General features: G+C 41.5%; 5 protein-coding genes and 1 pseudogene across 6 annotated transcripts; 2 read left to right on the plus strand and 4 right to left on the minus strand.

Moving 5' to 3' along the window:
• The first annotated feature begins 7671 nt into the window (after positions 1–7671).
• On the plus strand, positions 7672–31776 carry LOC128734021 (uncharacterized). Its single transcript, XM_053827979.1, has 3 exons — positions 7672–8005; positions 28968–31154; positions 31492–31776. Exons 1-3 carry the CDS (start codon positions 7800–7802, stop codon positions 31565–31567), a joined length of 2469 nt encoding a protein of 822 aa, XP_053683954.1. The 5' UTR covers positions 7672–7799; the 3' UTR covers positions 31568–31776.
• Positions 31777–59635: 27859 nt separating this feature from the next.
• LOC128735837 (cytosolic Fe-S cluster assembly factor NUBP2 homolog) lies at positions 59636–60286 on the minus strand (annotated as a pseudogene).
• A 5569-nt stretch (positions 60287–65855) lies between these two features.
• LOC128736966 (ubiquitin-like modifier-activating enzyme ATG7) lies at positions 65856–129445 on the minus strand. The gene is made up of 12 exons (XM_053831487.1): positions 129166–129445; positions 128561–128762; positions 128159–128502; positions 127903–128097; positions 127548–127692; positions 121344–121502; positions 120909–121097; positions 106175–106336; positions 105985–106100; positions 103425–103593; positions 66170–66286; positions 65856–66110 (listed from the first exon to the last, which is right to left on the minus strand). Exons 1-12 carry the CDS (start codon positions 129363–129365, stop codon positions 66081–66083), a joined length of 2028 nt encoding a protein of 675 aa, XP_053687462.1. The 5' UTR covers positions 129366–129445; the 3' UTR covers positions 65856–66080.
• Positions 129446–136060: 6615 nt separating this feature from the next.
• LOC128735839 (uncharacterized) lies at positions 136061–141657 on the minus strand. Its single transcript, XM_053830322.1, has 3 exons — positions 140539–141657; positions 137312–139633; positions 136061–136171 (listed from the first exon to the last, which is right to left on the minus strand). Exons 1-3 carry the CDS (start codon positions 141655–141657, stop codon positions 136061–136063), a joined length of 3552 nt encoding a protein of 1183 aa, XP_053686297.1.
• A 4655-nt stretch (positions 141658–146312) lies between these two features.
• Positions 146313–165300, plus strand: LOC128738869 (myotubularin-related protein 10-B). 2 transcript variants are annotated; one of them, XM_053834322.1, is made up of 10 exons: positions 146313–146358; positions 146422–146526; positions 149019–149070; positions 150372–150520; positions 152116–152271; positions 152345–152469; positions 152519–152747; positions 163640–163870; positions 163924–164652; positions 164714–165300. In XM_053834322.1, the coding sequence occupies exons 2-10, from the start codon at positions 146473–146475 to the stop codon at positions 165122–165124; spliced, it is 2136 nt and encodes a 711-aa protein (XP_053690297.1). In that variant the 5' UTR covers positions 146313–146358; positions 146422–146472; the 3' UTR covers positions 165125–165300. The 2 variants fall into 2 exon arrangements, with proteins under 2 accessions (XP_053690297.1, XP_053690298.1); XM_053834323.1 differs by lacking the exon at positions 146313–146358 and having other exon boundaries at positions 146412–146526.
• A 179-nt stretch (positions 165301–165479) lies between these two features.
• On the minus strand, positions 165480–194577 carry LOC128738868 (metabotropic glutamate receptor 8-like). The gene is made up of 13 exons (XM_053834321.1): positions 193831–194577; positions 184387–184557; positions 184187–184331; positions 182801–183052; positions 182556–182730; positions 180505–180761; positions 169496–169629; positions 169228–169418; positions 169037–169171; positions 168822–168984; positions 168531–168744; positions 165740–165891; positions 165480–165677 (listed from the first exon to the last, which is right to left on the minus strand). Exons 1-13 carry the CDS (start codon positions 194575–194577, stop codon positions 165480–165482), a joined length of 2934 nt encoding a protein of 977 aa, XP_053690296.1.
• Between the last annotated feature and the right edge of the window lie 38669 nt (positions 194578–233246).

The raw sequence follows: 233246 nt of genomic DNA on the forward strand, positions 1-233246 counted from the left end.
CATGGATATTGGATACCAGAAGAAAAATTAAATTAATTATTAGAAGCATTTATGGAAACTAAAAGGACGCAACTCTATTCCATTCGAAGGACTGCTGGTGAGATTGTTCTATTTTTACCCATATATACCACATTTCATAAATAAACTAGAATCGGGATGAGGGAGGGACCATCAGAGCACTTGTTTGAAGCGGTGGGCCTAGGGAGAGTGAAACAGTCAACTTTCTAGGGTTAATCTTTGCCCGATTAACAACACATCGTGGATAATGAGCGGGCTCTTCTCCCCACCTGCTGGAGTCATTCTGCATTAAGACGGTTTATTCAACGATTGACTCAGGTGACTTAGCCCTTGGAAGGAGATTCTCTAAGTCCCTGGTACGTGTAAGTGATGTTGCTTATCGACCAATTCCCTTTTGGCCCTTCATACAAGAGTTGGGAAGCATGACCAATCGTTGAATATGTTCAACTCTTTTTGACATGATAGGCTCATTGCTATGAACGGATGTTCTGCTAAGGCAGGTGGTAGTACCATATATTCATATATATTCATCAGTTGTAATAGTTTGTTCAGTGATTATTCACAAACTAAAAAATTTTGTTGGCCATTCACCGTCAAGCTTGATCTATATTGCATCTTTGCATCAAGCAGATCAAGTGTCACCTCAACAGCTATAGAAGAGAGCGATTGGGCACGATCGGAGAGAGATTTTTTGACTGCCGACCGAATAACAGCAAGATAAAAGTCTGCATCCATCGGGACGCAGCACCTATAGCCGTTTAAAGTGCAATTCCTAATCAGCGATTTTCATCGGTCCAATCTCGAAGATTAAAAGTCTGCAACTTGCAAGTCGCAGCACAAAGGCCTTAAGTGAAATACCAAATCAGCGATTTCCATTGGTATCCAGTTTTTACGAGCCATAATGGCGGACGTGTTCGTAATATTTGGACAGCATTTTTGACATTTCCCTAATACATCGCACGTTTTCTTTCCGCGCGTTCACGGTAAAACTGAAGGAATGTACGGAAAGAAAACGTGCGATGTATTAGAGAAATGTCAAAAATGCTGTTCAAATATTACGTACACGTTCGCCATTATGGCTCGTAAAAAGTTGGATAGATACTGAAGACTGATCGACTTTCTCTAAGTGTCCTGTGAACAATTGTTATCACCGAAGTAACAGTGTCATGTGTAGAAGAACCAACCGGCCGGTTCACGAGCTCCAGAAGCGTGGGAAATTAAATGAGCGTACTATAAAACCTAGTTAGCTTCGTGAGTGTCAGAAATTTACGTTAAAACGCACGAGCTTGGCAGTAGACTAATGATTTTGCTAAATTGTGGTGTAAATGAGGTTTTACGACGCGTCGTGTGTTGAATTTGTTAAAATAAGTTAGCGAATTTGTTCCTGAACAAGAATCTTAATATTTTTTTTTTTGAAACGATGGTTCTACAATTGATGAAGGGACGGTAGGGGAAAGAAATGAAAATTTTTTGGTGAAGGAGGGGAAGAGCGGAAAGGAAGGGGGGGGGGTATTGATAGCTATGCTTGACAAGTAGTCATTTTGACTCCTACCTTTTGTCCGTTATTAGTTCAAAAGATCTTCCATACAAATAATAATGGAAGCGCTCAACGGCCCAGACCAACGCAAGAGCTTCCTTTTCTGTTTGCGCATATTTCTTTTCGACGTTTGATAAGCTTCTACTCGCATATGAAATAATTCGTGGTATGGACTGATCATTAATTTGGATAAGAACAGCTCCCAAACCAATAGGGCTAGCATCAGCTATTACTTGAGTTCTATTGGTAACATCAAACCCAGAGTGACAGGATTCGTCATGTGCTTTTTTTGTTTGTCAAAAGCAATTTGTTCTACGTTTGTACAAATAAATTTTTGGTTGTGTTTTGTTAAACGCCGGAGAGGTTCAGTTAACGTTGCCATATCTGGCACAAATTTTCCTACGTATAGTTCACCAATCATAAGAAGCTTCTGATTTCTTCTTGGCTTTTTGGTTCATGGAATCTACGAACGGAGTCTAACTTGTCTGTGTCCGAACTTATACCCTCTGGTGATAAATTATGTCCCAAATTCATTTTCATTTTCATTCATTTTCACAACATTCATTTCCTGCAATCTATCACGTACTTTTTTCAATCATGCTCTTGTTGACTAGACCCATATACAACTATATCGTCGATAAAAATTACGCATCCTTCACAATCACACAGAATTTGTTCCATAATCTTTTGGAATAATTCCGGTGCGCAATTTATACCGAACATCAATCTGGTGTAGCGAAACAATCCCCTGCGTGTGACAAATGTCGTAATTTCTCTTGAATTTTGAGATATTTCCACCTAAAATGAAACTGTGCGTTAAATATTTGTTTTTATTATATTTATTGGTTCATTAGTGATCTAGTATCTAGACAATATCTAGAAATCTATATTAACAAGATTGAACAGATAATTAATAATTCAATCACAAAACTGTCAATGTTTTATAGTTGTTTATCAGTCCACCTGATGGAATGCGTTTTTCATATCCATTCTTGAAAAAATCTTCGCTTTACCCAGATGCGGTAAAAAGTCCTCAATGACAGGTAGTGGATGATTTTCTCGTTTGACAGCCTCGTTAGCCCGTCGCATGTCAATGCATATACGCACGTCGTCTCCTTGTGGTACAACAACAACCGGAGATACCCATCTACTAGGCTCATTTACCTTCTCTATGATACCTTGAATTAATAATTCGTCGATCTTTTTGTCAACCTTTTTCTCTAGTGCCACGGTATACGACGGTAAGGTTGAAAAACAGGCACTATGTCGGTTTTAATTGGAATCTCTATTAAAACATCCTTAATTGTTCCCAACTTACTGGATTGTTTCTCCAAATCAATAGTATTCACTGCATTTCCGATTTTCAGAACTCCCAAGGCTATTGCTGTATCTCAACCGATTAAAAATTTTCCATTTCCTTGTACGACGTAAAATTCAGCTGATCCTGTTTGTCCACCTAGACAAATGGTTGCGGTGAATGCTCTTAGTAACGGCAATTCTTGTCCACCGTACGCTCTAAAAGTTTTGGATACCTCCCGTCTCTGGTTTGATACGACTACCTTGTTCGCTTTCATTTGTTCCCAGACCGATTGGCTCAGTAAATTATACTTAGATCCTGAATCAATCACAGAAGACAGAACAACACCTATTTTGCAAGACATTTCTCAATTATCATCGTTCGTTGTTACATTAAATACATATTCAGAGTCCTCTGTGGAAATTTGTTTAACTGAATTCGAACTGAAAACTTATTCGTCTGCTGTCTGCTTTCCTGGACTTTGATAGCTTTAGACGGTTGTTTTTGGGTACTGCACTTTTTTGCAAAATGATTCCGACCCCCACATTTGCTGCATGATTTCCCTTTTGCTGCTTTTTTTGACGTAGGACTACGTCTTACGGCAAGTTTTGAGATAGGGTGTCATTCCAAAAAATCGAAAAATGCGAGCGTCACGAAAAATGAAAGGTTTTGAGCGCTAATAGCTCAGCGGTTTTCCAATCGATTTTCAATATTCTTACACCAATCGATTGGAAAATCTTCTAAGAATTGACCCAAATAAAGAAAAGTGTGAACTATTGAAAAATTGAAAATAATGAACCTATGTTTTACCAGAATTCTCGCTTCGTGATTGGTTGTTGGAAATGACGTCATCAAAGTAGAAACGCGTTTTCACGCTTCGGTTTATAATTCAGTCAATTTTCAATAGATTTCCAAGATATTTACACCAATTGATCGGGAAATCGATTGAAAATATTGAAAATAAAGCAAACTGTTGATTTTGTTTTTGAAATTGAATTTGAAAAATTTTTGTTTTTGAATTGATTTTGAAAATTTGAATTATTTTCATATTTTTGCCTTCCCTCGTCAGTGCTTCCCTAGCACGGATGACAGAAATATATACGATATAAGCTATGGGTTAAGCTTCCTTATGATTGTATTGAATTTACGCCCTATAGAATCCGATCGAAAATTGTTGAGCTTCAGCTGTTGCTGCTTCCCACGGATAAGGCAACGAAGACATGCAAATTCACTAAGCGCGGTGTTAGAGCTGGAGCACTCGTTTCGCTGCCGAGAAGGAATATCTGGCTGCTGAAGTTCTGGAATTGGGAGGACATATGCTGCTCGCGACAACGAAACGATCAGAATTATCGTCACTTGCAGCTGGCCATCCGCAACAACGAAGAGTTGAACAAATTGCTGTCCCGTGTCACCACTGCTATGAGAAGTGTCTCCGAACATCCAAACTGTTTTGTTGCTGCCCAAGAAGACGGAAAAGAAGGCTTTAATTTCCAACATATCACATATTGTTTTATTTGCAGATCAGCTGAAGTGGAAAATAATTGAACAGATAAGAAGTTTTATGGATTGTGGCTTCACAGTTTTCGGATATTTCAGAGAGAATGGCCAAATACGCAACGGAAAGTTTCTTATCAGAACGAAACGCTGTTCGAGAGCAAACTTGGCAACGGCTTGACCAATATGAAGTTAATGTTTGCCTCTGAGTGCACTCGAATGTCTAATTCGCACGATTGTAAAAAGTATCCTGAGCCAGTGCTTTCAGGAAGTTATGACCGCAAACCACTACAAAAGTTATGTTCCAGTTCAGCTCATATGTTTCCATAGTCACTCCGTCAGAGCAAACTCGACGCTCCTGCAATGACTGTCAAAAGATTGGGCCCACTTGTGCTCAATAGCTGCCATTACCGCTCGTGGAAAGCTGGATAGAAGAACGCTCAGACAGCAAGCTGATCACAGATTTTACGGTAAGTTCAAGTTTTAAGTAAAAATATACATCGTATGTATACATTGGAATACGATAGGTTACAATCACTGTCAACCGCCTATCGTGTAAAATATTTACAGCAACGAGCGTAAAGGAAACCACTTCACTACATAACCTACAGCAAATTGTATGGGAGAGCTAACCTGGAACCCGTCATCCATAAGGCTACAGAGCAAAGAAATTGCCAGCACGCAGAACTCGTGCATCGAAACTATAAGATCTAGAGCACAGAAGGGTCTTCCAAATGAAGTAGGTAATTTCTGATTTTGTTCCAACAATTTCTGACGAAAACGTTACGCAGGGCCCTTTTTTTCGCACGTGCTCTTCTTCGTCAGCGCCGTGGACCTGGAGGCAGTGATCGCAGTAGGATCGTCTTTCCGTACGTCTACGTGGGACTCGTAGATATTCTTGGAGGTTTCTGCAATTCGCAGGCTAAAGGTGAACCTAAGAGCATCGTAGTGTGGAGACGATGCGACAAGTGATTGAATAATCCACGTGATAATTGTGTCAATTGTTTTACGCTCTTAGTAGAGCACTCGTATAAACGCCATCGAAGAGGCGTACTCGAATTTTTAGCGCGCTCAAAGAAGCGCGATCGATCATAACGCGCTCAAAGAAGCGCGATCCATGTAAACGCGTTCGAAGAAGCGCGATCTGTTGAAACGCGCTCGTAAGAAGCGCGATCGAAAGCATAAAGCGACGTCATTGATGTGTGACGTCAACATATCGCTCCGGAAAGGCAGTCAACCTTGGACGTTGGAAGATGCCAGGTAAGCCTTAAACTTCATTGATTCGTTGGTATAGCAAATTATTTGGTTTTGGTCGACTTTCCCCTATTCTACTGACCAAAGATAACTAGCCGGTGGAACTGACATTGAAACGAGCAGGGGGAGACTCGACCAAGATTCGCTTGCCATTAAGTGGCGAGTTTGATTCAGTTCAGATTGAAGTGATATAGCGATAATAATTATTACCGTAATAAGGTTTCGAATGAAAACCGGTTTTGTACCGACTCAGCTTTCCCTCCTTTTTTGGAGGGTAGCAGCAGCGAATTGTAGCAGCATCCCGCTTAGGCGCGTCCGGCAGAAATCGAACAAAAATCTGGCAGCGAAAAACTTTTTCTGCCAGACATTCTGCCGGATTTCTGGCCGCCGTCACCCGTGAAAACTAGCAGAAATGACACATCCGATTCGGGCGGAAATTTCGTCTGACGGTTTTTCTGCCGGATTTCTGTTCGATTTCTGCCAGAGGTTACAAATAAAAACCGGTTTTGTACCGATTCAGCTTTCTCTCCTTTTTTGGAGGGTAGCAGCAGCGGATTGTAGCAGCAAGAAGCGTGCAATAAACAGGTTAACAATTAAATTATACCTGCTTTGTCATGTTCCATATTGTTCTCTTACCTTTTGCACGAAACTGCAAAACTAATGAACCACTTTTCTCCTGCCCCAAAGTGTCACATTTGACATAAAGAGAATCGGGCGAAAAATGAAGACTGGTTCTGTTCGATTTCTGCCAGGCATCCGACTTTTTCGTAAGCGGGATGAAGCGTGCAATAAACAGGTGAACAATTAAATTATACCTGCTTCGTCATGTTCCATATTATTCTCTTACCTTTTGCCCGAAACTGCAAATCTGATGAACCACTTTTCTCCTGCCTCAAAGTGTCACATTTGACATAAAGAGAGTCGAACGAAAAATGAAGACTGGTTCTGTTCGATTTCTGCCAGGCATCCGGCTTTTTCGCAAGCGGGAATTTGTAACCGATATTCAACCAAGGGTAAGTCGCTTAGAACATTGTTGCAGGCTCAATTTAGGGAACAGCTTGCCTCATTGATTACAATTGCGGTACAATCATTTCACAGTTCATGGCACACTGTGGCCCACCTTTTTGACATTTAAAATTTGAAATGTTAGAAATTGGCAGCCCTGCCAATGTTTGTTATTGTCAAAACGATCAAAACAGTCTGGCTGGGCGCAGGCGAATTTGACAGGTTTCACACGATCAGCACCTCAGCGGCACAGTAAGGCACAGACTGAACAAAGTTTCTATGAATGAGGTGAACGGAATGCTCTCAGCGACTTACCCTTGTATTCAACATACCCCCAACGCCTGCTTCGTTCCGTAATATTTAAACGGAACCTTTATTTACAGTTTGCGCTCTTGCCCTTGCGTGTTACGTCAAAGCCACAACAAAAAAATATATGTGGCATCCCTGATGCTTTGTTGTTGCGCAAGCGCACGCGTGTTTTGTACTGTCTTGTGGTGAAGTGATTTTTCAATTTACCCAGTCTGGTTTGTTTTATAGTGGAAAACTGAAAGTTTTCGGTCAATAGAATGATTAAAACTTCTTTGAGAAACGAAAGATATAGCTATATGTTTTATTTGATACAATGCATTTCGATGTTGGGAGTTATCAAAATTGTAGATGGTATGCAAATGTTTCAACATTCACAATTGCAAGAGCATATACATTGTATATTTTTTTTTATGGATTTTCAATTTTTTTTGAATAAAGGGGCTTACGGAAACGTTGTGGCTTTACCTGGAGAGTGTCGTGATGTTAACGGAAAGAAAGTGGAACAGGGTAAATGCAAGGTTCTACAAATTTAGAAATAAATGACGACTTTCGTTTGCAGATGCCCACTATGTTCCGCCTGGTTCTGATGCATGTCGTTTATGTCTCTGTGATAATGGTCACCCTAAGGCATGCAAAGCTGTATTATGTACGCCTCCGCACGACTGTAAATCATTCCAGATAGGAAGTTCTTGCTGTGAATTTATCTGTTTAGATGATACTTTAGGAAACACTTCTGAAAAAAATTACGATTTCGTAATATGACTGGTGGCTACTTGTCTAACCATAACGATTTCAATAACAATTGTGTATCTTGTTATAAACCGAATTAGGCATAGAAAAGCCCAAGTACGAGAAGTACGACAAGCGATTGACGATCAACGGAATATGGGAAATATCGGATATATCGGAGGCAATATTGGGTATATTGGATCGGGGCCACTTAATATGGATTATCCGTACGAACATGGAACAGCACATTATCAACTTTGGAAACCACCCGGCAGTTATTTTGCTAGAGGTGAAGCCCCACCGCCTTACGAAGAAGCGATTGCGTTGGCTCAAGCAGAATCTCTCAGTACTTGTACAGTAAGGTAAGGCGAACAATAAATTTAATTTACCGCATCTCAGTTAACGATCATGCATTTCAAGCGATTTTTTTTTTTTTGGCGAGTGAGAACTCAGTTTGAACTCAATAGCATATAAAATTTAATATAACGCGAATCCAACACACACAGAAATTTTATGTACGGGTCATGTTATCCGTAGATGAGAATTTGTGTATTAACTACCCAACTACCGCAATATTCCAGCAGAGTCGAATTCAAATCCCGGATCCTAAAAGTCGTAAAGTGTTTTCCTTGTTATTGTGTTACCGCGAACATTATCTACTGTAATTATAATAGATCCTAGCTGTTCGCTGTAATTTTTACTGCCTTTTATTGCAATAATCTCTAATATTGATAGGTATACGATATGCATAGGTTTTATTATTTTATATGTATTAATATTTACATCTCCTTCAAAGCTTACTCTACTATATCCATCTCACTCCTTAGATAGCATCATCACCAGTTAAAGCTGAAATTAAATCAACGGCCAATTTAACATCATCGGCAATGTAACGAAACGTTAGTGATGGTTGCATGCATTTTTAATATACACATTTACACGCGTAGGGTAGCACGGGGCAAGATGCCCACCTCAAGCTACATATGTATAAATCTATAGAGTAGGGCACAGCATAAGTGCGGCGTTCGAAGTTGTCATCAATTTGCATGAGATATAAAGAACTGCCCATAAATGAAAAATTGGCTAATATACACCCCAAACAACGTCCCCACGGAAGTCGCGTGTTAAAAATTGCATTTCCGGAGGCACATGACGTGAAACAATTTTGGCTAATATCCAAAATAAATGAGAAGTTGGCTATAATATCCGTGATGATTTCAAACTGCATGTGCAGAAACCGATGTGTTCTTATTTCGCGTTTTTCCATCACGCATTCAAGCGGATCATGTGGTGTGGTAGAGGGATTACTGAGAAGAAGACAAATTTTCAAGTAGCTGGGGGACAACAGGAGGGGAACTGACAAAGGGAGTAGACACATTTAAATGAGAAAAAGGGTTTTGTTTTTTGTATTATGAGAATTTTTGTTACAATAATAGATGTACAAGTGACTGAGAGACAAAGGGGTCCGAGTAAGATCGGGCAATCAGCTAATTGAAGAAATACATAAATTGATTTACGACTAGTGGAAGAATTATAAACTTGATCGGCAAGCTATCAAATCCGATGGCATACGATTTGATGTTCCATGTGTTTTTCATAGTTTATTCTATATTTATTATTTATTGAGAGAAGCAAAACTTTTGGGAGTGCCTCCTCTTCCACGTTCTTAGCCTCCTCCAAACCTCTTTCATTTTTAACCGCGTTTAATGGATTGCACTTCAAGTGAGTAATAGACTTTTTTAAGCAAGTGCATAATTAATTCATATGATAAAACAAATAAGGCCATTACAAATATTTTATAAAGTTTTTGTCCTTCTGGTGTTGGGCAACATAATATTTTATGACGACAGCAAGTAATGAGGTAATGACTCCACTGATGTCATTGCAAAAGTTTGTAACGTAGTCTCAAATAACGCCCGATTACTGCTTGGTCTGGACAAATTAACATTAAAATCTCTAATCAATACAATGTTATCGTAGCGCGATGCAAAGTCCGTCGATGTATCCTGCCGAATTAATGTAGCGTCGTTTTCTAGAGGATTGTAATCGACAATAATTAACAGTTTACCTCTGCTCAATCTAAAACTAGAACCTCAGTCTTGTTTTCAGACTAGTAAGTTAGCTCTGTGTTATAAACTTTGGCACATGTAAGGTGTTCTCTACAGTAAACCACAATTCTACCACCACGTCGTATAGCATCTGTCGTTATGAATAATAGAAAACCCGGAATAGCCACACTTTTGTCACCGTTTCGATTCGTAAGCGATGATGCCGTGAAGTTAAACGTTGCCTAACTGAATTTTTGGAATTTTGAACAGACTTGACTTCATAAAGCTTCATTATGTGAATAAGGGAAGCAATTTTTAGAGCGCTGTGAAATCTTAACTGGACTAAACATATTCTTCTTTGGCAATTTTTCTTACATATAGGAATAACCATTTGAAAATTTTATTAATAAAATTCAATTCAAAATTCAACACAGTTCGTCAAGCAAAAGTCGGTAAATACTTAGCTAAGAATAGTAAGCAAGTTGCTCCTCAGTGTACACTTGATGTACGTGGTGGTGTTTCATTAAAAAACTTATGTCTTGACTTATCGACATTGTTCCTTTATTGGAGTCGAATGCTTTAACCCTTTGTCTGTACACTGGGGTCAATTTGACCCCAGGCCACTTTGAGAAGCTATGACTTTTATTTTTCAATGAGTAAATCTACTTCTTTCGCGATGTGTCTAGATGTGTCTACTGGAGATATTTTATTGTAGAAGTTTTTATTAGATCAAAAAATTTCAAAAACTAACGTTTTGCGACAATTTCACTTACGTTGTCTGTGCATTGGGGTCGATTTAACCCCAAATTGCTATATCTCAGCGAAAACATGACGGATTTCCGAATTTTTAGATGTTTCTGAAAGATAATTTAATAGACTAAATGATAAAATTATGAATGGCGACTTAGCGTGGGGAACCATTCACAAGGAGGGGTTTTAGTAAAAATAAATCGGAATAATCGGATGTTTTCAGATTTGTGACGATTATGTCACGAAATCCTTATCGCTTAGCCCGATACTTTCTTCTACAAAAATATACGCGAACATGAGATCTTCAAAGTTACTTGTGGTATTTTACCGGAATGAACCGGAAGCCGATATACAAGAGGATATGTGTGTTGAGGATAATAGGTAGGGTTGCCAAGTGGCCGGTTTTTGGCCGGCCCGAGCGGTTTTTCACTTGCAAAGCCGGTGGCCGGTTAATCCGGCAAAAAGGCCGGTTTTCCGACGTATGAAGCTGGATTTGTACTTTTTGCCTGGTTTGTTAAATTTTCTGATAAATTTATTAGCAATCCTGAACAGTGGATCATTGAAAATAGTTAGTTTTGCAGTGATAATACCTTACTTCTGGCGGTAATATACATTAAATTGTCCACTAGCGCCAGAAGCAAGTAGTTGTCACTCAAAAACTAGCTATCTTCAATAATTCACATGGGAAACTGTCAACCGACTCCCACTTTCTCCCTATGCCGGTTACATGTTGCCGGCGATTGTCTAACGCACATTACACATTACAGACAAATCCTCTAACTCTAATATGCTGCCACAACCCCCCCGATTTTTTTTAAGGCAAGACCGAGCGGCCGGTTTTTGCAACTTTCAGACTTGGCAACCCTAATAATAGGTCGTTTCTTCAACTACACCATCATTAATGTGTACTGTCTATACGAAGGTCGACCCGACGACGAGAATAAAGCGTTGTATATCCAGCTGGAGGCAACGTACGCCCAGATCGGCAGGGAAGCAATGCAAAGCGATAACGGCCAATTTATAAAATGTATTCTCTACTTAAAGCTACAAAAGACATAACATCGTTTCTGAAAGCAAATGTTATATGTTCTGGAATTTTCGAAATGAAATTGGACGACCAGTCAAAATGACTGGTCTGGTAAATCTAGTGTTAAATATGTGCAACTCGGGTAGGTCAGATCAAAGGTAATATCTATGTGATGAATCTCCAAAAGACCTGAATCAATGAAAAAATCCGATTTAATCCACCTAGTGGTGAAAGGAACCTTTGTTATACCATCGTATATGTCATTTGATATGGGCATTTCTAGCTCAAATATTATTTTTGATTTGTGTTTGAATTTGTAATTTTCATAAAACTGACAGAGTCAAATTCTATACGCATCACTTTATACCAGACTTGTTATAAACACCGCCCGGTGCGACACGTTTGCCACCCGTCCACATACGCACGGCAATGGGTGCTTTCGATAATTCGCTATGACGGCACCGCACGACCTCTTTTCCACCTACAGAACTGCCCGTAGCTGAATGCGTGAAAATTATTTACGACTTATTCTGTCTTTTGCACTCTTTAACAAATCGCTATTCTGCTTCACGCAAACTCAAAACTAATTTAGGTGTCTCCACTGCGGCGCCGTCATAGCGAATAGAACCAGACTTGTTATAAACACCGCCCGGTGCGACACGGTTGCCACCCGTTCACATACGCACGGCAATGGGTGTTCGCCTCTGAACGATCTTCTGGCAGTGGACTGTATAGTAGCGGCAGCGAAAGCAAAAGCAAAAGTCTCGGTGAGAAAATTAACTCTTCATCTAGCGCTTATAAGGGCTGGGGGTTGACTTTGCTCGCTCTCCTTTCAGTGGGAAAATCCAGTGGGGAAGTGGACGGTGAACCAAACAAACACCGGCTGCTATGCTAACAAACTTTATTCTAATTGTTCTTCGGCTTATTGCTACTGCTGCGAGGTGAACGGCTGGATGGCTGAAAACGGAATGGGGTGATTTTCTCTGGGTGGGCTGCTTTTATAGCTGCGGGATAATGACAGTGTGTGTTGCGCGATGCCAGCAGTGTATGCTGCTGGGTCCGGGTTATTTTCGGCTGGAGACGGAACATCCTCCCCCGGTTGAAGGTTCCGCGGTTCTCTGGACATCGCCGGGTTTTTCAACTAACTCGTTGTCTTCGATAGGCAGGATGGATACCTTATTGATTGGACGACGATACTTGCAGCCTTTGGAGAATACATCGACTGCACGAACCAGTCCATCGTCACCAGGGTAGACTGCTACGATGCGTCCTAATTTCCAGTTGAGGGGTGGTTGGTTCCGGTCATGAAGCAGGACGATCATGCCCTCGCGAACATTTGGCATCTCTCGTTGGTTCTTCTTTCGGGGCTGCAGGGTGTTCAGATAATCTCTGCTCCAAGCACTCCAAAAATGTTCACGAAGGAGTTGAAGATGTTGCCAGCGCGCCAAACGGGAAACTTTGACGTCTTCTAAGGAGGGCTCAGCTGGAGCGGTGAGTGGTCGTCCGATGAGGTAGTCAGCCGGGGTGATAACTCGTGGATCCGCCGGGTCATTCGAGATGGCGAATAAAGGGCGGGAATTCAAGACGGCCTCGATTTGAGCCATGACAGTTGAAAGCTCCTCAAATGTTAGCTGGACGTTGCCGACGACACGCTTCAGATGTGTTTTACAGGATTTCACGGCTGCCTCCCAGAGGCCGCCGAACTCCGGTGCGTCTGGCGGGATGAAATGCCACTCGATTTCACGGCTGCGACAAAAAGATTCGATGGCGTTCACAGTCTGCTGATTCTGGAACTGTTGATATAGGCTGTTCAATTCATGATTCGCACCTCGGAAGTTGGTGGCGTTGTCCGAGTGCAATTCATGAATCATTCCTCGGCGAGCAATTAATCTTCTTAGAGATGCCAGGAAAGCATCGGTGCTCAAATCGGAGACGACTTCCAGGTGCACAGCCTTAGTTGCCATGCAGACGAAGACTGCTACGTAAGCCTTGGTCAGCGTTGGACGACGTGACCCTTGGTTAATCCAGAAGGGGCCAGCGTAATCCACACCAGTTATGGAGAACGGGGGCGATGGCATCACTCTCGACGCTGGCAGGTTTCCCATTAGTTGATTGGGTGTCGTAGGATGGGTTCGGAAGCATTTAACGCATCGACGGGTGATGAAACGGATGATGGATCGACCTTTCGGGAGCCAGTACCTTTGGCGAAGAGCATTCAGCAAACCTGTTTGCCCGACGTGAAGAAGTTCGACGTGCATCTGCTGGATGAAACGATGAATCACCGGATCCTTATCCGGTAAGATAATTTGATGGCGACTTTCAAATGGTAGTTGCGATCGGTCAAGTCGGCCACCAACACGGAGCAAACCATTGGTGTAAATAGGACGAAGATTTCCTAACCTCTTGCAGGGTTCGTTGTCGAGGACTCGTTTGATTTCGTCAGCAAAGTGTGCATGCTGTAAGACGTGGATGATGGTTTCTGTTGCACGGCGAAGCTCATGGACGGTCAGATGGGATCTGAGTTCTCGGTCGGCTTGATTCTGCTTACGGCAATTATTAGCAAACCGACGAATGTACCCAACAATTCGTTGTAGCTTGCGGAAATTGCTGTAATTGGAGAAGAATAAAGGCATATCCATTCTTACATCCGAGATGGCGACGGCAGCTTTCAGTTCCGGTAGTGCCTCCTCAGGTATCTCATCCGGAATAACCACTTCGTAGCACACCACTTCAAGGTAACTCGGACCATGCCACCAGAGAGTGTTGGTAGCTAAATCTTCTGGAAGCTGTCCGCGGGAGATGACATCGGCTGGATTCTGATGGGATCGTACATGTTCCCACCGGAAATTGTCTGTGTGCTGCTGGATCACAGCGACTCGATTTCGGACGAATAGCTGCAACTGGTTGAGGGGTTTCTTTAGCCAGGCTAAGACAATCGTACTGTCGCTCCACAGCACAACTTCCTGAACCGGCATATCCAGGGCTGGCAGTACCTTCGCCAGCAAACGGGTCAACAGGAGGGCGGCACACAATTCTTTCCGTGGAATGGTGAGCTCACTCAAAGGCGCCAGTTTGGATTTACTGGTGAGAAGACGAAGCTTTGCCGAACCATCAGCAAAAAGGGACCGTAGGTAGATGCATGCTCCGTATGCCGTTGTGGAGGCATCCGAAAAACCATGCAACTCGTAGGCGACTGCATTGTCCAAAATAACACACCGAGGGATCTCGATGTCGTGGAGATGCATTAGGGAAAGTTGAAGATTTTGCCACTGCTTGGCAATATTTTCATCCACCGGATCGTCCCAGTTGATTTTAAGCTGCCACAGCTTCTGCGCGAGGAGTTTCGCCAAGACGATCACCGGCGAAACCAGTCCAAGGGGGTCGAAGAATTTGGCGATCTCGGAGTACACCGTACGTTTCGTTGGTGGTTGTTTCACAGGTGGATTCGGATGATAGGCGATCTTCAGCGTATCGGCGGTTGGGTCCCAACGCAAGCCTAACACTTTTATGGTTTCGTTCACTCCTTGCTCCCCCGGAGTCATCGTCTCACGTTCATCGATAGGAATGTTCTCCATCAGCTGTTGGGAGTTAGAGCACCATTTTCGTATAGGAAAACCTCCTCGACTTAGGAGTTCCTTTAACTGCTGTTTAGCCACGATAGCATCTTCCACCGAGTCAGCTCCTGACAGTACGTCGTCCATGTAGGTCTCCTCCTTCACTATACGAGCGGCGATGGGAAAGTTCTCGCCATCTTCCTTGACGAGCTGTACCAAGCACCTGGTTGCTTGATAGGGAGCCGATGCGGTACCGTAGGTGACAGTGCACAACTCCAAAACACGCAAAGGCAACGACGGCTGCTCTCGCCAGAAAATGCGCAAGAATCGACGATCCGATGGGACTTCGACTACTTGACGGTACATTTTACAGATGTCTCCGGTAAATGCTACCTTGAATTTACGGAATCGTAGCATGATGTGATGTAGATCGTTTTGCACTACTGGACCGACGTGGAGTACCTCGTTCAGCGAAAGATGCGACGGCGAAGATTTGGCACTTGCGTCGAACACGACACGGCATTTCGTGCTCGAGCTAGAAGGTCGAAGTACGGCATGGTGAGGAAGGTAGTAGCTCTACTGGTTGGGCGGGTCTTCAGATTCCATGATTTCCCGGCAGTGCCCGAGAGCCTCGTACTCCCGGATGAAATCCACATACTGAATTCGAAGTTCTGGATTGCGGACGAGTCGTTTCTCCAACATCAGAAAACGCTTTAGGGCCAGAGCACGACAGTCGTCCAGGAGGGGAAGATCACTATTGAACGGGAGCTGGACCATGAATCTTCCAGATTCATCACGCTGGTAGGTAGATAGGAAGTGGGCTTCGCATGCTATCTCTTCGGTCGACAGGTTGGGGACGTCTGGTACTTCCTCGATTTGCCAGAACTGTTGCATGTTCCGCTCGATGTCTGCAACCGATGCGTGGACGTACATGGGAGAAACGTTGGATGCATGTGGTGGTTCGATGATGATGCCAGCTATTATCCACCCAAGCTGGGTGTCACGTAGCTGTGGTAATCCATCTGCTAGGCTGAGGTGACCTGGCTTCAGCAAGTCAAAGAATAATTCCCCACCAATCAGCAAGTCCACTTTGTCGGGAATGTGGAACTTGGGATCGGCAAGGACCAGTCCTTCTGGGATCATCCAATGGGCGATGTCGATCTTGGAAGTTGGAATTGTCCCAGTTACTCTCGGAGTTACCAGACACTCCAGGCTGGTGTGGAACGATGATACACGGGATCGAAACTTGATGGTCACCTTATCACGAGCGTGGGTTCGTAGGGCGTTAATGCCAACAATTGGGATGTTGGCTGGCTTCTTTGGGATGCCAAGACGGTTGGCCATCTCTTCCGTGATAAAGTTGACCTGGGAACCGCTATCCAACAGCACTCGGCATGGATGTGGTTGATTTCTCCTGTCGTAGACCTGAACCACCGCAGTCAACAGCAGTACAGTCTTGGTGGATTGGGCGAAGTTTGCGGAACACGTTGTTGAAACCGGTTGGTTCACTGGTGCTGGCATCTGCGATGTTGTTGCAGCTGGTATCGGTGGCGGGATCGCCATCGTCTCGGTGGGAAGTGATACGTTGGGCTTCGTACCTCGGCTGGGTTCTTCATTCTCATGGAGCATAGTGTGATGTCGGCGTTGACACTTGTGGCATGTCTTATCGGAAGGGCAATCTTTGGAGCGATGGCCTTTGCGCAGGCAGTTGAAACAGACTCCAGCTGCTCGGATCTTCTCGTTCTTCTGGGCTGGGGTTAGGCTGGATAGGGCCGAACACTGGACGTTTCGATGGGAACCGCCACAAATTTCACAAGAGACTGGTGGTTGGGATGGGCCGGTCGATGCAGCATGGCTTCTTTGTGGTACACTTCTTTGTGGTGGATGGGGCTTTGGATTCGACAGGGCTGGCTGGCCTGCTGCTTCACAATTCTCCAGAACTTGGCATCTGGATTTCAGGAAGTCGATGGTCTGCTGGTAATTCGGTAACTCACCCTTCTTCTGCGTTGCTTCCCAAGCCTGGCGTGCACTCTTGTCGAGAGCTGACACGATCAAGAAAACGAAGAAATGCTCTGCCGTTCCATTGATCTCCTGCTGGAGGTAGCGCAGGCTTTCGATGTGGTTGACTGCTTCATCAACGAGGGCACGAAGTTCTTTATTGGCGGTGGAGGACATCTTTTTTAATGTCAGCAGTCCTCGGAAATGGCTCTCCATTATGGCTCGTTTGTTGTCGTAGCGGTCCATCAAGACGTTCCAGGCCTGTTGGTAGTTCCCTTCACTCAGGATTTTGGCATCTAGTACACCTGCGGCATTTCCGATAAGCGCTTTGTCCAGATGATACAGTTTTATGGCGTCTGTATCACCCGAATTGGCCATCAGATCGGTAAAAATGGCCTTAAACTTCGGCCATTCAGTATAGCTTCCACTGAACGTTGGAATTGGCATCTTGAGGGCCTGTTGCTGGATAATCACTTGTTGAGATGACGGGTTAGGCGCAGATGTTGGTACTGCACGGTTCTTTGCTTCCAGCAGCAGCTCTTCCACGGCGTTGCTCACATTGTTGTAGATATCTTCGAAGGCATAATATTCATTTTCCTCCTGGAACAGGTCTTCATCCGATACTAACGATAGCACCTTGCTATGGAATCCACTGTACTCCGTGTATACAGCAGAAAGCGTTTTGGATAGCACATTTAATTGTGCTAAACCAATTGCTGCACTGGTGATGAGCGTTCGTTGAATACGCACTAATTTCTGCTTTACTTGAGAGCGCTGACGGCAGACCACACGATATTCCTTTTCGGTGACAGGATCCATAGTAACAGCAACAGCACCAGCTTCAAATCCGTGAAATGATGCTGAGTCCTCTTTTTCACCGTTTTCCGAACGCGACGGCGAATGCATTACGGGCATCGCTTAATCAAAAATATTTTTGACGAATTAATCGCAACGCGACGAGCGAAAATCGTGACACGCCACACGTTTAAACACGTTCACTTTTTCAAAATGTTCAGTCAATAACGGTTCGAACACGTCCAGCAGGAACGAACACGTTCAAAAAGTTCACTTTTCAATAACGGTGGAAGGTTTCGAACGCGAGTGCAAACGAACACGTTCAAACAAGTTCACTTCAATAACGGTGTGGCACGTTTCGAACGCGAACACGATCGAACACGTTCAAACAAATTCTTGCGTGCACGCCGCAGCGGTAGCAATTCGGTTCGGTAACAAGTTGTTAGCACAGAGCCGAATGCTGCTTTTTCCACCAGGTTCAATCCTTTCCGGCACGCCTAGGTGCGGCGTCGGGATGGCTTCTAATCCGGTTCGGGTTGGACCAAAAAGATGTTCGCCTCTGAACGATCTTCTGGCAGTGGACTGTATAGTAGCGGCAGCGAAAGCAAAAGCAAAAGTCTCGGTGAGAAAATTAACTCTTCATCTAGCGCTTATAAGGGCTGGGGGTTGACTTTGCTCGCTCTCCTTTCAGTGGGAAAATCCAGTGGGGAAGTGGACGGTGAACCAAACAAACACCGGCTGCTATGCTAACAAACTTTATTCTAATTGTTCTTCGGCTTATTGCTACTGCTGCGAGGTGAACGGCTGGATGGCTGAAAACGGAATGGGGTGATTTTCTCTGGGTGGGCTGCTTTTATAGCTGCGGGATAATGACAGTGTGTGTTGCGCGATGCCAGCAGTGTATGCTGCTGGGTGCGGGTTATTTTCGGCTGGAGACGGAACAATGGGTGCTTCCGATGTTAAAAGCTATGCTACTTTCTTTTATAAATCTTGATTTGGTTAAATTACGCATTTCAATCAAAAACGGGGTTTCAATTGAGAGATGTGAGTATAATATTCAAATAAAGTATGGTTTAAAAATTCGTTAATTTAATCTTTAATCGTTTTAACTTTCATGTCCATATTATTCGCTAAACGCAATGTACAGAATGTTTTCGGATAGGTACAGTCAACCAAAAAAGTATTCGGACAGCAGCGCATAAAATTTTCTTTTAGTAATTTTGCACAGTATTGTTGCAAAGAATGGTAACACATATTTTTTAAACCATGTTTATCTAAAGCATATTTAGATGCACAACAAAAATTCGGGGAAAAGCTTTCCGTTTTGAAGATAGGGTACATATAGTTTGAATTGCTCAAAAATGCAGCCAAAAAAGTATGCGGACAGTTAACTATTAGTTGAAACAAATGTCCTTTCTCGCTCAACTACTACCTTGTAGGACCATTTACATTCTTGATGACCTGTTTTAATCTATTTGGGATAAAATTAACAATTTTTCAAATATCCCTCTGTGAATTGCTGACCATTTTTTTACAAGAGCTCGGTTAAAGTCATTGTGATAAGAAATCGAATGTTTTCTCATTTAGAAATGAAATTTTCTGAAAAGATGTTCAAAAGGGTTCAACTCTAGACTGAATGCTGATGTTTCGATAGCGCTAGGACAATTGTATGGTGCCTACCGCTTACAATTATCGACAGTATGTTTTGATTCGACATCCCGGTACAATATGTATGTACCACACAATTACAAATTTGCTTTAATTTCACCTAAAATTGTTCAGATAGGGTAAGCGTACCAGTAGTGGCGCATTTAGTAGTAAAATTTCAATTTTTTGGTCAAAATACAGTGATATCAGGATAAACATACAAGCACGCGCACACGATATGATTGAAACATTCTTAATCTTACTAAAATTGACGGTTGGAATCATTAAACATTAGAATTTCGTTAAAGAGAAAGATTTTTTCAACGATCATTGGTTCGCCTATAGTTGTGGTATGGTTCATATCGAGGTCCCTAGAATGGAGGCATCGTGAACCCATAGTGGAGGCAACACATTAAACATTCAATTACTACAATAAAAATTTATACAAATTGGCTCGCCTTGTTTGCATGAGATCAAGTACTTACTTTATATGCGCAACAGATTTAAATTTCTTAAATTCATTCATAAATAATATCAGAAAGAGATAAAATCCAAAACCTTTTTCAGCTGGTATGCAGAATTAAATTTTAACCGGGAAATCTTAGCAAAACCAGCGGAATACTCCTACTAATTTCATTTTACCGCTAAGAGAAGAAATTTTTATTTCAAGCGAACCTGTACAACCCAGGTACACAATATATATACGTTATTTAGAAGGAAATTGCATTTTTTCTTATAAAGGGCGTATTTTATGCAAGAACCACCACTATTGGTACTACCTCCACTAAGGGTACGCTTATCCTAGTTGAGTTTACATTTAATTCTATCCAAAAATATATATCCTTGCTGCCTCGGAGCTTTCCATGCACCCCAACTTGGTATGACATCAACAACCCTTATGCAAGAATAACTAAAAGAGAAGGTTTACTAGAGAAAAATGCAATGAAAAGCAATGCGGTTAGTGTCATACCTTGTTGGGATGCATGGATAGCTCCGAGGCAGCAAAAATATATATTTTTGGATAGAACGAAGTGTAAACTCAAATATCTGAACAATTTTAGGTGAAATTAAAGCAAAATTGTAATTGTGCGGTACATATATATTGTACCGGGATGTTGAATCTAAACATACTGTCGATAATTGTAAGCGGTAGGTACCATACAATTGTCCTAGCGCTATCGAAACATCAGTATTTAGTCTAGATTCGATCAACATGGCTTCTTCCTTGGTAGATCAACAACTACTAATTTGGCTCAGTTTACCTCACACTGTACAGTATCCCCCCGCTAATCCGACACCCCATAATCCGACGACTCAATAGTCCGGATCTCGCTAATCCGGAAAATTCCGAATTAAAAAGTATTGCACTTGACTTCTTTCAATCGAAAACTACCTTCGTTTGGCGTCTCCGTTAAAGTCAGAATGGCACTCTTTCTAACTAAATGGAAATGGTACATGGTGCTGCTTCTAACTACGTTCACTTTTGCCATGGCTATAATATTTTCATTGCTATTTTCAATAGACTGATGTGCTTGCGCTTATTTCGATGACGAAATTGAGCATTGCCGAGTATAAAACATGGTTATTGCGTACTTACGACAAATATTTTCAAAAATTTCCGGAGTTGTTTACGTATGGATGTAAACAAAACCACATTTCAAACTCACACTGACGTCAGTTTGACTGTCGGATTATCGAGTCAAAATTCGCTAATCCGGCTATAAATTTGTCGGATTAGCGGGGCGGTACTGTATTAAACATATGGAAGACGGCGCGCAAGTAGATACCATCTATACAGATATTAAAGCTGCATTTGACCGAGTCGACCATTCCATTCTGGTGGCGAAGATTGCTCGGCTGGGCGCTTCGTTTAGCTTCGTAGAATGGCTTAAATCATACCTGACTAGCCGTTCACTTACTGTAAAGATCGTAAACAATGAATCGTATAGCTTCGTCAGCAAATCAGGGGTACCTCAAGGAAGCAATCTCGGGCCACTGCTATTCTCTATATTTTTCAACGATGTCTATTTTGTCATCCCGCAAGGATGCAGGCTACTACATGCGGACGACCTCAAGTGCTTTCTTGCGATACGATCCATAGGAGACTGTATTGAACTGCAAGGATATCTCGACGATTTATCTGGATGGTGCTCTTATAATCAGCTGATCCTCAGTATAAGTAAATGCCACGTAATCTCCTTCACACGCAAAAAAACATCCATTCTATGGGACTACACTATTTCTGGTCACCCGCTAGTAAGAGTGTCAACTTTTAAAGATCTTGGGGTTCTGTTGGACTCTTGCATGTCCTTCAGAGATCACTACTCATCGATCATTGCACAGGCAAATAGAAACCTTGGTTTTATCACCAGAATTGGCAAAGAGTTCACTGACCATATTGTTTGAGGGCACTGTATTACTCCCTTGTTCGCCCTGTTTTTGAAACTTCAACAGTAATTTGGAGCCCCTATGCAGATGTTTGCATAAGCAGAATTGAAGCTGTACAGTCCAGATTTTTACGTAGTGCTCTTAGATCTCTACCTTCGCGTGACCCAATGCAATTACCCCCATACGAGCAGCGTTGTCGACTACTTAACATGGAAACACTTGCGCAAAGGCGTGATATTGCCAGAGCCGTTTTTATTGGAAAGCTTCTAACTAGCAAAATTGATGCTCCTCATCTTCTTGCACAAATCAATATTAATGCCCCTACTAGAAGCTTGAGATCATGGGACTTTATGAGGCTTGACTTTCAGCGCACTGGGGTTTTTACGCCCTCTTGAAGAGGTTTCACCTCAAGGGGGCTTTTCCCCATCCTACCATAAATTCATGGAGACCAGATGGTCAGATGAATCAAGTAAATGATAAATGACACCAAACTTGGGATTGTTGCTTCTTGACCCAAAACGAACAATCTGGCCAAGTTTGGTGAAAATCCGAGAAGGTCGATTACAGGTGACTCGGACACTTGACGTGGAATGACCCGGCTGCATTTAGAAGCTAATTATTATTTTGAACACGTGTTGTCAAGCACATACGAAGTTCTTCAAATTCAAATTACATATTTGTATAACGAGAAATATAAGTATAATAATAATAATAATAATAATAATCTTAGGCTACAAAATATTCATAAAAGACGTTGTTCTACAAAATCCTTTGATAAATGTTGCACCATTTCAGTAAAAGTCTAAAAATGCATCAAATCGCTACTATTTTAACTCGAAGTTACCATTTCCTGTACAATTCAACACTAGATATACCAGCATTTTAAATATACCTATTTATACCAAAACCAGTCAAAATGACTGGTGGATAAGAAATGGTTGGTGAACGACTGAATAATGTGTAACACAGCCCCATAGTGGTCCTTAGCCTCGTATCCAGCAACTTCTATCTCCACCTCCTCGTGGAAGGGTAACCAACCTGTTTTGGACCTCATCTGCAGCTGTACATAATTTGGACACTTTCATTTGATTTTGCTGTAAGTGTCCAAATTATGTACAGCTACAGATGGGGTCCAAAATAGGTTGATTACCCTACCAGCCGGAATACGTGCAATCTTAGCGGAGATGTGGTAACCAACCCTGGTGGTAAGTAAGGTCGTATACCGACAGGCAAGGAGGCACTGTCTTGTCTCGGCACTATACGATGGCAGCCTCATCATGAGACTCGGCAGCATAGCCCTAGTAAGGCAAGCTTTTTCAAAAATATTACGAAAAATCAAGAAAATTCAACTCGAAACATTTAGCATGGGCAGGCGATGAAACAAGGATTTGGAATGGATGCTTCCTACCTGGAACTGTAAAACCAAATTTCGTGGATGGCGACAGAATGTTGCTCGTTCAGTTAGAACCGCAAAAGTTCGACATTGTGGCACTACAGGAGATCTGTCGCAAAGGCGGGAAGGTTTGGGGGATCCGTGGCGCCAAGGCCCAATTTTGCCAGAACGGTGGAGCAACCAACGGGCTGGAAACGGGCTTCGTAGTGATAGGCAGAATGCAGGATCGGGAGAGGATATGTGTGTTTAGGATAGCCGCTTCTTCAACTACACCATCATAAACGTGCACCGGCCACACGAAGGTAGACCTGACGACGCGAAAAAAGCGTTCTATGTCCAGCTGGAAGCAACATACGATAGCTGGTCGAGTGCTCGCCATGGGATATCATCGTCATTGGGGACATGAACGATCAGATCGACAGGGAAGCAATGTATAGATAACGATAACGGCCAGCGATGCATCAACTTTACAGCTTCCCGAGGCCTGGGGATCAGAAACCCATTCTTTCCCCACATAGATCTACAAAACCACCAGGAGATCACCTGACCAACTAAAATTGAACCTAATCGACCATATTCTCGTCGAAGATCGGGTTTTCTCGAACATCACCAACGTACGCTCCCTACGGGGTACGGATATCGACTCAGATCATTAGCTAGTAGCAGTACACGTGCGCTCAAAATTATCGCCGGTATATACCTCACGACAAAGCCACCCTCGGTTAAAAAATCGATAATTAGACAACCCGGAATGTGATGAGAACTACGCGCATACTATGCGCCTTCCTCTGTGGCCAGGTGCTTCGACCCTCGAAGATAAATGTAGCAGGATACGTTCGGCCATCAGTGAGGCCGCAAAACGCCAGAAGGAGAGCTAGAACCACTATTTCAGGCTAGTGAGATGCGCAAGTTCTATGAGAAGGTGAACCGATCTCGTAAAGGATACATACCGAGGCCTGATATATATAGGAACGAGCAGGGAAACCTGGCCACAAACGAGCGCATAGTTGTTGGTGAGTGGAAGCAGTTCTTTGATAGGGATCTCAATTGCTGATATAGCAAAAAGAAATGGAGCAAAAGTCAACGTATGACTCCGTATGAGAGCCTAAGGGCGTTTCGACTTCCGATCTCAAAGGGATCCGGCGAGAAATCGGTCAGCTGAGGATAGAACCGCCGAAAAGGACCGACTCTCGACAAAACTCTACAAAAATGGCCAAGAACCATTAGGAACGGCATTTCACTGAATAATTTCATGCTTCGGACTCATCGTTCTCCCGAAATGCTACATTTGTTCATAGAATCTTGCACCAGTCATTTTGACTGGTACTGGTATAAATGGCAAAAACACAAATTATATTTGTTACTAATATATATAAAATAACATTAAGTTCATAAAATGTATTCTCTACTTATAGCTACAAAAGTCATAACATCAGAACATCTCAGCAACTACACAACGTATTCGAACAAACTTTTTTTTTTTGTTTTGTTGGTAGTAGCTTGGCAAAGACTTTTATAACTTTTCAGGTTTGAAAACGAAACGCAGCCTGAGAAAAACGAAAAAACAGAAGAAAAGACGGCTGGAAAAACAAAATTTTGTCTTTTTTTTTCTTTTTTCTCTGGCTGTGTTTCGTTTACGTTTAGTTATAAAAGTCTTTGCCAAGCTACTACCAACAAAACAAAAAAAAGTTTGGTCCAATACGTTGTGTAGTTTCTGAGAAAAAGGTACATAAAGTTTGAAAATCGTGGTTTTCCAGGAGCGGCGTTTTATTCCGCTGAAGTTGTTCCTCGCTGCACTGGAATGCTTATGTGTATGATCGTTTTTCGGCCACTTCCCGTGGTCGGATCATTAAAAATTTAGTATCAAAATAAGCAGAAAAGACTGCAGAATCAAAATCTGAAATAAAAAATTATGATTTTTTCAAAATTTTTGGTCGTTTATGTCCCCTTAAATGAAATTTCGCAAATTTTAAATTTTTTCCGAATTCAATTAATTTTTGTAACCAAATATGACTCCAGACATGCCATCATAACTTTTTTATGAATGTACCAGATCCCAATGATTGTGAAAAAATAGTTAAGTACCTTGTTTCACCTACTTTAACATTTCTAAAAATATTTTTTTGAATTTACTCCTGAAAAATGCCATTTTTTTATAAAACTCAAATGTGCGACCCCTAAATCGCGGCAACCAATGTTGACGCCATATAAAAGTTTTGTTGTGCCACCCTAAGCTATCATTTGAGGGGTGAGCCCCCGGGTTTTCTGACAAGGTGCTATTTTGGGACACTCTAATATGGGGCATTTATAGAGTAAATTATTATTCATAAGATTGCTGAACTAAGTATTGCTCTATCTTTAGTATTTACGGCGCACTCTCAGTTTACACTGGGATCGCACCTTGGTGCACCAGCCAGTGTGAACTGGTAGTGCGCCGTAAATACTAAAGATAGAGCAATACGTTCATCAATCTTATGGATAATAATTCACTCTATAAATACCCCATATGCAATATTTTCGAATTTTGCTTGGCTGAGGTGTTACAGTTAAAAAAGCAAAATAAATTCACTGAAGGCAGGACAAGCCTGATCACTACAAAGCTCCTTCCCAGCTCGTCAGACTGTGGTCACCCACGATTTTCTGAGATCTGCAGTTGCAGGTATCAAGCATCCATTTCATGTGATTATTTCGTTTTTTTCGGTTTTTGATTTCTTTCTTCGTTTTATTGTTCAACTCCACCTCTATTTTCGCGACAAAATTGTTGGAGTAGATCTTACGCTTCAGGTTTGCCCAGAAATTCTCAATGGGACGCAGCTGGGGAACGTCGGGCGTGTTCGCCGACTTGGGTACCAGCCGCTCGATATCCTCCAATGATCGCTTCAGTAGTGGACCGACGCCAGATCCGGTCAGAACACCGCGGCTTCGCCTTTATGGTATTTCTAGATGAACGACGCAACTTCCGGCAGGCACTTCGTACTATAAATTTTCCCGTTCACGACGAGTCCGGAGTGAAAGAAGAGCGGTTTTAACACCCCCTTCTCGCTGATTGACAGCCACAGAGCACCTTCTTGTGGAACTTGATGTGTGAAATAAACTTCACCTTGAAGCTCACTTTCTTCGTGGGGGAAGTAGAATACGAAGTGCCCTGCACGTCGTTGCCTTCCAGGGTGAGATAGATCTCGTCGTTCATCACCACCATCACGTCGCGATTCGCCGAGAAAATCGTCTTGACCATCTTCTTCAGTCGCTGCCGTTACGCAATTGCCTGCAGCTCCATGATCAGTGGACGCTTCCTGACATGTATGTGCATGTTCGCCAGGTACTTTTTCACTGTTTGGTCAGTTGCACCGACCTCCCGGCCAAGCGTACGCAGTAATGAAGTAATGAATTTTCCCTCGGTCTTCCTCTTCAGCATCCTTTGGAGCTTCTTGTCGCTCAGGGTCGTCGGTCGTTTAGAACCGGGCTTTCTTTCGATGCTCTGATTGTTGTCTAATAGTGCCAAGATGTTGTCGATGCCGGATCGGGCGTATCCGGCGTCCAGGAAGCGCCGCACGATGTCCGTTTTCGATACGGCGGGGTACGGTTCATTGAACGCGCACACTTCTGAACGGAGTAGCTTCACTTTTTTCGCCATTACGATTAGAGTTCGACTGATAGAGCTGTAGAATTTTTTCGCAAGTAAGCTAATATAATAACCTTCCATGGGAAATTTATCACACTCAATTAGCTGTCTTAGTTTTTTTTTATCATCATCTGAAAAAGTTCATTTTTTAATGCATACGTTATAATCGCGCATCGAGTTACGGAAGAAAGAAGAGTCGGGGTATCGACTTCTAAGAAGGTAGGTTAACTCCAATTTGTGACGATGAACTAAACAGTTAACGAAAACTAGCAGTAATTAACTTTTCATCGTAAAGCCCAATTTCAGAATCAGTTTTTGGCCCTAAAAGCGCTGCATTTTTTTGCCTATCTGAACACAGCGAATCATGAACAGAATTTTTGTTTCAAACAAAAAAACTGCTTTTGAAATTGGTAGAATCGATGACGACTAATTTCTCGTTAAAAGTTAGGATCATCTCGGAAGCTGTCCACAACGATGTTGACGACGAGGTTTGATTGCGTGACAGGGGCGTAGCCGGAAATTTTTCTTAGGGGGGGTTTTACAAAAAAAATTGCATAGCCTAACCTTAAGGGGTTTATTCAGGAAATGGGGAATTATTTTTAATCATCATAAGCTTTTTTGGTTTATACTCCGGGCTCTTCATTTGACTTAAAAAAAACAAATTAATATGAAAGAAGGTAAATGTTGAAATTGCACCTCCCAGTTGACATCGCAGTACGTTGTATATTCAAATCTTGGCTGGGAGAGACTATTACTGTCAATAGGATCGAGTCCCTTCCAAGCGCGGCAAAAGTCAAGACAAGATGACAGCTTAACCTGCATGCTTTTCAACATCGTCCTTGAGAAGATGATCCGACGAGCAAAATTGAAACGAGAGACTCAATTTTCAGTGAAAGTATCAAACTTCTTGGCTACGCAGATGACTTTGATATTGTAGGCCGAAACTTCGCAACGGCGGAGGCCGTCTGCGCTAGACTGAAAGCGGAGACTAGTAGGATTGGGCTAAAGGTAAATGCGTTGCAAACCAAATACATGATTGGTAGAGGCTCAAAAAGACGAACATGCACTTTTCGTGGACGGTAATCGTTGGGATCGCTGGTGGCCCCGGTTAACACAAATAAGGAGATCCTGCGACGCATTTAACCAGAAAATCTCGTCTACTTTGCCCTTCGCAAAACGCTTCCATCCGCTAGCAAACGATAGCCACCGTACGATGCTGACAAAGTACATAGCCCTTATTAGACCGGTAGTTTTTATGGATTTGACGATACTCAGGGAGGACAGCCCGCATTTGCGGACGATATTTCATGGAGCAAAAGCTGGAAGCGAAGAGCGGCGGAGGTACACTAGAATCTCTTTTTACGTCCATTTATTTTACGTGATTTCCTTTTGCGTCAATATTTTTACATACGGAATTTGAATTAATGTCGTCTCGTTTTACATCTAAAATTTGAATTAACGTCCACCCTTTTTTCGACCGATTGTTCTTACGTCCTATAATAGTGGACGTAAAACGAAGTTTGCATGTATATGAATCACGAGCAGCAGACACAACTTGGGGAGATTACCATCGGACTTCTGGTAACGGTAAACTACGGTCCGGACCGGACAGTTATAAGGAATAAATTTCTATTTAACAATCCCACGGCCACCCAGAACAGAGTGGCTCTACGGGCGAGATAACTCAACTTGGTCTTGCGATTTGCGCCTTCTGAAACGCCTGGAAAATCGGCGACGAGTAACTCAAGATTGAGTTGTATGCAGTCGACTAGTTGAAACAGCACGAGGTCTATGCTACTGACGACGACAACGAGGATCGTACAACTAGTCCCGTAAATTTTCCTGTGCTCTAAGCAATTGGTAGCAGAAATTTCAAGCTTCAAAGTGTAGAACAAATTTTCATATTGGGATGGGGGTTTGAACCAGGACCAGGAAATTTACGTGTATGAGTGTCTTGCCAAAAACGTCGGCTGCCTTTGCTTAGGCTTGATAAACTTGGATAATTTTTTCTTTTGTATTTAGGTAACTTTGTCTTCGATGATATAATTTTATACATAAAAAATTATTTAATAGCCATAACGTAAAGTTTTTCTTTTTTGCAGTGTTGCTACATCAACTCAGAGGCAGTATCCGATCGGGCTGACAGAAACTGAAGCAACACAAACCATCACTGCAAATACAACCAACCTAATCAACATCAATATTAACAATGGTGGAAATCTAACAGCAATAGCTACTGGTGAAAATCATATAGCATCTGCCATCTCTACTGCTGACGCTCAAATTGATACATCCAATACAAACGTTTCTAACGAAACATGTGTTGCATTTCCGACGAGTTATTATACTATTCCCGTAACTACATCCGAAGTGTGTACGAATCAAAACTGTGATTTAAATCTTGGAAGTAACTGTACTTATTCATTGTCCAATGCTTCAAATTTAAAAGACGTACAAACGTGTACGAATCAAACAATCGTATCGAGCACAAACGCAACGACGCCAAAAAATAGAGCAATGGAGAGATTCGCGGACACATTTAACAATTCTACTAATCGTACAATTCTACCGCCACCTATATTTGACAGTATCGCCAACGAACCAACCACTGCCAGCGAAGAAATTGCATCAATAACAAAACTTCGTCCAGCAGGGAAGCGATATCACCGAACAATACCAAGGCATTATACGGCTGTGGATCCGATAATCAATCCACTTAAGGCAAACCGTGGTACCATTGTAGCAACAGTATTAACAGATAATTCTAGTAATATCCCTTGTAAGAGCGATGCTATAAGTAAAAACAATCGTTCAGATCCGAAATTACTCGGAGCGAAGAAAATGTCCTGCCAATGCCCAGTGCAACATACCCCAATGTCTTATCTTTCATCTCACGTTGCTGGAATAAATCAACACGCTAGCAATGAATCTGCAACAATATCTGATAATGGACGAGCTCTCACTATTAAAAAGAGACCTTGCGATCTTACACGAAATATCAATATGCCGAAAAATACAATGAACGCGCATATAAATCCTTTAACCCCCACACAATGCAAAAGTTCATTGAAAAATAAACCAGAAATTTACGATGGCAGCGAAAGTGGTTTATATTCTAGCACGGATTTTGTTAAATTACAATATGTTCCCAACTCTAGCAAACCTGCAAATGATCTGACACGTTTTGATGCAAATACGGGTTTAAAAAAACAAAACTCATTAACCAGAAAATCTGGTTTCATGAACGATAATCCACTAGTCGTTAATCCGGTTTCAAAAACATGCCCGGATATTAAAGGACAGGAAGTTAATACGAAAGACATTGGTTCGCAAAATTTAACATGTGTAAAGCAAAATGCATCGTATGATCGGGAAACTCATAGGAAATTAGTAAATTCGTCAAAACCAAACATTGAGCAAAATCCTGAACTTCCACCAAAAATGTACAAACACAATATCGGTAGATCATCAGGTGCTCATAGAAAATCTTATTATAGTAATTCTAAAACCCACGCCATCTCCAAACTTTCTAGTGACAATGCTAAATTCTCTATTCCAATAACAAACTCTGCCAACCTTTACAAAGATGATGCTAATCAAGCACAAAGAAACCATTTCACAAAATCATTACCAAGAAATGTTGCTGGAGCCAGTCATGAATATGCACAACTTCCTCAAAAGTCAGCATACGGAGCAAATGATAGTAGTAGTACTAGCATTAACTTTAACACTTTGCCAAAGAAAAACAAACATAGTACTCGTAGTTCAAATTTATTAACAGAAGTAGTAAGTAAGGTGCCATCAGTAATTAACATTCCATCGACATTCCAACCACCTCCACTGTTGGAAATTGGAAACTGTGCTCCAGAATCTAAAGAAGCTGCTTTTATCAATCACACTTTAAATAACAACAAGAAATCAGTTACTAAAAGAGCTAATAATGATGATTCGTCACGGTCTGATCACACATACAGTTCTAACCGACTTGGTGTACATGCTTATGTAACAAAATCAGATAAACCTCTTCCGGTGTTGACGACGTCGACGAACTGTGTAAATCCTAAAGAGCACTTTCTTCCCAACGACAACAGTCTTGACGATGATTATCTGAGCGAATGTGAAAACTGTAAATCCGCACATGGTTCGCGCTACTACTTGGAAGAAGAGATTGATGGAGCTCCACAGGAAACAATGACGCTACAACGAAAGATGCCGGAAAACGAAGAAGATCAACAAAACTACTATCGTGTATCATCTACGCTACCGACCAACACAAGTAGAAAAACACCGTAAGTAGTGACGTTTTTTATTTTGTTCTATAGGTTAGAGCTGGGAGCGACGGAAAACTTTGCTCCAATTTCGATGGTTGTCGTATCGTATCTTATTGAAACTTTCTTGTGCAACTACGATATTGGCTTTAAAACTAATCTATGTACTCATAAAACAATGAATTCGGAGCGGAATTGAATACATTCGGGCAAGATGAAACACTATTGATCGAACGGTCTGAATGGTAAAAACTCTATTTTACCTCCACTGTTCGCTCCCGGGTTTACCCTTTGGTTTAAATTTCTTAGATTTTATAATAAATCTGATTTTGATTTAATATCTCAATATTTTTTTCAGGATCGTCAAAAACCGTGACACATGGTTTACAACTATCCCTGCTAGTTCATCATCGGAAGAAGATATAGTGGAATAATAACATAGATGTGTCATCTAATGTTCTTCACATTGTGTTCCATTGTAGATGTACTTATCCAATAATCTAAATGCAAAGCACATTTTTCAAAGCTTTATAAGCTTTATTTATGTGCAGGCCACATATTTTGTTCTATGTTAACAAATCATCATTATTATCTAACAGTTTATATTTTAATAAACACGAATGAATCTATACGTGACGAATCGAAATACGAAAACTACAGTTTATAGTATTATTTTGCAGTTCTAAAACAACTACTCTTAATTTAGTTTTTTGGCATTTGTGAATTTCTCTTCTTTCAAATGTCCAAGGGGTATGAAATCGAGAAGGCAAATGAGGAAGCGTCCAAGATAGCTCTTGTCATGCCAAGCCCCTACTTACATCACTCGCTAGTGACCTACACGGTGTCATGTTGCGCATAATCCGCAAGCAAACTCAAAATTTTTTTCAGTAAGTACTATTATAACTGTTTAATTGAGACCGAATAGACCACCGAGCGACGTAGCAGCAGTCTCGGCTGGAGCGCTGGGGGTTTTAGGAGGCTGGAAATCTGTCTAGGTATATTTGTTTTCTTAGGTCTACTGACCTTTATTACTTTCCTTTAGTTGGGTCCGAACGAGCGAAAGCGAGTAAGGAGAGGATCACCCCTGCTAAATTGTACTTTCCACGAAAAGGTTTGCCGTCAAATGGTACATCCCGCGCAAGGTTTTTCGTGAAATGGTATTCCGCGTTATGGTCGACAAAGAATTGGTTTTCCGCAAAATGGTATTCGACGAAATTATACAATCATGGCGAATATTTAAATGCTATCCGCTTTATTTTATCTGGCTAAGCAATGGGGGGGGGGGGGTGAATTGTTTTCTACTGACGTAAAATTGCAAATTTGTATATTAAACTACCCAAGCTTTCATAGTTACGTAACTGCCAAAATGAATCACCTAAGCTTGAACTCCTCAGATTGTGACAAAGGTCATCCGAGATTCGGGGTTCAGTCCCGGCTTAGTGGTTAGCATTCACGCCGAGGACCCGGGTTCAAATCCCATCTCCGCAGAAGTCACGAATGACCCAAGCTGGTTAAAGTGACTATAATATAATATAAAATAAAAATCCGAGATTCACGATTTGTACAACACAGTTTAATTTGTGACAACATGAAGTTTGTCGGGTCAGCTAGTGTAATACAATTTTTGTTTTTGAATCAGCAAGTATTGTTAGAGCCTAGCCGTGGCTCTGGATGGATTTAAACGGTAGGCACTTGTAGGAAAACTCTTGTATCTAACTCTTCAATTGGACTGGGTCCCACAAGTCCATTCACTATGACCCTGTTATTCCTTCGTGGACTGTAACGATAGGATTCGAACTGGCAGGTACAAGCAAGGCTGTTGGTAAAAGGCACAGAAACTATTTTTCCATTTTACTTTATTTACTACTTAACACTTTGAAAGTCAAAAGAAAACTGAATGTAAACTATGTTCAAGGATAGCGTATTTATACTCTTCGCGGTAATCGTTCTTATTCTTCTTCGTTTGCGCTGATCTCTCGCTGACTAATCACGTTCAACCACGGTGGTGGCGCGCTCCTGTGGTAGGCTCGCGCTATCGGTTGCGAATCTGTTGGATTATTCTCGCTATTCGCGATTGATCTGGAGCAAACTTGTTTACTTATCGATGTTGCACGTGCGTTCCAGATTATTCTCGAGCCGGGCGATGTTAAAAAGCGGATATTCGTTCACGTTCGGGCGTGAACAAGTATGTATCAACCTCAACCAACTGCTCAAACAGTTGACTCAATTTATATTCATTTGACAGTGCCGTCTCAGCCAAGCAAAATTTGACAAAGTTATATAAGCGACGATTGAAGAACTAGTTATTATCTACAACTCTGCTGAACAAAGTTTTGCTGTATCTTTTATAGTTACGGAGCTACACTGCCGTGAATCGCATATCAGTCCCATATGTATTTTTTGTGATTTTGAGTTTAATCGCTAAACAGTATTAGTTATCATTGTTCTTTAGGTTGTAACAAAAAAATAGCTAGTTTCATTTCAAAAAATATAAAAAAAATATCAGGTCAGTTTGTCCCATCTTAAAAGTAATCGCATATCAGTCCCACAGCGGTGGGCGCAGGAAGAAGATATAATATATCCCATACTTTAAAGCTCAAATGAATGATAACACAATTTTATCAACTCTTACGTACTTTATTTACTCATATTTACTGTTATCTATACCTATAAAGAAGGATTTCTGTCTGTCTGTCTGTCTGTCTGTCTGTCTGTCTGTCTGTCTGTCTGTCTGTCTGTCTGTCTGTCCTGTGTTCCTTATAGAATCAAAAACTACTGAACCAATCGGCGTGAAAATTTGCATGTAGAGGTTTTTGGGGCCAGGAAAGGTTTTAGTGATGGTTAGAGACCCCTCCCCCCACTAAGAGGGGGGGCTCCCATACAAATGAAACACAAATTTCTGCATAACTCGAGAACTAATCAAGCAAATAGAACCAAATTTGGCATGTGGGTGTTTTCGGTGACAAGAATTTATTCTAGGGTAATTTGAGACCCCTCCCCTCTTTATAAGGGGAATTATAACTCCTCTCCCCTTTAAGAGGGGGGGTTTCCATACAAATTTCCTCATAACTCGAGAACTAATCAAGCAAATGGAACCAAATTTGGCATGTGAAGGTTTTCGAGGGCAAGAAAATTTTCTATGTTGAATTAGAACCCCTCCTCACTTTAAGAGGGGGGGCTCCTGTACAAATGAAATACCAATTTCCTCATAACTCGAGAACTAATCAAGCAAATGGAACCAAATTTGGCATGTAGGTGTTTTTGGAGGCAAGAATGTTTTCTATGATGAATAAGAACCTCTCCCCACTTTAGGAGGGGGGGGCTCCTATACAAATGAAATACAAATTTCCTCATAACTCGAGAACTAATCAAGCAAATAGAACCAAATTTGGCATGTGGGTGTTTTCGGTGACAAGAATTTATTCTATGGTAAATTGAGACCCCTCCCTCTTTATAAGGGGAATTGTAACTCCTCTCCCCTTTAAGAGGGGGGGCTTCCATACAAATTTCCTCATAACTCGAGAACTAATCAAGCAAATGGAACCAACTTTGGCATGTGAAGGTTTTCGAGGGCAAGAAAATTTTCTACGGTGAATTAGGACCCCACCCCACTCTAAGAGGGGGGGCTCCTGTACAAATGAAATACAAATTTCCTCCTAACTCGAGAACTAATCAAGCAAATAGAACAACATTTGGCATGTGGGTGTTTTTTTTGGTGACAAGAATTTATTCTATGGTGAATTGAGACCCCTCCCCTCTTTATAAGAGGAATTATAACTCCTCTCCCCTTTAAGAGGGGGGACTGCCATACAAATTTCCTCATAACTCGAGAACTAATCAAGCAAATGCAACCAAATTTGGCATGTGAAGGTTTTCGAGAGCAAGAAAATTTTCTATGGTGAATTACGACCCCTCCCCACTTTAAGAGGAGGGGCTCCTGTACAAATGAAACACAAATTTCCTCATAACTCGAGAACTAATCAAGCGAATTGAACCAAATTTGGCATGTGTGTGTTTTTGGAGACAATTTTTTTTTCAATGATGAATTGAGACCCCTCCCCACTTTAGGAGGGGGGGTCCTATACAAACGAAATACAAATTTCCTCATAACTCGAGAACTAATCCAGCAAATGGAACCAAATTTGGCGTGTAGGTGTTTTTGGAGGCAAGAATTTTTTCTGTGATGAATTAGGACCTCTTCCCACATTAGGAGGGGGGGCTCCAAAACAAATGAAATACAAATTTCCCCATAACTCGAGAACTAATCAAGCAAATAGAACCAAATTCGGCATGTGGAGGTTTTTGGAGGCAAAAATATTTTCTACGGTGAATTAGGATCCTTCCACACTTCAAGAGGGGGGGCTTCTACACAAATGAAATACAAATTTCCTCATAATTCGAGAACTAATCAAGCAAATGGAACCATATTTGGCATGTGGGTGTTTTTGGAGGCAACCATTTTTCCCATGATGAATTAGGACTTCTTACCTTTTTAGGAGAGGGGGGGGGGGCTCCCATTCAAACGAAATTCAAATTTGCTCATAACTTTAGAACTAATCCAGCTAATGGAACCAAATTTGGCATGTGAGAGTTTTAGATGGCAGAATTTTTTTTCTGTGGTGTATTACGACACCTTTCCCTTTTAAGAGGGTGGGCTCCCATACAAATGAAATACAAATTTCCTTATAATTTGAGTACTAATCAAGCAAATGGAACCAAATTTAGCATGTAGGAGATTTTTGAGTCTTGAATTTATTTTATGATAGTTAGAGACCTCTCACCCCTGTGGTAGGGGGATATGGACTCTCATACAAATAAAACAGAAATTTTTGCGAAACTCAAAAACTAATCCAACTCGAGAAATTCGAGACTCTTCCATAAAACATTAATCAATAACAAGACCACAAAAACTATCTATAGTAACACTAGATCATTCAGGACGAGCCGGTCGCGAGTGTTGCCGGTGACCCGCCGTCGGAAGCGCCGCCCACTGGGGGGCTTGCAAAACTCGAGAAGTGACAAAGATCATCCGAGATTCATGATTTATGTACAACACAGGTTAATTTGTGGCAATACGAAGTTTGTCGGGTCAGCTAGTTATAGATAAAATGTTAGCAAACATTACAGATCGTTCGTCAAATATGCGTTCACTGGTTTTGTTCTGGTAATTCAATCCAAAATTGTTTTTTAGTTTCGTCTACTAATGGAACGATGGCTTTAATCAATGATTTTTTCCTTCCATTATCAATCTTCCATCAAAATTTTAGTTGATTGTCTTTTTAAATGATTTTCAATATCAAATTCATTAGACATGACTTGTTTTTCTTGCTTCGTTGTAAAAAACTTGCAATGGTTTTGGTTTAGCCCATTCACAGAGTTGCTGTAATGGAATTCGTATGATCTTTTTTTTACAACTACGTATCTGATGTTGTCGATATAGGGTCGAGGCTTCAACTTATTTAAAACATATTGAGATACGCTAAAAACATTTATAAAAAAAACTGTCGGGAAGCATATCCATAATTTCAACGTTGTTTTTGGCGTTTCGTACCGAAAACTTAACGAGGACATTTTTCAGGAGTTATTAAAACTTTTAAATAAACAACACTTTAAGCGAAACAATCAACTTTGACAGTTACACCGTAAATAGAAACCGGTCATAGCGGGACTGATATGCAATTATTTTGCAGTATGTCATGCAAAATAATGTCATATCAGTCCCATTGTTGTTTTTTTATACAAAAATATTATAATTTTATTGTATAGTACTACCAAAGTATTAAAAACATTGTAATACATATTCTTGAGTCAAGTTAATAACGATATGTCATGCGATATTTTTCTTATCTTGATAAACATCACAGCTTTCATCACTGTTTTCTCCGATTGATGAATTTCCATATGGGACTGATATGCGATTCACGGCAGTACAATGCTAGTAGCTCATTAGTAGTGAACGATCATTTGGCTACTAATGCTAGCAGCTCATTAGTAGTGAACGTTCATTTGGCTACTAATGAGCTACTAGCATTGTAGCCCAACTTTATTCAGAAAAGTTGTAGATAATAACTAGTTCTTCAATCGTCCCATATATAACTTTTCAAAATCTGCTTGACGAAGACGGTACTGTCAAATGAATGTGAATTGAGTCAAAGCGATTGTGCCATCCCTGGTGGTGCTTCTATTTTTTCGGCCTATGGCCTAGCTCTTATGGACGAACTGGTGGTTTTGACGCTCTTTCAATAAAAAACAGTAGATTACTTACTGTATTGAGAAAATAGTTATATAATATTAAAATTGTATGTCGGTAAAGTATTTTTATTAGCGAAAGAAAAGGAAAATAGGCTGAATTTAGAAACCTGCTGAAAATACGCTCCCGTACCCTATCTGATCTTTTATAAATACGTTTAAAATTATTTCGCTCGAAAGTAGTTTATTCGTAGAAAATCAAATGTATTTCCTACTCCATCAGTCAATCAGCAACAGGGCCAGTCAACGTCACCTTCAATTACAAATCGTCACTCAACAATGATACAATGAAGCTTCGGTTTCAGCTGACGCAACACCGCCGCAGCAACCATTTCATGCAAAAAAGATGCAATCAAGTGTATTTGCATCGTCGTGATAAGCGTAAAATAAGAGACATGAAGAGAATTCAAAAATCAGGCCAGATATAGTTAAAATTGAATTGTGGTAGAGGTACGGAAAAAAAATAAATAAAATGCGTTTTTATGCATTACCATATTATACAGGCTGTTCAATAAGTTTCGAATACAACTTTTCATCGTGTAAGTGCACATCATGTGGATTCTGTGTATTGGTATTGGTGTCAGCTTTAGCCTTTTATATAGGCTAACCGACGCGCAAGGTGTCGATTTGATGTCATTTGTTATTTTTTTACCGTGCGCGATGAAGGAGTACCGCAACGTCGTAGTAAAGTTGTTTGCGAGAGGTGAGAGACCCGGCGACATATTTCAGCGGTTGAAATCCTACGGGGTGAAGTGGAATTTCATCTATAACACCATTCGTCGGTACCGGGAGACGGGCTCGGTCAATGACCGTGGTAGATCCGGGCGGTCACGTTCGGTGAGGTCGCCAGCAGTCAGCAAGGTGGTGAGGGAGCGGGTTCATCAAAAAATGAACCGCTCGATCCGGAAGACCGCTGTTGACCGGGATGTGTCGATCGGGACTGCCCACACCATCATGGCGAAGAACTTGGGATGCAAGCCATACAAGAAACGCAATGTTAACGGGGTAACGGTGACTACAACGAAGAAGAAGCTGGACAGAGCAAAACTGATACTTTCACGGCACGCTGGTCAGGAGTTCGTGTTTTCTGATGAGAAACAACAGCCGCACAATGTCCAAAATGATCGACTGTGGGCGCCGACGTTGGCCAGCATCCCCCCGTCCCACATAAAGATCCCGCGGTTCCAGAGCGCCGAAAGTTAGACGAGAAAAGCTGGAAGGGTATTTTCTTGGGCTATGGAGTGAACGGGTATCGTGTATGGAATAGTAAAGAACGACGGATCGTCACAGTTCGTGATGTTATCTTTGACGACAACGCCAAAGTGGAATCGTGCGAGCCGAAACAATCGAAGACAACGTTAATTCGTGCACCGTGTGGATCGATTGCAGATGAAGGTAATCAGGACTAGAGATGGTCGGGTATGAGAATTTGAATACCCCTACCCGATTAAGAAAAAAATTAAAAACCCGTACCCGACCCGAACCCGCAAGTTTGTCATTTTTGATACCCGAACCCGGCCGTAACCCGTCGGGTACGGGACGGGCCCGGGTACCCGACCATCTTTAGTGTTAAATGTGGTCAATAGAGATACCCGACCCGTACCCGGTTTCAAAAACAAAAATTAAGAACCCGTACCCGGCCCGAACCCGCAAATTATTTTTTTCAGTACCCGAACCCGGCGGGTACGGGTACGGGTGCGGGTTTCGGGCAAATTTTCCGCTATCCGACCGTCTCTAGTCAGGAGCGAAGGTGGCGATCAGAACGATTCAGACCCTGAATATGGCGCTGAAACTGAGAATTTCGATAGTTGTGATGACATGCCTGAAAACGAATCTGATGAAGTAGATGAAACGGAGTCTGGTGGTGAACCGTCAACAGTAACCCGAACTAGGAAACCTCCTGCGTGGCAGAAGGATTACGACATGACTTTCGCTGGATTTGCATTTGGAGCAATAGAATACGTTGACAACTTGCCGAACACTGTAGCAGACTTAAAGAAGAGGGACGACTGGCCGAAGTGGCAAGCGGCCATTCAGACAGAACTGGATTCGTTGAGCTGTAATAATACATGGGATCTTGTCAAGCTTCCCGCGGGTCGGAATACAGTATCTTGCAAGTGGGTGTTTAGGATTAAACCCGGGAACGGAGTTGAACCAGACAAGTATAAGGCGCGTCTGGTTGCACGTGGTTTTACTCAACGCCACGGTTATGACTACACGGAAACTTATTCCCCGGTCGCTAGAGTAGATACCCTGAGAACCCTGCTAGCTGTGGCGAACAAAGAGAGAATGCAGATACACCAAATGGATGCTCAATCGGCTCTCCTGAATGGAGACCTTGCTGAGGTGGTTTATATGACGCAACCGGAGGGTTTTGAAGTAGGAGAGGGACTAGTATGTCATTTGAAGAAGTCGCTTTACGGCCTTAAGCAATCCTCAAAGGTTTGGAATAATCGATTCGATAGTTTCATTATCAAACTCGGTTTTCGGCGGAGCGAAAATGACCCGTGTCTATAGATCAGAAACCAAAGGAACAAGCAGTTGTACTTATTGTACGTGGATGATATACTCATAATCGGCCATGACTTGGGGCAGATCAAAGCAATCAAGAGCAGGTTATCCGAGAAGTTCAAAATGACAGATAAAGAGGAAGTGTCATGTTTTCTGGGAATGAAAATTCAGAGGGATATCGATCGGCGAATCATGAGGATCAGTCAGTGCAGATATTTGGAAACCTTGCTGAAAAGATTCAACATGTCGGAATGCAAGCCGATATCAGTTCCGATGGAATGCCGTCTCCGATTGCAGAAAGGCGAAGAATCGCAGCGTACGTCGAAGCCGTATAGGGAGTTGGTGGGCTGTCTTATGTACATGACACTTACCACTCGGCCTGACCTGTTTGCGGCGGTCAACTACTGCAGCCAATTCCAAAGCTGTCCAACCGAGGAGCATTGGGTTCATTTGAAGCGCATACTGCGGTACGTGAAAGGGTCATTGGATTTCGGACTGAAGTTTAAAGCTGATGATGCCGCGCCTGTGCTATCAGCATTCTGTAATGCCGACTGGGCAAACGACGTAGTAGACCGACGCTCAGTTACCGGATACGTGCTGAAAGTTTTCGGGTGTACGACTGTTTGGGGTACTAGAAAGCAGCAATCAGTGTCACTGTCATCCACTGAGGCAGAGCTGGTTGCCTTGTGTGCTGCAGACTGCGAAGGATTGTGGCTCAAGCGATTGATCGAAGAATTGGGATACGAGATAGCCGCTGCTGTACCGTACCATGAAGATAACCAGAGTACCATAAGGATTGTTCGTGAACCGAAATCTAGAAGCCGGCTTAAGCACATCGATGTTAAGCATACGTTTGTCTGTGATTTGCTTCAGCAGGGGCAGATTGAATTGGGGTACGTGTCGGCGGAGCAACAGGAAGCAGATGTTATGACCAAGGGGTTACCTGCGGGACAGTTTCGTCGACTGAGGGAGAAATTAAATCTGGCATCGATTGAGCAGGGGTAATGGAGTGCAATCTCTTACAGTGTATTTTTCACAACTGTCTTATCCCTAGAGGCGAAAATCACTGCTGACAACATACATCAGATACCTTTCATTGTTACACACTCTCTTGTATCAAAAGTCAAATATTAAACACGCGTTTTTCATTCGACAAATTTGAGTCGGCTTTTTCTCTTCCGAAATCTCATTCCGCCCATAAATCTCTCATTGTTACTTTCGTCTATTTGAAAAATTACCCTAGAATTATTGTTCATATACCTACATATGCAAAATAATACGAATTTGGGATTCTTTCTAAAAATATGAAACAAAAAAGCCACATTACATGGCCAAATCCTCTGAAAAGAAAACTGCGCCACTTCGTAATTCGAGACTAAGCGTTTAGTGAGAAAATCCAATTGCATCTTCATTTATATGTTTTCCCCTAAAAAGGGCTGATTGTTGTATAGTTACAGAAGCGTGATCCATTTACATATACAGTGGACCCCCGTTCGTTTGAACGATTCTTCATACAAACTAACGGGGTTAATTTTTAATTTGAACAACTGGCAACCCTAATTAATGCTGGAAATTGTGTGAACTGGTCACCCTACTCTTTGTTATTGTTTTGGTGGTTTGATTCAATTGGAAGTTGGAAGCAGCGAATATTTCATTCTCCGATCGGATTTCTATCATAATCGTTGGGAAAACGCAATGTGAAACAGATTAAACACGCTAGATCAATTCAAACAAATCGCGTTTATGCGCATTGTCTGCATAAGCAAATGATGTCATGTTGAAAATGACATTTGAATCATTTTTAATTTGCACGTCGTGCAAACCAACGGGGTGCAAATTAAAAAGTGTTCAGATTAAAAACGGTCAAACGAACGGGGGTCCACGGTATTTACTATAAGCCGGTGTACTTTGGTACCTTCCGAGACGACAACTAGTTGACAAACTCACCCGGTGGCCAGCCACACTCACTATACCTTGTTGCAATAGGACACCATACGAACCGTTGCTTTTCAAGAGATGGCGCTTTTCTAGTGGTAGTAAAATCAAAATTTCTCACTTATTTATGTTTACCTACCTGAAAAACAATCACTAATCATATTTTATTTGTGGTTCAGTTATTCTGTTATACTTAATTTTCATGATTTCTGCCTAATTTTGATAAAAAACAAACATTTCCTATACCTCTCCATAGCATCTTACTACCAGTCCTCCGAGAGCCCTAAAAAGCTAAAGCCCTATAAAGATACATTTATAGGGCTTTATGAAAAGTATGCTTGCGACATTTCAATTCGAAAAAATTAAATTTCGCAACATGAACGCAATAAATAAAAACAATGTTTACCAACTATTTTTTGGTTCAGGTGTCAAACGTTATATTACGATTAGCGATAAACACAAAAGAAACTGAGATGCATGAGAGAATAAGGGTGTTGATTTCAGTAAATTTATTATCGCGCAAAATTCAGCTTTTACGGACATTCACACTGTGCGCTACGAGGTAACGACATCTGTTGTATTCAACAGGGAAACATTGATAGTTTCAAGCATACTCTCACGCATGGCGCATGATGAAACACTTGCGCCAACTTCTGTTATTTATTATCAGAAACTAGAGGCGGTGTCCTATTATGCTTGACTGCCCAAGTAACCATAAGCATTAATCCAAAACCGTATATTGGAAATAATTCTGCATCCCTGGTGCCAAACTTTTGTATATTAACAATCTTAATGCTTAAAAAAAGTATATTAACATTGTTGATGCATAGAAGCATTAACGGAAATCAGCATTAAAGAAAGCAATATATGCGCATATAACGTAACAATATAATGCATTTAGTCAATTGCATTCAAACGAGCCGTAAGTGTTGATAAACGACTTGTACTTCTACGGCCACTATTCGTGCCCTTTTCTACCTAACGGATGCCGTCTTTTTCTACCCTATTGGTTATGCAGGACAAGTAGCTTTGATATGAGAGAGAATATCATCAAGATTTAAATACGACTAGTTTCAACTCACTGTATTACACTATGGTTTAGATAGCTAAGGAGCAAGGAAACGAATAAGGTTGCAAGACTAACTCCCGGTTCGAGCCCACGTCTTAGGTGGTAACATTACTCAGCATTTCAAAAAATGGTTCTGTTTATCCTGCTCCCCTTGAGATACAGCAAAAAAAAATCGCTTGCCTTTTTAATTTTTTAAATCCCGACCGCATCTATTTTTATTTTCCATAACAAGCAAACGATATGCCGTCGATACAAAGTCATACAAAGATACGACCGGCGTGAGCATGTGTCGATAAAAATCGCGGATTAAATTGCTACAAAAGTGAAGTTCACCCGTTTTTACACCACCGAAAATCGTTCCATCGCGATCCGGAGAGTCCGTATTTTTTCGGGTCATGTTATCCAGTTTGTGCGATCGAAAACAATTTGTTTATTGCTGATCGAAATTTTGCCTCCACTAGACTGCTGTTCCTTTATCGCTATTGCGCTATTGTCCCGCATAACACCAACAGACGAGACTCACTCACTAGTGCCTCACACATAGAATCATAGAATCTGTGGATTTTCACTGTTCCATCTCACACACGAGACACGAGACACGACACAATGTCGAGCGTTCAACGTACACCGCCAGCTGCTGGTGCTAGCACGAATACTCCGTTGACAAACAAACGACTGCGGACTAACGAATGTGATGCAAATGCTTATCCGATCACACTAGAAAGTATGTTGCAGACGATGATGCAGCAATTTTCGGAAACGAGACAGCTGATCGATATGGTACGAACTGAAATTAGGGATGTCAACAGCCAAATTGACTCCGTTAAAGCTGATCTGATGGATGAAATTAAATTGGTAAAAAACGAATGTGCAGTGAAATTTCAGCAATATGACAATGCACTTGATCAGCTTAACGCAAGGGTGGATAATATGACGCAACAGTTTGGAGTTTTACAAAATCGATACGAGCTCATTGTAAGCGGAATTCCTTTTAAAAACGGTGAAAATTTACATTCGACGTTAGAGGCAATAGGACGACATCTAGCAGTGAACGACACGGCCACCACGTTGGCGCAAATCAGGCGTATGAAATCCGGCAACAAATCGGACAGCGATGGGCTAATCGTTGTGGAATTTCCGCTGAAGACCACAAGGGACGAGTTCTACAGTGCATACTTGCGGAAACGAGACCTTAAGCTACGACACATTGGACTGGACTCAGATCGTCGTGTGTACATCAACGAGAACCTCTCCATCGAAACGCGTAAACTCAAATCGGCTGCACTTCATCGAAAGAAGGCGGGAAAGCTGGTATCAGTTTACACTAAACAAGGTGTCGTCTACGTCAAGATTGCAGCTGGTGGACCACCCATAGCCATTCAGTCCGAGAATGAGCTGGATAAATATTCGTAACTATGTACATTCGTTCATTTTTGTAATAATGTTTAAGTAGTATTTTTTGTATTCTTGTGAGTTGACTAGAAGATTGTATGTTTGATAAGCTTGATGAGGTTGGCCGGTTAAGGCCCTAACCCAGCGAGGTTAAGGCGCCGAACAAAGTCGCATTCGACTTTGCGCGACTCCGTATAGCCACTACGATGGGAGCGGGAACTCTTATCCCTACCTCCACGCGGTACCGGCCGGGACGCAACTGGGCCTAGGGTCGACCAAATACCAGTCTTTGGTTGCACCCTCAGTTGTGTGCTAACAGGGAAAGGGGGGCACGTTGTGCCTGAGGGTAGCGTGGCGTAGTGGTGTAAAGAGGCGAGCGGGGCTCAACTCCTATAAGCCAGCTGCGAGCGCCGTAGTGTTTGCGGTTAGCGTGGCGCAGTGGTGTAAAGAGGCGAGCGGGGCTCAATTCCTATAAGCCAGCTGCGGACGTAGTAGTGTCCTGTTAGAGCTCAGGACTTTAAGCAAAAAAGCCGGGTCAGGAGTGCCATGGGCACATTAGGATCGGTTCCAGGAAGATCCTAATTACGGTGTACTGGACGGGCGGGAATAAACGTTTGGATTTGGCGCTACAGGGCTGACGGCTGTGCTATTCTACTACCTTATGTAAGGAAGGGTGGTACCTTCCTGAAACGGCGAGTAGGCTAATGGTACAGCTGCCTTCCGTCCCGTTAAAACCGTAGCTGGTCTCTAGGTACGTTCAAAGCTCGTCACTCACGTCAAAGTGCGGTGGTGTAGGCTCAGATGATACATTCCTGACTAACGCTGATCGGATGCTAACATCCCTGCCCCCATGAAGGGTAGGGGGGAGTGTCCCTAGCCATGGCCTCCCTGCTTGCATAGATCACCATGGGATCGTTAAGGCGACTACACAATTACGAGTGGAGATAGCGGCCTAGAGTTGGGACCCTTTCGAATGGACAAATTTTTAAATTTTAAAGAGGGAGCGAATACGGGTGCTACTAGTGGCAAAGATGACATCTTTGCCAAAAGTAGTAAGTTGGCAAGGTCACCAACAGCAAAGACAGGTAGCCCCCCGTTATGGGGGCGCGACCCAAGAAGGGAAGCCCGCCGAAATCGGGGGCACAGCCCATACAGGGAAGCCCCCCGAAAACGGGGGCGATACCGAAGAGGAAGTTGACTCCACCAAAGTCTAACACCCCAGTTAGAACGCAGGTGGCCACCGCTGCTAGCTCAGCCAAGAGGGTGAGCGACAGCGGTAGGCAAATGTCAACGGAGGGCGTGGTGCACCCTCTTGAGGGCGAAGTTGGGCTTCCTCGAGCCAGTTGCAAGCTGGAGGAAGCCAAAAAGTTGGTGGACGAGTTGTACTCGTTCATCAACTCTAGGTCAAATGTCCACCTCGACATTAAAAAGCTGGCGGTGAGCCTCCGCTCTACCGTCATAGCTGCCGAGGTGGAGAGGCAAGAGCTTCTGCAGCGATGCGAAATCGCCGAAGCTCTGGTCATAGCCGCTAAGGCTGTGGCCATGCCTAGTCAGGCGTGTACGCCGCTTGCCAAGCGCAAGGCGGCTACGCCCGACCATGGACCAACGCTGGTAGCCAAGAGGCAGCGGACTTCGGCTCGCGCCTCTACCAGCGAACGTGCGGAGGCGGTCCCGGATGGTGCTTCCGGGACCGGAGAGGAGGAATGGCAGGTGGTTAGGCGTAAACCGCCTAAACCGCCCAGGCCGAAACCGAGCGAGGCTGCGGCTGCAAAGCCAAAGCCAAGGCGCGTCCATAAGGGCGACGCCTTAGTAGTGAAGCTGACAGGTGAGCTGTCGTACGCCGAACTACTGCGTAAGGTTCGAGTGGACCCCAAGTTGCAGGAGCTTGGGGCCAACGTAGTAAAGACCCGCCGAACCCAGGCAGGGGATATGCTCTTCGAGCTCAAAAAAGACCCAACGGTCCAGAGTTCGAATTACCAGAAACTGGTAGAGCAGTCCCTGGGCGAAGCGGGCCAGGTAAAGGGGCTGTCGCAGCGTGTTCTGGTCGAGTGCAAAAACCTCGACGAGATAACGACGACAGTGGACCTGAGTGATGCTCTGCGGGATCAGCTTAAGGTTGATGTGGCACCCGCAGACATCCGGTTGAGGAAGGCATACGGTGATATGCAAACCGCGACCTTAAACGTGCCAGAGGCAATCGCCAACAAGATGTTGGCGTCTGGCAAAATTAAGGTAGGATGGTCAGTGTGTACACTGGTGTCGAAACGGCGTATCGAACGCTGTTTCAGGTGTATGGGCTTTGGCCATCGGGCGGCCAAGTGTAAGGCCCCCGATCGGTCCAAGCAGGCGGTGCGGCGAAGATGGCCACTTCGCCAGGGGATGTAGCAAACCCCCCAGGTGCATGCTCTGCACAGTCGATGCGGGAAATAAGCATGCCACAGGTGGCCCACTGTGTGCGGCTTATAGGCGGGCATTGCAACGATAAGGGTGCAGGTTATACAGATTAACCTAAACCACTGTGAAACGGCACAGGAGTTGCTTTGGCAAACGGCAGCCGAGACGGGGTGCGATATTGCCATTATCGCGGATCCCTACCGGGTCCCCCGTGGAGGCGCTAACTGGGTTATCGATAAGGGTCGGATGGCAGCGATCGCCGTGATGGGTAGATACCCGATCCAGGAGGTGGTGTCGTCCGACCAAGAGGGGTTCGTGATCGCGGTGGTCGATGGCGTCTGCATCTGTAGCTGCTACGCTCCACCTAGGTGGTCGCCGGAGCAGTTTGACCGGATGCTAGACGTGCTCACCGACGAACTCACGGGCCGCAAGCCCGTTGTCATTGGAGGAGACTTCAATGCTTGGGCTGTCGAATGGGGTAGCAGGTGCACTACTCCGAGGGGACAAAGCTTGCTGGAAGCTCTGTCCAAGCTAGATGTAAGTCTGGCTAACGTGGGATCCGTCAGTACCTTTTGTAGGGGGGTACAACAATCGATCATCGACATCACCTTCTGCAGCCCAACGTTGCTTGCCAACATGGGCTGGAGGGTGTCAGATGAGTACACGCATAGCGACCACCAAGCTATACGGTACACGATTGAACGACGGGCGCTACGGCCACGCGGGGTGAAGTCGACAGGGAGGAGGTGGAAAGTGAAGGCCTTCGACAAAGACCTGTTCGTTGAAGCACTCAGTGCAGAGAGCACCCGTTCGAACCTGAGTGCTCGTGAGCTGACCAACGTCCTAGTACGGGCATGTGATACCACTATGCCTAGGACGGGGCAGCCAATGAACGGTCGTCGCTCGGTATACTGGTGGAGTGATACCATTGCCCAGCTCCGTTCCAGGTGCCACAGAGCGAGAAGGCTAGCGCAGAGGGCCCGGACCGATGCAGATGCTGAAGCTCGGGGAGTTGATCTTAGAGCGGCAAGGTCGGCGCTTAAGAAGGAGGTTAGGCGTAGCAAGAAATCCTGTTTCCAGGAGCTATGTCGCGATGCGGATTCAAACCCCTGGGGAGGTGCATACCAGGTGGTAATGAAAAAGATGAAGGGTACATCTGCGCAGCAGGAAACCTGCCCCCAAAAGCTGAAAGTCATCGTGGAAGGGCTCTTTCCGCAACACGATCCAGTTTGGTGGCCTCCGACCCCGTACGGTCAATCGAATGATGTCCTCAATCCGGTCACGAATGAGGAACTCATCGTAATTGCCAGGGGTCTAAAAACGAAGAAAGCGCCCGGTCCTGACGGGATTCCGAACGAGGCACTCAAAGCGGCGATCCAAGCATATCCCGATATGTTTAGAGAGACGCTTCAGAGTTGCCTAGAGGTATGCGAATTTTCAGACAAATGGAAAGTCTAAAGATTGGTACTGCTGCCAAAGCCGGGGAAACCACCTGGTGATCCCTCGTCGTACAGGCCAATTTGCTTACTGGACACGCTAGGCAAATTGCTAGAGCGGGTAATCCTAAACAGGCTAACGCCTGTGACGGAAAGTGATGTCGGACTGGCAAACACGCAGTTTGGCTTCCGTAAGGGGAAGTCCACTGTAGATGCCATAAAGTCCGTAGTGGAGAGGGCCGAGAAGCCTATGAAACGGAAAAGGCGAGGCGACAGGTATTGTGCCATAGTCACAATCGATGTCAAAAACGCCTTTAACAGCGCTAACTGGGGTGCAATTGCGTTAGCGCTGCATAGGATGAGGGTACCGGATCATCTATGCAGGTTGCTTAAGAGTTACTTCGAGAACCGGACGCTAGTGTACGGCACGGCGGACGGGGCGAAGAGGTACAGAGTGACAGCGGGTCTTCCACAGGGTTCGATTCTCGGCCCCACGCTTTGGAATGCCATGTACGATGGGGTGCTGAGGCTCGAACTACCCACTGGGGTCGATATCACTGGCTTCGCCGATGATATCGTCCTTACAGTGGTAGGCGAGTTTCTGGAGGAGGTGGAAATGCTGGCATCAGACGCCATAAGCATAATAGAGGGTTGGATGGCGGGCGTCAATCTGCGATTGGCCCACCATAAGACGGAAGCTGTGATGGTCAGCAACCGTAAGTCGGCCCTAGAGGCAAAAATAATCGTTGGGGGACAGGTGATTGTCTCCAAACGAAGTGTGAAGTACCTGGGTGTCATGACAGACAACAGGCTGAACTTCACCAGCCATGTGGATTATGCTTGTGGTAAAGCGTCAACGGCGATCACTGCGCTGTCTAAGATCATGCCGAACGGCTACGGTCCTAGCAGCAGTAAGAGACGCCTGATGGCCAGCGTTGCCATGTCGGTGTTACGATACGGTGCACCGGCGTGGGCCCCGGCTTTGGAGAGTAAGCGCAATCAGGCATGTCTGAACAAGGTGTTCAGGCTGTTAGCATTGCGCGTTGCGTGCGGCTACCGTACCATATCGTTGGATGCGATTGGGGTTATTGCAGCCATGATTCCAATATGCATACTCCTAGGTGAGGATATCGAGTGCCACAGGCAGAGGAACGTCAGGGGCGCTAGGGACAGAGTTAGGCTGGACTCTATTAGGCGTTGGCAGGCGGAATGGGATCGCACCGACCATGGTAGATGGACCCATAGGCTGATCCAGAACATATCGTCCTGGATCGGCAGAGGTCATGGTGAGGTAAACTTTTTCCTTACCCAGTTTCTGTCGGGTCATGGATGCTTCAAGAAGTATCTACATACACGCGGGCGGGTAGATTCACCCTTTTGCCCCGTTTGCACGGTAGCCGAGGAAACGGCGGAGCATGTGATTTTTCACTGCCCGCGGTTTACGTCCACTCGGCGGGTGATGCTTGCGGTCGTTTGGGAAGACACCAACGCCGACAACATTGTGCAGAGAATGTGCGCTGAGCAGCGCGCATGGGGTGCCGTCGATAGGGCGGCAACGGCGGTGATAACGGAGTTACAACGGCTAGAACGGTTGCAACGACAGGGCCTGACATAGCTTGCTAGGGTCAGTAATGGGCTGATTGGGCAGCCCAGGCCCTAGGTGAAGGGTAGTGGCGGTATGCAAGGGCAAGGGTGTTGTGTGAACCCACACACGCAACGGACAAGTCGGAGTACTTCGGCACGTCCTCCCTCCTGAAGTAAAACCTAACGGTAGTTCCGGGAGGTGTTCAGGAACGGGCAGCAGGATAGTTTTTAGTAGGTAGGCGCATGTTGGCACCATGTGAATCCTATTCGGCACCGCGAAGGTGCTGTCTATGAAGATTTTCTCCCTGCATAAACAATACAAAAAAAAAGCTTGATGAGGTTCGAGACATCTTATGGGACTCTAAGGTTGAAATTGCGTGTTTCACTGAATCTTGGCTTAATTCGAAGATAAGCGATCGCAGCATCGGTGTTACAGGCTATCGCGTTGTGAGAAATGATAGAACATATAAGCGTGGTGGAGGTATCGCTGCCCAAGCAGCACTTGTAACATCTTCCATGTGGCTATTGGGTCTTGTTTAAATTGCAAAAAACTTCACCGGTTACAGTATTGAAACACGCAACAAATAAGCAATTTCATGTTATTAATATGTTGGATTCAGGTTATCCAATACTTATACTGGCTGTCACAAATATATTAGTCTATATCTACACACTGAAAAAACTCAGCAAAATTTGCCGAGATTTGGACAGCCGAGCGTTCGGTAAAAATTTCAGTTTTGCAAATCGACGTTTACGGATCTTTACTAACGTTTGGCATCATAAAAATTTTTACCGAACGCTCGGCTGTCCAAATGTCGGCAAAATTTTGCTGACTTCGGCACTTTTTTTTAAGTGTGTAGTAACATGAAACTTCATAGCAACATCGTGTTATTATAATGCCATTGCTAAACAATACTGTCACATGATGTTGCATCATGTTGATTACGGCATATTGCTAAATAAAATGTAACTAAACAAATACAACCAATGTAACATCATATTCCGCCATATTTTTATGAAAAAATATTTTTCAACGAAGGAATGTTTTTATTTTAAAGATAATTACACGAACATTCATCAGGAATCCATGGCATTTACTAAAATATTATTTGATTACAGTATCTAGTTCGATTTTACACCGCATTTTTCCATCGTAAACGAATTCTTAATCTGGCTGGGTTAATTCTTTAAACTTGAAAATTAATAAATTAATAACTTTCACGAGGCGCATCAAATAATACAAAGCAAAATTATATTTTGCACGATAAATTTTGAATGGCATGGAGATTAGCTCATAATAGGCCCAAAAAACTAAAGTCGCATTAAGAATATTAATGTAAATAATTTTCGTCTTGGAGCCCAGAGAGGAAATCCCGGTTCCCGCTAAACATAATTCGTGATGAAGTTGCTCATAATTGTTTGGTTTTTGTGCAAGGAAAAAAGAGAAGAAAGTATTTTTGTTTTTGTTTTCACGCAAGTTTTGACAACGCGGCATAGGATTTCGTGGGAGTGCGAACAGGCTTAAAATCTCTTTTAGTATCGTAGTCGCGAATGGATAGATAACGCGCATTGATGTTCCATAAAACATCTGTGTAACAATTGGTTGCATATAGGCTCCACCTCTTGCGCTTTTTCAATCACATAACAGTTCGATAAAGGTAACTGATGCGAACTTTTACCATATTTGAATGTTTCAATTATAGTTGCGTAACCCTTCATGCAACAAATGGTGCTGCTTGGGTGTTTACTACAGGGAGTATTTAACCTGTTCTAAAGTTTTTGGCATAACGCTTGCAGAAGATGCAACGGATAAAACTGAATGTCTGGCATTGGAGTTTCAAGTGGCGGGTCGGAAAATTCTACTGATAGTTATCTACAATCCTCCGGAAAACGACTGCTCGTCTTTCCTGGAGGAAAAGTTGTCTAATCTTGCTGTACGCTACGACAATATCTTTCTGGTGGGAGATTTCAACACTAACATGCTTCAGCCTAGTAGCAAACGTGCGTTTTTCAAATCGGTGCTCAGTACCTTTTCTTTGACATCCGTTAGTGAAGAACCAACATTTTTCTATGATGGAGGATGTTCGCAGCTCGATCTTTTCCTAACCACTAGAAACGAGAAGGTTTTGCGTTTCGGACAAGTCAGCTTTCCTGCACTGTCGCAGCACGATTTAATTTTTGCGTCATTGGACTTTGACATCTCACCACCCTCCAGCCTGTGTTTTTACCGAGACTACGTCCACTTCGATTCTTATGTCCTGGAAAACGAAATTTTGCCTATCCCCTGGAACCGGTTCTATGCGATGGAAAACCCGAGCGATTGCCTGGATTTTTTCAATGCGCATATCAAAAGAGTACATGAAACATGCATCCCTCTTCGTGTCAGTACCAGTCGCCGTAGGAACAACCCTTGGTTTTCTGATAGCGTTCGTCAGAGCTTGCTCGAGCGTGACTTGGCGTACAAGGACTGGTTGCAAGCTCCAACACATTTGAAGGACGTGAAGCGGCAGCAATACAAAGCGCTGAGGAATCGTGCCAACACGAAAATCGCGCAAGCCAAACAGCAGTATCTGCATCGTTTTCTAGACAGCAGAGCTTCATCGAAAACCGTATGGCAGCGAGTGAAGAGTCTTGGAGTTGGCAAGGATAAACAGCATAGTCCCTGCGAGTTCGATCCAGATGAAGTGAATCGTACCTTCTTAGCTAACTTCACGAACAGTACTCACCGCAGGCCAACACCAGAGAGTTCAGCACCAGCATCGTTGCACAGTTTCTCCGTTCAGAAAGTACATTACTGGGAAGTCGTGAACGCTATCTGGGACATTAAGTCTAACGCCGTTGGGATGGACGATTTACCAATTAATTTTGTGAAGATCATCTTACCGTTAGTTGTGCAGCACATTACATATTTATTTAATATGTTTATCGAACGGTCCACCTTTCCTGACTCCTGGAAACACGCGAAAGTTATTCCGCTGAAGAAAAAAGCGCACCTGAACGATATCACTAATCTAAGACCAATAAGCATCCTCTGCGCGTTGTCAAAAGTGTTTGAGAAGCTTCTCAAGCAGCAAATGACATCTTACATGGAAGACAGTGGCTTACTGACGGACTACCAGGCTGGTTTCCGCAAAGGACAGAGCATCAAAACCGCAGTTCTAAGAGTATACGATGATCTAGGAGCCATTGTTGATAAGAAAGGTGCTGGTATACTGTTGATGCTCGATTTTTCGAAGGCCTTCGATACCATCCCGCACAGCAAACTACTAGCCAAGCTATATACGCAATTCAACTTCTCTTCTATTGCCGTGAGTCTGATAGAATCGTACCTGTGTGAAAGAAGACAGACTGTGTTTTGTGGTGGTTGCTGCTCCCGTAGTGTGGAAGTACCATCTGGAGTACCTCAAGGCTCAGTACTCGGCCCTCTACTATTCTGCTGTCATATCAATGATTTACCGACTGTGTTGAAGCACTGCTCTATTCAGATTTACGCCGATGATGTACAACTCTACGTCGGCGGACGTGGTCCCTGTGCACATGAGTTAGTCAGAATGATGAATGATGATCTCGAACGTGTTGCGGATTGGTCACGACGGAATAAACTCTTTGTCAATCCTGCTAAGAGCAAAGCACTATTCATCACAAGCAGACGTCGCAGAGCTGGAAGTATCGTTTCTCCAGTGCCTGGACTTCTTCTTCTCGATGGTCAGAGTATCCCGTGGTCAGAAAGCGCCAGCAACCTGGGATTTATTTTTCAATGCGATCTGCAGTGGAATGGCTTGATAACACAACAATGTGGTAAAATCTATGCTAGCCTCCGAACGCTTTACTGTTGTACTTCCTCTGCATCAACTGCCGTTAAGCTGACGCTTTTTAAATCTTTGATCCTGCCGCATTTTCTATTTGGCGATGTCCTCCTCATCCGGCCCAGCGCAAGCTCCTTCGATCGATTACGTGTGGCACTAAACTGCTGTGTGAGATACGTGTATGGACTGAGCCGCTTCGATCACGTGAGCTACCTGCAACAGAGCCTCATTGGATGTCCGATAAAAAACTTCTACGCTCATAGATCGTGCGTCTTTCTGTGGAATCTGCTAAAAACTCAGGCCCCCAGTATTCTTCATCAGAAACTGATCCAAACTCGTGGACGCCGATTGCAAAACCTTGTGGTACCTGCCAACAACACTGCATGTTACGCTGCTTCACTGTTCGTTCGAGGTGTGGTAAGCTGGAACTCGCTACCGCCCGAAGTAAAACGTTCATCGTCGGAGGCAATGTTCAAGAGAGGCTGCATAAATTTTTGGAACCGTATAAACTAAAATATGATAAAACAATGTAATTATCGTGAATTAGTGTTAATTAGTTAATTAAATTATTATAATGATGTACCTTTTATTAGAACCGGAAGTAGCAATTTTAAAAAGATATTAATCTTACGCTACTGGACAATAGACAAGTAAACAAGTAAACAAGATACGTCGATAATGTAGACAAAATGACATTTCGATTAATCCTCTAACGGGTAAGACCGTCTGTAGACGGCCTTCGCTTTTGGAGCTCCAGAGCCGCATACGAAATTTGTTTTTAATTGGCATTATACAAAATGTATTCAGAACAGATTTCTTGACATTTTGATACTAAAATCATAGCATTCTGACCATGCACTCAAAAGTTATCATCTTTCAAAAAAAAAAATTTCGAAAAATTCCGAAAATAATTAATACGCGAATATTCCCTTTTTTACTTTTGAAGGAAAAGGACATCTAGAACAAAATGATTGACCTAAAAAGTTTTTCTATGAGTAAATTTTACGCATTATTTTAATTTTGAAATATATTTGAATTGAAAAAATATCTGGGCAGAGCGTTAGACATGAAAAAAGAAAAAGAGAAATTGGAGTTTTTCTTATCTGGCGCTCCTCCAGATAATTATTTTTGCATGAAAATCAGAACTTATGGTTTTTTTGTGTGTACTTTCATGATTTAATAGTCATTAGCTTGATCGCATCGTTTTTACGATGTTGCCCGTTAGAGGGTTAAGTCTCAAACAAACACTAATAATGTTTATTGAATGCTTGTGGCGTAGCATTTTAATAACCCGCTATTTCGCCTTTTTAGCATTATGTGAGTTCTACGGAAGTATATACAGCAAAATAAGCTTTTATTCATAGTTCTGTATGCTTATACAATGTTGTCAAAGGACTAGTGTTTAGTAAAGAAACTGACTAAAGAAAAGACACTGGAGCTCAGTCACTCACGGCCTCCTGTCATCGTTAAACCTGATTTGCTCAACGATGATTGTTGTGCGTGACTCTGTTCAAAGTTGCTAGGAAAAGTTCGAACAATATTTTTTCGAGTTCAACATTTAGGCGATTTTATGAACTGTACGATACAAATTTGATTGCCTGGTGTTATCGTTAGGCAGCACGGATCGATTTCGTGATGATACGATGATATTTGTTGCCGTTTGCTTACAATCATTATTTTCAGTCGCGTTCATCGACTGATACTCCGCAAGTTTTCGAGCAAAAGATTCAGAAGGTTTCATCGAGATTCATGCGCACTTGGTTTCGACGAACTGAAAATGAGTTACCTGTCACTTCTTTAGTAAGATTCTTTAGTGTTTAGTGCTTACTGGTTACTTGGGTGAGCGGGTACAGTCAAAAAAGCAAAACCACAACCACACACAACTGTGAGTGCCGTCTGCCGTGCCAATGTGCCATATCTGTCGGCATCAAATGACCGAAAGAAAATAGCGTAGATCTCCTAGTGGTGTGGCTTCTGCTTCTTCCTATCGCGTTTTGCGGCCTTTCCACTGGTTTTCGGTGGCATGAAGACGATGCTTCATATTAGCTTGCTCTGCAGAAACTGGTAACTCTTGCTTGAGGTAGCACCGGTTTTGTTCAAACAATGAACGGTTTCGTAGTTCCGCCTTTTTTCGTATTTGTAATTCTCTTTCCTACGCCGATCCGCCTTTTTTACAAATTGCTGCCATTTGCTTTGGTATATAACCAGAGGTAAGCCGGTGAACGGCACCATTTGGGTTACAAATAATAATTCCTTGACATCAGGGAATTAGCACGGGTTGGCATTAAGGGGAGTGGAACTAATAGAGAGGGGGACCATAACCCCGAAAAAAAGTGGGAAGGGGTTCGTAACAGGGGAAAGGCCATAACTTCGAAATGCCCGGATGGTTATTCATCAAACTTGGCACAATTGTTCCTTGGCATAAGAGAATCAGCACTGGGGAAAGGCATAACTCCGAAACGCTTTGACCGTTCTTTATCAAACCTGGCACACATGTCCCTTAGCATCAGGGAGTCAGCACAGGGGGTTGACAAAGGGGGATAGGATTAATAGAGAGGGAGAGACGATAACTCCGAAACGCCTTGACTGTTCTTTATCAACCTTTCATACATCCCAGTAAACCATTTGCACTGACGAACTGACATGACACATAGAAGAAAATCCTTTAAAAACCATCGTCCTACACATTTTGCTTGCACACTAGCACCCTCTGTTATGCATGTCGCGGAGTAGCTTGCATTTGCACGGTTTTATGCTGTAGGGTTTTTACATTTGTATGGTTTTATACTGAAATCTCGAAGCAACACTCGCGCGCCGCGGTGTGGTCATGTTGCGAAACATGCTTTTTTGAAAAATGAGTGGTTTTTGATTGGACGATGGAATTTACGCGAGTGTCTCGTCTGTTTGTCTGTGCCATTTGGTTTGTATATCTCGATTGCATCTGAGAAATACGGCAGCATATCTGAACGAAAAAGTTATATTTCACGCCAGATAAGAACATATATGTACCAAAGTGGAGGCAATATGCGTACGAAAATTTTGACAATTATTTGTGATTCTATCTTGCATTTTACACAGCGGTTTTTATAACACGCGATTTGATAATCCTGAATATATGATTAAGATATAACTAAATATTGCAATAAAGTGGTACAGGCTTTATAATTTACAGTCATGAGTTCTATATGACGCTACGCACGACTGTAAAATAACTTATCCAGCTTTCCACGAGCGATAATGGCGGATATTGAGCACAAGTGGGCACAATCTTTTGACATTCATTGGAGGAGCGTCGTGTTCGCCCTGACGGAGTTACTATGGAAACATCCATGATTGTTTGTTGTGCGAGTGTAACAATGTAAACATTGTTCAATTTTGCAGATCGCAAGGTCGCATGTATCCCTACGAGGTGTTTTATTTGCAAGGTAAGGTTTTGTTCGTCAGGCTCAAAAAGATATAATAATTTGGACTACACTTTCAGAACCTTGTCCAGACTACGTGAAGGGAACAGTGGAAACGGTAATGAAAATCCATCGTAGTGAGAAACCGGGAGACATTCTTGCGTTCCTGACGGGGCAGGAAGAAGTGTTAAAAGCACTCGATCTTTTGCGTGAGCATAAGGAGGCTAGTGGGAAGGATGACTTGACAATATTTCCCATGTACGGAACGCTATCCAACACGGATCAGTTGAAAGTTTTTTTCAACGCCCCTAAGGGAGTTCGGAAAGTTATTTTAGCTACAAACATAGCGGAGACATCAGTGACAATTCCAGGAATTGTTTATGGTAAGCCGGCTTGTAACTTAACTGCTTGCTTGAAACTGTAAAGAAATTCTAATGTCAACTACTTTCAGTTATTGATAGCGGATTTGTAAAGTTGAACTGGTATTCAGCCGAGAGCACCACTAACAGTTTGGTAATAGTACCGACTAGCAAAGCAGCCGCGGAACAGCGAGCAGGCCGAGCCGGAAGGATTCGCAGCGGAAAAGTCTACCGTCTCTATACCGAAGAAGAGTGGGAATTGATAACATCTTGCGGTTCACGTTTCCTTCACCACCACCGGCTAAGAATCTGCTGGCTTCACTGGAGACTTTGTTCGCTCTGGATGCACTCGACTCCGATGGAAACTTAACGTCCCCGATTGGTTATTTCCTAGCAGAAATGCCTATAAATCCGATGTTGGCTAAAATGCTGTACAACGCCGGCGAGATGGGATGCTCAGAGGAAATTCTTATTATAGCCATGCTGCAAGTTCAATCAGTTTTCTCAAAACCACTGAGCGGCCAGGCGTCCATACGAGCCCGTATTGCGAAACGTAATTTTGAAGTTTCTGAGGGAGATCTGATCACACTTTTGAATGTGTACACAGCCTTTGTTGCAAATGATCGCACGAAAGAATTCTGTGGACGAAATTTTTTGATTTATCGTAATTTGAAACGCGCACATGAAATCCAAACACAACTTTGCAGCATGCTGGAACGAGAATTAAACATACCACTGCTTTCTTGTGGTGACAATGTGGAAACTATATGCCGCTGCATTGTGTTGGGATTTTTTCCATACGCTGCTTATTTGCATCATTCTGGGGTTTACAAAACGGTACGAGGTGACACAGAGCTTTCGATTCATCCACTTTCGGCATTGTATACCGTAGAACAGCCACAATGGGTTGTATTTTGTGAACTTTTGCATACTACCAAATTGTTTATAAAGGTACCGTTATTAAACAAGAGTGGCTCACAGAACTGGCACCTCACTATTACCATAAAGTTACGGTCGTAAGAGATATTTTCTAAGCCTTAATATACTTGGAGTTTTAAAGCCAAATAATTTCTTGTATTTTAATTTAACCGTTATGTGTGCAACAGGGTACCCGGGTACCTTTTCAGTTTTAAAATAGTTATAACTCATTCAGTTTAAAACATACGTCATTGAAATTTTGCGACATCGTAAAACTCGTTGATCTTAAGTAATTGAGGTATTTTTGGTGCATATCCATAAAGGGGATTAGCCATGAGAGGCACTTGAATTTTTTTATTACGTAGGAGGGCGACAAGGGTACCCGGGTACCCGTGATTTGCTATGTTCATAACTTTGGCTATCTTGAACCGATTTGGATGAAACCAGTGGCATTTGATTCGTACATTTATCTAGTTTTGATTAGATAAAGCATTTGGCCATCAAATGACATGTAGTTCCCGGGAATTGGTAATTCCGGAGCAACGTCCGGTAAAACGTGGGACGCCGTTTGTTTTGAAAGAATATCAGCTTTCGGCAAAGCTATTAGCTTTGAACTTGACATTGTGGACTCTTTTTTCATCTAATTATATAAATTGGTGACTAGATTGCATTGGCCATTCCAGAATTGGGTTACTGTACGGTTACAGATGGCCAGTTGGGTGCCTAATCCAATATTAGAATTGGTTTAGCGGATCTATTAGACATTTTGAACCGATATGGCCAGTTTAGTACTGATTAATAATTTCGGAACTGGTTCCAAATGTATAACGGATGGTTCTACGTTTTAAACTGTTCTGAAAATGCATTATCTTGAATTCTGCGGTATCATCTGTGACCCCGTAGAAACCATTTTCGAAATAACCAATCAAAATATCTCGAAATGTAAAAAATATCACCTACCGAACTAATTCCAAGAGCTTTGATACTCATATTGCCTGGTTTTACCTCCAATCCTAGACTGGCCACCCATGACCCCACAGGAACCTACTCCGGAATGGCCAACCTGATTCATCTCATTATATGAAATAGTTCATTGTATGAATTTTTGGATTTTTTATATCCGCATGACTAATTTTCCTGCAATACAATCAGTTCTCTACCTCACAGCGGACACTCTGCCGGAATTCCCGATTTTCGGGCCCCGTATGTCTTTTAATGGCCAAATGGCCAAGTAATTCAAAACTAGATTAATTAACGAATCAAATGACCCCTATTTCATAAAAATCGGTTTAAAATTGTTGATGTTATAACAATATCAATTTTGGGTACCCGGGTACCCTTGTCGCCCTGCTAAAGGTGTTTTTTTTGTCGCACACATAACGGTTAATGACCAGTTTGGATCGTGGAAGTTTCGAACGTAAAAATTTATTTCAAATTAAGCTTAAGTTTTATTGCTTTTCCACTGTTAAAACCTTAACAATATCTCTCAGCACTTGTGACGTGGTACAATCTGGTAGTTCATTCACACATGCCTTTCCCGTACACCCCAATCCACCAACACGTGGATCGATCGGTAACGTCCCCAAGTGGGGCACTTTTGCCAGTTCTGCCAACGCTAATCCACCTCCCGAAGAGAATATATTCGTACATTCGGCACAATTGGGACACACAAAGCCGCTCATATTCTCTACAATCCCAATGATCGGTATCCCAGTTTCTTACAGAAAGTTACCTCCTTTCGGACGTCTTCCAAGGCCATTTCCTGAGGCGTTGTCACAATCTGCGTTTACTCCCTTCAAGTTTTCCATGACGGTGATGTGTTCGTCCGAAAACCCCGGAGGAGTATCGATAATGAGATAATCCAACTCATCCCAAGCGACGTCCTCTAAAAACTGTTTGATCATTGCAGTCTTCTTGGGTCCTCGCCAAATAACAGCTTCGGTTCGGCTCTTCAATAGAAAACCAATCGACATAACGGCCAGTTTCTTTTCGGCACTGGTATCAACTGGTACCCATCCTTCTTCGCATTGGTGAACATCGTGATCCTCTAGTCCTAGCAAGAATGGAACGCTGGGACCGCACAGATCAATGTCTAATAAGCCAACCAAAACGAAAGTGTTGATTAAAAAACATTATTATATTTTGCCAATTCAAATGACTCACCTTTTAACCGGATTCCGATAAGGTTAACGCGATCTGCAAAAATAAACAATGTTTACATTGTTACACTCGAACAACAAACAATCATGAATGTATCCATAGTAACTCCGTCAGGGCGAACTCGACGCTCCTCCAATGAATGTCAAAAGATTGTGCCCACTTGTGCTCAATATCCGCCATTATCGCTCGTGGAAAGCTGGATTGTTCACTTTGTTTTGACATACTCTAATCTATCTATACCTATAAAGAAGGATTTCTGTCTGTCTGTCTGTCTGTCCGTATGTTCCTTATAGAATCGAAAACTACTGAACCAATCGGCATGAAAATATGCATGTGGGGTTTTTGGGGCCAGGAAAGGTTTTAGTGATGGTTAGAAACCCCTCCCCCCACTAAGAGGAGGGGCTCCCATACAAATGAAACTCAAATTTCTGCATAACTCGAAAGCTAATCAAGCAAATAGAACAAAATTTGGCATGTGGGTGTTTTCGGTGACAAGAATTTATTCTATGGTAAATTGAGACCCCTCCCCTCTTTATAAGAGGAATTATAACTCCTCTCCTCTTTAAAAGGGGGGGCTTCCATGCAAATTTCCTCATAACTCGAGAACTAATCAAGCAAATGGAACCAAATTTGGCATGTGAAGGTTTTCGAGGGCAAGAATATTTTCTATAGTAAATTAGGACCCCTCCCCACTTTAAGAGGGGGGGCTACTGTACCAAAGAAACACAATTTTCCTCATAACTCGAGAAGTAATTAAGCAAATGGAACCAAATTTGGCATGTGGGTGTTTTTGGAGACAAAATTTTTTTCTATGATGAATTGGGACCCCTCCCCGTTTTAGGAGGGGGGGGATCCTATACACATGAAATACAAATTTCCTCATAACTGAAGAACTAATCAAGCAAATGGAACAAAATTTGGCATGTGAAAGTTTTCGAGGGCAAGAATATTTTCTATGGTGAATAAAGACCCCTCCCCACTTTAAGAGGGGGGGCTCCTATACAAACGAAACACAAATTTCCTCAAAACTCGAGAACTAATCAAGCAAATGGAACCAAAATTGGCACGTGGGTGTTTTTGGAGACAAAAATTTTTTCTATGATGAATTGGGACCCCTCCCCACTTTAGGAGGGGGCTCCTATACAAATGAAATTCAAATTTCCTCATAACTCGAGAACTAATCAAGCAAATAGAACCAAATTTGGCATGTGGAGGTTTCTGGAGGCAAAAATATTTTCTATGGTGAATTAGGACCCCTCCCAACTTTAAGAGGGGGTGCTTCTACACAAATGAAATACAAATTTCCTCATAATTCGAGAACTAATCAAGCAAATGAAACCATATTTGGCATGTGGGTGTTTTTGGAGGCAACCATTCTTTCTATGATGAATTAGGACCCCTTACCTTTTTAAGAGGGGGGCTCTCATACAAACGAAATACAAATTTCCTCATAACTCTAGAACTAATCAAGCAAATGGAACCAAATTTATCATGCGGGTGTTTTTGTAGGCAAGAATATTTTCTATGGTATATTTTCTATGGATTTCCCCACTTTAAGAGGGGGGGTGGGGCTCCTATACAAATGAAAAACATTTTCCTCATAACTCGAGAACTAATCAAGCGAATGGAACCAAATTTGACATGTAAGTGGTTTTGGACGCAAGATTTTTTTCTATGGTGAATTGAGACCCCTCTCTTTTTTAGAAAGTGAGTTATGGCCCATCTCCCCTTTAAGAGGGTGGGCTTCCATACAAATGACATGCAAATTTCCTCTTATCTCGACTCGAGAACTAATCAATCAAATGGAACCAAATTTGGCATGTGGGAGTTTTAGATGGCAGAAATTTTTTCTATGGTGAATTACGACCCCTTCCCCTTTTAAGAGGGGAGCTCCAATGCAAATGAAATTCAAATTTCCTTATAACTTGAGAACAAATCAAGCAAATGGAACCAAATTTGGCATGTGGGAGATTTTGGAGTCTTGAATTTATTTTACGATAGTTAGAGACCTCTCACCCCTGTGGTAGGGGGATATGGACTCTCATACAAATAAAACAGAAATTTTTGCGAAACTCGAAAACTAATCAAACTCGAGACTCTTCCATAAAATATTAGTCAATACAAGACCACAAAAACTATCTATAGTAACACTAGATCATTCAGGACGAGACGGTCGCGAGTATTGCCGGTGACCTGCCGTCGGAAGCGCCGCCCACTGGGGGGCTTACAAAACTCGAGATTGTGACAAAGATCATCCGAGATTCATGATTTATGTACAACACAGGTTAATTTGTGGCAATACGAAGTTTGTCGGGTCAGCTAGTCATTATATAAGTCCAATGTAAAATTGACATGAAAACGATTTAATGTGAACTTTCTATTACGATCTTGTGTTATCTGGGATGTTCCTTGATATAAGGGAATCAGAACTGAAGGGGTTGATAAAAGAGGGGTTCAAAACAGTGTGGAGTTGATCTGAGAACACCTGTTTTTCCCATAGTCAACTTTTTGTGACATGTTCCAGAGCGGGCTCGGCCAATAATTTGTGCATACTTGCTCCTGGTGGTGAAACTAAAAACATTGTTTACGAACAAGTTTTGTCTTGAAGTGAGATGAAAGGAATAAGAAGTTTTTTGTATCCATGGAAGAAACGTTGTTGCACCTTCTACTTTTTTTGAAAAGTACAATAACAAATCATAAATAACAAATAACAAGTAACAATAACAACAAATAACAAATAGGATTAATATATTTGTTTCTCGTAAAGAGAGTTGGGAGTAGGGCTGTCGGTATTGGGTGCTTTTGGTGAAAACCGGTATTTCGGTATTAGCGTAGAAAATACCGGTAGTACCGGTAAAATACCGGTATTGGCAGATTATTCGGAATCAATAGAAATGTTAATGTTTTTCAGTAAATGTCTTTGTTTTTAAACTTTTACTTCAGTATTGTTGCTTTGCAAAGTAGTATTAAGGGAGAAATAATACGCTTAGCGATTTATTTCTTTTGGAAGAATAAATTTCGTTGCCAACGCTTCTAAAGTTCTAACAATTGAACAAACTTCCGCTTTCATCGAAGTCTGACGAACGGCTTTAGCGCATCAGGAATTTTCCTATCATTTTTTTAAATTTATAGTAGGAAAGCCTGCTTTTAACTATTTTCAAAAATCCCCGTATTGCAGCTTCCAGCATAATTAATGCACTGGTCTTTTACAGTCTCTTCACGAATTTTTCCTTTATCCCCAATCCGAAGCCCTTGCATAGTATCATTCTCTTCATCATTTTGCACAGTTCCCTTTTCTTCTCTGCTTTTAATCCCACTGTTCGTAGATAGTGGCTTGGAGATTCCATCTACTTGTTTAATATATCACAATACATATATCAAGACTTGAAAATTATTCCAAATCCTTTCCTGGTAGATCCTTTGATACCAAGAATACTCAAAAAGCGCGAAGGCTCCTATATTTTAATAACAGCCCGGCATCATCGAAACAAATAAATGAAGCTGACTTTCTTGTACCTTCGCCTCATACATGAAGTCATTCGTTTCATTTGTTGAACAGAATGTTTTAAGCAAACTTTAGCTGAAGTTAGTGACTGTATTAAATGACGACGACTGGCAGTCAGGCACGATTTATCGATGTTGAGTAAGTTCAAAATTGCTGGTCTTCTAGTGAATATTTGAATTATTAACATTTTACCATGACAACCGGTTTTAAAGTTTCATTTGTATTCTTCTATATACAAATGAAACTATGATGAGCCTGAACGGGTGTGAAAAATTTTGACGTCGAATTTTTCGTTCATTATTAAAACTTAACATTTCCCTAACGGTTATTGTGCAGTGTAAAGTAATCATCGCAATTCATGCGAGTGCGATCTTTCGAGTTACATTTTCTGGCTCTCGAAGTACAGTTTAGAGTGATGCTTTGAGTGGATATTGATTACCCCCACTGAATCGAGATTCGTCGTTTTATCCATAGTATTCCGGAAATATTTAAGGACATGGCCGATTCAAATGACATCGATTGGCAATGTATTTAACCTGAGCACCAGATTTGAAATCGGGTGAGGACGTTCCTTATATTTATTTATTCTTTATATACTCTACTGTGAAATCAAAGGGCAATGTAAGTTTGGAGTCTTCTATTTTCCCGGAGGGGAGAGTTTTCGATTCTTCGGACATCTTGTTTGGAAGATTCTTGATTCAGTTATTCTTCGACAATTTTTAAGTGACGGTGACGGCGAATTTTGTACAGTTATGCACAGTTAATTTTTATATATTCCAAAATAATTATCTACTTTTGGGTTGCTGGTGTATTTTATATATTTGCAGTGAGCGAAATAAGGCGCTATAACCTTGGCCAATAGCAGCCGGGCTTTTGGTCTAAATGCCATAAGTTCATCCCCGAGGGTCCGGAGTATCACTTAACCTTTATTAGCAAAGATACTCCTAACGAAACAAATTTACAGTTAATCAGAAACGGTTGGTACGAGACGTCCCCGTTTCTTCTTCCCCTGTGGATTTTGAAATGCATCTATGTATGAATAACTTATTCACACAAGATTTATTTCTTATAATCGTCTTTGCGGCAATGCTTCACAGTTGGCCTGGCCGATTAAACTTTTGCAATATATCTCTGATATTTTGCAAATGTTAATACAGACAAGAAAATAATTTGAAATATTTCTATAATTAGAAATAATTTAAAATTATTTCCAGGAATCCTTTATTGTGGCTGTGTTGGTATTAATAAGAATAAGAATATTCTTCTATATACAAATGAAACTATAAAACCGGTCGTCATGGTGAAGTGAAAATCGTTTCATGGTGCCTGGTTCAAGCCAGTTTTGAAACGAATCGGCATTGCTACAGTTGAAACTGAATTTTCATTACTTCATTGTTGAGTGACTATTGTATTTACTATTGTAAACGACGGGCCCTGATTTTGTTTCCTAAATTCGTTAAGCGAGAGCTTCGAATAATTTGGTGGCTTGTAAATATCAAGTCAAGTTGTTCAAAACTAAATTGAAATGTGACGTCTGGCTTATACAATGTAACATTTGCATGAAACATACAGCAAAGATGCTGTACTGTGCCTTAAACAGGTTCAAGAACTATAATTATTTGACCCACAGTTTCACCCTATTCATTGCTAGTAGTCAAAGAAACTCGCCAGCATTAACACGAATTTGTTGTTCTATGAGTTTTACAATCTTTTATCAAGCTTAGTTCTTCTTTGAATAAGAAAACTAAAAAAAACTAGGGTATTAGAAAATACCGGTTTTTTGCCTTTCCAAAACCGGTATTTCGGTATCCAAAAACTGGCCGGTATTACCGGTTTCGGTACTACCGGTTAGACAGCCCTAGTTGGGAGCTAATCGTGAATATAGTGAATCACAGAATGTTACATTGCGAATTACGACTGCGAGCCAATAGCAATGTTATTTCTTGTCAATACACAGCAAATAAGATAAAGGTTCCAACTAGTTGATTTTATCGATACATCGTTTATTTCCTATTTATAAGTGGTGAACTAGGCGCAGGCTGAAAGTCTCTGAAGTAATATATCTAATCTAATCCACTACATATTTATAAATATTATGCACAATCAAGATAGCTAAGAATAATATCTTTTCATCGCCCTGCTGAAAGTTTATTTACAAAGCAACTAAATTATTGAATCGACTAATTGAGAACCTGGCTCCAGCTTGACATGAAACATGCGAATATTCTCTATTCATCGTCGGTTAGAAAATCTATATCCTATAAAGAGAGGAGATGATTATTATTAAAATATATTCATAAATATAAATTCTACGTACTTCTGTCGCATTATCGGTCAATTTTGAAACTCCAGATATATCTTCAAGAATTGTGGAAGAGTTAAGGACACTCATTACAAAAGCATTTCCATCCTGGTCATATTTTGACATTATATGCTGAAATAAATAGGCGATCACTAGATTTTGACATGACATGGTTCGATTATAATTTTTTTTTTGCATATTTCAGGCCTAAAAGTCATTTGATGTATCCCATGAAGGTGACCTTCACAATTCTTGCACTTGATAGATTTCACGTCAACTCGACCAGAGGCTGGCATGACCCTTTCAAAATTTGATGAAACTTTAAAGGGTGTTGATTATTCAGCGAAAATAAAATTCCCTGACTTTTCCAGGTTTTTTCAGGTATATTTCAAAAAAATCCAGAAGCAAAATATCTCGTTAATTTCTCTTTTTAAAGTGTTCATTTGGCTTAATTGATTGTTTACTCTTAAATTATTATTTTCTAATGAGTTCGTTTTTCCTTTTTATCTCTTTATCCGAAATTTATGTGTGAAAAATTAAAACTAATTCGAACTTAACTAACGCACATCGAAATTAAAGAATTGAGCTAAATAAAAATTGCAAGATGTCTTTTCGGAAAAATGAAAATAGTCTGACCAAACTCGTGACTTTAGTCATGACCTTGAAATGCGGTCAGGCATATATTAATATTTTTTTGAAACGATGATTCTACAATTGATGAAGGGACGGTAAAAAAGTAATGAAGAAGGATTTTTTTCCGGGAATGAAGGGGAAGGGTGGAACGGAAGGGGGGGGGGGGGGGGGGGGGGGTAATAGGTAGCTATGCTTAACAAGTTTTCGTTGTGACTCCTATCTTTTGTCCAATGCTGGAAGGTGCATGGGTCGAACCAAGCTGTAATCAGAGATTATAACCGGATTTGAACCCACAACACCTGCCAGGGCGTGTCGCTCACTGGTACCCGTGTACCTTTGAGCCACAGAGGCGCTGGACAAAAGAAGTCTGCACAACCCCCCCTTATTAACCATAGCGACATGGATTGGTCTATTTTTAGACACAAATTGTGCCTCTTCCTCCATCTACTGTAGAAATCACCGACCGAGAAGTTTTAATCTAACGTGTTTTTACTTTCAGGACGACGACACTATGCAGGCCCTTACTACTTGCAAGGTACTGCGTGTGACGCTGTTCGTCCGAAAGCGTGTTAGTCCGCGTTTCTTCGGAGAAAGGCTCCGTTCCAATGACCTTGAAATGCGGTCAGACATATATTAATATTTTTTTTAAAACGATGATTCTACAATTGATGAAGGGACGGTAAGGGAAAGTAATGAAGAAGGATTTTTCTCCGGGAATGAAGGGGAACGGTGGAACGGAAGGGGGGGGGGGTGATAGGTAGCTATGCTTAACAAGTTGTCGTTGTGACTCCTATCTTTTGTCCAATGCTGGAAGGTGCATGGGCTGGTACACGGGTACCAGTGAGCGACACGCCCTGGCAGGTGTTGTGGGTTCAAATCCGGTTATAATCTCTGATTACAGCTTGGTTCGACCCATGCACCTTCCAGCATTGGACAAAAGATAGGAGTCACAACGACAACTTGTTAAGCATAGCTACCTATTACCCCCCCCCCCCCCCTTCCGGTCCACCCTTCCGCTTCATTCCCGGAAAAAAATCCTTCTTCATTACTTTCCCTTACCGTCCCTTCATCAATTGTAGAATCATCGTTTCAAAAAAATATGAAAATAGTCTGCTGGTTTATCCAACTGCCAAAAGGTGGTGGGATAAGCCGTTTTGTCTGTTTGATCACATGTAATGAATAGGTATAAATCCGTTTCAAACATTTAACTATGCAAAATCTATACCTATAAAAAGGATTTCTGTCTGTCTGTCTGTCTGCCCGTATGTTCCTTATAGAATCGAAAACTACTGAACCGATCGGAGTGAAAATTTGCATGTAGAGGTTTTTGGGGCTAGGGAAGGTTCTCTCGATGGCAAAAGACCCCTCCCCCCACTAAGAAGGTGGCTCCCATACAAATCTATACCTATAAGAATGGGTTTCTGTCTGCTCTATGTTTCTTATAGAATCGAAAACTACTGAACCGATCGGAGTGAAAATTTGCATGTTGGGGTTTTTGGTGCCAGGGAAGGTTCTTATGATGGTTAAAGATCCCTTCCCCCACTAAGAGGGGGGGCTCCCATGCAAATCTATTCCCATTAAAAAGTGATTTCTGTCTGTCTGCCCGAATGTTCCTTATAGAATCGAAAACTACTGAACCGATCGGCGTGAAAATTTGCGTATAGGGGTTTTTGGGGCCAGGGAAGGTTCTTATGATGGTTAGAGACTCCTCCTCCCACAAAGAGGGGCGGCTCCCATACAAGAGACAAGAATTTTTTCTATGGTGAATTAGGACCCCTCCCCACTTTAGGAGGGGGGCTCCCATTCAAATGAAATACAGATTTCCTCATAACTCCAGAACTAATCAAGCAAATGGAACCAAATTTAGCATGTGGGTGTTTTTGTAGGCAATTTTTTTCTATGGTGAATTGAGTCCCCTCCCCTCTTTAAGAGGGGAATAATGACCTCTCTCCCTTTTAAGAGGGGGGGCTCCCATACAAATGATATACAAATTTTCTCATAACTCGAAAACTAATCAAGAAAATGGAACCAAATTTGACATGTGGAGATTTTTGGAGGTAGGAATTTTCATATCATATTTGCGATGAACGTGCTTTGGCTTTAATGTTATTTGTAACCAATGGGCCTTTTAAAGGCCACATACGAGTTAAAGTAAGATTATTGAAACTAATCAAGCTAACCCTCTAACGGGCAACACCGTAAAAACGATGCGATCAAGCTAATGACTATTTTATCATGAAAGTATACACCAAAAAACCTTAAGTTCTGATTTTCATGCAAAAATAATTATCTGGAGGATCGCCAGGTAAGAAAAGGTCCAATTTCTCTTTTTTCTTTTTCATGTCTAACGCTCTGCCCAGATATTTTTTCAATTCAGATATATTACAAAATTAAAATAATGCATGAAATTTACTCATAGAAAAACTTTTTAAGTCAATCAATTTGTTCTAGATGTCCTTTTTCTACAAAAGTAAAAAAGGGAAAATTCGCGCATTAATTGTTTTCGGAATTTTTCGGAATTTTTGTTTTTGAAAGATGATAACTTTTGAATGCATGGTCAGAATGTTATGATATTAGTATCAAAATGTCAAGAAATCTGTACAAAACACATTTTCGATATTGCCAATTAAAAACAAATTTCGTACGCGGCTCTAGAGCTCTAAAAGCGAAGGCCGTCTACAGACGGTCTTACCCGTTAGAGGGCTAATATTCAATACAATAATCGGTCATTCATTATCCATTCCAACCTTTATGATGCACACAAGTGATTTTTAAAAGAAATCTCAATGTCTGAAAGGTGGCAGGCGTTGTACTCATGAAATCCCGTCCAAGTATTTTCATAGCCACCGTTGCATTCAATGAAGAATCGAATCTGAATCGCTCTTTTCTTCTAAACATTCACTTACACAATGGCACTCACAGATTCTTATAAACATACATATGCCAGAAATACAGTTTACATTAGTCTTTTTTTTTAACGAGTAGGGAAATCTGCTATCAGACGCCTGAGAAGACAACTCAGGGAGTGGGGTTTGGTATCCCGACCCCCCTACTGGGGCGTGAGGATCAAGACCCACTAAAACCCTACTCGAGTCTCCAGCCTCAATCCCCCCTGGCACCACCTTATCGGTATTACTTCAGGGAGGGGCTATTGTGCTTAACGCACACTCTTAGATAACCACTGGACTATGGTAGTTAGGCTGTTTGTTCGCCGTTGATCGGCTTTCCAGCGGTTTTGTAGCTCAAGTACGATCTGGGTAGCAGCCGCGTTGACCGCTCCCCAGACGTCCGAGCTAGAACACATCCTTTGGACTAAGTTATCCGGAGTAGTGTCCTGTCCGCTCACTACCATCATGTTGCTTCTCACGCCCTCGAAGCGAGGGCATATGAAGAAAGCATGTTCTGCAGTTTCCTCAACGTCCACGCATTCGGGACACGCGGGGGACTCCGCATGCCCAAACTTGTGCAGATACTGTCTAAAACAACCATGCCCTGACAGAATTTGTGTCAGGTGGAAGTTTACTTCGCCGTGGCGCCTGTTGACTCACTCGGATAGTTCCGGGATAAGTCGATGTGTCCACCGGCCTTTTGTGGAATTAGACCATGCCCGCTGCCATGTGGTCATAGAGGCCGACCTTGTGGTACTCCGTATGCCTCTAGTTCCACGTTGGTTGAAGCACTCTACGTCCTCGCTGATGATGATACCAATAGGCATCATACCCGCTAAGACGCAGATTGCGTCATGTGAAACTGTGCGATACGCACTCGCCACTCTTAAGCACATGAGACGATAGGTGCTTTCCAGCTTGGCTAGATAACTTTTGGTACCTAACGCCGATGACCACACCGGCCCGCCATACCTGAGTATGGACTGGACCACGTTAGCTAATAGCCTTCGCTTGCTGCCATATACCGCAGAGCTATTAGACATCATACGAGACAATGCCGAAATAGCTGTGGAAGCCTTCTTGCAGGCATAGTCGACGTGGCTCCCGAACTTGAGTTTGCGTCGACCATGACTCCTAGGAGTTTTAAGGACCGCGTTGACGAAATAGTGCAGTCCCCGACGCTGATATTTGCTTGCTGCACCGACTTGCGGTTGTTCACCACGATAACCTCCGTTTTATGATGCGCTAGCTCCAGTTTCCTGGATCGCATTCAATCTTCAACACTGCTTATAGAGTGGGCAGCCATCAACTCTACCTCTCTGATAGATTCACCATAGACTTCCAGGGTAATGTCATCCGCAAAGCCGACAATCACCACCCCTACCGGGAACTTTAGCTTCAACACCTCGTCATACATGACGTTCCCCAACACCGGGCCCAGTATGGAACCTTGCGGAACCCCTGCGGTGATTGGAACGCACTTCTGACCCTTCTCCGTGTTGTAGCATAGCACACGATTCTGGAAATAATTTTCCAGGATCCTGTACAGCGACACCGGCACTTGGACGTTCCGAAGCGAGTTGGCTATGGAGTCCCAGCTAGCGCTATTAAACGCATTTCTCACGACGAGCGTGACAACTGCGCAATAGTGAATACCTGTCCTCTTGTGCTGGATCGCCACCTCGGCTGTCTTAGTGACAGACAAGATGGCATCCACCGTAGATTTGCCTTTTCGGAAGCCGAATTGGTTCCTTGACAGACCGTTTGTACCCTCAGTGTACTGTACGAGTCTGTTAAGGATAACCCTTTCCAGCACCTTGCCGGCAGTATCGAGCTGACAGATCGGCCTATATGACGAGGGGACACCCAGAGGTTTTCCCGGCTTCGGCAATAGGACCAGATTCTGTCGCTTCCATCTGTCCGGGAAGTTGCCAGCTTCCAGGCATCTATTCATTACTGCCTCGAATAATTCGGGAGCCTCCAGAATAGCCGCTTTAATGGCCATATTCGGGATTCCGTCTGGTCCCGGTGCCTTGCTCACCTTTAGGGATTTAGCGATCTCAATAAGTTCCTCGTTCGTAACCGTTACTTCCTCCCCGACCTCCAAACCGTCGTCGCCCACGTTACTTTGGATGTTCGGCACGGAGACCGACCATCCTACGCTATGGTCTGAGATACTGGAACGTCGGCCGTGGAACGACTCAGCGGCCTGAGGCCAGGGCCTTGGCTAGTGGCACGGAAAGAGGCCCTCAATGATCCGCTCCAGCATCTCTGGCGATCGCTCTGCGGGCGCCATCACGCCCTTGGCCTTTGCCATAACGATCCTGTAGGCATCACCCCACGGGTTCGCATTGGCACTGGCACATAACCTTTCAAAGCAGGCTCGCTTGCTAGCTATTACCCACTGTTAAGCGATGCGCGTGCAGCAACTAGTGCTACTCGACATTCTGCTCTGCCCTGGTCCGAACGAGCTCTTTGCATAATTCTCCTTGCACGAAATCAGGCTCCGCGGAGTTCCGCAATTTCATCTGTCCACCAGTAAACCGGTGACCTACCATGCCTACGTCGGCTTTTCCTAGGCATGGTGGCGTCACACGCTCGCGACAGCACCTCAACCAAATGATCAGCGTTCGGATCGGGCATATCGCGATCACCGCACTCTCTTCGGATCGCTTCCACAAATACTTCAGGATCGAAGTATGATGTCTTCCACCCACGGGTAGTTGGAGTGTTGGCTCTACCCGCCGCCTGCCGCCTCGTTATCTGACCAACACCATAGCGGACCGCCTGATGGTCACTGTGAGTGTAGCCATTGTCTACCCTCCAGTCTCCTATCAGACCAGGACTGCCGAATGTCACGTCGATAATAGACTCTGCACCATTCCTACTGAAGGTACTTGTGGTGCCGACGTTGGCCAGGTCTACGTTGAGCTTTGCCAAAGCCTCAAGCAGAATCCGACCCCTATGGTTCGTGCGACGACTTCCCCACTCAACCGCCCAAGCGTTAAAGTCGCCCGCCACAACCACCGGCCTTAGACTAGTCAGCGCAACTGATACTCGGTCTACCATCCGCGTAAACTGCTCGATCGTCCAACTCGGCGGGGCATAACAGTTGCAGTAGAGCACTCCACCCACTTTGACAACCGCAAACCCTCGTCTGCATTTGACACAACCTCTTGAACCGGGAACCTGCTTGTCGTCCATATAGATGGCAATGTCCGTCAACGACTCAGTAACTACTTGGTATAACAGCTGCGGGGCCGCATGGCAGTGGTTCAAGTTTAGTTGCGTTACCTGCACTACGCCCGTGTTTTAGTCGCCGGCGCGCCTGCCGGGCACTTTGAGCCTCCTGTTGTGTGCTTAGCGTCCCGTTGGCCTGTACATATCAGGCACTTGGGCGGCGCCGAACAGTCCCTCGCTATATGGCCCGCACCGCCACATCTTCTACACAGGTGGCTTCTGTCAGGCCCCTTACAGGCCGGTTAAGGCCCTAACCCAGCGAGGTTAAGGTGCCGAACAAAGTCGCATTCGACTTTGCGCGACGCCGCATAGCCACTAAGATGGGAGCGGGAACTCTTATCCCTACCTCCACGCGGTACCGGCCGGGACGCAACTGGGTCTAGGGTCGACCAAATACCAGTCTTTGGTTGCACCCTCAGTTGTGTGCTAACAGGGAAAGGGGGGCACGTTGTGCTTGTGGGTAGCGTGGCGCAGTGGTGTAAAGAGGCGAGCAGAGCTCAACTCCTATAAGCCAGCTGCGGGCGCCGTAGTGCTTGCGGGTAGCGTTGCGCAGTGGTGTAAAGAAGCGAGCGGGGCTCAATTCCTATAAGCCAGCTGCGGACGCCGTAACGTCCTGTTAGAGCTCAGGACTTTAAGCAAAAAAGCCGGGTCAGGAGTGCCATGGGCACATTAGGATCGGTTCCAGGAAGATCCTAATTACGGTGTACTGGACGGGCGGGAATAAACGTTTGGATTTGGCGCTACAGGGCTGACGGCTGTGCTATTCTACTACCTTATGTAAGGAAGGGTGGTACCTTCCTGAAACGGCGAGTAGGCTAATGGTACAGCTGCCTTCCGTCCCGTTAAAACCGTGGCTGGTCTCTAGGTACGTTCAAAGCTCGTCACTCACGTCAAAGTGCGGTGGTGTAGGCTCAGATGATACATTCCTGACTAACGCTGATCGGATGCTAACATCCCTGCCCCCATGAAGGGTAGGGGGGAGTGTCCCTAGCCATGGCCTCCCTGCTTGCATAGATCACCATGGGATCGTTAAGGCGACTACACAATTACGAGTGGAGATAGCGGCCTAGAGTTGGGACCCTTTCGAATGGACAAATTTCTAAATTTGAATTTAAAAGAGGGATCGAATACGGGTGCTACTAGTGGCAAAGATGATATCTTTGCAAAAAGTAGTAAGTTGGCAAGGTCACCAACAGCAAAGACAGGTAGCCCCCGTTATCGGGGGCGCGACCCAAGAAGGGAAGCCCGCCGAAATCGGGGGCACAGCCCATACAGGGAAGCCCCCCGAAAACGGGGGCGATACCGAAGAGGAAGTTGACTCCACCTAGGACTAACACCCCAGTTAGAACGCCGGTGGCCATCGCTGCCAGCTCAGCCAAGGCGAGCGACAGCGGTAGGCAAATGTCAACGGAGGGCGTGGTGCACCCTCCTGAGGGCGAAGTTGGGCTTCCTCCAGCCAGTAGCAAGCTGGAGGAAGCTAAAAAGTTGGTGGACGAGTTGTACTCGTTCATCAACTCAAGGTCAAATGTCCACCTCGACATTAAAAAGCTGGCGGTGAGCCTCCGCTCTACCGTCATAGCTGCCGAGGTGGAGAGGCAAGAGCTTCTGCAGCGATGCGAAATCGCCGAAGCTCTGGTCATAGCCGCTAAGGCTGTGGCCATGCCTAGTCAGGCGCGTACGCCGCTTGCCAAGCGCAAGGCGGCTACGCCCGACCATGGACCAACGCTGGTAGCCAAGAGGCAGCGGACTTCGGCTCGCGCCTCTACCAGCGAACGTGCGGAGGCGGTCCCGGATGGTGCTTCCGGGACCGGGGAGGAGGAATGGCAGGTGGTTAGGCGTAAACCGCCCAGGCCGAAACCGAGCGAGGCTGCGGCTGCAAAGCCAAAGCCAAGGCGTGTCCATAAGGGCGACGCCTTAGTAGTGAAGCTGACAGGTGAGCTGTCGTACGCCGAACTACTGCGTAAGGTTCGAGTGGACCCCAAGTTGCAGGAGCTTGGGGCCAACGTAGTAAAGACCCGCCGAACCCAGGCAGGGGATATGCTTTTCGAACTCAAAAAGGACCCAACGGTCCAGAGTTCGAATTACCAGAAACTGGTAGAGCAGTCCCTGGGCGAAGCGGGCCAGGTAAAGGGGCTGTCGCAGCGTGTTCTGGTCGAGTGCAAAAACCTCGACGAGATTACGTCGACAGTGGACCTGAGTGATGCTCTGCGGGATCAGCTTAAGGTTGATGTGGCACCCGCAGACATCCGGTTGAGGAAGGCATACGGTGATATGCAAACTGCGACCTTAAACGTGCCAGAGGCAATCGCCAACAAGATGTTGGCGTCTGGCAAAATTAAGGTAGGATGGTCAGTGTGTACACTGGTGTCGAAACGGCGTATCGAACGCTGTTTCAGGTGTATGGGCTTTGGCCATCGGGCGGCCAAGTGTAAGGCCCCCGATCGGTCCAAGCGGTGCAGGCGGTGCGGCGAAGATGGCCACTTCGCCAGGGGATGTAGCAAACCCCCCAGGTGCATGCTCTGCACAGTCGATGCGGGAAATAAGCATGCCACAGGTGGCCCACTGTGTGCGGCTTATAGGCGGGCATTGCAACGATAAGGGTGCAGGTTATACAGATTAACCTAAACCACTGTGAAACGGCACAGGAGTTGCTTTGGCAAACGGCAGCCGAGACGGGGTGCGATATTGCCATTATCGCGGATCCCTACCGGGTCCCCCGTGGAGGCGCTAACTGGGTTATCGATAAGGGTCGGATGGCAGCGATCGCCGTGATGGGTAGATACCCGATCCAGGAGGTGGTGTCGTCCGACCAAGAGGGGTTCGTGATCGCGGTGGTCGATGGCGTCTGCATCTGTAGCTGCTACGCTCCACCTAGGTGGTCGCCGGAGCAGTTTGACCGGATGCTAGACGTGCTCACCGACGAACTCACGGGCCGCAAGCCCGTTGTCATTGGAGGAGACTTCAATGCTTGGGCTGTCGAATGGGGTAGCAGGTGCACTACTCCGAGGGGACAAAGCTTGCTGGAAGCTCTGTCCAAGCTAGATGTAAGTCTGGCTAACGTGGGATCCGTCAGTACCTTTTGTAGGGGGGTACAACAATCGATCATCGACATCACCCTCTGCAGCCTAACGTTGCTTGCCAACATGGGCTGGAGGGTGTCAGATGAGTACACGCATAGCGACCACCAAGCTATACGGTACACGATTGAACGACGGGCGCTACGGCCACGCGGGGTGAAGTCGACAGGGAGGAGGTGGAAAGTGAAGGCCTTCGACAAAGACCTGTTCGTTGAAGCACTCAGTGCAGAGAGCACCCGCTCGAACCTGAGTGCTCGGGAGCTGACCAACGTCCTAATACGGGCATGTGATACCACTATGCCTAGGACGGGGCAGCCAATGAACGGTCGTCGCTCGGTATACTGGTGGAGTGATACCATTGCCCAGCTCCGTTCCAGGTGCCACAGAGCGAGAAGGCTAGCGCAGAGGGCCCGGACCGATGCAGATGCTGAAGCTCGGGGAGTTGACCTTAGAGCGGCAAGGTCGGCGCTTAAGAAGGAGGTTAGGCGTAGCAAGAAATCCTGTTTCCAGGAGCTATGTCGCGATGCGGATTCAAACCCCTGGGGTGGTGCATACCAGGTGGTAATGAAAAAGATGAAGGGTACATCTGCGCCGCAGGAAACCTGCCCCCAAAAGCTGAAAGTCATCGTGGAAGGGCTCTTTCCGCAACACGATCCAGTTTGGTGGCCTCCGACCCCGTACGGTCAATCGAATGATGTCCTCAATCCGGTCACGAATGAGGAACTCATCGTAATTGCCAGGGGTCTAAAAACGAAGAAAGCGCCCGGTCCTGACGGGATTCCGAACGAGGCACTCAAAGCGGCGATCCAAGCATATCCCGATATGTTTAGAGAGACGCTTCAGAGTTGCCTAGAGGTATGCGAATTTCCAGACAAATGGAAAGTCCAAAGATTAGTACTGCTGCCAAAGCCGGGGAAACCACCTGGTGATCCCTCGTCGTACAGGCTAATTTGCTTACTGGACACGCTAGGCAAATTGCTAGAGCGGGTAATCCTAAACAGGCTAACGCCTGTGACGGAAAGTGATGTCGGACTGGCAAACACGCAATTTGGCTTCCGTAAGGGGAAGTCCAGGATGGTAAATGGTTGAATAATGCGCTCCAGAACTATCACGAAGTTCCACAGCCTCTTATTTAGCAACTCCTATCTCTACCTCCTCGTGGTACCATCCGGGATACGCTCCTTAGTGGAAATCGGACAACCGGTGGAAACTAGGGTCGTATGCGGACAGAGAAGGGGGCACTCATGCGAAGGCTGAGTGTAAACTCTCCGCCTGCAAATGACGGATCTCGGTAGAAGCATGTTCGATGAACCTGAAAATACCGAGAACCTGAGCAGAGGGTCCAAAGCCCCCAAAGGAGGATGGTTTTAATAGCTATTATCCATGGCTAAAAGTAAAAACATGAATGGATAAACCCCTAATCCAAGGTGTCATGCGACCCGTGCCGAGGGATGAATGGTGGGGGGGGTTCTATAAATACTCAGCCTCAAACGGAGCCTGTGGAGTACCAGAGCGCCCTCCACAGTAATCAGCCCTTACCGCATCATGAGGGGCTCTGATGTGGCGGACTTTTCTTTCCCCTCAACTCGTGGGATTCTTATGTAAGACAAAATTAAAAATACAACAAGTGTGGATACGGTGGAAAACCCGTTCGCTAGAGGAGGCATCCAGCGTTCTCCACCAAGGGTGGAGAAGGATGCAACTAGGAGCGCTAGTGTGGGTGGCAAAGGCAGCGGTATGCCTACCACGCCGGACACAGCGATGAACGGCCCAGCGCTTATCAGGGCGATGGAGAAAAATAGAGACGCTGTACCTAAAGTGGTAGCAGCGTCACAGCAGCTCGAGGTAATAATCGAGTTTACGTCAGGTCGCGGCAATTTCTCCAAGGACCTGAAGCAGAGCTTGCTCATGCTTCGGAGAACCTTGAATGCAGCGACCAAAACGCACAACGACCTCGTGGCGCGTGCAAGAGAGGCTAAGAAGGTGACCGTGAAGGCGTCGAAGGCAGTACAAACGGACGCTTGCCCGTTGACGGAGTGTCGTAACGCGGCCCAGGAGGCTACGGAAAGCGCTACCAGCAGCGGTAAGGCATCCGCCAAGCGCCCGAGACAGTCCCCGGGGGATAGCACCCCTGGCGGACCGAAAAAACGCCTGATCGGTAAAAGCCCTCAGGCTAGCGGGTTGGCAGAGCTAACCGATGAACCAGCGGGAAGCTCCAAGACAGGTGGCCCGTGGACCGAGGTTAGGGCCAAGAGAAAAGGCGGAGGAGGCTCCAGTAAAAAAACTGCTCCACCTAAACCGGCAAGAAAGCGAGCGAAGAAGGGCGACGCTCTTATCCTGAAAACCGACGGGTCGAAATACTCGGAGGTTCTGAAGGCCATGAGAGGAGACGCCCTACTCAAGGATCTGGGCGCGGACGTACGGAGCATCCGCCGCTCACGCACGGGCGATATGATCCTCGAGTTAAAGAAGGACGCCACAAAGAAGAGTTCCGCATACAAGCCCATAGCGGAAGGAGTGCTCGGGGACGGAGTGAAGGTACGTGCTCTCACACCAGAAGTGACTCTCCAGCTTAAGAACCTGGACGAGATCACCGAAGAGCGTGAGGTCGTACAAGCTCTCAAAGAGCAAAGTGGAGTGGTGGTGGCAACCGAGGCGGTTCGTCTACGCAAGGGTCCGGCCGGGACCCAGGTAGCCACCATACGACTTCCGCTGATTGACGGAAACAAAGCCCTGAAAGCTGCTAGGCTAAAAGTGGGGTGGTCGGTATGCCCACTGAGCGTGTCCAAGCAGTCGGAAGCTTGCTTCCGGTGTTTCGAGCACGGACATAAAGCCTGGAACTGCAAGGGGCCAGATAGGAGCCAGTTGTGCAGGAGATGTGGCAGTGCTGGCCATAAAGCAAAGGACTGCGCGGAGCCTCCTAAGTGCCTGATCTGTACCGGTAAACGGGCCGCAAAGCACGTAACGGGAGGTCCAAGGTGCCCGGCCGGTGTGCCGGCGACTAAGCCACGTTCATAGTGCAAGTGACACAACTCAACCTGAACCACTGCAGCACAGCTCAGCAGCTGTTACACCAAGCAGTTTCTGAGTCAGCAATGGACATTGCCATAGTCTCGGATCCATATCGCGTCCCTGCCGGAAACGGCAACTGGGTCTCGGATAGGTCTGCGACGGCGGCTATATGGACAACAAGCAGGTTCCCGGTTCAGGAGGTTGTGTCAACTGCAGACGAGGGATTTGCGGTTGCCAAAGTGGGTGGAGTGTTCTACTGCAGTTGTTATGCTCCGCCGAGTTGGTCTATCGAGCAGTTTACGCGGATGGTAGACCGAGTATCAGTTGTGCTGACTGGTTTAAGGCCGGTGGTTGTGGCGGGCGACTTTAACGCTTGGGCGGTAGAGTGGGGAAGTCGTCGCACGAACCATAGGGGTCGGATTCTGCTTGAAGCTCTGGCAAAGCTCAACGTAGATCTGGCCAACGTCGGCAACACAAGTACCTTCAGTAGGAACGGTGCGGAGTCTATCATCGACGTGACTTTCGGCAGTCCTGGTCTGATAGGAGACTGGCGGGTAGATAATGGCTACACTCACAGTGACCACCAGGCGGTCCGCTATGGTGTCGGTCAGATAACGAGGCGGCAGGCGGCGAGTAGGGCCAACACTCCAACCACCCGTGGATGGAAGACATCATACTTCGATCCCGAAGTATTTGTGGAAGCGATCCGGAGAGAGTGCGGTGATCGCGGTATGCCCGATCCGAACGCTGATCATTTGGTTGAGGTACTGTCGCGAGCATGTGACGCTACCATGCCTAGGAAAGGTCGTCCTAGGTATGGCAGGTCACCGGCTTACTGGTGGACAGATGAAATTGCGGAACTCCGCGGAGCGTGCTTTCGTGCGAGGAGAATTATGCAAAGAGCTCGTTCGGATGAAAGCAGGGCTGAATGTCGAGTAGCACTTGTTGCTGCACGCGCAGCGCTTAAGAGCGGGATAAAAGCTAGTAAACGAGCCTGCTTTGAAAGGTTATGTGCTAGTGCCAATGCGAACCCGTGGGGTGATGCCTACAGAGTCGTAATGGCAAAGACCAAGGGTGTGATGGCGCCCGCTGAGCAATCGCCAGAGATGCTGGAGCGGATCATCGAGGGCCTCTTTCCGCGCCACGAGCCAAGGCCCTGGCCCCAGGCCGCTGAGTCGTCCCACGGCCGACGTTCCAGTATCTCAGACCATAGCGTAGGATGGTCGGCCTCCCAGCCGAACATCCAAAGTAACGTGGGCGACGGCGGTTTGGAGGTCGGGGACGAATTGACGGTTACGAACGAGGAACTCATTGATATCGCTAAATCCCTAAAGGTGAGCAAGGCACCGGGGCCAGACGGTATCCCGAATATGGCCATTAAAGCGGCTATTTTAGAGGCTCCCGAATTATTCGGGGCAGTAATGAATAGATGCCTGGAAGCTGGCCACTTCCCGGACAGATGGAAGCGACAGAACCTGGTCCTATTGCCGAAGCCGGGAAAACCTCCGGGTGTCCCCTCGTCATATAGGCCGATATGTCTACTCGATACTGCCGGCAAGGTGCTGGAGAGGGTTATCCTTAACAGACTCGTACAGTACACGGAGGGTACAAACGGTCTGTCAAGGAACCAATTCGGCTTCCGAAAAGGCAAATCTACGGTGGATGCCATCTTGTCTGTCACTAAGACAGCCGAGGTGGCAATCCAGCCCAAGAGGACAGGTATTCGTTATTGCGCAGTTGTCGCGGTCGACGTGAGAAATGCGTTTAATAGCGCTAGCTGGGACTCCATAGCCAGCTCGCTTCGGAACGTCCAAGTGCCGGTGTCGTTGTACAGAATTCTGGAAAATTATTTCCAGAATCGTGTGCTATGCTACAACACGGAGGAGGGTCAGAAATGCGTTCCAATCACCTCAGGGGTTCCGCAAGGTTCCATACTGGGCCCGGTGTTGTGGAACGTCATGTATGACGAGGTGTTGAAGCTAAAGTTTCCGGTAGGGGTGGCGATTGTCGGCTTTGCGGACGATATCACCTTGGAAGTCTACGGTGAATCTATCAGAGAGGTTGAGTTGACGGCTGCCCACTCTATAAGCATTGTTGAAGATTGGATGCGATCCAGGAAACTGGACCTAGCGCATCATAAAACGGAGGTTATCGTGGTTAACAACCGCAAGTCGGTGCAGCAAGCAAGTATCAGTGTCGGGGACTGCACTATTTCGTCAATGCGGTTCTTAAAACTCCTTGGAGTCATGGTCGATGACAAGCTCAAGTTCGGGAGCCACGTCGACTATGCCTGCAAGAAGGCTTCCACAGCTATTTCGGCATTGTCTCGTATGATGTCTAATAGCTCTGCGGTATATGGCAGCAAGCGAAGGCTTTTAGCCAACGTGGTCCAGTCCATACTCAGGTATGGCGGGCCGGTGTGGTCATCGGCGTTAGGTACCAAAAGCTATCTAGCCAAGCTGGAAAGCACCTATCGTCTCATGTGCTTAAGAGTGGCGAGTGCGTATCGCACAGTTTCACATGACGCAATCTGCGTCTTAGCGGGTATGATGCCTATTGGTATCATCATCAGCGAGGACGTAGAGTGCTTCAACCAACGTGGAACTAGAGGTATACGGAGTACCACAAGATCGGCCTCGATGATCACATGGCAGCGGGCATGGTCTGATTCCACAAAAGGCCGGTGGACACATAGACTTATCCCGGAACTATCCGGATGGGTCAACAGGCGTCATGGCGAAGTCAACTTCCACCTGACACAGATTCTGTCAGGGCATGGTTGTTTTAGACAGTATCTGCACAAATTTGGGCATGCGGAGTCCCCCGAGTGTCCCGAATGCGCGGACGTTGAGGAAACTGCAGAACATGCTTTCTTCATATGCCCTCGTTTCGAGGGCGTGAGAAGCAACATGATGGCAGTTAGCGGACAGGACACTACTCCGGATAACTTAGTCCAAAGGATGTGTTCTAGCTCGGACGTCTGGGGTGCGGTCAATGCGGCTGCTACCCAGATCGTACTTGAGCTACAAAGCCGCTGGAAAGCCGATCAACGGCGAATAAACAGCCTAACTACCATAGTCCAGTAGTTATCTAAGAGCGTGCGTTAAGCACAATAGCCCCTCCCTGAAGTAATACCGATAAGGTGGTTCCAGGGGGGATTGAGGCTGGAGACTCGAGTAGGGTTTTAGTGGGTCTGGATCTTCACGATCTTCACGGGATACCAAACCCCACTCCCTGAGCTGTCTTCTCAGGTGTCTGATAGCAGATTTCCCCACTCGTTAAAAAAAAAAAAAAAAAAAAAAAAGGGGAAGTCCACTGTAGATGCCATAAAGTCCGTAGTGGAGAGGGCCGAGAAGCCTATGAAACGGAAAAGGCGAGGCGACAGGTATTGTGCCATAGTCACAATCGATGTCAAAAACGCCTTTAACAGCGCTAACTGGGGTGCAATTGCGTTAGCGCTGCATAGGATGAGGGTACCGGATCATCTATGCAGGTTGCTTAAGAGTTACTTCGAGAACCGGACGCTAGTGTACGACACGGCGGACGGGGCGAAGAGGTACAGAGTAACAGCGGGTGTTCCACAGGGTTCGATTCTCGGCCCCACGCTCTGGAATGCCATGTACGATGGGGTGCTGAGGCTCGAACTACCCACTGGGGTCGATATCACTGGCTTCGCCGATGATATCGTCCTTACAGTGGTAGGCGAGTTTCTGGAGGAGGTGGAAATGCTGGCATCAGACGCCATAAGCATAATAGAGGGTTGGATGGCGGGCGTCAATCTGCGATTGGCCCACCATAAGACGGAAGCTGTGATGGTCAGCAACCGAAAGTCGGCCCTAGAGGCAAAAGTAATAGTGGGGGGACAGGTGATTGTCTCCAAACGAAGTGTGAAGTACCTGGGTGTCATGACAGACAACAGGCTGAACTTCACCAGCCATGTGGATTATGCTTGTGGTAAAGCGTCAACGGCGGTCACTGCGCTGTCTAAGATCATGCCGAACGGCTACGGTCCTAGCAGCAGTAAGAGACGCCTGATGGCCAGCGTTGCCATGTCGGTGCTACGATACGGTGCACCGGCGTGGGCCCCGGCTTTGGAGAGTAAGCGCAATCAGGCATGCCTGAACAAGGTGTTCAGGCTGTTAGCATTGCGCGTTGCGTGCGGCTACCGTACCATATCGTTGGATGCGATTGGGGTTATTGCAGCCATGATTCCAATATGCATACTCCTAGGTGAGGATATCGAGTGCCATAGGCAGAGGAACGTCAGGGGCGCTAGGGACAGAGTTAGGCTGGACTCTATTAGGCGTTGGCAGGCGGAATGGGATCGCACCGACCATGGTAGGTGGACCCATAGGCTGATCCAGAACATATCGTCCTGGATCGGCAGAGGTCATGGTGAGGTAAACGTTTTCCTTACCCAGTTTCTGTCGGGTCATGGATGCTTTAAGAAGTATCTACATACACGCGGGCTGTGATTTTTCACTGCCCGCGGTTTACGTCCACTCGGCGGGTGATGCTTGCGGTCGTTGGAGAAGACACCAACGCCGACAACATCGTGCAGAGAATGTGCGCTGAGCAGCGTGCATGGGGTGCCGTCGATAGGGCGGCAACCGCGGTGATAACGGAGTTGCAACGGCTAGAACGTTTGCAACGACAGGACCGACATAGCTTGCTAGGGTCAGTAACGGGCTGATTGGGCAGCCCAGGCCCTAGGTGAAGGGTAGTGGCGGTATGAAATGGCAAGGGTGTTGTGTGGACCCACACACGCAACGGACAAGTCGGAGTGCTTCGGCACGTCCTCCCTCCTGAAGTAAAACCTAACGGTAGTTCCTGGAGGTGTTCAGGAACGGGCAGCAGGAGAGTTTTTAGTAGGTAGGCGCATGTTGGCACCATGTGAATCCTATTCGGCACCGTGAAGGTGCTGTCTATGAAGATTTTCTCCCTGCATAAACAATACAAAAAAAGGCCCCTTACAGCTCCAGGACTTGTGCCCTCGTTCAAAGCACCGGAAGCAAGCCTCCGGCTGCTGGAACACGCTCAGCGGGCATACGGACCATCCCACCTTCAGCTTGGCCGCCTTCAGGGCTGTATTCCCGTCTACCAGTGGAAGTCTTATTGTAGCTACCTGGGTTCCCGCCGGTCCCTTGCGCAGACGAACTGCTTCGGTAGTTACCACCACGTAACATTGCTCCTTGAGATCTCGTGTCAGTTCGACCGCTTCAGTGATCTCGTCCAGGTTTTTAAGCTGGAGAGTCATCTCAGGCGTCAGTGCGCGGATCTGTATGCCATCGCCAAGGACCTTTTCTGCCAGCACTTTGTAGGCAGAACCCTTCTCAGTGGCATCATTTTGGGCTCAAGGATCATGTCGCCGGTGCGGGAGCGGCGGATACTCCGCACATCCGCGCCAAGACCCTTCAGCTGCTCATCCCCTCTCATGGCCTTCAAAACTTCTGCATAACTCAGCCCCTCAGTTTTGAGGATAAGGGCATCGCCTTTGCTCCTCTTTTTTCTGGCCACTTTCGGTGGAGTTCGATCCTCCTCTTTCTTCCTGGCCTTCTTCTTTTTCACTGTTTCCCACTGATTGTCGGGAGCTAACTGCGTCTTATTACCCTCGGTGAGTTTCACAGTTTGCTTACGATCCTCAGCGATCAAGCGCTTCTTCGGGCCCGTGGGGGTTTGTTCCCCTGGGGACTGCCTTGCACGTTTAGTGGATATCTTGTTGTCACTGGACTGCTCCGTAGCCGCAAGGGCTACGGTGTGGTCAGTCGTAGACAGGCAGGCATCCGTTTGTACAGACCTCGATACAAACGCCTTCTCTACCACTTTTACTCGCGCTTCGAGTTCGCCGTGTTCCTTCGTCGCAGCACGGATGGTGCCCCGAAGCATGAGCAGACTTTGTTTCAGGTCCTTCGCTAGGGTGCTGCGGCCTGCCACGAACTCGATAATGGCATCGAGCTGATGAGACGCCGCTACCACTCTTGGTAGCATGTCTCTCTTTCCTTCCACTGCTTTTATTAGCGACGGGCCATTCATCGCTGCGTCCGGCGTAGATGCAGTTGGAGCGACAGATATGCCGCTTCCCTTTCCGCTTACGCTGGCGCTTCTGCTCGTATCCATCGGCGGAGATCGCTGGATACCACCTCTTGCGAACGGATTATCTAATCCGTCCGCGCTCACTGAAGTAGTTTTTTTGATTTTGATTGTTCATATAAAATCCCACGAGTTGAGGGGAAAGAAGAGTCCGCCGCATCAGAGCCCCTCATGATGCGGTAAGGGCTGATTACTGTGGAGGGCGCTCTGGTACTCCACAGGCTCCGTTTGAGGCTGGGTATTTATAGAACCCCCTCTCACCATTCATCCCTCGGCACGGGTCGCACGACACCTTGGATTAGGGGTTTATCCATTCACGTTTTTACTTTTAGCCATGGATAACAGCTATTCAACCATCCTTCTTTAGGGGCTTTGGACACTCTGCTCAGGTTCTCAGTATTTTCAGGTTCATCGAACATGCTTCTACCGAGATCCGTCATTTGCAGGCGGAGAGTTTACACTCAGCCTTCGCATGAGTGCCCCCTTCTCTGTCGCGATACGACCCTAGTTTCCGTCGGTTGCCCGGTTTCCACTAAGGAACGTATCCCGGATGGTACCACGAGGAGGGGGTTGCTAAATAAGAGGCTGTGGAACTTCGTGGTAGTTCTGGAGCGCATTATTCAACCATTTACCATCCTTACATTAGTCTTAGATCTGATGATCTGATATAGTCCTACGTCACCCTTTCGTACAACCTTTAGGGCTGTATACCTTGTAGTTTTTTAATTAACCCTCCACACACCCCCGTTACCAAAAAGCTCACACAGAGAGCCCCCTGGTATCGGACACTTACGGACCTCAGCTAGTAGGAAAAACTGGACAGCGAACAAACTAAACACAAATTTACAGCTGAGGTATTAACAAAATGGTACAAATACTAATTTATTACACAATGAGCACCCAGTGGAATTTATTATTCCTTTTAAGGGGCTAAAAAATAAAAAATAAGCTTAACATTAAACTAAAAAATCAGAGGGGTTGTGCACAAGACACGACCGCATAGGTGACGTAGGACCACGTAAGTCTCTTTGTAGCGATAGTAGGATGTATCCATGTATATAATAATACGATTCTTCATGTATACAAGCTACATCCGTAACGGTCATCAAAGTAAAAACATTGTGTACATTCAATCCTCAACCGATTTTGGAGTTATATGATCCATGAATTGATTGAATCTATTTTATTAAAACGAAACCAAGTTAGTAACTAAACCAAACAGTAAATAAATTTGTATGATATATTTCTACGTTGAATAGTGCTTTTCCTTTGGTAATCGGTAGACGGTACGCGCGAGTTTTCAAAAAGTTGAAAATTTTGCGCAACTTTTCTGCGGCTTACAAAAGGACACGGATAAAGCATTTACAACCTGCAGACGTATTGCAAGTCGCAGAAAATGTCACCTGTGAAAAATTCAACTTTTCCCTCGTTGACTGTGTTAATTATGGTATTAACTGGGCAAGCAAATATAATAAACTGTTCAATCGTTGTGTGGCCCTTAAAAGAACCGATTGTTTGATTATCATAACTCCTGCTTACAATAAACTTGCACTAACGCATTTAACGTAATTCTCTGTTCGGTAAATTAGAGTACCGATAACCGCTAGCCAGGCACGGCCTGTTGCAACGGACCAACCGGAAAGCCTCAGCAGCTATGCGATCAACGAAACCGTTCGTGTATGGTCCTGAATCACGATGAAATACCACTCCAAGTGGCCAGCAGCAAGTGACGTGGGATGCTTCATGCTTCTGGTCGTTTTGTTGTCGCGAGCAGCATATGTCGTCCCAATCCCAGAACTCCTGTCGCCAGATATTCCATCACGGCAGCGAAATGGAACTTCAGCTCCAACACACGGTCACACGGTCAGCCGCCAATGAACACGTGCACGAGTCGTACGTGACTTCCGTTTGCCTGGCAAACGATGTTGACACTAGCTCAGCTAGCGTTTGAATAATGCTGTTCGCCAGCTTACCACGTATTATGTACCAGAGCAAGCGACAAGAAACGACCACACCCATTTTTCTTGGTTCTTCATTCTATCATCTACGTGAAATAAAAAATAGAGCATTTCAATTTCAGTCTGAACAAAAGAGCAAAGTTACCAGTGAGCCGTTCGCCTTTTGCTGCCAAAGAAAAATTACGTTACGTATTATTACTGTATGGATAAATTTGTGTTGCTACGATGTAAAAGATGTTACTAAAACTCTTTCATTTGATTAAATCTAATTTTATTTATTTTGACGCTTGACCGAACACATTTACTTGGAGCTAGTATATTTGTTGGCTGCAACCAGGGTTCAGCAGCAACAAGCGAACAGCAGCGCGAGAGGTGATCGGTTAAAATTATTGGAAAGAAGCGAACAATCAGATCAATCTAAGTTAAATAGAATTTAAATCTGTGAGTGAAAATTCCTCAAATCTTCATGAACACATGTTTCGTTCTTAAAAGAACGGTTTTCAAACGTGATATGCTGGAAATTTAAGCCTTCTTTTCCGTCTTTTTGGGCAGCAACAAAACAGTTTGGATGTTCGAAAAGACACTTCTCATAGCAGCGGTGACACGGGACAGCAATTTGTTCAACCCTTCGTTGTTGCGGATGGCCAGCTGCAAGTGACGATAATTCTGATCGTTTCGTTGTCGCGAGCAGCATATGTCCTCCCGATTCCAGAACTCCTATCGCCAGATATTCCATCACGGCAGCGATCATCGAGTGCTCCAACTGCAGCTCCAACACCTCGCTTGGTGAATTTGCATGTCTTCGTTGCCTTATCCGTAGGAAGCAGCAACAGCTGAAGCTCAACAATTTTCGATCGGATTCTATAGGGCGTAAATTAAACACAAACATAAGGAAGCTTAACCCATAGCTTATATCGTATATATTTCTGTCATCCGTGCTAGGGAAGCACTGACGAGGGAAGGCAAAAATATGAAAATAATTCAAATTTTCTAAATCAATTCAAAAACAACAATTTTTCAAATTCAATTTCAAAAACAAAATCAATAGTTTTCTATATTTTCAATCGAGTTCCCAATCAATCGGAGTAAATATCTTGGAAATCTATTGAAATTTGACTGAATTATAAGCCGAAGCATGAAAACGCGTTTCTACTTTGATGACGTCATTTCCAACAACCAATCACGAAGCGAGAATTCTGGTAAAACATAGGTTCATTATTTTCAATTTTTCAATAGTTCAACATCAAGAATCCACACTTTTCTTTATTTGGGTCAATTCTTAGAAGATTTTCCAATCGATTGGTGTAAGAATATTGAAAATCGATTGGAAAACCGCTGAGCTATTAGCGCTCAAAACCTTTCATTTTTCGTGACGCTCGCATTTTTTGATTTTTTGGAATGACACCCTATCTCAAAACTTGCCGTAAGACGTAGTCCTACGTCAAAACAAAAATAAGCTACATAAAACAAACTATGACTACAACAATTTTTGCATGGCTTGTAGCATTAGTCAACTTTAAGTAACCGGCTTGAAACACTTGTGAGATCCGTTTGGTTTAGTTTATTAACCTTCCTAGTGTATTGGGGTCGTTTTCGACCTATCGGCATATTTACAAAGCATGATACTCAGTAACCGAATGAGCTAGACTTGAAATTTTCTGACTTTTCCTATCTTTCAAAAACTAGCATTGTGGGGGAGTTTCAGCTTTCAGCGACATCTAGAAGAGCCACAGCAAAAAAAGTTACATATTATGCATTGGGGTCGAAAACGACCCAAGTTTTGAAATTGCTGGAATCTGGGTCTCTTCCCCAGTCAGCATCCGAATATCCAGGCAACTCTCCTTTGAATACGTAATCCGATTTTTAGTTGTACCGCGCAAATACCGCATAATGCGCTTGACGGCGTTCCAGTGCCCCCGCCCTGGATTACTGCTAAACTGACTTGGTTCACCGCGTAGCTTGCGCCAGATAAGTAAGACGTAGCGTGCTGTAGCGGATGACATCGTTTTAGTTAATTGTATGCTCATATCTGCTGGTGCAAATACCGGATTACAGTTCACCATGTTGAACCTTCGTAGAATGTTTTCGATGTAGTGCTTTTGATCCACAAACAGCTTGCCTGTTCGCGGTCTCTTGTGATTCTTAATCCAAGCCCAAACGTAGCTTCACCGAAATCTTTCATTCGAAATCGATTTCTGAGAAAAATTTTAAATTTGTCCCTCAGGATAGAATCATCAGAAAATATTTAAAAAAAACCGAACTAATCCACCTAGCGGCGTGACCTAGCCTTTCTACTGCCACAATAATCATTATTTAATTTCTCAGAAACATCTGAACAGAACAGAAAAATAATGTTAACACATTATGGTCCTGGTCCAACCCGAACCGGATTAGAAGCCATCCCGCCGCCGCACCTAGGCGTGCCGGAAAGGATTGAACCTGGTGGAAAAAGCAGCATTCGGCTCTGTGCTAACAACTTGTTACCGAACCGAATTGCTACCGCTGCGGCGTGCACGCAAGTTTGTTTGAACGTGTTCGATCGTGTTCGCGTTCGAAACGAGCCACACCGCTACCGTTATTGAAGTGAACTTGTTTGAACGTGTTCGTTCATACCGAATTGTGTTCGTTTGCACTCGCGTTCGAAACCTTCCACCGTTATTGAAAAGTGAACTTTTGAAACGTGTTCGTTCCTGCTGGACGTGTTCGAACCGTTATTGACTGAACATTTTGAAAAAAGTGAACGTGTTTAAACGTGTGGCGTGTCACGATTTTCGCTCGTCGCGTTGCGAATTCGTCAAAAATATTTTTAATTAAGCGATGCCCGTAATGCATTCGCCGTCGCGTTCGGAAAACGGTGAAAAAGAGGACTCAGCATCATTTCACGGATTTAAAGAAGCTGGTGCTGTTGCTGTTCAGGGTGTCGATTACCTGGAAAATCAGGGAAAACCTGGAAATGTCAGGGAAATTCGTTTCAACCTGGATAAGTCAGGGAATGTCAGGGAATTTCATTTGAAGTCAGGGATTTTTAACAGGTGAAGAAAATATACCGAAAAAGCTATGGCTTGGCAAGGATAGCATTTATTTCAAGTAGCTGGCACATTGTTATTCATTGCCATCACAAATGCACAAATGAAATGAAAGATGGCACGTTATTTTGAGTTTGACTCACGTGCAACCAATCTGTTGCGTACAAATTTCACAGAGTTTCGAAATCGAGTTTTGAATTTCATGAATGTGCGACTGACCTGCTCTTTACCAGACCACGCTTCTCAACAACGGTTGGACCGATTTGATCGATTTTCGTAAGGGCTCACCGCTCACCACCTAATTGATCATTATCAATATTTCAATATTTATTGGATTCTTCGATATTGATCGGATATTTAGCACAAAAGTTTTTGGGACAACTTTTGTGCTTAATTAGTTTATTTTGCATGGAAAGTGACATAAAAGTCCATGCTAGGCTAGTGGATGTTGACATATTTTTAATCTGTGCATCACTATTGTTGAGACAATACTTTTTCTGTTTTCTCTACGGCCAATGTAGCAAGATTCTTACAACACTATTCTACGCTTCGAGAACAACTATTCATTGGGTCATGGGAGCTGACATTTAGAAAAGTCCAACTTTTAATACAAAGAAATTTTGCATCTAGATAATTCCAGACTTCCGGACCGAAATCAGACTGTAACCGAAACGAGAACGAATCAAACTGAACCAAAATCAGCCTTTGAAAATAAGCTACGGCATTTAACCCATTTGTGCCGGAACCCGGACTTTAATTTTTATTCTGATGTCGATCACTAGTGAAAACCTACGATTAATTCGTTTTCGGAGGATAGACCATTTCAGCATCAAAATCTTGATTTAGTCCAACAAATCAGTCATATGTTTGATACTCGACTGGAAGCACCCAGGGGAGCACAGAGTCCATAGAATCATAAACCCGACGTTATTAAAAGTAGATCGAATAAAAATATAAGATCTGGATTCAAATAATAGAACGAAGCTGCGTTGCTCACTTCATCGTCGCAAAAAAGATGCATTTGAATTGATAAAGACAAATGAATTCATTAAGAAATAGTAATTAAAGAGTTAACAACCAATTTAGTCTAATAAACACTTTGAAAAGAGAAATTAGCGAGATATTTTGCAACTGGATTTTTTCGAAATACACCTGGAAAAACCTGGAAAAGTCAGGGAATTTTATTTTCACCGGATAATCGACACCCTGGCTGTTGCTATGGATCCTGTCACCGAAAAGGAATATCGTGTGGTCTGCCGTCAGCGCTCTCAAGTAAAGCAGAAATTAGTGCGTATTCAACGAACGCTCATCACCAGTGCAGCAATTGGTTTAGCACAATTAAATGTGCTATCCAAAACGCTTTCTGCTGTATACACGGAGTACAGTGGATTCCATAGCGGGGTGCTATCTTTGGTATCGGATGAGGACCTGTTCCAGGAGGAAAATGAATGTGATGCCTTCGAGGATATCTACAACAATGTGAGCAACGCCGTGGAAGAGCTGCTGCTGGAAGCAAAGAGCCGTGCAGTACCAACATCTGCGCCTAACCCGTCATCTCAACAAGTGATTATCCAGCAACAGGCCCTCAAGATGCCAATTCCAACGTTCAGTGGAAGCTATACTGAATGGCCGAAGTTTAAGGCCATTTTTACCGATCTGATGGCCAATTCGGGTGATACAGACGCCATAAAACTGTATCATCTGGACAAAGCGCTTATCGGAAATGCCGCAGGTGTACTAGATGCCAAAATCCTGAGTGAAGGGAATTACCAACAGGCCTGGAACGTCTTGATGGACCGTTACGACAACAAACGAGCCATAGTGGAGAGCCATTTTCGAGGACTACTGACATTAAAAAAGATGTCCTCCACCAACAAAAAAGAACTTCGTGCCCTCGTTGATGAAGCAGTCAACCACATCGAAAGCCTGCGCTACCTCCAGCAGGAGATCAATGGAACAGCCGAGCATTTCTTCGTTTTCTTGATCGTGTCAGCTCTCGACAAGAGTGCGCGCCAGGCTTGGGAAGCAACGCAGAAGAAGGGTGAGTTACCGAATTACCAGCAGACCATCGACTTCCTGAAAACCAGATGCCAAGTTCTGGAGAATTGTGAAGCAGCAGGCCAGCCAGCCCCGTCGAATCCAAAGCCCCATCCACCACAAAGAAGTGTACCACAAAGAAGCCATGCTGCATCGACCGGTCCATCCCAACCACCAGTCTCTTGTGAAATTTGTGGCGGTCCCCATCGAAACGTCCAGTGTTCGGCCCTATCCAGCCTAACCCCAGCCCAGAAGAACGAGAAGATCCGAGCAGCTGGAGTCTGTTTCAACTGCCTGCGAAAAGGCCATCGCTCCAAAGATTGCCCTTCCGATAAGACATGCCACAAGTGTCAACGCCGACATCACACGTTGCTCCATGAGAATGAAGAACCCAGCCGAGGTACGAAGCCCAACGTATCACTTCCCACCGAGACGATGGCGACCCCGCCACCGATACCAGCTGCAACATCATCGCAGATGCCAGCACCAGTGAACCAACCGGTTTCAACAACGTGTTCCGCAAATTTCGCCCAATCCACCAAGACTGTACTGCTGTTGACTGCGGTGGTTCAGGTCTACGACAGGAGAAATCAACCACATCCATGCCGAGTGCTGTTGGATAGCGGTTCCCAGGTCAACTTTATCACGGAAGAGATGGCCAACCGTCTTGGCATTCCAAAGAAGCCAGCCAACATCCCAATTGTTGGCATTAACGCCCTACGAACCCACGCTCGTGATAAGGTGACCGTCAAGTTTCGATCCCGTGTATCAACGTTCCACGCCAGTCTGGAGTGTCTGGTAACTCCGAGAGTAACTGGGACAATTCCAACTTCCAAGATCGACATCGCCCATTGGATGATCCCAGAAGGACTCGTCCTTGCCGATCCCAAGTTCCACATTCCCGACAAAGTGGACTTGCTGATTGGTGGGGAATTATTCTTCGACTTGCTGAAGCCAGGTCACCTTAGCCTAGCAGATGGATTACCACAGCTACGTGACACCCAGCTTGGGTGGATAATAGCTGGCGTCATCATCGAACCACCACATGCATCCAACGTTTCTCCCATGTACGTCCACGCATCGGTTGCAGACATCGAGCGGAACATGCAACAGTTTTGGCAAATCGAAGAAGTACCAGACGTCCCCAACCTGTCGACCGAAGAGATAGCATGCGAAACCCACTTCCTGTCTACCTACCAGCGTGATGAATCTGGAAGATTCATGGTCCAGCTCCCGTTCAATAGTGATCTTCCCCTCCTGGACGACTGTCGTGCTCTGGCCCTAAAGCGTTTTCTGATGTTGGAGAAACGACTCGTCCGCAATCCAGAACTTCGAATTCAGTATGTGGATTTCATCCGGGAGTACGAGGCTCTCGGTCACTGCCGGGAAATCATGGAATCTGAAGACCCACCCAACCAGCAGAGCTACACTACCTTCCTCACCATGCCGTACTTCGACCTTCCAGCTCGAGCACGAAATGCCGTGTCGTGTTCGACGCAAGTGCCAAATCTTCGCCGTCGCATCTTTCGCTGAACGAGGTACTCCACGTCGGTCCAGTAGTGCAAAACGATCTACATCACATCATGCTACGATTCCGTAAGTTCAAGGTAGCATTTACCGGAGACATCTGTAAAATGTACCGTCAAGTAGTCGAAGCCCCATCGGATCGTCGATTCTTGCGCATTTTCTGGCGAGAGCAGCCGTCGTTGCCTTTGCGTGTTTTGGAGTTGTGCACTGTCACCTACGGTACCGCATCGGCCCCCTATCAAGCAACCAGGTGCTTGGTACAGCTCGTCAAGGAAGATGGCGAGAACTTTCCCATCGCCGCTCGTATAGTGAAGGAGGAGACCTACATGGACGACGTACTGTCAGGAGCTGACTCGGTGGAAGATGCTATCGTGGCTAAACAGCAGTTAAAGGAACTCCTAAGTCGAGGAGGTTTTCCTATACGAAAATGGTGCTCTAACTCCCAACAGCTGATGGAAAACATTCCTATCGATGAACGTGAGACGATGACTCCGGGGGAGCAAGGAGTGAACGAAACCATAAAAGTGTTAGGCTTGCGTTGGGACCCAACCGCCGATACGCTGAAGATCGCCTATCATCCGAATCCACCTGTGAAACAACCACCAACGAAACGTACGGTGTACTCCGAGATCGCCAAATTCTTCGACCCCCTTGGACTGGTTTCGCCGGTGATCGTCTTGGCGAAACTCCTCGCGCAGAAGCTGTGGCAGCTTAAAATCAACTGGGACGATCTGGTGGATGAAAATATTGCCAAGCAGTGGCAAAATCTTCAACTTTCCCTAATGTATCTCCACGACATCGAGATCCCTCGGTGTGTTATTTTGGACAATGCAGTCGCCTACGAGTTGCATGGTTTTTCGGATGCCTCCACAGCGGCATACGGAGCATGCATCTACCTACGGTCCCTTTTTGCTGATGGTTCGGCAAAGCTTCGTCTTCTCACCAGTAAATCCAAACTGGCGCCTTTGAGTGAGCTCACCATTCCACGGAAAGAATTGTGTGCCGCCCTCCTGTTGACCCGTTTGCTGGCGAAGGTACTGCCAGCCCTGGATATGCCGGTTCAGGAAGTTGTGCTGTGGAGCGACAGTACGATTGTCTTAGCCTGGCTAAAGAAACCCCTCAACCAGTTGCAGCTATTCGTCCGAAATCGAGTCGCTGTGATCCAGCAGCACACAGACAATTTCCGGTGGGAACATGTACGATCCCATCAGAATCCAGCCGATGTCATCTCCCGCGGACAGCTTCCAGAAGATTTAGCTACCAACACTCTCTGGTGGCATGGTCCGAGTTACCTTGAAGTGGTGTGCTACGAAGTGGTTATTCCGGACGAGATACCTGAGGAAGCGCTACCGGAACTGAAAGCTGCCGTCGCCATCTCGGATGTAAGAATGGATATGCCTTTATTCTTCTCCAATTACAGCAATTTCCGCAAGCTACAACGAATTGTTGGGTACATTCGTCGGTTTGCTAATAATTGCCGTAAGCAGAATCAAGCCGACCGAGAACTCAGATCCCATCTGACCGTCCATGAGCTTCGCCGTGCAACAGAAACCATCATCCACGTCTTACAGCATGCACACTTTGCTGACGAAATCAAACGAGTCCTCGACAACGAACCCTGCAAGAGGTTAGGAAATCTTCGTCCTATTTACACCAATGGTTTGCTCCGTGTTGGTGGCCGACTTGACCGATCGCAACTACCATTTGAAAGTCGCCATCAAATTATCTTACCGGATAAGGATCCGGTGATTCATCGTTTCATCCAGCAGATGCACGTCGAACTTCTTCACGTCGGGCAAACAGGTTTGCTGAATGCTCTTCGCCAAAGGTACTGGCTCCCGAAAGGTCGATCCATCATCCGTTTCATCACCCGTCGATGCGTTAAATGCTTCCGAACCCATCCTACGACACCCAATCAACTAATGGGAAACCTGCCAGCGTCGAGAGTGATGCCATCGCCCCCGTTCGCCATAACTGGTGTGGATTACACTGGCCCCTTCTGGATTAAACAAGGGTCACGTCGTCCAACGCTGACCAAGGCGTACGTAGCAGTCTTCGTCTGCATGGCAACTAAGGCTGTGCATTTGGAAGTCGTCTCCGATTTGAGCACCGATGCTTTCCTGGCATCTCTAAGAAGATTAATTGCTCGCCGAGGAATGATTCATGAATTGCACTCGGACAACGCCACCAACTTCCGAGGTGCGAATCATGAATTGAACAGCCTATATCAACAGTTCCAGAATCAGCAGACTGTGAACGCCATCGAATCCTTTTGTCGCAGCCGTGAAATCGAGTGGCATTTCATCCCGCCAGACGCACCGGAGTTCGGCGGCCTCTGGGAGGCAGCCGTGAAATCCTGTAAAACACATCTGAAGCGTGTCGTCGGCAACGTGAAGCTAACATTTGAGGAGCTTTCAACTGTCATGGCTCAAATCGAGGCCGTCTTGAATTCCCGCCCTTTATTCGCCATCTCGAATGACCCGGCGGATCCACGAGTTATCACCCCGGCTGACTACCTCATCGGACGACCACTCACCGCTCCAGCTGAGCCCTCCTTAGAAGACGTCAAGGTTTCCCGTTTGGCGCGCTGGCAACATCTTCAACTCCTTCGTGAACATTTTTGGAGTGCTTGGAGCAGAGATTATCTGATCACCCTGCAGCCCCGAAAGAAGAACCAACGAGAGATGCCAAATGTTCGCGAGGGCCTGATCGTCCTGCTTCATGATCGGAACCAACCACCTCTCAACTGGAAATTAGGACGTATCGTAGCAGTCAACCCTGGTGACGATGGACTTGTTCGTGCAGTCGATGTATTCTCCAAAGGCTGCAAGTATCGTCGTCCAATCAACAAGGTATCCATCCTGCCTATCGAAGACAACGAGTTAGTTGAAAACCCCGCCGATGTCCAGAGAACCGCGGATCCTTCAACCGGGGGAGGATGTTCCGTCTCCAGCCGAAAATAACCCGCACCCAGCAGCATACACTGTTAGCATCGCACAACACACACTGTCATCATCCCGCAGCTATAAAAGCAGCCCACCCAGAGAAAATCATCCCATTCCGTTTTCAACCATCCAGCCGTTCACTTCGCGGCAGTAGCAATAAGCCGAAGAACAATTAGAATAAAGTTTGTTAGCATAGCAGCCGGTGTTTGTTTGGTCCACCGTCCACTTCCCCACTGGATTTTCCCACTGAAAGGAGAGCGAGCAAAGTCAACCCCCAGCCCTTATAAGCGCTATATGAAGAGTTAATTTCTCACCGAGACTTTTGCTTTTGCTTTCGCTGCCGCTACCATACAGTCCACTGCCAGAAGATCGTTCAAAGGCGAACATACGTATTTCGGTCTCGACGTGTGACCTTCATCAGTATCTAACTAACTTAGACTGTTTTGTTTTGAATTGACAATATGAAATATGTGTTCATAGCAGATGTTTTGATATTTTGATATTAATACCATGCGTTCAAAAGTTAGCATCTTTGTAAAACAAGTTCAGGGTGGCCACTCAATTCCAAATTTCAAATTCCCGGTTTTTTCCCGACTTTTTCCCGGTTTATGTATGATTTTCCCGACCGAAAAATTTTTCAACTGGTCGGATTATAAAATTGTTTGACCGTTTGAGAAACCGTTTTGAGTTCTTGATAAAGATAATTGTTCAATTTAAATAAATTAAGTTTAGATCGTTTAGAAATGGGGCAATTCATATTGGCGATAGCGGTGCTCTCAGTCGGATACGCAACTTTTTGACTGCGTTATTTTACTTGTAAACAGTTCTGCTTGGATTATATTTTTTGTAGTCTAAAACTAATGTGGTTCCGAAATATTTATCATGCAAGAGGAGAAAATAAAAATGATTGACACAGTCAACTCTAAAATCCATTGGCGTCAACTCGGGAGCAAGCAAAACTGCTGGATTATCCCAAAGGTATAGATATCAAAAACTTTTTAACAAAATGTGTTAGAAAATTCTCTCGACTGCCCGCAAAATGCAAACCAAACCTCGGAGTGAAACCCTTGATCGTCAACAGCGGGTAAAGATCATTCGGAAAGTTAAGGCTAATCCCAACATCTCAGTTTGATTTGGAGAAAAAACTGAAGATGGCTGATACACTGTGCGGCGAATTTGGAAGGCTACAGGTGGTACCGAGCGAATGGCCAGAATTCAGGCATGTAAGTACGACTAGGTGCTGTTGAAGCGCGATGGATCATGGATGTGAAACTTATGCGAAAGTCGATTACAACCAATTATAGGTGGTCAAGTTCTTCAAAGCTCCTACTCGCGGGATGGTTCCTAGCGGATGCAAGTTTATTTTGGCGGATAAGGTCGTGAAAAATTGTATGATTTGGCTAGGGATCAGTGCCTGTGGCAAGAAAACCTAAATTGTTGTGACGTGTAATATCATGAACTACATGAACTACGAAATTTGTTTTGAAATTGATGTGTTGATGTTTTTGAAAAACAAGAATTCAGGTAAATTGCGAAAAAAATATTCCGCGAATTTTTCCTTTCTTACTTTTGAAGAAAAAGGTCATCTAGAGCAAAATGATTGACCTTAATTTCTTTCTATGTGTGATTTAAATGATTTGAATGATTGTAATATATCTGAATTACTGCCTCCCAGTTGGCTCCGAGGTATGACGCTGGCCTAATAAGCCAGTCGTCGTATGTTCTAATCTCGACTGGGAGAGGCTGTTAGAGTCAATAGGATCGTAGCAACTGGCCCTGCAATTGTCCTAGGGTTTGCTATTATATCTGAATTGAAAAAAATAGCTGGGTTGAGCGTTAGATACGAAAAATTAAAAAGAGAAGTTAGACTATTCGTTTTCTAGCACTGCTCTGGATAAATAATTTTGTATGAAAATCAAACTTTGAGTTAAATTTCATGAAAAAATAGTCATTAGCGTGATCACATTGTTTTTTATATGTTGCTCGTTAAAAGGTCAATTACTGGCGTGTCCAGGTTCCACCTCACACTGGGGTGGGACACGTACCATATGAATAAAAGAGCTAGAGCAAACTCTCCTATAAGATTTACACGGGAAAAGCAAAGCAAACGGTCTTATTCATACGGCCTATTAATTCCAATTTAAGTCCAAATGGTTTATAACAAATCGTCCAATGTTTATTACGTGAGACAGGATAGAACTAGTTTGTTCCCTCAATAGGATTAATTTAATTAGGAGTCTATAGCACAATTTTATATCACTGTCAGTTTGGTTCTCGCATTATCAAATATTTGAATATATTTTCCCATTGTTATTGCCCGTTTCAAATGCCAAGATACATCATGTCAAATAGATGGAATGTTAACAAAATGCGTATTAGAAACTCATGCTTTAAAGATTATATTTTATCTGAAAATTGTAGAAAGAATTGATCTGAAAATTGTAGAAAGAATTTGAACAACCGTAACATTCACCATTTTTACTGTCTGAAATAATTCTTGAATCAAAATTGCAATAACTGGATGTTTGAAATCTTGAGCATAAATTTAGAAAAGAGTTGTATATAGGGGGATTATATTTATATTATATTAGTCCCCCAGCGCCGGACACTTCTGACTTTCATAGTTCAAATGGTGCAGCTTAGTAGCTAATACGATAAAATCAACAAAAAAGACAAAAACTTAGCATATGTGATTTTATTTGTCAGAATCATCCATGAACACAGAGATTTGTTTGTTTTTATCTACCGCCGATCGAACTGTTTTGTTTCGGCTAATTTTCGACAACACAGATTTCTGTTAAGTGTCTGGAACTGGGAGACACAATTTTTAAATAATAATTTTTATCGATTTCTCATTTGGCTTCTAAAATGGTTCATTAGTGATTCAAGTACGTGTAACCTATTTTTTATGGAAAATAGTTTTTTATATTACTCTTCCAGTGAAAAAAACTGAAGTTATGCAAAGTGTTGTTTTTATATATGTCAAAATCCTTAAGTGTCCGGTACTGGGTGACTTGCCCCCAAAAATGCCTCACGAGTCTCCATAAGATTTTAGAATATTTTGTTTCCGCTCGGTGAACGACTAGTGAATGTGCCATTTGTTAGTTTGGTGTCGATCTAACTCGTAAGTAAACCAAGTAAGTATTTATTGACCAGCCGAACTAATGCAACTTCGGTCAATTGGACTCTGTTAATCGGACCAAGAGGATAGTGGAGGGGGATTCGGGTTCAAATCACAATCCCGTAGAAGTCACGAATGAACTGAGCTGAAGTCAAACTGAAGTGGCGAGATAATAAAAACCTGGAAGATTTTGATTGAAAAAATGCAGCTATTGAAAAAAAAACTTCTCAGGTGTGTATTTCCCGGTTTATTTGTGAAATTCCCGGCTTTTTCCCGGTTTTTTCCAGTCTGTTAGTGATTCCCGACTTTTTCCCGGTTTTCCCGATTTTCCCGACTGAGTGGCCACCCTGAACAAGAATTCAGAAAAATTATTATTATACTTCACTTTTGAAGAAATAGGATATCTACAACAAAATGATTAATCTGAAAATTTTACTATTAGTTTGTTTGGCTTCAATTTTGCAACATATCTGAATTAGAAAAAATAACTGATTAGAGCATTAGATATGAAAAAGAGAAATTTCTTAGCTGGTGCTCCTTCAGATAATTATTTTTGCATAAAAATCAAAACTTGAGCCTCTTTTGAATGTACTTTCATGAAAAGATAGTCATTAGTCTGATCGCATCGTTTTTACAATGTTAGAGGGTTAGGAAAACAAGAAGAAGTCGAAAAATAGTGCAAAAGCTGCGCCATAAACATGCTTGAGAATGAAAAATATGATCGACATGATTTCCAGCGCTTGTCATTTTGGATTTATTTATTAAAACATGATACATGACATAAGACATCTGTCCTTTAAAATGTCACTAACGAAAACAAATCTTACAAAATTACTACCGTGCACCGTTTACTTCCTATTTTTCAAATAACATTTCTAATCTCTAATATCTAATGATTGAAAAGAGCATCTATTGATGCGCAAAATTTGTTTGAAATTTGTATAAATTTATTTGGAAAAATCAACTCACTAGTATTTTTAATCCTGTACACCACGTTACCTACATGCTTAAATTAACTGCTTTTTTCGCTTTTTGCTTTTCTTGTATAATTGTGAGTAACAGCAAGTGAAGAAAATGACAATTGAAATCTGAAATCAAAAAAGAAAAAACTTTTCGATTGAATCCCACTATTTAATATTTATTTGCAACAGATACGTAGTTCGCCTAAGACGTGCAGGCTTCATCAATGTCTTATTTCAAAGCGTATACGTATCTGTCGCGAATGAATATTAAATAGTGGAATTTAGTCGGTAAAAGTTTTTTCTTTTCTTTAATTTCAGAGTTCGTATTCCACTAAGAGGCTTCAAAAACTTCAGACAATTGACATGTTTCTCACTTTTCTTGAATTTCAATGCAAATTACAAAATTGCAAATTGTCGTCACATACACACGTACATACATACATACATTAGGCGTTAGGTACCAAAAGCTATCTAGCCAAGCTGGGAAGCACCTATCGTCTCATGTGCTTAAGAGTGGCGAGTGCGTACCGCACAGTTTCACATGACGCAATCTGCGTCTTAACGGGTATGATGCCTATTGGTATCATCATCAGCGAGGACGTAGAGTGCTTCAACCAACGTGGAACTAGAGGCATACGGAGTACCACAAGATCGGCCTCGATGATCACATGGCAGCGGGCATGGTCTGATTCCACAAAAGGCCGGTGGACACATAGACTTATTCCGGAACTACCCGGATGGGTCAACAGGTGCCATGGCGAAGTCAGCTTCCACCTGACACAGATTCTGTCAGGGCATGGTTGTTTTAGACAGTATCTGCACAAGTTTGGGCATGCGGAGTCCCCCGAGTGTCCCGAATGCGCGGACGTTGAGGAAACTGCAGAACATGCTCTCTTTATATGCCCTCGTTTCGCGGGCGTGAGAAGCAACATGATGGCAGTTAGCGGACAGGACACTACTCCGGATAACTTAGTCCAAAGGATGTGTTCTAGCTCGGACGTCTGGGGTGCGGTCAATGCGGCTGCTACCCAGATCGTACTTGAGCTACAAAACCGCTGGAAAGCCGATCAACGGCGAATAAACAGCCTAACTACCATAGTCCAGTAGTTATCTAAGAGTGTGTTTTAAGCACAATAGCTTCTCCCTGAAGTAATATCGATAAGGTGGTTCCAGGGGGGATCGAGGCTGGAGACTCGAGTAGGGTTTTAGTGGGTCTGGATCCTCACGCCCCAGTAGGGGGGTCGGGATACCAAACCCCACTCCCTAAGTTGTCTTCTCAGGTGTCTGATAGCAGATTTCCCTACTCGTTAAAAAAAACATACATACATACATACATACATACATACATACATACATACATACATACATACATACATACATACATACATACATTGAATACAATCAACATTTGATTGATATGTTTTGATTTCACAAGTTTTAACGGTTTAATATACGGTGCTCAAGTGTTAAAGTTTGAATAACTTTTAAATGAACCGTCCGATTTTAAATAACTCGGTTTCGTTTGATAGATCTCAGCAGTAATTTTCAAATAATAATAAAATGCGTGATGTTTTACATTGAATTGATGTTTATATGTTTCAAAAATATGTTTTAAGTACTATTTTTTCACATTTCTTTATGTAACTTTCAAACTACAAGGCCAATCGTCATGAAATTTGGAAGTTAAGGGTTTGCAAGACTCCTCTTTCATATGCAATCAATTTTGTTCAAATCGGTTAAGGGACCTGTGAGATAATGAAGTCCCATATTTTTCGTATTTTTATACATAACTTTTGAACTAAAAGTCCGATCAAAATGAAATTCAATAGCAACCTATGGGACACCTAGACCTTTCATTTGACACTAAGAACATTAAAATCGGTCTAGCCATCTCCGAGAAAAGTGAGTGAGATTGAAAACGTTACATACCCACACACACACATACACACACACACACACACACACACACACACATACACACACACACACACACACACACACACACACACACACACACACACACACACACACACACACACACACACACACACACACACACACACACACACACACACACACACACACACACACACACACACACACACACACACACACACACACACACACACACACACACACACAAACACACACATACATACACACAGAAAATGCTCAGTTTTCGAAACTGAGTCGAATGGTATATGACATTCGGCCCGCAGGACCTTCTTTCCATTTCCGGTTTTCCAAGTGATTTCTATACCTTTATACTATATATTTATATAATACCTAGAAAGGCAAAACGTCCACATAGATTGTGACGAAAAACATCTTCTGCCCGTTCAGCTTAAAGTATAAACCAGGATCCACTAGTGAACGCTCCAATCCAAACTCTTTCAAGGCTCCATCTAATTCGCAGTTCCACACACGGCTAGACTGTTTTAGCCAATACAAAGCTTTTTGCAAACGGCAGACCTACTTTGAGTTTCCTGCAAATCCCTCCGGCAAATCCAAATATAATTTCGTTTTTTCGAAAACAATCACTGATCAATGGTTAATGCTAATATGTATAATTAATTCAATATTGCTGTTTATAATTTATATTTTTTGAATGAAAAAAAACTTGTCCACGAGGATATTTTCCATACCCCCTCCCCCCCTTCCGTGGACAAGCGTGGACATTTTCATACCTCCCACCCCCCTCTAAGCTGTCTACGCGGTATATGGATGGCCCCTAGGTACTCTACTGTCAATTACCTTTGAACAGGCGATGCATTCTGAGAATTGTTCCGTGGCTGTGATGAGATGATTGTAGTTACAAATGTTGCCTCGAATTGAATGAGGTAAGACTCCCAACAATCCTTCCGGAATGTTTTCAACTGGATCATTAGAATTCTGCAATCGATAATATGCTGGGGCGGCATCTCTGGTAAGTAAAAAAAAAACAACATTAGAAACGAGTTGCACAAAACAATCGCTATCGGTAAGATTTGTAATCAATGGTTATAACTACAGACGGTAGATAATCTACAGACGCGCAAAGAGAAAAATTACCAATTCGCCAACACTTTTTTTTGTTTATTTTATTTAAACAGTTTTGGCAACCAGTCAGATTTGGATCAATTTTCCAATAATCAGCAGTAAGTTGCGTGAATCGCGAGGTATGTTTCGTGGAACTTCGCGAATTACGACGCATATTTTGCAAATTGAACAAGCCAATTCAATTTTTTAAAGCATTATATAATATATTGAGGGTAACTAATCCATATGTTGTTAGTAAATCAATAGTTTAAGTTTTTACATTTTAGGTAGTCTTCCCTGCCTATACGAAGCACAAGTTTGTTTACTTTGCTCATTTAGAGCCTCGATTTGACGGTTCGATTGGTGTTTATGCCATGCTCTTTGCGCGTCTGTAGTTATAACCTGAGAGAGAGGAGCCAGCTAGGATGAAGTATTCCACCACCAGAGGTGCCACAAATACAGATATTTGTGCATGCATAAATTTGGGACCCATCAATTATTTCAGTTGCTGTGATTTCTGGCTCTACTAATGTTCATGAACTTCAAAGTACTTCATAAACTATTTATGATATTTGAAAGATTAGATCGAGAAAATAAAATACTCCGGAGAAAAAGGTAGGGTCCCAAATTTATGCATGCACAAATATCTGTATTTATGGCAGCTCTGTCCACCACGCACACATAAAATTTTTTGACATTAGTTGGGGCCCTCGCTGAGGCTGTTTGCAGTAGGAATAATGTCAACATCACATTTCAAACTCCCGGATCCTCTCCCTCTTTGCTCCCCTCTCACTCCTACATAATCGAGCCCCAGCTAATGTCATTCTCGTTAGTGTTAACGCCACGGTCCTGCTAGGCAGCCATGTTTTTGGAGTCAACATCTAACCATTTGCGTAAATGAAATAGCATGACCCGCTATATGTTCTGTTCGTTTCGCTCTGCAAAGCCGGTATGCTGGCAGACGGGTAGTATTTACAAATCTTAGCCAGATTTTTGCAAATAATACCCACGCCGGCAGTAGATGTTGGTTACTGTCAAACACATTGAGTTGGAATAGGGTTGCCAGTCCCTTGGTTAACGGCATTTATTATTTCGTCTATTTGAGTTTCGGTTATTTGTGTTTTGACCATTCGTAGGTAATCCGACTCTCTCTATTCGCGATGACGGCGTTGCTGATATTGTTCAGGGTTTTGCGTGAGAATAGAAAGGGAAGTATTTTTGCTTTTGTTATCACGCACACGTTGACAGTTCGGTACAACCACGTTGACCACAAACAAACTAACGGCAGACTGCCTAACGTACATTATGCCCACCATACATTATGCTTTCAGCACATTTTTTTTTGTGTGTGTGGATATTATCACTACGACCAGCATTTTGATCTATTGTAATGTTATCCGGGTGTTGTTCCGCACTTCGTTGTTATTGCAGTATCGCTATAGAGTGAGCGAACTGCTTATTATCCGTGCTTAAAGAGTCGGTGTGTTTTCACCCCGTTTTCCCTCTACGCTTTTTACTACTTTTCAACCAGCTTAGCACTAGAGCCAGGAAGTGCGGAGACTAGTTATAATTTGTCCTTGGACAAGAGGCTTCATTCGCACCTCGAGCAAGTATCATTCTTATAACCAGTCCCGGCTAAAGGCTTCATGGTCGGTAAAGCAGAGTTCAGCACAGAGTGAGGGTGTGTATGAGTGTATGTATGTGTTCCTTACTACTTATGCATTACCAATCTCGTTCCTAGAACCAGGATGGGGAACAAGCTATAATTTGCCCTTGAACAAGAGGCTTCATTCGCACCTCAAGCAAGTACCACTCTTATAACTTGTCCTGACAAGAGGCTTTCATTATTAGTAAATGCAGAATGCAGCAGGAAGGATGTGGAGGGGCCTGAGAATAAACCCATGCTAAAAGTCACTTAACATCGGAACGGCCAGATTCTACTAAGATTCGAACCCATGACCACTCGCTTGTCAAGGCAGACTCGGTAACCTTGCGGCTACAGGGCCCCCCGCACGTTATGCCTATCGTCCGTTATGCCTAATGCCCATTCTGCCTAACGTCCATTATACCTAACATCCATATGCCTAGTGAGGTACACTTAGCCAGAACAACTATTCCGGGCTGATGACACGCGTCAGTTCTATGAGAAGTTAAACCGATTTCATAATGGAAGCACATCGAACCCTGATTGTATTTCACTATTTCTAATTCCCGTATAAATTGGTGAATGGTTTAAATAGTACTATAATAAGCTGAATAAAAAAATCGTCTCCATCATTGAAATTTTAAAACATACCGGTTATCGTGTTGTAGCAGTGCTATGACTAGTTCAACGGCTAAACTTGAAGCGATGTTTGATACAGCCGGTCTCGTAACAGTACACTGTTGGTCCAAAGTACGATCTTTTACAGACTAGAAATTGAAGCATAAAAATTTAATATAATATACAATACTTGCATACTTGCTCTACTTCAAATATTACTTACATTCCCGGGTGCTACAATATCATTGCAAAAGTAACAACCCAGGTTATATCCGGGTATCTCTTTGAATCCTTTTATACCACTCGGTGGGATGGGTACAGATTTTCTAGACCCATGCCGCATGACTAAATATGAGTCGAATCCAAGTGCTGCCGTAATCACCATCTAAATAAGATAAATATAGTGATACATAATGTGTTCGATAATTTTAATATAGGGTATGTTGCTACATCGTCGTAATTGCCTATTCCCGTCCTATCCAACACAAATTATTAAAAATATCAGCATGTTTATGACACACAATGCAAAACTAGTTATTCCCTACTATTTTAGTTGGTTGTCTATCATACGCGATCAATCAAAGTGAGCTGAGATCTATTTAAATGCTTTTTATCATTAAAGAAGTCCTACCAGCCAAATTTCCTACGTTTTTTCGTGCGACGAAGAAGACAATGTCGACTAATCGTTTTAATTTCCATCATTCATAACTGAAAATAACTTACGCAAGGCATTGTCGTTATTCTACAGCCAGAAAAACTTGCCTGACCTGCAGAAATTTTGTAGAATAACATTTGTCATGCCGTCCTACACAAATACATGCGCGTTAGCTTCGTAAACATTGTTATTTTTAGTTCGGACGATGAAAAATTTTGATGGACGGATTTTAAAACGGTACGACGAATTTTAGCAATGAAGTCAGTTGCGTAATTTTAAAAATATGCTTTAATAGTCGCTTTTCAGTGATTTCAAAGTTCACGGATAGGAAGGTAAGTGTGTTTTAGTCAAATCAGCACAAGAACTTTTGGAGTATTCATTAAATCCATCCAGCAAATGATGAAAATTAGAATGGCTTTCCTTATTACGACGGGAATTAGAAAAAGACCCTAGGATGTGTAAGAAAATATATAAGACATGGACCTAAGCCCGATCTTACTTATCTATCCTACTGATCTGACGACTCATTGAACAATATAATACGAATTATCATGTACTTCTTATTAGGGAGTAAATGTGTTTTTGTGAAGAACGAACATTGGAAGAACTGGGAAAAATGATATGCAAACTGTGAAAAATAATTAACTGTCCAGGTGGGACGAATTATCATTATCGTTCATGACACTTTAAAATTATAAAACAAGCGAATTTTTAGTTGCAGTTAAGTTATCAAAATAATTTCTCTTCAACTTAATCCTCTAACCATTAAATCATAAAAAAGACCTCAAAATATTTCTTCTTCAAGATTTAAGTGAAATAATATGCGTTATTAGGTACAATCATTATCACCATGGCTCAAGACTAGAAAGAGGAAAGAGGGAAGACCCAGTTTTACATGGATAGACTCATTGAAAAAAAGATTTAGATAGATATAGCAACACAACAGAAGAAGAATGAGAAAAATCGGTAAAAGATGAAATAAGGTTAAAGAAAAAAGCAGAGGAAATATACAAATTAGAAGAATGCGAAATATATGGAATTGCGAAATATGGATGGAATGGAAGAGGATGAAGAAGAATATATTAGGGTGAAGCAGGAGGAAGGAAAACAATTAGCAAACTATATATTAAGATAAACAACAATAAACAATGTATGTCATATAAAAAATACTAATGAGAATAATGATTAAACAATAAGACCAGTAAGCACATAAAGGGAAACAACACAAGTAATTTACTTATATTTGGTTCCATTTGCTGGATTAGTTCTCGAGTTATAAGGAAATTTGTATTTCGTTTGTATAGGACCCCCCCTCCTAAAGTGGGGAGGGGTCCCAATTCATCATTGAAAAAAAAATTGTCTCCAAAAACACACATATGCCAAATTTGGTTCAATTCGCTTGATTAGTTCTCGAGTTATGAGGAAATTTGTATTTCATTTGTACAGGAGCCCCTCCTCTTAAAGTGGGGAGGGGTCCTAATTCACCATAGAAAATTTTCTTGCTCTCGAAGACCTTCACATGCCAAATTTGGTTGCATTTGCTTGATTAGTTCTCGAGTTATGAGGAAATTTGTATGGAAGCCCCCCCTCTTAAAGGGGAGAGGAGTTATAATTCCTCTTATAAAGAGGGGAGGGGTCTCAATTCACCATAGAATAAATTCTTGTCACCAAAAAAAACACCCACATGCCAAATGTTGTTCTATTTGCTTGATTAGTTCTCGAGTTATGAGGAAATTTGTATTTCATTTGTACAGGAGCCCCCCCTCTTAGAGTGGGGAGGGGTCCTAATTCACCGTAGAAAATTTTCTTGCCCTCGAAAACCTTCACATGCCAAATTTGGTTCCATTTGCTAGATTAGTTCTCGAGTTACGAGGAAATTTGTATGGAAGCCCCCCCTCTTAAAGGGGAGAGGAGTTACAATTCCCCTTATAAAGAGGGAGGGGTCTCAATTTACCATAGAATAAATTCTTGTCACCGAAAACACCCACATGCCAAATTTGGTTCTATTTGCTTGATTAGTTCTCGAGTTATGAGGAAATTTGTATTTCATTTGTATAGGAGCCCCCCCTCCTAAAGTGGGGAGAGGTTCTTATTCATCATAGAAAAAATTCTTGCCTCCAAAAACACCTACATGCCAAATTTGGTTCCATTTGCTGGATTAGCTCTCGAGTTATAAGGAAATTTGTATTTCGTTTGTATAGGAGCCCCCCCCACTTAAAGTGGGGAGGGGTCCCAATTCATCATAGAAAAAAATTTTGTCTCCAAAAACACACACATGCCAAATTTGGTTCCATTTGCTTGATTAGTTCTCGAGTTATGAGGAAATTGGTATTTCATTTGTACAGAAGCCCCCCCTCTTAAAGTGAGGAGGGGTCCTAATTCAACATAGAAAATTTTCTTGCCCTCGAAAACTTTCACATGCCAAATTTGGTTCCATTTGCTTGATTAGTTCTCGAGTTATGAGGAAATTTGTATGGAAACTCCCCCTCTTAAAGGGGAGAGAAGTTATAATTCCCCTTATATAGAGGGGAGGGGTCTCAAATTACCCTAGAATAAATTCTTGTCACCGAAAACACCCACATGCCAAATTTGGTTCTATTTGCTTGATTAGTTCTCGAGTTATGCAGAAATTTGTGTTTCATTTGTATGGGAGCCCCCCCTCTTAGTGGGGGGAGGGGTCTCTAACCATCACTAAAACCTTTCCTGGCCCCAAAAACCTCTACATGCAAATTTTCACGCCGATTGGTTCAGTAGTTTTTGATTCTATAAGGAACACAGGACAGACAGACAGACAGACAGACAGACAGACAGACAGACAGACAGACAGACAGACAGACAGACAGACAGAAATCCTTCTTTATAGGTATAGATATATATATATATATTAGCTGACCCGACAAACTTCGTATTGCTACATATTAAACTGTGTTGTACATAAATCGTGAATCTCGGATGACCTTGGTCACAATCTCGAGTTTTGAAAGTTTTTGAGGAGTTCATGGGTGTTTTAATATACAAATTTTCCTCACAGTAAAGTAGAAAACCACTCCCACCATTGCTTAGCCTGATAAAATAAAGCGGATAGCATTTAAATATTCGCCATCATTACAATCATTTCGCCAAACAACATTTTGCGGAACACCAATTCTCGGTTGACCATAACGCAGAATATAGAGTTTCGCAAAATACCATTTCGCGAAAAACCATACGCGGGATGTACCATTTCACGGAAAATCTTTCGTAGAAAGTACCATTTTGCAGGGGTGACCCAACTGAAGGAAAGTAATAGAGGTCAGTAGATGTAGGAAAATAAATAAACCTAGATTGAGGTGATCTCTACGGGGGGCTGCCCTCCGCAGTGGCTGGCGCTTCCGACGGTAGGTCGCCGGTAACACTCGCGGCCTGTGGCCGTCTCGCGCAGAATAATCTAACGTTACTATTGATATTGACCAAACTCGTGTTTTTAGTCTTTGACCTTGAAATGCGGCCAGGCATTAATATTAATATTTTTTTGAAACGATGGTTTTTACAGTTGATGGAGGGACGGTAGGGGAAAGTAATGAAAATTTTTTTGGGAAAGGAGGGGAAAGAGTGGAAAGAAAGGGGGGGGGGGGGGTAATAGGTAGCTACGCTTAACAAGTTGTCGTTGTGACTCCTATCTTTTGTCCAATGCTGGAAGGTGCATGGGTCGAACCAAGCTATAATCAGAGATTATAACCGGATTTGAACCCACAACACCTGCCAGGGCGTGTGGCTCGCTGGTACCCGTGTACCTTTGAACCATAAAGGCGCTGGACAAAAGAAGTCTGCACAACCCCCCTTATTAACGTAGCGACATGGGTTGGGCTATTTTTAGACACAAATTGTGCCTCTTCCTCCACCTACTGTAGAAACCACCGACCGAGAAGTTTTAATTATCTAACTTGTTTTTCACTTTCAGGACGACGACACTATGCAGGCCCTTACGACTTGCAAGGTACTGCGTGTGACGTTGTTCGTCCGAAAGCGTGTTAGTCCGCGTTTCTCAGCGCGGGTCTTCGGAGAAAGGCTCCGTTCCTATGAAATTGACCAAACTCGTGTTTTTAGCCTTTGACCTTGAAATGCGGTCAGGCATTAATATTAACATTTTTTTGAAACGATGGTTTTTACAGTTGATGGACCGCTAGGGCCACACGCCCTGGCTGGTGTTGTGGGTTCAAATCCAGTTATAATCTCTGATTATAGCTTGGTTCGACCAATATAAATATAAAGGATTTTTCGTGAAATGGTACATCCCGCGTAAGGTTTTTCGCGAAATGCTATTCTTTATTATATCAGGCTAAGCAATGGGGGGAGTTGTTTTCTACTTTAAAACCCTGTTTTAATCCACCTAGTGGTGAAAGGAACCTTTGTTATACGGTCTTACTTGCTATTTGAGATAGAAATCGACACGTCTTCGGAACATAATTCATCTATTGGTTAACGATGCATGGTGCGCTGGTTTACATAAAATTTTTGGAAATTGAATAAGTTCACGAAATTTGAATAAAATAGGAGCACTTATAAATTTTGATAGATTCTTTTTTCAAGAAATTGCTGAGTAAGTTGTTCCTAATATGAGTAAGTGCAAGTAAAAGTAAGTTGTAAAAGGAAATAATATTCTTTAACATATACATTGCGTAGTAAAGGTCTTTTAAATGCCATATTGTTATAAAGTTACAAATCATGGTTTAGCTAACGTATATTCTTCAATAAACTTGTTATGAGCAAAATGTTAGAATTATTCCATGCATTAATACTTTAATTTGTTAGGAAAATAGATCAGCATAAGCCGACATCACAGAAACGAAGCAAGCAGCATGTGAAGTCCGCAATTGATCTCGACTGGAACTTTTTCTCGTTTCTTCATATGGAAAAATGGGGCTGTATGCAGCGGAATTATCAGCAAATGTAAAAGATTTAAAATGTATCCATCTGTTGGTAGTCAAGTAATTCGAGGTCAAAATTGGGGTATTTTTTAAAATCAAAGTTCTACAGTTCCTAAACATGCAAACATAGAGCTATACTATATTCAGCAAAGTTGTGTATTTTTACTATTTGTACAACTTTGTAATACATGAACCAGTCATACAACAATTACAAAAAGCGCTAAAGTAGAAACACTGATTTTACACATTCATTTACAATAAATAAAATTTTTCCATCTTCGCTGAAGAGATAGAAGGTTGCTGTCTTCAGCAAAATTTCTTGTAATAAAATGCTCTAAAACTTTGCAGAACACATCAATGCGTAATATTGGAACTGAAGACAAATAATTTTTTTATTTCACTTTTAGGGGGATTAATCAAAATTTAAATTCTACCAGACGATAGAGCTTTCAATTTCAACAAACTCTTCCAAAGGTTCGATAAACCTAAGACCAAGTTTTGCCAGGCAAAACTATAGTGCGCACGTTTTTTTTAGTTTTGGGCTATTGTGCGCGCGAGTAAACCGTGTTACAAAAGTTGGCGCGAGTGTTCGAGGGTTAATATCTTTTGACCGGCAAAACCAATTCTTATGAAATTTCGCAGATACATTCGCAGTGTCAAAACCTTTCATTTGATACTAAAATAATTGAAACTTGATACATTATCTTAGTCAAAATTATAAATTATTGTTAATTTTGATGTGTTGAACACGTAACCATAACTTCATAACTTCCATAACTTTCAAATTGAACGTCCAATCAAAAAACAAATCAATAATGATCTATTAGGCTATATTGCCTCTCAAATGAGACTAATAGCACAAAAATCGGTTTAGCCATCTCTGAGAAACAGGCGATAATTATTACCTTGTCAAAACAGGTTTTTTAAGGTTAACTTTTAAACTACTTGTCTGTTCTCAATAAAACTTCTTGACAATTTTTATATTATAACAAGAGCTTTAATTTGGTACTAAGATCATTGAAATCGGTTGTCTAGTTCCGGAGAAAATCGTGTCTGGTAGTTTTCACATTTTTACTCATAACTTTTAAACAAAAAGTCGGACCATGAAACAACACAATAGTGATACACTAGGCAATAGTACCTTTCAAACAAAAGTAAAATCGAACGAATCGGTTCAGCCATCTCCGAGAAACAGGCGATAGAAAATTAAGCGCACACACACACATACATACATACATACACACATACACACACACACACACACACACACACACACACACAGACATTGCTCAATTCGTCGAACCTTATCGATTGGTATATGTGACTCGGCCCTCCGGGCCTCAGATCAACTTTGTGTTTTTCGACCAATTTTTAAACCTTTGTTATAGTATAACAAAGGTAAAAAGGGGAAAATTTGTATATTAAAACATCCAGAAACTTGCAAAACTCGAGATTGTGACAAAGGTCATCCGAGATTCACGATTTATGTACAACACAGTTTAATTTGTGACAATGCAAAGTTTGTCGGGTCAGCTAGTTTATCATAAATTTCGATATTAACCATATTCCACAAAACTTATTGTCTTTCTATCCATATTTTTACCTTTGTTATACTATAACAAAGGTTTAGGAATTGGTCGAAAAACACGAAATTGATCCGAGGCCCGGAGGGCCGAGCCACATATACCAATCGACAGGGTTCGACGAACTGAGCAATGTCTGTGTGTGTGTGTGTGTGTGTGTATGTGTGTATGTATGTGCGGGGCGCAACTTTTCTATCGCCTGTTTCTCGGAGATGGCTGAACCGATTTGTTCGCAATTACTTTTGTTTGAAAGGTATTATTGCCTAGTATATCACTATTGAATTGTTTCGAGGTCCGACATTTCGTTTAAAAGTTATAAGTAAAACGTGAAAATTACGTGACACGATTTTCTCCGGAACCAAATGACTGATTTCAACGATCTTGGCATTGAATGAAAGCTCTTGTTAACGCTAAATTTTTCGGGTAAATTTTATTGAAAACAAACAAGTAGTTTAAAAGTTATCTTTAAAAAACCTGTTTTGACAAGGTAATAATTATCGCCTGTTTCTTAGAGATGGGTAAACCGACTTATGCGCTATTAGTCTCATTTGAAAGGTAACATAGCCTAATAGATCACTATTGATTTGTTTTTTGATTGGACGTTTAATTTGAAATTTATGAGCAATTGAATACAACACATTAAAATTTACAATAATTTATAACCATTTCATCTAAGATGATTTATCTAGTTTGAATTATTTTTGCATCAAATTAGAGATTTTAATGTTGCAAATATATCTGCAAAATTTCAGAAGAATTGGTTTTGCCGATCAAAAGATATTAACCCTCCAACACTCGCGCCAACTTTTGTAATACGGTTACTCGCGCGCACAATGGCCCAAAGCCAAAAAGACATGCGCACTAGAGTTTTGACTGAGAAAACTTGGTTTTAGGTTTATGGAACCTTTGGAGGAATTTCTTGAAATTGAAAGTTCGATCGTCTGGTGCAATTTAAATTTTGATTAATCCCCCTAAAAGTGAAATAAAAAAATTATTTTTCTTCAGTTTCAATATAACACATTGATGTGTTCTGCAAAGTTATAGAGCATATTATTACAAGAAATTTTGCTGAAGACAGTAACCCTCTATCTCTTCAGCGAAGATAGAAAAATCTTATTTATTGAATATGAATTTGTAAAATCAGTATTTTCTATTTTAGCTCTTTTTGTAATTGTTGTATGACTTTTTCATGTATTACAAAATTGTGCAAATAGTAAAAATACACAACTTTGCTGAACATAGTATACCTCTATGTTTGTTTGTTTAGGTACTGTAGAACTTTGATTAGAAGAAATGCCTTAATTTTGACTCCGAATTACTCGACTACCAGCAGACGGATACATTTTAAACATTTTACATTTGCTGATAGTTTTGCTGCATACAGACACCATTTTTCCATATGAAGAAACGAGAGAAAATTCCAGTTGGGGTCAATTGCGGTACACCTCACATGCTGATTGCTTCGTTTCTGTGATGTCAGTTTATGCTGATCTATTTTCCCAACAATTTAAAGTATTAATGCATTGAATAATTATGACATTTTGCTCATAACAAGGTAATTGAAAAATATACGTTAGTTAAACAGCGATTTGTAACTTTATAACAATATAGCAAAACCTCAAAAACCTACACGTGTTGTACAAAATTCAACAGTGTGAGTAACCGAAGGTTAATAAAAATTGATGAAATTTATTCAAGAAAACTTTATTGATGTCAATCAAAAAGAATGACATTACAGGAATTTATGCATAGTTCAAAAACCTATAAACTAGACCTTTACTACGCAATGTATATGTTAAAGAATAATATTTCCTGTTACAACTTGCTTTTACTTGCACTTACTCAAATTAGTAACAACCAACTTACCCTTACTCAGTAATTTCATGAAAAAAGGATCTATCAAAATTTACAAGTGCTGCTATTTTGTTCAAATTGTGTAAACTTATTCAATTTCCAACAATTTTATGAAAACCAACGCACTACGCAACGTTAACCAATAGATGAATTATGTTCCGCAGACGTGTCGATTTCTATCTCAAATAGCAAGTAAGACCGTATAACAAAGGTTCCTTTCACCACTAGGTGGATTAAATCGGGTTTTTTTTTCCGTGTTGGGTATTTTTATCACTGCGACCATTTGTTTGATCTATTGTGATATATTCCCCGTTTTATTATAGCTATGTTGTCAAGATGACGCACCACTAGCAGAAGTGATTGTCATTGTTTGACTAATAGCATTTGTCCAGCCCGGTGATGCACTTCGGATGAAGTGCACTACTGCGCTGGGAGTTGTTCTCCAAATATCAGAGGGTTCTAACAGCCCTCTTTCGAAGAACCTTAATCTTTTATTGAGAATTGCCGGACATCGGCATAACAGGTGTTCCGAGTCTTCTTTTTCTATGCCGCAGAAGCGACATATATCATCATGAAGTTTTCCCATTAGCTTCAGATGATAGCGGCTCGGACAATGTCCTGTTATAAGACCAGTATAAATGCTTAGATTCTTCGAAAGCTCCAGTATTTTGCGAGTAATTGAAACGTTTGGAGAGATGAAACGTTTCGACTGCCTAGCATTGAAAGTGTTATTCCAATTTGATTCCACTTTCGTACATTCCCATGCTTTTAGCTCCATTTTTAAAGCAGAATCAGATAAGCAACAGAAGGGCTCAGGTCCTACAAATTGATGAGATGATCCGAGTCTTGCTAGTGCATCAGCTCTCTCATTTCCATCAATTCCACAGTGACCTGGGACCCAGTACAAGTTGACTTGGTTACGACGAGACAATTTTTGGAGTGATTGAATACATTCCCAGACAAGTTTTGATGTGCATGTCGCCGACTTTAGAGCGTTTAGAGCTGCTTGGCTGTCGGACATGATGCATATATTTGAATGTTTATAGTTCCTGCGCAAGCACACAGTCGTACATTCTATAATTGCTTGTATTTCAGCTTGGAATACAGTTGGCCATCTGCCCATAGAAATTGACATCCATATTAGTTAACTTCACGTTTGTGTTCGCGACTAACCCTTAAAAATCATTTAAAGTTAAAAAGGGAATATTGTCCAAAATATATTTCGAAGAAAAAGCAAACATGTATTTTGGACATCATCTTGGCTTGTGAGGAATGAAAAGCAAATTTGATGTCATTTACTGACCGCAAGCAGCATATATCATTACGTGCACGCACCATAATTCTTCAAATCATTGTAACATGAATCCTCCTTCCAGTGGCACTAATTGTCTTTTTAATTATTTTCAAAAAATATTTTTTATGCTCAAACATCTCTGAAACGATGATATAGAGATATGCCTACGTACTTATTTACAGGTCTTTTAGCATTAGGACTACCGAAGGAGTTTTAAGAAAAAGTGCATGGTAAATAACATGCAGCAAGACAAATTAAAAGCCATTGGTGGGGGGGAAGTTGGTGGTTTCAATCCAAAATCACGTATACACAGCGACAGCCTTACTAGAGTCAACGTAGATTATGGAAATTGACCTAATTTGTTCCTGATTGAAAAAACCCTTGATGCCGAATATATAGATGTAAGGTGTCTTCGGCAAGAAACTAGATCAAGACTTGATCTTGACTTGACTGCATGGAAAAAAGAAGTTTTTAATTTTCTCTCTACGTTGCGCTGGTTGATACATAATATTCTTGTATACATTCAGGGTGTCGACTCAAATCCAAAAATAAAATTCCCTGACTTTCCCTGATTTTCCCTGATGCTTCAAATATTTTTCCCTGACCCTCAAAACTCGAATATCAAGCTTATTTGGGTGATTTCTGGCTTAAGTTTTTAATCCTTTAGCATGGCTTATGCGAGCTGCTGAAAACTAAAGCTAGATTTCTTCATGTTTTACGAACACATATCAAAGATTCTTAACCTATTTCTTACCAACGTTTCGAAAACGCCCTCTTCTATCGAGTATCGAGGGACAGTTATGTTTGAGGTATCAACTTGAATCCAAAGAAACAAAGATTGAGAAATAATCTAATCGACCTGTTTTTGCACAAAGCTTAGATGTTACATACAAAAAAATACAGCCGTGTAAACATAACAAATCTTGCTAATTTTCAGTCAGCTCAAACTAGTAACTTTACCGCTGCAAGGTGGACACATTTCTGCGAGTTTTCAGTTAAACTAAAACAAAACTTTCCTGGAAGTTCCAGCTTGTTATCTTTGCTGCAAAAAGCATGGGGTTAAGGAGATGATTCCCCAAAGATTTTTGGTACAAAAATGTGCGTTTTGCTGGTTCGAGGTACGGCAAAACTTTAGCTAGATATATTATTGGAAAATGTCCAAATGGCAAATATTTTAACCCTCAATGGTGAACAGTTAAGACTAAAGCTGTGTGTCACGATTTCGGATTGCAACTATGCAACTCGAGAGCAACATTGACTCGAAGGTAGTTCGGTGGCCGGCCGTTCGGTCCGATGACCGTATATGGGTGTTGAGAATTAAGGCAAATTCTTCAAACTACAGCTTAATCAACGTATAGTCACCAAACAAATCATAAATTCGATGGTACTAGGGACGAATTGAACCACTCAGTTAGCTTCGAGGTACGATGCTGTTCTAACAAGCCAGTTGTGTTCGAATCTCGGCTAGCTGGTTTTTGTTAGACGGAATCAGTAGGATCGTTGCACTGACCCCGTAATTTTCCTGTACTCTAACAGTAGGCTGCGAAGTCTGTCGATAAAGAAGGATAATGTCTAGTGACGGTTAAGACTTTGCTTTGCTTTGCTAGGGACGAATTCTATGACAGGTTCGAAAGGATTTATGTGGGGTGTGCACGACTTGAAAATTCAAGACTCTAGCTCCCAGATCGATCGTGTTTAACGGTCAAAACTTTTTGGAAGTCGCAATATACAGTCTTTTCTTAGCGACTTTGAGCACTATCTCGACGTAAGATCCACGCAAGGTTATCGAAATCGGCGAAGGCTCGCACTGAGAGGATGTTGCATTTCAACATCTAGCGGTTTACGGCATATGACGATGCAGTGGAGTACACCAGAAAGCTTGATCAACGAATCGCAGAGCAGCAGGACGAAAGGGAATAAGACGTAAGTAGGCTGTGGAGGATCCGTCATAGCGCCAACAACTACGAGGGAAGTGATAGGCACGACGTGGGGAAGACAATCACCCTTATTCCGCGAGTCACGTGACTCAATACGACAATTGTCATTCGCCGTGACTCGCCACGGCGAGTCGAATTGAGTGCTGTCACCTAGGTGACAACCGTGTTACCTAGATATCAACCCCGTGTCACCTAAGTGACAAACCGTGTCACCTAGGCGACAATTGTCACCTCATTCGCGATGACTCCAAATTAGTTACGTCACTCGCCTCGCAGAATAAGGGTGAGTGTAACAGCTTGTTTGATGTCGAATGCCAGAAAATGACAAATGAGAAGAACCAGGCCAAGAGTCGCATGCTCACTGCGGATCACGTCAGAACAGAGAAACATGTAAGCTTTCTGCGTATTACGTAACCAGCTGAACCAGTCCCGAAGGTTGCCAACTCGCATAAACGCAAATTCTACAGAACGTTAATGCTCCCGGTAACCCTTAACGGACATGAATCATGCACACTGAAGGAAGATGATCAATGCTTGGGACTTCTGAGTGTAAAATTCTGCTATTGGTGAAAACGCTGTAGATCGCGTGTAAATAACAGTATGTATCCCGCTTTGTGCTCTTGATGTCTGCACCGTGAAGTGTGTGAGACCTGCCATTGCCGATTTCGAGCACTACAGCGAGTGAAGTCTGACAATTGTACGGCGCAAAACAAATAAAAAATTTACGGCAAACTGAAAGATAATCGAATCGCTACTAGACATGTAACAAGTTTTAATTCAACCGATCAATCTGCGTATATTTTACACGAAAATTGATTTGATTCGAAAGTTGATCAACAATATTGCCGGGTAAACAAAATTTCCCTGATTGAATTTCGAAATTCCCTGATATTCCCTGATTTCCCTGATCCAAAAATGAATTCCCTGATATTCCCTGATTTTCCAGGTTTTTTCAGGAAATCGACACCCTGACATTACATCTTGTAAATCTGAAACAGTTTTGGGTTGTCTCACTATGTATGCTACGCTGTCACATGAACAAGTTTCTCAAAGATGTCAATCGAAAGTTAAACATCAAACCAATTATTTAGGTGATGATCACGAGAAGAGTACATGCAAAATAGGCACTTATATACTAGCGCCGCGTAGTGCAAAAACTTCAACAGCATTCTTTAAAATAAAATCATCTCTAAGGTTTAATATCATATCTTATGGCAAATACAAGTAGATCCGTGTATATCAGGGTTGAATTGAGAAAATTTGTATACAATTGCTATAAAATCTGAAAGTATATTCTGAATATAGCAATTTGCAAGGTGGCTTTCATCACGAAATATAGTGTTTACAAGAAGCTCACATAAACGCGAGCGCCGCATGGTAAGACAACACGGCACTGTTTTCCATACCACCCGGAAGGCCTAAGTCACTTGAACAATTGTCTCGAGAACGGCATTTCTCTATATACCATCACAAGATACAGCATATTCAACAATATTACAGATACACCAGCGCCACGCGGCAAGAAAATTCTAATCCTGTCCAGAAGATCTTGATATACTGGAAAACTTCGCCGAAGACACCAAATATTACATAACGCCAAAAACACCGTTTTCATAAACCCCCCATCCCCTTGCAATGATTTGTAACAATTGTTTCGTACACTCCCACCCATACCGGAAACGCGTAACTTTTACAGCTGTATGTATACTCGATCGTTCTGCCGATGTTTGCGACACGATAATTTATTTAAATTTAGCTCACAAATGTCGGGTAATTTGTTTTTGCGTAATTTTATGCATATTTTATGAACAGTTCATTTTTTTGATATATTTATCTATAATGTTACGCGTAACATTATCGCTCAAAACCCCCTCCCCAAAAAAATTGTATAAAAATCTGCAACAGAAATTCAAGATACCTGCACCCCCTGCTGCGTTACGTAATATTTGAACGGCTCCACATGTTGCGAAATATTATTGTATGACTATGAATTGTATTCTAATGCGAATTCTATATTGACATAAAGGTAACAAATCTCCATGGTGAGGTAGAAGAGAATGTGTAATATTCTAAAAGCGACGAAAAACAACAAAAAAGTTGGTTTTGGCGAGGGTGATAAATTCAAGTCATTACTGTATTAAATAAGTCGAATAGTTCAAATAGTAAGGATAGGTGTCAAATCTTTCCTATTAGAAAATATAACAAATTTTCATTATGGCCATACATGATGTCCAAAATATATTTTGAACAATGTCCAAAATATATCTAGAATGTCCAAAATAATGGTTCAAAATATCATTTGTTTTGGAAATCTATCTATATTTATGTCTTATCGGTATACCCTCATTGGACAGAGATGGTTTTAATTTATGTACCTACTGTCAAACATTTCACTTTTATGTTTATTAAAAGAGATATTTCCTATTCTATCGAAATGCTTTCTTAGCCTGTCTAAAAAACATAAATCACCCTACTACTACTACAATCATTATAACCATGCTCATCCTCATCGTCAACATTATCATATTATCATCATTATCATCGTCATTATTATCATCATCATCGTAACCATCGTCATCATTTCACACTGCATTTGAAATTTCTTGAACAATTCACAGTTTCAAGAATAAAATTTTTTTTCAATTGCATTGGAATTACACGTATTCGCGAAATATTAGTGTAGTGAGTATTTTCACTCATACTTCAGAATCATATTTTCACATTTACCTTACTATGAAACGCTGCTAGCATTGTCGGAAGCCATCGACTTTCCCGAGAGTCAGTGAGCAAAAATAGCACATCATGTGTTTTTATCAAATCCTTCAAAATATCCAACGTAGCATTGGTTTCGTCGGCCTGAGATTCTCCAACCGGATGTCCTGGCATAGGGATTTTTAGACAATATCCTGTAGAATTCTAAAAACACGACTTTAATTTATCATTCGTTACTAATTATAACTGATCCAGTTTAACGTAACCAGTCAATACTATTAGATGTATTCATTTTATAAGGATCAATAGTTGCTATGACTTATTGCGATGAACTGGATATATACTGTATTAGTTGAAGTACAAAAACATTTTCCTACTTTTAATGGGTTGTTGGTTTTATAAATACCCATAAAGTCGGATAAAGTTTATCATACTTCAACCGCTTCATACAATACAAGGATGAATCTGCTTAATTCTTTCCGCGGCGGTGGATGCCTTAGGCTTTCCTCCTTCTAACGCATCTTCATACAAGAATAAACTTTGCCGAACAGGGTTGGATAAAGAAACACGTCCATAATCTACAAATGTGATGTGCTGTGCTCCCCATGCCTGCGAACAAAACAAGTTGATGAATTAGATTTTAGACAAAATCAAAACCTAAAATTATGTTTGAATTTGATTAAAGTTTGGCGTCTTTTGTGTACGGTGTCGAGTTGAATTCACATGGCGGCCTAATTTTCAAGGCTCGATCCGTGTAAAAAATTAAGCTGCTTCTTTCATCAGCGTAAGTTGATCAATTAAACCCTGATAGGTTTGTACTGTCTCAAAATCGGTTTCTAAATCCAATTGTTTGCAGTGTGATGTAGGTATGCGCGGTAGTTATTTGTAAACGGCTGTTTCACTGTTTGACTTGCAATATGTGAATTCCGGGCCGATAGAGATGTACAGGGGGCGTAAGGTTTATGTGAGAAAAAGGGGCTTTGTTTCTTAAATTATGAAATACCTAGAACGAACGCGTATCTGTAGCCATAAAAATAGATCCTATAGGCGTCGCCTTAGTGGCAATCTACATAACCCAAACTACTACGAACATTTAAACATATTCGGATTGGAATATTTGACATCGAACAAGGCGTCGAAAGAACAACGACGAATGAAAATTCGTTACTTGCAGTTGCAGATCGCTGAAACCAGTAGGTATCGATTGGGTCGGCTATAATACGACTCTGTATGAATACGCATGCTTGCCGTTTCATTAGAAGTGTATAGTGAAAAGATGTGCTGTTTGTTGCGGATAGTTAAACACCGTTTTGTTAGTTGCTTATACTTAGCAGCTACAAAGCTGGAATATATTATAATTTCAATTACAATTGTGTTTACCAGGTAAGTATTTAATTTTAACTTACATTTTCAGTGTTTTTTCACTATTTACAGGTTCTTTATCTACTGGATTCGGAAACACGGGCAATCTACAACTACAGGTAAGTATACAAGTATGTACTTTCAGGTTACGGACTAGTAACGCGACGGTAAGTAATTTCTTTTATTCAACCTATCTTGACTGGAATAAACTGTATTTATTTCCGACTTTTACTGTACTAGGTGAACTAATTACTTATTACTGCTACTGCTACTGCTTTCAACTGTTGACTAAACTATATATTTTACTGCAACTTTATTTACAACTGATTCTGCAACTAGCGATATCGATGTTCGGTTTATTTACAAGCGACTGTCATTCCGTCAATGTATTCGCTCGTGAAGAAAGGTAAGTTGTTCACTTTTTCACCATGACGAGGGGCTCGTCAACATACCCCGACCCGTGAACCACTACCGTTTCCGAAGCGACTACATCCACATCCTTATTGCCCAACATATTTAGCACTTCTCAATTTCACGCTGTTTTATCGAACACTACTCTAGCTGTTTGAACTGAGGCGCACCTGCCCAAGTATTCCTAAAATTCTCTGCAGAATAATTCGTGCCATCAGCTGCGTCACACCGACTAGTGTGTAACAGCGTATGATGACGTAAGCGGCACCCATCTATTCCGCACTCTCTCTGTGAACGACACGGCCATTTCCGATGCGGAATCAAGCACAATCGGCACAAATTCTTTTGCCGCATTGCCTTCCAGCGGGCTCCAATATCCAGGGACTTGAAATTGCAGCAATTCGCGATCTGATGACTGTCCCTCTCGCAGTACGAACGAGCGTTCGATGCCAAACCGCCGACTGCATTGTCCGTGTACGACGTGGTCGGTGACTCACTCCTGTGAACGAACAGCCTTTCCTTGTGCGGACTGTCCGTGCTTGATTGCTCGGTGTAATTTTGCACGAAATCGCTCCCAACGCACAGCTCAGAAGCCAGATTTACTAGCTTAGACATGAAGGTGTTGAACGTCGCCAGGTTCACGCACATGAATCCTTGTTTGAAGGATGCCCACTGCATTTTCAACGGGGTTGGTAACTTCTCAATCAACTCCTGAAGCAGCATGGGGTTGGACAAGTGAGCTTGCTGATCGGTCAAGACAATATGATCAACGAGATTCTGAATCACTAAGCCGTAAGCAACTATGCTGGTTAGGTTTTCCGACTTCGGTGGAGGAGCATTCCTGACCTTCTTCAGCAACGAGCTGATGAGTATCTCGGGCCTTCCGAAGAGCTTCTGCAACGTTGCCATTACGTATGGAACGGATGCGGGCAAGAGCAGACGGCTTTTAACTGCTTCCAATGCCGCACCCACTAAACTACGCTGCAGTCGAGCTAAGTTCTCGGCATCCGTGTATCCGCAGACTTCCGTCGTGTTCTTGAACGAACTCAAGAAAATTGGCCACTCTTCGGGATCCCCGCTAAACCTCGGTAACTCCCGCGGCATGACTTGCCTAGCCGCCAACTGGGCGCTGGTTGGTCCTATTATACTGATCGATGGACTTATCACAGCTTCGCTGACTCCTACAGCTGGTATCGTAGAAGGTCCTACTCCAGATCTCGTTACTGGGAACGGAACTGTTGTTTCTGGATACGGATATGACACTGAATTCGCGGAAAACGCCATACTAGATTGAGTATACAAGGGAGGATAACCTGACGGTGGCCCAATGAAAGTTGTTGGTAACCCGAACGAACCTACCGTGGAGAACGCCATGGGATCTACATACACCGCAGGCGCAGGATGAAGAGAAACTGGAATCGGTACTTGTGACGATCCTTGTTGATGTACATAACCTCCACTCACATCATACGGGTTCAAGCCAGCTGCTCTCGGAACATTTGTTCCGTAAATGGCACTTGACCCGTACGAAATTACCGGAATTAACCCAGCTGAACTCGCAATCATTTCAGAATAAACCGGTGTTTTACCGAGACTACTGGGGAGATTGTGGATCCCGCTGCCCATAGAAATAGGAATCCTTGGAATCGTCGGAGCACACGAGACAATCGTCGAAGAAACAATTGGGATAGCAACTACGGACGTAACCCTATTTTCACTAACTGTTGCCACTACCGTCACTGGATTCGTCGATATGGTGGATACACATGTTGAAATACTTCCAGGTATCGGTGTAACAGCTAAAGCTTCGTATGACTTCGTTAACGAAGTGACGGTACTACCGGGAACGGGGATAGTTGGATCCGAATACAGCATACCCTGATTCAGTATAATCATCTGGGAAGAGGTTCCTACGGTCGTGGTTGGTGGTAGCGCAGTGGTTACTGAATTCACCTTACTGACGGTTGCAACTGGTAGGGTATCTTTCTGTACCGGTATAGATGGCTTGGAATGTCCAATTTCGTCCCTCTGAGCTTCCTTGGCGGACCACTCCTTCCTCCGATCGCGTTTACTTTTCACGCTGACTTCACTTTTCCTACTACACGACTCCTTTTCGTCCTCTATCTGCACCATCAACTCGTGTCTTTGCTTCAGGTACTCCTGCTCCTCGTCTATCTCCTTCAACTTGGCCTCTTCTTCCAGCTTCCGCATACGTAGTTCCTCTTCGGCACGCTTCTTTTTCAATTTCCGTTGCTCCTCTAGAAGTTGCAGACTGAGCTGCAATTTCTGCGACACTCGGCTACTCTTGCTGACCGACGACTCGTTGAATGATACACCTGACTTCGATGCAACATCCCAATTTGCCATGCAATCACTGCACTTCCAGCTTCTATCTGGCTCTGCAATTGAATCAGTCACGCCCGCGCAGCAAAAATGTACCCAGGTATCACACCCGTCACAACACACCATGCCTTCCTGCACATCGGTACGGTCGCACTTTTTGCAATATTGCGTATTGCTCGCGGCGGTCGTATTATTGTTCCCGTCCGACATTTCGAGACGCGACCTAGCTTGCCTAACAGCTGATTAACTCTAACGGTACTTAAGACTATTTTTACAACTAGCAGCTTACAACGGCTGGGCAGAATTAAATGATACTGACTATTTGTTATAGTTCAACTCCGGTCCGCACTCAACGCTGCAGATGAAACCCGTTGCTCCGGCAATGACGTCCTATTTGCAGGTTGGTAAACTCCAACAAATCATCCAACTTCGGATGAAAATCTTTGTAGAATGTTGCGGATAGTTAAACACCGTTTTGTTAGTTGCTTATACTTAGCAGCTACAGAGCTGGAATATATTATAATTTCAATTACAATTGTGTTTACCAGGTAAGTATTTAATTTTAACTTACATTTTCAGTGTTTTTTCTCTATTTACAGGTTCTTTATCTACTGGATTCGGAAACACGGGCAATCTACAACTACAGGTAAGTATACAAGTATGTACTTTCAGGTTACGGACTAGTAACGCGACGGTAAGTAATTTCTTTTATTCAACCTACCTTGACTGGAATAAACTGTATTTATTTCCGACTTTTACTGTACTAGGTGAACTAATTACTTATTACTGCTACTGCTACTGCTTTCAACTGTTGACTAAACTATATATTTTACTGCAACTTTATTTACAACTGATTCTGCAACTAGCGATATCGATGTTCGGTTTATTTACAAGCGACTGTCATTCCGTCAATGTATTCGCTCGTGAAGAAAGGTAAGTTGTTCACTTTTTCACCATGACGAGGGGCTCGTCAACACTGTTGATAAAATAGGATTGAATTGGTAAAATCCCTTCAACGTGGGGAACCATGGGTAATAAAAAAAATCTTTAATTTCAGTAAGGTAGCAGGAAAGCAATAGTTTGTGTTCTTGATTTTGTTAAATTGTTTTCAAATGTACAATCTTTTGAGAATTAAACGTATGCAATGTTACTACTTTGATAAATGTTACATACAACGCATGTAGCATGTACAGTCAAATTTCGTTAATTGCACTAAGCTTATCGCCGATTTTGACAAAAACCTTAATTAATTAAGCTGAGCTGTTTTCACTAACAGTTCAAGTTTTGTTCATGTTATCTTTTGGCTTAATCAGGTCAGCCCGACTAACGAAAGTTTTTCTCAAAATCGACGATAAACTTGGTGCAATTGACGAAATTTGACTGATATGTTGCATATAGCATGTATACATGAAGAATCGAATGATTTACATGCTACTATCTCTACAAAGAGACTTACGTAGTCCTGCGTCACCTATATATGCGGTTGTGTCTTGTACACAACCCCTCTGATTGTTGCTATGATCGCTGATGAATGGGTAATTTGCTTATTAAATTTTGTGCGTGCTTTTGTGTACCTATTAGGATTTACCCTTCCTTCAAAGCTTGATCTACTTTACCCACTTATTTCTCGCTGCCAGTACTATCCCATATTATACCCTGCTCTGGCAAGGACTCATTCGTTCCTCTGACTAGTACCACTTAACTATTGGAGGGACTTTTGCACTGTCAAGAGGCTTCAGTGGGTAGATATAGAATTCAGCATGAAGGAAGGGTAAATGAGGGGCCTGAGTATAAACCCATGCCAAAATCCCTTGACATCGAATGGCTTGATTCTACTAAGATTCGAACTCACAACCACTCGCTTGTCAAAGCATACCCGGTAACCTTGCGCCTACGGAGCCCCTCTACAAGACACATTAATGTCGTCCTTCTTGACTGAGCATTAGGCTGTTAGACAACCTGCAATTTGCCGATGCCCACACGGCAATACTGAATGAGGTACTACCTCCATCTGAGGGGTTCGGTACTTCCACTCTCGAAGACAGTTGGTGTAGTTGGTGTACAATACGCACGGTGAGAAACACCGGAGTGTACGAAAGGTATGAAATGATTGGCTCGAAGGGAGAAAACCCACGCGTGTGAAATATTTTGTATTTACTGTGCTACAATGCTGAAAATAATAAAAGTTGTGTCAAAGTCATCAAACCATCCCTGATTTCTTGATCCCTCGTTAAGAAGTGTAGACCTCCACGTAGTGATGATACTGGTTAGAAGACCTTGATTAGGCTTTGATTTGCAATGACCTATCATAAAAACCATTGGTGCCAATTAAAGGGAAACTGTTTTTTCTGTCCAGACTCATAGACCATCACAGTAGCAGTTTGGTCCACTAGCGACAGTCGGTCGTTCGTCATTGTTCGATTGCTAAGTCCCAGGAATCGAATCCGTACCTTAGCCGGGTGAGTTCAAGTCGCACTTGTAATAAATTTGCTCATTGTTCATGTTTAGTATAGCAAATATTTTTTTAAATCAGATTACCAATAGAGAACGGGCGACACCGCAGCCGAGCGTACCAGCACCGAGTAACAAAAATTTTGTTTTACGTATACTTTCCAGATCTAATTCCGGTAGTAGCCTCCATTTCATCAGTGTTAAATTCAAACTTATCGATTCTTTGGCAAGACTAGAAACAAAGAAAAAACGTTATCTACAATAGCGAAATATTTTAATAGTATAATTTTTAGATGGAATACTAGATGTAGTTACGGTTTTCACAAATATATAGCGGTTTATAATCAACATTGACAGTTCTTAAAATACAAATAACATCAAAACCTGTAATCTATGGGTAGTCCTAGCTTATAACAGAAATCAACAGCGTTATTTTACTTACATCATTGGATCCATTGTTTTTGCCATGTCCGCGATTCTTGGTAATAATTTCCCGTTCTCATCTGCTTCCCAGCCAATCCAAGATGCTTCATTCAAGTCTAAATCATTACTTGGCATTTGTATGCGATAAACAATGCTACTTTTTGCATCTTTATGAATACATACGCAATTGATTTGTTTACCAGCTATTATCGGGCTAAAACGATCAGGTAAAAATATGGGAAAAAATTCACAAGTTGAAAATAAATAAATCACACCAGGTCATGTAGAGGTAGCCCAAAAATTGTCGCAACACCCAACTCGGTTTTTCATCTGTAGAATAGTCATTATAACAGAAAAATGTTTCTTCCCAATCGATGTTAAGAAGATTGCTGGATTTATTGCTGTGTGATATTGAGTCGGTAAGCTTTAATATGTTATAGGTCCTGGTATTGTAGATAAAAAACGGTACATCAATCTTGCTTAATTCCGCTTCAAAATTAGATAAACATAGTTCACTAAACATAGTTTTCAATAAACAACATGGCTGTAAGCAACTGTAAGTAAGATCTCGTAGAACTGGAAATGCAAACCAGTAATAATATTTGTTTGTTTTGAAGTCCTGGAAATAAGACAAAAAGCTTTGAAAAGTTTATTATTTTAAAGTTTGTATTCATTACCGAAAAGGAGAATATCATGAATAGCATGAACTGCGAACTGCAATGAAGTTTTTCTTTTAATAATAGATCACGATAGTATTCACTGCTAATTTGTTTAACCAGCTTATTTTTATCGGTATTTCTAAATTCTTCTATTGTGTTTTTATTTAGTAAGATTCCATCGCAGCCTATGTTTGAGAATGAGCTGCTAGTGTTTGTTGCACTGAAATAAGACAAAATTATGAATAAGTAAAAAGCAAAACTTAGATGCTACATTCGGTTTTCGAAAATCGTCCCTCTAGTAGGAATCATGAATCTACAGTCTTCGTAATCGACTGTTAGAATATATGAATACCTAGAAGGTTCGAATATAGGTACGACTGGCTTGTTAGACCAGCGTCGTACATAGAGGCCAACTAGGAGGCCAGCGGTTTATGGATAGGCAATTCTAAAACGAATGATTATGACTGTACCTATATTATGAAATTGAAAAATGACGAATATTTCGAAAAATCTTTCAGATCACTAAAATAATGCAGGTACATATTCGGTATAGGTGGGCACTGGATATGAACAAACTTGTTACTGAACCGAATCAATTATGCTGCAGTTTTAATCTTACTTACGCATTAAAGGCCGTATAGTCAACCTCAATAACAACTCGGGAGCTTGAATCACTGCTAATGGACGCTCGAATTACTTTCGGAGAATCACTGAGTTTATCTATATGCAATTTAACATCTGCCAATTTGTACCAAAAATTAGAATGCACAAAAGATTTTAGAGGCACAAACTTTAAAATATTGCTATTATCTTCTTTCGGCATTTTATTAAGTCTATTATTAAATGATATTTAATATCAAGAGAAAACGCGATTGAAAAGAATGTATAACTTTCGCGACCACACAGTACATCACAGTAACAGGATGTTTGTTTACATTGAGATTGAAGCCAGCCATCAGAAGGTAAACGTTAGCGTTTGTGTTCAGAGCTGCCAAGAACAGGGATGCCAGGTGATTTTTTGAAAAGTCTTCACGAATCAAGGAAAAATGTCTTCATTTGTCTTCCTTCGGCTTTCCGCCCATTTAAATTGCATGGTGAAGACCGTGAAGACCAAGGGCATGGTGTGTTGCTATCAGAGCTGCCATAAATACAGATATTTGTGCATGCATAAATTTGGAACCCTACCGTTTTCTCCGGAGTATTTTATTTTCTTGATCTAATCTTTCAAATAACATAAACAGTTTATGGAGTACTTTAAAATTCAGGAACCTTAGTAGAGCCAGAAATCACAGCAACTGAAATAATTGATGGGTCCCAAATTTATGCATGGACAAATATCTGTATTTGTGGCAGCTCTGGTTGCTATCTCTTTCTCATGTAGGAGTGAAGAGAGCAACTTTCAAATGGTCCTCGGTAAAGGGGAATTCCCAGCAAATTTTTTGGTTCCTGTCAAAATTAACATTTTAGTCCTATGCGTGGGACATCGAAAATGTATTAATTTGACAGCCACTTCACCCCGTATAGGTGAAGACATGTCTTCACCGTCTTCATATGTCTTCAAGCGAAGACATTTCACTTTTTTGTAACAAAAATGTCTTCAAAATGAAGACATGTCTTCACTTCTAGCATCTCTGGCCATGAATACAGATATTTGTGCATGCATAAATTTGGGACCCTACCGTTTTCTCCGGAGTATTTTATTTTCTCGATCTCTAGATAGAATTAACAAAAGGGCGAATGTCGCAAATGTAAACAAAACGGGTGAGAGTTATTTTTTGCTCGGCCAGCATAGGAAAATCAACCCTCACTCGGTTTGTTTACGCTTGCGACATTCGCCCTTTTGTTAATTCTATCTTCATCTAATCTTTTAAATAACATAAATAGTAACCCCGTTAGTTCGCATGAGGAATCGTTCAAACGAACGGTGGCCCACTGTATTCCTACTGCAAAAAGCTTCAGCGAGGTCCACAGCTAATGTCAAAAAATCTTTATATGTGTGCGTGGTGGAATACTTCATGTGCTCATCACCCCACTGTCACAAATGTCATTCCCATACATTTTTCGTGTAGCCACCATCTCATCTAGCCCATAGGGTGTTTGCAGAGTGCATTTGTATTGGAGATCTGTTGGGCAAGCAAAAGTGACAGCTCCATATAAAACACACGGGCTGGGAAGAGCAAAATTTTTTAAATGATTTATTTTCGTCATGTAAAACAGAAATTACAAATTGCTTCATACATATGGCAAGGTAATATACAGCAAAGTTTCGTTAATTGGTGGTTCGTTAATTGGGCGGTTCGTTAATTGGGTGCTCGCTAATTGGGCTATGTGACAACTTGAATGTCAAAATTGTATGGAATTTTCGAGTTTAGAAATTTCTAACAACTGTCACTCGACCCAATTAGCGAATCAGCTGGAGTGCAGTCGTGGCCCAATTAACGAATTCAGGCTGTATCTGTTTATTAAATAAAAAAAATATTTTCAACAAATAAGCTAAGACGCGGTAGCTATGATCAAAAATGTAACTATGACCTAAGTTAGCGGGATAAAATTAAACAAATATCAATAGCCAGCAGTTGCTTTCGGCTAAGAAAGCAATTTATTATGCTAAAACCAATTTTATATTCCGTTACTTTCAACTTGGTTTATGCCGCATATTGCTACAAAAAACAGTATATTTGGGACACCGATTTAACGCGAATTCACCGAAATCCTAGTTAACAAAAGTCAGCATATTTTTCAGAGAACATTTGTCGGTTACTTTGACTATTAGTTAACTATTAGTTAACAAAAGTCAGCATATTTTTCAGGGAACATTTGTCGGTTACTTTGACTATTAGTTGCTTTAAAATGATAAATAACTTTAGAAAAATGATAATTTTATCCAGCACGTTTTTGCTGCATTGAATAGGAAAATATGCAATGTGTGCCCAACAGATGTCTTGCATGTGTGTGTAGCAAAAGCCCTCCTCGGACCAAATGTATTTGTGAGTAGCCCGCTCTAACTTCAGCCTCGGATAAATGTGTATTGGTAAGCGCTCGAACAAAGTTACTTTTTTTCTTTTTTTCTTTTTGTGTCGGACGTGTAGGAAGCGTAAAAAGATGTTAGCCGCATCTTTACCCTTCAGTTTCATACGCCTGGTGCTCATTCACACGCGTCCGGAACGTCACATCACGTAACGTCAAGGCACTCGTGTGAATGAGCTTATTGAAAATGCATGCGACGAACACTGACGGTCCGTTATACGATACGATGCCGTTGATGTTCGCTGACGGTCGGTGTGATTCCAGATTCCAGCTATAGTCGCATTCAAGGGGTTTCCAACAGCAATCATTACTACACACCTTTGAAAAAAGTTACTTTTGATTACTTTAATGATTACTCTTGTAATCAATCTCTTGTGATTACTAAAAATTAATCATGATTACCAATGATTACTTAAGATTATGATTGATTAATTTACTAATTACCATTGTAGGTAATCAATTTCAAATCAAATCAATTAATTCGTAAATGATTACAAAAGTAATCTCTGATTACTACACACTGATACGCCTTACTGGAAACCCCTTGGTCGCATTCGCGAACAAAGCTGAAAAAGATTTTTAAGGCTTTTCACACTTATACGAAATCCCATGCCGACAGTTCGGCCTTCGGCATTGTATGAATGATGCCAAAGCAAAAATACTTCCCTCTTCTCTTTTCTCACATAAAAACCAAACAAATATTTATTAGAGTGACTATATACAGAGTGGCGACAAGTCATCCCAAATGTATGCAATGCGGGTTTTCCAAGGTTTTTCTTTCTCTTTCCTGCATACGCGTTGGATAGGTCGTCTGCTCGATTGGAATGACACTGACAGATAATTATCATTCCAATTTTGACATTGTCGCCACTCTGTATATAGTCACTCTAATATTTATTTATCAGCAACTTCGTATAGTCGCGAATGCAAGGGGTGTCCATGACCCCCGTCACGATACTATTTGTCGACCAACATTTGAAAAGGGCGGATAAGCCAACTGTCAAACAGAACGAGTGAGAGTTCATTTTCCTATGCTGCTCTAGCAAACAATAACTCTTGCTCGGTATGTTTGACGTTTGGCTTATCCGTCCTTTTCAAATGTTGGTCGACATTTTTCCGTGACTAAATCTACAATGTGAAAAATAAGTATTGCTTATGTGTGACTGTGTTGGTGGTTTGTTGGCATCAGGAAATAAATTTCGCTTAAGAAAAAAATTTATGATGAAAAAAAACGCGTATATTCGAATGCGGCGGAGTGTACGTGAGATAAATGTCAGTAATCTCTATACTAAGTGGGAAACCGGGGATCCATAGCATTTCTTGGCCTATCTTTCTGCCCATTTATTTTCAGATCGATACTATAGCACATACTAGGTTTACTGCGGTGGAAAAACAGACCTCATAGTCCATAGACAAGTATTGGCGCTGGCATCGCTGGTTATTTACAGGTTATGTTCTGTTTTGCTATGTACTGTACTACAAATGTCAAACTTGTTTACATTTAACTTGTGCAGATCAATAACAATCATACAGCGTTGGTAGGTTAAACACACTTGAAGATTCTTCTTGCGAAAAATGGCGCGGAAATACTACGTAGTCAGCTGCAGACGTGGCTGCTGATTATATAAAAGCGAGGGGGAACCCAAGGAACAATTTTTGCTTATTAAACGTTTACCCGACAGCTTTTATTCAGCACATGCTGTATAGCTGCTTTTCAAGTATGTCTAAACACCTCTGTTCAATGCTTATACAGTTGGTTTTGGAGAATTTAAGCAGCACAGTGCTGAATATGGGCGTGGAAGATGCGTTTGTATGACTGTTAAGCAACGTATAGTAAAATGTTTATTCAGTACGTATAGATATGTTTATTAAACTTCTGCTGATGACACTGAAGCTACGTTTATTCCACAGCAGTTCAACTTTTAGACAAGCAAAAAGAAAAAAATATGCAGGAAGTATTTTTTTTTTATTTTGTGGGTTTCGCTATTTTCATGGCCATTTTTGTATGCATATATTATAATTTAATAAGAGACTTTAGTAGAAAATCATTGGTTGACTCTAAATTGATCAAGCCTGCCAAATACTTTTTTTATTCACCCGGGTTCGAACTTACATCCTATCGGTCGGAAGCCGTCAACGAACACATCTGAGATAATCTGACATATGACAGGCGCCGAGTTTTCAGCCGATGTAGATTTACCAGCTTAAGTTTGTCAAGTGTGGAACAAAAATGGGCTAAAATACATTTAAGCGCTGAAGAGTAGTTTCTTAAATCATGTTTGGCATCTGCTGTACAAGATTACTTTAGAAGTATTTATTCCGCACATGTTAAACATTTAATAAACTATTTGTACTAAAATAATAAAGCATTTCGCTTGTACCACCAGAAACATAACACAGTCGCAACGCAGAGGACTTTTTTCTTTTGAATATTGACGACGGTAAGCGGTGCTACTGAATAAAATTAACTGGAAACTAGAAATCCAGAATGTTCGGTTAGCGATTGTTCATTTAGTTAGCAGTGATGTGACTAGCAGCAGCAGTGATTAGTTAGCAGCTGAGAGAGAGTCGCGGAGACGGTCTTCTTTTTCTTATGCTTTGGCTGTTCTTCTTCTTCCTATTACGTTTGCTTTCATTTTCGGGCAAATAAATGAAACTTGTGCGTGAACATCTCATTGGACGTGTGAAGTGTGCATTTTATAATAACATATTTTGGTGTTAATTGTCACACGGGCATTTCAGTTTTTGCAAAAATGTTAATTTACAATTGAGACAAACAAGACTAATTCAATTCCGAATGTGTTTTTCACAAAAACACCGGCAGAAAACTTATGAGAATTAACAATACTTTTCCATTGTGGGACAACGATAACGACTGGCTGCATTTGACAGATCGTACTGGCTGCATTTGACGTTAGAATTTTTCCTCTTCGCGAATCTCTCTCAGGTTAGCAGCAGGAGTGATTCGTGTTAGTACCGCAGAGAAGGAGTACTTTTGTCACCCCGTCATGAGTTTACGCAGATAGTCCTGAGCTTCCAGAAAACAAAAAAGAGCAGCGGATGGCACGAGAAGCAGTGGTGTTTTCGCGCACCGGCAGCGGGAGCAGTGGTGGTATCGCCACTATGCCACCCGATCATAACAATTCTGGCGGCTTTAGCCCGACGGAATTCATCTCACTGAGCAAATCCATTGTGAGTAACTCGTAAAGCGTTAAGCAGCCGGCTGCCTTTGGATATAAGTTTGTTAAAGTTAAATTTCGGTACGACGAGGGACAACGATACGCCGAGGGAAAAGATACACACCGTACAGACAACACTTAAAAGGATTTCCACGACCAGCAAAGATTTGCGGCGGCTAAAAGTGGTTATGCAAATGTTTTCTATTCTTAATGTACCAAAAAAAAAAATAAAATAAAAATAAAGTGTACCTAACATAAATTTAAAGCATAAATTATAAAGTGTAAAGTATAAAGTGTCATTCAAGTTATTGGTGTTATTGGCTGCCATCAAGCACCTTTTATTCCACACCTGCTCTTGGTGGTGCTACTGATACGTTTGTACGACGATTATTCGACACATATTCCACAATTCCTCTTAGCAATGCAGCTGATGCATTTGGGCAACTTTCATTCCACTCTTATTCCACACTCGCTCTCAGCAATGCTGCTGATAAGTTTGCGCAACGCTCATTCCACACTTATTCCACTTTTATTCCACACCTTCTCGCAGTAATGCTGCGCAACATTTATTCCACTGTTATTCCACACTTGCTTTCAGCAATGCTGCAAATTCGTTTGTACAACATTTATTCCACTGTTATTCCACTTTTATTCTGCACTTGCTCTCAGCAATGCTGCTGATACATTTGCGCAACGCTCATTCCACACTTATTCCACTATTATTCCACATTTGATCTCCGTAATGCTGCTGTTACGTTTGCGCAATGCTCATTCCACTCTTATTCCACTTTTACTCCACAATTGCCCTTGACTGGCACGTTTGCACAACGTCTATTCGACATGCATTTTCATGGTAGCTTTTAAGCGACCATTATTCCACACCTGCTGTTAGCCGTACTGCCGATACGTTTGCATAACGTTTATTCGACTCTTATTCCGCATTTATATAACAACGTATAGATGTTGATTAGAAGCTAGAAAAAATATAGGTTATGACGTCTAAACAAGACAATTCAGCAAATTCGCTTATTCAGCACCGAATGCTATCAAACAACTCTTATTCCACACCTGCTTGTTTAGGTGCTGCCGTTTTGTTCCTTGGGAAGATACTTCATAATATTTATCATATATTAATATATTACGCCCCATTAAAGCCCTATAAATGTATAAATAAATGTAACTTTATAGGGCTTTAGGTTATATTATGGGTGGGAAGGGTCAATATATTAAGGTTGAAAAAATATTTCCATAGGGAAAAGTAATATATTTTCAACAGTGTCTTGCCCCTCGTATAAAAGTCTATTTTATAAGTCTATTCGAAACGGATTGAGTCCCGAATGGATGCGGACAAACTGCAAGTGCTTTCAGTTGTCGAGTCGATAACGTCCTGCATCACAATTTGCAGCAGATTTTTACCGGTTAGCTGAAACCGAGGGGCAAGACACTTCATAATATTATCATAATATTAATATATTAGGCTCTATTAAAACCCTATAAATGTATAAATAAATGTAACTTTATAGGGCTTTCGGTTATATTATGGGTGGGAAAGGTCAATATATTAAGGTTGGAAAAATATTTCAATAGGGAAAAGTAATATATTTTCGACAGTGTCTTGCCCCTCGGCTGAAACATAATTTCAAATATACGACAAAATAATGTGGACTATCGCTAACTTCATGCGCTGTTGTTTTTTTCCAGCATTAGGGAATTGGTGAAACTTTCCACAATTGAGCGCTGGATCGTACTTTCATTTAACCGCAACCCGATAAACTGACTGGGGCAGACATTCGGCAACTTCTCGATGGTAAACATGAGCACGAAAATATCCCAAATGAAAATAACTGCTGCTGTTCGGAACTGAAAATTTATAAGTCCTTGCAATCTCTCTTTTAAAGCTGATCAAAACTGTAATATTTTTATTTAGAATAAGTTTTAAACACTTTTTAATCAACTGAGAATCCACTTACAATTATAGTATTCAATCCGATTCCTCTTGCAGACGGATCCACTCCTTTTATAATTGACACTATAAATGCCTATTTTAATTTTGTAAATAGTGTGTAAGTGTTTGTTACATTTAAGTTTTAGCAAGTAAGATATTTTAGATATTTAGATTTTAGATAGATTACTTACAGTTTTATAGGTTTTTTAATCGTGACAATGTTCAATCTTGTAATCCTTTGTTCGACTACGGAAACCAATCTTTTGTATTTTGTCTTTTGTAAGCCTGTTTAGATTTAGAATTGTTTTAACTAGAATAATCAATTTTCTGTTTTAACTTACGTGTGTAGTACTTACAAATTGATAAATATCTATCTAGATTAAGTTTTTATCCACTGATTATTTAATAAACCGCACTAAATAGCTCGCTAAATATTTTATAGACTCACTAGCCGTTCAACAGCCTACTTAATTCGATTGTTTTTATTTCTGACGTTTACATGGGTTTCCTCTTTTTCACTCGATCAAGATCGAAGATCGACTCATCGCATTTACTCAGCGACTCACACTTATCGACAGGGGCTAGGCAGTGCGCCCAGTCTATTCGTCCTCAACATACCCCTGCCCGTGATCCTGTACCGGAAGCGACTTCCGACTCAGCGTCACCATCTCGAATTTCCAGCACTGCTAGGTTCGCTGTAGCTCGTTTGCTGATACCACTTGTTGTTCGAATCCATGCCTGTCGAACTCTCCCGTCACTGGATATGATTGGCTCTTCGACAACGCCACGCACCCAGCACTTCCTTTTTCCACCTTCTACCACATATACAAGATCGCCTGCCTTTAGTTTCCTTGCCTCGGCGAACCATTTAGAACGTTGGTTGACTGACGGAACATATTCACGGATCCATCGTCGCCACATATCTTCCGTTAACTGTTGCGATCGACGATACGAGTCCCTCAGTGCTCCCGCCGGGTTCACAGGTGGAGCTCCTTGCCACGGTTCATTCGGCGTGAGCGCTTCAGCTTCATCCGATTCCTGCGATGCGTAGACAAGAGGTCTCGAGTTGACGATATCTTCTGCTTCTGCGATTGACGTCAGCAGAATTTCATCCGTCAATCGTCTGCCATCATCCAATGCCACTAGTACATCTTTTACGGACCGGACAAGCCTCTCCCAGACCCCGCCCATATGAGGGGTGGCTGGAGGGTTGAACGACCACTTTGTACGTGCTGACGTCAATTCATTTGCACACTCTTCGTCGATATCCCGAATCTTGGCCGCTATCTCCTTGCTAGCTCCCTTAAAGTTCGTCCCGTTATCAGAAAAGAGCTCCAAGGGAGGACCACGATAGCTAATGAAACGACGGATGGCCATGAGACAGGATTGCGTCGTCAACGAATGAGCGACCTCCAGATGAATAGCCCGAACTACAAAGCACGTGAAGATGACGATCCACCGTTTATCGCTGCGTCGACCTGACAATACCGTAAAAGGGCCGAGATAATCGACACCAACGTAGCTGAAAGGACGCAGGTGGGGGGTCAACCGTTGAACTGGTAAGGAAGCCATCCTAGGAATCTGCGGTCGATTTCGGTTCACCTTGCACCATATGCACGATCTCGCAGCATCTGCGATAATTGCGCCGACTTTCGGGATCAGGAAGCGTTGACGAAGCTCTATTTTCACCGTTTCACGGTAGCCATGTCCGAATCTTTCGTGGAAATGCTGCACTATTTTCGCCGTAACACCATGTTCCCTCGGCAGGATGATAGGGAAACGAAGATCGAACAGCAGAAACTCGGCTCGTTCCGAACGACCTTCTGAGCGAATGATTCCTTGGTCGTCGATAAGCGGAGTTAGCTTGTACAGCAAGCTAGATTTTTCGACCTGTAGCCATTTGTCTGCTGGTAGTTCCCTATTCTTCAGGAGAATCTTTATTTCTGCACCGTACGCCTCGGCCTGCGCCATCTTCATCAGTATTCGTTCCGCTTTCTCGAACTCACACTGCTGCAACGAAACTCTCACAACTGGATACGTTTCCGCCTTCAACATCTTCGCCTGCCCCGGTGTGGCTCTCAACGTCTCTAGCGGCAATCCCTTCACCTTTCTTCTACAGTTTGATAGAAAACGGAATACTGTCGCTACCGTACGAACTAACACCGTCCATTTTGACACTCGCTGGATATCAATCACGGCAGCTGGGAGTGCCACATCGTGAATTAGAAGATGCGCCCGCAACTCTTCCTTCGTTGACGCTTGCGGTATTTTCTGCTTCGGCCAGTCTTCTTCTGCGTTGTACATGAACTCCGGGCCGTTAAACCAGATGTCGGCGGAGCTCATTTCTGGATCTCGTGTCCATTTTGTTAGTTGATCCGCCACGTTTAACTTTGTGGGGATCCAATGCCACTCCGGAAGCCTACTAAAGGTCAGGATCTCCCCGATGCGCAGACCGACGTACTCTTTATAACGCCGCTGATCCGACTTGATCCATGAAAGCACAGTGGTCGAGTCCGTCCAGAAGAACTGTCGACTTATGTTGAAGGAATGATTCTTCCGCACCACTGCTGCCAGTCTCGCACCCAGAACAGCTGCTTGCAACTCCAGTCGCGGAACGGAGGTCGGTTTCAGGGGTGCTACTTTCACCCGGCTTGCCACTAGAACACACCTTACTTCACCGTTCACTCTCGCTCGAAGGTAGGCGACACAACCGTAGGCTCCCTTGCTTGCGTCCGTTAGGATGTGGAGCTGAACGTTCTCGATGTCGTCGAACTTGGCATCCCCGAAGTAACTACGTGGCACCTTGATTGCGGCAATTTGAGGTAGTACTTTCGTCCATCGCATCCATTTTTCAAATGACGTATCGTCCACTGGATCGTCCCAATCGCAACCAGTCCTCCACAAATCCTGAATCAGCATCCTTCCGAACAGGGATGGCACCTCCTCAGAAGAAAAAAAGAGAAGAGAAAAATTCAAACTGTGCTCAGTCTTCAACGCGATTTATTCTGCTCCGTTTCATTTTAACTGTGCTCTTTCTTACTGAACGCAGTTGTATGAGCAACCGCACACTGTGCTACTCATTGAGGAGAATGTTAATACACTTTGAACACGTTGATGCGATGTGCTGACGTATGACAACTACGGGTAGTTTTAACATGGGTAGTGCGTTGAGAAAAAACGACGATTGTCAGTAGCGGTCATTGCCATCAGAAAAATATTAATCCATAAATGCAGTTGAATCATGATTCTTACATTTAGTATATTCAGTTGAGTTTGGCTGCTCGTGAACGCAACTGCATCATATGGTTAGGCATGTCACAACGGCAACAGTGCGGAAAATGTTATTTAGATATGGCAACATTTGAATTCCCATACATTTGCTTCTTGACGCGCACCAACAGGGAAGTCCCATTATAAACAAAGGCAATTCTCCGCTAAGATTCAAAATTTAACGACTTTTGATTGTCTTGACGCCTCTGAGTCTATAGTTGCTGTTCGCGCACCGGTTGTTTTGTTTCCACGTTTACTGCTGTAGCTACCGAGAGGACCGGGAGCAAAACCGAAAGTTGCTCATTTAAAGAGCGCATTAAGAAGTTTTTCTGTGCGTCAGTTTTTCTCATTGTGTTTAGTTTGTTTCTCATTGTGTGGATTTATTTCTCATTTCTGAAAGCAGTTCTGCTCATTGTGTTGAACAAAAAAAGTTGCACTTTTCGCACAATGAGTGAGGAAATAACAAGCCTGCTTCCGAACATAGTGAATGGCGAAAGAAGACCTTGCGGATCGAACATGGACATCACGCAGCTCAATACTATACGCTTCGTTGGCCTTTCGATTCCCTGGATTACAGGCTGATATTCATCCCGCACGGCGGTAGAAAAGCGAAAAACGTCTTCAGTTGGATCCCAAATAATCCCCAGCACACGTTCGACCATCGTATCTTTATCCCGATTGAAGTGAATGGGTTTTTGAGACGACTCACCAATGTTTTGCAGGAACTCCGGCGAGTTTGATACCCAATTCCTAATGTAGAACCCGCCGCGAGAGTGGATGTATTTTACATCCCTGGCCATCTTGGTAGCCTGCTCCACAGAGTCAGCGCTGTCGTAGTAATCATCTACGTAGTGATTGTTTACTACCGCCGCCGCAGCTTCAGGAAACTCCTCCGCAAACTCAGACGCGTTCAGGTTCTTGATGAATTGAGCTGAACACGGAGAGCAGGTAGACCCGAAAGTAGCGACGTCCATTACGTACACCTCGGGCTCGTCAGTTGGGCACGCACGAAAGAGGAACCTCTGGGCCGGCTTGTCTTCGGATCGGATTCGAATCTGGTGATACATCTCCTGTATATCGCCGCCGAAAGCAATGCGTCGTTCTCGAAAACGATTGATCACCGTTGGGAGAGATTGCAGCATATCAGGTCCTGACAACAGCTCACTGTTCAGCGACACTCCGTTCACGGTTGACGCCGCGTCCCAAACTAGACGTACCTTCCCCGGTTTTCGTGGATTTAGCACAACGTTCAGCGGAAGATACCATACCTTCGCTCGATTCGGTTCCGCTAGCTCCTCAGCCGTCGCTTTATGCGCGTAGCCCTTGATAACGTAATCACGTATTTGCTGATGCACATTTCGGTGTAGTTCTGGATCTTTATCTAGCTTCTTCTCTAACGCTTTCATTCTCCGAACGGCCATGGGATAACTATCAGGAAATCGTCGCACGTCGTCACGCCACAGCAGTCCCGTTTCAAATCGGTCACCTACTTTTACTGTAGTAGCTTGAAGGATTTTCCGTGCTCGCTGATTCTCCGTCGACTCAAGCAGCCCTGCGGAAGCGGCATTGGTGTCGTCTAAAACGTACTGCTCACGGAGTAGATCGTGAAGGCCTTCGTTTGAGATCGGATCAAATGCGTGGAAATTCAAACGAGTCTCAGCCGTCGGTGCGTGGCGCTCTGGTCCGTATACCATCCATCCCAGTTTCGACCGCACTGCGATCGGCTCTCCGCACTGACCCACGCGCGATTCAAGAGGAGTGAATACATGTAGGTTATCTAAGCCTACACACTTAACAAAAAGCACCGAATTCGGTAAAATTTTACCGAAATCTAAACAGCTGAACGTTCGGTAAAAATTTCGATGGTGCCAATCGACGTTTACAGATCATTAGTAATGTTTGGTGCAATAAAAAATTTTACCGAACGTTCAGCTGTTTAAATTTCGGTAAATTTTACCGAATCGTTTAAGTGTGTATGATTATTCCAGGTTCGGTGTAATCGTAGCTTGACACAGGCACATTTCGAAGGTGCGGATAGCGAGCGGCCATTTCTTGGCGTTGCAGGCTTTGTTTCGGCAGCTTCAACTCCGCTACAGTGCGCACATTCATCAATGACAGCATTTGCTTCGATCCCTTAGCCGATAGCATTAGATCCATTCTCTGGGATGTATTCTCGTACCGCTTAACGTTTCCGGTCCACGTTACCACCAGCGGCTCAGCGAAGCCCTTGGCGTCTAACTGCTTTGCGACCGACTCCTCTACGAGTGTGGTGGAAGAGCCTTGATCGAGGAAAGCTAGTGTATCCAGCGCGCGATTTCCGAAGTAAACGGTAACTGGAACCATTCGGAAAATTATGGTCTGTCGCTTTTGGCCATACGCATTGCATTCCACCTTGGACAACTGAACAGCTTCTTCCACGCGGTGCAGCAACGGATGATGTTCGCCTTGGCAACCTCCAACGTTGCATCGGACTTTGAAATTGCAGCGACTTTTCCCGTGGTTGTTCATACAGAGAGCACACAGTTTATTTCGTTCCACCACCTTCAATCGATCAGCCACTTGCATCTGTTTGAAGTCGTCACAGAACCTTAGTTTATGGTCGGTTCTTTTGCAGACCCAACACGGTTTGGGTCCCCTCGCTGCTGGAGAGTCGTCGACTATGTTGGGATCGGTATTATGGACATTGACGAACTCTTTCCTCTTTTGTTGAACTCTATTGAACGAAGATGGCGATGGAGACTCCTTTGAATCTAGAACCGGGAACTCCGATACCTCCGAAACGTCGGACACGATGTCGTTCATAAAATTAGTGAACATTCGGAGAGGCGCGCCTTTTTTCCCTCTCTTAAAGCGTACCCAGTCCAACTTATAGTTCGCAGGAAGTTTCTCTATCAACTCTTGGACCAGCATTGGATTGTGGAGGTGTTCCCTTAGCTTTGCAGCTTCCAAGTGGTCACACAGTTGCTTCACGGTGAGCCCGAATTGGATAAATGTTTCCAACCGGTCAGCTCTGGGAGCTTGCGAGTTACGAACTTTAGCGAGTAATGTTTTTAGGAGTTTTTCAGGCTTGCCAAAAAGACGCCGAAGATCTTCGATGACATCCGGGACCGAATCCGGAAGAACCAACCTGCTTCTTACAGCTTCTAGTGCGTTCCCCTGCAGACAATCCTGTAACCGTTTGAGGTTGTCGAGATTAGAAAAACCGCAGGCCTCCGTCGTGAACTCGCAGCTGCTAATAAAAATTGGCCAGACTTCCGGTTCGCCTTTAAACACAGGCAATTGTTTCGAGATTGCCTGCCTAGCGGCTATATGCTCCGCTGTCAATTTCGTTGACTGTCGGACACTTCCCTGCTTGTGCATTCGCTCTATCATTTCGATCCGCTTACTCTGACATTTCCCCGTCCTATCTCGCTTGGCGACACGCACATTACGTAGTAATTCCTCATCTTCGCTTTCTTCTTCATCGTCTCCTTCTTCATCTTCTTCGCTTTCTTCTTCGTCGTATTCGTCTTCTACTTCTACTTCTTCCTTCTCATCTTCTTCTTGCCGCACTTTCTTGGCTGCGGCCTTCGACGACTTTTCTCCTGCACTTGAACTTTTCCTTGTAACTGGCTTCGAACTTTCTCCTTGTTTATTCAACCAGAACTCCACCTTCTTATCGAAAGGCATATCCTTTTCTTCTTTTCGCGCATCACCAAAGGCTTCGTCTTCTTTTGAATACTGCCTGACGACGTTTTTCTTCGCCTTCTGGAACTCTTCCCGCATCTTCCTACGTTCCTCCAAAAAAGCCGCTTCTTCCGCCAGTTGTTCCTCGTACATCTTTCGCTCTTCCTTCAGCTGACGTTGCTTCATCTCCCGCTCTTGTGCCAGCTGCTTTTCACGAAGTTCCTTTTCTTTCTGCCTCCGCTTTTCCTTCAACGCTCTCTCTAATTCCATCTTTCTCTCCTGCAAGATCATTTCCTCTTCCAACTGCCTTTCCTTAGCACGTTGTTCTATCTCCAAGTTTTTCAGCATAACTTCCAACGACATGTTCGATTCTTGTACCGATCCTCCGACGGTTTCTTCACTTTCGGAACTTGCAACTCCTTAGTGCAGTTTCTACAATTCCAGTCGTGATCCTTCACCGCTTCCGTCACTCCAGCGCAGGAATAGTGAGCCCAAAGTTCACATGTATCACACTGTACCATGTCGCATGCGAAATTCGGAGCATCGCAGAACATACATTCCTTGGCGGATTCCATCTTTTGAGGTTATAATTTTTTGATAATGTTCGGAACTGAAAATTTATAAGTCCTTGCAATCTCTCTTTTAAAGCTGATCAAAACTGTAATATTTTTATTTAGAATAAGTTTTAAACACTTTTTAATCAACTGAGAATCCACTTACAATTATAGTATTCAATCCGATTCCTCTTGCAGACGGATCCACTCCTTTTATAATTGACACTATAAATGCCTATTTTAATTTTGTAAATAGTGTGTAAGTGTTTGTTACATTTAAGTTTTAGCAAGTAAGATATTTTAGATATTTAGATTTTAGATAGATTACTTACAGTTTTATAGGTTTTTTAATCGTGACAATGTTCAATCTTGTAATCCTTTGTTCGACTACGGAAACCAATCTTTTGTATTTTGTCTTTTGTAAGCCTGTTTAGATTTAGAATTGTTTTAACTAGAATAATCAATTTTCTGTTTTAACTTACGTGTGTAGTATTTACAAATTGATAAATATCTATCTAGATTAAGTTTTTATCCACTGATTATTTAATAAACCGCACTAAATAGCTCGCTAAATATTTTATAGACTCACTAGCCGTTCAACAGCCTACTTAATTCGATTGTTTTTATTTCTGACGTTTACATGGGTTTCCTCTTTTTCACTCGATCAAGATCGAAGATCGACTCATCGCATTTACTCAGCGACTCACACTTATCGACAGGGGCTGGGCAGTGCGCCCAGTCTATTCGTCCTCAACAGCTGCTTTAGCGACCTATTTCGGCGTGATAGCCGGTAACTCTGCGGGCGGCAAAGACTGTACTTATTCCAACACCAGCAGCTGCTCCCGGCACCCTCAGCGATTTCGAAATAGATAGAAATTAAATTTAAGCACGGTCGAGTGTTTGCATAAAAGGAATCCGTTTAGACGATTCACACTATTCCGCAAACACCGACACCGAACAGCTGTTTTTGGTAAACGTAAACATACTTTTGACACTTGTAGCTCAGAAAGTGCTGGCTGCTGGCTGAAGATGATTTCCCAGGAATACAATGGGCACACTAGCGCCTCTACTTGCCTACCCAGGTAACCAATAAGCATTTCCAATGCAATTTAAAAGCAAGCCAAGTTGCCTTAAATGCTACTTAAATGCTATTTTGGCAAAATATGCGGCTACTTTACTGCTAACCCTCTTATCCAGCTTTCCACGAGCGATAATGGCGGATATTGAGCACAAGTGGGCACAATCTTTTGACATTCAATGGAGGAGCGTCGAGTTCGCCCTGACGGAGTTACTATGGATACATTCATGATTGTTTGCTGTTCGAGTGTAAAAATGTAAACATTGTTTAATTTTGCAGATCAGCTGAAGTGAAACATAACTAAACGGATTTAAACTTTTATAGTGGTTTGCGGCGTGCGGCCATAATTTACTGAAGGCACTGGCTCAGAATACTTTTTCACAATCGTGCGAATTAAACATTCGAAACATTACACATTAACGCTCGACATTAACGTCTCGACTTGATAAGAAACTTTCCGTTGCGTATTTGCACATTCTCCCTGAAATTTGTGAAAACTGCAAAGCCACAATCCATAAAACTTGTTGTCCATTCAATTATATTCCTCTTTAGCTGATCTGCAACATTGAACAATGTTTACATTTTTACATTCGAACAACAAACAATCATTAATGTATCCATAGTAACTCCGTCAGGGCGAACTCGATGCTCCTCCAATGAATGTCAATAGATTATGCCCACTTGTGCTCAATATCCGCCATTATCGCTCGTGGAAAGGTGATGGATAGTGCTAACAATGCTTATTTGCAGCTAGTTACCAACAAGAAGAATTTAAATAGAATTGTAGATGCCAATTTACAACAGTTATGCAGTCAAAAAGCTGATAAACAACAACCTGCAGTAAAAAACGCCAGGGATGCTAATAAACGACTGATTTACTGCTTATTTTAATGCTTATTGGTTACCTGGGTAGAGGTATGAGGTCTGTGGGTGGAAACTTACCAAACTGGCATTTTTGTTACGTAATATTTAACCAAGATCTTAAAAATATTACGTAATTTATAATTGCCCTCGAATATGCACATCTCTGTTATTATCCATTTTAGTGTGACGTTAATTTATTTTTTATGAAGTATATATGCTTTGCTTAGTGTCTTGTGAGTTCTAAAATAAGGTTTAAAACATTTAGAAATATACGGTGTTTTTTATTTCGTTTTCAGAAATTGAAGATATTTATTTTGAATGTTTCTGCGTAACAGTTCGTCAGCGAAATGAATGATCTCAGACACAAACAGAGAGAAAATTTTACCAGTTACGTGAAGGAGGTAAACTTGTTTGTTGTATAACTTTCTGATTTCAACAATCCGGGTATTCAAATAAGTTGAATACTTTAATTGACATACATAGAGAGTTTATTTTCTAAACGCTTGGCATTTTCGCCTTGCTCATAATGTCAATGAGCAGCTAGGAATTGCATCCAAAAACAATTGCACAATAGAAAATAGAACTTCAATTGAATATAGCAGTATCTATAGCTATACCTGGTTAAACTGGGCCATATTTTAGATTTACAGTTTCTAATAAATCTGTTTAACATCAGCTGGTAAACACTAGAACTAGGAACTATTTATGATTTAAATTGATAAAAACTAGAGAAATTGAATATCTATATTTAAAGTCTCGCTCGTTTATGATATTTTGTCCAGAAACACCTTTTGCTAAATTCAACTTTTGGGTTGAAATACACAATTCAGGCTTTTTCCATAAACAAACGAGGTGAAGTGGTTCAGTTTTTCTCATAACCAAGCGATATTTTAGTTTTTTATGAGGAAAAACTAATCCCATATTATTTAAATTGAATGGAAATAATTCAGCACGCCTTGTGATTTGTGTTTGTAATCACTGTGAAGAGTTCCTATTTAGTCGTTTCTTGAATGATAAATATTTTTTCATGGTTACGGGACAATTTGTCTTCATATTTTTTTCAGGCTTTTTGAAATAAAAACAGTTTTTTAGTATTCTTAATGGATAGTAAAGCAAAAAAAGAGAGAATCTGATATTTAACTCAAAAACGATGAAAATGCATATGGGACTGATATGCGATTATAGGCAGTTACAGGCCTCCAAATTCATAAAACATGAAGCTCTTAACAAACAATTGCTCAAGAATTGATCCAAAAAACTTTCCTCAAACAATTCTACAAATAAAGTCAGTGTTGACGATTTCTTTTTGTATCTAATTCTTATAGAACCAGTTTTCGTCTAATTTTTGTTTTCGATTGTTGATTGTTTTTTTGTCGCTTATTTGTAACTACTAGTTAAGCCCGAATCTTACGATCTTATGGAAAATATATATGTCTGTTCAGAATTTCGAAAACTGCGGATACATTCCATTGGCCAGTGTTTGCGAAGATGTTCAATCTTTGTATTAGTCCTTTGAGTTTCTATAGCTCTAAGATGTTGTACATAAAAGAGTCATAGCCGGAAACTGAAACAAATAGTTTTTATGGTCGTATTGGATTTTATTTAACTGAACAAAAACTTCTGGCTGTTTTATGTAGTCATAAATGTCTAGCTTTTTTTTCAAAATATACTTTTTATATGAATAATCACAAAATCAGTGGAAAAATCAATACCGCTGACCCGTAATTTGGTGGATGACCAATGGTTAAAGCCACATTAAAATAAAAAAAAATCCGTTATAAAAAACCCAAACATGTTTTTTTTATTATTTTTGCAAATTTTTACCTTATACGTAATAACACAGAAAAATACTAACTGGACAGGAATATTTTATTTTATACAATGAAGTATTCCACCACGCACACAAATAAAGATTTTTTGACATTAGCTGGGGCCCTCGCTGAGGCTGTTTGCAGTAGGAATAATATCAAAAACAACAAATATCAAACTCCCAGATCCTCTCCTCCATTCTTTGCTCCCCTGTCACTCCTACATAAACGAGTCGTAGCTAATGTCATTCTGGTTAGTGACGAAACCGCAAATTACTTCATATCCAAATTGTTTTTTCTTTTCAAAATAAGGTTGTTGCGTTTAGTTCGCTCATTGAACTGCATTGTCTCATAGAAGCAAAATATGTAAAAGTCATGTATATAACATTTGTAGAGCTGAATGTAATCTACAATCTTTCTGAGTTGAGTACTGCAATATTTTTAACATTTATGCTAGGTAAGACCTTAAAACCTTGTTATAGCATATATACAAAAAAAAACAATAGTCTATTCAGAAAGATAGTAAATTGCATTCAGCTCTACAACTATTTAATACATGAATTTCACCGAATTCATATATTGCAATAGCGTCGAATAAGCGTAAGTGAGCGTTTACGAGCCCAACAACTCAGCTTGAAAGTAATAATTTCTATATTTTCTTGCAAAACATGGAAGAGTTTACATTAATAATTACTTATTTACTTACAAGACAACTGGACGTGAGGGATAATTTTTATTATTTTTTCAGAATTCAGTAAACAAAAATCTATAAGAATCAATCGAAAAATTTTATGCAGTTTTTATGATGCAGACCTGTGATTTCATGTAGCTTTAGCGGAAATCACGAACAAAAATACGACGCATAAAGTTAAAGCAAATTTTAAAAACCTTAAATTTCTTTTACTGTATTTTGTGAATATTTTATGCTCGAAGCATTCGTGGAGTAGATATTTTGTAAATTTCATAGTACCTAGTAGAATTGATTGGAAAAAATGTTCATGCTTACTCATATATGTATTACATACAAAACAAAAAAAAAAACTAATTATTATTTCAAAAATTTTAAGAAATTTGTTTGCTTACAGGATCTAATCGATAAAGTTACTTCTGATCATTTGGCATTGAGATTGCTTCTAGGTAAGTACTGCTGCGATTACAGTTAATTAGTCGTTAGTTATTTTGTTAACTGCATCTTCATAAAAATCAAAATACGATAGGGACAAAACGGATTCCATTCCTATAACCGGTTTTCTGTTATTTACTTAGTTGGTCTGACGTTGTAGAACGAGGTCTGCATAACATAGTTCTTCCGTCTAACTCGGTTCATGGTCGCGAGTCTTTAGTTCCTTTCTTTTTTCTTTCCAATGGGTCATGCTGAGATGTAAGATTTCGTATCCATTTAATTTTAAATCCTGATATTTTGAATCGCTCGATTTTAATAATGTTGATAGCAAATAAATGGCGTATTTTTATTTATATTGTAGCTAGTTGACCCGACAAACTTCGTATTGCCACAAATTAAACTGTGTTGCAAGTTTCTGATGAGCTCAACCTTCATTTTGGCAGTTACGTAACTGTGAAAGCATGGGTAGTTTAATATAAAAATTTGAAATTTTTCCTCACAGTAAAGTAGAAAACAACCTAAAGAACCTAAAGTGGGGAGGGGTCCTAATTTACCACAAAAAATTTCTTGACTCCAAAAACCTTCACATGCCAAATTTGGTTCTAGTTGCTTGATTAGTTCTCGAGTTAAGAGGAAATTTGTATTTCATTTTTATAGGAGCCCCACCTCCCCCGCTTAGTGGGGGGAGGGGTCTCTAACCATCATAAGAACCTTCCTCGATCCCAAAAATCCTTGCATGCAAATTTTCACGCCGATCGGTTTAGTAGTTTTTGATTCTATGAAGAACATATGGGCAGACAGACAGAAATCCATTTTTATAAGTATAGATTTGTATGGGAGCCTCGCCTCTTAGGGGGGGACAGGGGTATCTACCCATCATGAGAACCTTCCCTGGCCCCAAAAACCCCTACATGCAAATTTTCACGCCGATCGGTTCAGTAGTTTTCGATTCTATAAGGAACATACGGACAGACAGACAGAAATCCATTTTCATAGGAGTATCGACCAACTATCACTACAAAAGGCACTGCAACGAAACCGGTACCGAAGAAAAAGTGATTGATTATTTAAAAGAATGCAAAGTATATAACCAACTGTGATATAACTTGAAAATAAATATAATATCTTTTTACACTTAGTACAGACACGAATGCATCGCCGATGTAACGTGTCCAAAATTAATAAAAAAAATAGGTATATATTGGTCAAGAACGTCACTGATTTTGATCAAATATTTGCTTCTAGTCTTATATAATTTTTACAGGAACGTGATAATCCAATTGATTTGCCTACTTACTCTTTTTATATATTTCAGGTGAAATCGAAGCGGCCAGAGTCAACAATGTGTGCATGTATACAACATACTGCATTAAAGATAGCAAGTATATCGATGAAAAAGAAGGGGCTCTTATCATAACCAATTTTCGTCTTTCATTCTTGTGTCCTGAAAGTGAAAATGAGCAGGTAAGTAAAGGATTCTTCACTAGGCGTATAATAACAGGAACAACGTCTACTTTCGACGATCACCACGATCATCGTTTATAAAGTGATCCACTTTATTCCATACTTCGAACACGAAATCTTCGTTTGACATTTATGTTTCGAATAACATAATTTCCCTTTTACATGCTAAAACATTATTTGCATTTTGACTTATATAACAGTAAGTTTTTAACAGATTAGGGGGAAGTCGTCTATGCTCGGACACTTTAGCTTTTTAAGATAAAACACAAAAAATACCGGCTTTATTACCTCTATTTACATCTCATCTGAGGTGATCATCTCATGTCTCTTAGAGGCCGTATGACCGGTTCCGGGTCCGGGGAAGGTTTCTTTTCTGATTCAAGCACGGAACGGATTTCGGAGGAACTTGTCCAGGACCTGGAGACGGCCATATGGCCTGATCGCCAATCGCTATTTTGTCGAATGCTGATGTTTTTTGATATGCGACACGACATGCTTTACTGATGCTGAAACGTCCCGTGACGGGAACCGGTTCCGGATTTATAGTGTCCTCCCGGATCCGGGTGGCGTGCACCATGGCTCATAACTGCGGCAAAGTAACTGATATGTCCACAGTCGATGATATGTTTACAAAAATCAACAGATTTCAAACAAATTTTAGATATTTGGCAACTTTATCTAAAAAAGCCATATCTCGGTCCCCCAAGGAACTCCGGAATAACTCCGGGACCATATGGCATATGGCCATTATCTATAGATATTATGAAAATAGAAAATATTTTCGGCGAAATTCCCAAATTTGGTGAAAAAATATTGAAAGATAAAAAAGTTATGGCCATTTTAGTGAATTTTGCGGTGCTAAAAATGATTCTTCACTAATAATTGGTCTTGACGAAGTTCCACGATCTCTTTGACATTCATGAACTTCCCACATGGCGTATGAGTGCATATCTATGCATTTGTATTGCCTCTTGCAGCACTGTTTAACAAATTCCTAACTTCGCTTTACTTAAATTCTATACGTTTTAAAGGTTGCAACACCGTAACTCCTTTAACGCGAATTCCTCAGACTTCCCTCTAGGTTTACCGTGAGGTGCCCTAATTCCGTGCGGCTAATTTGGCCCCTAATTCCGTGCACCTGGTATTAAAGTCAGAAATCTCACAACAAAACATGCACATTTCCTTCAACATTGTTTGAATGTTTGGAAGAGTATACGTTCAAACATTTTTTTTTCGAAAATATTCTGCGTGTGCCGCCAGGAAACCGCAACCTTTTGACCAATTGTACGGAATTAGGGCAGCTCACGGTACTTATCGGAGATAATAAAGCTCTCGAAGATCATTATCGAGAAATGAACAATTTAAAAATAGACATGTACTACCGCTGCATACATAACAGTCCCATTTATGTAAAAGAAAACTCTATCGAAAATGGGACTATAATGAGAGTAGTGGCAATGTAGACAACCAACCTATAATACATGTGCTAAATTTTGTTTTGCTTTATAGTTTTTAGTAGCGCTCAAAAACCGTCAATCAAGCTATTTGTTAATCGAAATATGAAAGTATTTATAGGTATATTTCATATGTTACAGGTTTCAGCTTACCAGAAGAACGCGTTCCTTGGAAAATATGATGTGTCATTATCCAACATTGATAAAATATACCAAGTTACGGATAAGAAAAAACGGATGGTTAGCCCCCAAGTTAAAAACAGTAGCAAAATCGAGATTATCACTATTGTGTGCAAAGTAATTCTTCCACCACTCCACCAGTATTCTAATCTCAAATAACAATACGGCGTGTTTTATTACATTTTTACAGAATTTTCGAATGCTCACATTCGGTTTTAGAAAGGCTGGAATCGGTAAAGGAAAGTACATTGCAGATGCTTTAGTAAAATTTGCGTTTCCCGCTAAACACAATCTCCTGTTTCTGTACAACTATAAGTAAGCATTTCTTTTTATATTACCCAGATACTCAAAATTGTTATTTTAGAGAAAAGTATTATAACTCAATACGCTCAGTATGTATGTTCAATAAACAAAATGACTGGTTAAATGAAATTAAACGTTGTGGAGCCGATGCTGGATGGAGAGTGTTTTCTAAAGACAAACTAGATATCGATAGTACGTTACCCATGCACTATGTTGTCCCAAAGCATATGTCAGATTTTGAATATTTCAATATATCGAAAAGTTTTCGTAATTGCAGATCAGCTATTTGGGTAAGTTGGATTTATTCTATATATGTATATTAGCATCAAATGGATCGAATTGTCTGTGAGATTCTCTATTTTTCATATTGCAACACTTTGAAAAAGTTAGCACAGTGAAATTAATGTGACTCTGCCTGTTCAAACAGGTTTAACAGAGATAGTTAGATCGGTTGTCCTACTTTCTCTAGAAAACTAAACCCCAGAAAATAAAATACCGAAGGATATTCCCCAGAAAGAATCACTCTCCAGAAAACCAATGCCCAGAAAGTACTAAATTCCAGAAAACCAATTCCCAGAAAGTATTAAATTCCAGAAAACCGATTCCCAGAAAGTACTATTTACCAGAAAGCTATTGACAAGAAAGAACCAATATCCAGAAAAATATTTAACGAGTAATCCGTAACAAGTAAGTAAATTACACTTCTTTTTTTTCGCGAATGGGTTACGCTCGTTACAAGATGTGGCACCTATTTTAGTAGCAAACGTTTCCTATGATTCAGGGCGAGACGGCCGTAGGCCGCGAGTGTTTGCCGGCGACCCGCCGTCGGAAGCGCCGGCCACTGCGGGGGGGCGGCCCCCCCGCAGAAATCACCTCTATTTAGGTGCATGCGTTTTTCTAGGTTTACTGACTAGTAGGAGTTATCCCTTAGTTGAGTCCGAACGAGCGGTAGCGAGTAAGGACAGCATATAATTACCCAACAACTGAGCACGCCGAAAGTTGTGAATGGTTTCTATGACAAAGTAAAGCCTAGGTGCTTTCGTTATCGAAACTTGACCTTCTGTTTTTTAAACGACAGACTTCGCAGCCAGCTGTTAGAGGGCAGGACAATTGCAGGGCCAGTTGCTACGATCCTATTGACTCTAACAGCCTCTCCCAGTCGAGATTCGAACATTCGATGACTGGCTTTTTAGGCCAGCGTCATACCTCGAAGCCAACTGGGAGGTTTCTATGACATACTGTTTAAATTTTCCAACTGTAACAGTTAAATCCAATAACCCGTATTACTCTACAGTATACCGCTAGTCCGACACCCAATAATCCGACGATTTGATAGTTCGGATCTCACTAATCCGGAAAATTCCGAATTAAAAAGGATTGTACTTAGCTTCATTCAACCGAACACTGCCTTCATTGGGGGTCTTCATTAGAGTCAAGATGTTATTCATTCCAACTAAATGAGGCGCGCTTACGGTAACTGTTATTTCGCGGATTTCGTCTTCAGGAATATATAATTATTCTGGCGATTAGTTTCTTCTGGAGAATAGTATTCTGGCAATTAGTACTTTCTAGATATTAATTTTCTGCGGATTAATGCTTTCTGGTCAATGGGTTTCTGGTTATTGGTGCTTTCCGGGGTTTGGTTTTCTAGGAAAAAAGCTTCGGCGTTTTATTTTCTGGGGAATAGTTTTCCGGGAATTGTTATACAATCTACAACGGTTGTATGACATTTGCCCGAAAACCATCCCCCAGAACTTTTTTGCCAGAATGCAATTCGCCCGAAAACCATTCCCCAGAAAGTACCATTTCCCAGAATGTACTATTCCCCAGAAAGATTTTTCCCAGAATGTACCATTCGCCAAAAAACCATTCCCCAGAATAGATTATTCTCCGAAAATTTAATTAATGGAACCACTTTTTGCATTTTGGTGAAAATCATCTTGCGGAATATATCAATCTGCAGAAGAGTCGTACGACTTTTCCTCGAAAACGATTTTCTATTTTCCAGAGTATACTATTTTCCCAAAAAACCTTTACGCGTAGTACAAAGCAAAGCCTTAGTTTACAAACTTTATAAGACTTGACCGTTCCTTATCGACAGATTCCGCAATCGGTAATTGGGGTACAGGATAATTACGGATCTAGTGTAACGATCCTACTGTCTACATAGCAGCGTTACGCGTAGTACAACCCTCCCGAATAGACTGTGCCATCTCTTTGCCCCGTTTTCCCGATATTTTCTTTTCCGAAATTATATTTTTCCTGAAAACTTTTCTCGAATAATATCATACATTAATAAGAATATATTTAATTTAATTTAATTTAATTTATTTACTTGTTTTATGGAGCAGGGAAAAGCCCAGTGGAGTATAACTCCTTTCAAGCATTTCCTCCAACGGGCGCAAAACCTGCTCATCTTTTCATGCGTATAATTTACATTGACACATTCCAGTGAGCCATGTGCTCTTTTAAGGAAGTGCCTTATATTCATTCACGAATCACGATCACGACTTATTCTAACTGATAATAACAATAATAATAATAATACGAGTGGTATTGGCAGATTGCATTGATGTTCGGCAGTGTGTGGCTGATGACTGCTGCGTTGGGTGGCGGCGGTGTTTGGCGGTGGTGGCGTTGGGTAGCAGCGGTGTTTGGTGGTGGTGGCGTTGGGTGGCGGATTGCAGGGGGCGGGTACCTAGGCGGTAGGGCGGTGAGAGACGAGAAGAAAAATACAAACAAGTATGAGTGGAGTTCTCACAATTAACAAAGATATTGAGAGATCCTTTGCTTCATGCCTTTTCTTACGCATGCTTTAAAGCTTTTTAAACTGGAAGACATCTTGTATGTTTCTGGTAGAGCATTGTATAAGCTGCATCCTTTGAAGCTAAACTTCTTCCTGCCGAATTCTGTGTAGGGCCTGGCTAGTTGAAAGTTTCCCATTTGACGTGTAACTCGGTGTTGTTGAATTCTTAATAGAGTCATGTTGTGATGCAGCATAGAATCGGTCGCAATTTTACGCATTTGAACTAATACTTGCAGTTCGTGCAGTGCTAATATTGGCAGAACTGGATCTTTCAGATCAGAGTACAGCAAGGATGAGGAGTACAACTGGGGCTTTCGATAAACCACTTTAAGACAGCGGTTCTGTAACACCTGCAGTTCATGTAAGTTAGCTCTGCTTGCAAGACCCCAATTTGCGACCAGGTATTGTAGTCTAGAATGCACTAATGAAAAATATAGCCTTTTTAACCAGAATGTAGGCACAAAAGTGGATATTTTCCCTAAAACTCCGCACAGTGAACTAAGCTTCACTTTTAGTGATGCAATGTGGCCGGACCAACTCATTGTACTATCCAGTGTTAAGCCCAGAAATTGATACTGATTAACCTCTTCAATGGTATGATTACAAATTGCAATTAGTGGGTGTGCAGTAACACGTCGTCGAGGTGAGCGGATCAGCATGTATTTTGTTTTTGTCAAGTTCAATGATAGTACATTTGAGTTGAAATATTCGATCAGAATATGAATGTCCTGCTTAATCTGTTGTTGAATCAACTCGCAGTTATCACCTTGGTAAAATACGGAGGTATCATCGGCAAAAAGTCGAATTTTCCCATGCAGTTTGAGTTTGCAGATGTCGTTTATGAACAGCAAAAATAGTACTGGGCCCAAATTACTGCCTTGTGGTACACCAGTCGTTATTGGACGAAGCTGACTGTCATGGTTGCCAATAGTCACGTATTGTTTTCGATCAGCTAAGTAGCTACGGATCAATGAATTCGCAACTCCTCTAATTCCGTAATATTCCAACTTTTTTACAAGAAGTTCATGATCTATCGTATCAAACGCTTTTTTAAGATCAATAAACAAAGCCCCTACTAGTTTTCTCTTATCAAGGGAATCATAAATATCGTCCACAAGTTCACAAGATGCCGATAGGGTATTGGAACCCTGCCGAAAGCCATACTGGTGAGCGTAAAACAAGTGAAGATGATTGGCATAGCTTGTAATCCTCGTTACCATAAGTTTCTCAATCAATTTATCAAGCACGGATAAGGTAGAGATCGGGCGATAGTTAGAAAGCTCCTTCGAATCACCAGATTTAAAAACAGGAACAACCCGGGCTGTTTTGAGGCACTCAGGATACACTCCAGTAGAGATCATCTCATTAAAGACTTCTACTAACAACCGGGCGAAAATGTCGTGATGCTGCTTAACGAATGTTACCGGAATTCTATCTGGACCACCTGCTTTCTTCGAATCCATTTTGCTTATCAGTAGTATAACTTCGTTCGTTGTAGTTGGGTTAAAAAACATAGACCTTTGCTGAGTTACCAAGGTGGCAAATTTTTGTATATTGCGGTCACTATTGATTCCAGAGGCTAAATTTTTACCAATGTTACAGAAAAACTCGTTAAATGCTTGACAAATAAGACTTGTATCATTTTTATCAAGTACAATCTGATCATTGCTGCCTTGCTGTTTCCCTAGGATTCCATTGATGAATTTCCAAGCTTTCTTTTGATTTTGGCCTCCCAATAATCTACGATAGTATTCTCTTTTACAATCTGCTTTTTTCTTGTTCAATAACGTGGATACATGTGCTACCAACTGTGCCACTCTATTATCAGCTGGATTTCGGCTCATTTTTGCAAGCATGTTCTCTTTGATACGAATTAGTCTCCACAAGTCTAGTGTCATCCTGGGACACTGCCCTTTGATTTTAGCCTGAATTGTTACTGTTTTAGTGCAACGATTTAAACATTGTTTATAGCTGTCCAAAACATAAGACAATCTTTGATTTGGTGTCATTGATTCAGGTAGATTGCTCATGGATGACCGAAACATTTCATTCAAGCTTTGATGGTTGATAATATTCTTCTGCAGGTGTTGGTTGGATATAATACGGGAGAAGCAAAATGAGGAGAGGATCGAACAGTGATCGCTTAGATCATTATGAATTGTTTCGTTACTGACTACATCTGCAAGCGAATCGCTACACACAACATGGTCGAGGATATTCCCACTCGCAGGTCGGGTGACATTAGTGTTCGTTACGTGTGTATTAAATGAAGCAAGCAGACGTGTATATTCTCGAACAATATTATTAGACGATAGATTAATTGGGATGTTCATATCACCAACTATAACAGAGCTGTGACCTTTTTTAATACACGATAAAATGTCTTCGATTTCATTTAAAAATCGCCTGGCCTCAAATGCTGGCGGGCGATGAAGTGCATGGATATCTATTTGTTTTCCATGTGAAGATATTCGGCAATGAATATGGTGAAAGCCATCAAATGTTCTATTTATACATACATCAGCGCTCAAGTCATTTCTGACAAACATGGCAAGACCTCCGTGAGAATCATTACGGCACGAGAATACACCCCTGAACCCGTAGAGGCTAAATAACTGAGTTCGGTCTGATTTTAACCACGTCTCACATAAAACAACAACATCTATTCTGTTCTTGTATCGATCCAGTAACTCTTTCACACAGTCGAATTTCGAATATTCTTAAGGTTAACATTGATCGTCATAAAAACAATTCAAGGTTAATCTTTTGCGTTTAAGCAGGATATGGGATAACGAAGGAAAGAAAAAAGCATTTCTCAAAATCTGCTGCTTATGGTATATGGTTTATTATGGTATTTATTTGCATTGGTTAGCGGGACATTGGATTTTACGTGGCCATACATAAAAGAAAATCAGCCTTATTCTTGTTTTCGTTCGAATGACATTCGTTCGAAAGTTAAGCCGATTCTTATTCTTGTTTTCGTTCGAATCAATTCGAACGTTCGAACGCCCCTTTCTTTTGCTCATTCGAATATGAGAATATTGCTTCCCGATTCGTTCGAAAAAACTATTCGTACGAATGCAGGATACGGTCGTAAACATGAATAAAGGTGAATATATTACTTGCACTACAAATCCTTTTTTCTTTCCCTTAAATGCAAATAAGTTATGCTCATTACAAGGTGTGAGTTATTTACCGTCTTAGTAGCAAGTGTTTCCTAGATAATTTAGGGCGAGACGGCCGTAGGCCGCGAGTGTTCGCCGGCGACCCGTCGTCGGAAGCGCCGGCCACTGCGGGGGGGCAGCCCCCCCCGCAGAGATCACCTCAATTTAGGTGCAAGCATTTTCCTAGGTTTACTGACTAGTAGGGGCTATCCCTTAGTTGAGTCCGAACGAGCGATAGCGAGTAAGGACTGCATATACTCAATAAGTAGGCCGAACATGCTGTCGCAGTTTCCGAACAGTAATAGTTAAACTCAAATTACTACAAGCTGATTTTAGGGAAACACAAGACAGCAAGAAACATTTTTGTTTCAAGTATTTATCATACACCTGATGTATCCAGTATCCAGCTTTTTACGAGCCATAATGGCGGACATGTTCGTAACATTTGAACGGCATTTTTGACATTTCAGTAATACATCACACGTCTTGTTTCCGCATGTTCACAGTAAAACTAAAGGAACTTGCGGAAACAATGTACTCTTCTTCGGAAGTTTCCTTCTTACTCCATACCATATCACGTATGGAGCCTTAATCCCAAAACGGTCATTGGCTTTATAAACCATGTAGTACCAAATTGGGGCACAGGATTACAACTATCCCGCTCAACTCCATCAATGGCTATGACTTACTTATGTGTCCATGTCCGCCGGTCCGGCAGAACAAAGGGATGAAATCAGAGATCTCCACTGCTGACGGTTACCCGCCATGGCTTTTACCTGTCGCCAGGACAGGTTCTCGTCTACAGCCCGGATGTCGTTGGCTAAGCTCCGTCGCCATGAGCCTCTGGGTCTTTCTCTTCTACGCTGTCCTTGTGGATTCCAGTCGAGTGCTGCTCTGCAAACCTCGTTCGCTCCTTTCCTCAAGGTGTGTCCGATCCACTTCCACCTACGCTCACGAATTTCTGTGGCTATCGGCCGTTGATGACACCGACGATGGAGTTCCTCATTGGATATCCAATTATCAGGCCACCAGGCACGAATAATATATCGCAGGCACCGGTTAATGAATACCTGCAGTTTTTGCGTTGTCTCCGCTGAGACGCACCACGTTTCGCAGGCATACAGCAGTACGGATTTAACGTTTGAATTAAAGATTCGGGTTTTCGTACGTAGAGTGATCTGGTTTGAGCGCCAAATGTTTCGCAGACCTGCAAAGGCACCCCTGGCCTTCCTGATCCGTGTGGCTATATCAGTCTTGGTACCACCATCGGGCGTTGTTTGGCTACCAAGATATTGAAAGACGGCTACCTGCTTAACTTGTTGTCCCGCTACTGTAAAGTTGGTTGAATTGTCAGTGTTCACTACCATAGACTTAGTTTTCGCTACATTGACTGTGAGACCTGCTGCCTGGGAGCTCTCGGAGAGGTCGTCTAACTTGCTCTGCATATCGTTTCGGCGTTGTGCGAGCAAGACAATGTCGTCGGCTAGGTCGAGGTCATTTAGCTGCTCCATCGTTAGAGGATTCCAAGGCAATCCTCGATTTGGTCTACTGTCAATTGCTCCAACTAATATCTCATCCATAACGATGAGAAACAGAAGCGGTGATAAAATGCAGCCCTGTCTCACGCCAGCAGTAACCCTTATGGGGTCGGACAAGACGCCGTCGTGCAAAACCTTGCACGAGAACGCCTCGTACTGAGCCTCGATGAGATGGACTAGCTTATCTGGAACTCCTCTACGCCTAAGTGCGCCCCAGATGTTTTCGTGATTGAGTCGGTCGAACGCCTTTTCGAAGTCAACGAACACCAGCAGAAGAGAGTCCTGGAATTCGTTGATCTGCTCCAATATAATGCGGAGCGTTGTGATATGGTCTACACATGATCGGCCAGCACGGAATCCAGCTTGCTGCCGCCGGAGAGTAGCGTCGATCTTCTCCTGAATCCGGTTGAGGATTACCTTACAGAGTACTTTGAGAGTAATACAGAGCAACGTGATGCCACGCCAGTTACCGCATTCCGTTAGGTCTCCTTTCTTAGGGACTTTGACCAATATGCCCTGCATCCAGTCCACCGGAAAAGTTGCGGTTTCCCAAATGTTGCTGAAAAGCTGATGCATCATCTGTGCTGACAAAGATGGGTCAGCTTTGAGCATTTCGGCTGAAATACGATCTATCCCTGGCGCTCTATTGGATTTCATACTCTTGATGGCAGCTACAATTTCATCCAGCGATGGCGCCTCCGAGTTCACGCGATTTATTCGACGAACTGTAGGCGTCGTACGCTGCTGGTTTTGTTGGTCTCTGACATTTGAAACTCGGAAGAGTTGTTCAAAATGTTCAGTCCATCGCTTAAGCTGTTCTGTACGGTCAGTCAATAGCTGACCAGCTCTGTCCTTTAGCGGCATCTTTGTATTCATCCTGGCACCACTAAGGCGGCGAGAAATATCGTACAACAAACGGATATCACCATTGGCGGCGGCGGTTTCTCCTTGTTCGGCTAGGGAGTTAGTCCAGGCTCTCTTATCCCGCCTACAAGCACGTTTAACAGCCCTCTCCAGTTCGGCGTATCGTTGACGGGCAGCTGTCTTAGCCGATCTGGTCCGCGCTCGCTCAATGCCGGCTTTCGCCTCTCTCCGCTCGTCGATCTTCCTCCAAGTTTCATCCGAAATCCACTCCCTCCGCCCACTGCGCGCTTTGCCGAGGGTTTCATCACTGGTCGTGATGAAGGCGTTCTTGATGCCGGTCCATTGCTCTTCGACGGTTCCACCAGATGGCAACTCCGAGGCTCGAGATTCAAGTTGTTCAACAAAGGCCCTTTTCACCTCAGGATTCTCCAGACGTCGTAGCGGCACTCAACTTTCTCCTCCCGTCGTTGGACACGTGCGACGCGCAGACGTATCTCAGCGATAACAAGATGATGGTCGGATGCAATGTCAGCGCTGCGTTTGTTGCGTACATCAAGAAGGCTCCTTCTCCATTTCCGGCTGATGCAGATGTGGTCGATTTGGTTTTCTGTTCGGCCGTCGCGGGAAACCCACGTGACTTTATGTACTGGTCTATGGGGGAAGAGCGATCCACCAATGACCATGTCGTTATTACCACAGAATTCTGTAAACAGCTCCCCGTTTTCGCTCATCTCTCCTAGGCCATGGCGTCCCATGACGCGTTCAAGGTCCGCGTTGTTTTAGTCAATCTTCGCGTTGAAGTCGCCCATGTGAATTTGGATGTCCCCCTTCGGGATTTTCTCAACCACGCTGTTCAGCTGGCTGTAAAAGCTCTCTTTCTCCTGCAGGTCGGCAGCATCTGTTGGCGCATAGCACTGGATTGCCGTAAGGTTCCTAACCCGTGTTCTAAATCTGGCAACGATTATTCGCTCATTTATTGGTTCCCACTTCATCAGGGCCGCATGTGCCCCTGGGCTCAGTAGGAATCCAACTCCTCTTTCTCGAGTAGCATTTTCACCTCGTATGCCAGAGTAGAGCAAGACTTGCCCGGATGATGTCCTGTGTTCGCCAGTACCCGGCCAGCGGACCTCGCTCAGCCCCAGGATTTCAAGCTTCAGGCGGCTAGCTTCCCTTGCAAGTTGAGCCAGCTTGCCCTGCTGGGCAAGGGTCAGTATATTCCATGTTCCGATTCGTGTCCGTGTTTTCATGCTAAAGGTCGTTGCCAATAATCCGGAGAGATTTCTTCTTTCATTTTCATTAACTTTTTGTGTGTTCTGGTACAGTAGGCTGTTAACCTAAGGTCCTTATCCCGCTGATGGGGCTGCCATCTTAATGTGGGCGGGAGCCACTGTGCCCCCTTTCCTGTTAGCATATGACAACCGAAGTTGCGTACCCCAGCCGGCACCTCGTGGAGGTAGGAATAGGAGTTAATGAACAGATGTTATGGAATGCACATGTTCACCCTTTGCCAGCCTCAATGGCTATGAGCGGTACGTAAACTGTGTACAGCAATCGGGGCCTGCCATAAAAGACGATCATTAAGACTGTCGCAATGGCCTTTTAACCCAATGCCCTTCTGACATACAAAAAAAAGAGTCAAGAACCAATAAAACGCTTCATTGATTCAAATTTCTCGTAAGCTCATGCAAATACATGTATTTTGGGGTATGGTCCATTCTGGTGAAGTTTCCTGGGAGACAGAGTATAATTTTCTGGGAAATGGTCCATTCTGGGGAATGTTTTTCTGAGAAATGGTTCATTCTGGGGAATGGTTTTCTGGGAAATGGTTCGTTCTGGGGAAGGGTTTTCTGGGAACTGGTTCATTCTGACAAAAAATTTCTGGCAAATAATTTTCTGGCAAGTGGTTTTCGGGCAAATGTCATACAATCGACTACAACAGGTCGGAATAACGTTCTGAACATCGTTAGCTTTGTAGAGCGTTGTATGCTTTTTGATTTGAACGTCTTCTTGAGGATAAACTTAATCCCATTTCACGCTTGAATGCGTCGTAGAATCTTCTTACCTTGTTGTCGGCAGAGACAAAGGCAATGCAAAAGTGAATAACGACTTCCTAAAGGTTCAAAGCATCACCAAAAAATACAAGGAAATATTTATAACGAGATCAAGAATAATTGATTTTTCTAACCGCGACACCGTACCGTACAGGCACTTGCTACTTACACAAGGCAACACAGGACGTAGCGCCAATATTTTACTAATATTTTGTTTACTTTTACTTTTTAACACAACATAGGATAAAAATGAAAGATCACAATAGAGGCTCTAGTGATGGTATAAATGTCTTAAGTTCAAAACGTGCGTCATTGATTTCTGGTATTTCAAAAGTAGTTTTCATGCTCAAATTAATAATTATGTTCATATTGCGGAGTTTCCACCTATTTAGAGTCCTACGCGAAAATTATTAGCGGGGTTATTTTCTGCGTTTGCCACACATGTTTGCAATTTAAACCATCAGGTTTTCGTTATTGCCTCCCCAGTGCACCTTTTTTGCTTGACAAGCATAGTTTCAGTGTATTTAGTAAGAACAGGATAATTATTATTAAAAAACGAATTTGCGTAGGACTCGTAAAATTGCTGCAAGGTACAATAAGACTCTTCACACACTTAATTTTTTACGTCTGTCAGAACACAATCACACATTTTCGTGAGCATATCATTTGTCTTAAGAAAAAAACTGTTTTCTATATATTATTTTCTATTTTCTATATATTATTTTGGTAATAAAATATGTATCTTCGCTATTATTTTAGGTCTGGAGCATAGGCAATGCAGCACTGGTGCGAATGGCCGAGTTATGTGCAGATATAGCTAGTTTTACTGTAGAAAACACAATGCTGGAGCACGTTCGAAAGTGTGACCCAATGAAAAAACCTCCACATCTGATGGAGCTTTCTAAACTACTACCAAGTATCCAAGAAGTCAATATAAGTTACCACAAACTGCGAAAATTATGCATTCCGGAAAATGATCACGAGTTTATGGTAATATGTGCAGTTTTTTGAGGTTAATTATTGATCAATTTTTTCCCGATTAGGCACAAGACTCCCGGTTTCACACGCTGCTGGATAAAACATACTGGTTATTGTATGTGTCAGTTTGTCTGAAACAATCGTTAGGGGCTGCCAAAATGTTGCTGAGTGGATCTACTGTCGTATTACAAGAGATTAATGGTCGTGATATGTGTAGTGTTATTTCTAGCGTAGTGCAACTGTTACTAGATAACAGCTTTCGAACAATCAATGGCTTTCAAACATTGATTCAGAAAGAATGGGTTAATCTGGGCCATCCATTCTGTGACCGGATTGGTCATGTGTGCAGCCCGAGTTCAACAGAGCGAAGTCCTTTGTTCTTACTTTTTTTGGACTGTGTATGGCAACTGTTGCAACAATTTCCGGAAGAATTTGAATTTTCCGAAACTTTTCTAACAAGCGTGTGGGATTGCGTGTTTCTTCCTATTTTCGATACGTTCCAGTTTAACTGTGAAACAGATCGTCAAATGGCAAGACTAAATGATCGCGTTATTTTACGTCCAGCTTGGGACTGGGGTGAACAATTTAGCGATAAGGACATTGCACTTTTTACAAATCCTTTGTATAAGAAATCAGATGTGGAAAACCCATGCGAGCGGAAGTTAAGGCTACCCCCTTCGGCTTACCGGCTTCCTTGTATTGAAGACTTAAAAGAGACCAATAACTTGATAAAAAATAGTACCAGAGGAGAATTGCCTACAACGTATGGGAGCACAGCAGCCATCACGCAAGAGGTAAATGATTGTATTTTTGGAATATTTATTTTGTATGCTCAGTGTTTGTTTTATGTTACAGAGATGTTTCCTAGAGCCTCAGTGTACTTTGAGGGATATTGAAATTTGGCACCAGTGCTACTACCGTTGGATGCCTTACTTAGAAATAAGAAATGGCGGTCAACCACAAATTGATCTTTTTAATAGATCGGTGATAAATAATATAAACAAACTCCAAAAAGTGCTTCAAACTGGGCAAATATCAGCATCCAGTGAAAACATACTTCTGGCGGCAGGTCTAGGAAGTGGAGACAGCAACGTTAAATCAAACGATGAAACTGAAATGCATGGGAGCAGAATGCCAGCCGTAAACTCGTTCTTTCCGTTCACAAGTAATGCTACTAATGCAGAAGAACTCTTGGATGTCCTGGTCTCTAATGGCGAATTCCTAAACGATGGTTCAATTAATGATTGTGCGTCTATAAATTATTGACTGTTAAAAGTATCCGGCAGAGATTCCCATCTGGATATGCCAAAATAATTAAAAAGTTGGTGCCCTTGTTAACATTATGTTTGGAGTCATTGTTGTACATTGATGCGTTTTTATAATCAAACAACTCAAAAATGTAAATAAGGTCAAAAATATTTATAAAATAGTATTATAATGAAAAATGGTAATTTAATCGATCGTAGTGAAATTGCTATATCTATAAAGAAATTCCATTTGTATGTATTTCAACAAGTTTTATTTGGTACATGATCGCACGGAATAAAATTATTTTCTTCGTTCTTCGTTTCAGTGAATACGCGCCCTGTTTTGTTCCTAAAGTAAGTTTTATTATTAGCGTCTAATAACTAGCGGCAATGTTTTCGTTTGAAACATTTTTTATCACCTTTTCATTTTCATTGCAAGTTGCCGCTGTAACAATAACAGCTGCCATCATCGATGATTGCGCTGACCCTGTCGTTTTGTTTATGGTACTGTATCGAATAGGCATCATGCTTTGCCTTATGTTGCGCTCTGGTCGGATTAGAATAATGTACAGCTACAACATTCGAAAAACAGAAATTAAAGAATGATAAAACTGCCAACCGGTTTACCACATACCTTAGGTGAAAACAAGCAAGCCAGTGTAACTGTTGCCGATAAACTTATCGTAACCGACATCGATGTAATGCGAAGTTGAACATTGTTTCCTGTTCCAAAATATAATGGAATGAACGCTAGCCATATCACGCACGTCGTGTACATGGTAAAACCTGCAAATTTGCAAAAAAGTCACATTACTATTATGTTGAGATATTTATCATTTTACAATTTTTTATTCGTTCATTTATTAGTAGTTTACCTATCTTTATTTATATGCTGTCAGTATATCGATAAAAAGTGATTAAGTCGATGATTGTTCGACAAAAACGAGCAAAGCTTTAAATAATTGTGCTACTTGCAGACATTGTTATGAGTCTGTCTCGGCACCATAAGATGGCAGCCCCATCGCGAGACTCGGTAGTGTTGCCCCAGTACGGCTAAACACCTAAATTAAATCACACTTACAAAATTTAAGCAAATTCGGAACGGAATATTCGGCATCGACCTAGGCGACGGAACAAGGACGACGAATGGAGACTCGGTACTTGGAACTGCAGATCGCTAAATTTCGCAGGTTGCGAGCGGGTGCTGATTGGACAGCTTGAACCCCGTAAACTCGGCACCGTAGCTCTGCAGGAAATCTGTCGCAAAGGAGAGAAGGTATGGAAGATCCGTGGTGGAAAGACCAAGTTTTACTAGAGCGGTGGCACTACCAACGAACTGGGAACGGGTTTTGTAGTGTTCGGCGGAATTCAGGATCGCGTGATAGAGTGGAAGGCGATCAAAGAGAGATTGTGTGTATTGAGGATAAAGGGCCGTTTCTTCAATTATAGTATCATTAACGTGCACTGCCCGCACGGAGGTAGACCCGACGATGAGAAAGAAGCGTTCTACGCGAGGCTGGAGGCAACGTACGACAGCTGCTCGTCACGGGACTTCAAGATCGTCATCGGGGATATGAACGCCCAGGTCGGTAGGGAACAAATGTATAGACTGGTGGTAGGAGCCCATAGCTTGCACACCGATACGAACGATAACGGCCAATGATGTATAAACTTCGCAGCTTCCCGAGGCCTGGATCCGAAGCACCTTTTTCCCGCGCAAGGAATGCCACCTGGAGATCACCTGACCAACGTACAATGAACCAAATTGACCACGTTCTCATAGAGGGCCGGTTTTTCCCTAACATCACGAACGTACGCTCCCGACGGGGTGCGGATATTGTTTCTGACCATTACCTCGTAGCAGTACATGTGCGCTCAGAACTGTCCACCGTATACCGGACACGTCGAAGCCGCCCTCCTCGGGCGAACATCAGGCAGGTAGATAACCCGCAAGCTACCGAGAACTACGCGCGAATACTGAATGAGGCACTGCCTTCTTCCGAGGAGTTAGGTGCTTCAAACCTCGAAGACGGTTGGGGCAGAATACGCTCGGCCATCGGTATAGAACATAATAGAACCTGGACGCAAACCTGGCTCACCATACTCCCAAACCTTCCCCCTTCACTCCCGAAATAACACCTAACGATGGTTCCAAGAGGTGTATAGGAAAGGGAGAGGAGGAGGCTCCATCCAATTTCTATTGTAATAACATCTGACTTTAGCTTGAAATTCTTAGGGATCCTTAAATGTCCTGCCAGATCATAATCTGAAATCTTGTTAAAACAAGCTGGTACAATGATCCCATGGGACAGAACAGAAGTGGAAGTTAAAATCCAAACACGTACACGTACACGGTACAAGCTACTTTCTACAGATACTAGCGAACCTGGCGGTGGTGCGTCACTTTTTTCCACGAAAACACCCGAACGCTTACGAATGCACACGAAAGCATGTGAAAGCTGCTATGCGACAAGAAGCGAGCGTTCTGCTTAAATTGCTGTTATTCGCTTCTATCCGAAAACCGCGAAAACCTCAAAGAAAAATAAAAACAAAAAAGACTTACCAATTTTGATCGTCGAATCGTTCGGACTTCCACTTCTGTTCTTTGCTACAGGTCTAAATGGATGCCTCCAAGTCGAGACTCGAAAGTAACATGGCCGGCTATTAGATCTTTGCAGCCTTTGGTATGGTTCCAATTTAGTGTGAGACTTCCAAATTCGACTGTTTCGCAGAGATCTTCCTTACTAGCAGATTACACAAAAAGTACGGTTGCTATGGAGCATTTCCAGCTCAACGAGCAAAACGATTTGACTCGACTATTTTTGATTAAAATGAAATTTTACTGATATGTTTCAAGGATTCAATATCCACTAAACTTAATTTTTTCATCATGAGTAATTTTTCAAAAGGGCGTATTTAGAAATGATTTTTTGTTTCAAAAAATCATATCTTGAAAACTACTGATTTTATGAAAAGACGTCAAATGAAAAGTTGGAAATTGAGTGTATTCTCAGGAAAAAATTTCACTAAATGAAAAAACTTTGCTAAACAATGTTAAAAGTCACAAAATGTCAATTAAGTGTAGTTACTTCGAAAATTAAGTTTGGTGGAAAATGAAGCCTTGCATTGTAAGCAACATGTCAGCAAAATTGTATTTCTTTCAAAAATAGTCGGGTCTAAAATTGCTCTTTTGCAGCACTTTGAGCTAGAAATGGTCTATGTCTAAAAATTTCAAAAACCGACCGACATTAAAATCGAAGTCAAAATAGCGTTTTTTGGCTCAGCATAAATAATATTTTTTTTTAAACATTCGTATTTCGCTTGCACTTATGCCTTTTTACAAACATAAACATATAATTACATATACCTACTTCAATATCAACGCGCTGCTTGATATTGTAATTCGATTATATTGAAAAACCCACCTATATACTTAGATTCGTTGAAAGCCTCTGGAGTCTTACGCGTAAGAACAGCATAAACAGTACATACAATGATCAGAAATATTGGATAAAAAAAAGCAATCATGTAGGATGCATCAGTATAGGAATTGCAAACGAGTAGATTATCCTCTCTAGTGGGATAATGATGCATTGCATGCGCTGGTGACACAACCATCCATACTGCGTTAATAAGAATCTATGAATAATATAAAATATTGTACTATTAATTAAGTATGAGTAACTAATGTTGACTATAGTTGACTATGGTTTTACCTGAAAAGATATCAGGATCCCACATATAACAAGCTGTGAGTGGGGACTAATAAATGAAGGACGCTTTGCCGACTTAGTACTCGCATTGAATATCCGAGCTATTCTATTAGTTTTGGTGAGAAGTGCAGCGTATATTACGGTGAACGAGAATCCCGACCAGAAACTGCAAAATGGATATTTAAAGAGGGAGTTATAACATAGGTACCGGTACTTACCGCTGAACGCCACAAACTATATCATTTGGTTTAAATACCAATGCGTAGGTGACGCCGTAACATAGGAGAATGCCACTGAGAAGTACATAGCTCAGTTCTCTTCCTGATGCACGCACAACGGGAGTGTCATTATTTCTAAAAAAAATTAAATATAAAAATTTGTGAACCTGAAATAAGATTGATAATCATACTTTAAAAAGACTCCAACTACGAAAAGCGTCAAGAGTATTCCCAAAGTACTGAATGACATTGCTCCAATTGCATATGGCGATTCTGGCTTTAGATAATCCTCCGGAATATGTTGACATGCTTCATGGTATAAATCGGGTATAGTTCCTCTAGGACAGTTTATACAATGTGTTTCATCAGTTGGATTTTGAATCTGCGAACAATATAAATAAATACATAAGACGGTATCGTCTAATATACTGTAAAGCGCTAGAGAAAAAACTGGTTCACCTGATACTGCGAACAGTTGAAGCAATGCCAACAGCAACCTTCGCCTTCCACGTATTTTTTCGCCTGTCCCCTTTCACATGGTCTGCTACAAACGGATTCAGGAGCAGTTGGGTTTTTAATACCAAATTGAATATCTGGAAACATATTGTTTGTCAGCTGTGAATGGGAATATGTCTTTCCTTTTATCATCTTTTTTGCTCAGAAAAACTAATCTCTTCAAGATCGTGCAAACTACAATAGCTAGCCGTATATGTAACCTCAAATAAATGTACAATTTCTAAGGTTAATCTTGGCCCGGTTAGCAACACAGCGTGGATAACGAACGAGTTTTTCTCCCCGCCTGTCGGGATCATTCTAGATTAAGAGGGCCAATTCACTGATTGGCTCACCTGATCTAGCCATTATAGGGAGATTCGACAATTTTCGTTTTGCTTAAGTATTTGTTCGCGCAGTATCTCTACGTGATTCCCGGTTCGAGCAGTTATGCCTATGCAACCAATACCCAACAAATTATACACATAAAAATTTGTATCACCGCACCTACATTTGGCATCTTGTACTTCCTTCGCCTTAATAAAGCTAGTATAGAAAATTGTTAACCAAAACCACACGCGTTTTTTCTGCTCTCGACATTAACGAGCAATCCCTTTCGATTTCGCGCGTTTTCGGGCTCTGGCCACTCTATAAATTGGTCCTTCGAGCCGGATAGGACCGACGGTAACCCAAAGGTGCGTTATTATCCGCTTTTTCACCGTGCCGCGATTCGCTAACGAGTGTCAGAGTGAGGTTGGAATAGCACCTCCGAACGCGCTACATATCGGTAAAATCGAAATTTCCTGCTACAATGGACAAGCTACTACGGGAAAGAAAGTCACTCGACGCGCGGTTGAAGCGAGTGTCTCAAAACTACCAGCAGCTTGTTAGAAACACGGACTTGGACGAAATCGACATCCAGACTGAGCTGGATAACCTCCTGGAAATTTGGGCAACTTACCTGGCTGTTCACAAACGGATGGTGGAGTGCTGTCAAGAGGAGGAAATGGAGGAGTTACTGGAGCATCAATCGACGTTCGAAGAAAGCTTTTGTGCACTGAAATGTTCTTTGTTAAAATTGCGTAAAAGATTCGACTTCTCATCTACGCGCCATGAGGCAGTTTCGCAAGACAATGGCGACGCCATTCGTATATTGACGGAGCAGCAAGCGGAGTTCATGCGCCTTGTCTCCAGCGGTCTCAACGCATCAGTAAAAGGGAATAATCCACCTACTACCACCCAGCAGAATAGTACACCCCATACGGACGTTAAGTTACCGCGTATGAATTTACCAACGTTCGGTGGTGAAATCTTAGAATGGCCGTCTTTCTTCGACCTGTTCGATAGTGCAGTGCATAAAAATACCGCTCTCCAGGATAGTCAGAAGCTCTATTTTCTAAAAACAAATCTTGTCGGGGAAGCAGCTGCATTGATATCACACCTACGCATAGCAGATGTCAACTATGGACCCGCGCTAGATAAGCTGAAAGAAAGATACAACAAACCGCTTGAGATAGCTGAACACCACATTAATCGATTTTTGTCCCAACAATCAATGACGTTCCCATCTGCCGCCGGGCTACGTTCGTTACACGACGTGTCCGATGAAGTGGTCAGAGCATTGAAGGCCATGAATCAGGAAGGAAGAGACATTTGGTTGTTATATTTGCTAACCGAAAAGCTAGATCCAGAAACCAAGCAACTTTGGAGCCGTAAAAGGTCAGAATTAAAGGATGAAGAAATCACCTTGGAAGCATTCCTACGTTTCGTAGATGCACAAAGCTGCGCGCTAAAATCTGTTACAGTGTATCGCCCGAAGAAGCCGACATACGCTATGCCCAATAAATCATTCGTGCGAGGACCAAAAGCGTTAGTTGCCACCGGACAACCGTTACCAACAACAGTGTGCGTTTTTTGTATGAAATCGCCACATCATCTGTACCAATGTGGTAAGTTTTTGCACGCAAAACCTAGTGATCGACTCCATTTTATTCGTAGGCAGAACCTGTGTGAAAACTGCCTTAAACAACACACCGACGAGCCTTGCCGGTCCGGCAATTGTCGAATATGTGAGCTGCCACATCACACTCGCTTACACGATGCTTTGGAAATGAATGCCATTCCTGCCCAAGCTAGTAATGTAGCAGTCCTAAGCAACACACATGAATCAGCATCAATGTCACAAACGCTGATTTCCCCACTTAATTTCACGAGCGATCTAACTGATACGAATGTTCTTCTACTAACCGTCACCATCAACGTATTCGATAAATTTAGATGTCCATACACATGCCGAGCGGTTCTAGATTGCGCTTCCCACACTAGTTACATCACCGAAGATTTGTGTGCAAAATTGGGTCTAAAAACATCAGAAGTTGATTTCGAGTTTGGTGGAATTGCTGGTTCCTCTAATCGCGCAAATAAGGGGCACTAGTAACATTCGCCTCACGCTGCTCAGACTACCAAAATGTCGTGCCGTGCATTGTTCTGCGACGTATTACGTCTGACTTACCGCTTAAGCCAATCAATATATCTAATTGGCCAATTCCTACAACGATCAATCTGGCTGACCCTCAATTTCACCACCCGGGAAAGATAAGTATGCTACTCGGCAATAAACTCTTCTTCCAGCTACTGGAATCAGGAACAATTAAACTTGATTTGGATGGTCGTTTACCCGTGCTACAAAACATTAAACTTGGTTGGGTAGTTTCTGGTGGTTACAACGACAGCAGTGATCAGTCACAATGCACTCTGTCGTCATGCTTACTCACAACCGCTAATGATCCTTTGTCTGATCAACTACAGAAATTTTGGGAATACGAAGAATACAAAAGTTCATCACCACATTATAATGACGAAGAGATTAAATGCGAAGAGCATTTCGCAAAACACACCACTCGTGATATCTCCGGAAAATTTACTGTTCGGCTGCCGTACTCTGAGAGCCCCTCTTCTCTCGGTGAATCAAGGGAAATCGCAGAGAAGAGATTTTTTCACCTCGAGCGTAAATTAGAAAAAAATCCCCACCTCAAGGAACAATACCACTCTTTTATGCGGGAGTACATTGACCTCAACCATATGAGTCTCGCTACTACAGCATTGGAACACTGCGTTTTTCTTCCCCATCACTGCGTCATAAAACAGGAGAGCACCACGACAAAATGTAGGGTGGTGTTTGATGCCTCATCCAAAACCAGCAGTGGTAAATCCCTCAATGACATTCTCCTCACTGGTCCTGTGCTTCAAGACTCTTTGGTGGATATTCTATTGCGTTTTAGATTTCCATCGATCGTATTAGCAGGGGATGTGAAACAAATGTACAGGATGGTGCGGCTTTCTGATGAAGATCGAAATTCTATTCGGATTCTTTGGCGCTGGTCTAAAAATGATCCACTTCAGGAATATTGCCTCAACACCGTTACATATGGCACTAAGAGTGCCTCATACCTGGCGACCAAATGTGTTCAACAACTATTATTATCCCACCAAACCCAGTTTTCGACAACCGTAGAGAAGGCGACTAAGGGCATTTACGTGGACGATGTCCTTACTGGAGCAGACACCATTGAAGAAGCCAAACAACTTCGACGAGAGCTTTCGCATATTTTTTCGACTGGCGGTTTTTACTTGCGTAAGTGGACTTCTAACAGCATTGAAGCTTTGGAAGGTGTACCTGAAGCGGACCTTGAGATGAAGGTTCCCATCGAGCTCAACGAGTCGAGTACCGTCAAGACACTTGGCATCAACTGGCAGCCGTGCAGCGATGAGTTCATGTTCAGCATTCAACTACCTCAGATCCTTCAGCCCACAAAGCGCAATATTCTATCCAGCATCGCTAGCCTATTCGACCCTCTTGGTCTTTTAGCACCAATCATCGTCCAAGCAAAGGTGATAATGCAGCAATTGTGGGAGCTGAAGGTGGACTGGTATACTACTCCCCCTGGTGAGTTGATTCATTCTTGGCAAGTTTTTGCGCAAAATCTGGTTCTTCTTAACTCCTTTCAGATACCGAGACGAGTCATCAGCTTGAACGAACCATCAAAAATATTCCTGCACGGCTACAGTGATGCCTCGGAGAAGGCCATGGGCGCCTGCATATATATCCGAGCAGTCGACGATGAAGCAAAATCCAAGATTGCGCCCGTTGGGAACAAGCGAAAAACGCTACCTCGTTTGGAGCTATGTGCGGTCGTAATACTCGCACGACTGATCAGAAATGTGTCCAAAGCCATCCACCAACCTTTTCATGAGATACGTGCCTGGGTAGATTCGACTGTCGTACTGGCATGGCTGAATGGTGAAGCCCCACCAACCTTTGTTGCCAATCGAGTAGCAGAGATCACAACTTGTCTTCCCGCTATAAATTGGAGCCATATCGATTCGGAGCAAAATCCTGCTGACATCATCTCACGCAGAGCTTCGCCAGAGCAAATCCAGTGTAACACCCTGTGGTGGAATGGCCCTCCCTGGAGCTTCACACACGATTATCTTAAGCCGATCAACGTTTCTGCATAAACCACCGCGGAACAACAGCACATTGCCAAAGAGCAAAAGGCAATGCCGATCTCTCTCCTCGCTATTTACGAAAACCGTTTTCTGGATGAAATGCTAGCAAGGTACTATCCAAATCTCACCATGCTACTGCGAGTAACAGCTCGCATATATCGTGTTTTTTCTTCTGAACATCAATCACTCACACGTCTGCTTCCAATCGAACTTGAACGCGCTCAAACAGTTTACATTCTTCACATTCAGCAGAAATATTTCCATGCAGAACGAGAGCGTCTGGAACAAAAGGGAGAAGTAAGCACTAGCAGTAGCCTGCACCAACTCAAGCCATTCCTAGACCAAACTGGTGAGCTCAGGGTGGGCGGAAGGCTACAACAATCGGGCCTCAACTACGACCTTCGCCACCCCATACTGCTACCTCGTCATTCAATTTTTACATCGCTGGTTTTGATGCATGATCACCTTACTCATCATCATTGTGGTCCACAAACACTGTTAGCAGTATCCCGCAGAAAGTTTTGGGTACTCAGGGGAGCCAGTGCAACTAGAAAGATATACCGTCAATGTGTGACTTGTGCACGTGCTAAACCAGTACCGTTAGCTCAACAAATGGGTCAGCTGCCGTTCGATCGAATTCAACCGAATCTGCCGTTTGCAATTACTGGCGTTGACTACGCCGGACCAGTCAACATTGTCAGTCGCCGGACCAGAGGGGCAAAGCAAAGCAAGGGGTACATCGCGCTATTTATTTGCTTCTCCACAAAGGCAGTACATATGGAAGCTGTGTCAGAGCTCACCGCTGCTGCGTTCCTAGCGGCATTTACACGTTTTTATAGTCGCTACGGTTTACCAGCTAAAATGTACTCGCATAATGCAACGACCTTTCGCGCAGCAGCCAAGCATCTGCGTGAAATGTACAATTTTCTCAATGCGGCGCAGCGTAATGAAACGGTAACCGACTTCATGACTAACAAGGGCGTGGAATGGAAATTTATCCCTGCTCGCTCCCCGCACCACGGAGGACTGTGGGAGTCAGCAAATAAAGTTTCCAAGCAATATTTGGCAAAAATAGCTAGCAATTACATATTCACCTTCGAAGAGTTGTCCACATTGATTGCCCAAGTAGCTGCTACCATGAATTCGAGACCACTCACGCCGATTTCGGATAGCCCGATGGATTCACAACCTCTCACTCCTGCTCATCTGCTTATTGATCGAGCGCTCACCACTATTCCAGAAATTAACATGCTAGAATGCCAAATATCGTCCATGTCACGTTGGCAGTTTACTCAATGCCTCTCACAAGAGTTCCGAAACAGATGGCAGAAGGAATATGTGCTTTCTCTGCAGCGAATGAAAAGGTGGCAGCGAGCATAGGTAAACGTTTCGATTGGAGATTTCGTTCTTCTGGTAGATGATAATTCCAAACCAAAGCAATGGCCATTGGGAAGAATCATCGAGCTTTTTCCCGGACTTGATGGACTGATCAGGGTTGTAGCCGTAAAAACCTGTAGTGGCATTATGCGACGTGATATCCGTAAGATAAGGGTTATACCATTAGACGCAGATGAATTTTGTCCCATGAGACTTCAACCTGAAATTCCCAGAGGGAATTTGGTGGGCGGATTATGTTCGCGCAGTATCTCTACGTGATTCCCGGTTCGAGCAGTTATGCCTATGCAACCAATACCCAACAAATTATACACATAAAAATTTGTATCACCGCACCTACATTTGGCATCTTGTACTTCCTTCGCCTTAATAAAGTTAGTATAGAAAATTGTTAACCAAAACCACACGCGTTTTTTCTGCTCTCGACATTAACGAGCAATCCCTTTCGATTTCGCGCGTTTTCGGGCTCTGGCCACTCTAGTATTGTTTTCTTGTTTCACAACCCATCTGACTTAAAGTCTAAATGAACTACTATTAACAATAATAATAGTCTACGACAATTATATTGTCACCAACGCTTGAACTTATTCAACGGTTCACCGATTTCAAAATATTCCTCCAGAAAGTTTTTATACACGATGCCACTGGTTCATTGCGGCCAAATTCAGTGCGATAAGATCGGTTAGTCAGCGGTGACGAGGGTCTCCGAGTCCTTTGAGATGCGTGGAAATTTAGAAGCGACTGCAACTTTGGGCAATCAATCTCGCTATTCAGCAGTTTAGCCTCGAACAACGCCTGTTGCACCTTGCGCTGACACTCAAGTGTATCGAGACCAAGCAAACGACAGGTCAGGATATGAAGGTAAGTTATCTGGATCACGCCAAGGCAGATTCCGTAGGGCCAATCGTATAAACGTTCTTTGCACTCGTTCAGTTCGAAGGTTCCAATAGAGCTGGTGCGGTGTCCAGATTAGACAACAGTTTTCAAGAATCGGACGGACTAACGCGCAAAAGAGTGCTTTAAACCAATGCGGATCATTGAAATCTTGTCCAATTTTGACGATAAATCCCAGCTGACGGGTTGCTTTTGAAATTATCATCGCACGATGTCGGTCAAACGCCATTTTCGGGTCTAATGTGACACCAAGATCGTTAACACAATCGACCCTTTTTAATATCTGATCATCAATTCTATAATCGAATACGATCGGCGATTTCATACCATGGAATATCATTACCTCACATTTAGCAGTGCTGATAGTCAAGTAGTTTGATTTACATCAGTTCACAAATGTGTCCAAAAGTGTCTGAAGACGACGACAATCCTCGATGCATCGAATCCTCAAGTAAATTTTAAGATCATCAGCATAAACCAGTCTGCACCCAGTTCCAAGAGCAGAGGCAGCGTCGTTGAAGAACATAATAAACACGCACAGCGCACGTCCTTGTGCGTTTGCTCAAAATTGTTTGAAATTCTCGTAAATTACGCTTTGTTTGCTTGTTGTAAAAGCTATATTGACGCTGACCAGCATGGATTCTTCCCGAAAAGATCGGTGACCACAAATCTGATGTAGTTTGTTTCCCACTGTTTGCGAAATTTGGACTCTAGCTTTCAAACCGACGCTATTTACCTGAACCTGAAAGCCGCTTTCGATCGAGTGGATCATGAAATACTGCTGAGCAAAATGGAGCGACTGGGTGTATCCACGGATGCCGTATGCTGGTTCAGATCTTACCTGCCGAACAGAAACTTATGACAGAAACCGAAACTTAATAGGATCCACTGTCTCCAGCTGCTTCTCCAATCAATCTGGAGTCCCGCAAGGCAGTAACTTAGACCCGCTGCTCTTTTTCATAAATGATGTTACTTTGCTGCTTCCACATAGTTGTCGACTATTTTATGCTGACGATACTAAAATTTTTAAAACCATTACGTGCCTAAGTGACTATGTGAAACTGCAAGAGTTGTGAGCTGGTGCGGAGCAAACTGCTTAACGCGAAGTATAGAGAAGTGTAACGTGATTTCGTTTCATAGAAAACGTGCGCCTATTGAATATGACTATACTGTTTCCGGCCACCAACTCCTCCGCGTACAGCATATTAAAGATTTGGGAGTGCTGTTGGATAATGGATTAACATTCAAGAGCCACTACGACAGTATTATCTCCAAGGCCAACCGTCAACTTGGATTCATGCTCAAGATTGCGGATGAGTTCCGAGACCCACTATGCCTTAAATCGCTTTACTGTTCACTTGTGCGGTCAATTCTCGAGACTAATTCTGTCATTTGGTGTCCACTTCACGCAAATTGGTCGCGCAGAATCGAGATGGTACAGAAGAAATTCGTCCGCTATGCCCTTCGCCATCTTCCGGGCGCGATCCACTAAACCTACCGTCGTATGAAAATCGCTGCCGACTTCTTGGCATTCAGCCACTGGAACTCAGACGACGAACTGCACAGGCGGTGTTTGCTGCTAAACTACTGACGGATCGCATCGACTGCCCGTCGTTATTAGAACAACTGGCCCTATATGCTCCCGAACGACCGTTACGCCAGAGAAACTTCTTCTATTTGGAACCACGGAGTCATTTATATGGATCCCATGAACCTGTTCGAATTATGTGTCTTCGTTTTAGTTTAGTTTATTGGAATCCGGATATATGGGCCTTGCCCTTCATCCACAGGATATTAAAAAAAATCACAGACATAAAAAACTTATAACATAAATTACATAAAATGCACTTTCAACTTAACGACATGTTTGAAATGTTCGACTTTAATGTACCAATACATGTTTTTCGTGACCGTTTGCTTAATATTAGAAATTAGTGGTTGTAATTGTAATTAAGAATATTCATTAAGACATACTCATTGTCAGATGAGTCTTATAAACAAAAAACAAATAAAAAGTGGACCCAAGTTACTACCTTGAGGTACTCCAAATTTATTTGTAAACGGCGACGATAGCTTAGACTCAAGTTTCACTTGCAGAACTCTATTGCACAAATATGATCGTAACCAGGTGACAAACTGTTGCGTAGCACCCAGACGTAAGACTTTGTCAAGCAGTATTCGATTATTTATGCGGTCGAAGGCCGCTTTTAAGTCAGTATAGATCACATCCACTTGTGCCTTACGTTCCATTTCGATAATACAATTAGAAGTGAAATCTAGAAGATTTGTAGTCACGGAGCGGCCAGCAATGAAACCGTGTTGGTCCGAGGAAATGTAGTGTCTGGTACTTGCGGCACTCACAATTATTTCGAATAATTTCGAGACAGCGGGCAAGTTTGTAATACCACGATAGTTTCTGACACTTCTGAGTATAGTCAATTTAACGCTTGGGCCCGTCGCGGCTTTTGCTGGGTCGGGATTTAAACCAGGGAAATCGGCGTGAGAAGCGTGAATGCAGATTCGACAAAGTTGTTTATCATAATATATGCATTAATAAATTCAGAGGTATCCCATCTGCAGATTGAAAGCCTCTAAAATAAAAAATCAAATAAAAAATGCACCTGAAATATTCCTGTACCTGTACGCAGTGCGATACCATATATAACCAAACGAACGATTCCACTGTTTCAAGCATTATAGATTGCACCGGACGACCTAGCCACACTCTTTTGACAGCACGTGGTGGTTTGTTTACATGGTGTAGAGTTTGAATTGAGTTTTCTATCTTCGCCCGGCAGATAAAGATCAAAATGTTCAATAAAAAGAAGAAAAAGCGCTTTATATGCATTTTAAGCCAATTGATACAGTAATCCTTTACGAAAACTTAAATCGAAACCGCTGGATGAGACAAAAAACATGTAAACAAACCACCAAGTGGTGTCATTTGACGGCAAAATTACGTCACCTTAAAATGATCTATAGACCAAATCATCATACCGTCAATTGACAGATGATACTGGCGCCCTTGTTTACATTTTGGAAAACTTTCCTTTCCGTTTATCGCGAATGTAGCGTGTTTTTTAACATTTTACAGGCATAATGGCTTTTAAATTTAGTCCTAATGCTGTTTAAACCAACTTGCCGTTTAAACAGCTAAAACTTTTTTGGACTCTGCGGTCTGTTTGTAAACAAGGGCGCCAATATCTGCCAGATGACGTCACCTTGATTTGGTCTATAGTGGTATGGTCAGATGATTAGAAAATTGATTTTTCTTTCATTCTTTCATTTTTCTGATTTCAGATTTCAGAAATTTTCAGTATTTTTAGTCATTCATAGTCAAATATCCATAATCATGAAGATTTAAATTCCAAATCCTCCAGTAGTAGACGCAACAACCTTTAAGGTGAAATTAGTCGGCATCGATTCTGTAAATTTCAAAAGCAGTTTTTTTGTTTGAAACAAAAATTCTGTTCATGAAAATATTGACCTTTTTGCGTGCGTAATTTCGGCTAGTGCGTACAACTTTCGGAGAACGTTTGCATGCCTTTGGCAACTTTATTCACGTCAAGTTGATATTTCCAGCCTTAATTATTGTTGTAGAACTTTCAAGCATACGTCAGCGGACGTCCCAAAAGCAAATAAACATTGTCGAAAACTTTACCCACTAGCTGCCATTAAGCGCGCGAAAAGGTGGATATTCGCTGTGTTCGGTAACAAGAATACCGTGAATACATTTCTATAAACAGAACCCTGCTTTTGGACTAAAAAACTGCTTCCGAAAAGTCCGATGAAAAGTTAATGACTGCTAGTTTCCGATTAAACGCATGTTCCTCACAACCACCATTTTTAAAATCGATGATTAGCGTCTGTGAAAAACTATTGCACCAATTCTGTTAAGATTTTGCATACCCAAACAGCATATTAATTGCCAAATTTTTTTTCCATTTTTCAATGTTACCGAAAAATATAAAAAATATGTAGAGTTGTTTTATTTAGTCACTGAAAATTTGTGAAAATAAAAAAATGGATCCCAGCAAAGCTATTCCTCTATAACCAACAATACCTAATTCTTCTCTTGATTGTTGCCACGTGAGCTTGAATAACACTAGCTTTTTTAATATACCTAATAATTTTGTTGGTTGCATATTATTACTTCGATAAAAATAGACCAAATTTACCTTCCATGTTTAGGCGTAATTCTCCTTGGTAATATTCACCAACTTTAATCCATGTATATCTTTCTGGTTCCACCTGCTTGAAGTGAATGATATTGTAGCGTGCTGGTCCATCACCGTTAGCGTCGAAATTAAATCTGTCGCCACTTAAACCAACAAAATCGGCTTTCCGAAGATATTTTAAAAGATCCGCTCCTTTTGTTGGTTTCATATCATCACATAATCCCGGCTGGCCATTGCACATCTCTCTATGCATATTTCTGTTGGACATAGTCAACATGTATTAAAAATTAATTTGATGACAATCCAGGTAACCAATAGACATTACCAGTGCTATTCAAATGCCTGCCGATAAGCATTTACGTCATTTTAAATGGCGATATATACGGCTATTTTACTGCTCACCCACTAACTGTGCTGACAACGCTTATTTGCAGCCGATTACTGACAAGAATTTAATAGAATTTAGAGTGCCAATTTATGTAAAAAAAATATTTAGCATAAGCATAAGTCGCATCAACCCTAACAACAGCTATGGTTGATAGTGACCAAAATTTTTTTGATGAATGCGTGACATATTGAATGGCTTATTTGCTAAATCGGTTCGGTAGTGAAGAGCGGATCATTAAGAAATTGGGCACTTCATTTTGGCGATAGCGGCGCTCCCAGTGATCGTGAATGCTAGCTTTTGGTACAGTTGTGTTATTTGTAAACAGTTCTGCTCGGTATATTTTTTCGCAGTTTAAAGGTAACGTGGTTTCGAGATATTCATCACGCAGCAGGAGAAATAAAAGTAATTGTGTGCGGTTACCAGCAGAATCCATCAGCGTCGGCCCGGTACTGACGGATTATCCTAAAAGAGCTGTGGTGTGAGTAATTGAGGAGTGCAAGGAAACTCAAAGGGCTGTCCGTAAGACGCAGGCCAGACGCTGGAGTTGAACTATTCGTGGTCAACTGCAGTTGAGGGTCATTCGGTAAGCCAAGTCTAATCTAAGCATCACGGATTGTGCTTTGTCGAAAAACTGAATGCTGACCGCTGTACTGTACGGCGAATCCGTCTCGGAATGGCTACAAGCGTTACCGAGCAAGTGGGGAGCCTAACAGAAACCTCAAACAATAAACGAAGGCTAGAATCCGGTCTCGTGGGCTGCGCGGCCGGGTGGTGACGAAACGCGATGCATGTGTCTGACTCGTTAATGAATAAGCTTCAGAGAAGGCCGATTCCAGCCAGTGGTTAAATTCTTCATGCTCCGGCTCGCGGTAGGGTTTGTGGCAAATTCGAGATTGGTTTTGGGGATGGGTTCGTGATAAAAGGTCAAGATTTGGCAAGGGATCTGTGTCATTGGCATCCGTGTGAAAATCAGTGTTTCGGGACGGATAAGAATTCAGAGATACACGTGCCTTACCAGGCGGATTTTGCCCTTCATTATATCCCATGATAGGCTACCGCAGTTTCAACATGCATGCTACAATGGACAATGGACTTCAATTCATCTCAAAATAGCTGAGTGCACCAAATTATCCCCGGGTACGTCCAGTATTGAAATACTGGGGGATAATGAAGCGAAAGCTAAAGATGAAGGGAACAGTCACCAGCGACATTGGTCAGATGAGGAGTTCGAGGTGTCGGTTGGCCGGGGCCGTGACTAGAGAGGGTGTGCACCGGCTGACGAGCGGTGTCTGCAGTAGGTTTTTTCATGCAATGTAACATAATTTCCTATGTTTTATCCTTAGGAACTGTTTCGATTAAAACATTAATCAATGCGGGACAATTTCCGGGACGCTTAATAATCCTGGACAAGTCATCCGAATCCGGGATAGTCCCGCATTATCCGGGACGTCTGGTCAGCCTAGCTATGGTGCAGTCAATAAGCTAATGCAACAACGTGTAGTTAAAAACGCCAGAAATGCCAATACCTCAACGGTTGATTTACTGCTTATGTTAATGCTTATTGGTTACCTGGGAATATTACTGTACTCAGTTTTTTATTTGATTAATCTCTGCAAAACTGTGTGCACAGTACTGTCATTGACATATTGTTTAGTTTACTTACTTAATTGCATACCCAAAAGACATTACCGCATCGCTAACGAATTGCAGCTGGTCCTCGAAATCAAGCGAATGTCTTGACAGTTGTTCAGTTGTTGAACATGTTTTGGTATACATTACGTTATATGGTGTTAAAGGTGAGCCAGGATATTTGCATTGAAAATGATCTTCCCAAAATTCTACATCGAATATTACAAATTAATGAGTTTACCTTATGCCATGATATTAAACGCGTTGAATTGATGTTACCTACGAACCAAGGATTTCGGCGATTATTTGCAACAGTAAGGTTGAGAAAATATTCCTCAAACCCGATCACAGAGTTAGCTTGTGGCTGCACGGATAAAGTTCCTTCGACTTCTGCTTCATTTCCATCAGATACTAAATTTCTAGCACTCCACCCATCTGAACCGATCCATGAAAATACTCCAGTGACATTTTGACGCCTCACCGCTCTCATTACTTCGGCCACTTCTTGATCAGATCCAAAGATTATAACACCTGCAAGACGATAACTTAATTGAAAAGTTGAATATTACAAAGGCTTATACTTAAAACTGGTTATGTCCTCAGACATAAGCAGATGAGAAAAGCTCACGAGCCGCTCAAATGAGTCAAGTTGTAGAAATCACAGCGTGCAATTATGGAGCAAACATTTAAATTAGTTTAGAAGTGCAGCACAACTTTTAGGAAATTGCCAGAGCAAAGTCTCATTATTCTGGGTATTCTGGATACTGTAGAATGGAGATGTAATGAGCTTACTGACGCCCTCTTCAGATAGGGATCAGCTCGGCATTCTATTGTCCCCTCCATATCCGCGTAAAAGGCGAATGACAGTCTTGGGAAAAGCTAGAAATGGTATCCCGTTGATATCAAGTGCAGGGCTGCAGACAAGCTAAGCAGTTTATCTCCTCAGACCCTGTAGTAGTTACAAAACTACTCACCTCGTGAATTACCCGGGGCTGATATGAATTATATTGTGTTTCGAATCATTTTGAGTTTGAGCCGTAAGTATCCCTAAGTATTAGATTTTCACAAACAAGCTATTTCGGATTTTAGCACAAACTCACTTCCGTGGCACAATGTCACCCCGGCAGGCGGTATCTTTTAAAAATATAGTTTATATATCCTAATGAACAGTTGCTAAAAGTAGTTTGCTTATTGTAATTATTTCTCGATTGTTACTTAGCAATAAATTGACCGTTAATTAGAAAGTTTGAACAATGTTTTGTGAGCCTAAGATTTTTTTGTTTGATTGCACAAATTTGAAGAGCTTACTTGAAAAGCGTGCATTCGGATTTCAGTAGAATCAAGGCAATTCGGTGCACAATAATTTAAGCATGGATTTGTTCACGAGCCCTTCATAATATCTCCTAAATGCTGATTTCTGCATTAGATAGTTGGGGAGGTTGCAGTGGCAAGTCTATACAGATATTTTAAGTACACTCAAGTCACTTTTTACACGAAGTATACGTTCCGCCTAAAATAACAAAATCCATCGCAAGCCCCTGAGACAAAGGGACTGATGTTTCGTTCTAGGGTTGAAATCAACCACTTTAATTATTGTTATTCCTCCGACGTTTTGTCTGTTAAACTATCGCCCAAAATTAATCAAATGAGTACCGCTGTTCTTACCTTTAGCCCTGGGTTTTGTTAATAATTTTTGTACAATGTTATCATACGCAATTTTTTCAGCTACACCAGAATCTTTCACCAGTTTTTCTTTGATGGCAATACAGATCCCATATTTTGAGAGAAGTTCATCCAATTCTTCGAAAGCCTACAGAAAAAATATTAATATATTGACAGAGCATGTGAAACGTCCCAACATTTACCTTGATACCATAATTACTCTCTTCATAAATAATTGATATATAACTCCATCCTAGCTTTCGCACGATGTCAACTATCGCTTTCACTTGGTAATGGTCTGATGGAATTGTTCGAGAAAAATATTCAAACCTCTGTTTATTGCTCAGCTCAGGACTCGTGGAAAAGTATGATACCTATAAAAAATATTTATACAATGGCTAATTTATTGTGTTTATTTTCGTAATAATGGCAAGTAACAGAACAAATACTTGATGGTAACGGCACATATTTTTCTTTTATAAAAATATTAAATATAAATAACTAAAAAAATTTATTGTAAAATTCTTACTGCATACTTTGTTTTATGTTTTACTAGCTGACCCGACAAACTTCGTATTGCCACAAATTAACCTGTGTTGTACATAAATCATGAATCTCGGATGATCTTTGTCACTATCTCGAGTTTTGCAAGCCCCCCAGTGGGCGGCGCTTCCGACGGCGGGTCACCGGCAACACTCGTGACCGGCTCGTCCTGAATGATCTAGTGTTACTATAGATAGTTTTTGTGGTCTTGTTATTGATTAATGTTTTATGGAAGAGTCTCGAATTTCTCGAGTTGGATTAGTTTTTGAGTTTCGCAAAAATTTCTGCTTTATTTGTATGAGAGTCCATATCCCCCTACCACAGGGGTGAGAGGTCTCTAACTATCATAAAATAGATTCAAGACTCAAAAATCTCCTACATGCTAAATTTGGTTCCATTTGCTTGATTAGTACTCAAATTATAAGGAAATTTGTATTTCATTTGTATGGGAGCCCACCCTCTTAAAAGGGAAAGGGGTCGTAATACACCACAGAAAAAAAATTCTGCCATCTAAAACTCTCACATGCCAAATTTGGTTCCATTTGCTTGATTAGTTCTAAAGTTATGAGCAAATTTGTATTTCGTTTGAATGGGAGCCCCCCCCCCCACCTAAAAAGGTAAGAAGTCCTAATTCATAATGGGAAAAATGGTTGCCTCCAAAAACACCCACATGCCAAATATGGTTCCATTTGCTTGATTAGTTCTCGAATTATGAGGAAATTTGTATTTCATTTGTGTAGAGGCCCCCCCTCTTGAAGTGTGGAAGGATCCTAATTCACCGTAGAAAATATTTTTGCCTCCAAAAACCTCCACATGCCGAATTTGGTTCTATTTGCTTGATTAGTTCTCGAGTTATGGGGAAATTTGTATTTCATTTGTATTGGAGCCCCCCCTCCTAATGTGGGAAGAGGTCCTAATTCATCACAGAAAAAATTCTTGCCTCCAAAAACACCTACACGCCAAATTTGGTTCCATTTGCTGGATTAGTTCTCGAGTTATGAGGAAATTTGTATTTCGTTTGTATAGGACCCCCCCTCCTAAAGTGGAGAGGGGTCCCAATTCATCATTGAAAAAAAAATTGTCTCCAAAAACACACATATGCCAAATTTGGTTCAATTCGCTTGATTAGTTCTCGAGTTATGAGGAAATTTGTATTTCGTTTGTACAGGAGCCCCTCCTCTTAAAGTGGGGAGGGGTCCTAATTCATCATAGAAAATTTTCTTGTTCTCGAAAACCTTCACATGCCAAATTTGGTTGCATTTGCTTGATTAGTTCTCGAGTTATGAGGAAATTTGTATGGAAGCCCCCCCTCTTAAAGGGGAGAGGAGTTATAATTCCTCTTATAAAGAGGGGAGGGGTCTCAATTCACCATAGAATAAATTCTTGTCACCAAAAAAAACACCCACATGCCAAATGTTGTTCTATTTGCTTGATTAGTTCTCGAGTTAGGAGGAAATTTGTATTTCATTTGTACAGGAGCCCCCCCTCTTAGAGTGGGGAGGGGTCCTAATTCACCGTAGAAAATTTTCCTGCCCTCGAAAACCTTCACATGCCAAATTTGGTTCCATTTGCTTGATTAGTTCTCGAGTTATGAGGAAATTTGTATGGAAGCCCCCCCTCTTAAAGGGGAGAGGAGTTACAATTCCCCTTATAAAGAGGGAGGGGTCTCAATTTACCATAGAATAAATTCTTGTCACCGAAAACACCCACATGCCAAATTTGGTTCTATTTGCTTGATTAGTTCTCGAGTTATGAGGAAATTTGTATTTCATTTGTATAGGAGCCCCCCCTCCTAAAGTGGGGAGAGGTTCTTATTCATCATAGAAAAAATTCTTGCCTCCAAAAACACCTACATGCCAAATTTGGTTCCATTTGCTGGATTAGCTCTCGAGTTATAAGGAAATTTGTATTTCGTTTGTATAGGAGCCCCCCCCCACTTAAAGTGGGGAGGGGTCCCAATTCATCATAGAAAAAAATTTTGTCTCCACAAACACACACCTGCCAAATTTGGTTCCATTTGCTTGATTAGTTCTCGAGTTATGAGGAAATTGGTATTTCATTTGTACAGGAGCCCCCCCTCTTAAAGTGAGGAGGGGTCCTAATTCAACATAGAAAATTTTCTTGCCCTCGAAAACTTTCACATGCCAAATTTGGTTCCATTTGCTTGATATGAGGAAATTTGTATGGAAGTCCCCCTTTTAAAGAGGAGAGGAGTTATAATTCCCCTTATAAAGAGGGAAGGGGTCTCAAATTACCCTAGAATAAATTCTTGTCACCGAAAACACCCACATGCCAAATTTGGTTCTATTTGCTTGATTAGTTCTCGAGTTATGCAGAAATTTGTGTTTCATTTGTATGGGAGCCCCCCCTCTTAATGGGGGGAGGGGTCTCTAACCATCACTAAAACCTTTCCTGGCCCCAAAAACCTCTACATGCAAATTTTCACGCCGATTGGTTCAGTAGTTTTTGATTCTATAAGGAACACAGGACAGACAGACAGACAGACAGAAATCCAAGGGGTCGGACACTCAGCACATTGTACCGCGGCACTCCAGAGATATCAAGCGGCACACCTCTAAAGCCTTATAAAAATAACATTTATAGGGCTTTACACACCTCCGGTTCAATTTTACATATGAAATGGGAGCACGGTCAGTTGTCAAAATCATCTCGCACGGTTGCCAGATCTATCAGATTATAACGAATTTAACAAATCTTGCAGTTCGGCACTTTCGGTACAGCATCGGCACAGTTCGGCTCGTTTCAAGTCGCCTAAAATAAAAACGGCTGTGCCGAGTGACCGACCCCTTGCAGAAATCCTTCTTTATAGGTATAGATTATTTATATTCGTATTTAAAAAATGGTACCCAAGAATCACATCGTCCACATAAGGGTTAAAATATTATGTAGTTTGTTTGTGCTGCTAGGATCCCTGAAGTATGCAGTATTTGATATATTTTGCTAAATTTCCTTCTAATGCTAAAAAAAGAATCTCTTCCTGAGGTTATACCGAGGGGCAAGACACTTCTTAATATTATCATATAATAATATATTAGGCCCTGTTAAAGCTCTATAAATGTATAAAAAGATGTAACTTTATAAGGCCTTAGGTTATATTATGGGTGGGAAAGGTCAATATATTAAGGTTGAAAAAATATTTCCATAGGGAAAAGTAATATATTTTCAACAGTGTCTTGCCCCTCGGGTTATACCAGGATCCTGAACGAAAATTTTAACAAAGGAAGCAAAATAAGTTATCTAAAGCTGTGAGCCATTTGGCGAAAGTTTTTGAAATTACATGTGTCAAATTTTTAAATTCTGCTTGTATTTTATTTACCATAGTATTGCAATACTGTGGTAAAGGAGTGATCGATCTTCCTTGGAGTGACGCTCCTCCATTCCATTCAGATTGAGAAAAAAAACTCACCCCGCACGACGATATCAAAATAATTTTTGAGTTCGAATATTTCAACATAACTAAAGTACCACGGAGGAAGTGTGAATACGGGGTAAGTGGGAACGGAGTTCATAACTCTCTTGAACCTCATTTTCTCTAACTGAACTATGCATACATTAAAATTATAGATTATTTAGAATTGCCATTACAAACACCAAAAATGAGCTTTTAATTTGTACTTCACGAATTTGCGTTGTAAGTTGGACGCACCTTTCTATAAAAGAAATTTTGTCCGCAGAAATTCGTAAAAGTACATGTTTTTCTGACAACAGATAAACATAATGAGCGTGTTAACCGGTTACACCTAAAAACTAGTTGTATAATTTGACAAACGGTATTAAATATAAGGGTACTAGCTGACCCGACAAACTTCGTATTGCCACAAATTAACCTGTGTTGTACATAAATCATGAATCTCGGATGATCTTTGTCACTTCTCGAGTTTTGCAAGCCCCCCAGTGGGCGGCGCTTCCGACGGCGGGTCACCGGCAAAACTCGCGACCGGCTTGTCCTGAATGATCTAGTGTTACTATAGATAGTTTTTGTGGTCTTGTTATTGATTAATGTTTTATGGAAGAGTCTCGAATTTCTCGAGTTGGATTAGTTTTTGAGTTTCGCAAAAATTTCTGTTTTAATTGTATGAGAGTCCATATCCCCCTACCACAGGGGTGAGAGGTCTCTAACTATCATAAAATAAATTCAAGACTCAAAAATCTCCTACATGCTAAATTTGGTTCCATTTGCTTGATTAGTGCTCAAATTATAAGGAAATTTGTATTTCATTTGTATAGGAGCCCACCCTCTTAAAAGGGAAAGGGGTCGTAATACACCACAGAAAAAAAATTCTGCCATCTAAAACTCTCACATGCCAAATTTGGTTCCATTTGCTTGATTAGTTCTAAAGTTATGAGCAAATTTGTATTTCGTTTGAATGGGAGCCCCCCCCCCTCCTAAAAAGGTAAGAAGTCCTAATTTATCATGGGAAAAATGGTTGCCTCCAAAAACACCCACATGCCAAATATGGCTCCATTTGCTTGATTAGTTCTCGAATTATGAGGAAATTTGTATTTCATTTGTGTAGAAACCCCCCTCTTGAAGTGTGGAAGGATCCTAATTCACCGTAGAAAATATTTTTGCCTCCAAATACCTCCACATGCCGAATTTGGTTCTATTTGCTTGATTAGTTCTCGAGTTATGGGGAAATTTGTATTTCATTTGTATTGGAGCCCCCCCTCCTAATGTGGGAAGAGGTCCTAATTCATCACAGAAAAAATTCTTGCCTCCAAAAACACCTACACGCCAAATTTGGTTCCAATTGCTGGATTAGTTCTCGAGTTATGAGGAAATTTGTATTTCGTTTGTATAGGACCCCCCCTCCTAAAGTGGGGAGGGGTCCCAATTCATCATTGAAAAAAAAATTGTCTCCAAAAACACACACATGCCAAATTTGGTTCAATTCGCTTGATTAGTTCTCGAGTTATGAGGAAATTTGTATTTCATTTGTACAGGAGCCCCTCCTCTTAAAGTGGGGAGGGGTCCTAATTCACCATAGAATAAATTCTTGTCACCAAAAAAAACACCCACATGCCAAATGTTGTTCTATTTGCTTGATTAGTTCTCGAGTTAGGAGGAAATTTGTATTTCATTTGTACAGTAGCCCCCCCTCTTAGAGTGGGGAGGGGTCGTAATTCACCGTAGAAAATTTTCTTGCCCTCGAAAACCTTCACATGCCAAAGTGGGTTCCATTTGCTTGATTAGTTCTCGAGTTATGAGGAAATTTGTATGGAAGCCCCCCCTCTTAAAGGGGAGAGGAGTTACAATTCCCCTTATAAAGAGGGAGGGGTCTCAATTTACCATAGAATAAATTCTTGTCACCGAAAACACCCACATGCCAAATTTGGTTCTATTTGCTTGATTAGTTCTCGAGTTATGAGGAAATTTGTATTTCATTTGTATAGGAGCCCCCCCTCCTAAAGTGGGGAGAGGTTCTTATTCATCATAGAAAACATTCTTGCCTCCAAAAACACCTACATGCCAAATTTGGTTCCATTTGCTGGATTAGCTCTCGAGTTGTAAGGAAATTTGTATTTCGTTTGTATAGGAGCCCCCCCCCCCTCTTAAAGTGGGGAGGGGTCCCAATTCATCATAGAAAAAAAATTTGTCTTCAAAAACACACACATGCCAAATTTGGTTCCATTTGCTTGATTAGTTCTCGAGTTATGAGGAAATTGGTATTTCATTTGTACAGGAGCCCTCCCTCTTAAAGTGAGGAGGGGTCCTAATTCAACATAGAAAATTTTCTTGCCCTCGAAAACCTTCACATGCCAAATTTGGTTCCATTTGCTTGATTAGTTCTCGAGTTATGAGGAAATTTGTATGGAAACCCCCCCTCTTAAAGGGGAGAGGAGTTATAATTCCCCTTATAAAGAGGGGAGGGGTCTCAAATTACCCTAGAATAAATTCTTGTCACCGAAAACACCCACATGCCAAATTTGGTTCTATTTGCTTGATTAGTTCTCGAGTTATGCAGAAATTTGTGTTTCATTTGTATGGGAGCCCCCCCTCTTAGTGGGGGGAGGGGTCTCTAACCATCACTAAAACCTTTCCTGGCCCCAAAAACCTCTACATGCAAATTTTCACGCCGATTGGTTCAGTAGTTTTTGATTCTATAAGGAACACAGGACAGACAGACAGACAGACAGACAGACAGACAGACAGACAGACAGACAGACAGACAGACAGAAATCCTTCTTTATAGGTATAGAAGATTATAAATAAGGCAAGGCAAGGGGGACCTAATAAAAATAAAGTGTTTCAGAATAAAACTTCCTGTCCTAATACATTTTATAGATATACTACCGAACGTTTTCAGTTTATTTACATAATATTTATATCGGCACAGTTTTAAAATAAAACCAAAAAAGACTAACCAAGAGCATCCAAAAAGAAAGACCACAGAAATTGGCTTATGAGGGAGCAAACAGTTTGGTCATATTCCGGAGATTCATAAACGATGTTAATTGACTCTGAGTAGGCAAAATTGATATAATTAAGCTAATTGCAACTGAAACAATAAAGCTTTATGGTTGGTATAGCGTAACTATTTCTTAAGATCGTTTCACTAGTAGCTCTAACGTATTAGGCATGTAGAACAAACAGATTATAATCGTATTTGCGAGCTATTAAAGAATGGTGATTCATAAATCACGTCTCGCAAGAATTGGATACAGCTACATATTCAGCTATATTTCATTACAATATTGCATTACTGCGTAATTTCTCACAAATTGTGTTTCAGATTCATTATAAAATCGCCCTTTGTGCCTTGATAGTAATCTGATTTTGTTACGGCATTTTTGAATGAACTATTAGTAGAAACATTCTCTCTTTTACTTTTTTCAAGGTTTTAACGTTGCTGTACATTAACATACATAAGTTTCTGTTATTTTATGCTTTTCAATCAAACTTTTCAATCAAACTTGCCCCGATAAATGGGGCAAGTGGGACCTATCGCCATGATTTTGAAAATTCTTCGATCCATTTCATGTGAATCGATAGGCCTTTTTTGTAATTAAACTTTCGGAGTGATACCACTGAAGAGTTTCTGTGTTGCAAGAATTTTAAAATAGTCGAACAAACGGATAAATTAAAAATGCAACAATTAAAATTGATTGAAATTGCAAGAGATGACGTTTCGTTTAAATAAATATGAAGTTACTTAGGGTACTAACATTTATTGAATTTACTGTGGATAGATGTATTTTGAAACACATTCATTCATGTATAGAAAGAATTTTCGAAACTTCAATTTTCTTTTTATTTCCGGTTTGATGTATTTTTTTTATTGCAGCAAATATTCGATTACATAAAATACTTAAGAGTAACTATCCTATATCATATTGTGTGTTCAATCACAAGTGATGACTTTTCAACACTATTAGAATTGCATTATATACTATTATTATGATTTCTTATGATTTGTTACGACAATTAAGATTATTTAACAGTAGGGATTAAAACCTACATGTAAGGGGAAAAAATATAAATCTTAACCTAATATCTAACCTAGCTAACTTATGATCTATAAAGAGACCTAATCATCGCACTAGAAGATTGCAACGATTTTTGTCGGAAATTTGAAATTTGACATAGCTTCTAGGGTTTCAACACCAGTAAGTCTATGTAATTCTACCGGTTTGATGTATTCATATTTGAGTATACACACGGAAAACTTCATACCAACTTTGAAAACTCAAAACTATGTTTCCAAAGTCAGCAAGCAAAGTTTTTCGGAAAACCGGTCCATAAATTTTAACACAATCTAGTTAAGAACATTTTTAGTAATTGCCGTAAACGCGCCTGATTTTTAATTCTGCGCATGCATAAATCGCAAACGTTGCGTTTTCTCGTTGAGTATTTCTTATCCAAAAGTGCCTGCGAGTTCTAAAATAAAACTTGGGGTGTTTTGGGACATTCGTATTTTTTATTTACAAATTAGAAAAAGATTTGATGGTAAAAGATTGAAAAAAAAAACTGATAACATGATGCGATTGTGCATCTAAAGCCAGTGGTATAATTTTCTCACACGTGCGGTCTCATTTCAACGAATACACTGCCATGAGCATCTTTTTCGGACTTCCTATTGGTACCCTGCGATTAGTTTTTGCGAGTGTGTATTTAGCTATCAGTCACAGTCGTCGCTCTCGCTCATCATTGCAACCCGAACAGTTGATACCGAACATTCACGAGGGCCCCCGCGTGTGTTACTGAGGGTGTAAGATAAAGAAGATAAAGAGTATGACGAAGTCTGTAGCCATACATTCTACTCACGCTTGCTGGCTGTTGACAGCTCACGAGCTGTTGATTTCGAAATCGAAATCAACAGCTCGTGAGCGGTCTGCGCAGAACGACGCTACAAGTCTGTGTGCTCGCGAGTGTGTCGGTAGCAGAAAGTATGCGCACAGCACCAGCGGTTATTTGTCATACGCTTGCGTCAGTGGAGTAAGCTTTCGATGCTATGCTTCTCACACTCGCTCACGTACGGGTAGGCACCTTTTACTTCTCCATCGATTTGCAACATTGTCCAAAACTATGAAAAAATATATATATGGACATAACTCTACATCAACTTGGTTTAAAAAAAACGGTAAAACGATTTTGTTTTTGAAAATCTGAATGAATGGACTGGACGAGCGTCACTACAAGAGGAGTTAACCCGTATAAAGCCTTCAAAAATTGAATGTGAAGTCAGTCGGAATAAGCAATTATACCAAATTTAATTATTCTTTCGTTACTCGCGTCAACTTCGATTTATAGGCATGCTAAAACCTAATAGAATTCACTCGAATACTAATGCCACTTGGTGGAAAACTTATGAAACTTTTTCCACCGTTTGAAAGACCTTGGTCTGCGGATCAACTTTGCTGAAAACAGTAATTTTCTTTATTGCTGGAATCCCGAGGTATACCGAGATAAAGTTAACGGTTTACAGGCTTATACATAATACAACAGCGCGAGTAACGGAGGGTTCAAATCGCATCGGGAATGGTCGAATACGGGAAGTTCAAATACTAATTATTACCAAAACTATAAGATCTATAAGATTAAATACTATTCATTATTCACATTAATATATTTATATGCCTACCTGCGGAATCCTGAAAAGTCGTAGAAGATTTGCGACTTGAATAGATGTAACGGAAGAAGCTGCACCGACGACACCCGATATTACTTTCTTTTTGTGACCTTTGCTACAATTATTGTAGTCTGTCGCGTCATCAATATTACTAATTGATCCTTTTATAAAATCAACGGCCATTTCAAGACCGTAAGTATCTTTATCACAATCGTCCAAAATGTGCGCTCCAATTGTTACATTAGGGACAAGATTATCCATATTGATTTTGTCTAACGTGTATAGCATTGTTTCTAATGCTTGTATGCCACCTTGGGGCATAATAGGTCCACATGTAACAGAATCTTCTCTAGAATGCACCATCATAAGTCCTCCTAGAATAAGATCACCTTCTACGGTCGCTTCCCTTTTGACTGGCCAATGAATGGCATGCGATGATTTGGTGTTATTACGTTCCTCTTTTATTACACTATGACGTACAAGGTACCTGTTTTTGTATAATTGTTGATATCCATGCCTTTTGCGCTTTAAAGTGAATTTATTTTGGCACAAAACTTTAGTAAAGTGTCTGCTGCTTCTGTTGCTATTTCTCTCGATAAATTTTATTTCATTTCCACAATTGTCCACGCTATAATAGTGATAATTTTGATGGTTCCTAATAATCTCGTGGTGTAATAAGTCGCGCCTTTCGGAGTGAGCTGCTACATTTACCAAACAAAAAACGAATTCAACGTTGAAGATCAGTATCAATTGCTTCATTGTATGCTTTTTTGTAAATGTTCAGCTCAGCATCGTTGCAGTGAAATTAATTCTGTAAAGGAATAAAAACAGTTTTACTTTTTTTTACAGACGATTTATTTTAAAGTACAAACTAGACTATAACAAATTAGTTTTGATATACGATTTTTTTAAAAATAATAACCTCATTTCTAAATACGCCCTATTGAGTTACTCTTGACGAAAAAAATATGTTTCATGCAAAATGAATCGTTGCGTGGTATCCAACACATCAGCACAATATCATTCCAACAAAAATAGTCGAGAAAAATCGTTTTGCTAGTTGAGCTGGATTTGCTCTATGGTATCCAAAACGTGTAGTTAAGGTAACGCAACCAGTACGTGGGTGGGTAGCTGATATCGGCAATACAACATAATGCGGTATTGATTCGAACAAGTAAGGTTGAACTAGAAAACTTTGTTAAAACAAGATTTGAAACTAAACATGTGATTTGGCACCTTATAATATAGGATATCTTTCGATTCGATCAAGTTATAATTTATTAACAAGAGAGACTGCAAAAGTTCTCTATAGCATAGACTTATTTAATATAGACCGCAGAAACACATATCCTGTTGAGCATCTTTATAGCTACATTTACTTGATATTTGAATCACACGGAGATGATGTAATATGTGGTCCAAGAAAATACTTGTTTCATGAGCCCATTCATCCTCCAGAGATATCCAGTTTTTTTGTTAGGGGGACTTAGACTAGATATCCAGTTATTCCAGCCTTGGCAACAACCACCAACAAAGCCCAGAGAACTTTTGAGCGTACGCAGAGTGTCTATTCAGTTTCGAAAAAAGAATTCCCTGAATTTTACAGTTTTTTTTTTCAGAATTGGAAGAAAAACTACAAGCTATACAGCCCTAAGGGTTGTACGAATTGTATTGAATATGATTATGCGTAGCTTGACATGTTTCAATAATCTAACTTTCACTCGCTTGTGACCTTTAAAAGGCCCATTGGTTACAAATAACATTAAAGCCAGAGCACGTTCATCGCAAATATGACGTGCCATTCGAATGTCCTTCTGTTTTTACATGAATGGCAACAGGCACGTAAGTTAACGGCGTCCATTCACTCTCTTTTGCTCCGAGAAGCATTTACTAGTTTGCTAGTAGAATAGAATAGAACTAGTAGAATAGAATAGAAAATATGGCACATGCGCAAAAATTTCTGTTTTATTTTTATGAGAGACCTTTTTTTTGTCGGAAGATTTGACCACTGCGACCTTTATTTTGATCTATTGTGGTATACTTCTTCTTTTGTCTAGGTATTAGTTGCCGACATAACACTATTGATGGAAGTGATTGTCATTGTCAATTCATACTTCTTCTCTCAGTCCGGCATTGAACTTCTTATGAAGTTTATTACCTGATTGGGATTTGCAGACCAGACTTCGAAAGGCTCCATTGTTCCTTTACCGAAGATTCTTAGTCTGCGAAGAATTTGTGCACTGTACTGGCAGAGCAGATGTTCTGTGGTTTCGCTTTCGAATTCGCAGAGTTGGCAAGTATCATTGTCCAACCTACCAATCGTTTTGAGATGACGTTTGCTCGGACCGGTAAATAGTCCTATTATTATGCTTAGTCCGGTTTTCTTCAAATGAAGCAATGATAGGCTTTTTTTACGGTCTGGCTGTATAAAGCGCTTAGACAGTCTTAGTCCTGTAAAGGATTTCCAATTTTCCTCTATTGTTTTGTGTTCCCATGCCCGAAGTTCGGATTTAAGCGCGCTTGGTGACACACCACAGAACGGTTCTGGGCCGATAAAGTCCGTAGATGAACCCTGCCTCGCTAAAGTATCGGCTTTTTCATTTCCTTCCACTCCGCAATGACCGGGAACCCAGTAAAGGTTTACTTGATTCTTTTCCGTCAGTTGCGTCAGTGAGAGGATACGCTCCCATACTAGCTTTGAATTACAAGTACAAACTTTAAGTGCTTTAAGCGCTGCTTGGCTGTCAGAAACAATACATATGTTAGCATATCTATAGTTTCTAACCAGGCAGACACGTGTATATTCGTAGATTGCATATATTCCAGCCTGGAATGCTGTGAGCCAGTGTTCCATTGGTATTGAAATATTTATTCCTGGGCCTGTGAGAGCTATTCATTTTTGACCCATCTGTATAGAAAACGACAGGGCCCTGGCGGATACTCGGGCCTCCTTGTTCCCAAGTATCCCGTCCGGTTTCTATTATTTTGAATGAGAGTCCTTATTCTCCTACCACAGGGATGAGGGGACTCAAACCATCATAAAATAAATTGATGCTTCCATAAACCCCCACATGCAGAATTTGGACATTTGCTTGATTAGTTCTCGAGTTATGAGGAAATTTGCATTTCATTTGTATGGGATCCACCCTTCTTAAAGAAGGCAAAGATCCTAATTCACCATAGAAAATATTCCTGCCTCCAAAACCCCCCACATGCCAAATTTGGTTCCATTTGCTTAATTAATTCTCGAGTTATGAGAAAATTTGTGTTTCATTTGTTAAGGACCCCCCCCCCCTCTTAGAAGGGGAAGAGGTCTCAGTACACCATTGAAAAAATTCTTACCTCCACAAACCCCCACATGCCAAATTTGGTCCCATTTGATTGATTAGTTCTCGAGTTATAAGGAAATTTGTATATTATTTGTATGAGAGCTCCCCCCCCCCCCCTAAAGAAGGGAAGGATCTCAATTCACCATAGAAAAAATTCTTGCCTTCTGAAACCCCCACATGCCAAATTTGGTTCCATTTGCTTGATTAGTTCTAGATTTATGAAGAAATTCGTATTTCATTTGCATGGGAGCCCCTCCTTTTAGAAGGGGAAGGGGTCTCAGTACACCATAAAAAAAAATCCCGCCTTCTAAAACTCCCACATGCCAAATTCGGTTCCATTTGCTTGATTAGTTCTCGAGTTTTTAGGAAATTTGTGTTTCATTTGTATGGGAGCACTCTTACGCCGTCCATAAAATTGCTCCCTCGCCGCTCCATAAAATTGCTGATCATTTTATCTTACTAACGACACATAAATTGTTCAGTTTCGTTCAGTAGTTTAGTAGTTATTACCATTTGAAATCTTTCATTCCAACGTTACGCTTCTATTTTCGTTTTCACAAAGTGCTACTCAGTCCCAGATAGTAGACAAAGACGTAGTCCTACGTCAAAAACCCAGGTTACTCACACGATGTTTAAACTATGTTATTTATCAACCGCTCACCTGGGTGACTGTACAAACTACAAATTAAATGGGGAGGTGTTAGATGAGGTGAGGGTGACTGCCAGAATAGGGCGCGTGACAGAAGTCAGATGAGTGAGGTGATTGTGAGAATAGGGCCCATTGTCGAACTACAGCCCGGACTCGATTATCCGGGTGTTGATTTTTATTTTCAGCCCGGATAATCGAACCACCCGGATAATCGAATCATTATTTTTGGACCATCTTTTTTTTGGCATGTCAAGTTTTTTGACTTTTAGGTATCATGAATGTTTTATTTATTATTGTTCTATCTTCCCAAGAGTCAGAAAATTCCTTTCTTACGATTTTTTCCACTAATGATTTTTTTTGGTACAGAATTATGCTGTGTGTGTTATGATTTTCAATATTTAAGCACAATATCGACCTGAAAAGAAATGGGCAAAAAGATAGGCCAAGAAATGCTAAAGAAAATATTTTCCGTTTGCGATTTCTTTACCAGTATGCACCTCACAAGAAATATTGTTTCACTTTCAGATAGCGCAGTTTTACATGGAAAAAATGACAGATAATTGCTTGCCTTGCAGTTGTCAAAATTCCTTCGGTAAATAGCAGAATTTTTTCTTGAGCTATTTTCTTTTCAGCTGGATACTAGGCTTTAGGTGTTATAAATGATTTTTTTTATTATTGATCAATCTCCCCTAAAGTCATAAGACACCTTTTTTGCAATCTTTTTTATTAATGATTACGATAATGATGATGATGATGATCATGATGATGATGATGATGATGATCATGATGATGATGATGATGATGATTTTTAAGTAAAAAAATTGATTTCATTATCACAGGATTTATTTTTGTTTTGTTCGCCGATAAAAGGGATATAAGAAAGGAATTTTGTAGCTTTAGGGAGGTGAATCAATACTTGTCAAGTATGAATCATCATGTAGCATGAAAACTATAGCATTAAGGTTTAAAATAAATCATCGAAAAAAAAATAAAAAAAAATGAAAAAGTTAAATTAATTATTAGAAGCACTTATGGAACCTCAATGGACGTTTCTCTATTCCATACGAAGAACTGCTGGTGAGATTGTTCTATTTTTACACATATATGCCACATTTCATCTTAATATCATATTATTAATAGTATTATTATTGATATCATAAATGTGGAAGGCTGGATGATGGAGTGGATTGCCAACCTGAATTCTTAAGGTCTTAAGTAAATATGGCACTTCTCAATTCAAAACAAACAAATCATCACGTGGGTTACAGTTGGTACAGCAAAATTGATTATTACATGGAAGGATCCTAATGCTGGAAGGCGACTCTTATAACCCCGGAATGCGCACAAGTGCCTCTGCTTGTGGGTCCACCCAATCCCTTTTGGCCCTTCTGTAACTGCATTAGTGTGAAATTCATGTGATAATCAAATTTGGATCTACTGTAATTCTACCTACATACATTGGCAAGTCCTTGAAATGATGGTGGCTATCCCCTACTACTACTACTACATTGTCGAACTATATGGTAATCGACGAAACAGACACCATTTATGCTCTTGGTTTTCTGGTGGTCAACAGAACCATGCCTCTTACCGTCAATTCCTCCAAATCCATTCCAAATTGTTGGAGATTGTTTATATTTTGATCCTCTTCCATAGTTTTTTTCAAGTAGATAAAGTTAATGAATCTATGATTTCTTTAAAACTTCTGACAAGCAACTTGTTATCAATCAATTCCAAAGCTAGGCATATAGGTAAGCTGGAAAACTGCAATTCTACGAACTTATAATTCTACGTTTTATAGTTATTGTCGTGTATCATAATTGAACTACTGTTAACGATAAATTTGGATTTATTTTTGATTCAGCTTCTAGAGTCATATCAATCAAAGATGTATTTGTGAGATTATAGAGATTCAGAGGATTTTCTAAAACTCCAACTAAACAAGAAATAATTACGTATCCAGTTAGACGTAGACAAAAATGTGGGCTTATAATTGACATAACCGCTTGTAAACGGTTTTGAGAAAACTTCCGTATCCCGGAAGTTATACAAATTCACTTATTCTACTAATGCGTTTAGCGAAACAATAGTAATGGGCTGTAATTCTAGAATGTTTGCTTTTTAATTTGTCATGCACGTCAACTTGACGAAGGTTAGCTGTCGAGAATTAAATCAGGGGTGACATTGCGATTCTCGTTTCGAGTGATTTTGGTTCGTTTCGATCACGTTAAACAAATCGACGAAACGAACCAAAATCACTCGAAACGAGAATCGCAATGTCACCCCAGATCGCCATATATAGCATAACTTCTTTCAATAGGGGAACCTCCCAAGTGACCTCGAAGTAAGGACACTGGTCTAACAAGACAGTCGTCATATATTTAAATCACAGCTGTCAACTGTCATAGCTAGGAACTTTCCCTGGAGGGGGCCTAGGGGGTGCCTTCCAAAAAATTTTTGATTATGATCTTGTTACTCTGGCTGTCACCGATAGCTCAAGGTTTTGTAGGGAAATACCAGGCGGGCTTGATGAGGGTCCGTGAGATTACCAGATATGTCGGGAGTACAACCCGTCCGCGTGATTTCAAAGCAACATACGATACAGTCTATCGAGACCAGCTATGGCAGATAATGCACAAACACGGTTTTCCGAATAAACTGAGGCAACTGAGCAGAGCTACATTGGAGAGAGTGTTGTGTTTCGTGTGCATCTCGGGGATACTTTCGAGTTATTTTGAGACGCGCCGAAAGTTGGGACTAGGTGACGGCTTATTTTGCATGCTATTCAACAACGCACTTGAAGGGGTGATCCGACAAAATCGGAATCCAGGACAAGTGTTCTAAACGTAAATGCGGCCAAGACCAAATACTCAAAGGAAACAAACGCGTGCCTCTCGCGGATGGTAACTGTTGATGGCGACGAAGTAGAAGTGGCAGATGGGTTCGTGTATTTGAGATTGCTGATGCACACGAACACCAACACTAGTAAGGAGATCTAGTTGCGCATTTAAGCGGGAAATTAAGCTTCCTTAGCCCTTCGCAAAACGCTAGGCATACGCTATTTTCGAACGGAAGGTACTGCGGACGATATTTGGCGGAGTACAAACTGAAAGCGGAGAGTAACGGAGACGTATGAATCATGAGCTACAAGCACTATTTTGAGAGATTGCCATCGTCATCTGGCGAAAGTCAGTAGGCTACAGTGCGACGAAAATAGTTCTCTTTGACAACTGTACCAGCATCAGGAACAGGGGGGCTCAACGTGATGGCTCGACCAGGTCGAAAGTGATTTGCGACTTTTGTGAGTGGGAAATTTGCGACGAGTGGCCCAAGATATATATAGGAACATATACACTGAGTTTTTTCCCGGTTTCCAATTCCAATGAGGAAAATTTCTGGAGGGGGCCTGTAGAATTCTGGAGGGGGCCTGGTACCCCAGGCACCCCCTCTAGCTACGCCAATGACAGCTGTTAGTGTCAATAGAATCGTAGCACTTGCCCCGTAATTGTCCTGTACTCTAACAGCTAGCTGCGAAGTATATCGAATAAAAACAGAATGTCAAATTCGGAAAACGGAATGTAGAACCAAGGCTTTACTTTAGAGGTAAGATCGTATCTCAGAGAGATTTTAGATTGCAGGGGATAACATTTCCCCTGCAACCTATATTAATATTTTATATTCATAAATGTGCCTTCTTTGCTTTTGAAGGGCAGCCCGGATCTACCCTAGGACCTGAAACGGTGCTGAATTCCAACTTGGCCGGAAAAACGGTGTCCATGTGAAGATATGAATACCATCGATCCGGCCATGTTGGGATTCAGTACCGTTTCACCTTAATACTAAAAGTTTGAGGAACGGCCACGAATAAGAAAAACGCATTCTCTGACTAGTCCGAGTGGACGTATATTTTCTCGGTAAACGGGGAAATTTTCCAACTTACTCTAATTCCCAAGGCGGGTTCTCCATGCGAGAATCGCTCTCTTCTACTCTGCCGACCGGCAAATTACACTTCGCGCATGAGTTCCTTATCTGTTATTTTCCCGCGTAAGTTTATTCGCAATCTCAAGCGCAGGTAGAGGGCGAAACTTTGATACGCAAAGTTGCTTAAGGGGGCATAGTACTTTTTACACAATATGTCTGCCTTATTTTAAATTTTTTTTCTCGATAACGTGAAAAGCGAATCGATTCGGGTTTTCTGCATTTTATACATTCCATGTTATATTAATATTACGGTACCATGGATTGGCGCTTGGGGGCTTATCAGAAATGACAAATTCCAAAATGACATGAAAGTATATTAAATTATTTTGTCTTTGACCCATCCTTTTTTAAAATATATAATATACATAAATACATTAATTGCAATATCGAAAAAAGGATGGGACAAAGACTAGATAATTTTATTAGCTTTCAAACAAAAAAGAAGCAAGTGAATTGCTTGAGCTGTTCTTGAGATATTTGGTTTCGAGAAAAACGGCGTTGAACTTTTTATTCACTGTGTAATCGCTTCAGACATGTGCGGACATATGCTCAAAATGTTAATCTTTCGATATAAACAATAAAGAAAAATTCGATTTTTTAGAATTGGAAAAGTACTATGCCCCCTTAAGGGGAAACCGAAAGTGGCTCAAAGATGGCTGGATAAATGGCTGCCATTTGAAGCATGTATTGTTTTGCGCCTTAAAAATGCATCTGTATTGGCAGAGCACGCTTTAACCACGTAATCAGTGCTTCCAGCGCTGTTATAATGTCCTAAAACTTGTAATTCAATTTATCGATCTGCTGTGTATCAATAAATGCTCAGCAAAACATAATTGCTAATGGAAAATAAATTTAACTGAACATATCGATCATTACGTGTTCATAAAAGCCAACCAATGTATAATTTGGAATTAGTTAATAGAAATTTGGTTACGCACATATTTCGTTGACCTAGCGATTTCCGAAAAAGCAGCAACACAGTATCAAACTTTCGTGACATCAATGAGCTTTTAAAGCGCTTTCAACTTTCACCGCATCGATGAGCTTAGAGTGAAATAAACAAACAAAACGCAAACGCAGGAATCAAAAACGCAATCCGATGCAAGCGGATTAATTAAACATCCTAGTGATCCTACGCATTATTCAGTTGCTGCTGTTAATTTTGATTGAATCGGAATGCCTTGATAAAGAAAACAAACCCTTTTTCGGGATGTTTGTAGTCAGTGCGGTTGGCTGCGGATCAGCTGTTTATGTTTGCAAGCTCCGCTATTTGACATATATTACCAATACTAATGCGATATTCAAATAAACGTTTAGGTTTTTAACGAACACATGGGATGTACAGTACAGTGTTTGTCGCACTAACACAATAACGTTAGCCACTTTCGGTTCCGCCTTAAGCGCGCTGTGTTCTCGCAGCACCGAATTGCTTAGCGCCCGTTGCGGCTAACTCTAGAACCAGCCATGGTGTTTTTCTGCAAACCACGCAGAAATGTTTATACGTTTAATTTTCGTCTCCCGAGCCATAAGACATGCGAAACTTTCATGCTAATCTCGGTCGTTCTACTTTCTTACCAACGCGGCTGGTTTTACTTTGCATGGATTGACCGGGATTTAATCCTCTGGACGTTGCCGTTTCTTGATATCTCAATTTTTCATTTTTTATAAGCTGTCAATCGACGATTTTTGATAAAAAAACACCTTTCTTCTAGACCAAACCTAGTCCTTTTAGTCTTGACCTTGAAAAGCGGTCAAACATATATTAACTTTTTTTTTAAATGGTGGTTCTACAATTGATGAAGGGACAGTAGGGGAAAGTAATGAAAAGTTTTTGAAAATAGAGATAAGGAGTGGAAAGGTGAGGGGGGGGGGTGTTATTGGTAGCTACGCTTAACGAGTTATGAGTAATATATTTGTATGGGAGCCCCCCATCCCAAAGAAAGGAAGGGTCTCAATTCACAATGAAAAAAAATTCTTGCCTTCTGCAACCCCCACATGCTAAATTTGGTTCCATTTGCTTGATTAGTTCTCGAGTTATGAGTAATATTTGTATGGGAGCGACCCCATCTCAAAGAAGGGAGGGGTCTCAATTCACCATAAAAAATTCTGGCCTTCTGCAACCCCACATGCTAAATTTGGTTCCATTTGCTTGATTAGTTCTCGAGTTATGAGGAAATTGGTATATTATTTGTGTGGGAGCCCCCCCCCCCCCCCCGTTCTAAAGAGGGAAGGGGTCTCAATTCACCATAGAAAAAAATCCTCCAAAAACCCCCACATGCCAATTTGTTTCCATTTGCTTGATTAGTTCGAGATTAATGAGGAAATTTGTATGGGAGCCCCCCCCCTCTTAGAAAGGGAAGGGGTCTCAGTATACCATAGAAAAAAATCCTACCTCCTAAAACCCCCACATGCTAAATTTGGTTCTATTTGCTTGATTAGTTCTCGAGGCCAAACAGCCGCCCCCCCCTCTTACGCCTTCCATAAAATTGCTCTTTTACTCACTCCAAAAAATTGCTGATCACTTTATCTATCCATCGACATATAAGGGACGATTTAAATATGACGTTCACCAAATTTCTGCTTTTTTAGACCCCCCCCCCTCTCCCCTCTGTCCGATTGTGTCACAAAACTCAACTTGCCCCCCCCCCCTCCCCCTTTGGATGTCACACAAACACAAAATAAAAATGAAAAGCGTGTTGAAAGTAAAAAGTGGTTTAAAAAATAGCTTAACCTTTTAAGAGTTAGTGTATGATTAAAAATAATATAGAAAATAACAATTAATACCAAATAATAACTGCGAACAAGGGCTCTAACAACATTCAATTGCAAATTGTTACAAATCAATGAAGAAATGAGGCTTTGGTTTCAATTGAAGTAGCACGGCTCCGCTTCAAAACAAGCTTCAATCTGCGTCGGCGAAGCAGGTTTCACTACATCGTGACGATAGCTTTTAGAGTTCATTGTACTTTTCTATCCAATATTTAGTAAAAAGCTAGAAGCTTTGCAAATGAACTGAAATTGATTTACATATGTCCTTCAATGTAACGCGTGGTCTATCTAGTTAACATTGACAAATTGTGCCTGACTTTCAAGCGCCGTCAGCTGGAACAATAAGTTCGAAGATAGAAATAAATCGATGAGTGATGAATGACTGAGAAATATATTTTTGCTGCCTTTTGATGAAAATGCAATTTTTTTCGATGGATGTCACATTTGCCTAGACCCCCTCGCCCCCTTTGTCACAACCTGTCATAAAATTGACACCCCCTCCCTCCCATAAGCAATGGACGTCATTATTGAATGATCCCTAAATTGTTCAGTTTCGTTCAGTAGTTTAGTAGTTATTACCATTTGAAATCTTTCATTCAAACGTTACATTTCTATTTTCGTTTTCACAAAGTGTTTCCCAGTCCCAGTATAGTAAACAAAGACTTAGTCCTACGACCAAAGTCCACCAAGAGCTATCCGAGTATGAAAGGGGGATGGCAATGAAGATGCGTCCAATATAGCTCTATTCATCCAAGTTCCTATCTAGTACCTCCACGTGGTCATACCCGGTAATGCTCTTTCCTTAAGATTGAATAGCTAAGCTAGGTGGTGCGATGCTGCGTGGATCCCGGCTGCCTGAATCGTAGTTTTGGGCTGAAGGCTGATCCACTCGGTCCCGTTGATAGGTAAGCCCCAACATATATTCTAATTGTTTGTTTCGTTCTAGCTATTCAAACACCCACTGAACAATGGAAACATTGACCGTAAAAGTTGCATATAATGTACATGGATATTGTTGGGTTGTTGTACATGTAGGAATGATGGAAACTCAAAAGATGGCAACATTATGATGCAACTATATCTGATTCAAAGTACTGCTGGAGAGCTCGTTCTATTTTTATCTATATTAATTTCATTTTATTGTATATCATGTGATAAATTCATTATATGCACTATATGATAAAGTCATGAATATAGAGGCATCATATGAGTGGAAGACTGGAGGATGGAGTGAGGAGTCAACCGGAATCACTAGGAGGAAACCAGGGATGGTTCGATCACTTTAACTCAATTTTGATTCATTTGACACTACCGTCTCAGCCGAGCAAAATTTGACAAATTGATGTATGGGACATTTGTAGATAATAACTAGATCTACAATTTTGCTGAATAAAGTGTTGCTGTAACTTTTGTAGTTACGGCGCTACAATGCTAGTACCTTTTTAGTAACTAAATGAACGTTCATTTAGTTACTAATGAGGTACTAGCATTGTAGCACCGTAGCTACAAAAGATACAGCAACACTTTATTCAGCAAAATTGTAGATCTAGTTATTATCTACAAATTTCCCATACATCAATTTGTCAAATTTTGCTCGGTTAGGACGCTACTGTCAAATGAATCAAAATTGAGTCAAAGTGATCGAACCATCCCTGGAGGAAACTCCTGAAGGTCTGAAACAATATTTATGTTGCACTCTTTGAAGAAACAAACCATCGCGTGGGTTAAAGCTGGTGCAGTAAAATTGATTGTTACATGGCGGCAGGATCCTAATGCTTGAAGGAAATTCTTATATTCCCGGAATGCGCACAAGTGTCTCTGCTTGTGGGTCCCCCCAATCCCTTTTGGTCCTTCTACAACAGCTTTAGTGTAAAATTCATTTGACAATCAAATTTGGTTCTACTGTAAGTCTATCCACATACACTGGTACGACCTTGAACTGATGGTGGATTCCCTCCCATGCATACATACATACAAAAAGTCCGCCAAGAGCTATCCGTCCGGTGCATGTAAATTTTTGGCAACCTGCGGTAAGACGTAGTCCTACGACAATAAAAATATTGTTCGAAACATTTTATAACCGCAAACTTTTTTTTGTGATCATACTGAGGATATCATTTTTTTTTTGTCATTGAAAGCACGTATGCGGCAACTGACTGATATTTAAGTATATTTTTGGCAGTGAAATATTTTGTTCGTAGCCAAAAACAGATATTTTTGTTGCCAAAATCGAACATGCCAAATTCGAAATCCCACTGTATACCTTAATCAAAATACTCCAACAGTTAACTCTAAAGGGTGCCCACGGTAAAATTGCATTACACGAAACTATTTTGCAAAATTCGAGTTTTTATCCAATTGCTAGCAAACTTACAGGGTATCAAATGAAACAGTTAAACTTAGTTTTAACGACATTATTTTATTAAATTTCGCCTTCGATTACGAATGCCCGTACTTTAGCTAAAACCCCACCCAAGAGATTTTGCACAGCCTCAAAATAAACATGTCTTGCATATTTATCCATACTTACTTCATTTCTTCATCTGTTTTGATTACTTTATGATCTTTCGGCACGAAATTGACATTATTTGCCTCATGCTACTCCAGCACAGCACGGCCGTTCCGTAATGAGAAGAGGCAGAAGTTGCTTTTAGAGACACTCTTTCAAATACACCGATTCATTCGGTATCTGTGGTCACGAAAGGCGTTCTCCACTGTCCATATGATCCAATTGCTTGCCAAATCAAGAATTTCTTGCCAAAATTCGATTTCTGTTTTCGGAGGTTCTCTGGAACATCAAATTTATCATTTGCAGTGAAATACTGGTTCCCCGGAATCTGGTTGTAGTCCGCTTTTACGTAGGTAGGTCTCGTCGTCCAGAACCCATTTGCGATGTACTTGTGCAGAATTTTTTTACGAACGAGCTGTTCTTTCGAGGTCATTTTTCAGATCTTTGCACACCTGATGAAAAGACTCACACAGTGTAAACAATGCACTTTGAACTTTCTCAATGCAAAATTTCAATTAATTTTGCCTAACGGTTCAAAAGTTATAGCAACTTGAGAGTGTTGCAATTTCACCGTGGACACCCTTAATTCCAACAACCGAAGAACAATTCGCGAAAATCCATTAATTTTTGACCTTCTAGAGTAGGGTCTACTATTAAGGGGCATAGAGGTTCTCATATGTAAATAGAATTGTGAATATTAGTACAAAATGCAATGTTTAGAATGCAAAAAAGCCGAATTCGCGTTTCGCGTGATCAAGAAAAAAATATTTGAAATAAAGCAAAAAATATGGTGAAAAAGGTATTATGACCCCTTACTACATGTTACTGGATTGTAAATTATGATATATTTAATATGGATATAGTTCCGATATAATCTTATATTTAAGTGATAACGATGATTACCGCAGTGTAAAGATGAAGATTACATACAGCTAACGAATGAAGTATACTTGGTAAAATTGGATCAAGATTTTAATGGAAAGCGAAGCAAATAACAGACTATTCGTTTTAATAAAAAAAACTTTTCAATCAGAGAAAAACTGCTCTAGTAAATACTCATCTCCTTGTCATGAATGAATAAGTTCCTTTAATGTCTTTTTTCAAAATCGATAAAAATTCATATGGTACAGTTATATTTTTATGGGCAGTATTGTCAATTGCAAGGAAAATTGTCCAATCAATAAGTGCGCAATCGCACATAAAAGTGCTATTTTAGCCTAAATCGTTTCGGTTTCTTCGGCGCACTTATTGCTTGGAAGATAACGAAAAAGTGCGCCGAAGATACCCAAACGATTTAATGCAAAATAGCACTTTTATGAGCGATATCGCACTTTGGATAGTACAATTTTCCTTGCAATTGACTATATGATGTACGATTCTGTTTGCTGCAACAGTTTCACCCAGTCGAGATTTGAACATGGGACAACTGGCTTGTTTGTCCTGATATCGTATCTAGAGGCCAACTGGAATATTAATTCAAAACCAAGCATCAACATGGAGTTATATGGAAATTTGAAGTCAAATTATTTACCTACTTATAAAATTAAGTATAAAAGTTTATTTCGTTCGTGTAGCTTTATAAGTTCGAACGCTCTCCGGACTAGTCTTTGTATTGCATAGAAAATGAAATGTAAAATACAGCAGGTAACTTTGTGTAATATCTCAATGGATAAAAATACCGGTGTCCATATAAAAAACCTGCCCTTCTTTGTAAGCTTCTCTTACGCTTAAAAAAATATTACTAAAACTAAAACTAAAAAAATTAAACGGCTAAAATCCCGCAAGCTAGCTACACATAATTTATTCATGTTCATGTTCATGTTGTTCCCATACCTAAATTTGCTAATGAATGAAAATAGTATGGAATGGAGCTAGATTAGAAATATCAGAACTTTATTTATTAACTAAGTCTTTAAATATACCATGATATCTCTCAGTAAAAGTACATTATTACCCCAAATCACGGTATAGAGTTATACAGCTCTTCCACTAGCTACAGCTTGGAGAATTTGTTAGCATAGTTAAATGAATTTAAAAGATTTATTATGTATATTCCTATTTGGATTTGATGTAAAGATGATTTGAATGAAGTCGAAAATTAATTACCTAGATTTTCTTTGTGGTATTCACGTTCATTAAACTTAACACATTTTACATATAACATCTATTACTTAACGGTAACTTTATCTTAGAACCATTGCTTCGCTAAGATAGTAACTCTGTAGAACAAATTTTAAACATTCAGCTCTAATAAACGCGTTGAAATTTGTTAAATTTGCACTTTTAAGATAGAAAATTTGCCGAAAAATTGAGAACTGATAAGACTGATCACCTCCCAGTTTGAATGTTCTTATCATCGCTGTCAATACATAAGAGCGTTCACAATATGGAATGCTTTTATCCTATATGTAAACACTAATACAACATTAACCCGCAGGACGCATGCTCAGGAAAACCCCGTACCTTGTATATAATCATATTTTATCAGGCGCAGCATCTCGTTTTTTATCTTTCTAGCAACATCCTCGTTGCAGGCTCTGTAATGTTTTTTGGAATCAAAACTATCCTGTTGGCAACTCATGTAATTAACTTATAATAGAAATTCAAAAACTGAATTATATTCACTAGAAAACAAGATTTTCTTTTTCTAGCATATGTAAAAGATACACTGAAGTTTGACTGCATTAGACACAACACCTTCTTATCACTAGTCGCGTGACACTTACACTAACATGTTCTCGATGCGTGTCGTTATCCTTAACATTTGCAATCATAATATGCGCTTTATCACCTAGCACAATACTTTCCTTTATATCCAGCACTATGAAACTTAATATAAACCCACTGTTTACGCATTGCAGGACAGTATATTAAATGTCACATTGATGAATTAGGTACTATAAGTCTATATCAATAAATAAACAATTTTTTCTGGATTGTGTTATTTGACACTCTTGTAGCACTGTAATTTTCCATTGTCTGCGATAGATTTGAAATTAACGTTTTTTAAATTATGAAAATAAAGAAACAAGAAAGGTACATTTGCCAATTGTTGAACGCCTCCAATGGCTGAGTTTATTTTTTAAAGCAGTCTTCGGAATATATTGCTATTCAAAGCAATTTAAAACCAACAAGTGACGCAGTTGCCGAACTCATGGCAGGGCAATATAGGGGAGGTTGCTGCAGATTGAGACCAATTTTGTTTACGGTCCATAAAACTTCCGTGAAAGTTCTTAAAATTCGCGAAAAAAATTGTTGCTGCAGGTTGAGACATTTTTCGTTTTTACAATAATAAAAACAAAAAATTTCTCAAAATCTTGCTTGATATAGGCGAAACAAGGTAAAAATATGTTAAAAATAGGGGAAAATGAACAAAATAGGACACTTCTCGATGATAAACAGGAAAGGGACGGGCACCACGCGATTTTCCGGAAAATTTTACCTAAGATCACCTACTTTTTATCAGCCTGTAGGCCGTATCTTAATTACGTCTGTTTTTTTGGTTCGTACCGCTGTGCAGCGCGTGGCCTCCCAGTGGCGCGTGGAATCCCGGCTGGGAGAGACTGTTAGAGTCAATAGGGTCGTAGCAACTGGCTCTGCAATTGTCCTGTACTCTAACAGCTGGCTGCGAAGTCTGTCGTATAAAAAAACAGAAGGACAAGTTTCTATAACGGAATATAGCACCTAGGCTTTGCTTTGCAATGCGGTGGATCGATCTGCATTTATCTATTCCACCAGTTCTATTTTCAAGTTCGCTAATCCAAATTACTGTCCTAATTAGGCTAGTGACCGGAAGAGGCTACCTAGGGGCCATTCATAAAGTACGTCACGCTTATAGGGGGGAGCGGGGTTGACCTAATCGTGGCGATTTATGACATAGGGGGAGGAAGGTATGAAGTTATATGACGTCACATGAAAACAAAATTTCAAATGGAAAATTTATTCGGGGAATTGTAATATACCTTTCATTTTAAGATACAACTATTCAAGGTTTCTATAAAATTAACGTACTGATGGATTTTACAACAAATAGTTAAATTTTTTAAATAGCAACTATTTATTTTCAACTCTTAGGGTATTTGGCTGCTTGATCGTAATTGCCTATTCCCGTCCTGTCCAACTCAAATTATTAAAAATATCAGCAATTTTTATGACACTCAATGCAAAATTAGTTAGCGTGAATGCAGGTAATTCCGATCAGTTCCTAATTCCGACCACTCAACTAAAGTAACCGATTTTTAAAAGATTGAATTAAAATTTATACGTCGTTGGCAAGATTTGATCATGAGGATTCCCATGAACTATGGTTTTTGATTTTATCTTCTAAAAATTGACTACTTTAGTTGAGTGATCGGAATTAGGAGCTGATCGGAATTACCCGCGTTTACGGTATTCCCTAATATATTAGTTTCTTGACTATCATACGCGAACAATCAAAGTTAGTTGAGATTTATTTAAATGCCATTTTTCATTAAAGAATTCCTAGCAGCCAAATTTCCTACGTTTTTTCGTGCGACGAAGAAGAAAATATCGACTAATTGTTTTAATTTCCGTCATTCATAAAATAAAAATAACTCACGCAACGCATTGTCGTTATTCTGCAGCCATGCAGAATTGTCATGCTGTCCTACACAAATACATGAGCGCTAGCTTCGTAAACATTATTGTTATTTTTAGTTCGGACGATGAAAAATTTTGATGGACGGATTTTAAACGGTACAACGAATATAAGAAATAAAGTCAGTTGCGTAATTTCAATAAAATGCTTTACTATTCGCTTTTTAGTGAATTCAAAGTGCACGGATCGGAAGGTAGGTGTGTTTGAGTCAAATCAGCAGCAGAGCTTGTGGGATATTCATTAAATCCACCTAAGAAATGATGAAAATTAGAGTAGCTTTTCTTACTACGACGGGAATTAGAAATAAACTCTATGTGTGATCAGGACTCATTTATTCTTCTAGTATGAACTCTCCATTAAGACTTTATAGAATATGCTGTACATCACTGAAGAACTCCTTGAGTACCGTCCTTCCTAAAATATTTTCGTAACCGCAAATAGCAGCCGCACAAACTCCTGAGGGGCTACGGGGTACTACCAGAGACTAATGGCAATATTTTCCCTGGATATTCATGATGAACTCAATCGATGAACATGAACTCAAGTTCCACGGCTGGTTTTAAGGTTCTTTCGTATAACCTATACTACCCCTCACTCAAAACCTCCCTAAAGGGTACAGTTTGTGCAGCTTGCGGATTATATTTCGCGTCTAAGGTAATGTTGCAAATGATTGCAAAAAATACACAAAATGACAAAATCCGTTAGAAAAGTTCTTCCAAGGCGTATTGTTGCAAGACGTCAACGGGAAGTCCTGATTCTTTTAACTATATCAGACGAATTTGAGAGGATTAAATACTGTGCATCACCGACTTCTGAAGCGTATCCAACCGCAGCAATTGGAGACCATCTGCAAAATCCGTGAATCAATGACCTATAAGCTCGAAAATTTTCCTTTTTTTGTCTGCTGAAGTTCGTTTTTGTTATTTGACGAATTGATTAAAATGATTGATTGAATTATATTGATAGGGTTTTTTCTAATTCCCGTCCAAATAAGTAAAGCCATTCTAATTTTCATCATTTGTTGGATGGATTTAATGAATACTCCAAAAGTTCTTGTGCTGAGTTGACTAAAACACACTTACCTTCCGATCCGTGAACTTTGAAATCACTGGAAAGCGACTATTAAAGCATATTATTGAAATTACGCAACTGACTTTATTTCTAAAATCGTCGTACCGTTTTAAAATCCGTCCATCAAAATTTTTCATCGTCCGATCTAAAAATCACAACAATGTTTACGAAGCTAACGCCCATGTATTTGTGTAGGACGGCATGACAAAAGTTATTCTACAAAATTTCTGCAGATCAGGCAAGTTTTCCTGGCTGTAGAATAACGACAATGCCTTGCGTGAGTTATTTTCATTTATGAATGACGGTAATTGAAACGATTAGTCGACATTGTCTTCTTCGTCGCACGAAAAAACGTAGGAAATTTGGCTGGTAGAACTTCTTTAATGATAAAAAGCATTTAAATAGATCTCAGCTCACTTTGATTGATCGCGTATGATAGACAACTAACTAAAATATTAGGGAGTAACTAGTTTTGCATTGTGTGTCATAAAATGCTGATATTTTTAATAATTTGTGTTGGATAGGACGGGAATAGGCAATTACGACGATGTAGCAACATACCCTTATACCTTTTTCTCAGAAACTACACAACGTATTGGAACAAACTTATTTTTGTTTTGTTGGTAGTAGCTTGACAAACACTTTTGAGTTTTGTAAACGAAACACAACCAGATAAAAACGAAAAAGGACACAAAATTTTGTTTTTTTGGCCATATTTTCTTCTTCTGTTTCGTTTCTCTCAAGCTCAAGCTCATTGCATAAAAATCGAATGAAAATAAGTGCAGATCCCCGACATCAAAAATGAAAGTACTTTCAGTTACACTTTTGGCTCTATCCCCGATGATTTTCAATCAATCGATTTTTATACAATTAGTCTTAAAAGAACCACATTAGATTGCCTTTTAATGAAAAATATGCTGGTAAATTATGGTTCCATTTTCCCGGAGATATTCCAGAGCGCGGTGGGATTTTTTTTGACGTCATAAGTAGCAGATGAAATAAAACTGGAATTCTGCTTAATTTACTGCGCAAAAGTTATCCATTTTACTCGTAGCCACTAATAATGACTATTACACTATCCTGTAGAGCGCTGGCTTACGCCCCACACTTCGGAACATCCGTTGTCGGTTCTAACGGAACTCAAGAGTGATCATTTGGAATACTCTTCGAAAATATGGCAAATAGGGTATCAAATGACAAGATTTTTTAACACGAGCTCTTTAGGGGACATTTGGATTTAGAGCCGATCTGGACATTCGTTTATATTCCACCCAATTTGCGAAACGAAGTAGAATAGATCGTCACTTGAAAGAGCGGTTTATTCGATGGATTTTAACGACGATTTATTTTTATTCGGCGATTACAACCGTCCTAGTTTATCGTGGTCGGATCATCCACAAGCCTGTTATCTCTTTGTCGAAGCTCTACACTCATCAGTGAATGCAGGTAGTGCTTGTCTGTTGGATGGTATGGCTTTGCATAGCATGTTTCAAATCAATCGTGTATGCAACCAGAATGGAAGATTTCTGGATTTGGTTTTTGCGAATTAGCAAGCTTTATCGGTTTGTTCCGTCATGGAAGCACTTGTTTCCCTCTGTAACATCGATGTATGTCCACCGTTGATGGTTACATTCAACAGGCCAATCAAAGCTTATTTCATTGATGAATTCGATTCTAACAGTTTTGACTTTCGGCGTAGCAACTATGATGTAATCAACTTAGCTTCGAGAGAATTCGATTGGAACTCTATCCGTACGTGCAGTGACGCAAATAAGCCCCCAGGTAACCAATAAGCATTTCCAATGCAATTTAAAAGCAAGCCAATAAGCATTTAAGTTGCCTTAAATGCTACTTGTTTGGGACTACGCCCGCACTAAAGGGGACTTACTGTCACGATTGTGACTACGCACAATCGACGCCGCTTGCACGCTTTCACGCTAGTGCAACAATGTGATAGATAGCCTTTTATCCTCCCGACAATGCAATATTGTCCGGGAGAATCTATAAATAGCCCGTGCAGCACTGGGTTTGAGTTAGTTCGGCGTGATAACCGTTAACCGTCATGTGGTTTAAGTACAACGTTTGTAAATAATGTATAAATGTTAAGTGTTTAATATAAGTAGTAAATGGATAAGGAATACTACAGTGTATTAATTTAAATCCAATCGGCCAAAGGAAGAGAAACGATTCCCGTGCGCAACCTAACTGTGGAAGTGAATCCTTAGAACAAATGGGTTTAAAATAGGAAAACGTGAGCCCCTACCCACCGTCCCCTCCTCGGAATACCAAGTTGGAATATTCATCTCATACAGTCCACCTTGCTCTCCGCTGGCTACTGAACACTACTTAAATACTATTTTGGCAAAATATGCGGCTACTTTACTGCTAGCCCTCTTATAGTGCTGACAATGCTTATTTGCAGCTAGTTACCAGCAAGAAGAATTTAAATAGAATTGTGGATGCCAATTTACAACAGTTATGCAGTCAAAAAGCTGATAAACAACAACCTGCAGTATAAAACGCCAGGGATGCTAATAAACGACTGATTTACTGCTTATTTTAATGTTTGAAACTATTATTTACAATCATTTGATGTTCACCGTAAAAAACTATATCTATACTGCACAACACGGATTCTTCCCTGGCAGGTCTGTAACTACAAATTTAATGGAATTTACCTCATTTTGCCTGCGTGGTATGGAACGGAGTATCTAAATAGATGCTATTTATACTGACCTAAAAGCTGCATTTGATCATGCCGATCATTGGTTACTTTGTGCAAAATGTGATAAACTCGAAGCCTCTGCTGCAATGGTAGCATGGTTTGAATCCTACTTACGCAATCGAAAAATTGCTGTAAAGTTGGGTGCATCTCAATCCGGCTGGTTCAGTAACAGTTCTGGGGCCCCTTAAGGCAGCATACTGGGACCCTTACGGTTTTCATTGTTTTCAAACTATTACCACATGGCACACGATTGTTGTTAGCCCGGATAATCGAATAATATTTTTTGTACTAAATTTTTTTTGCGTGTTATGTTTTTTGACTTATAGGTGCCATAAATCTATTTCTAGTATTAATTAATCTCCCCTAAAGATAGAAAATTCCTTTCTTACGATTTTTTTCACTGAAGAATTTTGTTTTTGGTACAATATTTTTGTATGCAGTTTATTACTTTTAGGTATCATAAATATTTTCTATTATTAAATTATTTACCCTAAAGTTAGAAAATTCCTTTTTTTGATTTTTTTCGCTGATGATAATTTTGCTGATGATGATTATTTTGATAATGATGATGTTGATCATGACGATGATGATTTTGATGATGATGATGACACTTTTGTTGATGATAATGATGATGATGATGAATTATGAATTATGAATTGATACCATTACCTTCAGATAAAAATATGTAGGAAAGCAATTTTATACCTTTAGGGAGGTGAATCGGTATTTGTCATGCTAGAATCATTATCTAACGTGAAAACAATGACATTTGTGTTTAAAATAAATTATTTAAAACAAATGTTTTTTTTTCACCCGGATAATCGAGTCCGAACTGTAGTCTTCCAGCGCTGATTGATTTATTCGCAGACTGGTGCTCCAGAAATTACATGTCGCTAAGCATTTTTAAATGCACTGTAATTAGCTTTCACCGTAAAAAGCTTTCACCGTATGATGCATGACTATCGCATTGACGGAACACTTCTGCAACGCTGCGAAGTAGTCACCGATTTCGGCGTAGTCTTGGATGCTCTACTGACATTCAGGCAGCATTATTCTATGATTATCAGCAAGGCTAATCGACAACTCGGACTGATCATTTGGCTGAATTGGCAAGGAATTCGAAGACCCTGGTACCTTGCGGGCCTTGCATTGCTCGCTGGTGCGGTCAATTTTGGAGTCAGCTTGCGCTGATTAGGATCCTTTTCACGATTATTGGATAAAACAAATCGAACGCGCATAGAAACACTTCGTTTTAAGGGTTTGCCGTACACTGCCAAATGTAACTGGCCAGTCGATTTGCTCCCCGATGCTAAGAGGGTGGCTTAAGCGCCACCTTCTAATGAGAGACCACCCGCCGTGTTTTAAGATTGCCCAACCTGAGACCTTTCGGGAGAAGGTTCCTTTTTATCCCTAACTCGGGAAAGGAAGCAATTTAGCTAACTCAAAGACACGATTTTAATTTTGCGAAACAGATTCAATGAGGGTTATCAGGGTGTCGATTATTCAGTGAAAATAAAATTCCCTGACTTTTCCAGGTTTTTCCAGGTATATTTCAAAAAAATTCAGACGCAAAATATCTCGTTAATTTCCCTTTTTAAAGTGTTCATTTGGCTTAATTGGTTGTTTACTCTTAAATTATTATTTTCTAATAAGTTCGTTTTTCCTTTTCATCTTTAAATGCGAAATTTCTATGTGCAAAATTAAAACTAATTCGAACTTAATTAACGCACATCGAAATTAAAGAATTGAGCTAAATAAAAATTGCAAGATGTCTTTTCGGAAAAATGAAAGTAGTCTGCTGGTTTATCCAATTGCCAAAAGGTGGTGGGATAAGCCGTTTTGTCTATTTGATCACATGTAATGAATAGGTAAATCCGTTTCAAACATTTAACTATGCAAAACAATAAATATAGAAGTTGTTGTTGAAGAAGTTGATTAGAAGAAACTTTTTGACCCCAAGCCCGATTTGTCTGAGCAGCTATTTCGATTTGTTGGGAAAATTTACGGAAATAATTGTTCGTCAGGAATTTAAAAACTTTTGATGACAAATGACATAACGATGAATCGAGCAACGCAGCATCGTTGCATTATTTGCTTTTATTCGACCTAGGTACTTGCAGCCAACTTTTGATATTCAGGAAAATTTCGGGTTTGCGACTCTATCGACTCTCTGCTCGCAGTCTAGTTTCAAAGATATGACTGATTTGTTGTCAGAATGTTGAGGCTGAGATGGTCTTTCATTCGAATATGCTTAAAGCGTGGGCTTTCACTAGTGTTCGACATGAGAATAAAAATTAAATTCCGGGTTCTGACTCGTTCAGGTTGAATATCGTAGCTAATTTTTACAGACTGATCTTGGTACAGTTTGATTAGTCCTCGTTCCAATTACTGTCCGATCTCGGTCCGGAAGTTTGGAATTATCTAGAGGCAAAATTTGCTTGTTTTAAATGCTGTTTTTTTCTAAATATAAATGAATATTTGTTCTCCAAGCATCGAAGAGTGTTTTAACAATCTTGCTGAATTGACCGCAGTGAAAACAGAAGAAGGATTCTTCCATCAAAGTATGCGGTTTGCGTGTCAACATCCACCAATCTGGTATGAACTTTTTATGTACATCTGTACAAAAGAAGCAAATTTCTATACACAACTTTTGATCTAAATATTCCATTAATATCGAGGAATCCAAAAAATATTAATAATAATCAATTAGATTGTTAGCACTTCGCTTTAAACCCAAAACCGATCAAATCGATCCAACCGTTGATTTGTACACAGCAGAATAGCAGAATGCAAGTAAAAATAACATGTCATATTCTATTTGATTTGGGCACACGCAATGACCTTAAATAAAAAGGTGCCGGATACTTGAAGGCGATGCCATAACTTTTCCGGTATATTTTCTTCCCATGCCAAAAATCCCTGACTTCAAATGAAATTCCCTGACATTCCCTGACTTTTCCAGGTTGAAACGAATTTCCCTGACATTTCCAGGTTTTCCCTGATTTTCCAGGTAATTGACACCCTGGTTATTCTCATCACTGGTCCGGCCCCAATCTCTCTCTAAGTCTGTCTAATGGTGATTCCGGAGTTATCCGAGCTGATTTCAGGGTCAGCCTCCCCAGTAAAAAAACCTCAACGAAAAAAAATACGGAAAACTACGGCGGACCGAACCATATGAAAACCTTTCACCAGCGGCTAATACGGGAGAGCGCTACCTTCATAAAACAATCACTTTGATGGTACCTGATACATGCATTTATTTAACAATAACTTCGCATTGCGAAGACAGGGGCGGACTGGCCCACCGGGCAACCGGGCAAATGCCCGGTGGGCCCCAGTAAAATTTTCGTTGTTACACAAAATGAGATTTTCCAAAATTTTTATTTCAGCTAAACTCTTTCTACGACTCACGAATGTTCGATTGTTGGGGCCCCATGATTCATGAAATCAACCGATTTGATGATTGAAAATTCAGCTTCAAATGGGACTATTAGGGCCCCGAACTTTAAACCAAAATTTCTCTTTCAATTAAACTTTTTCCATGACTCACGAATGTTCGATTGTTAGGGCCCCATGATTCATGAAATCAACCGATTTGATGATTGAAGATTAAAAATTCAGCTTCGAATGGGACTGTTGGGGCCCCGAACTTTCCAAAATTTCTATTTCAAGTAAACTTTTTCTATGACTCACGAATGTTCGATTGCTGGGGCCCCATGATTTATGAAATCAGCCGATTTGATGATTGAAAACTCAGCTTCAAATGGGACTGTTGGAGCCCCGAAGTTTAAACCAAAATTTCGCTTTCAATTAAACTTTTTCTATGACTCACGAAAGTTCGATTGCTGGGGCTCCATGATTCATGAAATCAACCGATTTGATGATTGAAAATTCAGCTTCAAATGGGACTATTAGGGCCCCGAACTTTAAACCAAAATTTCTCTTTCAATTAAACTTTTTCCATGACTCACGAATGTTCGATTGTTAGGGCCCCATGATTCATGAAATCAACCGATTTGATGATTGAAGATTAAAAATTCAGCTTCGAATGGGACTGTTGGGGCCCCGAACTTTCCAAAATTTCTATTTCAAGTAAACTTTTTCTATGACTCACGAATGTTCGATTGCTGGGGCCCCATGATTTATGAAATCAGCCGATTTGATGATTGAAAATTCAGCTTCAAATGGGACTGTTGGAGCCCCGAAGTTTAAACCAAAATTTCGCTTTCAATTAAACTTTTTCTATGACTCATGAATGTTCGATTGTTAGGGCCCCATGATTCATGAAATCAACCGATTTGATGATTGAAGATTAAAAATTCAGCTTCGAATGGGACTGTTGGGGCCCCGAACTTTCCAAAATTTCTATTTCAAGTAAACTTTTTCTATGACTCACGAATGTTCGATTGCTGGGGCCCCATGATTTATGAAATCAGCCGATTTGATGATTGAAAATTCAGCTTCAAATGGGACTGTTGGAGCCCCGAACTTTAAACCAAAATTTCTCTTTCAATTAAACTTTTTCCATGACTCACGAATGTTCGATTGTTAGGGCCCCATGATTTATGAAATCAACCGATTTGATGATTGAAAATTCAGCTTCAAATAGGACTGTTGGGGCCCTGAACTTTCCAAAATTTCTATTTCAAGTAAACTTTTTCTACGACTCACGAAAGTTCGATTGCTGGGGCCCCATGATTTATGAAATCAACCGATTTGATGATTGAAAATTCAGCTTCAAATAGGATTGTTGGGGCCCTGAACTTTCCAAAATTTCTATTTCAAGTAAACTTTTTCTACGACTCACGAAAGTTCGATTGCTGGGGCCCCATGATTTATGAAATCAACCGATTTGATGATTGAAAATTCAGCCTCAAATAGGATTGTTGGGGCCCCGAGCTTTAAACCAAAATTTCTCTTTCAATTAAACTTTTTCCATGACTCACGAATGTTCGATTGTTAGGGCCCCATGATTCATGAAATCAACCGATTTGATGATTGAAGATTAAAAATTCAGCTTCGAATGGGACTGTTGGGACCCCGAACTTTCCAAAATTTCTATTTCAAGTAAACTTTTTCTATGACTCACGAATGTTCGATTGCTGGGGCCCCATGATTTATGAAATCAGCCGATTTGATGATTGAAAATTCAGCTTCAAATGGGACTGTTGGAGCCCCGAACTTTAAACCAAAATTTCTCTTTCAATTAAACTTTTTCCATGACTCACGAATGTTCGATTGTTAGGGCCCCATGATTTATGAAATCAACCGATTTGATGATTGAAAATTCAGCTTCAAATAGGACTGTTGGGGCCCTGAACTTTCCAAAATTTCTATTTCAAGTAAACTTTTTCTACGACTCACGAAAGTTCGATTGCTGGGGCCCCATGATTTATGAAATCAACCGATTTGATGATTGAAAATTCAGCTTCAAATAGGATTGTTGGGGCCCTGAACTTTCCAAAATTTCTATTTCAAGTAAACTTTTTCTACGACTCACGAAAGTTCGATTGCTGGGGCCCCATGATTTATGAAATCAACCGATTTGATGATTGAAAATTCAGCTTCAAATAGGATTGTTGGGGCCCTGAACTTTCCAAAATTTCTATTTCAAGTAAACTTTTTCTACGACTCACGAAAGTTCGATTGCTGGGGCCCCATGATTTATGAAATCAACCGATTTGATGATTGAAAATTCAGCTTCAAATAGGATTGTTGGGGCCCTGAACTTTCCAAAATTTCTATTTCAAGTAAACTTTTTCTACGACTCACGAAAGTTCGATTGCTGGGGCCCCATGATTCATGAAATCAACCGATTTGATGATTGAAAATTCAGCTTCAAATGGGACTATTAGGGCCCCGAACTTTAAACCAAAATTTCTCTTTCAATTAAACTTTTTCCATGACTCACGAATATTCGATTGCTGGGGCCCCATGATTCATGAAATCAACCGATTTGATGATTGAAAATTCAGCTTCAAATAGGATTGTTGGGGCCCTGAACTTTCCAAAATTTCTATTTCAAGTAAACTTTTTCTACGACTCACGAAAGTTCGATTGCTGGGGCCCCATGATTTATGAAATCAACCGATTTGATGATTGAAAATTCAGCCTCAAATAGGATTGTTGGGGCCCCGAGCTTTAAACCAAAATTTTTCTTTCAATTAAACTTTTTCCATGACTCACGAATGTTCGATTGTTGGGGCCCCATGATTCATGAAATCAACCGATTTGATGATTGAAGATTAAAAATTCAGCTTCGAATGGGATTGTTGGGGCCCCGAACTTTCCAAAATTTCTATTTCAAGTAAACTTTTTCTACGACTCACGAAAGTTCGATTGCTGGGGCCCCATGATTTATGAAATCAACCGATTTGATGATTGAAAATTCAGCCTCAAATAGGATTGTTGGGGCCCCGAGCTTTAAACCAAAATTTTTCTTTCAATTAAACTTTTTCCATGACTCACGAATGTTCGATTGTTAGGGCCCCATGATTCATGAAATCAACCGATTTGATGATTGAAGATTAAAAATTCAGCTTCGAATGGGACTGTTGGGGCCCCGAACTTTCCAAAATTTCTATTTCAAGTAAACTTTTTCTATGACTCACGAATGTTCGATTGCTGGGGCCCCATGATTTATGAAATCAGCCGATTTGATGATTGAAAATTCAGCTTCAAATGGGACTGTTGGAGCCCCGAACTTTAAACCAAAATTTCTCTTTCAATTAAACTTTTTCCATGACTCACGAATGTTCGATTGTTAGGGCCCCATGATTTATGAAATCAACCGATTTGATGATTGAAAATTCAGCTTCAAATAGGACTGTTGGGGCCCTGAACTTTCCAAAATTTCTATTTCAAGTAAACTTTTTCTACGACTCACGAAAGTTCGATTGCTGGGGCCCCATGATTTATGAAATCAACCGATTTGATGATTGAAAATTCAGCTTCAAATAGGATTGTTGGGGCCCTGAACTTTCCAAAATTTCTATTTCAAGTAAACTTTTTCTACGACTCACGAAAGTTCGATTGCTGGGGCCCCATGATTTATGAAATCAACCGATTTGATGATTGAAAATTCAGCCTCAAATAGGATTGTTGGGGCCCCGAGCTTTAAACCAAAATTTCTCTTTCAATTAAACTTTTTCCATGACTCACGAATGTTCGATTGTTAGGGCCCCATGATTCATGAAATCAACCGATTTGATGATTGAAGATTAAAAATTCAGCTTCGAATGGGACTGTTGGGGCCCCGAACTTTCCAAAATTTCTATTTCAAGTAAACTTTTTCTATGACTCACGAATGTTCGATTGCTGGGGCCCCATGATTTATGAAATCAGCCGATTTGATGATTGAAAATTCAGCTTCAAATGGGACTGTTGGAGCCCCGAACTTTAAACCAAAATTTCTCTTTCAATTAAACTTTTTCCATGACTCACGAATGTTCGATTGTTAGGGCCCCATGATTTATGAAATCAACCGATTTGATGATTGAAAATTCAGCTTCAAATAGGACTGTTGGGGCCCTGAACTTTCCAAAATTTCTATTTCAATTAAACTTTTTCTACGACTCACGAAAGTTCGATTGCTGGGGCCCCATGATTTATGAAATCAACCGATTTGATGATTGAAAATTCAGCTTCAAATAGGATTGTTGGGGCCCTGAACTTTCCAAAATTTCTATTTCAAGTAAACTTTTTCTACGACTCACGAAAATTCGATTGCTGGGGCCCCATGATTTATGAAATCAACCGATTTGATGATTGAAAATTCAGCTTCAAATAGGACTGTTGGGGCCCTGAACTTTCCAAAATTTCTATTTCAAGTAAACTTTTTCTACGACTCACGAAAGTTCGATTGCTGGGGCCCCATGATTTATGAAATCAACCGATTTGATGATTGAAAATTCAGCTTCAAATAGGATTGTTGGGGCCCTGAACTTTCCAAAATTTCTATTTCAAGTAAACTTTTTCTACGACTCACGAAAGTTCGATTGCTGGGGCCCCATGATTTATAAAATCAACCGATTTGATGATTGAAAATTCAGCCTCAAATAGGATTGTTGGGGCCCCGAGCTTTAAACCAAAATTTCTCTTTCAATTAAACTTTTTCCATGACTCACGAATGTTCGATTGTTAGGGCCCCATGATTCATGAAATCAACCGATTTGATGATTGAAGATTAAAAATTCAGCTTCGAATGGGACTGTTGGGGCCCCGAACTTTCCAAAATTTCTATTTCAAGTAAACTTTTTCTATGACTCACGAATGTTCGATTGCTGGGGCCCCATGATTTATGAAATCAGCCGATTTGATGATTGAAAATTCAGCTTCAAATGGGACTGTTGGAGCCCCGAACTTTAAACCAAAATTTCTCTTTCAATTAAACTTTTTCCATGACTCACGAATGTTCGATTGTTAGGGCCCCATGATTTATGAAATCAACCGATTTGATGATTGAAAATTCAGCTTCAAATAGGACTGTTGGGGCCCTGAACTTTCCAAAATTTCTATTTCAAGTAAACTTTTTCTACGACTCACGAAAGTTCGATTGCTGGGGCCCCATGATTTATGAAATCAACCGATTTGATGATTGAAAATTCAGCTTCAAATAGGATTGCTGGGGCCCTGAACTTTCCAAAATTTCTATTTCAAGTAAACTTTTTCTACGACTCACGAAAGTTCGCTTGCTGGGGCCCCATGATTTATGAAATCAACCGATTTGATGATTGAAAATTCAGCCTCAAATAGGATTGTTGGGGCCCCGAGCTTTAAACCAAAATTTCTCTTTCAATTAAACTTTTTCTATGACTCACGAAAGTTCGATTGCTGGGGCCCCATGATTTATGAAATCAACCGATTTGATGATTGAAAATTCAGCTTCAAATGGGGCTATTAGGGCCCCGAGCTTCAAACCAAAATTTTTCTTTCAATTAAACTTTTTCTATGACTCACGAATATTCGATTGCTGGGGCCCCATGATTCATGAAATCAACCGATTCGATGATTGAAAATTCAGCTTCAAATGGGACTGTTGGGGCCCGAACGTTTAGCCAAAATTTCTATTTCAATTAAAATATTCTATGACTCACGAATGTTCGATTGCTGGGGCCCCATGATTCATGAAATCATTTAAGTTGAGCTGTTGGGGTCCAAGCTCCGAAAATATTACCAGCTTCAATTCTGAGTATTTAAAATTAGAATTAGTATTTCATCCGCAGTTATTTGACTACGTATAAATATTCAACTGTCGGCTTAAGCTCCATACTCAGTTTACTTCAGTGGCGACGGTCCGTTATCGATCCTGCGCCGAATGAATTATGATCCTACCTTTCTTCAAACCTCTCGAACACCAGCTGAACGTGCATCATCCTCGATAGCACACATCTATAAGTGCGATGTCTACTCCGAAGTCTACGGCCTCTTCTTGATTCTCTACTTACAATAATTTTGGCTCCTCTTTCGACGGGCCTTCTAGACACGGGACCAATCCAGCGCAGACTGCCACACTGTGCTATCTTCATTGTAACAGCATATTTGCATTCTTAAGATAGCTCGTGGTTCATGCGTCTGCGATACACTCCATTTTGGATTTTGCCAAATTTTACGCTAAAACCCCAAGCATTCGTCGATCAGCTTCTTTTAGCGTCCATGATTCATGTCCGTAAAGGGCCACCGAGAGGATTAGTGTTCTCTAGAGCGTCTGTTTTACGCGAATTTGCAAGCTACGGGACTTCAGCTACAAAATGTAATGCCTGCGTAAAGGTCAATTCGCAACTGTAATTAGTCGTTTTATTTTGCGACTTACATTGTTGTCACATATCACGAGCATACCAAAATGTATTCAGTTCCTCTTCGACACCAACACCATTTGGATTTCCACGCCATGTACCGTGACCGCACATAATTACGATCAGCTCCTAATTCCGATCACTCAACTTAAATAGCCAAGTTTTAGAAAATTGAGCACAAATCTGCAGTAAATGAGCATGCTCAGTCATTGTGCTATGTGTTTATGTGTCAGTTGTTGAAAAATGACTGCCTTTGGGGCATGGTGACTTCAAAATAAATTAAATTCGACAGGCAGTAGCAAAAACCACCATCAAAATATATTTTCTTAGCCGAAGTGCTAAGCGCACGATCAAATTTGGTAAGATCATAGCAGTGTGGAAACGTATTACCTTCTTCGGTATTCTATAATACCAAGTAGATACAGGCATATATAACCGTTCTATATCAAATTTGGCTGAAAATATGCGGAATTTATTCCATTAAAGTGATTGATCGGAATCATGAACATAACTTTTTTTTCTGCTTTTAATTCCGATCACTATACAATAGCTATAAATTCGCAAAATGCATGCTAACGTAGCTGCTATTTGGATTTTAGGATTATTCGCAACATGATAACATGGTAGGATTATTGAAATTTTTTGACGTAGAACTACGTTTTACAGCAGGGTGTCACTCCAAAATTTGGAGTCAAACCAACGTCACGACAGAATGAAAGATGTATGGCTTTCTTGAAAAGATTGTTTTCCAATCGATAAATGGTTAAAATTATCGAAAACTAAAGCTAAACGAAACGAAAACTATAGCTCAAATTTTTCCATATATTTTCCGAAGGATAGTCCTGCTTCCCAGACAAGACAGCTGTGGCTGCTGCTGCTTCAAGACAGAGAAGTGAAATAAACTTGGATGTTTTTATGCTTACTACAAAGCACAGTAAAGCGTAGGTGCTACTTTCCAATTTGGAATTTTGACCTTCTGTTTTTATACGACAGACTTCGCAGCCACCTGAAAGAGTACAAGACAATTGTAGGACTGGTGCCACAAATCCTTTGACTCTTACCACCTTTTTCAGTAGAGATTCGAACATGCGACGTGTAGCTTATTAGACCAGTGCCGTACCATGAAGCCAGCTGAAAGGTTCAGACCACTGAAGGCCTACTGAAAGACTCAGACTCTAACGCTGCAAACAAGCGATAGCAACAATGCAGTTATGGACTATCTCATTATGCCTGTTCTCTTATTATAACAAAATATATTATTAACAAAGTTCTAGGAGAAAACTTAAGTCCTCAATTAAATTTTCTCCTAGAACTTTGTTAATAGCTGGATGCGTGAGGCAAATTTCTATACTGAAATACTGGCACTGGTAAAAATATTCGTTTTTAATATCAAAAATAACTCACCTACCAAAAATACGATACAATTTATTAAGCGTGATAATAGGGTATGTTGCTACATCGTCGTAATTGCCTATTCCCGTCCTATCCAACACAAATTATTAAAAATATCAGCATTTTTATGACACACAATGCAAAACTAGTTATTCCCTACTATTTTAGTTAGTTGTCTATCATACGCGATCAATCAAAGTGAGCTGAGATCTATTTAAATGCTTTTTATCATTAAAGAAGTCCTACCAGCCAAATTTCCTACGTTTTTTCGTGCGACGAAGAAGACAATGTCGACTAATCGTTTTAATTTCCGTCATTCATAAATGAAAATAACTCACGCAAGGCATTGTCGTTATTCTACAGCCAGAAAAACTTGCCTGACCTGCAGAAATTTTGTAGAATAACATTTGTCATGCCGTCCTGCACAAATACATGCGCGTTAGCTTCGTAAACATTGTTGTTATTTTTAGTTTGGACGATGAAAAATTTTGATGGACGGATTTTAAAACGGTACGACGAATTTTAGCAATGAAGTCAGTTGCGTAATTTCAAAAATATGCTTTAATAGTCGCTTTTCAGTGATTTCAAAGTTCACGGATCGGAAGGTAAGTGTGTTTTAGTCAAATCAGCACAAGAACTTTTGGAGTATTCATTAAATCCATCCAGCAAATGATGAAAATTAGAATGGCTTTCCTTATTACGACGGGAATTAGAAAAAGACCCTATTACTATTATGCTGCTTGTTTTATCTCACATTATGCAATTTTACGCTACACCTATATCAAAATGGTGTAAAACGTTTTCTTTAATATTCGAGGTTTCTTCACGAAAACCAGCCTAACGTAGTTCTACGCCAACTTCGCGATCATGTCTGGAACACAATCTTTCTGGTTTGATTTTTACTATTATTAATGAACAAAACATGAAAACGTCAAATGTGGCCTAATTTTACTGTAATTGTAACAGTTGAACGAAGATAGAAGGGAAATGTTTCATATTTCGCCCTCGAGTACACAAATTTTATGAATATTAATCTAATGATAATAATGATCATTAACGCAAGTAGAAGATGTCTGGTAGGGAGATTGTCGTTAGACTTTATAAACGCAAAACATTTCAGACCCATTTGGTATAAGTTGACAATCGTTTTATACTTTAACAGCTCATCATGTCGTGATCGGAATTAGATACATCTGTGATCGGAATTAGAACCACCCCTTAAAATTGATGATCGGAATTAGGTGCACTGATATATCATACTTTGATGCATTTTTTGTAACTTTCGGTAAATGATTGCTAAAGACACATACCATGTAAATAAATGTCAAAGCTTTATTTTGCGGTGAGGTTTTAAAGTTGAATCATGCCTTAGGTGATCGGAATTAGGTGCTTTCACGGTACTTCGTTTTGGCGGTGTTAATGGTAAGTCCCAATTTCTCAATAAATGACCTAAAGGCTTCTTTCGCTGATCTACTTTTGATTTTGGTATATCGACGTTATCCGCAAAATCAAAAAGCACGTGAGGTCTCATCTGCTATTCTGACTCATAATTTTTACACGTCACACGAATCAACGTAACTAGTCCTGTGGGAAAACCATGTCCTAGCGTTAACTGTTACAGCTCATTTCGTTTGACTGAATCGTATGCCGCCTTGAAATCCATAAAAATATAAAACGGGAACTCGTTAGTTACTAGACGCATGGTAAATATGTGATCCATCGTGAAGCGACCCTCATGAAAACCAGCTTGATACTCGCCAACGAAGAACTCAGCTAACGGACTCAGTCTAAAACACAGAATAGGGAGAGCACCTTATAGGCAAAATTGAGTAACGTAATGCCTCGATAGTTTTTACTCTCATGTCGTTGTCCGTTTTTAAAATTATGGGAAATGAGGCCAATCAACCACTCTTCCGATATTTATTTTCCTTCCATATTCTGTTCCTGACAATGAGGTGGCGCTCGCTCCCCGTTTTTAGAAGTTCAGCCAGGATACCATCCTTTACAGCAACCTTACCGTTTTTCAGCTCACTGATTGCTCTTTTGGCCTCCTCCTGTGTTGGCGGTTCCACAGCTTGGCCTTCGCTCAAAATTCTTATCCTGTAGCTGCTGATCTTCGTGTTTACTTCTCTATTCAATAGCGTCTGAAAATACTCTTCCACCTGGCTGCTACCGTCGTTTGGTCAGTAAGCAGGTTGCCAGCACTATCATTGCACATCACAGGCATGGCAAAATTCTTGCACCTGACCGTTTTGTGGAAACTCCGTGTGTCGTTGCTGACGAACCTCTCCTCTGGACTGGCGAGCACGTGCTCTTCGTACTGGCGTTTTTATACGGTGGGTTCTTTTTTCCGCAGCTCTACCAGGATGAACCAAAAAGATTCGCGCAGAGTCTCGGGCATTCCGCACATTGAAATCGTGTGAAGAAATTCTAGGATTCGCACAGAATACCTTGCTTATAGAAGCTTGATTCTTATAGGAGAATCCAAGAGTTGAATCCCAGGGATAGCTATAACTCGGCACGGGAATCGCCTGCACTATGAACTGTTCTGTTCTGACGTGTAGACGCAGTAACCCAAGTAACAATCCAATAGCAAATTGGTCTTATTCATTTCTTATAGTAGTTTTATCAGAGCATTGCCAAGTGTATCAGATTTTATAATGTTTTTCCCCAAGATAATTTTATCTTATTTGATTATTATTTCTGAAGTATGACTGAAGGAGACTTGAAGAAACACTCATAAAACTGTATTATCAATAAGTGTAATTCGCCTTATAAGCGGTTTTAAGGGATACTTGATTTATGCTTAAAAACGACGCTCCTCAAAGCTTAGCAAAAGATTTGACAAAAATTTATGACATTCTTCTGCAAGATTGGTTTATCTTAACACTACTGCCATAAAACTCTCTTAAAACCTTGTATTCTTGAAAGAGAAATCATACTCTTAAGAAAGAACATTCTAGCGTAAACAACTGATCTGTCAAAACGGGTGTCTGAACCTGGAGAAAATTGAAAAAATGAATCTTTTAAACGAAAATTAAGCAAAATTCGGCCCAATATTTTGAAAACTCTTTCATATAAACAATCAGCGGAGCCACAAAATGAATGACGAGAGCAACAGAGCTGGGGAATGACGGTGCCGGTGATGATTTATCAGTGGTAGATTTGTTTGTAGTTAGATAAATTTGGTTCGATTGTGTTTTGCCGGCGACGGTGCGGATTTCCTCTAGAGTTGATTTCCTCTAGTTGTCGATAGAACAGAATCTGGGGTGGTGGCTGAACAAACTAAAACTCAAAGCAGTGAAGATTGGGTTGAAGAAAAATGCGTCAAAACTAAAGTACCGTGAACCGATAATATGACGCACATGCTAAAAGCTGGTAACTCGGTTCTAATAACGACTGAGTTTGTTTTGTTTCGAGCATCGAGCCGCTATGCTGCCCGTTCTCCCGATACTCGACACTCGACAATGCCTGAGTCGAGTCGAGTTGCGCGACATGACTTACAAAATAGAGCCCATATTCATTCGATTTACTGTCCTTGTAACGCGCCTTGTCTTTAGAGTAGATGTATTTTTTTTGTGTTAATTTACTATCATGAGAATATTGCAAACTGGGGCCCCTAATATCAAAGGTCCGGTGGGCCCTTTGGCTCCCAGTCCGCCCCTGTGCGAAGATTCCACTTCCGAAAATGAGGTGCGTTTATTCTACAAATTTTTCATTCTTAGATTTCGTTTGCATTTCACGTAAAGATATCATGGCTCGAACTACTCAAAAAATTCTCGGTGGTAGCTTCAACTACATCGCCCTCGACGCCCACAACGCCATCAACAGCTTCTGCGGTTGAACGCGCATCGCACAAATTATGCCAGCATGAACCAATTCGTGGACTGGCTGTAGCGTATAATCTGGCTGATTTTAACTTTCAATTGTTTGATTTTCGGTAGTTTTTGTTAATGTTCGACAATTGTAACTTTGTGTTTAGTGTTTTGTATTGATAAGCATATCTTTGTTTCTCCTGACGAAAAGATATTTTGTGTTTTTTATGCCGGCTTGAAAACTGCTATGTATGCACTTTAAGGCGGCTTTTCCCAATCATGAACATATTCATTAAGACATTCCTGTCGGAGAAGTACTCAATAAATAATAAATCATAATAAATAATAATAATCGTGTCGGTATTATGGATCACCTATAGTCTGTGCCAAAAGGGAATAAATAATCGTGTCGAGTGAACTTGTGGGGTTTCTCAAACATACGTTCAAATGTTTACTAAAGGGTGTCCAGGGTAAAATTGCAACACAAAAAATTAATTCGCAAGATTCGAGTTTTTATGCGATTGCTATCAAACTTTCAGGGCATCAAATGAAACAATTAAACTTAGTTTTAACGTCTTTGTTTTATTAAATTTCGCCTCCGAATCCGAATTCCCATACTTTGGCCAAACCCCCACCCATGAGATTTTACACAACCTCAAAATCGACATGTTTTGCATATTTACCCATACTTTCTTTATTTCTTTAACTATTTTGACTACTTTAGGATGTTTCAGAAGACTCTGCTTCATGGGCCATATTCTCACAGTCACCTCACCTAAATTTTTTAGGTGAGAGCACAATTTGCAATTCTCAGAGGTGAATTCGCTCACCTGGATGACTCTGCTCACCTGGATGACTCCGCTCACCTAGGTGACTGTACAAATCAAATGGGGTTGTTAGGTGAGGTGGGGGTGACTGTGAGAATATGGCGCGTGAAAGAAGTGAAGTGAGGTGAGGTGACTGTGAGAATAGGGACCCAAATAAGCCAGTATTTCTCGATTTGCCGCAACACCGATGTATTTGAGAGGTTATGATCTTTCGGCACGACATCGACACTATATTTGCCTTATGCCACTTCAGCACGGTTTTTGCGTAATGGCATAAAGCCAAATCCTACCAGAAGACCGCAGGACAGTAAAGACACTTCACAAGAGGGAAAAGTCGCTTTTGGTGACACTCTATCAAATACACCGGTTTGTTTATGGTCACGAAAGGCGTTCTCCGCTGTCCACATGGACTAATTGCTTGCCAAACTTCGCCATCTTTAGTTTTCGGAACATCAAACTTTGCAGTGAAATCTAACTTTGACCCCCCCTGCTGACTTTGACCTCCCCTGCTAACTTGGACCCCCCTACTAACTTTGACCCCCTCTGCTAACTTTGACCCCCCTGCTAACTTTTAACCCCCCTGCTAACTTTTACCCCCCTGCTATTTTTGACCCCCACTGCAAAGCTACACCACCCTCCCTCCGAGCCCAGGCTCTGCTTTGCTTGACATTAACGAAGCTGATGTCCTGAAAGTAAAGCTTGTTTATAGACGTCACAACAGCACGGACTGCTAACTTTTACCCCCCCCCTACTAACTTCTACCCCCTGCTGACTTTTACCTCCTTGCTAACTTTGACCCCCCTGCTAACTTTGACCCCCACTGCTGACTTTGACCCCCTTGCTAACTTTGACCCCCTGCTAACTTTGACCCCCCTCTGCTAACTTTGACCCTCCTGCTAACTTTGACCCCACCTGCTAAGCTAACCCCCCCCCCGTGCGCAGGCCCTGCTTTGCTTGACGTTAACGAAGCTGATGTCCTGAAAGTAAAGCTTGTTTATAGACGTCACAACAGCACGGCCTTACTTTACTTTTTACTTTCACCCCGGATGATGATAAGGCGACATCCATTTAGTACGTCACGCAAATTTTGATCAAAATCAACCCCCCCCTCTCCCCTTGTCACATTTCGTCACACATTCGTGACCCCCCCTGAGGAAGTACGTCACGTCACGGCTACCCCCCCCCCTTCATTCTCAACAAAAAAATAAAAAAATTCATACCAACCGTTTTATTTAAAGCTGTCAAATGAATTTCAGCAAATAAAAAAAGGAAAATTTTCGAGCTTGTAACGGATTTTAGAGATGATCTCCAATTGCTGCGATCGGATACGCTTCAGAAGTCGCTGATGTGTCGTCGATTAATGTTTCGCGCATATCCCCGTCCTTTACATCCATCCACTCAAATTCGTCTGATCTAGTTGAGAGAATCAGGGCTTCCTGCTTGCAGTAACACGCCTTGGAAGAACTTTTCTGACGGATTTTGTCAGTTTTTGTATTCAATCGTGCAACCATTCAACACTACCTTGGATGCGAAATTTAATGAGGGGCAGTATAAATTACACCGAAAAACCTTAAAAGCAGCCGCGGAACTTCGGTTTGAGTTTATGTTCATCGATTGAGTTCAGCACGAATATCAAGGGAAAACATTACCATGGGTCTTTGGTAGCACCCTGTAGCCCCTCAGGAGTTTGTGCAATTGCTATTTGCGGTTGTAAAAGTCTTTTAGGCAACACGGTACTCAAGCAGCTCTCAGCAGTGTGCTGCATATTCTGTAAAGCAGATAGAAGAATAAATGAGTTCTGTTTACACATATTTGTTAAAAAAGAGTTTTCATTTGGTTTTCACTCAAAAAATTTAACTATTTGTTTTAAAATCCATCAGTACGTTAATTTTATGGAAACCTTCAATAGTTGTATCTTAAAATGAAGCCTAATTATAATTTCCCGAATA

Source organism: Sabethes cyaneus, chromosome 2, assembly GCF_943734655.1.
Source record: "Sabethes cyaneus chromosome 2, idSabCyanKW18_F2, whole genome shotgun sequence".
Lineage (NCBI taxonomy): Eukaryota > Metazoa > Arthropoda > Insecta > Diptera > Culicidae > Sabethes > Sabethes cyaneus.

What these genes read in the sequence shown, in the direction of transcription:
- LOC128734021 (XM_053827979.1), top strand. Translation starts at nt 7,800, where the DNA reads ATGGGAAATATCGGATATATCGGAGGCAATATTGGGTATATTGGATCG. An exon ending in CTCAGTACTTGTACAGTAAG is followed by an intron (nt 8,006 to 28,967) that starts GTAAGGCGAACA and finishes TCTTTTTTGCAG; the next exon opens with TGTTGCTACATCAACTCAGA. An exon ending in AACACAAGTAGAAAAACACC is followed by an intron (nt 31,155 to 31,491) that starts GTAAGTAGTGAC and finishes TATTTTTTTCAG; the next exon opens with GATCGTCAAAAACCGTGACA.
- LOC128736966 (XM_053831487.1), bottom strand. Translation starts at nt 129,365, where the DNA reads ATGCCGAAAGAAGATAATAGCAATATTTTAAAGTTTGTGCCTCTAAAA. An exon ending in ATATTGTAGCACCCGGGAAT is followed by an intron (nt 106,101 to 106,174) that starts GTAAGTAATATT and finishes TTCAATTTCTAG; the next exon opens with TCTGTAAAAGATCGTACTTT. An exon ending in AATGCATCGCCTGTTCAAAG is followed by an intron (nt 66,287 to 103,424) that starts GTAATTGACAGT and finishes TATTTATTTCAG; the next exon opens with CATATAATGTCAAAATATGA.
- LOC128735839 (XM_053830322.1), bottom strand. Translation starts at nt 141,657, where the DNA reads ATGGTATACGGACCAGAGCGCCACGCACCGACGGCTGAGACTCGTTTG. An exon ending in TGCGGGATGAATATCAGCCT is followed by an intron (nt 139,634 to 140,538) that starts GTAATCCAGGGA and finishes TCTTCTGAGGAG; the next exon opens with GTGCCATCCCTGTTCGGAAG. An exon ending in GTACAGGATCACGGGCAGGG is followed by an intron (nt 136,172 to 137,311) that starts GTATGTTGAGGA and finishes CCTCGGTTTCAG; the next exon opens with CTAACCGGTAAAAATCTGCT.
- LOC128738869 (XM_053834322.1), top strand. Translation starts at nt 146,473, where the DNA reads ATGAATGATCTCAGACACAAACAGAGAGAAAATTTTACCAGTTACGTG. An exon ending in CTGAAAGTGAAAATGAGCAG is followed by an intron (nt 150,521 to 152,115) that starts GTAAGTAAAGGA and finishes CATATGTTACAG; the next exon opens with GTTTCAGCTTACCAGAAGAA. An exon ending in AAAATGATCACGAGTTTATG is followed by an intron (nt 163,871 to 163,923) that starts GTAATATGTGCA and finishes TTTCCCGATTAG; the next exon opens with GCACAAGACTCCCGGTTTCA.
- LOC128738868 (XM_053834321.1), bottom strand. Translation starts at nt 194,577, where the DNA reads ATGAAGCAATTGATACTGATCTTCAACGTTGAATTCGTTTTTTGTTTG. An exon ending in GGATCCTGATATCTTTTCAG is followed by an intron (nt 168,745 to 168,821) that starts GTAAAACCATAG and finishes TATTATTCATAG; the next exon opens with ATTCTTATTAACGCAGTATG. An exon ending in CAACGAATCTAAGTATATAG is followed by an intron (nt 165,892 to 168,530) that starts GTGGGTTTTTCA and finishes GCAAATTTGCAG; the next exon opens with GTTTTACCATGTACACGACG.